The sequence below is a fragment of the Lepidochelys olivacea genome (genome assembly GCF_965140295.1).
Source record: "Lepidochelys olivacea isolate rLepOli2 genome assembly, chromosome: 16".
NCBI lineage: Eukaryota > Metazoa > Chordata > Testudines > Cheloniidae > Lepidochelys > Lepidochelys olivacea.
Window position 1 is genome coordinate 22,909,571 of NC_140426.1, and position 244,722 is coordinate 23,154,292.

The 244,722-nt window shown below is 40.5% G+C and overlaps 4 protein-coding genes and 1 long non-coding RNA gene across 10 annotated transcripts; 1 reads left to right on the forward strand and 4 right to left on the reverse strand.

Annotated features, from left to right (window-relative positions):
- Positions 1-3,562: 3,562 nt before the first annotated feature.
- TRAF1 (TNF receptor associated factor 1) lies at positions 3,563-61,688 on the reverse strand. Its single transcript, XM_084650430.1, has 13 exons — positions 61,530-61,688; positions 56,744-56,842; positions 48,431-48,534; positions 37,053-37,274; positions 34,694-34,778; positions 24,049-24,147; positions 20,863-21,024; positions 15,384-15,455; positions 14,142-14,207; positions 12,710-13,156; positions 12,005-12,182; positions 10,574-10,722; positions 3,563-9,235 (listed from the first exon to the last, which is right to left on the reverse strand). Exons 1-13 carry the CDS (start codon positions 61,539-61,541, stop codon positions 9,017-9,019), a joined length of 1,914 nt encoding a protein of 637 aa, XP_084506556.1. The 5' UTR covers positions 61,542-61,688; the 3' UTR covers positions 3,563-9,016.
- Positions 61,689-62,248: 560 nt separating this feature from the next.
- Positions 62,249-119,157, reverse strand: C5 (complement C5). 5 transcript variants are annotated; one of them, XR_014714342.1, is made up of 43 exons: positions 119,050-119,157; positions 117,506-117,698; positions 116,246-116,408; positions 115,513-115,583; positions 114,432-114,523; positions 111,694-111,776; positions 111,388-111,478; positions 110,634-110,739; positions 107,876-108,002; positions 107,400-107,515; positions 106,994-107,194; positions 105,581-105,784; positions 104,104-104,313; positions 102,629-102,778; positions 101,532-101,661; positions 100,593-100,658; positions 99,659-99,859; positions 99,330-99,420; positions 98,051-98,127; positions 93,664-93,803; positions 92,105-92,326; positions 91,255-91,315; positions 90,600-90,689; positions 90,041-90,253; positions 89,499-89,574; positions 87,390-87,549; positions 86,704-86,799; positions 86,119-86,290; positions 83,717-83,922; positions 82,717-82,869; positions 82,207-82,269; positions 77,349-77,430; positions 76,764-76,815; positions 75,966-76,068; positions 75,347-75,421; positions 75,127-75,232; positions 74,821-74,907; positions 74,356-74,445; positions 72,069-72,152; positions 71,199-71,337; positions 70,654-70,887; positions 65,557-65,780; positions 62,249-62,449 (listed from the first exon to the last, which is right to left on the reverse strand). XR_014714342.1 is itself a non-coding variant. In XM_084650428.1 (41 exons), exons 1-41 carry the CDS (start codon positions 119,127-119,129, stop codon positions 70,758-70,760), a joined length of 5,052 nt encoding a protein of 1,683 aa, XP_084506554.1. In that variant the 5' UTR covers positions 119,130-119,157; the 3' UTR covers positions 70,386-70,757. The 5 variants fall into 5 exon arrangements, 1 of the variants encoding a protein (XP_084506554.1); XR_014714343.1 differs by having other exon boundaries at positions 65,554-65,780; XR_014714341.1 differs by lacking the exon at positions 65,557-65,780.
- A 6,509-nt stretch (positions 119,158-125,666) lies between these two features.
- On the forward strand, positions 125,667-185,668 carry CNTRL (centriolin). 2 transcript variants are annotated; one of them, XM_084650426.1, is made up of 45 exons: positions 125,667-126,906; positions 130,425-130,691; positions 131,802-131,935; positions 132,551-132,681; positions 134,725-134,866; positions 135,816-136,002; positions 137,020-137,213; positions 139,631-139,687; positions 140,762-140,881; positions 141,907-142,132; positions 143,639-143,748; positions 144,231-144,425; positions 149,462-149,615; positions 152,981-153,201; positions 154,387-154,563; positions 155,677-155,811; positions 156,897-157,042; positions 157,667-157,874; positions 158,923-159,102; positions 159,496-159,675; positions 160,345-160,461; positions 160,984-161,128; positions 162,121-162,263; positions 163,502-163,682; positions 163,930-164,240; positions 164,923-165,131; positions 165,354-165,546; positions 166,116-166,246; positions 166,387-166,527; positions 166,643-166,769; positions 169,328-169,492; positions 170,492-170,651; positions 172,993-173,108; positions 173,469-173,686; positions 174,090-174,247; positions 174,513-174,586; positions 175,152-175,340; positions 178,097-178,322; positions 179,124-179,329; positions 179,667-179,807; positions 181,131-181,406; positions 181,873-181,935; positions 182,561-182,770; positions 184,133-184,225; positions 185,141-185,668. In XM_084650426.1, exons 2-44 carry the CDS (start codon positions 130,466-130,468, stop codon positions 184,205-184,207), a joined length of 7,098 nt encoding a protein of 2,365 aa, XP_084506552.1. In that variant the 5' UTR covers positions 125,667-126,906; positions 130,425-130,465; the 3' UTR covers positions 184,208-184,225; positions 185,141-185,668. The 2 variants fall into 2 exon arrangements, with proteins under 2 accessions (XP_084506552.1, XP_084506553.1); XM_084650427.1 differs by lacking the exon at positions 139,631-139,687.
- LOC311532178 lies at positions 130,497-172,715 on the reverse strand. Its single transcript, XR_014714345.1, has 3 exons — positions 172,248-172,715; positions 139,213-139,346; positions 130,497-130,601 (listed from the first exon to the last, which is right to left on the reverse strand). It is a non-coding gene; the product is annotated as an uncharacterized lncRNA (long non-coding RNA).
- Positions 185,669-189,331: 3,663 nt separating the features above from the next.
- On the reverse strand, positions 189,332-223,818 carry RAB14 (RAB14, member RAS oncogene family). The gene is made up of 8 exons (XM_084650431.1): positions 223,512-223,818; positions 209,227-209,285; positions 204,140-204,193; positions 202,262-202,439; positions 196,090-196,156; positions 194,139-194,226; positions 193,758-193,788; positions 189,332-191,525 (listed from the first exon to the last, which is right to left on the reverse strand). The coding sequence occupies exons 2-8, from the start codon at positions 209,276-209,278 to the stop codon at positions 191,348-191,350; spliced, it is 648 nt and encodes a 215-aa protein (XP_084506557.1). The 5' UTR covers positions 209,279-209,285; positions 223,512-223,818; the 3' UTR covers positions 189,332-191,347.
- Positions 223,819-244,722: the final 20,904 nt, after the last annotated feature.

Here is a 244,722-nt window from a genome sequence, read left to right on the forward strand (position 1 = left end):
TCCCATTACTCCTAATTCACTCCCCAGCTCCACATACCATTCTTAACAAATCCTCTCCCCAGGGGTATTTTACAGGATACAAGTATCTGTACATGGATAGCCCTCACTTAGCCAAGTGATTCATACTTTGCTCTCTTAATCTTTCCTTCTAAATCATTCCCATCTGCCCCCTAATTATTCATTTTTGCTTTTCTCCAATCTCCTTCTAATTCACCAATATTTTGCTAGGGCTGAGGTGCCCAGAACTGTGAGCCATATTTCAGGAGTGCTTTCTCCAGAATCCTAGAGAGAACAACCAACGCTTCCTCTAGGCCACATGATGGGAGGTCTCAACTCATGCAGCCCCAAATCAAATTGATGCTTTCCACTGCTTATATTGCATTGCAAGTTAGTATCCCAGGTGCTTCCTCTACTGGTCCTCATGGCTGCTTTCCAATGGCTCCCTTCCACTGAATATTTAGTTCAGAGTATATTTCCTTGACATATGAACCTTCCTTTGTTATTTCCTGCCTGTTTCTAGCCTGTCTAGCCCCCATTTTGTAATTTCTCTGTCCTCACTGGTGTTTGCACCACTACCCTCACCCACGTTGGCAACATCGGTGAATTTCCTTAAGGTGCTGTGTGCCTCCTCTTCCAGATAAAGGATGTTGATCTTATCCAGGTCCAGACCTACCACTGTCCTGTGACAATGCACTGGAGGCTTCCCGAAAACTCCAGACGTTGCTGCTTATCATCACCTTTTGTTTATGATCCACTGGCCCTGACACTGCTCACTTCCAAGCCAACTGGAAGAAATTATGCAAGACACTAGCAAACTCTTTGCTAAAAGCCAGACATGAGGCACCCACCGTGCCTACTTCCAGCCACACTCACTTTCCAATTTTGTCAAAAGTCAAATTTGTTTTTTAAGCCAGCAAGCTGATCTGGCAAGATTTGTTCTGAAAAAAAGTTATCACAGTCCATTAGAAAAGAAAAAATAAAAGAAATAATAAAATAATTGAGCTATTGCAACATAGTCACACACCCCCACACACCTCTTTGAAACATAAAAAGCCATTCCCATGCCATATTCATTTGTTTCGCTACAAAAAATAAAAAATGTTCCTTTGGCACTTTCTAGTGTAACTATGCAGAAGCTGTATGTTGTTGAGTTTGCTCTATACATCTTCCTGTCCCCAAATCATTCTATTTCTGTAATATGTCCACCTAGCCTTTAAATGTCTACACTGTTCCTTCATGCCTTACAAAGATCTCTATCCAAAAAGTGAAATACTGAAAGATAACCACTTATACAAAGGAGTAAATTAGAAGCTGGTGAACTACATGCATGTGAGAACAGTAACTCTTAGCATTTTTATAGTACTGACATAGTATTTTTAACCATCAAAGAGCTGTACAACTATGTTAATGCTGTGTGGTAGGTTTTATCACCAGACGGAGAAACAGAGACAGAAAGACTAACTGCTTTCTCAAGGCCAAAGGGCTGGAGAGCATCAGAACTAGGATTAGAACTCAGGAGTGCCCGTCCTGTGCTCATAGCAGTAGGTAAAGGTTAGGCTCCTGGAGTCTTCAAACAAACTATGAAACCAGCTCGTGAGAGGTCTAAACAAATGTTGCTGAGATAAATTGTGGTTCAGCTGCGATTTCACTGCTATTTTTTTTCTTAGTGGATTGGGTATTTTGTGCTTCTTTGATGGAACAGAGCGCTCACAGTCAGACTCCAAAGTTCCACATGACACATGATTGACAGGTCTTGACAACCATGATCTGCCTTGCCTTAAATCTATAGAAGCCAAAGAAAGAATGGACGGTTATTCCAATGATTCAGTCAAAAGTTCGACAATGTTTGCTCTATGTTGATTTCCTTATAATGTCAAGCTATCACTCAGCGATGTAACAGCGCTGCAGTTTCAGGGCTTGACAGTGGCAAATCCCCCATCAGTTTCCACCTTCCCTCCACCTGATTTCACAAATATTTACTCCACATGGAGATTTCTCACCTCACCACTGGGGTCAGTTCTTCAGCTGGTCTCCATCAGTGTTGCTTCACTGAAGTCCAACGGAGTTATTACAATTTATACCCGAGGAGGGCCTGACCCACAACATAATGAATGCCTGTTTACTATACTCTGGCAAAAGTTACTCGGAGGACCTGCATAGTCCCACAAGCATGGGACGATATTGGTCTCGTTGCTTGCGATTTTTAAATTCAGGATGCACCGGAAGCATGCTGTAGAGGTCACACTTCTACAGGCCAATATTTGCCAACCACTAGAAGCCACAGTGCTTCTAATCAGTGCTGAGAAGTTAAACAATAAATTCATGCTGACTATGCAGCCTGATAGCTTTTCCTATGTGTTAAGTCCAAGAGCACACCCCAATTTGAAAACTGTAACTAGAAGTCAAATTACTACTAAAATGCTTCAACAACTAACTTTTAAAATTGTTTTTAACAGATAAAAACTGAAAAATACTTTGGACATTAATTTAAACCCCCAAAATATACCTCTGGAAAATTAGTCAAAATAAACATTGAGTTTATTGAGAGAAAAACAAACATCAAAACTTAGAAGCCTTATATAGCCTATTTGTGAATTGCTTAGCTGTGACAGTTTATGACATATTAAAAGTTAATCAGCACTTTATGAATGAACCTGGCATGAACTTCATTTAGTTAGAAGAAACTGGAGTCTTTTAATGTTCTCAGGTTTTTCATGGGCTCTTCTAGGAACAGATATTACTGTGCATCTCACTCCCATCTCCCATGCTGCAGCGATGAATTATATTTTTTAAGCCACTACAATCAGAAGTGAAAGTATTTATTTGATTCCTTGGGCCAGGCTATCCTGCTCCTGTGGTGTGAAGCTGTGGAAATATTCATGTGGGGTTTTGGGGGAAAACAGGTCAAGATGTATCAGCTGACCAGCAGCTGTCCAGAATGCCAGACATGTTCTCCCCCAGCTGAAGTAAGGCAGGGTTAGGTCTGGGCATGAGTGGAAAGTTGCACGTCACATGAGACAGGCCCCCTTCCATCTTGATCTCCACCCTTCTAAGTGGGGAGTAGCGGCTGATGCTCCCTTGGGGACTCGCCCCCTGACCTCTCCCTACAAAAGCATGCAGAGAGCCAAGGCTGAGTGTCACACATATGGGCTCCCACGCCCTTGCCCACATCCACTCTGTGGGACCTCCACACCCACAGAGGGGAGGGGTCATGGTGGGAGGCAGCCAGATTTGCCTCTACAAGCAGGTTCCTTTGTCTATTCTCATTTATACACTGAAACCTCTGGGGTTGCTTTGGTGTGACAGGGCAGAATCTGGCCCATAGGAGTCCCAGCATACCACCTCCCACCCTCTGGAGTCTTTTTTCAGCTAGGTTTGGATGGCCCCGCTCTTGCAATTTGCTCTGTTTCTGTTGATTTAATCTCCAATCTAAAGTAATTCGAGACTCCTGCCATTAATGGGACACTCACTGTTTATGTGATTTGGAAAATCGCTATAATTTTTAATAATAAAATCATAGGAGGCAAAGGCACAGAAATTCCAAGAAGTCATTCATTCTTTACCCTTTACAGTCTATTCTGTCACATGCACACGCACATGTCACTTTGCTCTTTCTTTTTATGCTGACAGCTGTACAGGGGAAATTTTTAAAAAGCGAAGTTTAAAAAAAAAAAGCATAAGGCAGCAGCAAATCCTTCCTGAGAAATAGCTGCCAACTGTACGTAAAAGCAGCAAGAGCAGCTAATTAAAAAGTCCTGGTGCAGAAGTAGATCCCTAATCAGGGAGGGTGAAGGAAGGCTTACACAGGTATGGAGCAACTTCAACTCCCATGGCAACCAAGCAGAGCTCTGCCATTATCTTACTCTGCAGTAATTCTTGTAGGATCAACTGCTTTCCCCTCCCTCTCTGCTCCCACCACCTTTTCAGTCTGCAGCAGTAGCAAGGAGGTTCTTAACATATCCTGGCAAAGCCAAAGCCTGCAGTTCCTCCAGGCAGAACTCACACTGGACCAGCTTCTCCTCTCAGTTCCACCAGAGCAACCATATTGATGTAGGTGGGGTTACACTGATTCACAGGAGAATGCAGCACTTCTTGGGTGGGGAGAGGTGTTTGCCTGAGTAATGGTTTGTGGGCCGCCCGCTCCCCTATATGCCCGTGGCCTTCAATCTGAACAGGAGGCATACAGGAGGGGAGACACCCATCCCTGCAGCATGCTTTCCCCTCCTTCTCAATTGACGCCCCTCTCCGGGGTGCTGGCTCCTTGGAGTCGGAGGGGGCATTGCATCTAGCTAGGTTCCTCTGAGTTATTCCCTTCCCACCAAACCTGCCCGGGGAACATGTAGAAGTCCGTACACAGTCAGTCCTGACTGAAGCTGGTTCCCCTCCCACTGCTGAGTAAAAGAGAGACAGATGCACCATATGACCCTTTGTGGCTTTCCTAGAATTGTATTAGCTTAGAAAGACACAAAACATTTATATTTAAACTTATCCAATATTGCAGCAAATAAAAATGCTACATGTTGGACAACACCCTCCTGCACCACCAGAGAGGAAAAGATGGCCTGTCATTAAGGTACTGGAATGGGACTCTGGAGATCTTTTGGGTTTCAGTTCTCAACTCTGCCACTGATTTCCTGTGTGACTTTGGACAAGTCACTTCATCTTTTTGGGCCTCAATTCCCCCACTGTAAAAGGAGGATAACAACACTTCCTTTCTCCCACTGACTGTGTGTCTGGTTCATTTAGATTTTAAGCTCTTCAGGACACAGACGATCTGTTCATATGTATCTGTGCAGTGCCGAGCATAACAGGAGCCTTACTTTGGTTGAGGCGAGTGGGTCCTACTAACATATAAATATGGGCGCTCAGCTGTGTCTGTAAATAAACTGCTATAATAATGGCTGTCATTCAGTTACCCCCATTTTTTAAATCAACCCACATATTTTTTTAGATTAAATTAGCTTTATTCGGGAAATAAATAAACAGCATGAAAATATGGATGGCTGATGTAAAAACTCCACTTTCTAAAATTACACAGATAGTTAAAAGAGTATTTTTTTCCCCACATACTACTTCACAGTGGTCATATGAACTGACATTCCAGGAAAAATACTTTTCTGCCCCTAAAAAAACATTTTGAACATACTTGCAAAATATTAAGCCTAGAAAAGAGAGAGCGAGAGAACACCCAACTCCTTCATAAGCAAGCTTATTCAGTTATTTGTCTGTAGTTTTTGGAAATTTGATATTTCATTACAACTAATTATTGAAAAGGGCACTGTCAAGATAAAAACAAGGGATTTGAAAAATCCAACCCTGGGTCAGCAAAAACACTTTAGATTATTAAGAGCAAAAGGACTTTTCACCATTTCTGCTGCATGTCTAACTACGATTTGCATTTCACTCAGCTTGCACAATAAAAGCAGACAAACAGTTTCATCTGTTTCTCGTGAATCAGGGACAGCACTGGGATATTTGGGCATCCAGCACTGCTCAGGAAAATATTTTTGCATGAAAAAAGCTTTCATTGATTAAAACGAATAAAACAATTTAATGAAACCATTTCACTTTCTTGGGCCCTGATCCTGGAAGCTGATCTAATTCAGGATTGGGGGTTATATTATGAACTCTGTGCCCTTCTCCTGCCCAAATTCACGTTAGGGTGCTGACAGTATCTCTTTAAATATTTTGTTTTGCATCTGAATTATCTGATAACCATTTTCTGCAAGGAGTGAATTTTAAAATCCATTTCTATAAAAAGCAAATGGCTCAGATTTTCCTCACAATATTAACACAAGTTGTTTTTAATTACAACTCAGAACTATTTTTTCCTGCCACCCTTCTATCACATTCCTAAGCACTACTAAAAATTCAGCACTCATAGGCAGTATTTTAAAGTCCACATTTTAAAATAATCATGTCAGGCAGAGTCAGCCCTTATAAATCACATGTAAAACAGTGCTGCTGATTTACTGTGAATGAAGCAGGCTATTCCACAGTGGCTCCAGAATGTCTTTCATTGTATACTTCACGTCTTGAAGCCCTTTAGTCTGCTGAATACAGATTTCTCTGTGGAACTGATTCACTCGATTAACTGATAAATGCATGACAACTTCCAAGCATCCCAAGCGCAGAGGTGCTACTTACCATGTGTAACTTGTTACAGAGAAGTGGAGGTTGCAAAGAGATTCCATAGGAATACTCACTGGAGCTTTTAAAAGGCTATAGTCTGATGTGCTTTGGCAGTTTGCTTTCTATACTCTATTCAAAGATCTATTGTCCTCTTAATAAACATTTATAACTCCCGTCAGTGTTAAAGGCAATTATGACCCTACATCTAGGAGTGCATTTCATAGAATTATTTAATTGTCAGGCTGGAAGGGACCTCAAGTAGTCATCTAGTTGAACCCCCAGGACTGAGGCAGGACTAAGTATAGCTAGACCATCCCTGACAGAAGTTTGTCTCCCATAGTCTTAAATACCTCCAAGAATGGGAATTCTACATCCTCCCCAGTAACCTATTCCAGTGCTTAACTATCCTTCATCCTCCTTCACTTCACTAGTACTGTAAATAATGCAGTGTCTATTAAGGCTTATTACATTGCTCTTTAGGATTGCTTTAGTGGAAACTTGACTTGCAGAGTTCAAAGGCCCTGTAGAAATCAGCAATAGAAAAGATCCATTAGTTTAACTATTGTCCAGTGTCCTGCTTGTGCCAAATTGTTCACTTGAAGATATTGGTAAATGCTAGTTTCCAATGTCCCAAGCAATGGGGCTTTGATATGCTTCTCTTTCTGCATTGCGGCACAAGTCCTGTCATTCTTTGAAGATTTCAGATTCAATGGCAGATCTTTGGAATTACACTTCAGTATTCCAAAATTTTCCTTCACAATCCCTGTCCATCGGACTTTCCATGAAAGAGGGTTAAATGACATTGGAAAGATTTTCCCAGATTTTCTGACCTATACAGTGAAAGTTAATTCCCACAGCCCTGCAGGAGTGCACTGCAGTACCAAGCAGAGACTCCTCTGGTGTGGCACCAGGAGGATTGTTTGCAGTATTTGGGCTTTCAAACAATTTGACTGGGACAAGAGTTACCACTGCAATCTTGTGAGTTACAGCATCAATCCAAAAATAATTCATTGCTCTGCAACCTATTGGAGAATTGCAGTCTCTCTCCTTCTCTTCCTCATCTTATATGGAAGTGTATTTTCTGTTTTCCCTGGCCAATTGCTACCATGTAGTCATTCCTCTTTCTTCGTTGATGTTTTGTTCCATCATTCCATTCTTCTCAGTGTCTGTTTTTCAGTTTGCTCTCAGCAGGGAGTAACTGTAGCTGTGAGAGAGTCTGTGAACCCATGACAGGATTTAATCAGTGGTTAAAGTGTACTGGGTTCAAAATCCTCTCAGTGGTCCACTGGGGCTAAACTTAAACACATGAGTAACTTTACTCATATGAGAACTCCCATAGACGTCAAAGGGGCTATTCATGTGTAAAGTTACTCACGTGCATAAGAATTGGCATAAATCCCAAGTGCTTAGATACTATAGTGATCAGTGCTACAGAAAACCCTAAGATAAACAGGCTGCAATGGTTTTGGCTGAAAGTTCAGGAACTCATGCAACAAAAGCAAAAAGAACTTCACTGAATCCATCCAGAATGGCCTGTAAGAAGGGAGAGCAGGTGATGATGAGGCTATGAGGTCAGGGGACTAGGGATGGAGAAAGAATGGGGTAGAGACAAAGGGGGTGTTTGTAACTTTCTCTTTGGGATAAAGGGTTGTATTTGAACCCAATATACATATTATATAATAGCTGCCAGCCTTCCCAGCTTTACAATTTTTGTTATTCATTCCTTAGCTTTATTTAAAAAAATAAATGCCACAAACTTTTCTAGTGAGCATTTCCACTGCAACATTTTAAAAATTACTGTGACCCAGAGGAAGGTCCCATCATCAGAGCACATTAAAAAATAAAGAAAAAAGATAAAATAAATAAATATTGTACAATAAAGTCACTTGCCCTGGAGTTTCAGAAAGTGATTGAGCACTTAAAAAACCCCACAGACGGAATTTATCTGCTGCTTGAACTAGTGGATGTGGGGTTCTTGATGCACGTAGGAATGTGTTGAGGGCCACAATGGGAACTCCCTCTTCTCACCTACTTTAGTCAAGCTCCTCCCTTTAGTAAGAGCAAAGGCATACTCACATGATGCAACGTAAGGATTCATATGACACAGTAAAATCTGGCTGAATCCAACAATCACATGGCTAATGTGCAAGAATATTTATACAGTGTATAAAATAAACACCAAAATCATATCATAGAGTGTAAGGAATTCAAGTTATGAACATTCAGCCACAACCCACTGCTTTCAAAGTTACACACCGATGCGTATGTCTCTGTGTGTGACTGATTGGAGAATCTGAATCCCAATGCAATGATAGACAGAATACAAATCTTTGGAGAGGGTACAGCATACTCATTTCTCTACAAAGGGTGCGGAGTTAAGACTCAGCCTTTACCCCTTCCTTTCCAGAAGTCTGGCAACCACAGGAGCACAAGAAAGGAGCAGGGGCTATGCTCCACCAGGAATCTGGCTAGCCCCGGACATGTGTGTATACATGTGGAGGGAAACAGGTGGGCAGGGGGAAGAAGAGGCTTGCTCCTTCTACCATCCCCACATGTGCACCTGTGCTGGGACCGACTAGAATCTGTCCCTCAGTTTGGAACGTAAGAGTATCAACTGTTTTTTTTAAAACACTATTTTGATAATTTTCAACAACATACTCCAGGACATTTGTACTGGTGGCATGAGGCAATGTGCTTAAGATACTATGGAGAAAGTAAACACAATGGGTAGATCTGCAGCTGATGTAGATGACTTCAGTGGAGCTGCAGGATCTGACTCACTGGATTTTGTGTGGGCATGAAAATACACACAAGGATTCAAGCTGAGGGCTCTCCCTAGAGAGACTTTGCATGGGTATATTGGCAAGTACCCTCATTCCAGGGTTTATGAATTTGTTTCTATAATACACTTAAGGAAAAGTGTATCTTCTTTGACATAGGCATATTTGGGTGACTGTAATTTGCACAAAGGGAGGAACATGGGACAGCCACTTGCAACATTCATGTCGCTCACTGGCCTTTGAAATGAAGCAGAAGTCAGGTCTGGACGAAAAGCATCAATTACATGCTCTCTGTTGTTCTGGTCAAGCATCATAAATGTGACCTGAAAAATAATTGAGGGAAGAAAAGAACAATAATGATTTCTTGCATTTCAAAACAAACAAACAAAAATCAAAGACACAAAAACATTCGGACCCTGTGCATTTTGACTAGTGCAAATGTGCTACAAAAAACAGCTGAATACTCTATCGAAAACTAAACACAAACTAAAACCAATGTTTCCCAGCTGGCAAGGTCAGCTAATGAGAACAAGGGAGATTATAATGGTTCCCAGATCAAATGTCTAAAACTTTGCCACTTGTAAAATAAAACGAAGTCAAAAATTCTGTCTAGGTGGAGAATTACATGATGCAAAGACTTTCCCTCTCCCCCCTCTCCTGACAATGTAAAAAATAACCCATGAGTTTTGTTAAGACTGCTAAAGTAACTCTATCATTGTGGTTTGGATTTGAACTAGACAGATCGACTTGCTGTGTGCAAACATGCAGGAGGGATGAACAAAGTAAACAGTCTAGAATTTCCCCTGCTCATTATTACTTTTATTAACTTACTGTCATTTAGCTTGAAATATAAAATATAAAAACACCTTTTAAAAGTTATATGAATTCTGACCTTTGATTCGTTATTCTCTTTGGTTGGCTGGTTGGCATTATGGCTATTTATATAACGGGCTTACAGAACTATTGCTACACCAGAGTCAATGTTAAAACAATGTTTTAACAATGTCAATGTTAAAACAGGGATCAGAACCTCATTAAACCTTTTCTCTCTTTCCTTTATTATTGTTGCTGATCATCAAGCTACATGTGCAACTGGGTAAAATAAGACACAGAGTAGGTGCCCAAGATCACCCGAGGGAGTTTATGGCACAGATGGAAACAGAATGCAGATCTCCCGACTCCAGCTCCTGTGCTTTAGCCTCTTCCTGTACTATCTAGGTACATGGAGATATAGAAATGATGATGATAGGCTTTGGCTTAATCACAGACAAAGTTTTAGATACAACAAACCTAGAGTTTCGAGATATACGAGATTCTCGGTTCTTGCAAATGGTACAGAGCAGAAGCACAAAATCTCAATATCTTTGGGTACTATCCCAGCCTGTTTAAAGCTGAATTCTGCCCTTGGATTAGAGCATGGCTTGTAGTGATAGGAGAGGGGAATGAAGCCATGCTTCAGTTCCATTGAACTCAGTGGAAAGACTTTGCCTGACATCTGTGGGAGCTGGATTGAGCTTCTAATGTGCAATCAGGTGTGAAGACTGCTTTACCCTTACGTTCTATGCAGTAGAAAAAAAGCTGTGATACCCCACAGCAGAAAAACCAGTAAAGGGGAATTAAGTATCTCAGCATTATGAACAAGAGAAGTATGTTCTTTTTACCTTGTGTTTGAAAGGCCACGGAAGCAGAGCATCATACTCCCCTTTCATGACAACAAAGAAGAGAGAGACATGTGTTCCTTTCCCTGTTCCATCGCCATTCAGATAAGTCCTCAGACAGACTTTGTAGCCATACTTTGCAGTGTAGAAAGCTGAAAATTAGAACTTGTGGTTAGTCAGGCCACAGCCTACCAACAGTCTCTGAAAAATTCTGTATTCCTAGGCTCTCACATATGCAAAAGGTTTAAAATGAAACAGGTGCTCTGAGACCAAGGTGATGAGCATGGCAGATTAAACAGAATACCCTGTGGATTTCCAGCTGCAAGCACTGAAGGTCCAGTGGGGGAAGCCCTTTGAATGACTCAGACGTTGGTGAAGCTGATCTGTAATTACCCACAAGCACATGTTTTATCTAATCACTTCATTTCCTGGGGGGAAAATGATTGCAGTAGCCACTCAGGGCTTTCTCAGAGTGACATCAAATGACTTTACTTGGGATGAAGCAATGCAGATCCAGCAGATGTCACTGTAACCAGCAGCAGTCAGAGGGCAAATAAACTGAAACGAAAGGCCACGTACAACAAACAGTGCAGCGACACTGAACTTGTGGGCAATATCAGGCTGTACGGCATATGTTTCACAACCATTTCTTAGATACCTTATTTGAGGACATCAGATCCAGCACTGTCTATATTATTTTTACCCTTTTATTTTCTGAACTAAATACTTCTAGGCCAAGTTTTTCAGCTGGGCTAGAGTGTGCCTTCCCTTTTTACACGTCCAAATGGGGCCCACAAAATTCCATTGACATTTTTTTTGCCAGCACAAATATCGGCCTTTGTACCATTAGGTCACTGACTTGTGGCTGTAATTCAAGCTGTTTCCAGCTCCACTGCTATTATTTGTGCCCGCGATGGAAGAACAATTTTTTGCAGAAAAAAATAAATCCCGTTTCTACATATGCACTGCTACGGCTAACAGAAAAGAAAACATGAGTGCAGAAGCAGTTGTAGGTACACTAGTGAAGGTCAGCATACAGGCGTTTTAACATTCAGCTACGGTCAGATCAGTGACACTAGGCTGAAGTAGCCTCTGAAGACTGGCTGGACATCCACACAGCCAGCCATGCTGCAAGTATCCCAGCATCAAACATGGCTGCTTGGGTTAGGCACTTGGCCCTGTATTTTGCCCTTTGGGCACCCTTCCCTTACAATCCTGAGGTAGAGAGGGTCAAACTATAACTACAGAGCGGAAGTTGCCTTGTATTATAAACAGACAGAACTAGTGTGTCCTTTTATAAATATTGTCTTAGATCTGGGCACTATTTTAAAGAATCACTGGTCAAAAGAGCAGATAAGAGCATCATTCTTGAGACAACAGCTGGGTTTTCAAGAGCTGGATTTTACTGGAGTGTATATACTTGATGTTTTTTACCTGGGGAAAATAAGCTGACTACTCGTCCAGTCACAGAGTCGTGGTATTTTCTGCTGACATCTGTAATTTTCCATAAAAAGACTCCATCGTAGGACGCTTGTTCGAAAGACTGGAGACGCTTATGGAGTTTGCTCAGGCCTGCATCTTTCTGCGCCAGACATCGGTGCAGCTCTGCAATCTGGAAAAAATTATTCCTGTTCAAACCCACTCTGTTCTCTCTAGAGGACTTTCTGCTGCAAAGGCAGTCCAATAATGCAAGGACTCTCACCTGTGCCTCACACTATGGAGAGTTGTGTGTGCGCGCGCACTTTTTTTTTTTTAAACCTCATGTACTAATTATTATAGAAGGCAAAAACACCTCGAGAGGTAACTTTTAAAATGCACAATGTTGGTTTAAGAGGATCGTGCTGTATCTGATTCAAGGTGCCTTGCTCTCTTATGACCTGAATCCAAGAAATGCTGAGCACCCCTAATTCTCCATACCTTTTAGGTGCCTAAACATGGGTTTAGAGGTCTACTTTAGAAACCAAGGTTTGAAAATGTTACCAAAGCTACAGAGGGAGTTTTGGAGATGGGATTAGAACTCAAGAGTTCCTCGCTCCCATTCCTGTGTTTGGACCATGCCTACCCACCCTCCATGATTCTTCTGTATATTTACTAACTACACAAACTGAACATAGACACATGGTCATAATAAATGTTTACCTTCAATTCCAGGCTTTGTATTACACCTTGATCAAGTCCACTCTTCCTCCGAAAGGCTGCGATCTCTAGGTTAGAGGTCTCCACCTCCTTGTTGAGCACCGCCACAATATTCTCAAACACATGCAACTTGTTTTCCAGCTCAGAAATCACTTTCTCCCTTACTAGCTGTTGCAGACTTGACTCTTCCTCACAAACAGATGAGCCAGGAAAACAGTCCACTTCCAGATCTCCACTGACTTCCAGGGCCCCTTGGATCTGGAGATCGGAGACTTTTCTTTCCAAACCCTTCACTTTAGACTCTGCTGTAGCTAAGTGTGGGATGATGCCATTTGCAGCTCCACCAGCAGGGCACAAACTGGCCTTCAGTTGCTTTATATGCTGCAGCAGCATCATTAAGTGGGTCCCCACTGCAGTCTTTTCATGCTCTTTTGTCTTCTCTTTGCTGCCCTATTGAGAGGAGAAGAAGCGATCATTGAACTAAAGTAACTGACTTAGGGACAAATCCTCATTTAGCCTTTATTCAGGCAACACTCCCATCAACTTCATGGGAGATAAACCTAAGTAAGGCCTTCAGGATACAGGCCTGACTCCATAGCACCAGACTTCAAAGGAGAGCAACAGGCTGCCTAGCTCCTGGGCGGTTGTGTGTGTATGATATGTACATATGCTACATTAACAAGAAAACAGTTGTTCAAAATTCCTCCACTTAACAAGGTGCCATGCAAATAAACAGCTAGATTCGCAAGTCGATCAATACTTAACACACGCACTGCACACAAAATATAGGAGCCATGTATATTTACAAGGCAGTAAGAGCACACTAAAATCCAAAGCAGAATTTAGAAACCAGTTAATGCTGTGGGGGATACAGTTACCTTGCAGGTTTCAGAGTAACAGCCGTGTTAGTCTGTATTCGCAAAAAGAAAAGGAGTACTTGTGGCACCTTAGAGACTAACCAATTTATTTGAGCATGAGCTTTCGTGAGCTACAGCTCACTTCATCAGAGTGAGCTGTAGATCACGAAAGCTCATGCTCAAATAAATTGGTTAGTCTCTAAGGTGCCACAAGTTACCTTGCAGAGACTGTTTGACACATGACAGAGTACCAAACCTGATATAGCTGTAGAATTATAATAATTACAGAACCACCCCTTTTAATCTGAGTAGAAGATACTTTTTCTCCTGCAGTGTATCCCCCGCTGAATTTCACTCCTATGAACTGTGACAGTCAAAATCCAGTTCCATGCTCTTCCCTTCTTTTTTGCCAGAAGAGGTTAAGTTTTACCCCTTTACCAAAAAAACAAACAAAAAACCCAACCAAATGAAACCACCCTCGGTTTAGTGCCTGGGCTGGTTCACGCCAGCAGCTGGAGTGTAGCGACTGTACATTACTGGAGACCTTCCAGAATAGGTGCAGGCAGCATTTTACTCACCCTAAACGAGCAGCCAATCTCAGAAAACCGGCAACCCTCTTTGCTGTTCAATGGCGTTGAATGGTTCTGTTAAAAACAGCCACAAAATAATAAGTACCAATGTCAAGGGTTTCATTATGTACTACAATCCACTAGGCCAGATCCTCAGTTGGTGTAAATCAGGGTAGTTCCATTGAAGTCTATGGAGCAACCTCAGAGGGTCTGGCCTCACACTGTATAGCAAAACCAAAGGTAATTCATTTACATGCTGCCGGACAAATCACCAAGTCTTGAACTGATGACCAAGCGATTTTGTCATGCACTGCCATGTGTGAGGCCTAGGTTCCATCTCTAGTCACCAGTGTCCTGAAATCTGAGCAGGTGGGATTGAGACCACAGCCAAGGACATATCTAGCCCATGCTGACAGTAATTATATTCTGTTGCGGATGCCTGTAACAATGGCCTGCACTGCAAGCTTCTTAAGTACTGTTGATTTTATATATCAAGAAGGGCCACTTTCTGCAGCACTCAAACCTGGGAAATCCACTAACACATGGGGCAAGAGGGATGATGGTGGATTACCCCCAACACAGCCTTGCATGCAACCAAGTGCCTATTCAAGCCCTACGTGCTGTACACACACTAAAAACAAAACAAGGATTAATATCCTTAATACAAATACAAAGACTCCCTCCCAAGTCTCAGTATAACATAGACCCAAAAATAATACAATATAATAAAACCACAATCATCAGCAGGTGACAACTCCTCTATAACATCCCCCCCCCCCACCATATTAAAGAAGCGAACCACAAAGAATAAGACCCCACGCCCAGTAACTCAAAATCCTTAACTTTGCTCTTCCCAGAGCAACACACTCTAAAGGGTGACCCATTCTCTATCACACCAAGGGGGCTGAGATTAGAATCCAGCCCTCTCCCTCTGCACCCAAAGGCACATGTCTTTTTAAGAAGTTATTTAGTGTCATCTGTGTTGGAACAGCACTTGTATTGCTCACCAGATTTCCGCTGAGTGTTGAAAAGGAAGTAAACAAACAAACAAAACTTCCAAGGTTTTAGGAGAAATCCTAAATAAGGGGGTGGTGAGGGTGAATCAGCACAACTGATCTTCGGATGTGAAAAGCTCCCGGCTACTGTTGCCATACGGAGATGCCATGAAGTTGCTTGAGTCAGCCAGATGAAGAGCTGGCACTTCAAGGAACAGAACAAAAACAATACGTTGCCCTTTCACGTTTTACCTACCTTTTCCTTTGATGGTCCTTCTGTGTGCATCCGTTTTTGTTCCTTCGATGAATTGCCTTCACATGTGTGCTTCTGTCATTAAAGTAAGACGACAAAGTGTTGAGTACAATGCTAAAATCATGATGCTTCCTTACCTAGGTCTCTATGAAATACAATCTCTTTGTGTATTACGTCATATTATCCCCATTTTACAGAAAAGTGAGCTCTGGTGAAGTTACTTGCTGAGAGCCTCCGGTAAACTGAATCAGGTCTGAGCTAGCAAATAAGAGTTGCACATTCAAACCCTGTTTCTGGAACAGATTTACTAGGAGGCCTGGGGCAAGTCACTTAACCTTGCACAGCCAAATTCAGCAGCGGTATGCCAACAGTAACTTAGATTCCCTTGCACTCATGTAGTCTTCCTTAGACCTACCAATGTCCACACATTTGAAGCATAAGGGAGTCTCAGGAAGTGTAATTTACATGACAAAGAGCTGGGGGGAAAGCATAAATTAAAATAGTACTGACCTCTATTCACTTTCACATGGTTTGAGTGAGTTAAGTAGGTCTTAAGGAAACTAAACCTTTCTCCAAAGATCAGGGAAGTCCATTGACCTTAAGAATATGCTTTTACTGCAGAATTAACCTGGGCTCTTATTCGGGTGTTGTGCCTAACCCACCCTCCCATCCACACACAAAAAACTCTGGCTCGAGTTTAGTGGCACATTCAGCCTGAGCTAGCTGGCCCATCCTAGGGTAGGCTGAAGGCTGGGTGAGGCTCTCATTTAGACTGGTAACCTGCCCACCCACTTTGCAGGAGGATGCAGGCTGAACCATTCAAGTGCTGATAGTCCTCCAGTGCTTGCCCACAATTCTCCCAGGGTACCCAGATGGACAGAAAAGTTCTTCCACAATTCACATGAAAAGAATCAAAGAGCAGCTCGTCTTCCTGCAACACAAAGAACCATGGGATATGCCCCCTGCCCCAATATAGTTGTAATGTATTTCTCTCTTTTCTTGTTATATTTTAATGGCCTTCAACCCAGCAATAAAGCTCACTGGTTGTTTGCTATGGGGGGATCTTTTCTGAACAAAACTTCTTTCTAAAAGATAATCAGAAGGGAGGAGAACAGCACTAATGCCATATTATGGGAGAAAGATTTGCAAAACCTTTCTGTGTATCTTTGTAGAGTTCTCAAGCTTTTCTTTACAGGGAATAATGTTCAGAAACTTGGACTAAAGAACTAATATTAATTGCTGCTGTCCACTGTATGATAAACTGCAGACCTAGAGATTTCCCAAGCTAAACTGCTAAGCCAATTACTCTTCTTCCTCGCACAGTAGGTATTTTCAGTCAGGGAGTGCCAGATGTGGTACCTGTTAAGTGGAAGTACAGAGTGTGATGTTTCACATGTGGGGCCCAGCACTTTCAGAAATGACTTACAGATGCTTCACACAGTATTCCTGGAAAACTCAGTCTAGGCAATGTACTAGTCTCACTCAGTTCAACCCTAATAATCGCATTTATATGCGGTTACATGCAGGTGAACTGTGGACCAGAAAGCAAATATACATATAAACTCTCCATGCATTGGCTTCATATAGCTTGGGTTTACGTTCAGAGCTGTCTCAGATCTCATTCACTAACACACTGAAGGCCGGAGGTTCCTGACATGATGCGCTAATGCAGAATGCATTAGTGCTAACATGAAACTCCCTGACCCTCTTGGCTCAAAAGAGATGGGGAAAATAATCCCCAGACACTGGTTCATACCATGACTGTAGTTTGTGTATTTTAACATAGCGACTCTCAAGCTTTCAATTCAAACTATTCAGAGGTTTCATCTTTAATCTTTATAAACGCCTTTGCTCACCAGTACATTTTCTTTAGCAGTCTGGAAAGTTCGTATAGCATTGCAGTTCCAGGAACCCACAAAGTATCTTCTCTGCAAAGCGTCCCGAGGTCTCCATTTTAGCTCCACAAAAACACATCCAGAGGTCTTTCCTCTCCCCTTGGCGCTTTCTGAACACTCTATATCTCAGACATTATTTATAATGTGCCTTTGTTTTATTCTTTATCCTAGTCTGTTTGTTCATGCAACTTTGTCCTTTTCCGTTTCTTTTTTGATATGGTGGAACCCAAAATCAAATGAACGTAAGATTGACATATAAAAACTGCCATTAACACAAGTCTGAAACATGCTGAATCTGGATGCTAAGAATTATACAGAGGAGAAAGTCACGTATCTGATAGGGTTTTCTATTTGCTCCTAGAGTATTCTGGGTAAATGAAGTTTGGGCACATAAACAGAGCTAGCATACCAATAGCCTCAAATTTAGCTAATCAGATCATATAATCTGTGAAATTACAATTTTATAAGCATTAAACAGGCTTTCAAAAAGCAAATGAACCTGGTTCACGACATGGTACAGCAAACATGATTTCCCACAGGACTGGTCTGTAGCCAGATCACAAATACTGTCTCCATCATTCCAGTAACAGATAGAGGTGATGGAAATCGGAAGGGATTTGCTACCGTAGATCAGATCATGGGTCTATTCTGTCTAGTCTTCTCACCTCATATTCAGGACAGATGAAAAACACCCATAATGCATTAGGACAATTACACATTGTTGAGAGCAGGGTTGGCAGAACACAAATCTCTTTGCAACTCTTCCCTCCACACATGGCAAGTGGCTCACAACCTCAAGCAGAGGCTCTGAAGCAGCGGAGAAGCAGAGCATCCCTCTCTCTTCCCCACTCCCCTTTTAATCTTTTAAACCAGGATTCATGGAGTGTTGAGCTGGTGTCTGCTGTGGAGACTGGGACACGCTATTCACAGAACAAGCAAAGCACAGGTGGTGGCTGAACAAGTGTCCACACCCTGACCTGCCTATGTACCAACTCCCTGGCCCTGTTGGGACCATCTCTCCCAAGCTGAGAAGGCATTCCAGTCTCCAGAGCTCATTCATTCCTTGAGTTCTTTGCTGAAACTGACAAAGAGGTTGTCATTTGGGAAGGCATTTTTTGTGCTAGGGTTAAGGGTATTAAACTCACTTCATATAGGCCACCAAGGAATCAGCAAATGGTAGCAACGTTTGGTTGCTACTGACCTGCATTAGACTAGGCAGAGGAGCTCCTATTTTATATTCCCTGTTGTCAATTAGGGTAAAAAATTGATTCCAGCTGCACTGAAATTGTTTTCAGTGGAAAATACTCCCGGTTATGAAAATAAAAGAGATGCAAACAGCTTCTTCGCATAGATTACATACTTGCGAAATGGAATACGGGAACTACTGATACATGGAAGGCAACATTTCAAGGCCAGTCTCCCTACCAGGTTGCCAAGATTTCCTAACAAAAGAACCGTATTAGACAACAGATTAAACAGGACGAAGGAAATGAAAACAATTCTTCACCATGGGAAAAAAGAAACCAAATAACCTCTGAAGGCAAAGCTACTGTATCACACACATCTGAAGAGAGGAGCAAGGTGAATCAAAACACCGTGCTCAGACCTCTCTCTCCAGGTAACAGAGTGTCAGTATGCCTCCTGCACTTTCAGAAGGGTTAAAGTGGTTAGATGTTTCCACTTTCAGTTGTTTGCTCTTTTTGAAACACTCACTGACATACTAGTGGTAGAAAGTGCCTGTTTGACAGCCCAGCAGGCTGAAGTCAGCTATTCCCTCTCCCATCTCCCCTCCCTCCCCTCCGCCACGGAACTGGTGAAAAACGAGCAGCAGCTGTGCAAGCTTCCTACACAATCTTTCCCAGCGAGTGTGCCTCATTCCTGCTACGGAGAGACCACTTCCATAGAAATGAGAGGGGAGTTGAGTCTCCATAACCTGTTCAGTTCTTGGCAAAACTGCAAAGGCGGCGAGCAATTAGTGACAAATGTGACATGGAAACATGCCCATCGTTATTTTTCCCCTCACTATCCTGTTGGAGCCTTCCACATTACAACTCTCCCACCATCTCTGTCGAAATGGCCGTCCTTCCAGGATGTAATTCCTAGCCGGACAATGATTCTCCTTAAACCACCTGGAGGGTCAACACTTTTCAGTCCTCCATCCCAACCTGCAAGCTGAGTGCAGCCTCTGCAGCATCCCTAGTCCGCAGGCTAAGAGATCACAGAGTCTACAGCTAGAGAACTGAACTACATTTTGAGAACTTTCAACGCAAATCAAAACAGTTACTGCAGCTTTAGCAATGATAGAGGTATGACAGTTCTTATATATCCTGCTACTGCTTTTGGCTTAGGAGTTTTATCATGAACTTTTACAATTAAAAAGACGATGATAAGATGTGTACCAGCTAAGCTATCTGTATAGATCAGCAACTATCTTCCCATCCCTTTAACTCCACCCAGCTACGCTGTTTCTGCCTTCAGCCACACAGTGTACTATATATCAGCTAGTGTATTGTCCTTAGGCCACCCCCATCAGCACAACCTACTGTACTGTGGTGCACACACAAAAAGGATGGAATCAAAGGCACTGGGATAATTTTTTAGAATAAAGAATTAGTTACGGGTCTGATATAAGGTTGCCCTCTTGTAAGAAATTCTAAGCAGGAAGTGAGAAATGCATTTAAATTAGAGTGATAGCAACCTGCATGGACCTGGCACAGTAATCAAAGAAAACAAATGATCAGTTACCATTGGGGCAGGGAAGTTTTTGTTGGGTTTTGTTTTTTAACCTGGACTGACTTTAGAGAGACACATCTGGTGGGGGGTCTTCATTTTATATGTATTGAAAGGTCCTCAATTACAACAGTGATAAGCATAATGTAAACATATAAACAAAATTAAATATGCCTGAAGAGTCCTAAATGCTACAGATAAGAGAGAGATTTCAGAATGAATTTACAATGTAGTCACTGCATTGGGCTCTGCCTGGGATCCACAGATACCGTTGATTTGGAAAGTTAGTAGATTCCAAGGCCAGAGGGGACCATTGTGATGATCGAGTGTGACCTCCTGTATAAGGCAGGCCATAGAACTTCCCCAAAATAAAGTTAAAGCTCATGGCATCTAGTATAAATATTGTCTGAATAAAATCTGCTATACAAACTTGCTAATTTATTGGCCAATTTTGAATTAAGTTAAAAAAAAATCTAAATTCTGGATCTTTCTGTGGTTTTCTGGCTGCATTTCTTATCCTCTTCACACTAAGGTGTGCTGGTAGGAAGGGGAGCTAGAGCATGGCAAGAAGTGCTGCCCTCCCCCCAACTGAAATGTGCACACACAGTTTCTCTCTTTCTCGTAACACCGCGTAAGGATGGTCAAATACACCCTCCTGTTTTTCCAGCAAATGCATCATGGAACATTACACTGCAGTTGAAAAGTTAGCAAAGTCAGAAAAATGAAACATTCTCCGGCTACATAACTTTAACGAAACAAGGAGGAAATATTTAATCAGACAGCTGTGAAAGCTGTGGAATATTCTAGATACGATTATAAAACCCTTATTTTGTTTTAAGCCAAATAAATCTTCTTACTTGGTACTCGTTACTGGATAACCTCCGTTTACATTTCTGGCATGCGGTCATGTTATTAACACATCCATTCTCCAAATGATCTGCAAGTTTCTTTCTCATCACCATTTGTCCACAGCCAGTATGGCAAGGGATTAAAGCATATTCACATAGGCTCTGATGGTCCTGAAAGTTGAAAGTTATAAACCAAGATGTAACCCTGCACAGATACGTGTGTCTACAAATGTCCTCCATTCTGCCTGCATGAATCTTCTTTGCACCATGTGCCCTCTGTGAATAGGCAAATTCCCCACCCCATTGTCTGACACACAGAACTGGGAGTGTGATTCCCGGCTTAAGCTGATGTACTCGTACTAGTTCTTATTGAGCTAGTGCACTAAAAATAGAGGTGTAGCCACGGTATCAGGGGTGGCAGCAGCACAGGCTAGACACCCCCAGCACAAACCTCACCCGGACCCCTTGGATCCCTACTCAGGGCAGCTAGTCCATGGCCACCACTCCCCACTGCCCGTGCTACTATGGCGACACTAATACTGTAGCTTGCATGAGTGTGTCCAGCTCCATAGTCACAGCCAGGTTAATGTCCAAAACTCACCTCGTTCCTGGGGCTTTGTTTTATTCTTAATTTAAAACAACACACACAAAGTTGAGTGTGAGCTCTCTCCTGAGCTGGCTTTTAAGGGTCTTCCTTTGTCTCAGCACCAGCCTATCTCCTTGCCTTAGAGACTCCCTGACTTTTATCTTCTCTGGTCAGAGAGCAAATGAGCAATAATCAGATCAAACTGTTCTGGATGGCAAGATGAGCCAGCAGAATATCCCTATCCCTCTATGCAGGGTACATGAAAGGACATCCTGTCACAGCCTCCAGTACACAACTTGGTCATGGTTCGTAACGGCGTTCAAAAGAATTCTTAAATTGAGTTTATTTATCACTATTTGCACTTCTCTCAGCTCATACAATGAAAATCAATGAAGTCTATTTAATTGTTGTCTATAGGGGAATATTTAATTGTTTACAAAATATAATGGAAACATTTCTACTGTCCTGAAGTTCTGTAAAAACTTATTTTACAAAAATCTAAATTTTGAGGCCAAATGTGATCAACAGCGTCCCTTTAACATTACCCTGATTATAACACCTCACTGCAACAATCGCAATGCATGGAGGAAAAGGGTGCAGAGTAGAAGATTTACGTCTACAATATAAATAGTTTGAACTACTGGAACTTTCAGTAATTATAATGGAGAATAACAATAATTTATAAGGGGCCTTGTGCCAAGGTCTCTATAAAATCCTGTAATGCTGCTCAGCTTTAAAACAATCGAGTGTTTTTTAATTTACAATCAACCTGGTTTAATTGTCTAAATCAAAAACTTTTTAGAGCCAGATCCTCCTCTGATGTAAATCAGTGTAGCTTTATTGATGTCAAAGGAACTATGCTGATTTCTACCAACAGAGAATCTGGCCCTAAATGTTCCATACTTATACAAAACGTTTATTGTCTAGACATTATGGCCCAGTCCGATAAGGTACCAGTGACTCCAGAGGAAGTTGGCACACTCAACACATCCCTAGATGTGCTCAGCACCTCACGGAATTGGGCCTTACACCTTATTTTCCTGATACTTCATCAAGCGTTGAAGCAGGAGTAAAACTAGTTTATTACAGTCTCTTTCACTGAGGCTCTCACACTGACCATGTCACAAATGATTTTTTTTTTTTAAAGCAAGATAACTGTTCCAGCAGTGAACTCAGAAATGTCAATTTTAATCACATGCCTTGTTTTCAAATTCATTTTTCGGTGTATTCGTGCTGAGAGAGGTCCTGGCACCTTTTGAACTCTCAGAACTATGGCACTGAGCAAAACGGGGTAGAGTTTTCTTTAAAGGAGAACAGACAAATGGAAAATGTGTGCAAAATTAGCAAATAAAGGAAAGATATGACAGCAGCATCTCTGCAGCTCCTCATATACAGAGACTGACTGCACACCACATTCCACTTCTAAACTGGATGGAAAGAGGCCGTTAGCTACAGCTCCATTTAACTACGAAGCCCTCTTTTGTCCTCAAGATTATGCAGAGAGGGTCAGCCCCCTCTGTGCTATTTACATATTGGCTTGAATTTTCTTTTATGATTGTTGTACATGTAGCAGATTCTGAAACACTGTCTGTCTATTTCACCTTTATCATTTCACATGAGTATTTAAAGAAAGACTGTAACATTCAAAATAAACAGGAGTCAGACAGCTATGTTTTTCTTTCTAAGTCTATTTTCTGTTTCCCTTGTTGTGCCAATATCCCCATAAGCATTGCCTCCCAAATATTACTCTGGGAGATTTATTTTTCTTACAAAAACATAGGAAGCACATTGCTCCTAATAATAGTTTGGAGATCAGGGTATTATGGGCTTCATTGAGGGTTACTTACAAGGTCCTTGCCCATAATGTTATACTCAAACCTACTGGAAAACCTACAGCTGACACACGCATTTTTAGAGAGACAAGGTGGGTGGAGTCATGTCTTTTGTTGGACCAACTTCTGTTGGGGAGAGAGATAAGCTTTCAAGCCACACAGAACTCTTCTTCAGATCTGCAAAACTCATTCAGAGTGTGACTGCCAAACACAAGGTGGAACATATTGTTTAGCGTAAGTAGTTAACACATATTTCAAGGGACCATTCCAGGTGAATGTATTACCTCACCCACTTTGTCTCTCTAATGTCCTGGAACAGACACCGCTACACAAACACACACACATGCATTTTTATAATGTACGCTTCACCATCATTCAAAACATGTTGGGTCTGATCTAAACCCCATTGACATCAATGGGAAATTTTCACTGACTTTCATTCATCACTGGATCAAATCCTCAGTGGGTATAAATTACTATAACTCTTTTGAGCTTCAATGAAGCTTCACTGACTTACACCAGCTAAAGAGCTTGCTTCATTCTCTTTGTGACCCCAATACAGGTCTCAAGCATGTGCTTAAGACACACACATTTATTCATGTACGTAAGTGCTTTGCTGAATAAGGATGGACTGCAGAATCGGGTCCTAAATCCCCATGTTTTTCTAACATCACAGGAACATGCCTCCCTGACACAACGTTCATCCCCACTAGCAAAACCCCACTGCACACTTATGAGACACAATATGGAAGATGAAACTGTCATCTTTAAACTTACTTCAAAATTTTTCATGATACCAGACCAACTGCATCCACGGGTCCCACAGTGCACTTTGAATTCAGAAATCTCTTTATTAATGGCAGCATCACTGAAAGCCTGGAAATTAACAACAAGATGGGCAGTCAAACACTGGTCAATAAAATGATCCAAACAGCAGCTATAAGATGGGAACAGGCTGGAACTTTATACCTTCATAAACCTTGATTTTTTTTCTTTTACGTTTAATCTTCTGCAAAAATATTATTTAGTTTAACGAGTATATAGGAAAAGCCCAAAGGATTGTGAAATTCTATTATTTGTTTCTTATAGCTCAAAAATTAAATGATTTGAGGTGATTTTAATTTATTAAAAATAAAAATGTGCCCTTCCCAGTGAAAACTTTCAGTATAAAGTTTTTTCTTACTCAGAAACCTGAAAACAGGTGTATGCAAAGAATGTGCTGATCGAACCTTAACTATAGAGGGCCCTGCCTCATGCCACTCTAATGTATGCATTTAATTATTGGGGTCATTAACACCTCTTTTACCTGCTGCAGAGAGGATTTAAGACTCAACCTGAATGAGGAGCAGGAGGGGGTACACCCTCTCAAACTCAGGCTGTTTCCATTTAGTTTGCCTAGTGTCCTAGAGAAATCCAAACCATACACATGCATTTTTTCCAGCACTATACAGTATTTTCTTGCATTAACTGTGAAGAACCATGCAATAAATAAATAAAACATGAATCATTGCAGCCTTTTAATATCACATCTTGCACAAGCAAAATAGCCACAGTAGAACAGAGTAGCTCAGTGGTTTGAGCATTAGCCTGCTCAACCCAGGGTTGTGAGTTCAATGCTTGAGGGGGCCATTTAGGAATCTGGGGCAAAAATTGGGGATGAGTCCTGCTTTGAGCAGGGGGTTGGACTAGATGACCTCCTGAGGTCCCTTCCAACCCTGAGATTCTATGAAAGAGTTTCAACAAGTATTAGGAACACAATGCCTGGAAGACTGCAGATTCCCCACAGATCAAAATGTGGAAAATCCAGGGAAGGGAGTGCACAAATGAAACAGCTCATCACTGTACTGAGAATAATAAGAGGCTTTCCCTGCTTTCTAGAAAAAAATTACTCCTGTCAGCCTACAACCTCACTAAGAGACAGAGAAGGAAAAGTGGCACCAGTTCATCTACTTCTTCCCTCTTGATCACTATTTTCAAACAGGTTTCAGAGTAGCAGCCGTGTTAGTCTGTATTCGCAAAAAGAAAAGGAGGACTTGTGGCACCTTAGAGACTAACCAATTTATTAGAGCATAAGCTTTCGTGAGCTACAGCTCACTTCCTCTATGGTGTCCAGGTTTAATTAACCCAAGAACAGGGCCTTCACCTCTTCCCTTTGGAAAGATCCTTAGAAAACAATATAGCAATAACAAAGTGCTAACCTGTGCATTATCCATGAGCCCAGGGAACAAAATTATTTGCTCATTTGGTACACCAATTAGAAGCAAAAAGTCACCAGTTCAAAATGAACTGAAGAGATCTGGGCTGTAAGACTGAAATGTCAAGAAACTGTGGAAAAGGGAAAATACTGAGGGGCTCATCCCTTATACTGTAGCAATTGGTTTTCATGCTGTAATTGTACTGTCCAAGCTGTGTTATAACCCGTTTTTAAAAAACACGGTCCTTACACAACGTCTTTTTAGACTGGTTATAAGACAGGTATCATTACAAAAGAGGGAATATTGAAGTCAGCACCAGAATAGCAAGAGATAGCTAGCATAGCAAGAATAGTGCAAGAATAGTGAAAGAGATATTCTGGAAGAATAAATATCTGATGAGAAAGGACATAAATCTGAAGACTACATTCCAACTCTTAAGAACTTACAGGTACATTTGGTCTGTGTGATGGTCTGTGTTAAATTACGGCTGTGAAACATGGACATTCAAACAATCAATGATAAACTACAATCCTTTGAATTATGGTGAAAATTCTGAAAATATAATGGATAGCTCACGTAACCGAAAAAAAGTATTGGAGATTACTTGAACTCATCAAACACCAGTTAGAGATTTTATTAAAAGAAAGATTTGATTTGCAGGGCACATTTTAAGAGGTTCAGTGGGCAATGCATGTTTACAGGCACTGGAAGAGAAAGCTGACCGCAGAAGAACATGAGGCAGAAAAAGATGACCTGGGATGGATGAGGTGGTAACCTGGGTAGATCAAAAGGTCTAGTCACCTACAATACGATTAGCAGAGGATCCTACAGAATGGGCTACCATGGCTGCAAACCTCCAGTAATGGAGATGCCATGTAAGAAGAAGATAAGATGGTTTAGTTCTGTCTATACAGGTCAAACCAATGTTAAAGAACTATAGTCAATTTCATCGAATAGTAACAATTACTGTTGTAAGAAGAGCAAGAGTACTTGTGGCACCTTAGAGACTGTTCTTTTTGCGGATACAGACTAACACAGCTGCTACTCTGAAACCCGAATTACTGTTGTGAGACTGGTTTCAGAGTAGCAGCCGTGTTAGTCTGTATTCGCAAAAAGAAAAGGAGGACTTGTGGCACCTTAGAGACTAACCAATTTATTAGAGCATAAGCTTTCGTGAGCTACAGCTCATTTCCTCAGATGCATATCGTGGAAACTGCAGCAGGCTTTATATATACACAGAGAATATGAAACAATACCTATTCCCACCCCACTGTCCTGCTGGTAATAGCTTATCTAAAGTGATTTCCAGCACAAATCCAGGTTTTCTCACCCTCCACCCCCCCACACAAATTCACTCTCCTGCTGGTGATAGCCCATCCAAAGTGACAACTCTTTACACAATGTGCATGACAATCAAGCTGGGCTATTTCCTGCATAAATCCAGGTTCTCACATCCCCCCACCCCCATACACACACAAACTCACTCTCCTGCTGGTAATAGCTCATCCAAACTGACCACTCTTCAAGTTAAAATCCAAGTTAAACCAGAACATCTGGGGGGGGGGGGGGTAGGAAAAAACAAGAGGAAACAGGCTACCTTGCATAATGACTTAGCCACTCCAAGTCTCTATTTAAGCCTAAATTAATAGTATCCAATTTGCAAATGAATTCCAATTCAGCAGTTTCTCGCTGGAGTCTGGATTTGAAGTTTTTTTGTTTTAAGATAGCGACCTTCATGTCTGTGATCGCGTGACCAGAGAGATTGAAGTGTTCTCCGACTGGTTTATGAATGTTACAATTCTTGACATCTGATTTGTGTCCATTTATTCTTTTACGTAGAGACTGTCCAGTTTGACCAATGTACATGGCAGAGGGGCATTGCTGGCACATGATGGCATATATCACATTGGTGGATGTGCAGGTGAACGAGCCTCTGATAGTGTGGCTGATGTTATTAGGCCCTGTGATGGTGTCCCCTGAATAGATATGTGGGCACAGTTGGCAACGGGCTTTGTTGCAAGGATAAGTTCCTGGGTTAGTGGTTCTGTTGTGTGGTATGTGGTTGTTGGTGAGTATTTGCTTCAGGTTGCGGGGCTGTCTGTAGGCAAGGACTGGCCTGTCTCCCAAGATTTGTGAGAGTGTTGGGTCATCCTTTAGTTGTGAGACTCATTTACATATAGATCTTTGTAATGATTAATATACCAGCAATGCATTGTCAGAAGTTGAAAACATCCTTAAAATATCAGTAAACCGTAAAATTATTTGAGTCCTTTCATTTTAGAAAAAAAATCCATTTATATTATTTTACATATAAAGTATTTTTAGACTGCAATCATATTCAGTTCCTTTTTCTCTTTGCAGACTCTTCACCTTATCCAGCAAGCTTCCCTAAAAGGCAAACACTGACAGCGTTAATCTCTGAGCTGCAGGTAGAGACCCATTATCAGCTTTCATGGTCTTTTTGTTGTGGAGGGGAAGGGGAACTATTTATAAGCTTGAAACAAAAATCTGAAATGGTTCCTGTTCCGACATCCCTTTTCACTAATGCAGTTGATTTATGACACTTTGATGATGATGATGATGATGATGATATAACTGGCAAAGTAGGACCCAATCCTGCAACCACTGCTCATGCATGTACCTCATTCAAGTAAATGAGACTATTCACTTGAGTAAGGCTGCAGAATCGGGTTCCAAGCTTGTTAATATTGCTCAATGGCACATCGTCTAGAGAATTATTTTCTGCCTCTGCTTCCACTTATAACTTCTGCAAAGGAGTAGAGAGATATTTTCTTGCTTCCTCTGATGTTTCAGTTCCTTGGGCAAAATTACATCAAGACTAGCTAGCACCCCTGGGTCTAGCATTTTTACAGATGGGTATTGTGGAGCATCAGGAATTTTTGTGACTTAGCCAGGGTCAGTCAGTCAGTCAACAGTAGACCTAGAAACAGAACTCAGAAATTGTAACTCTTAGTTACTTGCTCTAGAACATTTACACTAAAAATCTTTATGCTTCAAGGCATAAAATGACCACTAGCTGGGGTTGGAAGGAATTCTCCCTTTTGGAAAAGAGCAGTGCAATTAGGCTTATGATGGGTGTTTTACACTTTGTCTCTGAAGCATATAGCATTAGCTGTGGTTGGAAACAGGATTCCAGACTTAATGGAAGACGGATGCTTTCTGGCATGGCTGTTCCATGTCTCTTGGATGAACAGTGTCCTCATAACTGTAATTATCTGATTAATTAGTTATATTTTCTTTGGTAGACTATTGGTTATATTATTACTGAACCTTGCAATGTCAGGCTTTTATAAAGACAAACCAAACTTTATAAATGGGGGGAAATGAGTGGATTTAATCAGTACAAGCAACCTTTCAACAACTTCCTCCTTGAAAATGACATTAATTAGTTAACAAATAGTCACAGTCTTTTAAATATTCAGGAGTTCCAGTAAGGCAAAAAAAATCATTTATCGGGATATAGGGATTTTTGCATTTTGTTGAACAAACAGATTTCATGCTGTTTGTTTTGACCTTACTTGTCTGGTATATGTTCTTACACGTACATGTATTTAAGCAAGAGAAGCAGTCTGTGCTTGGGTCTGTGTTGCATTGATGTCATAAATTGTCCTGTAGTGGTATGGAAATCAGCCATTGCTTGGAAACAGAACTAAAAATAAAAGCCTCAGTGGAATCTATTCCATGAAAAAAAAAAACTAGAAAAACGAGAACACTTGTACCTTTGTCTGTACATTTAAAAATAGATGCTTACTGGACAGTTTTCAGTCTGCTTGTAATACATAATCCAGTCTATATTTTATAAAAAGATGATAGTTTGCAAACTGTATGTCCAAGTTCTTAAGAACATAGTTTTTCAATAGTAACACTTACCATTTATAGTGTTTTTCATTTTCAAAGCATTTTACATTGACTAATAAACCATCAAACCACACCCAAAGATACATAAATACGAGTATCCCCATTTTACTTGCACAAGGGCACTGATCAAGTTATTGTCAAAAATGAAGTCAGAATTCAAGAGTTCCTGGCTCCCAGTCCCATACTCAGCCCTCTAGGCCATGCCACCCTCAACAGAAGTTCTATATACAAGCTGTAGTTGCATATATTTAAAGCAATCGTCTGAATTGCACAGGTGTGAATGAGTGCAGAATTTGGCCCCAGTTGCTTAATGTAGATTTTAATTCAATATTACAGTACAGTGCAATTCAATATAGTTACTTCTCTGAATCAACCAGCACTGGCTACTGAAGTCTTTCAGTCTAGTGCATAGCTGGAAAATGACCAAAACCAAAGAAAAGAAAAAGCAGGTTAACAACCCCACTGTGGATTTTTTACTACGTCAAAAAAAAAAAAAAACAACAACAAAAAACACAACTTCAGAATTTCCTGGCATTACAGAACAGATTATTATAAATGTATCTAACTTCAGAGGGACAGTCCTGGTGACACATGGGTTTCTCTAATGGCATGTGTGTCCTTTGTGCTTTCTGTTTCACTCTCACATTTGTTAATCATTATGGACACAGCTCAAGTAAAGAAGCTGTGAGTGAAAGAACTGCAAAGAGCAGGGGGTTCTCACCTCTTCTTTTTCCACCCAGGCCACTCCCTCAAATGATCATTCACTTGAACCACTAGCTCTCGCCCCCCAGAACATCAATGGAAAGTCTTTCAACAGCAACACCAACACAGAACTTCCCCACCCTCACAAAAGGGCCTGATCCAGAGCCCAATGAAGTAAATGAAAAGATTCCCATTGACATCACGGGGCTTTGAATCAAGTCCAAGGAGAGAGAAACAGTATCCTCTCTCTCTATTTCATTATATTATGGTTAACCATCTCTTCTCTATCATTCTGGCCAACTGACAGCAATAATGTTCAGACCCTTAAATTGCACTAAATCTTTGGTTTGACTCTAATTCCGCAGCAAAAGCTCTTAATTGCCTTGACAGCTCTTTCATCTCAAGCATTCACATTTATGAAAACCAAATATATTGAAAAGCGAATAAAACTATTCACTAAGGGTGGAGGGCGCTGTGGAGGGGGATACCACAAGGCCAAAATACCCACCATATTCTGCATAAGGGATAACTTCCTTCTTAAGAGAAGGAAAGTCAGGCCTGAAGCAACCTGCCCCAGACCCGAATATACCTCAGAACTTGGAGGAAGTTCTGATCCAGAGCCAAATGTCACAGTTGTTCTCTTTTCTGCAATGAGTCCAAACCAAAATCCTGGACTTATTCTATGGGTCACGCTCAGCAGGTTCAAGGGGCAGGGTCCTGGCTGCGCCCGGCCTCCCACAATGGGGTCCCAGCGGGTCGTTGGGGTAGGATCCTGGCTGCTCCCCAGCCCCCCTGTAGCAGGGTCTGGAGTCCAGGCAGCCGGCTGCCGCCCAGCCCACAGGTCTCAGAATCTGGGCAGCTGGCTGGCAGCAGGGCTCAGGGTCTGGGCAGCCATCTACTGCCCAGCCCCCTGCGGCAGGGTCTGGGCAGCTGGCTGCTTCCCGGCCCACACACCAGGGCTCAGGGTCCTGGTACGGTCTGGGGATAAGGTCCTGGATGCCCCACAGCCTCTGTGGCGAGGTCCGGGATCCAGGCAGCCGGCTACCGCCTGGCACCATACAGTGGGGTCCGGGGTCCTGGTGGGGTCCACGGTCAGGGTCCTGGCTGCCCCCTACCCCAGCACGGTGGGGGTCGGGGTCAGAGTCTCCATGCAGCAGGGTCCAGGGTCGGGGTCCCTGCCCCCCGCCGCATGCCCAGCTCTCCGCACTTGGCCCCACTCTGTGGAGGGGTCTCTGGGTGGAGGGCACTGAGCATAGGGTTTGTGCAGGGGTTTAGGTGGGGGGCAATGTGTTTCTCAACCTGTGGCCCAGCTAACACTAAATAGGTTGAGAACCACTAGACTAAACCAAAATCTTAAGAGGGAAAACTCTTATTGCTGTGGGAAATCCCCGCAAGATACTGTTCAGGCTTGTGTCCCCATTTTATATAAAGTCAAATTTTATTAAAAAGTAACCTATCCTATCATCTTACTTATTCCATAAATCTCTTAACCATCTGATATACCTGTCACATTGGAAAACGCCTTTTATGGTTTAACAGTTGGGAGACAAAGTGAAGGGGAAAAGAAAAAGCAGTAATATTAAAATCTCAGGGGTATATATAACTTTAAAAATACATAGGCTATTGGATGCTTCCTGGCATCATTCAGATAAAACACACAGGGACCATATTTTCTCTGCATTCTCTGCACAAGAAAAATGGAAGGCTTATAGACCTTTTAACAGTTGCTACTTGATGGAGAGGAACAGATGTCACTGGATCTCTGTTGTCACATTCTCAAAAAATCAAACATCCTGCTAACGTGTAATTTACAGAGCAGTCAGTTCCATGCCAGAGGATGCAAACACAAATGATATTCTGAAATTACTTAAAAAACCCCCCTAACAATGCTTAGACGAGTCTCATGTCTTAGCCTGGGTCCCTTCCAAATCAAGTTTTTAATTTAACAAACAATTTTGGAAAAAGAAATCCAACATTGCATCTTTTATAACTCCAGTCATGGAAAGAACAAGAGAAAAAAAATCACATTTGTATTTTAAATACTTTTGATCTTGTTTCAACATCATAAAAGTTCTTCCCGGGACTTAGGCAATTCAAACCTAAATCAGGGGGATCTTAATACACCCACTCAGAGAAGGAAAATTAACCAGTGCCAGTCCCCATGACTTTTTTCAGGGATGGGTCCAATTCTGCTCTCATTTACCCCCTTGTGACTGCACTGAGGATAACGGTGTTCAGAATAAGAATCTGGCTGGAGAACTGGGCCCCACATTCTTATTTCCAGCCAGCATATGACCATATATTGCATGGGTGTAAATGAGAGCTAAATCTGGCCCAAGCCTTTTACAGTCAACTCTAGCCGGTTCCTATGCAGCTGCCGATGGTCCCTATAGAGTGGAATCACTACAGTTATACTGCAAAGGAGGGCATGATGTGGGGGAGCCAGGTGGGGATGTGCACCCACGGCACAGGGTAGAAGCCTGTGCCAGGCGAGCCCCCTGCGTAGCAGTGTGTAGGAGGTGGCAGCGGGTATAGGGGGATGCCCTCAGATCCTCCCGCTGAATTCAATAAATCATGCAGCTGCTCAGTACCTCTCAGTTAGCTGTAGCACACCGAGGGTCATCAAACAAAGGGGGCAAAGAATCAGCCCAGGAGGCCAAAGGTTACCTCAGTAACAGATCATGGAATAAGCTATTGTTGTTGTGTGGAAAACTTATTTCTCATATTATATACATACATACACACACATAAGCAAACTAATAGTATGCGGGAGCAAAGTCTGACAAAGACACAGGAGAGGTGGAGGGGAGGGCCTTGATAAGGGACAAATGAGCAAACCTGCTAAGGAGTCTATTATTCACAGTAAGAAAAGGAGTACTTGTGGCACCTTAGAGACTAACAAATTCACACTGTTTACAAACCCCAGCCCTGCAAGCTGATTCACAAGCAGAGTCCTCAAGTCTGTGTGAAGCCCCACTGAACTTCCGCAGGCCTCTGTGCAGGCGTTAGGGTCTGCCCCTGTGGATCAGCTGACAAGACTGGTGCCTTGGTCACCACATCCCACCTACAGTTTTACAGAAAGTCCCACTAACGGTTTTATAGAAGTCCCACACTACAGAAATCCCGAGGTTTTCACAGAATTGATGAGTATCGTGAGCAGTACAAAACGGTTTTGTTTGTACTTAGGCTCTGGGCCCCCGGTACTCTGCAATACTGTAGCTCTGCGGATTTGCTGCAGAATTGGACATTTTCCCAAGATCCTACAGAATTCAATATTTTATCTCAAAATTATCATTTTATGGGTGCCTTGTGCCCAGTACTTTGTTTTCTTTTTCCTTTCCCCACTGAGACCTAGCTGCAGATGCCTTTTGATCCACATCATTCTCCACGAGGGAGACTTAGTTGGATTACCAAGCATGCTTTCTTGCACTGTTCCATGAAACCAGGGAGTAGGGGGTTTGGGAGAAAGAGCCAAGGTCCAGTTTGTAGCCACAGTGTAGGGGAGTGAACTGGTCCCCATGGAGAATAGTGCAGCAGCAGTTATCTGAGGAGTTGAACCACTGATGCCAGCTGAGAGCTCCCCAACTCCCTGGGACACATGAGGGAAAGGAGATTCTGAGCCAAGCTGTTCTGAGAACACTTCAGGAGCCAAAACCCAAAATATAGTGAAAATATTCATCATCAAAAATATTCTTAATTAAACCCCCCCTGAAAATTTGTCAGTGAATATTTTTGTCTGATTACTTTCAACAATGAGTTTTTTGTGATGTTCTCCAGGCCCCCTGGCTCCCACGGTGTTCTCCGGGCAACACAGCTAGCCAGTCTTGTCTATTCTACTCTTTTCTATATAGGTTCTTGTACCACACTCCTCACCGTATTATCTGAGCCGCCTTCCAGAAGTGTATTAGGTAACGTAACTAACATCTGTCCTGCGAGGTTTGTTCTCATCCTCTCCCCAGAGGGAGAAGCGTATGCATTGGTGTGTTTTGGTTTGGTACTGTTTTTTTTTCATATGTAAACATATCTGTTGCTATGTGTTTTTATTAGAGAAGGCAGGTGAAAGAAAGGCACCTTGCACTTGGAACAGAGAGTTGGGAGGTAAGTGATGGTCCTTAGTTCTTGTGGGAGTTCATTTCAGAGTTCTGGATCAGCTCCAGATAAAGTTTAGTCTCCCACCTACATTTTGGCCTCCTTCTGTTCCCCAGCTGGCTTTGGTTAAGGCATGGATACATTTTTGTACAGTGCGTAGCACAATGGGGCACTGAGCTGGCTGAGGTCTGTAGGTGTGACCAAAATATGATGTTAAGCAATAACAACAATAATTGAGGTGGTGTGTTTGGGAGTGGGAAGATGGGAATGAAGGGTATTTCATGCCCATAGAATAAGTTAACTGTGCAGCAGATTTTAGGGCTTCTTGGTGCAGAACTTGCTGGAGTTCACAAGGTGCTACTGACATCCAAACGCTTTTTGGATCAAGAATTGAGGAAACGTCCAGGATGTTAAGGTATCTAGGTTAATATGCACAACTGCGGAATGAGCTACCATCACTTTCTTTACTGTTCTCTCTTCTAAAAAATAATACTTCAATGACTCTAGCATTAGCCCAGAGAGACAAATGAAACATCAATACAAACACGATTACATACCCTTTCTTCTGCCAGTAAGCTTCCTTCATTTACTGTTCCAGGATCCTCTGCATTACATTTCTGACAAACTGGGTTTTTGTTGTTTCTGGTGGAAAAAAATTAATAAAAAAAATTATTTGTGAACTGTAGTTAAGAGAGCCTCTGTTTCAAGAATGACAAATTAAAAAAAAACCAACAAAAGTATGACTTTCAGCTCAAGGTCAACCCAGTTTATGGTAAAAGGGCCAAATCTTGGTCCCATTGAAAGTCCACAATTTTTAAGCATCTATCTGCAAAATCTGAACCATCATGATTATTGTGCTCTACAAAGCCAGCAATGCTGGGAATCTGCTTCTCTCAGTGAGGTAGGCACTAACTCCATGTAGTGTACAATAACCTGAAATCTGAAGTCTTTTAACACAGAAGTGATATCCTTTCTTCTCTGGTAGGTGGCTAGGTTTTTAATTGCCAGGATATATCTCAGGGCTCAATCGTCTCTTCATTCACACAGGCCACCATTGTTGTGTTGACTTGTAAAACTGGCTATTGTGTGTTCACATGAAGGGCAATGGTGTTGCCCTGCCCCAGTGCTCCCAACAATGGCATAGCTGGTGCTGGAGTGAACGCTAAAGTGGCATCATCATACTTTCCAGTTGGAAGGATCACACTGCCACAAAATGTTTTGGTTTTAATTTAACATATTTCTTAAATTAGCATTTATACTTGTGTAATTAAAGGGAAAAAACAACACTTTTCAGGAAGAGGTAAGCACTTTTGTGATGCTGCAATTACCATCCAGCTGAGTCATGTATTAGCTCAGCAGGTTAGCTTGGTTCAGTTTCCAGCTGCATTACAAGGTTGTCATGAGAAGATATAAGCGCACAGAGCAAATTCTGTTCTTACTTTCAGGAGTGCAAGTCCTGAGTGACTCCACTGACTGCAGCAGTTACTCTGGATTTACACCAGTGTGAGCAAACAGAATTTAGCCTAGTAGGCCAAATGCATTCTGTGTAAACTGCCATTACATCATAATGCTTTGACCTGCCAGTCACATGTGGCTGGCTGACCGACTCAGCTTTTTGTTACAGTTTAATCAGGATATATAATTAAGGCTTGTCCACACTGGCAATTTACTGCACTGCTACTTTCTGGCTCATGGGTGTAAAACGCTCCCCCCCCCCCCCCCCGAGTGCAGCAAGTTTCAGCGCTGTAAAGCGCCAGAGTGGACAATGCACCAGCACTGGGAGCTGCGCCCCTCATGGAGGTGGTTTACTTAGAGCGCTTAGAGAGCTCTCTCCCAGCACTGCACCACGACCACACAAGGCACGGCAGCACTTTAGCATTGTCAGCGTAGACTAGCCCTTAAGGAGGAGACGGGAGAAGCAGCTAACCAATTAAGAACAATATCCATCTATCTCCAAGCAAAAGGGCTGCGATTGTTCTGAGGGTTGGCTCCTCACTGGGCACTGACCCAGATTTTACATCGTGCACTTTATAATGTTCTAAAATAATAACATTTTAAACTTCCATAGCACCTCTCATCCAAGAATTGCAAAGCATTTTACACATATTAAAGTCACTTCACAATAGCCTTCCTATGAGCTCTCCCTTTTAGACTGGGAAGGGAAACTGAAATATAGAAACTGGCTTCAAAGAGAAACTGCAGAGCTACAATTCATTTGCAAATTTAACATCATCAATTTGGGCTTGAATAGGGACTGGGAGTGGCTGGCTCACTACAAAAGCAATTTTCGCTCTCTTGGTATTGACACCTCCTCATCAATTTATTGGGAGTGGACCACATCCACCCTGACTGAACTGGCCTTGTCATTACTGATTCTCCACTTGTAAGGTCACTCCCTTCTCTTTATGTGCCAGTATATTTATGCTTGTTATCTGTAATTTTCACTCCATGCATCTGAAGAAGTGGGGGTTTTTACCCACAAAAGCTTATGCCCAAATCAATCTGTTAGTTTTTAAGGTGCCACCGGACTCCTCATTGTTTTTGTGGATACAGACTTACACGGCTACCCCCTGATACTTGAAGTATAGAGAGGTAATTTGCCTAGGGTTATACAGCAAGACAACAGCAGAGCCAAGAGGAGAAGCTAGGAATCCTGACCACTACACCACACTCAAAGCCTAGAGACATACATCCTGAAAATAATCCCACTGTAAGGAAGTATACATGGATGATAAAATTACTACTATCAACATCCCAGATACTCTCAAACTCTACTCTAGCACTTTCTCTCTATTTAGTAGATTATCACAACAGATCATCCTACTAGGTTTGCAGCTACAGAATCAGCCACTTGAAATCTTTCGGTCTTCTTGGCAGAAATGCATTATCACGTGGTCCCCTGTTGAAAGAACTTACCGTACAACCCATGACAGGCAAGCCGAGCAGTATCTATGCCCGCATAGTGTTTGCTGGGCTTTCTTCAAGACGTTATTACAGCTGCTACACAGGTATTTGTGATCGGGCACATTCTCACAGATGCTGGTGGGATAACCAAAGGGAAATTCGTTTTCATCAGGAGATGAGTCAGGGCCATCCGGAGAGACTCTGTCTGCCCTCTCAGCCATCTGAAGTAAACTGCTGTGAAAGATGTGGAACACACTAACTGCTGAAACAAGCAGACACCCGCTCCGGTAGATGTGAAATAATACATTGAGCATCAAAGTCCACAAGGCAACTTCAAACCTTGTGTAGTAATCTAGCGATCGGTTTAATTAAATCTGTAGCTGACATGTGTGACTAAGTGTCACGGTGGGATTTGACTAGGTACCAGCAGGAAATTACTGTACAGATTTAAAATTCCCCTGAATCACAAAATGAAAACAGATACATTATAATCAAGAGGAAGCTGAGGGGCTTTGCATAGTTTTCAGGTTTGTTTTCAGGGCAAAGTAAATATGTCTGTTCTTTTTAGAACTATACCACCATTGGTCAATATTGCACAGCAGAATTATTTCCTGTAGAGTAAATCCCCAGTCTCAAGAACTCTAGTTCCCATTTCACCCAAAGCTTGTCCATGATTGCATTTTACAGATGTGGAAACTCCAGAACAGAGAGGTGTAGTGACTTTCCCACAGTCACAAAGGAAGATAGAGGCAAAGCCAGGAAAATACAAGTCCACTAACTAATGACATGCTCTAGCCACTAGACACATAGGGCCTGATTTGCTGAGCACCTCCAGCTCTCCCTCTGTAGTTAATGGACACTGTGAAAATCAGGCCAACACTGCCTCTGGAGGACTCAAGAACCATTTGGAAAATTCAGGGTTTTATTACATATAGAACCTGAACAAATATAATTCATAATTGTACCCTTACAAATCACATTTTTCTCATGACAGCACTAACACAGAAGTACCCGTCCTGGTACCAATGGTGACATTAGCAGAAAACTGTTATTAACTAATAATCTGAAAAAACAGAATCAATGTTCATGTTAGCTCAGAGAACAGAATGCAATTTTTTCCTGCCCTAAAAACCCACACAGGCTCTGATCAGCCAGGAACCTAGAGGAATATAATACTGTACAATTATAAGGCCATCTTCTAGACATGCTGCACATTTTTCTGTGGTGATCAGTGCCCTAGATTAGATATCCTGTAATTCTTGTGCAGGAAAGTCTCCACTGACTTCAGTGGGACTTTTGCTTGTGTAAACAGCTGTAAGATTATACTGTTTTCTTTTCTCTGTGGTACCTTGCATACATATTGTATCCCTAAATGTGTTACATCAGTAAAGATTAATACAAAACTCCTAAGAGAGGGAGGGAGATTCTAACAGGCCTAGGCATCAAAAAGTTATTTTCAGTTAAGATTTGAAATAAGATGAAAAGTCAACAAGCTCGAGAAATAAAAGAAGGGTGTTCCAGATAGTAGAAACTGCAGAGAAGAAGATTCTTGCACCAACAGTGGTCAGAAAATACACAGGGGCATTCAGGAGTGTTTAACTCAGCCAAGATGTTTTTGGAACCTACTACTAAGGAGGCCAGCTAGTTACATTCTCAAATACCTCCAAGTCAATGGCTTGCCTTTGCTGGATACCAGCTACATTATTATTGGGTGGTTGGCCAAAGCCTCCATCGATTTCCCTCCCCCCAGGGTCTCATATGATAAAGGCACTACCTAAAGAACGTATAACCGAAACCATTATTGGCTCCTATACATGCTATAAAGGTGGCTTTACAAGTTCTGCACAAGGCTTTTCCCTGATAGGGAATGGGCTGGATTATTTCAGTCGGTGGGCCTGAAAAACCCCCTACTGACTTTAGTGTAAGGAGGAAGCCAGCTCTCCCTCTCTCTCTGTGCAATGACCTATCGGAAGACACGTGTTTCCAGGGGGGACGACAGAGCGGAAGGCCAGAAGGGAATGGGATCTCCAGACCTAGCCTGGCCTCCCGGATATCGCAGGCCACCGACACCCCCCGGCCTGTGCCCGCTAAACCCAAACCAGCTCAGGCCCAGCAGGGCTGAGGCCGAGCGCTGGGGAAGCAGGATGGGCTGTGGTGGGGGCTCAGGGGGTCGAGGTGGCCCATGCCCGGGGGGGGCGGGGGGAGCACAGCGGGGGGTCCTGAAGTCTCTGACCCGCGATGGGGGAGATCGGGGGGGGCGAGATTTCTGGCCCGCGCTCGGCTGCGAGGCCCTGGGGTCCCTGGCCCGGGGGGTGGGGGGGTCGAGGCAGTCCCGCTCGCCCAAGCCCAGCCTGGAGGGGGCGGGGATCCCGGCCCGGCCGCCACCTTACCTGAGCCCCAGGCTGCTGCAGGGAGCCCGCCCGCCGCGCAGCTGTCCCTGGCCGGGGCCCGGTCTGAGCTGCCGCCTGCCGCTGCGGCACTTCCCTCCCCCGGCAGCCCGGGGTCGGAGCTGGCGGCAGCAAGAGGCCGAGGCCGAGGCCGAGGCCGGCTCTTTGTTCAACCACAAAGAGAAACCAGAGCCAGGGCCTGAAATCCCCGGGGGGCGGGGGGGAGTCATAGGGATCGCCGGGGGGGGGGAGGGGGCGCTGGGGAGCTCTCAGGGATCCTGGGGGGGGAGTCCTGGTGTGGGGGCTGGGGGAGCTCACAGGGATCCCCAGTGGGGGCTGGGGGGGGCTCACGGGGATTCCCGGTGTGGTGGTGGGGGGCCTCACAGGGATTCCCGGTGTGGGGGCTGGGGGAGCTCACAGGGATCCCCGGTGTGTGTAATGGTGGGGGGCTGGGGAGGCTCACAGGGATCCCCAATGTGGGTGGAGGGTTTGGGGGTGCTCACAAGGATCCCCAAGGTGGGGAGGGGTTGGGGGAGCTCACAGGGATCCCCAGTGTGTGGGGGGCTGGGGGAGTTCAGAGGGTTCCCCAGTGGGGAGGGGCCTGGGGAGCTCACAGGGGATCCGCAGTGTTTGTGTGGGGACTGGAGAAATGCATAGGGGATCTCCAGTGTGTGTGGATGGCAGTGTGTGGGGGTGGGTGAACTTCACAGGAATCCCCAATGTGTGTGGATGGCTGGGGGAGGTCACAGGGATCCCCAATGTTTGTGGATGGCTGGGGGTAGCTCACAGGGAATCTCCAATGTGTCTGCGTGGCAGCGTGGGTGGGTGGATGAACCTCAGCCGGATCTCCGTGGGGGGGACCTCACATAGATCTGCAGTATGTGGGGGTGCTGGGAGAGTTCACAGGGATCCCCAGTGTTTGTGGGGGGAGGCTGGGGGAGCACCTGGGGAGTTCACAGGGGATCCACAATGTCTGTGTGGGGGATGGAGGAGCGCACAGGGGATCTCCAATGTGTGGATGGCAGTGTGTGGGGGTGGGTGAAGGTCACAGGGATCCCCAGTGTTTGTGGATGGCAGTGTAGGTGGGTGGGTGAACCTCACAGGGATCTCCGGTGGGGGGGCGAGGGCTCACATAGATCTGCAGTGTGTGAGGGGCCTGGGGGAGCTCACAGGGACCATCTCTGACCTGTGTTTGTCTAACTTATTCTTAAAATCCTCCACAACCTCCCTTGGAGCCTATTCCAGAACTTAACTGCCCTTATAGTTATAAGATAAAATACATTACCTTACTCACCTTGTCTTTTTAATATCCTTGGACCAACAGGGCTCCAACACTACAAACAACTTCTAGATAGAACACTCTTGCTAATATCTAGCTTAAATCTTCCTTGCTGCATATTAAGCCCATTGCTTCTTGTCCTACCTCCAGCAGACATGGCAATTAATCACCAACCTCCTTATAACAACCCTGAGCATATTTGAAGACACTCGTGTCCTCCCTGGGTCATGTTTTCTCAAAACTAAATATGCCCAGTTTTTTTCCTTTACCATTTTTCCTCATAGATCAGGTTTTCTGAAGCTTTTATTGTTTTTGTTCCTCTCCCCTGGACTCTCTCCAACTTGTCCCCATCGTTCCTAAAGTGCAGCACCCAGAATTGGACACAGTACTCCAGCTGAGACCTCACCAGTGTTGAGCAGAGCAGGACAATTACCTACTGTCTTACATATGACATGCCTTTGAATACACCTGAATGACACTAGCCTTTTTTGCAACTGCCTCCTATTTTTGCCTCTCAGTTTGTACTGCACTAGAGTCCCCAGATTCTTTTCAGTGATTTCATTTAGACCACGTACCTCGGAAGGTTTCTTCATAAGAAGGGAGTTCTCTTCCCCCGCCCCCTGAGGACAAGTTGAGAGAACAATCGAAGTGGGAGTTGAGGGCACTCCATACTTAGCAGGACTGGACCCTTACAGAGAAAGGTGCAAGTAATGCATCAGACCAGTGGTCCATCTAGCCCAGTCCTGCCCAAAAGTACTTCTTTGATTCTGCTTGTATTTTCTGTACTGCTTTATAGAAAGGCTGAAAGAAACATTTAGGTAAGATCTTGAACTTCCTGCCTCTCACCTTCCCCCCACCCCACGTGATAAAACAGTTCTATTAATGTGTTTTATGAAGAGCTCAGAAATATTCATCAACTCCACTCACATGGCTGTTGTGTGACTCAGCTCTTTGGTTGCCTGCACAATATAGTAATGTTCTTTTTTCAAGTGTTCTATCACATCTGTGGTACAGGCAAGAGAAAAGGTTCCCAAAAATCTTTCCATTAAACTCCCACCTCCCTGTCTTAAATAGACAATGTCAAGTAATATAGGAAAAAATAGTATTTGTCATCATTTGGGAGATATGTTCTCTAGATTTCAAAAGAGTAGTTTAGTTTAAAAATCAAACACAGTTGGAGAGAACTATATCTAAAAAGATAGCCACTTTTTATTATGACTTACAGTATTTATTCTCTACCCAAAGCTGTGATGCTCTGTGCTCATGCACTCACAATAGGACCATTTTTGCAAGCACCCACTACTGAGTATTGTACTCTATAAGCACTGCTCCTGGTAGTGTTTGCACAACACAGCCTATAGAAACCATGATTGTTTTAAGAAAGATAGAGCAGGAAATGTTTGGATGAAATTGTTGGAAACAAATTTTATTTTCAGGCTTCTGAGAGGTCAGTTGAAAACGACAGGAAGTATTAAACACAAACTGAAAACCTGCTACAAAAGGGACAGGGTCTCTTTATGTAACATAATAGATGGACAGCTGCTCAGTTTTCTTTACCATTTCAAACTCTGTTATCTGTAACAGAAAACATTTTAGCTCGTTTTGTTTTGTGGCCCAAGACTGTTTTCAAATCACAGCTGTCAGCTAATCTACTCATGGAATTTAGAGATGAATAACTAGCATTTTGTGGTGGCTGGTATTTTCAGAGAGAAGGGTCAAATTCTTTTAGGAGTTCAAGCAGTTGTTCCAAGAGAGGTTTCCCATATTTATGTTCCCAGCCCTTTAATTTTGTTCATTAAAAATCTCCTTCTTGGACCAAATCCCTCTCTCAGTTATACCCATACAATCTTACTGGAGTCAATGGGGTTTCAGGAGCGTCACCAAGAGCAGAATTTGGTCCTTTGCTTTGTCAGAAAATATTACCAGCTGAATAAAAACAAGAATGAGGAAAAGGGGATTGGGGTTACAAAGCTACGTAAATGTAAACATCACACAGTGTAGTCTTATAATTAGAGCAGCAGACTGGGGGTCAGAACTTCTGGATTCTAATCCAGCTGCTGCCATAGCTTCCTTGTATGATGCCAGGCAAATCACTCAGATCTGTGCATGAAAGGTGCTACATACAAGCTAAGTATTAATATTAATTACTATCGTTGCACATGCAAATGGCTAATTATAACAACGTGGGTATGCAATTACCTGATTTGTGCATGCAGTCATGGTAATTGCATGTGTAACCTTTTAAAAATCAGGCTTCTAATTTTAATAAGATATTTGATGGTGCAAATGTGAAAGTGGCAACACTAGGTTAATGTTTAAACTGATGGCCTTAAAAATAAGGGCCACTTAAGTGAATGGGAGTTTAGGTTGAGAAACAATTGCAGAATTGGCCCCTAATACCATTCAATCTATGCTTCCTGCTTCAATGTGGTGCAAGCTTATTCATAGATGTTCTGTTTTCTGACTGCAAGATAGACAGCATTGCATACCATAGCACTGGCCTTTATGTTACCAAAATTAAATATGGAAACACTGACACAACCAGAACTTGAGTGGTGTGAATGGCTAGTGGCAAAGATCAGTCAATGTTTCCATTATAAACCTCTGTTTTCATAGTTTTAGAACTAGGACCATAAAATTCACATTGGGTTGAAATATGACGCAGAAATTCTCAGCCAGGGTATGAATTACTTTTTAAAGAAAATACGTCTGAGTGTGGCCATTTTTAAGTGGGAGTGCAAAGAAATAGAAGTTAATGGTTTCAGAGGGGAGACCATAATACAGTTGGGTCAATTTCAGTTTCTGAATGAGAGAGAGACAAAAAAACTCAATGTGCTAACACTACTGTATGTCTCTGCTGTATGTTAAGTGAGCCTATTCCCTCTCTTTCGCCTTCATGGTCTGTAAAATATTACACCTTTATCTTAAAAGGCACTGAATTACACAAAGAAACTAAAGATAAGTTTTTGGTACTTTCCAAACTTGAGATATTTCCTCTGGTAAATTTCCCCCACATGAGATCAGTTAACCGAAAACAGGATGTGGCTCACAAAGAGATTAAGATTTGAAGCTTGACTATATTATAGACCCATTACACTGATGTTGGCTTTGCAGGGGCAGTGTATTACTATATAGGGTGGCTTATCAATTTTATATCTAAGGGGAAAATGTAATGCAGTGACATATTTTGATTAAGGGTAAAATTTCTATTAGCACTTAAACTACTTAAGACTTTCAATTACCCATAGGTTCCTAAGTGCCTAAATTACTTTTGAAAATGGAATTTAGGCTTATAAGTCACTTTTAGGTGCTTTTGAAAATTTTACTTCAAGTATCTACAACATTTTCTGGGCTAAGAGACCCAGTTTGAATACAGACACAAAATGAATGGGATCTGGATGCCCATTCAGTGCATAGATAGTTTTAAATAAAATGACTGAAAATGTAGGTATGCGGTGGGAGGGACCCTGAAAAATTGTTAAAACTAGAAAAAAACCTCTAAATTAATAAAGTAAGGTCAGTCTCTCAATGAGACGCAATACTTCCAGTAGTTACAGCTGAGGACTCAAAGTCAAGATTCTTGACTGTATTTCCTGTTCTGCCACTGAGTTGTTCCTTAACTTTGAGTACATCACCTTTTTGACTAGCTTTACCCACTTATACAATAGGGGTACTAATAATTTTATACCTACTTTCCAGAAGTGTCATGGGGCTTAACTATAATGTTCGCACTGTGCTTTGTGATTTTCAAATTAAAAGTGCTCTAAAAGAGTAAAGTATTATTGGATACCAATCCAGAGCAAAGTGACAGCTTTGCCACCATCCCATGTCTGGTCTCAGATGCATTCTTTTAGGTTGCTTTTGTTGTCATACCTCTCACTGTACTTACTGGTGGTTTTACCTTTTGTATGTTACATTTACACACTGCGGACCTGGTCCCACTTTGATTGAAGTAGATGGAAAGATTTCTACTAACTTCAATGGAAGGTGGATTGTGCTCTGGCACAGACGTTGGGAATCAATATTTTTCCCTTGATCCACACTCTACCTCTGTATTTTTCCAGTTTATATTTCCTGTGACATACTATTATCCTCAGTTTACTAGTGAAGAAATTAATTTAAGGACCAGCTGTTTGGGAACATCACTTTGGCGCTTGTCAAAAAACGTAAGAAGTGTCCCATGCTGATCTTGTTTTTGTCATTCACTAAAGCAGTTTCCATGATACAAACCAAGGAGTCATCTTAGACAAGAGACAGTCCAAAGACTAAAATGTGCCTCCTTGTCATGATTTGCTCATTAATTTTTGCAAACTACGTTACAGCAGGACAAAAATTAACTGAGAAGAGTACCCAGCTCGCCTCTCTGGTTTTAAGCATCCTGATTATTCAAGCCCTGTCTACTCTAAGGAAATCCACAACAATGTAACTGTATTGCTGTCACTACTTCAGTGCAAACATCTAATGTAGACATACCAAACTGGCATAAAGCTGGGCTTACCCAGTGCAGTTTACTTTGGTCTCTCACTAGATTACGCCATGCTTTACACTGGTACAGCCCATCTACATTAGGGATTTTTGCTGCTGCAACTACAGACTCTAACAAGAAACTGCAGAACTGGAATTAATTTGCAAACTGAACACCATCAAATTAGGCCTGAATAAAGACTGGGAGTGGATGGATCACTACAAAAACTAATACCCTCCTGCTGATACTCACACCTTCTTGTTAACTGTTTGAAATGGGCTATCTTGATTACATTGGCCTCATTAGCACTACAAAAGTGATTTCCACCCCTTCTTCTCAACAGTTGAGAATAGCCAACTTCCACCTTAATTGAATTGGCTCATTAGCACTGACCCCCCACTTGGTAAGGCAACTCCCATCTTTTCATATGCTGTGTATTTATATCTCTCTGCTGTATTTTCCACTCCATGCAGCTGACGAAATGGGTTTTAGCCCACAAAAGCTTATGTCGAAAGAAATTTGTTTGTCTGTAAGGTACCACAAGGACTCTTCATTATATTACGTTGTTACGTTAACTACATTAATGTGTTTACACCAGTGTGGATTTCCTTAATGTAGACAGGGCCTGATCCAGACTGGAAAATTCTTACCTGCTCATTTCGTATCTAATTGCTTTGGAGGAAACACTGGGGATGTGGCTAGGCCTACCTGCCAGGCTGTCAAAGAGTTCTTCCAAAGCTCCAGAGGTAACACTTGGAAAAACAAACTAAAATTTAACATTGTCTCACTGTGAAACAGATGGCAAAATACGAACGTTCCATCTCTATAGACAACAATTCATTGTTTGCTGTGGAACCCTACATTAATATAGGTTTCAGAGTAGCAGCTGTGTTAGTCTGTATTCGCAAAAAGAAAAGGAGGACTTGTGGCACCTTAGAGACTAACAAATTTATTTGAGCATAAGCTTTCGTGAGCTACAGCTCACTTTGCTCACGAAAGCTTATGCTCAGTAAGCTGTAGCTCACGAAAGCTTATGCTCAAATAAATTTGTTAGTCTCTAAGGTGCCACAAGTCCTCCTTTTCTTTTTGCATTAATATAGGTAAATTTAGTGCCTTTGGTGGGACAGATTAGCGGAAACATTTACAGGAGAAAGGAAACGAGCAGATAAGACATTCCCACTCTCTTACATAATGTCTCCATTAATCCTTACTGAAGGGAAGCAACAAAAAACAAATGGGGTAGAGGGTGAAGGCGGTAATAAACCCAGTGGGACCCTTTATATTTAGCTGACTGGAGCACCCTTGTCCTCAAGGAGGCATCAGTGGATGCTTAAAAGATGAGTTTGTATTCCTTGATGGAAATAGGAAGAGAGAACTATGTTGCAGCCTTGTATCTCTCTTCCACTGGAGTAGCTTTGATGTCATTGGGATTGGTTTTTTGAGATTACAGCTACGCAACAGTGTATCCAGCTCTCAATAGAAGGTTTAAAATGATACTATGAGAGAAATCATGCGTAAACTCACTTAAAATGCATCTAATTGTTTTAAGCAGTATAAGACCCCTGCAGTCATCCAAAGCATGCTGAATTATTTCTTGAAGGAGTTTCTTTTATAAACATTTGTGTATTGTTTAATTTTTAACTAAAACTCAATAAAAACACCTGAAGTTAAAGTGAATCCACCTGATTCTACTGTCTGCTCGGCAGGGCTGTTTTTACCACACAAGGAGAACAGGATATTGCCCAGGGCAGCAAAGTGTCTAATGACTGTTTATGTGAGTGACAGAGTGCAGACCATCAGGAATGTACACATTGTCCAGTTAGCCTATGGTAGCAACTCCTGTAGGATCACAGCGCCGGGATCTCAGTTCATCAGTAAATAACTCAGCTCACTACAGATTCTCAGCCTGGCTATCTGCAGACCACCCACGGTGTGCAAAGTACTAACTGATGCACTAATCACACAAATTGATTTCCTTGCCCTTTACTTTTCTCAGCTGAAGCATATAAGCAAGACTAAGGGCTATCTACACTGGCAACGCTAAAGAGCTGCCGCAGCTGTGAAAAACCCACATCCATAAGGGGTGTAGCTACCAGGGCTGGGAGCACGGCCTACGCTGGCGCTTTATAGCACTGAAACTTGCTGTGCTCAGGGGGTGTTTTTTCACACCCCGAGTGAGAAAGTTGCAGCGCTGTAAATTGCCAGTGTGGACAAGCCCACACTCACCTCTCCTTGCTTTCTTCAATCAAACCCCAACTTCTGGAAGATGCCACACCCAGATGCTTTGATTCCAATGTTGTAGGATCACTCACACTCTGGTAACTATATATTGTTCTGTGAATAATGGGGACTTAGGAATAGAGCCAAGATTTTCAAACATGACTGCTAACTTGGGGTGCCCAATGTGAGATGCCTTACTGTTGCCTGATTTTCATGAGGCAGGTGCTCAGCACTTTCTGAAAATCCAGCTCCTTTAAAGAGTGTTAAGTTGGGCTCCCAAACCTGAGACACTGACAACAATTTTAAAAATGTTGGACTAGATCTTTATTATTACTATTATTTATAGATCACCTATACGTTCGTGTGGCACTTTCCAAAACACACAGAAAGACAAGGGTGCATCCCTCCGCAGTTTATAATCCAACTCAAATTTCAGTGGCACGTCTACAGTGCTTTCCATAGAAGGATCTCCAAGTGCTTTACAAACATGACTGAAATAAGCTCCACAACACCCTTCGCAATTACTGTTATTATCCCTATTTTACAGATGAGGAAACAGAGGCACAGAGAAGTTAAGTGCATTGCTCAAGGTTGCACAGGAGGACCCTTGCACAACTAGGAACAGAATCTATGTTTTTTTTGCCCTCCCAGTCTACATGATCATGCTTCTTCCCACACATAGGCACAGAGACGTGACTGATGTGAGGAAATCAAAGTCATGAATATTCACAGAGTAAGAGGACTTGAAGGAGGAATTTGAAGGAGAATGTAGGGTGCTTAGTGCTTGCAAAAGAGGAAACTTTTTCAAGCATGGAGTGGCATGGAGAGTAAAAGGGAAAGTGGGAGAAGGTGGGTGTGGAACAAGGCAAATCTGCATCTTGTCTATGTGCAAGCTAACTGTCTCCATGTCTAGATTCTTGAACAAAATCATCTTGTGAGGTCAAGTAACTCGGCATCTTTGTCAATGACAGGCTCAAAAAATACATCATTGTACACAAGTTCCCAGAAGCATCCTCAAAACGCAGCCAAGGAAACAGACCTTGAAACTCCATATGGAACATCTGCATCTCGAACTGGACGGGACACAGAGTATTTGGGAAACGAATGCTTCCGTCTGTTCCAGTTCGGTATCAATGGGTCTTCCTGGAAGAAAGAGAAACACAGACATGTTGCACAGTCTAATGCAGCAATATTTTATCTGTTTAATTAAAAGCGTACCTAACTCTTTCCACTATAATTAACTTTTGCTTCATAGGCTAGGATTGGAATGTCTCACTTGTGAACAAGCTTATGGGAAGGACTGCCCTCTACTGGGGCTGTCTCTTTAGGGAGCTGTTCAGTTCAGAACTAGTGACCAAAGAAGGAGAAATAACAAGCTGCATGTACCAGGTATGAACAGAGTTGTATGAAGCTTGCTGGTTTTGGGTCATGGGGATTTGGTTTCAATCCATGTTGGCTCAGACACCCTGCCCTAAATTCAACCTAGTGTAAATCTATTTTCTCCAGCTGAGTTTCATGAGGGATGCATTTGACCTCCTGAGTTTCACTTTGAATTTTGGATGCTAACCCCAGACTCAAAGTGAAAGTTGATTCTGCCAAGTTTCTCCTAGTGTCATGTGGAAACTGTGCCAAATGGTGAATTTCACTCAGCTTTGATGGGAAGCCACAAATGGCACCAAAGTCACTCAAGTGATTCACAGAGAGACTGGCTCAAGTTATTTTTGCATAACCACAAGGTGGGCAAGTTTCATACAGTTTGGGGTTTTCTTACGAAAATGTTGCAGAGCTCTAAATGAGAGAGGGTGCTCTCTATGGTAAAAGGGGCTATGTCTCATCCCTTCCCTGCAGCCACCATCCCCTGAGAGATCCATTCCAGGGGTCAATGTTTCTGTAACAAGAAAATCTCAAAAGCTTTGTTATGAAAAACATAATCTTTACAAGAGGCCACAGGTTCTGGCCCCTCAGAAGGAACCATTCCAAGATGGTAGCTGCCAGCACCTCCTCTCAGATGTCTTTATACGTTCCACAACTGCCAGGAATAACCCCTCCTGCCCCCAGTGGAATAAGGCACAGGAAGGTTAAAGGCCAGCATCAGTAGCCCACGAAAGCTTATGCTCAAATAAATTTGTTAGTCTCTAAGGTGCCACAAGTACTCCTGTTCTTTTTAAAGGATAATAGAATATTTTACATAGTGGTTTCATCACAAAGTGGTAACATTCCCCCCTGTGCAGAGAGTCAGCACAAGACCTAAGTGCTACTTTAGACCACAGCACTGAGCTGAATTTCAGCCAAAGGAGTTCAAATAACTCACAGATTGCACCAGTGAAACACAGCCAGCTCTGCAGCAGACAGCAGTAACCCGCATACAGCTCCCTACAAAACAGTGGAGAACCAGAATACTGGAGCAAACGTCTGTTCTACAGACCAGACTATGCTTCTGTAGTCTTACCTGAAGTACCTATTCTCACACACATACACAGGAGAGCCTGAAACATAATCACTAACATTAGTCATGCAGCTAGAACAAACAGCATCTAATATTCTGTTCCTGCTTCTTGTCTCTGCATGAACAGGCTGGAAGTGTTATAAAGGTAGCATGCACAGAACCACCAGTGGATCACCTTGGATTGTTCTCTAGCAACCTCTCTTATTTCACTGTAAAATACAACACTGATTTTACCAAAAGGGAGAAGAATAAAAAATTAAAAAGAGGGAGGTGAGTAGGTGATTCCTTATTTATTGCAGGGACTTGGGCAGCAGAAAAGTTATATAGTCACAGAACTACTGGAATTTGCCCAACTATCTAAACCCTATTTCTTTCACAAGTCATCAAATCCTCTTTACAGGGACATCCTCTGAATCACATGATACTTTATGCTACTGTATGACCATGCAGGAAATTGAGCTATCCGGGAGGAAACCCAGAGCAGCATGTTTGGTGAAGTCTTGCACATGCAGTTGTACAATGTCAGGCAAAGAATTAAGAGCTTTGGGAAGTGGACATATTTTCCTGAAGTAATGCCCATTATGGATTTTGGCTTTTGCAGCCACAGCCTCATGAGGAGACAGGGAAGGAAGAGGGGCTGCAGCACTCAAGTGATTGTGTCTTGGACACTGTGGCTATATAGAACAAAGACAGGCAAAATTCCACAGGGAACACTGGAGGCTCCTGTGTTTAAAGGAGTAGCATGTGCTTCCTCCAGTTAACTGCTGCCTAACTCCAGCTGGTATAAGAAAGGAGAGGGGCTTTATGCACACCCTTCTCCTGGTTGGTCATTTCCCTGAGGGCCAGTTGCACAACTAGGCTCCTTGCTCAGCCCCAAGCAGTGTGCTAGGGCTAGAGTCATCCCTGAGGTGGTGCAGAAACTAGTAGGAGTTACAGTGGGAAATGTTGAGAACAAGTGCAGCCTAGGCAGTAAGATGCCCAGAGGTTGGATTACCGATGCAGCTTTGTGGAGTTGAACCTCTGACCTTGCCCCCTATAACACCATTGTCCTAGTTACAGATGTTTTAGCATGAGCAGTATTCAGTGTGCTGTGGAGTTTCCAGTCACTGAAATTTATTGATTGGCTACAGGAGTCTTTTGGCCAGCAGACGACAAACATTACTAATCTCTCTCTTATATTTACACTGGCGCAAGGCCAAGGTCTTCAGAGATTGTGATGATAAAGGGGGTTCATGTAGTGGGGGAGAATAGTGTAGTCAGCTGATAAATACCAAGGTGATAAATGGTTATAAATACCACAGATGGATAGTTAGTAGGACACAGCTATGAATAGCTAGTACAGACACAAGGCAGAGGAGGCAACCGCTAGGAATGGGAGGGCAAAAGTGACATACAAAGGGGAGATCAGAAACAATTGGAAGCAGTAGGTCATGGCTGTACTTTAGCTGATTCCAAACTCAGAAAGCAAGCTGAACGCGCTTACCCTGAAGAGCTGCCTCTGTCACACATATATACAAAAGAATCATGGTGCATTGTTCTGGTTTTGCATTGACAAATAGCCTGGAGAAATAGACACCGATGAAAAGGTGACCAGACATCCCGTTTTTAAAGGGACAGTCCTGTATTTAAGCCCTCCTGTAGGTGTCCCAACCTTTTCTTAAAAATGGGCAAACTGTCTCGTATTTTCTGTCTCCCTCCTCCCCCATCACTACTGGTGGGTCTTGCTGCTGACTGGATCCCTGCTCGCCAGCCACCTGTGATGAGTGGCGGGGTCCAGTTGTCGACAATGAGGATTGGTGTGCAAGGCTGGTGGTGGGGCGAAGCTGCAGCACGCGGAGCTGGCCGCTTCTTGTGCTGGTCCCTCAGTGTAGCCTCTGCTGCGTGCTGGCTCTTGGCCAGCATGGCTCTGCCCCCGCATCCCATTTCCTGCCGGCACTGGCTGGGCGCTGCAAGCTGCGGTGGCTGTGAGTGTGGGCTGGTGCAGTGGCTGGTCACCTCTGCTGCCCACCCATCAGCCTTTTACGTGCTTCCCTCCTCTCCCTGCTTTGCCCCTTCACTCCCGCCCCATTCCCAATGCTCCTCCATATCCCCCCAGCGGGGTGCGTCCTGCTCCCAGTTCTGCGTGGAGAATCAGCCCCTGGTCAGAACGCTCAACTCACCAACAGCCTGGCCGGGCAAGCTCCTTCCTTCCACCACTGCCTCTAGCTGGGCCGGCACCCTGGGAAAGCCCAAGACCCTCCAGCTCAGGGCACTGGCCAGGAGGAGCCAAGCTCTGCATGTGCCAAAACCCCACACAGCGCTGGCTCTCTGCCCCTCACCTAAGCTCTGGAGTGGCGGGCGGGGGCGGGAAGTGATTTCCAGTCTGTTCACACCCTGACCTTGCAGGCTCCACAGCAGCCCCCTGGGCAGAGGCTTAGCACCTTCTTCATCCGCCCCTACAGTCAGATTCCCTTGGCCCTGGTGCAAAACGCATCCTTAGGACTTAACCCATTCCTGCCTGCGCTGTAGTTGGGGGACAGGTGGCAGCAGGGTTATGTCGGTGGCCAGCAGCAGCCTGGAGGTGTTAGCTGCCTATTGACACTGTGCAGTCAGGAAGGGACAAGATGCTTCCAGTCACAGGGAGCAGAGTGGGTGGGAAGACATGAGTTCTGCAAAGACTCGGGCCAGGTCATCCCTTCCTTGCTCCTGTGGCTGGAAGCAGCTCCTGTCCCTTTCCTCCTGCACAGTGCTGAAAGGCTGCTGCTGGCCACATTCTGGTATCAACCCTAGCAGAAATTTGGGGAGGGGGAACATGTGACCCTGCGTGGCCCCCCCAACATGTTGCCTTGGGAAGACGTGGCAGCATGTACCAGGAGAGGCGGGTCCATCCCCGGAGCTCAGCCAGGCATGGGGGGCAGAGAGCATCAGGCAGGGTGGGGCGGGTCGGTCAGTCACCCCCCATGTGAGAGAGATGTACGGAAGTGTGTATGTCACCTCTCGCTGTGTGAACCCTAAAGCCTTAAAGATAAGAAGGTAAATAAAAAGGATCCAGCTATACAGTATTTCTTTTTAACAGGGGCTCAGTCAACTTGATGTTAATTTGAACGTTCGTACTGCATAGTTCTGATCGATTGCCGCTGAAGTCATTTGAAGGAGTACTTTTACTGGGTGTCCCATATTCAGCATAGGGAAATATGGTCACCCTACTCTTAATTCCAGATGGTCTCAGATTCCTTTTGATTCATCAGAACAAAATAAAAATAATATGGTAGCTTAGACTTGAATGCTACTGTCTCAGACAAGCAATTTTATCCTTTAACTAGCACTTGGTCATGACATATATTTCAAGATCAGTCAAGAAGGAATGACAATAGTTATGTAAAGATAGGCTAGTTTAAGAAGGAGTGACTGTTAACTTGCAAATCAGATCACATACTTTTCTTTTGTTATTGCAGGAGATTCTGTAATTCAAAAAAAGTTCTGATATGGTACTGTGCTAATCCTAATTTGATCTGTGGAGGAGCCAGAAAGAGGTTAAATATACAAATACTTTCTGCAGTGCTGCATGAGCAAAGGCTAAAAGAGTGGGAGGAAGTTTGGCAAATTGTCCCTGATTTGTCATAGTAGCTAGACCCAGCAGAGTAACACTCATGAATATACCATGGAGTTTCATATGTGTCTGTGCACAAGTTGGTGGACTTTGGTGTGGTCAATTGTATATTAACTCGGGGTCAACTAGATGAACTTGTTGCATGTGCCAGTATGAAAACCTGTCAGAATGAATTATCTGTTTAATAAGTCATTAAAATACAAATGGTGAAGTTCTAAAAAAGAAAAAAAAAAGAGATATAAAAATGAGGACTTAGAGGCTTATGTTGTATTAACCCTTAGAGATATTATTACCTCAGTGATTCAGCAAATTCAAGCCTAACATATCTGCCAAGAGAGTTCAGTGTGAACCAGTTTAGAAAGGTCTAAATAGACAAATGGAAAAAGTTTTCACTCTTAAGCTATCTTGGAAATATATAAAATGAGGATTTTAAAACAAATGGCCCAAATTCTGCTCTTTCTTATAACCTCATTATCTTCAATGGGACCCTTTGTTTACAGAGATCAGTGCACATCACCATATGCACCTTTTTTTTAATTTTAGAAACCAGCTTGACTTTAATGTGCTGGTATAGTGGGGCATGATTTTTAGAAAAATCCTGCTTATACAGCATCCTAGTCATCCTGCCAAGTTTGGTGGAATCAAGTCTAGTCATTTGCTTTCTAGCAGAGGCGAGAAGAAATTTTGACTAATTTATACAGCTTTCCGGGCACAGTGCACTACATGTAATACGTAGGCAGACTGGCAATCATGCATGTGGAGGTTGGCACTTGGGCAGAGTACGAAACTGTCACGTTCAAATGCCTGTTTCTTTGGAACCACTACAGCTGGGATTCAGAGTCTGAAACATCTGGAGACTTCCGGTGGCACCTTAAAGACTAACAGATTTATTAGGGCATAAGCTTTTCTGGGTAAAAAACACACTTCAAGTTTTTTACCCACAAAAGCTTATGCCCAAATAAATCTGGTGGGACCTGGCTGCAGGGCAGACAGCCCGAGCCCCAGGGAGAGCGGGGCAGGGCAGTTGGGGCTGGCAGCCCGAGCCCTGCCCCCGTGAGTGGGGGAGCCGGTAGCCTGAACCCCAGCGCTCTGCACGGGACTGACAGCCCAAGCCCCAGGGAGAGCGGGGCCAGGCAGTTTGGGCTGGCAGCCTGAGCCCTGCCCCTGTCAGCAGGAGAGCCGGCAGCCCAAACCCCAGCGCTCTGCACAGGGCTGGCAGCCCGAGCCCCAGGGAGAGCGGGGTCGGGCAGTTGGGGCTGGTAGCCCGAGCCCTGGCAGTCAGTGGGACCTGCAGCCCAAGCTCAGTGGAGCTCAGTTGACCTGAGCGGTCAAAGGGGTCCAGAAGCAGGAGCCCCATGGAGCGCGGAGGAAATTTAAACTTAAATCCTGGGAAATATTCATTTTTAGGAGGATTTTTAGGTTCACGAGATTTCACAATTTAGTGAATGGGGTTCGCAGGCTGTTAAAGTTTGGGAACCACTGCACTATCGGATTATGTTGGCATAATACATCTCTGTAGCTATGCTGCTATATTCCACATAGTGTAGGCATAGCCTAAAAGTCACTGGGAATAGCTGGGGATCAGAATCTTTTGGGATAAGGTCATAATAAGTGTCTGAAGTCACTCAGCCTTCCTCTTCTAGTTTAATGAGCTGGAGACTATGGAAATTTTCTTATGTAATTTTCTCATTTTGAATGCGTGAAGAGATGCATGCTAGTTCCCCCGCACTACATGGAGCCTGAAGATGACGACACTTCTTGCTGGGAAGGTAACTTCCCCTAGATTTGCAACGTTTCAGATGTGTGCTTTTTTAAATGGCTCACTGGCTTTACTATGCATTTAGAGCGAAAATTCTGGGTAAAAACAGAAAGCTACCAAGATTAGCACTTTTAAAAAGTCAATGCTGGACAATTATATTAATCCTGAAGGGGTAGCAGATCTATAAACTCGGGGGTACAATTTTCAAAAGGGCCTAAGGGTATGTCTACACTGCAGTGAAATAACTACAACTAACCTGTGTCAGCTGACTGAGGCTCGCAGGGCTGTAAAATTGCAGTGTAGAGGTTCAGCCTTGTGGGGTCCCAGAGATCAGGCTCCAGCTCAAGCCCAAATGTCTACACCACAATTAAATAGGCCCATAGCCCAAGCCCCCGGAGCCTGGGTCAGCTGAGATGGGCCAGCTGCAGGAGTTTAACTGCACTGTAGACATGCTTTAGTGTCTTAGGAGATTAAGTTTTATTGAAAGGCAAGAGGATTTAGGCTCCTAAGTGCATATGTCACTTTTGGAAACAAGACTTCAGTTCTAATGTCAGGTGCTTTTGAAAACTTTGCCGCAAGTTTCATTTCAGAAATTAGACTTGCGAACAGGACCACAGAATCCAACTAATGCTCAGCCAGGAAGGCCATATTTGTTACCATAGTTTCAGCTATCTTAAAGCTGCTCAGAAGTTCCAAATTCCCTCAGCTGTAGATGCTTTTTATTAGCACATCAGCATTAAGACTGTATTGATTTGCTGATTCTTAAAATAAATTAGTTGCCATTTTCCTGAGTCTGTTTGAAATAAAGAGGAAATGGCTTTAGGCAGCCATCTATTGTTTTTTCCCATTCCTTCCTTCCTTTTGTTCAGGGAAGCAGTGTAGTTCAGTGGATAGGATGCCCGATTGGGAATCAGGAGACTGGTTAATTTCCCAGCTCTGCCAGTGACCTACTGTGTGACCTTGGAAAAAAAATCACTTAATTGCTCTATGCCTCAGTTTCTTCACCTGCAAAATGCAGATAATAATTCTTTCCAATCTTTTTAAGATCTATAGATTTTGCCAAAAGATTCATGAACACAGTCATGGGGTAGTGTTGTGAGGATGGGGGCTGCCAGGTTAAATGCTATGTACATGACAAATCCTGCCCTTGCGGGCGGGGGAGGGGATGTACAATGCTGAACCTTATGCAAGGATCATTGTGCACAATGGAGCTGTGTTCTGTGACAGTCATTATGCTCCAGCATATAGACTTTTGGTCATGGGGCCAGAGGTTCTAATGCTCCATATTCCCCTTGCAGAGATGATCTAGAGGAGCTGTAGGAAGCTACTGCAACCCTGAAGTTTCAATAGAGGCCATGAATGGGCTTTGAGGGAGGATTTCTTTCCCTTGGCCCTGACAGAACTCTCCAATGCCCAACTTACCGTATTTGGCCCTGCTGTATATACATTTGGTTAGAAGATTCTGTTGCAAACAAGTTCTTGCTCTTACAAAGTCACTTCTCATAATCTATATCCTTATTTCTGACACGGCCCTTTCTTGACTTTAACAATCACTTACCTCATCTGGGTCCAGTGGTCCAGACTGAAGAAAACCCTCTCTCAGACCCTTGATTGTAAGTCTTTCAATCTCCTTGCTCATGACTTCATCTGGTTTTATCTGTAGTACAGTATGATAATTGAAATTGATAAAGAGAATGATGTAGAATATAACATTATATATGATCTGACTGCAATTTACATTGTGCAACCAGAATACTCAGAGGCAGGCACACAGAGCTTCAGAAATAGGGACCATGCAGGTGAGGAGTGAGAAAACTTTTTAGCAATAAGAAAAACGAATAACTGGTCTTGTGTTTTCAGGACAGCCTCAGCATAATCATGCTATTTAGTTCTTTCAACATAATATCGTGTTAGCAATCTTAATCACTAGCATGTATTTTTGCTTAGAATGCAAATGCATCAAGAACATTTGTGTTATCAGTACCCATGAAATGTGCTGGGCTAAGTAAAGTGTAGTCTTCTAAAATTTTTAAGAGATATTTTGTATTGTATTTGAGATTTATGTAATTATCTCAAAAAACTGAAAATCTATCAAACGATACTACACCTTCCATCTGTGGATCTCAAAGCACTTTACAAAAAATCATCAATTCAGCCTCACAGCACCCTGTAAATTAGGTAAACATTGTTACCCCCATTGTAGAGAGGGGGAAACAGAGATGGAGATTTTTATAGTGACTTGCCCAGGGTCAAACAGCAAGTCTGTTGGCAGAGCTAGGAATAGAATCCTGATCACCCCAACCCAGTACTGCAACCACAATACTGTTGTAACTTTCCTATATAACATGATAAACCGTGCAAGATCATCAAAGCTTGTCATCGTCATATTGAGTCCACATAAGCTGTTCTTTCAGTGTACCAGACATTTACATGCATAATTCCTAATACTGATAATTTGGCTTATTCATGTATCTCTGCCACAAATTTGAGGAGAAAAGGTGAATTAGTGTGCTGATTGAAATGTTCAACATTATCTGTTTCCAGGAGACGACAGCTATATTTAATATATACTTTCTTAGCACATTACACAAACACAATGGAGGTTCCACTTACTACCACCAGGGCTGAATTTGGCCCAGTGATCTTAGTCCACTGCAGAGCTTACCTACAATGCAAGTTAAGGCCAGAACCTGTAGTTTACTGATATTTTAGCTGTGTGCACCCAGTCATAATGTTATTTGAATACAGCATGTGGTGCTTTTCATATATTAATTTCAATATGCTTTATACACATTATCTATGTTGCTGTGTTAGAAGGGATGGCTGAGTCGGTGTTTCTGAGGCTTTAAAATCAGACGTGAGAAGAAGAAAGAAGAGTAAGGTGTCTGAGCATAGTCATCATCACCCATATGAGAGAAATAAGTCTCTAAAACCCAGCTACAGTCACACAGCAACACATTAAACACTGCAGAAATAGAAAAGGAGTGTTCAAAGGCAGACTGTTTAGACAACCCCATCAAATATTTTATTGCAATTCTCTCTGCCATTTGAGTTTATATCCTAGTATTATTGGGATATAGAGTTTTCTTCTTATGTTTCTTAAAAAAGCTTTGGGGATTAATGAGCAAAATTACTCACAGAGCCGAAGTTAAAAATTGCATCATCAGTGACTATTTTCTCTCCACACAGTAAACACTCTGGATCAGGGACGTTTCTGAGAGGGAAAAAAAAGCAATTTTAAAAGTAAAACTCTTGGAAATGTCATTGCATTTGGGCAGCTAGTCAATTAAAACTAAAAACTCATATAAATTCATACTTTGGGCCACATTCTCCTCTCAGTTTTATTGGCGAATCAACTGGGTTGCACGAGCACTAGTGAGAAGGGAATCTGGCCCTTTGCCTACCACCGCTGAGGGGAAAATTCAAGCCTGATAATTACCGTAAATTATTCTAGAGATTGTTTGGGTCCACTCTGCCTTAGAGCACAACTAATGCAGTGTACAGACCAGGCATGATTTGGAACTGTTTGCAACAACCAAGCGAAGCATTACAAATATATATTAGCGACAGTTTAGCATCCGTGGAAAGGAAGTGGAACGGTAGCCCTGGAGAACAAAGTCCTCTGTTTATCCATAGCACAGGGATAGCATGGGCACTACAACGTTCTCCACACAGTCATGCAAATATGCGTCTATCCTAGCACAAAGGGATAACCTCTGGGGTACGGAGTCAGGCTGCCTTCGTGCCTCTTCAATCCCAGCCTCTCTGCTGAGACTGAGGAGGAGGCCATTTAATGTCAGTTCTGACAGTGGTTTTTAGAATGTGGACATCTGTCTGGAAACTGGACGGAGTCCCAGACTTGTTTTGCACACCATCAAGCAGCCATTACATGATAAATGCATTTGATAACTACCAGCCTGGATATGAAGGGTGACCCAGAGGTGAAATCTTCTATTACTAGTCCATTCAACCTTTCAGTTCCCCAAGGTAAGGGTTGGCATTGGTATGCATATGGGACATGTGGGAAGATGAGACTCTAGTCATCCTTTCCTTTTCTTGGGTCTCCCACAAAAGTACCATCAAACTTTCTTAAGAAGGAAAAATATCTTGTCTTTGCTCAGAAAGCAAGGCATTAAAAACAAATCACTAAACAGCTCCCCCTGGGCCAAAAAAGTGTCTGTGATTTTATGTGCAGCAGAGATGCTGAAGAATAAGTTTCTCATTCTTCATGACCAGAATATCTCCACTTATGCCTACAGAAGTCTGGACTGCTGTCTAAGCATTCACACCCTTGGTGGTGCCAAGAAGCCATAAATTCTACCAGATTTAGCAGGCAGCTAACAAACCAGGTTTTTCATGGCCATTCCAGATTTGGGTTCTAGCCATGCTGAGCAGAAATTAATAAGCTGTATCACGAATTTTCTGACGCCTGTGGTATCCACCATGAGACATAGAAACATGAGAAGGTTGGAAAACTGTATCCTGTACAACAGAATTGCCTCATACGCAAGTCAATGATCACCTTTCAGTTCATTGTTGATTGGTTATGTGTCCTGTTGTCACTATCATTTACAAGACCACGTGATAAATTAATACTTGGGTTCTAAGAGCCCCATATCCTCCTTTTCAGAGTTCTGGTGTTTGCTTGGAGGTTTCTGAGAAAAGTTTTTCCACCTATAACAAGGCTTTGAAAACTGCAGTTATCCATTTTTAGGCCATTTTTGCCATTTCAAACAACACAATCGAGCTCCTCTAAGAGACTGAACCTGACCCATCGTGGAATCTTCACAATGTTTCTGTCTCTCTGAAAAAGATGCCAATGCAATTAAAATGAAGAATATATAGTACAGCATGCTCTTTGGATCCAGTTTCCCTTTTGGTTACACAGGTACAATCCCACTGACTTCATGTGATCTATGTGAAATTCACAGGGGCGGGTGAGGGGAAGTCATATACAGCTCTTAAAGCTGCAGAATGAGTTAAATATATTCAGCAAATGACAATGCAAGGCATGGAAATAAGAGCTGTATATGACTTCCCCTCACCCGCCCCAGTGAATTTCACATAGATCACATGAAGTCAGTGGGATTGTACCTGTGTAACCAAAAGGGAAACTGGGGGCACAGAGCATGCTGTCCTATATATTCTTCATTTTAATTGCATTCTCTGGCCAGAAAACAGATACTGGGTGGTGAGGGGGTGGGGCGGAGAAAGATTTTCTCTGGCTCCCCTTAATCCCCACCTCTTCCCTTATATAAATCACTGGTTTACTATTGTTATTAGACAGAATTAGAATTGAAACCCTAGATCCAAACACACACGCCAACTTTGTCCAAATTTGAACTGTGTTTGAGGCCCCTTTCTATAGCACCATCCCAAGACTGAACCTGACTGCCAAAACAAAATGACATCTTTGCATTCTATAACCTGTAATCAGACAGTGAACAATTTAAAACGAGACTGACTTAAATGGGTCAGTGAAAAACAACAAGGAAATAAGGGGAATGCGATATTGTGAGAAGCCACATATTTAGGCTTTGAGTAACAAAAATTCTATATTTTGGACATTCTAGTGAGGTGGTCATATTTGAAAACTGGGGCTGCAATCTAATCAAACAGGAATATTTGCTTTGGAAAGAAGTATAGATAATGATGCAATTTTTCATGTAAATAGAAATTAAAAAAGAAAAATCCCCAGTCTTGATCAAGTCATGGTCTTTGCTTCATACTAATGAGATATTTTAATCATATTTATGTAAATACCAATTCCCGAGATGTAACAAATTTAAAATACAATATTCATTCTCTTTCCCTCTCTCCAAGTATGGACCTCAAAAATAAAAAGTAATATTAAAACCCCACAATCTTCTATAATAATTTGTACACATGAAGATTGTATTAAAATACTCTATTCAATATTTATGTAGGCTGAGATTTTGAAAAATACTCAAGTCTCATTGGCTGTCAGCCTGAATGAAAGCCAATGGAAGTTGTGCTCCTAAATCATCTGGACAATTGTCAAAATCCCATCCTGAATCAATATCCAGTTCAAAGCATGGCATCATCTAACCCCTTACGGGATGCTGAGAAATATAAAGTGGTATCTTAATAAAAAAAAACTACCAACATAACCATAACCAACCCATAACTCTCACTCACATGAGTAGTTCTCAAGTATAAGGATCACTTCAATGAGATGAGATTTGTATGACAGGGCTCTGATATCATATCTTTTTTTCAGACAGTTTTGCAGATATTGGATCTAGTTCCAGGTCAGTTTTGCTCATGAGGGCCGTAGTGACACTACCTAATCGCAGTTACTACGTTCAGTATAATAGGATTACCTTAATAACCATTCAACGCAGGACATGCAGTAGCTGTGACCACATGGCACCTGTGCTGGATTCTCCAGAAACATTTTGCATAGAGGACAAATATATTTAGAGGAAACATCAGCCATATACTTCTCCAGAGCCTCTCCAGAAGCAGGTGAGCTACTCATAGCTGATGTATCAATTCCTGATGCGAAATCCTCCAAATGCTGGGGCTCTACAGTGTGTTCTGCCATGAAGATGGTCTAAAGGCTTCAGTCTAAAGCTGTTCCCATTATTCGTATACAAACTTCCATCTAAAAACTTCAGACTCGTACGTGATAATTCTGAGAATGCAGAAAAGAATACATGAAAGTGTGTTTTGGGGGTGTTTTTCCCCCTCTGAATTCCTTATTGTAATGATGAACTGCAGTCAGTCAGTCAATCAATCTAAAGTATAAGCACTCAGAGAGGAGAAAATATTTCTGGATTACAGTGGGAGCCTGATTATCTAAACTAATTTGATAATGGGCCATTTAAGTATAAGATATATTTGGAAAAATCAATAATATACTGTGGAATTTTACCATGGATAAGGCTGCTGTACTATTTTGACCAAAACTGAGGTGTGAAACACTTTTCACTCCTCAGGGCTTGTCTACACTACCGTGCAGGGTCGATCTAAGATACGCAACTTCAGCTATGTGAATAGCGTAGCTGAAGTCAACGTACTTATATCTACTTACCGCGGTGTCTTCACTGCAGTAAGTCGACAGTTGACATTCTCCCAATGACTCCGCTTACGCTTCTCATTCTGATGGAGTACCAGAGTCGACGGTACAGCACTCAGTGGTCGATTTATCGCTTCTCTACTGGACACAATAAATTGACCCCTGTTGGATCGATCGCTGCCCGCCGATCAGGCGGGTAGTGTAGACAAGCCCTACGTCATGCTAAAAGAATAAAGAAGAGACATAGTTGGGTAAGAACAAGGCTTAAAAAAATGTTTTCCTTGTGAAAGGGGCAGCATCATGTTGATTTAGGACCCAAATTTCACTTTTATAAAGACAAGATTTCACAAAATCTAAAAGTCAATAGAAATATTTCCGTTTTTTTTTAAATTTCAACCAATGAAAAATGTGCATTATTTTAATGCATGACCATTCAGAAAGTGAAACGGATTTGTCTGGTCTATTTTATGGGCGGAACAGCATTCTACAAATAAACAAATCAACAGGAATGAAGAAAAAGTAAATGCTTTCATTTTTTCATTCTTAATCATCTAAATTATTTCATAATACAGGTCATGATTTTACAATTTTTATTTGCAATCCAACAGTGCCCTTTTATTAATATTTTTTAAAATGAAGGGATACAGCTCTGAGGTTTAATGGATAGAGTACAAGGGTGGAAATCAGAAGGGGATTGTGTTCCCAGTTCCACCACACACTTATTCCTTGACCTTTTGTAAATTACTTCATCTCCTCAAGTCAGATTTTTAAAAAAGTGTTTAAGTGCCTAAAGATGCAGACAGGAGTCTAGACACTTATCTCCCATTGATTTTAATGGGAATTAAGCATCTGGACACTTTTTAAAATCCCATTAGGCATCTGCATTTTTAGGCACCTGAATGCCTTTCAGAATCTGACCCCTAGTGCTCAGTTTCCTCAGGTGTTAAATGGGATTGATAATGCTCACCTACCTTTGCAAAGTGCTTTGACACCTATGGATGAGAAGTCTTCTATAAGGATTATTATTAGTGGTATTCATTTTATAAAGAAAAGACATTTTCACCAGTAGAGAAGCCAGAAACTCAAGAATGAACATTGTCTAAGTGGTGACAGCACTTCTAAACAACAAACACCACAGTTACAGAAAGAGCTACGCTCAGCATTTACACATTGGCATCTCACCCTATAAACTTGCTGATTGTAGAGACTAGAGCCTCAGACAAGCCTTTAAGGGTATGTCTACGCAGCACGTAAACACCCATGGCTGGCCCGTCAGCTGACTCTGGCTCGTGGGGGTCAGGCTGCGGGGCTGTAAAATTGCAGTGTAGATGTCGGGGCTTGGGCTGGAGCCCAGGCTCTGGGACCCTCCCGCCTCACAGGGTCTCAGAGCTTGGACTCCAGCTCGAGCCCGAATGTCAAGCACAATTTTACAGTCCTGCAGCCTGAGCCTGTCAGCTGACACGGGGCAGCTGCAGATGTTTAATTGAAGAGTAGACATACCCTACGTCTGGCTCAGGATTCTTCTTCAACATAACTCCTCCAGTGATAGCCTTGGAGGGCACGAGCCCCTCGGGCAGAATAGCAAAAAGCAAAACTAAAGACTCATAAGGTGGCTCCTTCAGTTTTAGCAGCGGGCTGCACTTCCACTGCTCTGGATTTTGTTTGACTGTTTCTCAGTTCCTGTATCTATCTCAGACAGTTGATATCATTTCAGGTGTCATTTTCCTTGCCAGCTACTTTTCTAGGTTCACACACTCCCTTTTGTAAGAATGTTACACCATCCATTCTTATTTTCTAAATATAAAGGCTTCATGTGTTTTTTGAGAATATGATCCTTATTACCCCATCCAGCTATAAATATTAAGGGCCAAATCCTCAACTGGTATAAATCAATATAGCTCAATTCAAGTCAATAAGGTATTATCCAAAGCTCTAGGCACTGTTGTACCACCGATCAAGACCTCTGTGGGTTTTCGGTCAATTTTTTTTACTACAAGACCAGCAATTTTGACAAATTCACATTGCTGTTATTGGCAGGATGTACACAGCAGTAAAAGGCTTTTGAAGTGAGCTGACTTTGTATAAAATTAAAACCACAGAACAACCTAATTTGCTGAAATATCATTAAGTGTCTGTGCTAAACCCACAAAAGCCAGGAAACTCTAAGATGAAAGAGGAAAACTACCGATAGACCATGCTTTAAATCACGCATCATGCCCAGCTCAAGCAATACTTACAACCAGGAATATTACCCAGTGCTCAAGACTTCTGCAACACCTGCTCATAAAAGGATTAAGTAAAGACATCTGGGACTTTTTCAGCCTTAATTTTAAATTTCCCGGGTTTTATGGTTTTAAGTTGCAATTGGGTAAACTGTTTCAGCACAAGGGAGCCGAATCAGGGAGTGATGGGGCAGGTGCACCAATGAGGAGTTCCAAGGCACCGAGCCTCAGTGAGGAGCATAGTAGTTATGCCATCGTTGGACAGGGTGCAGTTTCCCGATTGATTGGCAGCAGCACTTACACTCGAGACTACGACAGCCATTAGAAAGCTCTTTGCACCCTATATAGGGCTTGGCCACTCTCTTGCCCATTACTTTAACATACAATTATAGTTCCTTTGGATAGTGTTAAAAAAATTCACTGCCAAGTAATTTAGATCTAAAATCTGACCCATCCACCACGGGATATCCTGCCTTGAGGAATAACACCTACATTCTATACAGCTTTTCATCAGTAGATCACAGAGCTTTACAAAGGAGGTCAGTATCATTATCCCCATTTTACAAAGGGAGAAACTGAGGTTCAGAGAGGTGAAATAACATGTCCAAGGTGACCCAGCAAGTCAGTGGCAAAGCCAAGAATAGAATCCACCTAAGTCCCAGTCCAGTGCTGTATCCACTAGGCCAATGATACTCAGACCACAGAGGTTCAGGAGCCAAATTAGCAATCATCATTACCCAAAAGAGCCAGAGTAGTGAGAATTCATTGTTTCATTTACTATTTTATATATGTTTTCTTGGTTATTCTAAGTATTATTATTTTATCAACTACAATTAGTTAATAACATAGTAAAAGCATCCTGATTTAATTATTAACCAATCACACAGTGTTTTAATATCATGTGTTGCAAAGAGCCACAGGAGACACATTGAAGAGCCACTTGTGGCTCCTGGGGCCACAGTCTGAAGTATCACTGCACTTAGCCATTAAATAACATGGAGGTCTTGCAGTAAAAAAAAAAAAAAAAAAAAAAGATCCCCCATGCAGGAAAGGTGAAATTTGAAGGATCTAGCACTGTACCATTGAAACAAACAAAAAACCCACCACCTTTGCAGTCTGGCAGGCAATGATCCCAGGAGTCTCAATATTCATATGTTTTAAAAAATCCTTCTGTTTTGAGGAATATTTTTTCTCAAAGTATTAACTGCTATTTTTACAGGACCGGCACAAAATAATGTCCTTCTGCTCCCTCTGCTGTTTCTGCTACTGCAACATGCAAAGAAGCCGTAATTCAGAAGCTGTACACATTCTTTTGGACACTGCCACAGACACTGGTGAATAAACAAAAAAATTGCATCATGTTTCTTCAGTAGAACAGAGGAACTCAGGAGAAATCAATATTTTTCAAAAGTAAAAAGAGAAAAATGTTTTTTTAAAAAAAAGCCAACCACACATAGCTGAGAAAAAAGCAATTGGCTGCGTCTCTCCAAAGAGTGACCCAGGTATACAGGATCTGCAACATTTCTACAATCAAGGATCCACCCTCAGGAGTACACTGATTTATTCTTTTCTCTGTTCAAGTACATCAGTAAAATTTAATTCAGCAGGAGTTCTAAATTTTGTTATTGTTATTTAATCAATGCTGTTATCGTGCTAGGAAATATATAAACACAATTGTTGAAAAAATGTCCAGTAAGGATTAATAATACCTAACACAAAATCTGCTCTGTTTAAATACAAGCTGTAGGTAATGTTTTTCCTAATTTTAAAATACAGATTGTTCCCCTGACTCTCCCCACAAATTGAAAATATAATCAGCACCATCAGAAGAAATATGATATGCAAGAAGAAAAGAATAATGTAAGAAGTGGTTGAAAGATCTATATATAATAAATAATAATGTTTAAGGACAACTTACCAAACGGGTTAAGAACTTAAAATTCTAAGCCTATCACCAGCAAGAGGAAACACTAAGTTCAATTTCTCGCTAAGTGGGATTCCCCTACATCACATGTTTGTTTTTTCATTACAAGCAGCATGCCTACTTTTTTGCCTTTGTTTTGCACTGCTTTCTTTTAATCCTTGTACTAGGCACAATACCAAACCATGAAGAGACCTTTCTTGTCCCAAGCATTCTTCTTTGAGTGCATATCAACTATAAAATCTGATACGGGATTATGGTTAATAACCTAAACAGTATTTTAATGCTCAGAATAAAAAAAGCCACATTTTATTGAGAAGACTACTCAGAAATATAATGGGCAACTCCGATTTTTTGAAAGTACTATTTTTCTCTATATTAGTTTGCTGTTATTTTAAATGTAACACCTATAAACATGGTGACAGGTTTCAGAGTGATAGCCCTGTTAGTCTGTATCAGCAAAAACAATCATGCATCTGATGAAGTGGGTTCTAGCCCACGAAAGCTTATGCCCAAATAAATGTGTTAGTCTCTAATGTGCCACAAGGACTCCTTGTTGTTTTTACCTATAAACATGAGCACATTGATTTTCTTACTCAGTATTTCAGAGCCTGATTTGGGTTTGTGCATATATAGGGATAACTGAATATCTGAAGATATCCATGATCAATACTCATCTGTTTAAAGTAAGCAAGAAAACCAGGTTGCAGACTGCCTACTTTCTTTTTATACACAGAACAGGCTTGACAAAATATTCTAAAGTTAATTGATTTAGCCCCTTGAGAGCTTTTTATACTGTTAGTATTAGAGTGGAAAAGTAAAATGAGAGTTAATAATGTGTGAGGCTGTTTTAATCAAAAATAGCTCTCATCTTGTAGCACACCCACAGCATGAACAAAAACATATTAGAAAAAAGCCGCATGACACATCACACATGCTGCAGGTGTTTCTGTCATGTCCAAATCCTACTGGCTGCTGCTGTTTTAAAAAATGTGTTATGCTTCTTGGACAGGTCTGTGAATTCTTCAGTGACCTGTACAATGCTGAACACGCTGTCAACACTTTCCAGATAAGAAATAATAACTAGCTGTGCAGATTCAAAAAGCGTCTAACAAAACATGACACACAAATCTGCTTGCTAATAATGACATTTTACAGAGCCCCCGTCATTTGCAAAGATCCTAAAGTGCTTTACAAACTACAGTATAGTCACTACACATCTTCAGTGGCGTGAGGTGGCCACTGCTGAACCTAATCAGCAAGCATTCATCGACAACGTGTGTCACTGTCTGTGTCATGCCGCAGCTGCACAAAGGGCTGTCACGAAGGCCCCAGTGATACTGGTTGGCTGCACAGAGACCTTTCCCGATTCAGAATATGTTCAACAGGGACCATTGGCGACGGTACAGGTCAAAACCAGGTGGACAAATTGTGGGGTCGGCGACAAGGGACTGGTTGGGGATTATAACAGATATCCATTCCTCTCGCCAGAGTGTTTCCGCCCTAACATCCTGGCATGGCGGATGAGACCATAATTGGTGAAGTGACGGCAAACGTGCAGCTGGTGGTTTAAAAAGGTCATTGTGCAGTGGCAGGCTCGGGTTGGCGCGTACTTTCTCCAGTAACTCGTCTGATATGAGGAGGAGCAATATTGCTCAGAACTGGGAGCCATGGGAGTGGCGTCAGACGCAGGGTGCCAGAGATGATGTGCATGGTGGCATGTAACTACATATCCATCAGTTTGGTGTGTAACAATCAACTCCAAACTGGTGCACAGTACTCCGCCACCGAATACGAGGTGGCAAGAGCTGACATCCGCAAAGTTGGAGCACAAGTACCCCATGACGAACCTGCCAATTTGCTAGGAAGGTTGTTATGTGTCTTAACGTCAGCTGCTGTCTTCTTCAGGTGGGCATGATAACTCAGTGTGAGGTCTAAGTTCAGACTGGTTCTACTTCACGCCTCACCTTCTGACCATTCAGATAAACATTCAGTTCTTGGGTTGCACTGGTGTGGTGAAGATGGAACAAACTGGAGACTGTTTTTATGACGCTTGGCTGGAGGCGCCAAGTCTTACAGAAGTCAGCTAACTTTATCATGTCCCGGTTTAAGGTGGCACCAAACTCGTGAAACGTCCATGCCTGGGTACCGCAACAGATGTCGTCTGCGTAAGTGAACTTTCATGACTGTTGCTGGCAGGTCATTGACGTAAAGGTTGAACTGGTTTGGAGAAAGCAGAGAGCCCTGGGTTAATCCATTGCTCTGTTGTCTCCAAGCACTTGTCTTCTACCCCATATGGACTCTGAACTGCCTATCGCGGAGGAACAGTTCAACAACACCTGTGACCCAAGGTAATAGGACCTGTGATACCTTCACGAGCAGGCCAGTGTGCCATACCATATCGTACACTGCTGTTAGATCAATGAAAACAGTGCCCGTTTTCAAGTTTCTCTGGAAGCCATTTTCAATAAATGTGGTCAGCGCGAGTACTTGGTCGCATGTGCTACGGCCTCGGTGAAAGCTGGCTTGGTCAGGGCGCAGAATTCTCTCCATGTATGGGTAATATGTGCTGTAGGACCAAGCGCTCCAGTGCCTTGAAGCACACTGACAATAATGATATGGGACGATAGCATGATGCTTGACTTGGCTTGACTTCACAACTGAAATGCAGCCAGTCACCTTTCAGGTGCATAGTTGCAGTTGGATGAACTGTTGGTACACGCACACCACACAGCACAACAGTGGTGTGGGGAACATTTTGACCAAGGACAGCATGTTCACTATTACTCCTACAAAAGGTGTAAACAGAATACTGAATGTTCACGTCGACCATTTGTATGAAAGATTTTCAAACAGTAAATGGCATGGAATTCAGTTTATATTCCTCAAAAGGATAAAGAGTTAAGTTATTCCTTCCCAGATTTGTACCTAAAGTTCTAGAGAGCCTGCACTTCATATTTCAAATCTAATGCTTATTCCACTAACAGTAAATATTTCAGTTGAATATTGTCTTCTTCACTTCCTGTTATATGTTTTGCAGTGCACTGTTAAAAAAACAGCTGTATTCCATGCAAGAGATGTCTGCAATTCAGTGTTTGGTGAAATGATTCCTATATATACACACGCAGATATTGTGCAAAAGCATTTTATGAGCCTTCAGGCTAACAGACATGATATAATTTATTAAATTAACAAATCCTGATAAGGATTGTTTACTTGAAAAATAAAGCCCAATATCAAAGACTGTTACATACAATTAAAACATGACAGTCTCTCTCAAATTAAAAGGCCATTATGCCACTTAGCTTTCTGATATGTAAACACATTTTTTGTTATTTACAAATTTTGATGCTTCTATATAAACTCATGTCCCTCAAGCATTAATTTTCACAACTTTCTGGTACGTGATTTCAAAATTTTCCAGTTACTCCCTATCTGACCATCTGGAAAACCTTAACTGTTACTAACCATTCAGCAGAGAATGTGCCACTCATTTGCTGAGCTAGGTCCTAGATACTGCGAGTGAGATTCTCTGTTCCAACTAAGAGGTGCAGTACAGAATTTACAGGACGGGGGAGGGGTAATTAAGGGGTAATGCATCCTGATTCTGGGCTGCTCAGAGGGCTTGGGCAGTCTGCAGCATATTTTGAACAGCCTTATGACATGTCTTCCACTGTTTCTACACCAGGAGAATCTTCCCTGGCAGGATCCAGGGCTTTTAGAGCCCCTTTACACTTCACCTAGCATAGTGAGGCTGATGCAGGGGTGAGGAACTTACCCTAGGTACTTAGATAGTATGGTGTGGGACCTGCTATAAAACCTCAGCAGACAGAGAGGTTAGATAGAAATATGTTTAATTTAAAACATAAACCCATTTTAAATAATTTTATCCCATAAAAAGAGATTGTGTGAGATGTAGCACTGTATATTTTAGTATCAATTTGTATGACAGAATATAAATGAAGAAAAATACAGTTATAAGAACAGTATCTGATAAACAAAAATACAAGGAAAATAAAATTGAGGAAGGATATGTTTTAATAAGATATTGCATTTCAGTGGGTCCAACTGTTTTGGCACAAGGCAATATTTCTCTATTTCTTTTTTTAAAAACGGTGTTCCATTTAATTTCATCTGACTTTAAAATGTCCTTGCAGTATTTCTGGAAAACTTTCCCTGTCCCACCCTAGTGTCAATGCAAAAAGTTACAATTCTAAAATAATTATCTTATAAAAACAGATGCTGTTAAATATAAGTAAATGAAACATTCCAAGTCAACCTACCTATGAATGTTAAAGTTTGGAAAGAATTACTAAGCAGCTAAGAATACATTTTTTTAGTGAGACTGAATATGCAATTTTTACTCAGCAGAATTCTCCCAAGGAAGTTAACAGCCATTGAGAAAGAGCTCTTCAGAAAATTCTTCCATTGTATCTACAAACTTTTTACAAGATGCACAAGCTGTATTTGAAGGCCACCACTCAATCCAAGTCACAGAGTCTAATGGATACTGGTATCTACACAGACAAAAGAGAAAGCTCATTAGTACATAAGCAGTGAAAAAAAGATAAAAACAAGAGAAAATTCTAATATTAAATGGATTCCTTTGTGCTTATTTTCCTCTGTTTTAAATGTGGACAGCTGAAGAAGTGTATTAGCATAAAAACAATGGGTAACACAAAATGGATTAAACAAGTCCTCAAAATATTGAATCAATTACAATAAATGACATGACCAAAGGTGTACAAGCACTTTGCCACTTTTGATGAGAATGAAGCATGTCATGCTCTGGAGAGAGCTCAGCACATTCTGTTAATAATTTACTTACTTGAAACTGAAACCAACTGTTATCTGAAAGGCCTCTTTTCCCATGATCAAATACTGATTTCCTGGATTCAGTTTAACATCAGTACAAGTCTTCTTTTTAACAAAGGTGATTTCAGTGTTTTTTTGGGCAAAAGCCTCTCCTGGAGTTGAAGGGAATGCAGTTATTACATTGGAAAATTTCACAGAAAAAATTATTAGAAAAGCAGCTGGCTTCAATTTTTTCAGGGCCACACATGTTAATTAGGCATAACATACTGATTTGGTTTTACTATTTATCACAAGAGGGCAAAGCCAAGCCATCCATTAGCCACTAACTATGTAACAGGGAAATTCAGATAAATCAAAACATGAATTTTCAGCCCTTTGGAATCAGTCTAGAAACATTAAACAGGTGGCAATCTGACTTCCAAAAGCAGCCTTGTACAAATCAAATGTGTTTACCAAGATAACTGCAGATGCAAATGGTAAAGCATGAGAAGACATGCAACTCCCACTGAATTGCTCAGCTAAATCTATGCCAACTTTGCTGCATCCAAATTCTACTTTATAAAAGCAAATATTATTGTTTCCTTTCCTTGAACCATTGTCTGCTTGTTTTGCCTGCCGAGATTGTGAGACCCTCAGCACAGGTGCCCGCATAAACAGCAGTAATAATAACAGTTTTAATAAAAGCGTAAATACAGTGAAACTGGTGAAAGACACTAGCTTACAAATATCAACCCAAGAATCTTCAGATTCATAGAGTACAATTATTCTCTACCTTTATTAGGAGACCACTTAGCACTGATTTTTGTCTGCTGCTTGAGTGGTCACTGAAGGGAGTTTTCATTGTAAACAAAATAATTAAATACATTACAGTTAGAACTCTCACCTGTTTTATAGAGATCCAGAAGAGTTGCAGTATACTTAATAAAACTACCTTCTTCACTGGAGGACAAGATGTTTACCTTATAGACTATAAAGAAAAAAAAAAGTTGCTACTGTTTCAGGCAGAATTCTTCCTTTTGCTTTGCACGACATCCATACTACAGATGGATATTAGGGCCATCTGTAAAATGTATTGTTTGTCAAACTGAAACTCTTATAAAGCTAATCAAATCTCATGTTTCATCATATCAACTGATTGTCCATGGATGGATGCACAACTAACGTACAGCATTTCACAATGAAGTGCAAGGTTTTTCCCGGTTGTCCTCTGAAGCATCTGGCACTAGCTACTGCCAGAGATAGGCTAATGGACTTAATAAACCAGAAAGGTAGTTTCAATGTTCCTAGATATTTTCCAGAAATCAACACAAATACACATACAATGCACCCTAATTCATTAATTAGGAGGGTTTCATTTATTTTTTGTATTACAATGTACTGCTATTACTTTACAAGGACACTGCATGTTTCGCACTAAAGAATGCCAAGCACTTCAAACACACACACTTTTTTAGTCACAATTAAGATTTTTTTATGCTGCAATTCTTTAGACTATTCACGTCACAGTATTATTCATCCAATGTCATTGCTCTAAAACTGGACTTGATTGTAAGTCTCCATTGCATCTAAATTCATTCAGACCTCGGCTACTCAAAACTATGTCTGAATTTTTAACCAATCATTAACAAACAAGCATTACAACAGTGTTTTTATTAGGCTAATAGTTGAAGTAATTTAAAATTTCTGTAGACATATAGACCCAAAGGACCTGATGTAATAATTTACGCATATTCAAATCCAATGACAAAGGATTAGCGTTGGGGAAAAAACTGATTGTTTTTGCCAGTAACAGAGAATATGTGATTTAACATCTCACTAACACTTGCACAGAACTGTGCTAGCTTCAAGCATATTATTTTGAACATCAACCTAGCACGGATTTCCATAACTGAAGTGGCCAGGATTTTTAAATCTGAGAACTGCCTTATAGAACCATGCTATAGTCTAGCAAGAGGGTAAATGACAGGATGGTGTGGTTAGCATATTATCAGAAAAAATACCAATTTCACACGGGTCAGAAGCCATGCTAGAATGCCTCTAGCCTAAAACATGGTTAAAGTCAAAATCCTTAAAATGGTTCTGATCCCAACACTGACAAGTCTTTAAAAAACAAAATATGTTTAAATAATTCTGTGGGACATGTTCCCTCTTTTTGCATTTTGGGGATAACCTTTAAAAAGCAAACAACAAAAAAACAAAGTCTATGTGAGAAGAATGTTAGGGATTACATTATCTGCTTTTAACCAACAAATTACAGGAAACTCAATTATATCTGATGCTTTGTTCACAACTTGCCTTACATGTGCCTAAGTATTAGAACACATTATACAGCACATCAAATAATCACTGTTCAGAGACCCTTACAAAACCCAGAGAAACACAGTGTATGTGTGTGGGCGAGTACATTGTCCTCTGGGATTGGTGTAAAACTGTGCTTCTATTTTTGATTACCATTTTTAATCGGGGAAAGGTTTCTTGCACCCTTTCCTGCTTAGTTTGGCAGGCAAAATGAGAAATCTGGGTGTTGTATAGTTTCAGTTCTAGTGCGATGCTGCTTTTTCACAGGAATGAAACAAGACTATCACAGCCTGTAACAAACCCTCAGCGCTGCAGACATATCTGAAATGGGGTAATTTACTTTGCAAAAGTTAGCTGAAAATAACCAAGGGCTTTGATTTTTAATTCTGAAAAAAATGTGTTTGATTTTAAAGAATACTCAGTGAAAGATATATATTGAGGTCTGTCTTTACTCCAGTAGACCTACAGTCACAGTCTATGATAAAGTACTGGAACCAATCCTGAGAGGTATTCAGCAGCCTCAATTCCTATTGACTTGAGCAGGAGTTGAGAGCCCTCAGATCTTCTTAAGAGACAGGCAGCTCTTCAAAGATTGGGACCATTAACTCTATGTAATTTCCACAGACATTGCCTTTGTCTAGGTTGAATTATTTTAATTTACAGGCACTAATGTTCATCTCTATGAGTACATGTTGTTGTTAACAAGAGTCACATGCCTCCAATGTTCTTATAGGTATATTGAAAAATGCTGCATCTCTCAAAGCAACATATATAAAAACAAAAAAGGTGCACCCTGTAGCATCACACCATCACTCATCACACAGTGTTCATTTGTTTTTCAAAGTAATATGTACTGATCATTCATATCTTACCATATGCAATGCCTTGCTGGCATGCAGCTTCTCTCCTCCTATCAGCAGTTATTGTCAGATCTAATTTCTTTTGCATTTGACTGCATTCCGCTATGTTTAGTGAAAGAGATATGACGTTAATGCTAGGAAGCAACATCAGCACAAGCCCTCTTTTAAAGTATAATTAATTTCTATTTGCTCATGGCAATCTGTAACACAGAAGCAACAGAGCTAAGCTACTCAATTCCCATTTAGTCGACAAAATGAAAGTCAATAAGAGTTGTGCAGCTAAATTCCATACATCTCTTTTTAGAGTTTAGAATATAATGAATGTTTAATTTATTGCAAAGGCAACATTTGCTGTTCTGAAATAGAATATATAGCTCCTTTCACTGATATGTAGTGCTCTCATCCACAAGGATCCCAAAGCATTAAGCTGTATTCTCCAACTAACTGCAACAGAATGGCATTTTTCGCAAAGTTTACCTTCCATGCATTTGCACTCAGCTCCTTCACACAGCCTCAGAAGTTTGTCATTTCCAAAAGGGTTATAAAATATGGTGCATTGTTTATCTACAGAATTGAATAGGAAAAAATAAATGCATGTAGAAGTTGAATTCCAAGAGAGTACCATCCAGACCTCTTCAGCCAGAAAGATGGTGACTGTGACATAAGCCTTAATATAATGTAGATTAAAAGTTGTGAAAAAGGGAGAAACTGTTAGTTTCTTAACAGGATTCAAAGAATCTTCTGAGAGCAAAAGATGTGAATTTGAAGAACTGGAACACATACCTGGTGCATGATATTCATACACAGTGAATGTGGCAGGGCTCCGCATTCCAACACGGTAAATCTCCCCTATTCGGAACGCAACACACATGAATTTATTAGCTGGCACCTATTTGAAGAATGCATGAATTAGAAAGACACCAAAAGAAAGCTCTGTGTTACCAAAAAATAAAATAGTGCTTCCAATTGTGAATAATCATAGGAAATAAAAAAGACGATCTACCGATTCTATCTGTAGAACAATATGTCCATCTTTTATCTCATAATTGGTTATCAACTGATCAACTCCACTTGCAAGCTAGGGGGGAAAAAAGAGAAAGGTTTTTAATCAGCTAATTTAAAAGGATTTTACATGGTCTTCCATAAAAGTTTTATGCTTATTGGTTTTAGCATGGTTTTGAGGAGTAAAACATTTTCTACAAATGGATCTTCAGTTACTTTAGTATTGCCATGTGATCCTAGTCATGAACAATTCCATACTTTAAGGGAACTGTTCTATCATCCCCTTGGGATAAAAACAACAACAATAATAATTAGAGATGTACTAAAACTATGAAATCTCAACATTCTTGAACTTTGGTGAAGTCTGAGTCCAGATCCAAACTTCATATTTGTCTCCCATTTTTCTAGGACATTGACTCCCATTGACTTAACTGGATGAGGCCCATAATGGGCAAAAACCCAGACTCTAGACTCAGGTACACGATTCCAATTAGTATGAGAAAAATGCGTTGCAATAAGATAGAGACAATGCTGAAAATCTGTACTACTACCATAAAAAGATATAAAGCAGAAGGACAATAAATACTGTAGGTAAAGGTAAAATTTTCTTTAATATTTACAGTAGATAAATCTTCTGTATTTGCTTCCAGCCCGCTAACCAAAGTTATATCCATCACTACATGGGAAGACCCTGACTGTGGTTCTCTCTCACTAGGCTTGTACCTAAAATGGACAAAAAAATGAATATAGATAGAACCAAAACTTAGAACTTAGCGCACGGTCCTCAGAAAAACCTCTGGGCAAATTCTACTCATTCTTATGCCATTGTAAATCCATAACAACTTCACTGACTTCAGCTGACTTACTCCAGATTTACACCAATAAAATCAATAGAGATTACAGGTATTATTTACATTACAGTAGCGGCCACAGACTCAATCCAAACATAAAATTAAAAGAGTCCCTAACCCAGAGAGCTTACAATCTTTGACCCTGATCCTGCACATGCTTACACACATGCACATAAAAAGGGGTAGAAAGAGGGAAACAAGGGTCACAGCAGTAGTAACACAAGGTGGCAATTATTAGCAAGTGGATGACGAATATTTTAATCTCTTTTTTCCTTCTAACTTTGTTCTTCAAAAGTGCGGGAAATTAATGCATATAAATGCATATGCTAAAGTAAGTTAAGGCTACAGTTTTGAACATTCAGAAAACAGGAAATGCACAAGTAACCTCTTCATAGTAACCCTTGGCACTGATCCAATGACTTAAGTGCCAGCTGGGAATGGGGAATCCTGTGTAGGGCAGAGCTAGGAACCCAGGAAGTTTAGAGTTTGGATTAAATTTAAAATATACCTAGACATGTAAAATATTGAAAAGCTCAGTGATGTCACTGAAAAATCAATTGTACTTACTTTGCGCAAGCTTCTAAACGTTCAGGTTGGTTATCATCTTTTCTTCTTTCACCTTTTGTACGTTAAATAGAACAAATAATTTATAGCTCTTCAGAAGCAGCTGTCCAGACCACAGCATACTTATATGAATGGGTTCTCATGAACTATTTTCATATTCAGGAGACAAATACTTTTCAGAAATTTTTTCAGCCAATTTTTAATGGGAACCTATGTTCTATTCATGAACAAACAACATAATTTTTCATTTATACCTTAGCCAAAATTTTAATTTTTATAAACTGAACCAGCAAAGCACTTATCCATCTGCTTAAGTAAATGAAACTCAAACGGGTTAACTTAAGTGCACGGTACTTGCAGAATTGAACCCACTGACCTCCACTCCCAGATCCTTCTTCTGCAAGATAACAGCTGTGTACTGTTAAATTAACAGCTATGAATGACATCAAAAATTGATTGGGGTGAAGGTAAAGTTATGTGCACGGGATAATATTGACCACTTTGTTAATCAAGATGCATTTTCCTGTACAGTCCTGATTAATTTAAAAAAGAAAAACAAGATTTTAAAAGTCACCACTAACTCTTTACCTTTATCTGTCAATACATTAACCTTCAACTCAAAGTCACATGTCTCCTCAGAAGTACTGAATTTATGATATATAGTCCTCACCTATAAATGTACAAATAGACAATTAACAGAAAACATGCACAGCAAACAATTCTCAAAATTGATAAACAGGTGTTCATATTTGGAGATGATCAAAGGCAGACAGTCATATGCAGAATTAGATGCCAGTGTCTGGGGGCTTATTTGAACCTTGGAAATTAAGTTTGTCAGGGTCACAAACCTTACCACACGTAGGTAAGCTTTGGTTGTTATGGCATCCAGAGAAGCCCCTATGAAATCAAACCACTGTAATGTACTGCAATCAAAGTAGACTTTTTGATGTTGAGTTGAAGACCTAACCTGTGGAATAGGTGTTTTGTACTGTGGAAGGAACTTCATCATACAACGGGCCCTTGAACAGCCAATCATTGAGGTAAAGGAAGATGATCATACCTAGTTGCCACAAATGAACGGCTACTACCTGCCATGACCTTTGAGAGCATTCCGGGGCAGGGGAGGACAAAAGGAAGCACTCTCTACTGGTAGTGATTCTGGTCAACTGTAAAATGAAGAAACCTCTTGTGACAGGTGAATTGTGATGTGAAAATATACATCCTGAAGGTCAAGGACTGCGAACCAGTACCCAGAATCCAGTGACAGAATTCTAGCTGTGAGAGTCACCATCCTGAAATTCTTTAATTTCACAAAGGTGTTTATGAGTCTCAGATATAATATTGGTCTCCATCCCCCATTCTTTCTGGGGACCAGACAATACTTTGAATAGAATCCCTTCCCCTTGTACTGGGCTGGAACTGTTTCTATGGCCCCTATGCATAGGGGGCAGATGACTTCCTGTCTCAGCAAATGATCCTAAGACAGATCTATGAGAAGAGGAGGAGGACAAGGAGGGGTGGGACAGGAAGGAATGGAGGTAAAATAGATGGAGCAACCTGAGGTTACAACTTCCAGAATCCACTTGTCCAATGTAATTTGTTCCTATGCAGGTAATATGTGAAAGTCCAGCTCTGAAGAGTGGGAGGTGGGTAGGCTGGGGCAGCTGAAGATTCACAAAGCGAAGATGTTCTAGATCTCTGACCAAGCCATCAAAATTGACATTTGGTCTAAGACAATGATTGGGTAGTGATAGCAATCATGGTAGGAGGTCTTTTCTTTTGAAAGCTTGACCTCTTTTTAGGTGGTTCTGTAGATCTACGATAGATAGAAAATTGAACCAGTTACTGTCTTTGTGTGGTTTGAGAGCTACTAAATTTCCTCTTATTGGCAGGTGTGTAAATGCCAAGATCTGAGTGTGGCTCTAAAGTCCTTCAAGGTGTGAACAGATTCATCTGTGGATTCAGAAAAGAGTTTCAGTCCATCGATGGGGAGGTCTTCCACAGTGTTTTGGATGTCCCTAGGAAATCTGGACATTTACAGCCAAGACACTCAATGCATGATGATGTCAGTGGAGACATATTGAGCTGCAGTGTTGGCTGCATCTAGAGAAGCTTGAAATGACACCCTTGCTAAAAGCTGACCCTCTGTTATGACGACCTGGAACTGTTCTCAAAGTTCTTCAAGAAGTTTTTCAATAAAATTGTTGAATGTACTGAAGTTAGCATGGTTGTATTTCACCATCAGACCTTGATAATTTGTGATCCTGAACTGCACGGTCACTGAGGAGTACCTCTTGTGCCCAAAGAGACTGAGACGTTTCTGGTCTTTATTGTAAGGGATTGCTTGCCATATTCATTGACAGCTTCCACAACTAAAGAATTTGGTGGCGGGTGAGAGAACAAATATTCTGAATTTCTTGCTAGGACATAATATTTCTGCCCATTTATAGTAGGTGGTGCTGTGGCAGGAGTCTGCCATATGGTCTTAGCAGGTTCTGGTAGAGCTTCATTCAAAGGTAGTGACACTGTCCAGAGGTGGTGTAAAATATCCAAAAGCATACGTTGTGACTCTTGAGCCTCCTCCAAAGGAATCTGGAGTGAATCAGAAATGCATTTCATCAGCTCCTAGAACTGGTTGAAGTTATCCATCGAAGAAGGTGGTGGAGGCATTACAGCCTAATTAAGCGATGATGGTATGTTTGAGGTGTCACTTTCTTGTCTGCTCTGGCCTCTTGTTCCTCAAAGATCTCCTCTTGGGGTTGAGGAGGACTCAATGGAGCAGAAAAATATATATCCTTATGCTGATCATCGGAGTAGCTAGGAGCTCTTGAAAACTGCTGGCAATACAGCACTCAAAGTCCCAATATGAGTATTGCGGGGAACCGTAATGTAAAGGAGGCGGCATCCAGTGTTGGTCATACCAGCGAAAAGAAGCTCAAAACTGTTTCTCCCTTGCAACTTCCCTCTCAGAATGATTAATCAGGGGGATATCTCTTCTATGGTAGGCAGGAAATCCCTGGATGGAGATCTGGGAATCACAGAAATCATCCTCAAAATAGTCCAGTGGGGCAGACAATGAAGGTGAAGCTAGATGTCTGTCCGATGTGAGAGGTACCAGAGAGCTGGGAGTCACTGGTGAAAGATAATGTCTTGGTGACTCAACAGATCACAGTAACAACAAAGGTTCAGTCCCCATTAGCAATGGAGACACCAGTTCCTCTGAAACAAAAAGGTTCCTGAAGATTCTTGTGGTAACAGGTGTATCTGAGCCAAGGTTGAGTGAGGCCCTACAACAACTGGCTTCAATACCAAGGTTGCCGACTGCTTTGATGGTGCCTGTCTAGAAGATGGGTGTTGGCACCGGAGGCGCTGATTGCTTCAGAGATGCATATCTAGTGGACGGCATCAGTACTGGAGATGTTGATGGCTTTTGGCACACTGGCATAGCAGTCTGGGATACCGGTTTGCGTACCAAGGTGGACGTTTCCAGTTTCCTAGAATCAAAGTGCTTGGGGTTCATAGCCTTCCCAGCTTCCTAGAAGCAGTGTACTTACATTCTCTGCTGGAATTATCATGTCTTATTGGCACCAATATCAATATTGGAGCATGCTTAGTACTGCATCTCTTGAAGAGCTTGAAGTCTTTGATGAGCTCCCAGTAGCAGAGCATCATCTTGGAACCTCAAAGGTACTCTCTCTGGGACCAAAGGTCGCTGAAACAGTCATGCTCTGAGGTGACTGAGATTTCTCTGAAAAGGGCTCTGGTGGGAGATACAGAACTCCTCTTCTTTGGAGCCTGTTGGTACCTTTGGCGCCTTTATCCTGTGAAGATCCCAGCGCATGAGATATGGGGGTCAATGGGGCACTAAGTACACTTGAAGGCCAGTGTACAAGGGGTCCTCTGAACCAAGATCTGATGCTGGTCTTAGGGCTTGCTCCATCATAAGCAATCTAAATTTGATTTCTCTGTTTTCTCTAGATCTGCTCTTTAAAAAAAGTGCAGATCTTACACTTTGCCAGTATGTGGGTGTCTCCCAGGGAAGACACTAAGAATGTCCATTGCTAATGGAGACAGACTTCCTGCAGAAAAAAACGCAGTGCATAAGGCCTGGGGATCCTGGCATAACAAATGATGACCACCCCTAAGACAGAGCCATTCAAAAGTGGAGGAGAACAAGGGTGTTCAATTAAAAAAACCCAGATAAAAAAGGGGCTACCAGATTAATAAAGTAAAACAAACAAACTGGTAAACTAAACTATCTGAAGACTATGATAAAAAAAGCTAAGCTACTGCTAGGCTGAAAGCAGGCATGCTAGATGCTCTTTCTGAGGCCATAGGGCAGCTGAGAAGGAACTGAGGATGGTTCACTCATGCAGTTCTATGTGTACTCTGTATGGTGCATGAAGATGTCTGGTATGCATGCTGGGCCGAACAGGCATTGTTACAGAAAATTACTGATCAAAGGTGCATGGGGCACATGCGTCCTGAAGTGGCACACCCATAGGGACACTACTGAAGAAGTAGTATACATAAATATAGCAATATATCACACATGCAAGTTAATATATGGGTGTACAGTAATGACTCCTCTTTGAAAATTGCAGAGCAAAAGGGATAAAGAGATGACAGAATAATTGAAACATACATTAATTCAGCCTGTGCATATGAGACTAGGTTGTGGTCCTGTGTTTATATTATAAAAGAATAACAAATATCAACCATCTTACTGAAGTGCCTTTGTGAATTACGTATTGTTCTGTTCCGAAAGGTGGTAATCATTTATTTATTTGTAAAATTCCTGGAGGTATAGAAGCCAAAGGATAAATAGTATGTCATAATAGCATTGTAATATATTTATAAACAATAATACAAAGCACAGAAAAATAGAATAAGAGAAGGCACACTCTCTATTACAAAGTTATTGAGGCAAAGTTTTTCAAGAATGTTCACTAATTTGGGAGTTCTCCATTTTTGGGTGCCCAACTTGAAACACCTAGAAATTGGTGTCTCCAATTGCACACTCCAAATTAGTGAGCCCTGTTAAAAATTTTGTCCTAAATATTTAGAACTACAGAACAGATAAGTTGGGGGAGGAGGGAAGAATTTCCATCGCTTGTCTCACTACAAATAAATCACCTGAGGTAATTTAATTATTTTACTGCTGTCAAAATGTTCCAGAATTAGACAATATACTTTAGGAATCACATGACTTAAGACAAATGAGTTGAGTTGGTGTAAAAGTAGGTGTAACTAATGATTTCAAATGGAGCTGCACCTTCTTACACAAGATCTATATGTATACAAAATGGCTTCTGCCACTTTGGTCCAGGGAACAGGTAACAGAAGTCGGGACACAGAGGAAACTTCTCGGGATCCCTTTCATTGCCCATATTGACAAGATCAAAAAAAGGCTTTGTTCTTTAAAAATTTTTGCTTAACCACTTACATTTACTGTTGCTAAACCAGTGCTGCTCCCAGTGCTTACATATATGTCATCGTGCAAAGGTACCTAAAGATGTAAACATAAATATGATTTGACATTAAATATAAATATTTGCAAAGTACTAGTTAAGATACTACCATTAGTAGTCAAATAGATAGAAGTCACATGGATCTTATGATCTTTTTTACATTTCTGATTACAAGCAAAGGGCCAGTCCCACTGTTTACACATGCAACTTTACACATTTGTGTGGTCTTACTGAATTCAATGGGACTATTCATGTAAATAAGTGTTTCGAGGATGTGGTCCTGAATCAGTGAAACCTTTAATCACTTGCTGCATCAATTAAATCTTAGCAGATGAAGACAACAGTTAATCAAATGGTATTTTTCATAGACACATTTTCTTTTTTTAAAATTTGTCTAGACTTTATTTCTTTCCTTCTCAAAGGAATTTTTGTAAGTTATTAATAAGATTTGTTTTCACTTTTCTAAGGTAAAACTATTCACTCACTTCCAGAGTCCCTCCTATGTAATTTTCTTCTGTCAGTTTATAGTGCTGAAGGTCTCCATAATTCTTGTAAGCCACCTTGACATCCATGTTTAGCAAAAGACGTTTAACAAGAAGGGAATATTCAGTCAAGGCTTCAAGGGCATTAATTGTGTCCTGTCAAAAATCAAATTAGAAAGAATTACTACTGGAATGGAAACTAAACTGTAACAAAACTGATTATTAAACACTTTACTCAGACACTTATTTAGGAAGACAGATAGTGGTAACCCTAACCAGCTAAGCAGTTTAATAGTGTGTTATTATACTCTTAATAAAATGATAGGATATTTAACACTACTTTGTGGGCATGTTTGTGTAATTTATTGTTTTATTAAAAGTTTATAAATAAGTGCACAGCTGCTGGAAACAGATGTTTTAAAAATAAGAAAGCTAGTAAATAAGCACAACTATTGCTGTGAAAAATTGCTGTATCATAGCTTTTCACTTCATAGATTTTTTTATTTGCAAAACCAGAAAGTTTGCAAGAATTAGCAAATTTGGTCAAGGGTGACTTTTTGTCAGAAAGCATATGGGAAAACAATGAAATTCCACTAATCATTTTTTTAAAAACACAAGTGAATTTGCTGTTTTTAATACAAAAAGTTTTTCATCTGTAAATAGGGCTTTTCATTTTTTGTGAAAAACAGTGACAAATTCAGTGTCAAAATATATTGGTTTTGTAGAAATTTTGGTCAAAATGAGTTTTTTCCTGGTACACAGTTTTTTTCATCTGGCTGTATCTAAAGTCAATAGAGTGAGCCTGCAGATATAGGAGTAATGATTTGCATGTACTGCTAAGGAAGTAACATTCCTGCAGCTGGAGGTCATGTTGCTAATTTCCTTCGATTCCCACCCAACATAACAGGACACACAAGTCATCAGTTTGGCTCATGTATTACCCTACTAAGGCTTCTCTGATTTCATCATCTGAAAAACAGGAGAGAAACATTTAAAAACACACCTGAGTGGAATAAAATCCACCACCATATCTTTGCTCTTCAGACAACCATCTGACAACTGGATCAGCATAGACTTTGTCCCCACTCAAGAGAGTGGTTAGCAAGGCATAAGCAGTGGTTTCAACAATCTGTGCAGTGCCAGCATTAGGAACATATTTATCTAGTTTAGTGGAAGTATCCTTCCAAAAACGATAAACAGGAGGGTCACCTGGAAGAGTAATAAAATATTAGCAGGGGTTAAAGTAGATTGTAACAGGAAGGGGAGCTCTCACCACACAAGCCAAACTGGAGGGGGAGTACTGCTTATCCAAGTCAGGGAAAGAAGGAGGAGTTCTCCCTCTGTTTTTATCAGAGATGGAGTTGTGCTCTCTTTATGCCCGAAGGCTATTTAAACCTCTGAATATAACCTGACCTGTGCACAACACAATTTAATTCTCTAACAGGAAAAGCAGATGCTATTCCTTTGTTGCTACCTTCGTTGTGAAACAGATGGTGGTAGATTTGTGTTCTGTTGGTCTTGGGAATAGAGGAGTTTGATGTATTATAGGATACTGTATTTACAAACCAGTAACAAGTGATTTTTAACTTTATTACCATTAATTTTCATGTTTTATACTTATATATTGTACATATCAACAGAAACTAAATATTAAAAAAATTGTTAAGATCAGCAACCTGTAGTGGAACTGAATTGTGCATTTTGAAATCAAAATGCTGGTGAGGACCACAAGGCAAGAGAATTGCTCGTCTAGGTCCTCTCTGCATCCCATTGCTTTGTTAAGGCAGCCCTAATATCATGTACATATAAATCACTATAACAGTCATCAATCTGCTTTTACACTATTCAATAAAACCCCCACTGAATTTCTTGAAAGGAGATGGAAACTATGGTTATATTAATTTTTTTAAGAAACAAACAAAAAAAACGGTTCCTTACCTTTCATAACTGTTGTTCTTAAGACATGTTGCTCATGTCCATTCCATTGTCAGTATGTGCGTGCCCATGTGCACGATCATCGGAGATTCTCCCTTAGCAGTATCCCTAGGGCTGGCTCTGGAGCCCTCTGGAGTGCCACGCTCATGCTGCGGTATATCAGGCGCCGCCAGCCCTACGCCCTCTCAGTTCCTTCTTGCTGACTACTCCAACAGAGGGGCAGGAGGGCAGGTAATGGAATGGACATGAGCTACACATCTCGAAGAACAACAGTTACGAAAGGTAGGTAACCGTTTTTTCTTCTTCGAGTGCTTGCTCATGTCAATTCCATTCTAGGTGACTCGAAAGCAGTATCCCCAGAGGTGGGCTTGGAGTTCAGAGTCTTGCAGATTGGAGCACAGCTCTGCCGAAACCAGCGTCATCTTGAGCTTGCTGAATCAGAGTATAGTGCAAAGCAAATGTGTGGAAGGACGACTAGGTCACGGCCTGACAAATTTCTTGAATCGGTACCTGAGCGAGGAAGGCTGCCAAGGATGCCTGCACCTTAGTCGAGTGAGCAGTCACAATCACCAGTGGGGACATCTTCGCCAGCTCATAACAGTAGTGGATGCAGGCAGTGATCCACAATGATATTCTCTGGGCAGACATTGGGCAACCGTTCATCCTGTCTGCCACAGCAATGAACAGCTGCATTGACTTACAGAACAGCTTCGTTCTATATATGTAGAAGGTCAGTACCCTTCTGACTCCAATGAACTCTATGCGTTGGACTGGTGTTAACATGGACTTTTCTGTGTTTATTAACAGGCCCAGGTCACTGCAAGTGGAACATACCAGATCGAGACTCCTTTGCACCTGCTCCAGAGACCTGCCTTTGATGAGCCAGTCATCAAGATATGGGAAGATCTGGATTCCCTGACGTCTCAGGTAAGCCACCACCGGTGCCACACATTTCGTGAATACCCTGCGAGCCGAGGACAGGCCAAAGGGGAGCACTGTAAACTGGAAGTGGTGGCCAGCCACTATGAAATGATTAACTATTTACAGCTAGAAGCGCAAGGCGAAGTTAGAAGAGAAATCACTGGCCACTTGTGAAGCCAGGGACAGAGGCATGCCAACTGACCACCATGGGTGGTAAGAAGGAACTGAGAGGGCATAGGGCCAGCAATGCCTGATATACCGCAGCATGAGTGCGGCACTCCACAGGGTGCCACAGCCGGCCCTGTGGATACCACTAAGGCAAAAGCCTCAGACGACTGCGCACATGAGCACGAGCAAACCTACAATGGAATCGACATGAGCAAGCACTTGAAGAAGAACATATATTATAACTTATTAAATATTTCAATTCATCTGAAAGAATCTTTATGGTCAAGTTCATCTGTGTTGCAAACTTTGCTCACTTACCTACAGACCATCTACTTCAGTAACAGGTTCTTTAGGTTGAAGTGATAGTTTACTGAGTCATACCTTTTACAAGAGCTTCCTTCTTCAGTGCAGAAAAGGCTGAGCGTGCACCAGGATGGTTTGAATCCATGAGAGCTAAAGCATAAGAAGCTATTGCCAAGGTAAATGTGCTTTCTGCAGCTTGCACATTTTTCAGCAAATACCCTTCCCCTGCATTTTTAGCTTCTTGGATTTTCTGAAAAGGTGAACAGGAGGTTATATGTATTGGAAGGATAATCATCTATTGTATTACCAAGACATTATGTATTTATACAGTACCTTCTACAACCAAATCCCCAGGTAAATGATCTGGTTTGTTCTTTTGCTTATTTTGGAAGTTGTATCACCACTGTGGTTCACTAACGGCTAGATCAACATGTATATATTAACATTTGACACTGGAAGTAACTCTTATGATAAAAGAAAAGAGCTTTGGTTTGTGGGTGGTTTGGGTTGAGAGAGAATCATAGATCCTTATGATCAATCCTGACTTGCCTCTGGGTCAGGACTGGGGGGGAAGGAGATGGAGGAAATCTAAGGACAGCAGAACACAGAAGCTGAGAATATGATTGCCTGTGGCCTCATTGGAGAAATGAAAGCATTACATACCTGTGTTGGGCATAAATGAATGGCCTTTGCAAGTCCAATAACAGAAAAAGCTGTGAGATACAAAGTTTTTTCTTTGGCTTCTTTAGGCAAAGTACCCTAAAAAAATCCAAATATGTAAATAAAGGTAGTTAGAAACAATGCGGTCAATTGATAAAAAGAATATTTTACAACTTAAGCGAGGAATTGAAGAAAAATTTCTGTAAGAAGTATCAGTCCAATAGCAATTTTATTTTTACACTGAAAAGAAGTCTTCTTTTGTGAAGAGGTTAATTTACTTAAAAAAATACAGACAGACTAGAACAAAAATACGTGTAAAAGTAATGACAAGCCAATATTTTTTCAGGACTTTTATATCGTGATTAGAAAAAGACAATATACATGTTGCTTTCACAGCATCTAAGAAGTAACATACAAGTATCTGTACCTGAAAAATATAGTGAAGTTTGAAAGACTGCGCTACTGTAAAAGTGATTTTAGAAGGAGAGATGTGTGAACATGTATTAGAACTCAGTGAATTATAGCAAAATTATCTGTAAACCTCTGATTCAGCATAGCATTTAAATACTCGCTTATACGCTTTGCTGAATCAGGGCCTAAACCAGCTTGTGTATCAAATAATGGAGTACCTTACAGCAACTTGAGCCTTTAATATATGCACAAATAAAACATATGTTCACTTGTCATACCTGTAGTTTTACTGGCTGATAACTTGAAAGTTCCTTGAATGACCCATCTGCCATTTGACAATTTTCAATCAGCCATAACACTGAATTACAAACAGAAATTTGATCCAGAGTAATATACAGACTAACTTGTCCAAAAATCCTTAAGGCAAAAGCTGTCAACCTGTGAAGGAAATTGAGCAAAATATAGATGTTTTGTTCAGTGTGTGAGATGATTTTTTTTGGGGTAGTTTAAAATACCAAGATAGACAGAGAGCACCTATTTAGGCACAAACTTGCATTACTAAGATTTGGGTTTACCGTATGTTGCCTTGGGTCAATTAAACCTTGTTGCAGCCCTTTCAGAATGGCTGGACAAATGTATGACTTTGACAGGGCACTCTTAGTAGCACCCTGGTCACTGATGTGGCTACAGCATGAAAAAGGCTGCAGGCTAGGAGCAATTAAACACCTTCTGTTGGGGGATTATGAGCACCTGTAATCACTGGGCTAACGATAGAAGGCTATAAGTGGAAGAAACAGAAAGCAAGGGGGAGCTCAGAAGGAAAGCTCAGGGGGTGACTGCTCCGCACTTTAAGTCAGGGGGTGGGGATTGTCTGGTCTGCTGGGGAAAGACGTCACCTCTTTAAGGGGTGGAGAGGCTACGAGTGATTTTTGCAGCAGCCGCAGAGCAGGTCAGTGTGGGGACACTGACCCATCCCCCACCCTGTCGCTCCCAAAGGATGGATATAAGTACAAACCAGACAGGTTTGAAATAATTGAATTGATTGATTGAATCCCTTTTTACCGGGACCTGATGGAGAAGCACCTATTCTCCCATCCAGGGAAGTGGCGAAATACCAGGTTTGGTCAGGATCCGCTGTAGGCACTGCAATAGCTGTTCCTTTCTTGGGGGCCTGAGAAGGAATTTTCCCCTCACCAACAGATTGACCAAGGCATAGTATGGGTTTTTTTCCACCTTCTCCACAGCGGGTTCAGGGGGGACTTAGCTAGGGTGAACATGGAATGGGAGTTAAGCTACAATGCGGCAACTCATTATGTAAATATGGGGTGGAGGTCCAATGCAGTTACTCTGTAGAGAAGGGATACAGTGATCAGATAAAGGGATCTAAAGGAGGGGAAACGGGAGTGTTCAGGGCACCTATGACTGGCACGCCAGGGAGCCAACCCCTCCCCTTTATAGTCCACCTTAACCCTCATTTGAGGAAGGAGCATTGTAAGGTTCCAGCAGCAGGTTGGCTGGGGACCAGTATGGTAAGAGGAGGGGACTGATGGAAGCTCCCAGGTGTATGTTAAAATGATCACGGAATTACCCACATTGTACACTTTTATCTGCCAGGTGCACCCAGAAAATTAAACATTAAGTTGTGGCACCACTTCCCACAGCTCCCATTGGCTGGGAACGGCGAACTGCGGCCACAGGGAGCTTATGGGCTCCATGCCTGCAGACGCTTCAGGTAAACAAAATGACAATGTATTAGATATTCAATTCAATGATTTCACAGAGTTTAAAATCATCAAATTTTGGTGGAGACCCATTTATAAGCTGACCCCTGCTCTTTGATGCGTCACTTTTTTACCAAAAATATTTGGCTTATGAACGAGAATATACGGTACACATCTGGTGGCCAAAAGGTAACAACCTGGTGTGTGTCTGTCTGTGAGGCCGCATGAGCTGGCCAGGCAGTGAGGTACACTGGGTAGCCACAGAGGCACCCTGTAGCAATGATCAATAGTATTTTTAAATTAGCATTGTAAAATAAAGTTAATCAAATCTCATGCTGCAGTGTGCAAGCTGATCTCTACAGAGCACAGGAAGGTGATTTTTCCTTAAATACAATACTGTACAATAGTCTTGGCGTACTGTGGGAGATTTTCCACCCTTCTCTGAACCATCAGAAATTAGTCACTGAGAGTCACTTCTTCCTGTAAATACTTAGGCAAAAATGATGCCCATGATCCATAAGTGGAACTAACAGTGGCATTGATGGAGTACTGTGCACACATTAATGGCAATATGAAATGTGGCCCTTAAACATTAGTCACTGTGGAAACACAGGACTGAATCAAACCTTTCAAATCCACTGTAATAGAATGATCATTTTAACTCACCAAGTGCTGGATGTCCCGTCTTTCCACATGCTGTAAGAGAAGTCTCTGTTTCTGAATGACAGGACGCTTACAATACCTAAGATATACATAAAGCAGACTTAGTGTTTCTGAAGCACTGATTTCTATTCAAATTACATTTCTTCACTTAGAAGAAAAATTAACCTCTCTTTGATAACTGGCCTCTAATTGTTTTGTTTCTAAAAAAGCAGCAAATGGTTAACTTCCAACTCAAAAAGATAATATTAAATTACCCTAATTGTGCATGTCAACTAAAACTTTACTGCTTCCAAATAAGATAAGATCATATTTTATAGGGTTTGCAACATAGGTGTCAGTTCAAGCAATTTTGTAGTTCAGCCACTACAGAAACATTATGTGAAACATAGTTAACCCCACAGTTTTAGTTTAAAATATTTTTTTAAAATACATTAGCTTTATTACATTTTCATCAAATATTAAACATTAACTTTCCTATCCAACAGTATCTGCAAGTCCTTAGAACCTTCAAATAAAACCAGAAATTGAAGACCACGTTTTTCTACCTTCTTTCATCTTCCTCCTCATATTAACTCTTGATGTTATGGTTTCAGGGCCAAGTAAATTCCAGTTATCGGACTTTTCCAGGTAGTGAAAGACATAAAATACTGGAGCAATACTCATGAGCTCTGCCTCTGCACTGCCCTTAGGCAAATTAGTAAGAAACTGAACACCTTCACGTTTGAGAGCAGCAGAGATTACTTCACCCATAAGCTGTCCTGTGAAGAAAAACAACATGGTTAATTGCTGCCTCAGAAATACAGGCATAACTCTTATTGACTTAATTGGGAGTTGTGCAAGAATATCTGAGGGTAGAATTTGACCCATAACATTTAGAGATACTCTAATCATTTTCTATAAAAATCTATTAATAAAGATACGAGTTTAAGACAATATAACCTCTAAAGAAGAGGCTGGTCTAAATAGCCTTTTCTCAAAAGAAAGAGAGAGAACCTGAGAGTATAGTCAGGTGGGTAGAGCAGAAAAAAAAGGAAATTAAGAAAGAGAGCAAGCACGTATCTAGAAACTAAACATAAAATACTGCAAACATTTCATTCCATTTACCTTTTATACTCACAGTCCTGTCAATTTTTGTTTTGGGGACCAGATCAAATGGTGTCCTGTATCGAAATTCTTGTCGTCTTCTGATTATACCTGCAATTGGAAATAAGTACATATATATCTCAACATATTTATAGCATTACCTGCTGGGTCAGACTGAAGCCACAGCTGTTTGCCAATTTATCAAACACACACAAAAAATCATGAAAACTAGAGTTGGGTCTAAAATCCAGATCCAAACAACTCTAAACTTTGAAAAAGTTCAGATCCAGACCCTAATTCCATAATAAATTAAACTAATACTTGGATCTTTAGAAAAGTTCTAATCTTGATCAGAACTCTGGGGGATAGATTCATCTCTGATTAAACTGGATTATTTTCTATTCTAGGGAAAACAGCACTTGGTAGTCGGTTTTCCTGAACAACTAAATTTAGAAAAATCTCAAAGTCTGCATGCCATATAAGATATGAGTTCCTAATCATTCCAATTAATCAAAATCTAAAAAAAATGGCTAGCTACTTTGAAAGGGACTCCATTACTGTGTGCTAGGGCATGCAATTTCACAATAGAGATATGTGAGCATTGTGCCATGAAGAAGAATTGATTTTGATGTTTGTCTGAGATTGCAGAGTAAAAGAACAAAATCACTTTCCATACCATTAACACCTTGTGGATCCAGAGAAAAGCCTGCATGAAGTTCTCTCTTAATACCTTCTGGCTGCAATCAAGAAGAGGCCAAAACTAAGCAGTACATCAAAGTACTTTGTTTAATTTAACACACGGACTAAAGCAATAATTTTAAAATATCAAACAATCAGACCCACATAATCTTTGTCTAATTCTCAGTTTAAAGGTTTGCTGCTGCCTGCCATTTCTTTTCAAAACAAAATCTTCAACCAAAATTAGCAACAGATGTAAATAAAGTTTATGGAAATTATAAAACTATAATAAATATATCTTTACAATAAATGTATTTAAGTATTTGAAAAACTGATGCAAACCACATCATCAATATTCTATACTCTATTTGCTTATTTTAAGTTACAAGCTACATACATCATATTTACACCTATTTGCCTACTAGTTGTCAACCATTGTAATCCATACATTTAAAAAAGTAAATACATAAGGGCCCAATCCTGAAGTTGCATCATGGCATAACTCTCAATGAAGTCAATGAGCATTTTATATGAGAAAGGACTGCAGGATCAGGCAAATGTTTTATGCCTTTTATATACACATCAGAATGGAGATTAACAACTGCTGCAACTGGTAGATCTGTTAAACAGAATGACAAGACTATTTGCAGGTGTATTATTTGTTATTTTACAGCACCCAAAAGACTGATAACCACTTTTTAAACACAAGTAAATTACATATGATCCCTGGATTTCATAAATCAAATGCAGTCATGTTCATATTCTGATTTCATATATTTATAAAATACCATCCATTTATTATGACTGAATCTATTCAAAAAGAGTTCTAAGGAAGGTTTTGGTCTTACCACCACACGCAATGTTTTCACTAAAACTTCACTGTTCTGTTCAGCCAACAATGTAAAGTTGATTGTATGAAGACCTAGTTCCAGAGGGAGTATTCTGAATGTAACTGATGTGACAGAATAACCATCTAGGTTCTGAAATTGACAACTCTGTAACCTTTGCTGAGCACTTGCAGAGCCTTCGAACAAACAGATTCCATCTCCAACTGTTGCTTTAACACAGAACTGAAACATCAGAGAAGATTTTAAAAGATTAAAATAAATTTTACACTGAGTTAGATAACGCTAAACAATTTTACTATTGTTAGCAATGTGTAAAAGTGATTAACTTTATTATTATTGTTGTTATTTGCATTATAGTAGCGCACAGAGGCCCTAACCAAGGATCAGAGAGCCATAGCGCTAGGCATCATATATACAGTTGCATATAACTTTTCTTTGCAACATTTTTCTGTAAAATTTCACTGTTCTGTTTCAGGGTATTTTTCATCCCTAAAATTTTGCTTTTCTATCAAACCTCCAGGCAACATTATTTATTTGCTTTCAAAAATTTGTAACCAAGAAAACCACCCTCCACTTGAAATTTCAAACTCAAATTTTGAGCAGAAGCGTTATATTATTTATTTTCTAATATTTATATTAGGATAGAACACAAAAGTTGCTATGTAATTTCAAAACACAGAGAAAGATGCAGTCTCTATGCCCGAAAGAGCATACAGTTTAAAAAGACAGACAGACAAAGAGAAAGGAAAAGGGATACAACATCCAAGCAAGGAGGTGAGGGTGATAACTGGGACATCCTATTAGTATAGCAGCCATCTTTAAAAAAAATATTTTGTGCACTGTACTTTTACATGAGAGAAGGTGGATGCTACAGAAAGAAAACTTCATATGTTGCTGAATGCTGCTTCTGCTGAACTGACCCTTTCTTCCCTGTCCTGTCCAAGGTTCTTTCTACCAAAGCTAACACTGTGGGCGCTCAAACATGTAGTCTGTGCCTGACCAGCAGGAGGGAAGGACTAGAAAAGGGAGTGAAGCAGAAAGATGTAAAGATTAGTGCATTTCTTGATGTACAAAATTGTTTATTCTTGAGTCTGAAAGTTTTTTCCACATTTGATCAAGAGCACTGCCCTCTCAGTTCAGGAAGCTAATATGTAGAAACTCCATCCATGATTCTGTTCACTAGAGTACATTGGGAGCTGGCTTCAGAATTAAGTGAAAGTCATTTCATGTGTCAGTTCCACTTATGCCATTTTGGCTTCCTTTTTTCACCACCTACCATTGAGAACTGGGTAGGCCACACACCAGGATATTCTACAAACATAGCTATTGGTTCTGCCTGGGGGCAGTTGATTTTTTAATACAACTTTTGAACTGTGCCCAAATAGAATGTGATGGGTGCTACAGGAAGCAAATAAATTAAATTATGAAGTACAATGCTGCATTTTTTAACAATTGGAGAATCCTGACTCATGCATACTGACTGTATACTTGCAGAAACAAATCCTTTGTCAGTTCATCATAATACTACTTATATAAAATTCAGAAAATCCACAAATTACCATTGTTCTGGAATTTCTGTAGTTGTAAACAGATCCTTTTAACTCAATTTGTTCTCCACGCACAACAGAATAAGGTATATGCATGCTCACAAAAACATCTTTTAAAACCTGCACTTGGAGTGCATCAGCAACACATATGCCTAGGAAGAATTAAAAACATAATAGCCCAATATGATATAAACAGAATCACACATTTTATGCAGACTAGTCTCTCATTCCAAGAAGCAGGTCCATATCACTCCTCACACCCTTGTCACCTTTCTGGTTTCCTATCAAATTACAAAATCTACTTTGAAATCATCATCTTGGGTTTTCTGAAATCATCAAGGACTCGCTCCACCTTCTCTTTCTGAGTTGTTATCTGCCTAATTCCTTGTGCTCACTCCAGTCCTCCTACTCTGACTTCTTCTCAGTTCTCTCCTTCCTAGTGCTAAGATTTTCTCTTTCAGCTGTACTACCCCATCTATCACAAACTCTCTGCTCCCCCTTCTCTTCAAGCAATTAAGTCACTTCCTCTCGAGATCTTATTGCAAGATTTTCTTTTTCTCTGTAGCCTCCTATAAGACAACTGTAAAACAGAACTGCAGCCAAAGCATAAGTATTAATATTTTTTTAAAAAATTTAACTTCTGAGAAGTACATAACAAATATTCAAACAACAAGCATATTGAAAAAAAACAGTATACTAGATGACATGATTTCAAATCAGATTATTCTGATTACAGTCTTTCTTTCTGGCCACCCAAAAATAATTTCCACAACGCTTTTGCATAAAAGATTCTCACAGATTCATAGCATCAAAGGTTGATGATTTATTCTATTTGACAAATAGGATTAGAAGTTTTCAAATGGTGTATAAAATTGGTTCTGGTGCTTACAGTTTTATAGATAGTGGTCAAATCAAGCCAGAATTAAACAAAGAGTAAACACAAAAGAAGGTAACCAAAATATGATGATTTTCATGTATAATATTTCATGAACCAACAGGGCTAAAGAATAGCACTCTCTTGCAAATAATACATAGTATTAGTTTCTGTTCCTGGCGTTCCAAGAGATATCTGGCCAGCAAACATGAAGGCTATATATCAGATAGGCCAGGATACTTTCAGCATTCCAAGCCTCTAGGACCAGTTTTCCCATGATACTGATGATCAAGGGGGAATGTTCAGCTAAAATATATATTAGTAGGGAAGGAAAAGAGAATCTTGGATCTCTTGAGACATCTAGATCAGGGGTTCTCAAACTGGGGGTCGGGACCCCTCAGGGGGTCGTGAGGTTATTACATGGGGGGGGGGGTCACGAGCTGTCAGCCTCCACCCCAAGCCCCGCTTTGCATCCAGCATTTATAATGGTGTTAAATATATAAAAAGGTGTTTTTAATTTATAAAATGGGGGTCGCACTCAGAGGCTTGCTATTTGAAAGGGGTCACCAGGACAAAAGTTTGAGAACCACTGATCTATATAGACTAATGTGTAGTACTGGGGAGGAGCCAGTGGTCGTGGTACATGTAGGTACCAGTGACATAGGGAAGGATAGGAGAGAGGTCCTGGAGGCCAAATTTAGGCTGCTAGGTAAGAGACTGAAGTCCAGGACCTCCATGGTAGCATTCTCTGAAATACTTCCAGTTCCACACACAGGGCCAGTTAGACAGCCAGAACTGCAGGGTCTCAATGCATGGATGAGACGATGGTGTAGGAAGGAGAGATTTAGATTTATTAGGAACCGAGAAAACTTTTGGGAAAGGGGGAGCCTATACAGGAAGGATGAGCTTGACCTAAACCAAAATGGAACCAGATTGCTGACACTTAATATTAAAAAGGTCATAGAGCAGTTTTTAAACTAAGGACTGGGGGAAAGCCGATAGGTGTGGAGGAGCACATGGTTCGGACAGCGACATCCATTAGTGGAGGATCTATTGATGGAGATTCTCTATGACCTAGTAAGGACGAGAGGATGGAAGATGATAAAATATGGGTAGGATCTGATGAGAAAGAGCCAAATGAAAAAAGTCCCACTCAATTACATCATGTAATGGCAGACAGCTAAAAAGTGAAAAGTTTTTAAAGTGCTTATATACTAATGCTAGGACTCTAAATAATAAGATAGGTGAGGTACCTTGTAATAAATGAGGATATTGATATAATAGGTATCACAGAAACTTGGTGGAATGAGGATAATCAATGGGACACAGTAATATCAGGGTACAAAATATATTGGAAGGACAGAACAGGTTGTGCTGGTCGGAGAGTGGCATTATATGTGAAAGAAAGCACAGAATCAAATAAAGTAAAAATCTTAAATGAACCAAACTGTACCATAGAATCTCTATGAATAGTAATTCCATATTCTAATAATAAGAATAAAGCAGTAGAAATATATTACTGACTACCTGACCAGGATAGTGATAGTGACTGTGAAATACTCAGAGAGATTAGAGAGGCTATTAAAATAAAAAACTCAATAGTAATAGTTGAAATCCCCCATCCCCATATTGACTGGATACATGTCACCTCAGGACGGAATGCAGAGATAAAGTTTTTTGACACCTTAAATGACTGCTTCTTGGAGCAGCTAGTCCCAGAACCCCCCCAGAGGAGAGGCAATTCTTGATTTAGTCCTAAGTGGAGCACAGGATCTGGTCCAAGAGATGAATATAGCTGGACCGCTTGGTAATAGTGACCATAATATAATTAAATTTAACATTCCTGTGGTGGGGAAAACACCACAGCAGCCCAACACCGTAGCAGAAAGGGAAACTACACAAAAATGAGGAGGTTAGTTAAACATAAATTAAAAGGTACAGAGACAAAAGTGAAATCCCCGCAAGCTGCATGGAAACTTTTTAAAGACACCATAACAGAGGCTCAACCTAAATGTATACCCCAAATTAAAAAACATAGTAAGAGAACCAAAAAAGTGCCACCGTGGCTAAACAACAAAGTAAAAGAAGCAGTGAGAAGCAAAAAGGCATCCTTTTAAAAGTGGAAGTTAAATCCTAGTGAGGAAAATAGAAGGGAACATAAACTCTGCCAAATGAAATGTAAAAATATAATTAGGAAGGCCAAAATGGAATTTGAAGAACAGCTAGCCAAAGAATCCCAAAGTAATAGCAAAAAAAAAATTTTAAGCACATCAGAAGCAGGAAGCCGGCAAGACAACCTGTGGGGCCACTGGACAAGGGAGGTGCTAAAGGAGCACTCAAGCACAATAAGGCCATTGCAGAGAAACTAAATGAATTCTTTGCATCAGTCTTCACGCATGAGGATGTGAGGGAGATTCCCAAACCTGACCCATTCTTTTTAGGTGACAAGTCTGAGAAACTGTCCCAGATTGAAGTGTCATTAGAGGCGATTTTGGAACAAATTGATAAATTAAACAGTAATAAACCACCAGGACCAGATGGTATTCACCCAAGAGTTCTGAAGGAACTCAAATGTGAAATTGCAGAACTACTAACTGTAGTTTGTAACCTATCATTTAAATCAGCTTCGGTTCCAGATGACTGGAGGAAGCTAATGTGACGCCAATTTTTAAAAATGGTTCCAGAGGTGATCCCGACAATTACAGGCTGGTAAGACTGACTTCAGTACCGGTCAAACTGGTTGAAACTATAGTAAAGAACAAAATTGTCAAACACATAGATGAATATAATTTGTTTTGGAAGAGTCAACATGGTTTTTGTAAAGGGAAATCATGCCTCACCAATCTACTAGAATTCTTTGAGGGGGTCAACAAGCATGTGGACAGGGAGGAACCAGTGGATATAGTGTACTTAGATTTTCAGAAAGCCTTTGACAGGGTCCCTCACCAAAGGCTCTGAAGCAAAGTAAGCTGTCATGGGATGAGCCTCTCAAGGACTGGTAACTGGTTAAAAGATAGGAAACAAAGGGTAGGAATAGGTCAGTTTTCAGAATGGAGAGAGGTAAATAGTGGTGCCCCCCAGGGGTCTGTACTGGAACCAGTCCTGTTCAACATATTCATAAATGATCTGGAAAAAGGGGTAAAGAGTGAGGTGGCAAAATTTGCAGAGGATGTTGTGAAGGCCAAGACTATAACAGGGTTCAAAAAAGAACTAGATAAGTTCATGGAGGATAGGTCCATCAATGGCTTTTAGCCAGGATGGACAGGAATAGTGTCCCTAGCCTCTGTTTGCCAGAAGCTAGGAATGGGTGACAGGGGATGGACCACTTGATGATTACCTGTTCTGTTCATTCCCTCTGGGGCACTGGCATTGGCCACTGTTGGAACACAGGATACTGCGCTAGATGGACCTTTGGTCTGACCCAGTATGGCCGTTCTTATGAAAGGAAAATGTCTTGGAAAAGAAAACTAAATCCAAAAGCTCATTAATTATTTTGGTTACCCGTACTGAGGTCGCAATGCTTACCTTTATCTGAAATGCCAACACCTTGTATTTCCCATGTAGTCAGAGAATCAGGCAGAGTCACTGAAAGGGTCTTTGATCTACATTACAAATGGTTTTTGAGAATTAGTGAATTTTATAAATTATTATTATTACTTTGTTAATACCAACATTTGGCTCAGCACTATACAACATGCAGGTAAAGACAGCCTCTGCCCAGAGGAGTTTGCAGGGTCAAAGGTTCAGATAAGCTGTACAGGAGACCTAGAGCTGTTGACTTAGAACACAGAACACATTTTTGTCTGATTAGGCTTGGTATTGGTTGGCCTTGCAGAAATCAGAGAGTTTTTGAACTAATATGAACAAAAAGAGAGCTGGGGCCTGACACTCTGGGAATAGGTGGTCAGTTTCCTGTACAGAGACATAATGGAAAAAATGTCAAGGGGAGTCGGGCCCAGCCACACCAGTGATTGATCATCTACCTTCCAACTGAGACTGATCAAGTGAATATAAGAGCCAGCAAGTGGCTCAGCTGGGGAGAGGAACTGTGGAAAGGAGGGTGATGTCACTAGCTGGCACTGAATGGAGAGACGTACAGGGAAAGGACTCTGGGATCCAGCAGCCTACTTTGGTCCAGGGAGTAGCTTTGTGTTCATATTCCTGGAGTGAGGAGACAGGCCACCAGCCTACAGTTCTTATAGTTAAGGGCAGTATCATAATGCATATGCACAAGAGGATAGAATTTAAGTTGCACAGACTATCTTAATTCTGGCATTTCCTAACTTTGGAGTGCTTTAATGTTCTCTTAACAATATTTTAAAAAATGGAATAAATATACAATTCTAAGAAACGATATAAGAATTCATATCATGGGAGGAGGGCAGGAAAACTAAAAAAAACCTCTTTAAAAAATATGGTCAGTCTGGTCTGCAAATGGTCTGCAAATTCATAGTAACAGTATTTGCCCCCTTGTGAGTCAATATGAACCCTCTCCACTGAGGGTATGTCAACACTGCAAGTGAAAGTGTAATTGTAGCACGGAAAGGCATACCTGTACTAATTTTAATCTAGCTAGCATGGGTATGCCTTACCCATGCTTCAGTTACACCTTCCACAAGGTAGGCAGCATGATCACTTCCCTCAGTCAACAGTAAGGGAGTGAATTAGGGTTTCTTTCTCTGTATTGAGAGAGGCTTTCAATAAGAGATGGATATCCTAGTTCAGAAAATGGGGCACCTCAGATTCTATGCAACAACTGAGCTATTGCAAGTCAGATGACATTAAATGGTTCAGATTATAGTACCCTGGAGGAACTTGGTGGACTTCCCATAACCAGCTTTCAGGGAAGTAGCTACGAATCTCTGCCTTGTCCAATTCCAGTAGAGCCTTAAAATCTGAAAAGAACAAACAAATAAAGCAATTCAGAGATTCCTAAGGCTTTCCACTCACAACCTCAAAAATCACTGTTTTTGACTTCTGTGATCATACAGCCTAGAATCTTTCCTTCTGTTTTTCTTGTTAAAATAAAAAAATGGATTTTAATGTTCTTACAAGAAAGCTGTCATTATCCTAAAACAACTATATACACCCTCATAAATGTATGTATACATTCACAGACAGTTGGAAACTTACGCATTCTTGCCAATATTAAAACTTTGTAGGTCCCACTCTCCCGTAGTTTTGTTGCAAATTCACAGCAATCCTTGAATGCTTTTATGCACCTAGGATGACTCTTAATACGCTCAACTCTCTGACCGCAAGTCTCTTTGAGAGGAGATTCTTTTACTCCACCCATACAGCACTTCCGAATCTCTGGATGCGAATATCTGGATGCTGAAATAATAATAAAATATCTTACATAATCCCTTCCTTGAGATAAAATACTTTTAAACAAATGGCTGTAACTGGTCATAATGAAGTAAATTTTCAATCATTCAGGTAATCATGTACAACCATGATAAAGGTGTAGCTTTCAGGAAGAAATTAAATTTGTCTTTTTAAAAATCCCAGTGTTCAAAGTGACCTCTCCATATTATTGTGAATCAAAATTTTAAAACAAATAAGGAAAAAGGATGGAAATGACATTTCAAAAGAAAAAGTCAGCCACAAAAACCATAACTATGTTTTTCTCGCCTATGTTGCATGAATTGGTGGTCTCAGTCCAATCCTTAATGGATCGTATCCATATTAGAAATGCCACCAGCACAACTGGCAGACCTTGTGAGCAGAGGTCAAAAATTTAAAGGGCAAAAGGACAAAAGCACTCTTCCACCCCACGAGTAGGTCAAGATTGGGACAGACTGTCATGTTGTTAATTTGTATTGTGGTCATGATTCAGCAAGGAACTTAAGTAATTGCTTAAATTTTAAGAATGCGCTTAAGTCTCACTGACTTCAAGTGAAGCATGTGTTTAAGAGCTTTTCTGATATGGGTCCTCTGACAAATCTGAACAATGACATTGCAATCTAGCTCTTCCTGTGCACACTCAAAATTTAAACCTTCATATTTCTGATTTCTAATGTACAGCCTCTTTTTTTCATATATTCAAGCAAAACTTTTGGGGCACCTCTGTTTTGTATTTCCTCTTCAAAGCTGGATCTTCTTGGTCTTACAATTGCTTTACAACTTTCGTCTGTTAAAAAAACCCCAAGAACATGTTATAATATTTTTTTCCACTAACTCATTCCAGCATTAAAATAAACCAGTGAAAGTATACTATAGGACTGATCTGTGAATTTGGCAAGTTTTGTTTTGCAGAACTACTAACCGTGGTACTTAACCTATCATTTAAATCAGCTTCTATACCAGATGACTGGAGGATAGCTAATGTGATGCCAATTTTTTAAAAAAGGCTCCAGAAACAATCCTGGCAATTACAGGCCATTAAGCCTAACTTTGGTACTGGGCAAACTGGTTGAAACTACAGTAAAGAACAAAATTGTCAGACACACAGAAAGCCTTTGACAAGGTCCCTCACCAAAGGCTCTTAAACAAAGTAAGCAGTCATGGTGCAAGAGGGAAGGTCCTCTCATGGTCAGTAACTGGTTAAAAGATAGAAAACAAAGGGTAGGAATAAATGGTCAGTTTTCAGAATGGAGAGAGGTAAATAGCGGTGTCCCTCATGGGTCTGAACCGGGACCAGTCCTGTTCAACATACAGTAACTCACTTAAAGTCGCTCCGGTTAACGCTGTTTTGTTGTTAAGTTGCTGATCAATTAGGGAACATGCTTGTTTAAAGTTGCGCAATGCTCCCTTATAAAATCGTTTGGCAGCCGCCTGCTTTGTCCACTGCTTTTTCTAATTGCAATGAGGCACTCTAGGCCCTAGAATCTAAGGTATGTGGTTTTTTTTACCATAATTACAATCCTTACTGCATTTGTATTTATGAGACAATGATTCCAACATTATTCTTCCTCACTGTATAATTAAGCTCCAACATAATAATTGTGAGCTATGCTACTTGTAGAAAAACAGATTTGAACTTTCATGTGTAAAGGATAAGTACCTGCTACTTTAGAGTCATCTGCATTAGCATTGGTTAGAAATGTAAGCCCAGCTAATCGGAATACATCAACATTGTTCTGCCCTCCTCCAGCACCACATCCAAGATCACTCTTTTCCAAATCTAACAGTACCTGTTGAAAAAAGTAAGCGAGGAGCTAATTTCAATGTGAAATATATTATATGACTGAAGGGAGCATTATGGACCTGTGCGGATTAACAAGTCATTTAGCCAGTAAAATGATATAAGACTGACACAGAAATACATTGTATTCAGTGTTGTTATAGCCATGTCAGTCTCAGGATATTAGAGAGACAAGGTGGGTGAGGTAATATCTTTTATTGGACTGACTTCTGTTGGAGAGAGAGAAAAGCTTTCAAGCTTACACAGAGCTCTTCTTCAAGTCTGGGAATCTTACTCACCTTGTATTTAGCTGTGACACTCTGAAGAAAATTGCCAGATCTGAAGATGAGCTCTGTGTAAGCTTGTCTCTCTCACCAACAGAATTTGGTCCTGTAAAAGATATTACCTCACCCACCTTGTCTCACAAAAACACATTGTTATTTTTCTCTTCTTGTACTAAACTGTTGTGTAGTGCTGCTGTAAAATGTTAAACAGCTGCTACCTTTCACCCCTGAGGTGGCATTCTTTCAGCTGCAGGTGAAGTGAATTCTACATAAATCTGTGAAAACAGAAATCCTAGGTTATCTACTGAACAAGAACATTACATGCGACAGCAATATGAGCTCCCACCTTACTACTCTACCAGTGTGGCTTAAAAACCGGACCTGCAGAAATCACTACTAGGACTGAGGAGGGGAGTTCAGTCTCTATGCCTATTCAATCATGGAGCTCTCCAAAAACAGAGCCAATCACTGTGGATTTTTTGATGATGAGAACTGGGCTAAGCCCCACAACTCATTTCCATAGGGCAAACAATAATTGAAAGGCAACTATTTTTGATTACTACTGACCTCAGCTGGATTTGAACTAGTAACCTAGAGGTGAAAGGCTCTAAATCCCATCACCAAGCCTTCTGAATGCATGCAACATAACACAAACTTTTAAACTATCACTATATTTTGTGACTATTACTTAACTCTTTCCATAGACTTCTTTCTTGTTCCTGTGATTCCATATATTGCCTTATCGATAGATGACAAAGCAACAAAAGAACTGAACTGGGTTTTCATGTTAATTGATATAACCTTGCGCGGCTTATGAGAGTGTTCGTTTGATAATAACTGAACCTATAAAAGGAAAACAAATATGGGTTACTGTGACGCATGGCAAGAAAGGGTTAAACATCCTGCAGGATAAATGACCCAAATTCAACCTTTAGACAAGCGTTAAGTAAGTAAAAGGTAATTAGGGCCATTCCATGTCAGATAGGCTAGAACTTTGAAATGCAAACCTGTATTGTTAGAAATTAGAGGTGAGACTAATTGTATGTGTGTACTTATATCATGTTAGAGGTTAACAATGTAACCAAACAGTCCCTGTCTATGCTGTATTCTGTTAATTCAGAGATCAAAAGGAAAACTTAACATTTAAATGAACAATAAATATAGTAATATCACTGTATTCATCTTTCTTTGAAATGTCTAGCAAATCACCTGCAAATGGTGGAAAACGGGCAATTGCCTATATAAATCCCTGTAGCTAATTACTAGTGACGCTTAGGAAATAGGTCTACTTCAAAGTTTCCACGATTGCCTATTGTTCACTTAAGGACTCCGAGTTGTCAAGAGAAGGCCTGGAACTGTATAAAGGTCTCTTGGGTCCTGATCATTTTTATCTCAGATCTGCTTGATGCTTCATTCAGGGGAAGCTTGAGTCATAACACTGAGATCTCCAGTCCCATCTGGATCACCCTGAATATAAACACTAGACTATAATCTATGGACTAATTCTGAAAGAACTCTTTGCAACTACAAAGCTCACCATCTCTACTATGAATCTGATCTCAGAACTGTACTCATGTCTGTACGCATACTGCTCTTTTAACCAATACTCTCTCTCTTTTCTTTTTTAATAAATTTTAGTTTAGTTAATAAGGATTGGCTCTAAGCATGTATTTCGGTAAGATCTGGAATATTCATTAACCTGGGAGGTAATGTGTCTGATCCTTTGGGACTGGTAGAATGTATATGATGAATTAGATTTTCAGTAATCCTCATCATATTTGACTTGGGTGTCTGGGTGGAGGTCTAAGACTTTAAGGGTTACTTTAAGGGATCTGTGCAGTTGGCTTCTGGGTAACCAGTAAGGTATTATAGAAGCTGTTTTGTGCTGGTTTGGTAAATCTAAGAATAGGAATATCAACTAGCTTTGGAGATTGTCTGCCCCATTCTTTGCAGTTTGCCTGAATTGAGTAACTTCAGTGCAGCTCTCCTGGGACTCCAGTCACAGTTACTTAAAAATAATTAAGAGATTTGAAGGCTGACATTAACATGTGGGGAAAACATTAGAGAAACTGTGCAGCTCTGAGGGTAGAATTTTGATGATAAAACAAACGGACCACTTAATTTGAGAATGTTTATGGAACTTTTAATACACCGACTCATACACTCACCTGGAGGCTATTCCCACACTTCTGTTCTATATTCAGCCAAACTGAATCTGCTACTAATTCTGCAGTTTCCTCTCCAGTGACAATGTAGTAGACAAGGAGACGGGCTGAAGGAACCATTTCTTGCGTTAGCTGAAAGTTTAGATTTTCATAATCTGAGCTCATAATCCTCTCCTGAGTTCCAAAACTTACTATTTTCCCTTTGGATAATATCTATAAAATGGGGAGGGGGGGAGAAAACAAAAAAGAAAGAAACTAGTCCCAGCAAGTGTTTATGACTCCCTAGAAAAGTCACTTTGGCAAAGAGAAAGATTGTAGATAATATACTATTTGTGTATCTTAACTGCTGAAAAATAACAAAAAGGAAATTAAAAAAGTTAAATCTTACTTTTAGAAATACTTTTGCCCTTTTGTATTGATTTTTACATGAACTCAAATCACTTTGTAAACATAAATTAAGCCTTACAACAGCATGTAAAATTGGCAACTTTATCTTGAATTCAGAGCATACGAAGAATCAAGCATTTGAGATGCTTAATGTAGTCTACCTTAAATTAATGTAAAAGAGAGTTGTGTCAATTGAAATAGTATTGTTTGTTTTAATATAAACAGATTGTAATACAACTGAAGTAGCACTTTTTTATACTGTACATCGTCCTATAAGCCCTCAGATACAATGTAATAGTGTACCTGAAAAAAAATGAGGAGTCTAATATATCAAATATTTGCTGGCAGTGTGGGGAAGTTTATCTTCCCCTGTTCAATGGACCAAATTTAGACAGTGCAAGGAAAAGGACATAACTCCCCATTCCCAAACAGAAGTGGATATGCATTGCAAATGCTGTCTTGATGAGTGCCCATAATCTTGCCCATAATCAACCATATACATACACACACAGCGCTACTGAGAAGATTCTTGGTGCTGGGATCATGAACTATTTCCCTACATGAGTGTATGACTTCCAAGAGAAGTAAGCATGTGTCTTAGTGTTTGCTGAATGACGGTCTTCAAATCAGGAAACTGTCAAAAAATCAAGTCTACAAGCCCTTTGCTGCTGCCCACTGCTGCATTTTTGAAATGTTGAAGTTCTGTGGCACACTTACTTCACAAGTTTCAGAGTAGCAGCCATGTTAGTCTGTATTCACAAAAAGAAAAAGGAGTACTTGTGACACCTTAGAGACTAACAAATTTATTTGAGCATAAGCTTTCGTGAGCTACAGCGTACTTGAGGCTGCTGACAAGCAATTAACACAATGCTGATACAAATGCAGACTGATTTTTCCTCTCATTTTTACAAGTTCTCCCCATGTCAAAATTAAGGTGTAATACAGGAGCAATGGGGGAAATGTGTGTCGCTGTCTGAACAGACCCTGTTCCGTGGTTAAATATAGGACTTTGATTTCTCTAGTGTTGTCGATTTGGCACCTTGTACTAAATTACAAAACAATGTTTTAATGTGAAAATACATCTGTTACTTACCAAATAGCTGTAGCAATGTATTTTATGAATATAGTGGCTATGTGGATACACTTTAATGCTTATATAATCCCCCACACGTAGTAGTTTATAGTTTGAAGCCCAGTCAATGTACAGATAACTTTTGCTGAGCGATGAGTATGCTTTTGCTTCATAGTTTCCAGTAGCCTGATTTTCTTCTGATAGACTTGCATCTGCAGTTTTTAGCTAAAAATTATATAAAGTGCATACAAAGATTTAATACCAACAAACATTCTGATAATGTTTTGTACAATGCCTTTTATCCAGCATCTAAAAGCTCTTCGTCATTAATCAAGTAAACTTCACAATAGCCCTGTGAATCAGGAATTATTAAAGTCATTTTGTAAATAGGTAAACAGAGTCCAAAAGAGGCTCATGGCTTGATTTCAAGAGAACTAAGCACCCACAGCTCTCGAGTCAGTGATAAAGAAAGGATCACAAGTCAGGCATGCTGACTCCCAAATGCATTCTTTAATTATGAAATTATACTTCCTCCTATTAAATAAATAATAAAATTAAAATTTAATATAATACGTATACAGGATGGATTAAGTAGTTCTGATAAAATGACAGCCAACTCAAGCATTTGTCTGAAATTTACCTCTGCACATTCTGGTTTCAGATAGATGCCAAAATCCCAAAATACCATCTTGTCCCTCTGAGATGGTCAATGAACAATTAACAAAGGGAAATTCTATGAGAAAGCCTGCTTTGAATAATTTCTAGGCCGAGATAAATTGGTTCATGTACATTTGGATAACCAGTATCTGAAGATTTTGATGTTTGTATGAACTGAACCTTTTGAATTAGGTGATCATCTTTAATATATAGACAAATCAATTTCAACCATTTCACATTTTCTTTTATAAAAAACTGTCAAATCCAAATAAGTAAAAAAACCCAAACCAACAGTAAAGATTTATGTATGTATACATATAAGTGGAGAGGAAAAGGTCAACAACATACTGAAAGCTACTGTCATTTTGATTAGACGTCTCCAGAATGAGAAAAAGCACTTTGAGGATTTTTATTGTTAAGCAATTCATTTGGATTTTTTAATTTTCATTTTAAAAGTCTATTGCAACTAATTAGGATACACACCTATATCTGTATTTGGATTTGTTTTGTTTTCATTTTCTCTTTTCCTCACTGTTGTCAGCAAGGGATTAGTTTCAAAATAGTTTAATATACAAGTAACTTTCCTCTAACGCAGTCGTATGTGGTAGTATTGAATATTTGTCACAATCCCCCTGTTAGATTATAAAATTGTCAAATTTTCTAATCTACTGGTTTCGTGTGTAAAAACTTCCCTTCTGTATTTCAGACTGGCCAAAGTAAACAGTCAGAGAGTACATACTATGCAAGAAATAGAGCAGTCAGAAGAATTTAACTCACTTGAAATTCTAGTGCTTTGCTAGAAGATGGAATATTAACCACAAATAAAGCAGTTCCATCATTCACACTTGTTTGTCTTGTCCCAGCATCTGAGCCTTCTGGTACCAACTCAGTTGAATCCATTTGCTCATCAAATACATTTGCACTGAGAATTACAGGGAGGTTCCCCACAGGCTGGTCCAATGTATCCTTTACCTGAACCTGATCATTAGAACAGAGAAACTTTGCTATAAAAATGCTATTATTCTTTAAATGTGAGCATGAGCAGGAGTACCTTGGCAGAAACAGTCTGTCCACTTGTCACAGTACTTCAAGAGAGTAAATGGGCAGGCAGATCTCAAGTAACATCCATTAAAAAAAACATTATATATTATAGCATACAATCATATTGCTTATGTTAACTAACCTTGATGAAGAATGGAAGACCAGGCTTCAAAAATAGAGGCGTAGCTACCAAGTTCAATTTGTAGGGAGATAGCGCATATCTGACTTCAGCAAATTCACTTTCTTCACTAAGTCCACCTAACAAAAAAATATTTTTCTTTTGAGAAGTGTCTTCCAGGGATCCCATTTTCTCCCTCAGTAGTCCTGTGTCATGGCAACCCAAGCCATTTGTTATACTCAGGCCTGAGGAGTCTTTGTACTCAAGGATCAAACTTTTATCAATATGAAATTAAATTAATAAAAACCTTAAACGCTTTTTAAAAAACATGTAAAATTGTGCTGGTGATGTTAAGTCATCCTTCTCATATCCTTTTGGTAAAGGAGATTTCTGAACACAAAAGAAGATCTTGGGCCAGGAACCATGCCTAAACTTTGTATTTTATTCAGATTTTCACATAAGTATGTTCAAATGAGGGACTAAAAAACCAAAAACCCTACCTGTAGTTTCTAGCACTGTTACAGCAATATACAGGTATGACCCATCTAGCTCTTCTAGGCTTTGGTAGCCTATTTCCTTAACTGCATTTTTACTATTAAAATCGACCTCTGCAACTCCATCAACTATCTGGTAATAAAACAAAAATAAAGATAAACAAATTATGCTTCTGTACATAGTTTAAAAATAATCTCCAAAGGCATGGTGTACAGTGTCTGTCTCAGATGTGGACATGCACAAAATCTGTTTACAGCAGAGACCAAGGATAAAAAATTCTAACAAAGGAGAACAAAGTTACTCCCCTGAAAATTAACCAAGCGATAGTAGATGTTCCAAGTTGTGTCCCTGAAGCCAGCAAGAACTAAGAGCACTACATATCCAAGCAATCTTCTCTGAGAGCCTTCCTGTTCCATGAGCAAAGGAAGAAAGAATGCAAATGATTCTGGAAGTGCACCAAGAGCTAAGTAAGTGGAGGGCTTTGGTTTTGTGGAACACTGGTCCACCTTCTCTGAGGAGAGGAGGCTGTATACTTTGGATGGTCTCCACCTCAATAGAAGGAAGACCAATCTTCTCAGTGATAGGCTGGCTGGAGTAGTCAGGAGGAGGTTAAATTAATAACAAAAGGGAAAGATAAGATATGAGCACTCAGCACAAAAATCAAAATATTGAGAACAAAATTAATCAAGGAACCAAAGCACATCAAGAGAAGAAATTTTTGAATCGCCTATACACCACCGACAGGAGCCTGGGAACAAACAAGAGGAATTGGAATTGCTTATTTATAAGCATAAATTTAATCTAGTTGGTATTACTGAAACCTGGTGAGATGATTTGGATGACTGGAATGTTAAAATCAACAGCTATAACCTATTTAGGATCAAGTGGGCAAAAGGGGAGGGAAAGTGGCACTCTAGGCCCAGGCCGCTGTGGGAAACTGCAAACCCTCCACCCGCCCAGGGCCGAGGCTCGGGGTGCCCAAGAGCAGCCCCCAGCCCATGTACACAGCCCCGGGTCACGCCACCCAGGGCAGGTGGAGGGTCTGGGGTCCCCACAGCAGCCCAGGCTCCCTAGGCAGCTTTTACTATGGGCTGTCTCTGGCTTCTGGACTGGACAGGGGGTGGGGCCTCAGGGGAAAGAGGAGCAGCAGAGGGTGGGGTCCAGTGGTGGGCCCACCTCAGCCCCCCCTTCAGAAAGGCTGGTGCCACTACCAAGGGCTGCACTTCATGGCAGCGGAGCTGATCATCTTATCATCTGATCATCTTATCCCCTTTGCCCCTCCCTCCCCCATTCCGGAGCCCCTGTCTCGAGAAGGAATACAGAGGTTATTCTACCTCTGTATTTGGCAGTGGTGAGACAATTATGGAATACTGTGTCCAGTTCCATAGCCCACAATTTTTAGAAGGATGTTGATAAATTGGAGATGGTTCAGAAAAGAGTGACGAGAATGATTAAAGGATTAGAAAACATGCCGCAAAGAGCTCAGTGTATTTAGCTTAACAAAGAGAAGGTTAAGAGGTGACTTGATTACAGTAGGGCTCTTCAATCTAGCAGAGAAAGGTAGAACATAATCCAATGGCTGGAAGTCAAAGCTAGACAAATCTAGAGAGGATGTAAGATGTAATTTTTTAACAGTGAGAGTAATTAATCATTGGAAAAAACTTACCAAAGGTCATGGTGGATTCTCCATCACCAATAATTTATTAAATCATGACTGGATGTTTTTCTAAAATATCTGTTCTAGAAATTATTTTGGGAAGTTCTATGGCCTGTGTTTCACAGTAGGCCAGACCAGATGATCCTGGCCTTGGAATCAATGAATCTATGCAGAGGGGGAATCATCATTCACTCAAGGGAGACACCGATTTGTGTCACGACTGAATGACTGAGCCAAAAAGCTAGACTAACCTGAGAAGAGAAGGGCGATTCCAAAGGACACCCGGTAAATTTGGAGTTGTCTAGATCTTGTTAAAAGATTAATATTATTACAATTAATTCTGTATTGAATTTCCTTCATTTGCTTTTTAATCTTCAGTGTAAAAATTATTTCATGGAAAGTTATAGACATACATTATTTACTTAAATGGCCAGTTGAGCCAAACTGAAACTGCTTTCTGTCTGTCTGAGACATCATCCACTAAGTTTCAGTCCAAGGTGAAGTTTTATGCCTCTGATAACAGCAGTTTTAATGGATGTTAGAGATGTAAATAGAGTTTAAAAATAGTAACCGTTTAACCTATTAAAATTCTATTGGTTACATGGTTAACCATTAAGGAGTTCACATAGGTGGAGAACTAGGGGAAAGGGGGTGCTGCAGCATCCGTTTTACGCGGGGCTCCGCTACCGCTTGCACCCGGCATCCCGGCCCAGGTCTCTGCTGCCTCCCCGTGCCTGGGATCCTGGCCCCGCCAGCCACCTCCCAGAGTCACAACCGCAAGCCTAGCCCAGGTCTCTGCTGCCTCCCCGCGCCCAGGGTCCCGGCCACCAGACCGCACCCAGGGTCCTGGCTGCTGGGACCCCGGATGTGTGGGTGGGGGGGGGGCAGCGGAGTTTAATCGTTAAGACCGATAAGACTGTGCTTATTGGTTAACCAGTTAAACTTTTACATCCCTAATGGATGTGTTGACTTTGAACAACTGAGAATGCAAACCATTGCACTGGCCTGCAAAGGCCTGCTCCAACTCCCATTCAATTCTATGGAAAGACTTCAGTGGAAGCTGTATCAGGCCTGAACTCAATAAAAATGGCTTAGCTTTTTCTTACCTCAGTTACGTGCATTGCTTTTTTCATCATCCTTTTTTCAGTTCCTTCAATTATTCCAAAACGCATATAAACATCTGCCCTGGTGACCTTCTTGTTATAAAAATACCTTGCAAACAATAAAAATACTCCTTTAAAGTTGTTACTGCAATGGACGCAGAAAAGCTGAACATAAAATATCATATGCACTTATTTTTAATAAGCAGTCAAGCTCTGAACAACAGGTGGCATGGAAAAGAGATGGTCTTGTATGTACTCTGTCAAACCCTCTGACTAACATACAAACCACTGCTGATAAGTATTGAAGGAAAGTGCAGCTATTCCTCTTCCACTGCAGAAAGGACTTCAGTGATATGACTTTTTGAGGAGAAGGTAGGAAAAAGATGGGAGGACCTCTCAGGTACATCTAGCCTGCAGCTGGGGCCATACCTCTCAGCCTGGGTAGATAGACATGCTCTACCTCTGCTCAAGCTAGTGAACTAAAAATAGCAGTGTGGACACTGCAGCATGCGCTTGCCACATAAATATCGATCCAGCAGGTCAGGCAGGCTTGTACTCCGGTGGCTAGCCCCTGCTGCAACATTCATGCTGCTATTTTTCGTGCACTAGATTGAACAGAGGTAGCACGTTATCTACCCAGGCTGGGCGGCATGCTCCCTGCTGATGTGTAGACATACCCTTAGAGACTGGGGGATTCCTTCCATTGAAGCAAAGAAAAGACAAAAAAAAAATTAAAATCAAGACCAAATCTCCTTACCTAGCTTTAATAGTAATCCTGAATGTCTCAAATTTCTCAGAACTAATTATGTTCTTTTCTGGTTCTATGGAGATGAAAAAGCTTGGCATTGCTGAAAATTAAGCAGAAAGTTAAATATAACAACTTAAATGTAATTTTAAATATTAAGCAATAGCAACATGAAAAGATGTCATTGAAAATGGTCCAAAGATTCAAAAGTATGTTTAAAAAGATTTTAATTGCATACTTAAAGGGATTAAAAAATACAGCTATTACTTTCTTACTTAATATTCAGAATTGAAAAACTCAGGAACAATCATATATTACCATATTCTTTGACTTCAAATTTTGCAACAGCAGAAGTTGTGAAACTCTTTTTGTACTTGGCTTCAATCTTCCAGACACCATACCTATAAAAAAAAAGACGTTTTCAAGATGAGAATTAATTTTGTATCCAATAATATAGTTTTTAATAATATAGTTAATAACTCTAATTTAGAGACTGCTTCAATAAATAATCTACAGTTTTGTGTGGTTTTTGTGAGAGAAAAGCCTGCACAAAGCTGCACATATGTTCCTATCCTAGTCATGCAGGCAAACTTTGACTATGTTCCTTTTTAACCCATGTACTACAACTGCATTGTCTTCAGTAAAGTTGTAACAAGGGTTAGTTACCATACATTAGTTTAAGATGGGTTAAAAGTACTTCTTTCCACAGCCTTAAGATTTATCTACACTAGATTTTTTATTTAGAGTTGGCTGATTGCTAATTAACTTGAGGTAGTTTTAATATTTGTAATGGCTAGTGTGGACACTCCCCAAATGCTTGCACTTTATCCTGGAACAAACATTTGGGGTTAGGGCTGGACCAAAGGGTATGTGTTAAACTGTATCCATGTCTACACCAGGAAAATGTGTATTGTTAACACATGTTAAAATCCTAATGTAGATAAGGCAAGTTGTAGTTATAACATGGTAGCTGGCTGAGATGTTAAAAATACACCTTTTTTCCTCATGATGACAAGGTCTGTGTGTTGATCTACTAATAAACAGCTCTTGTAGTGCAGTGGGGTGGGAGTAGGTATTGTTTCATATTCTCTGTGTATATAAAGCCTGCTGCAGTTTCCACGATATGCATCTGAGGAAGTGAGCTGTAGCTCACGAAAGCTTATGCTCTAATAAATTGGTTAGTCTCTAAGGTGCCACAAGTACTCCTTTTCTTTTTGTGAATACAGACTAACACGGCTGTTACTCTGAAACTTGTAGAGACTGCATCTTAAACTGCAAGCTGTCAGTTTTGGGTTAAAAGTGTTAGGAAAAGATGTATTTTTAACACGTTTTCGGATCAAGGATATCCTCCAAAGGGGGCTTGTACAACTCCAGTGGGTCTGGTACATGTCTGGGGCTCGCAGACACTAACACAATATAAACAAATAATAATAATAAGTACCGTAGAACCTCAGTTATGAACACCTCTGAACTGGAGATTGTTCGTAGCTCAGAAACGTTTGTAACACTGAACAAAACGTTATGGTTGTTCTTTCAAAAGTTTACAATTGCACATTGACTTAATACAGCTTTAACCCTCAATTTAAACAAAACAAGCACAGAAACAGTTTCCTTATCTTGCCAAATCTTTTTTTTAAACTTTCCCTTTTTTTTTTTTGTAGTTTACATTTAACATAGCACTGTACAATATTTGCTCATTTTTTAAGTCTCTGCTGCTGCCTGATTGTGTACTTCCGGTTCCAAATGAGGTGAGTGGTTGACTGGTCAGTTTGTAACTCTGGTGTTTGTAACTCTGAGGTTCTATTGTACATAAAATCAGTGCCTGAAATCATTGGGGTTTAGGTTCCCCAGTCCAAACGATGTAAGGCTACTGTTATGAGAAACCCAAGACCTGACAGGGATGTGAAATCAGTTTTTTTTAAATAACTGAAAATACTGTTCACTTTTTCTAGGGGAAAAAAAATCAGTTAAAACACTCTGCTCTAAATCTCCACTAGTACCACTTTGCCCACCCAGTGTACTTGCAGCATCCCCTACAGGATTCAAGGAAAACGAGGAGGCATTTATTTTGGATTTTATTACTGCAAAAATATATCTATTCTTGCCATATAATATCTTTCTAACCTTACTACACACACACAGATTATATAGAGAAAAAACAACAACAAATTGCCTGTTTAAATGTTCATACAGTTACTTTCAAACTATAACTAGCACTAGTGTTTGAGTGTATCTAAAAGTTCTCACTCCTGGAAATAGTTGGGTCTTTGACCTCATGCCTGAGTCGGAGTGAAGAGAGAAGGGTTGGAGAGAAGAGTTGGAGAGAAGTCTATAGTTTTTAAAAATTTTCTCAGGCATTGGAACATGATCGGCCTATCATTCTGCTATAACTGCAGCTTTATACATCAATATCTTCACCTGCCACTTCTCCCTACTCCCTTTTCCACTGTGGCATTTTCCATATACATCAGAAAGACAAGGAAGTGCGCCTCCTATACGGCTACTGTTAATGCTGCTTTCTGATTTGACTGATAGGAAGAGAGAGCATGGCTATTATTACCCTTATAGCATGGCTGATATACACAATACCAAGAACTCCACACATGCCTCTCCCCCTCCTCCCCTTCCCATTTACACACATGCCCCCCCAAAAATGTAGAACTAACATGACATTTGCTGCCATCATATAGTTCACTCTGCTTATGATACAGCCATTCTCCCACACAGTCTGTCTTGTCTATTTAGACAATATTGGCTCATTATTTCCTTGTACTTCTGTCTGTAGCCATCTGTGGTCTCTTGTCTTATACATAGACTGTAAACACTTGGGGACAAAGACTGTCTGTCTTTTTGTTCTGTGTTTGTACAGAGCCTAGCACAGAGGGGATCCATGTTTTGGGCTCCTGGGAACTACAGTAATACAAATAATAAATAATAACAGTAATAATAAAAATGACTAGAAATTTCAAGTTCCATGTAACTCAAGTCCCCTACATATCAGCAAAATGCAGTTTCAACGTTTTTGAGAAATGGCATTAAAACAAACATAAGTCTACTTAGGATTCGAAGGAATCTTGAAGTCAGGAAAAGATATAATTCCAGTAAAGTCTTCCTCTTCTGTAATATCCACTTTTACTCCTTCTGGATCCTTTAGATCAAAACAGAAAAACAAAAAACAAAGAAGTTACAGACAGGTGAACATCACATGCTCATATGGCACATTCAGAGGAGAGTTAGTCTTTAGTGACTTCAGTGGGAGCATGATCAGGCTCATTTTTTCTTCAGATTTTGTCCATTTCACAGAACAGAAAACAAACCTTTTTCTGAAACAATTCCTATGCTGAAACTGCACCTTAATTTTATAGACTCTTCACCAACATGTAGAACTCCTCAGCCTGATGCATTGAGATTTTAACGACACAAAATTAAGACCTAATTCCAAAAAACAAATGCATATGAATAATTTTACACACAAGGGTAATCTCAATGATATTAATTGGACTGCTCCCAGGCATGAAGCTAATCATGTGCTTAAATGTTTTCAGGATCATGCCCTAACTTTGAAATTGAATCCTCTGGTGAAATGTGTGATACAGGAGTTAAAACAGCAGTAAACTGTGAACTTGGGAGTGACTAACTCACCAGAATTTGAAACTCTGGCAAAACATCTGACTGGTGCTCCAATAATTAAATGAATTTAAAAGATAGTTATCACATGATGCTCAATATTATCACTATTATATTACTGTGGTAATGACACTAAAGCTAATATTGAGACTATTGATTCCTTTGCATTTGAAATGAAAGAAATGGCAACACCAAAAACAACTTACATGCAATGAAAACTCTCCCACAAAACCTTTCTTTAGAGATAAGTGGTAAATCAATTTTTTCCACTGAGGCTACTCTTGAGATAAGACTTACAAAGCTCTGTCCAACTGTGCTAAGTCACTTTTAGGACTTCTAAAAGGTTATTAAATTGCAATAGCAGTTTCCTGACAAGCACTGTTAATTTTTTAAATATGTGGAGATCAATCATTTTTCATACTATAGCAGTGGTTTACTATTGAACTATAGTCTCTTTACGGTCTCCAAAATGCCAGTATTATTAATTAAATTAAATTGCAACAGACTCACCACAAAAGTTAAGACAGTTTCTCTTCGGGCTGGCTTCAGTTCTTCATTCAAAGAATAAACCCTGATTTTCACTGTAAGAATTATTTATAATAAATTTTAAAAGGTTCAAGTAACCTTAAGCTTCTATACATATTTATTCCTAAAAATCTTCAGTATTAAAGGATATTCTTGATTTGTTGCATATCTGTAACCCCCACTACAGAAATACATTGAGCCATTTATTCATGCTATCAACATAGACAGATTTTGTATTGACAACTGCTTCAGATTAAATCATTAAAATCCATAATAAATTCTTTAACTTCCATGATCCAGCATTCCATTTTTCTGTGGGAGGAAACTACTATAAACTCAGTCTTGACAAAGACAGTAATCCAATTAATTTTTTTCAATGAAGTATTTCTTCAATAATATTTTTGAACATATTTTCAGCAAAGATCTTTCTCTTGTCCTGTGTGCCTCAGTTTACACATGTGTTAAACACTTCATGGTGTAAGGTGGAGAGCGGGAATGAAGGAAGGAATTTTGCAAGAAATAATTAGTTCATAAAGTGCTAACACACTGCAAATTATTATTTTGATGTTCAAATAGACTGTCTGCTTAGATAGCAAGCAACTGGTGAAAATCCAGCAATGTGGTTGATCGTTTAAAGTAAATTTAAATCCTAATTCCTTGGCGACATAGACTCACTTTAAAGCTTTAAGCCAAACAGAAGAAACAGACATTACTGTACCTGACTGATCAGGAGTATAAATGGGTTTGTCCGTCTGAATAAAGAGAAATCCATTTTTATAGGTAACTGGCATTTTTTTCTCTCTTGTAAAATGTGAAGAACTAGCTTCCAGATACACATACAGGACTGAACTCGCTGATCCTAGCAAATCTTTCGGTTGAATCTGCCAGGGATTGTGGGGAGAGACAAATAAATATTGGTAAATATTAAAATAATCAAACTATGGCTTTCCCCTGCATTTTTTGTTGAATAGAATATCTGAACGATAATTAGCATTCTGTTGTTAACTATTTACTAAATACATTCATCAACACCAGCATCATGAAGGAATTTCTTCTCCATGTTCACAATGTATAAATGGTCATGAGCTCTACATTGTGGTTCACTTTTTTCTGAGGCACCATTTACTGGCCATTTCCAGAGGTAAAATACATGACTAGAGGGACCTACATACAGTTACTGTATAACTCATTCAAATTCCATTTCACTCTAAGGGTGAAATCATGGCCCCATCAAAGTTAATGGGAGCTTTGCCATTGACTTCAACGGGGCCTTAATTTCACCCCTAAACTAGTTAGCATGTTTCCTTAGATTGAGCACACAACTAATCAATCTTTTCCATACTCATTGTTTGTCCCTTATTTAACTTTTCCTTTTTTTCCTTGTTGAAGGTTTAATTAGTTGGATGCTTTAGTATCTCTAATACCATTAGTTCAATAAAAAATATAGAACACGTCTGTCTGGTCCATGGAAACAAAGAACATGTTTGGATAACTGATGTGATCATCAGCATGATAAACAGACAATTGAGAGATATGACCATAGGCATTAAAGATAATTAAAGCAATATTCTTTTGGAGCAATGATTCCTATACTAAAACTAATTGTTTTTTATATTAAAACTTGAACAAACCTTTTTTCTTGCTGATTTTATCTCCTTGGGCATAACTGCACCAGTGAAAGAAAGGGTGTGACTACACTACAGAAAAATGTCACTTTGAAAGAACAAAATTATATTTATACTTTTTTTTATTATTTTTGGCACCTTATTCTCCACTCTATTATACCAGTTTTACACTTTCATAGTGGAGGATTTCAAAAGAATTACACTTACACAAAATGGGTGTAGCAGACTGGAGAATCAGGCCCTTTCTCTTCACAATTAAAGAAACTGGATACTTGTCATAGTGGAGTCAATCCAACCTATTTTTACAGTCAAATGCAAGATAAGAGAGGACAAGAACTGTTTTGAATACATACTGTTAAGGTTACAGAGCCTTGGAATTTGTTGGCTGGAGATAATTGGGTGTGGCCAGAAGCATAAGTAGTACGCTTATCTGGAAAACTTTTAATAGAGATGCTGACAGGAAACGCAGTCTCATATCCAAAAGCTTGAATTACCACTTTCTCCGATGCTAAAATACGAAAGATCTTTGGTGCTGTAATAACGTATCTATAAAATTTAAAAAAATCATACAGACAATGGAACTGTCAGTTTCTTTTGTACTTATTTTCATTTTAAATTAACTTAAAGGTATACAGTCAAAGCTGACAGGTTACAGATCTGATCTACTTCTATTTATACTAACATTTTCTATTAAAAATGTTTCCTGGATAGTAAAAAAAAATTACAAAATGGGGATTCAACAAGAGAACTATATTTATGAAGAGTTATCATTTCCTTCAATAGGTGCCTGGTTATGGGAAGTTCAGTATGCTTATAACCCAGTACACAGTTAGTTCTTTCTAAAGAGAAACCCCTGACACAATTCTAAAGTTCACCCCTGCTATCAAACAAAGCCTAATCCTTGTAATCAGAAGATCTCAAAATTGCAGTAGATTCTATTAATTATAGACAGGAACAATGTTTGAAAGGCCGATCTCCTGATAAACATGTTTTTAAAATGCAAATTATTTTTTGTGATAGAGAATCCTTCAGTGCTTTTGAGAAAGTAGATTGTATGTGTGTCAGACAAAACTCTTCTGATTAGAACTCTCTTTGTTTCAAGTGAATATGTATTGAGGTATTTAAAATAATCTAGTAAAATAATAGGGGCAAAACAACCTCAAACAAACCCCAGTCCTATCCTGTGAAAACTTACACACGATTACCTTTACTATTTTGAGTACTCCTGTCGAAATCAACGAAACTATACTTGAACGTGTACATAAATGTTGGCAGAATTGGTACCTAAATTCATATAGTTCTTTTTAAATTGGAACGGCTATCATTGCAGAGCAGCACATACAGCATTCAATGTATATAATCACAGTAAGTCTGTTTGTTGAGAATACTTCTGAAGTTTGTTGAACAAATATTCTGTGCATGTGCAGTAGTCATCTCCTTGGTTTTAAATATCAAAAGCAGCTGGATTCTCTGCTTTCTAAATTTTTTTTTGTAGTTATAAGAAGTCAGATAAACACTACAGTGTATTATTTTTAAAACATATTTAAATAACAGCTTACAAATAAGAGTGCAGTGAAATATGTTTCCATGTACTTTAGACAGTCAGGCAAACATTATTTTTAAATTATTTAAAATTTGCAGCACCCTGGGATCATTCTCCTGTCAACACAGGCAGAACCACCAATGCGCATGAAGAGATGAATATATCCCTTTGGGTTTGTGACAGCAAATAGAGCCCAATTCCGCAGTCCTTTCTTAGGCAAAACTCCAACTCAAATCAGCGCTCTGACTGAGCAAGAACTGAAGAATCAGGCCCACATAATGCCTTTTGTGTTGTTTGATTGATGGCTATCATCATCAAGCAATATTTCCAGTAAACACACCGTGTTTTACTTACGTTTGCTCCTGACTCAAACTTCTTCCACAAAAAGCCAAAATACAAATGAAGCTTAAAATATTCATGCTTGGCACAAGCATGAAACCAAAAACCCTAGTGAAACTTTGATGAAAGGGTATTTGGCTTCTGCTTCACTCAAGTATGTTTGTGTTATCTGTATTTATCTAAAGATTAATCATTAATATCAGATCTCTGAAAATACTGCTTTACTAAACACTATTTCCTCCCTCCCTATCTTATGGCTTTGAAGATCGTCAGCACAACTAAACCCCCTAATTTAGGCTTCATTCTGCTTTTGATCTGTGCACAATTACAGGGATATCAACATTTTCAGAAAGGAATGTTTTGATTGTTTAATTTGAAAATGACATTTGGTTTAGAAATTTATATTATAAAAAAAGTCAAAATCAGAACAAAAATGTTTCAGTTAACCTGAAACACATTTTTTAAAATTTCATTTCTTTGGAAATTTTGAAATTTGACATTCTGTTCCAATTTGGAATGAACACAAATTTGGAAATCACAGAGTATCCCACAGAACAGAACATCTGGGTCCCACACAGCTCTCGTAATTTATTACCAATAGCTACTTTTGATTGCCACAGAATCTGAACACTGTCAATTGTCTTATTCTGCTGACCTTTCCAAAAATATAACCACCAAATGAATGGTGTACCGCACAATGAAGAAGATTTACAGAAAGAGTTCCTTACACTGAGCAATGAACTTGATTAGGATGAAGGAAACAGTACTATCAATCAAGCTACTCTGTATCAATTTCACCGTAGAACTTCTGCCAAAACCAGTGGTGGGCAACCTGTGGCCCGCGGGATACATGCGGTCCATCAGGGTAATCTGATTGCGAACTGCAAGACATTTGCTGACACTGACCGTCCACAGACATGGCCCCCTGCACCTCCCAGTGGCCGTGTTTTCAGTTTCTGGCCAATGGGAGCTGCGGGGGGATTGTGACTGCGGACAGTCAACGTCAGCAAAATGTCTCGGAGACTGCAATCAGATTATCCCGACGGACCACATGTGGCTTGCAGGCCGCAGGTTGCGCAACACTAGTCTAGACCCTTCCCAAGCCACCTCCTCCTCCAAATGTAAATGACAGTGCATGTATCCTCATATCCTATTAACAATCAATCTTAAAACAAAAAATAAATATATATCAACAAATTAATGATTCAGCTGAGTCAGCAGCTTAAAAACTTATCTGTATTTGGTCATCTCCTCGCCTTGAGGCAGTTTTGTTCGGTTTATTCAATGGTAGTATTAAATCCTAAAGGTGTAGATTGTGACAGATATGGCAGTTCCTGCAATATCTTTGAGAGATTTTCCTGTATTAAGCTTTGTATCATTGCAAGCCAGGGACTGTATGTAATTCCGTGGGGGAGGAGTACCACAACCCTCCAAGAAATAGGAGCAGTGATGGGTGATTAGGCAAATTCACTCAGGTTGTAACACCTCCCAAGAGGCACCACCACCAGGAGAGACTTGCATATACTGTCAAGTATCAGAGGGGTAGCCATGTTAGTATCTATCCACAAAAACAACAAGAAGTCTGGTGGCACCTTAAAGACTAACAGATTTATTTGGGCATAAGCTTTTGTGGGTAACAAACCCACTTCTTCAGTTGCACAGAGTGAAAATAACAGATGCAGGCATAAATATACTGACACATGAAGATAGGGGAGTTACCTTACAAGTGGAGAACCACTGTTGACAGGACCAATTTGATCAGGGTGGATGTGTCAACACCAAGAGAGGTGGTCAATACCAAGAGAGGGAAAATTGCTTTTGTAGTTAGCCAGCCACTCCCAGTCTCCATTCAAGCCCAACTTAATGGTGTTAAATTTGCAAATGAATTGTAGCTCTGCAGTTTCTCTTTGAAATCTGTTTTTGAAGTTTTTTTGTTGATGTATGGCTACTTTTAAATCTGTTAGAGAGTGTCCCGGGAGACTGAAGTGTAATTTTCCCCCCCTCACTGCACAGAAGTCTCAGGGTTAGGGTGACCAGATGTCCTGATTTTAAAGGGGCAGTCCCGATATTTGGGGCTTTTTCTTATATAGGCACCTATTAGCCCCCACCCCGTCCCGCTTTTTGACACTTCCTATCTGGTCACCCTAAACAGGGTAGATAAAAGACCCTCAAAAACTAAGTATTCCAACAATCTATATATATAAGAAAAACAGTAAGGCATGTATCTATGCCAACAATCCCAGACCATTGTGATATTAGAGATAACTCAACCAATCATCACCCTACCCTACAGCTAATTTGCATTCAACAATTTCAGTGGTTGTAATGAGTTCATGATCTAAGGAGACTGTATAGATGATGGTTTACTTGCCCAACTGCATGGTTCTTCAAAGGTTAACTTGCCACCCATACAACTCAACATAAAATCTCACAGCACAACCCCGCAGACACAAGTCAACACAACTACCCACACAATACCACTACTATCACACAGAATAAACCCAAAACACATAGCCACTCACCAGAGCACATACTCCTCCTTCATCAGCTTCACAAAACAATACAAATCTCCCATCACAATCCCCTGACAGAACAACACAAATCTCTCAGAACAACTCCACACATATAAATCAACACAACCACCCACAGCAGGATCAGCACACACAATAATCCCTCACCACAGTACACACATCTCATTCACCACTTACACAAATCAAAACATGTCTCCCAGCGCTACACATGTGCTCCCCCATCCTTGCTCATACTTACTATAAAATCATACATTTGACCTGTGCCTTTGCTGCTCATCATTAAAATCCTATAAACATGGATACAGCTTGCAGCTGTGTATACATGCTGGTGGCTATTTTAACCAGTTATGATTTCTGTAGCGAGGCTGGCAGGTCACTCAAAAATCATACACCTGCCCTTCACTCCCTTTCAAGATTGGGTCATCAATACGGAAATCTAGGAAAACAGAGACATATTGTTATGAAAAAGATGGTATCTGCAGAAGCGGATGCAGACTTCTAGATGACATAAAATGCTAGTACCAAGGATGACCATGGTCAACATACAGTTTAATTCAGTAATAACTCATTTTATGAATAAGCAATATCATTCAGTTTTAATTTCTAATAATCGCTCTGTCTTGATTTCATCCTAGACATTTAACCAAATTTTCATGTACAAGAGGCAAAATACAGCTGTTATTTGCAAAGTTAGAAATATCCCCACCAGCCAGTGACGGGACTCTGGATGGGAGAGTTGTGAGTTATTACCGAGAATTCTTTCCCAGGTATCTGGCTGTTGGGTCTTGCCAAAATGCTCAGGTCTAACTGACTGTCATATTTGGGGTTAGGAAGGAGTTTTTCCCCAGATCAGATTGGCAGAGATCCTGGGTGGGTTTGCTTTCCTCTGCAGCATGGGTCACTTGCAGGTTTAAACTAGTGTAAATGGTGGATTCTCTGTAACATGAAGTCTTTAAATCATGATTTGAGGACTTCAGTAATTCAGCAGAGGCATGGACAGTGGGTATAATAGGGCAGAGGAGGCTCTACTGCGACACCCCTGGTTGCAGGGTTTGGCGGTGAAGTTTTTGCTTTATTATGCCCCATGCAGGTTCCGGGGTGGCAGAGAAGGCACATACCGCCTCCTCAGTCACCCTGGAATCTACATGGGGCACATCAAAAAGCGTCTTCTACAGACTTTTCCCCTGGGTAGTGGGGGGGTTGGGTCTGGGGAGGAGAGGTATGGCAGCGCTGCAGCCAGCCCCAGGCTCCTCCAGGCGGGGGGAGACTTGGCCTGGGGCTTTGGCCAGCCTGGCTGGGCTCCTCCGGGGCGGGGAAGGGGGGCTTGTGGCTCTGGCCGCGGAGGCTAGTCTCGCGGCTCTGGCTGTGGGGAGGGCGTGGGTGGAAGTGGCAGAGCTGGTGGCTAGCCTCCCCAGAGTGGGGTTCCACCCGCCACCCATGGCCAGAGGTTATGGGTCTAAGAGTGGGTGGGCAGGGTTCTGTGGCCTGCAATGTGCAAGATGTCAGACTAGACAATCATGATGGTCCCTTCTGGCCTTCAAGTCTACAAGTCTAAGTTCTGAAGGTGACCTACATCTAAAGTTTCTAAACTAAGCATGAGGGAGAAAAATACTTATTCTAAATGGTTGTGGTGAAGACAGAACCTTTACTTGCCAGTCCATCTGTGTGCAATACTTGAGCAAACAAGTCTATAAAACAGTCAAACTAGATAAAAGTTGTGCAAGATTTTGCAAGCTTAAACAAATACTGTAGCCAGTATTTATGGGAAAAGATGTTTACAATAGGTATCTCTGATCAGAATAACATGAAATTATAAAAAGTATAACATGCTACAATTACATTTGCCACAACAAGAGAAACTCTAATAATGCTCTTGGGAGATAACCATTAACTGGATTTAATATTTAGAAGTTATAATGTTTTCAATTATTATACAAAAATAAAGCTCATATTACTTATTATTAAGAACATCAAGCCATGATGTTCCATACAATAAACAATAAAAAACACTGATGAACAAATTTTTACAGGTCTGTCTTGTAAAACTTAAATCTTTCAAGTAACTGTTTTTAAATCTAAGGTAAAATCCAATGATACTCCTTTCCCCTCATTTTTTTCTGATTTTGTACCAATGCTTGCTGTAAACTGAATCAAACACAAGCCTAGCTGATTTTGAAACCAATGTAAAAAAAGTCATGTAGATTATTTTAAATATTGCTATAAACAAGGTAGCAATTTAGGGCCAGATACTGCAATTTGCTCTGCACGGGCAGAACCTTGCATGCACAGCCTCAGTGACTTCAGGATAGAGGTGCAGAACTCCATAAATTGCACAACATACACCCTGGGTTACTTGCTTTTCTAAAGTAATTTTAAAAGTCAAGGGAATAAAACTTTTTTTTATCCAAGTAGCAGGAGACGACAGGGTACTGATGAAGTATAACTACTTATAAAATCTCACTCATCTGAGGTACACTTCCCTCATTTTAGTTAACTTGGAGACTAAAGAAAGTGCTCCATTTTTCTCATTATGAATTATGTTGCATATTTCAAAGTGCTATTTCAAATCACCCACACTACAAAAAGCATCCACCTATAACTTTATAATGCTATACTCAAATGTAACATATTAAGTATGTAAAATTACTTATTACAGAAAGCAACAATTTAAAATCACTTCACTTTGGAGTGATTATTATCAGCTAGACAACTGTTGTGAATTATTCTGGTAAAACAATTAAAAAATTTCCCTTTTTAAACACAAAACCTGCACTCACCCTACTCCCATAACTAATGCCACTGATTTACTTCAGTAAGAGTACTCATGCAAGTAAGGTGAGTAGGATTTGACCCTCAAGGCCAAATTTTCAAAGGTGCTGAGCACTTGCATTTCCCATCGACTTCAGTTGGAGCTGCGGATGCTTGTCACCTCTAAAAGTCAGGCCCAAGCATTAGGAAAAAAGTTTCTTGCCTCCATTGTTGCAGAGAAAATCTTGAAAACATGAACTGAGTGCACCCTAGAGTCTCAGAAACTAGAAGGCAAAGAATATAAGATTACTCCTGAGGGCATTCTGTGCCAAAAAAGTCAAAATTGTGTACACAATATTTTACAATTCTGCAATATTCTGCAAATTTCGTCAAATAAATATGGATGCTCCAGCATGGCATTGGGGAGCAAAGGCCACTGGCCGCCCAAAGGTGGGAGATCACTGTGCAGCTCCCCCCAGCCAGGACATGGACTCAGTGGTGAGGCTGCACCCAACCCCGACATAGCGTAAGGACCAGGCCTGCCCCAGAAACAACCTAGGGCCCTGCCCCTCCATGCCAGGTGCACCAGCTGTGGGCAGGAAGGCTCAGCAAGACAGGATCCAAGTGTGGAGAGGCTCATTGTGCAGGGATCCAGGTGTGGGTTGAGAAGGTTCTTTGTGGGGCAATCTGGCTGTGGGCAGTTCAGTGTGGGATATAGGTTTTGGGGGGATATGGATGCACAGGAGCTTGTTGGGGGCATTTCTGGGTGCAATGGTAATGGGACTCTGCAGGGTGTCCAGGTGAAGGTGGTTGGGGCTAAGTGGGGTCTGTGGGGGTATAGATCTCAGCAGGGAGGTCTGTGGGGGGCATCAGTGGGGCCATCCAGATGCTGGGAGAGTGGGGCTCATTGGGGTGGGAAACCACATGCAGCTGGTTGGGGCTCAGCGGGGCGGGGATCCATGAGCAAGTGTCTCACCAGGGTGGTCCAGGTACAGGGGGAATGGGGCTCATGGGGAGGGGGTTCTGACTGTCAGGGAGTGAGGTATGACAGGCTCTGGATGCATGGGGGTTGGGTGGATGGAGGAGCCACTCCCTGTATAGGTATCCCTCCCCCTGCAGCTGAGGAGCAATGGGTGCAGGAAGCGAGTGGCAGCAGGGGGAGTTTGCAGAGCTTCTTGCAGCTGGGGGAGAAATGTGGGGTGGGTCTGACCCAGTCCCAGATACCATGCAGGGGAAGAGGAAGTCCCATCCTCCCTTGTTGAGCCAGGACTAGATGCTTATCCTGGCACAGGGTAGGAACCACCAACCAAGTCTTCCCCAGTCCCACCCCTTGCCCCAGTGATTTACCTCTCTGCTGGCTGCCCTGGGCATTCAAGAAATACTGCTGTGGAGGACTGCATGACCGCCTTTGTGGCTTCCCTTTTCTCCCCCTTCAGAAAGTCATTTTTCTATGGGGAAGCAAAGAAATCTGCCAGGGGACATAAATTCTTCACATGCGCTGCACAATTCCCCCAGGAGTACAAGGTGTATTATGTTTGAAAGATCTCATGGTCATCGCCTGGTTTTTGAATGATGGGGGCTGGCAATTCCTGCAGTCATGGCCCACAGGCATCCACCCCTGGGGAGGGCCTCAACAACTCTGCTCAGGATACAGTTGAGAGGGGACAGGTTGGCCAAAGCTTGAGTGACACCTGCCCTTTCAAAAGGCAACGTGGGAATAACTCAGCCTAAACTGGGGCCCAACCCCGCAGAGAGGCACTCGAGCCACATCGCTGCGTCTGCCCTCAGCTGGCGGGAGACGGGTCCTCACGCCCAGGCCCTGATCGGTGACCCTCGCTCCGCACTCGCGGCTCCCAGCAGCCAAAGCCCCGCGTCTGACACGCCGCCCCCGCCTGAGATCAAACCTCCAGCAACTCCACCACGCTAACGCGGCCGGGCGGCTCCCCTGATCCCCCGCCCCGGGGCGGGAGCGCCGCACACTGGCCAGCCCGAGCCACGGGCCAAGCGGTGACCCACCCCCGGCCCGGCTCCTCCACAGGGCGCCGGAGCGGACAGGGCCTTGGGATCTGCGGCCTCCTCTGAGAGATCCAGGCAGGGACCGCTCAGTTCGCCCGCGTCAGCCCAGGCAGGGTGACAGGCCGGGCCGGACACCGGGGTCCGACACAGAGCCCTGCGGGGAGCCGCCTCAGTCAGAGCCCCTGGTGGGGGTGGTCCCTAAGCCCCGCCCCCTCCCTGAAGAGCCCGCCCCCCTGAGGCAGGGCCCGGCTCCGGCTCCGGCTCCGGCTCCCCCTGCGCCGGGAGGGGCCCGCGGTGGAAGGGGGAGCCGGTGGCCGTTAGGAAGGGGCGCGGCCACGACGGGCACCGCCCCTTTCCCGTCAGCACCAAACCGAAATGGCGGCGGCTCGGCTGCCGGCGCCGGGCTCTTAAAGGAGCCGCTGCGCCGTAAGTGTCGCGCCGGCGGGGCGGCAGCCGTCGTAGCGCCCGGCGGGAGGCCGGTTTGGCCACAAGAGGGCTCCAGGCTTGCCCAGGCCCAGAACGCCGGGGAAATAGGCGGCGGCGGCAGCGGCGGCGAGGCGTTACCATGTCAACCCAGGTAATCAACGCGGAGCCGTGGGGAACTCCCTGGGGCGGGGACCGGGATCCCCAATCTCCGAGACGAGACCGACCCCCTCGCGCCTGAGATGAGAGGGGCCCGACCCCCATCCCTCCCCCCCCCCCACCAGCGCCTCAGGTGAGAGGGGCCCGACCCCCATCCCTCCCCCCCCCCCACCAGCGCCTCAGGTGAGAGGGGCCCGACCCCCATCCCTCCCCCCCCCCCACCAGCGCCTCAGGTGAGAGGGGCCCGACCCCCATCCCTTCCCCCCCCCCCCACCAGCGCCTCAGGTGAGAGGGGCCCGACCCCCATCCCTTCCCCCCCCCCCCACCAGCGCCTCAGGTGAGAGGGGCCCGACCCCCATCCCTTCCCCCCCCCCCACCAGCGCCTCAGGTGAGAGGGGCCCGACCCCCATCCCTTCCCCCCCCCCCACCAGCGCCTCAGGTGAGAGGGGCCCGACCCCCATCCCTTCCCCCCCCCCACCAGCGCCTCAGGTGAGAGGGGCCCGACCCCCATCCCTTCCCCCCCCCCCACCAGCGCCTCAGGTGAGAGGGGCCCGACCCCCATCCCTTCCCCCCCCCCACCAGCGCCTCAGGTGAGAGGGGCCCGACCCCCATCCCTTCCCCCCCCCCCACCAGCGCCTCAGGTGAGAGGGGCCCGACCCCCATCCCTTCCCCCCCCCCACCAGCGCCTCAGGTGAGAGGGGCCCGACCCCCATCCCTTCCCCCCCCCCCACCAGCGCCTCAGGTGAGAGGGGCCCGACCCCCATCCCTTCCCCCCCCCCCACCAGCGCCTCAGGTGAGAGGGGCCCGACCCCCATCCCTTCCCCCCCCCCCACCAGCGCCTCAGGTGAGAGGGGCCCGACCCCCATCCCTTCCCCCCCCCCCACCAGCGCCTCAGGTGAGAGGGGCCCGACCCCCATCCCTTCCCCCCCCCCCACCAGCGCCTCAGGTGAGAGGGGCCCGACCCCCATCCCTTCCCCCCCCCCCACCAGCGCCTCAGGTGAGAGGGGCCCGACCCCCATCCCTTCCCCCCCCCCCACCAGCGCCTCAGGTGAGAGGGGCCCGACCCCCATCCCTTCCCCCCCCCCCACCAGCGCCTCAGGTGAGAGGGGCCCGACCCCCATCCCTTCCCCCCCCCCCACCAGCGCCTCAGGTGAGAGGGGCCCGACCCCCATCCCTTCCCCCCCCCCACCAGCGCCTCAGGTGAGAGGGGCCCGACCCCCATCCCTTCCCCCCCCCCACCAGCGCCTCAGGTGAGAGGGGCCCGACCCCCATCCCTTCCCCCCCCCCCCACCAGCGCCTCAGGTGAGAGGGGCCCGACCCCCATCCCTTCCCCCCCCCCCACCAGCGCCTCAGGTGAGAGGGGCCCGACCCCCATCCCTTCCCCCCCCCCCACCAGCGCCTCAGGTGAGAGGGGCCCGACCCCCATCCCTTCCCCCCCCCCCCCACCAGCGCCTCAGGTGAGAGGGGCCCGACCCCCATCCCTTCCCCCCCCCCCCACCAGCGCCTCAGGTGAGAGGGGCCCGACCCCCATCCCTTCCCCCCCCCCCCACCAGCGCCTCAGGTGAGAGGGGCCCGACCCCCATCCCTTCCCCCCCCCCCCCACCAGCGCCTCAGGTGAGAGGGGCCCGACCCCCATCCCTTCCCCCCCCCCCCCACCAGCGCCTCAGGTGAGAGGGGCCCGACCCCCATCCCTTCCCCCCCCCCCCACCAGCGCCTCAGGTGAGAGGGGCCCGACCCCCATCCCTTCCCCCCCCCCCCACCAGCGCCTCAGGTGAGAGGGGCCCGACCCCCATCCCTCCCCCCCCCCACCAGCGCCTCAGGTGAGAGGGGCCCGACCCCCATCCCTCCCCCCCCCCCACCAGCGCCTCAGGTGAGAGGGGCCCGACCCCCATCCCTCCCCCCCCCCCACCAGCGCCTCAGGTGAGAGGGGCCCGACCCCCATCCCTTCCCCCCCCCCACCAGCGCCTCAGGTGAGAGGGGCCCGACCCCCATCCCTTCCCCCCCCCCACCAGCGCCTCAGGTGAGAGGGGCCCGACCCCCATCCCTTCCCCCCCCCCACCAGCGCCTCAGGTGAGAGGGGCCCGACCCCCCATCCACATGTCCCCAGCGCCTCAGGTAACTGGGGACTGCCCCCCCCCCCATGTCCTGACTGGGTCTCAGAGCCACAGGAAGGGGTGCTGGTGTGCGTAGTGCGTCAGTCAGAGGGTAGCAGAATTGATGTGCAGTTGTCATGTCAAAGTGCCCTGTGAAGTGCCACTTCTGCGAACTGTTGTTTACTGTGAAGTTGTGTTGTATAGAAGTTGTATTGCTGCCAGGGTGCAGCAATGTGCTGATTATGAAGTCCTGGTGATGGGGTGTGGAGTTACACTGATGTTGTTTTAGTGTGGCGACATGTGGATGTGCAGTGTAAAATCACATGTGCATGTTGTGTTAGTTCATAAAATAAAACAAATAAACCTCTTAATTCCTATCGTCTATGAAGAATGAGCTTCTGGCTGTTTTGGAGCCTTGAGGTGGACCAGAAGAGTGACTTTTATACAATCATGGCAGTTATCATCCCCTTTTGAATGAAGAAGTCTCCAAAGCTTTGTGCCACATGAGTGATTACATTGTGTCTAGCAAGAAAACCCCACGATAAAGACCATTAATCTTCAAAAGGCAGATGCTCTCATCTTGGCTTTATAAAGTGTGGACCAAAATGTGCTTTTGCCTCCTGGCTTGATTTTGTAAAAATCATTCCACAGTGAGGATGTGGGTTTATGGGCTTCCACAAACAGAAAGAATACATTGAACCTTTAGTTGATGAGTAGAATTAACCTAGAGTAAGTATATTTTATTATGTAAGGCATTTTATTTAGGTACCAGATAATCAAATGCCCTCAGCCTATTATGAATATTAACTGCATTGGCTTGCAATCTACTTCCAGATGCATTAAAGTCAGTGGAAGTAGAAGTATCATAGAATATCAGGATTGGAAGGGACCTCAGGAGGTCATCTAGTCCAACCCCCTGCTCAAAGCAGGACCAATCCCCAATTTTTGCTCCAAATCCCTAAATGGCCCCCTCAAGGATTGAACTCAGAACCCTGGGTTTACCAGGCCAATGTTCAAACCACTAAGATATCCCTCCCCCCCAATGGAAGTAGTGTGTGTTTAGTGGAGGGTCTCCATTTGAGGAATTTCCTCTTCCTGCATTGTGGTTCATCAGGACCCAACTTTACTAACTATTAGAGAATGGGGTAAGATACATCTTTTTTTCAAGGATTGTTGCTGAAGAGCTTTTTCTTAGGGTAGGATGGCAGAGAGGAGATGAGGTTTTTTTTACTCTTTATTGTGTGCCATCTAAATATGGCATTTTGGGAATTTATATCAAACACAGATGCCAAGACAATGTGTGCATAAACATCATTAAATAAAACAAATATACAGTATTTCAGTTTACATCTAAACAGTTTCAGTAAGATTTATGTACATGTACAGTCCATGACAATCTTGAATATATATATATTTTTAGTTTTACAGATTTTTGCCAGATGACTTACTGCGTTCTGTGCAATGAAGAAAGGGTCATCACAAAGAACATCACCCAGAAAAAGACAGATATCACCCTCTCGTACGCCTAGTCCAATGTTGACTGTCACTTCAAGTAGCAGGTCACCATCTCCTCTTAGCAGGCAGGGCACACCTGCAACTTCCAAAAGAAGGGGACAGAGGTATCAACAGCTTGATGTTACAGTAGAAAGTGATGTAGGAGCTTCTTTTGAATATCAGATTGACAAAGGTATTGTGTAAATAATAAGAATCAACCCTGAATGCATTTAATATTGGCAGAATAAAATTAGCTACATGTCCATCTATTATAAGGTGTATTAAAGGGTCATTGTCACATATTTTAGACCCCATATTTAGCCTACCCTATAATAAATTGTCTTAAATTGCTTAGGCATCATCCAGAGTCCAAATATCGACATTATATATTTCTGATTTTAAACCCCTAAGAACTGTTTTATACAGAGCATACCCCCTCAGGCAGCAGAGGGGGCATAAATTAACCGATTGCCCCTAATCCTAGACCTGTACATTATCATCAGTGAAAGGTGATGTACAAATATAACCGTAAACAAGACATCTTTGTTTCAAGTTCAATTGGAAATCAAACAGCTGGAGAAAGTCAGTATTTACTACATACACAAGATTAAATTAAAGGGACACTGATATATTAAAAATACATATGTAATAAGTCAATGAAAACATTTTATCACATATTATATGTAATATTAATATTTCAGCTGAAAGACTAGATGAAAAAAGATTTGGATTAATATTTATTTTGCTCCATAAATTTGCATGGTGCTTTATTATGATTTGTATTAAAGTAGCAAGGGCTACCAATATATAACAAAGAGACAATTCTTTCCCTGAAGAGCTACAGGAATAAAAGTCACATGATCCATGCCCCCAGATTTTATAATCCAAACAGGAATTGATGATGATGGGAAAGGTGAGGGAAGCTAGAAATCTCACTTAATCAAGTTCTTGGCACACAAGGACCGGGGCACTCTGATAGCAACAGTGGCACTAGAAACTGTACAGGGGTAGCAAAATGAGGCCCTGACTCCTTTCATCTTCCTGCACTAGACAGTGGAGGTGGACTGGCACAGGGATAATGCACACTGCATCTTGTTAAAGGATTTACCAGGTGCCCCTCCTCAACGCTCCCAGAGGCATTGTATTTTCCTCAGGCACAACGCTTCTTGGAGCTGCTGTCAATGTGTATCTCCTTCTCAGCCTCTATGCAGGTTTCCCTTGTTTTGTTGTACTAACTAAGCAAAAGTATTACACTTTTTTTCTTTCAGTGCTAGTTGAATCACACTTTTTCTATAATTTGCAGATGAAGACTGTATTAGTCCAGGAGTTAAATACATTACAGAATCTCTTATTAAAAACCTGTCCAAACAGGAAAATTTGACATACGTAAAATCACTGAATCTTTCTCTTGCTAAGGATGGGGGCAAGAAATTTAAGGTGGGTTACTGCATGCAATTTCTTATTAACTATAATTCACAATAGTATTAAAGTTCAATAATATTTTAAAACATTGGAAATAATGGTTAGGAAAACACTTTAAGTAGATGAGAAGAGCCAGTCTACCTCTCTGGGCCCAATTCTGCAACCGCTACTTATGAAAGTAAGAATTACAGAATCAAGCCTCATCATGGTACAAATTACCATCGATACCAATGAGAGTTTCACATGTGGAACAAAGCTAAAACATGGGTACATGTTTGTGTAATTTCTCAACTTCTGGATAGTGGTGCCTCTTATGGATTTATTTTATTTTAATTTTTTGTGTGGAAAGTAGTCCTTTCTGTAGATGAGGCTGGTCTACTGCAGAGCTAGTAGCACCTGTAGTTTTCCACTCTTTTGCAGTATGGAAAGTTGCAGGTGTGTTCAGCTGCAGGTGTGTCCCGACGCAAAATTTCAGAGCTCAGATTTGCAATTCTATGGTAAAGGGGATAATAATGATTTGTAGTAGCTTTTATGGAGACATGATTCTTAAAAACATAAACCTGCTGTTCTGAATGCAAATATAGGTACCATCTTGTATTAACAAACTACTACATATAATTTGTTTTTTAGTACATAGAAAAATTAGAAGAGTGCTCTAAACTAGAGGTATTAAATCTCAGTAACAATCAAATAGAGAAGATTGAGAAGTTGGATAAACAGTTAAAGCTACACGAACTCAATTTGTCCTACAATAAAATCAGGTAAGCGGACACTCTGTTTTTGGTGTGGGTGGAGAATGTTACTTATTTTTAAAAATTTAAGTTGTTCAGATTCTATGGTCAGGAGTGTGGTATAAAAGTTAGATATATTTAAAATATTTCATGCATTAATATTACAAAATGTTCTTGCTGTTTGTTATATGAGAATGGAAAAGATTCACCTTCAGAAAAGAGAACTGAAAGATTAAACTGAAAGGGCCTGCTCATGCAGTCAGTGCACTCATTAAACTCCTATTTTATTTGCCACAAAAGGGCAGCTTTCAGTGTTTTGGGAGGAAGTTACTCGATTGAAAAAATGCTGAGGGGACAGTGGATGGGATGAAAGAGCAACTTCTCCGTGCTCCCATTAGTTTTACCACTGATAAAGTAGGCTTATTAATTCTTTCTATAGGAGGTTTTCTTTGCAAGTGCAGTAACCACAATAGCAGTAAAGAGGTTAATAAAGGAAGTGTGCAGAAGACTGACTAAATAGTATTTCTGCATGCTGCAGTGATGCAACTTCCTCTTTCAAGAGGGTTAGAAAACAAAATGAAATAATACCATACTAGTAAAGTGATATATACCTATAAGATTACTTTCCGTTTTTGCTTGATTATAATATACATAGCTTAAATGACACCTTGGTTATGACTTGTTTTGTACTGTTACTATGTATTTGAAACATATATTGCAGAATTAAGGTTAATTACAAAAATGATTGTTTGGGCTATTGAGGCACTTCTCTATTGGTGGCCATTCCTAACGTATGGTAGCCAAAAGAATAGGCACTGCAATAGTAACCAGTGTAGGCAGTCAACAGCAGTGATGTGGCGGCATACATTTTTCTTTTATGTCTATGGCACTATAAAAAACAAAACCTCTTGTATGGTCTACCTATTTGAAGTTGTTCAGTAGCTTCATAAAAATGTGTTCTTCACACCATAATGTCTTCAGGTAGTGCAGACAACCAACTTGCTGTGTTCCCAAAATACGTATGGAAGATATTTGTATTTACACCATTAAAAACCAGGTGACAGGTACATTAGTGTCATCTCATCTCACACATTTCTTTGCTTTCACTGGTTTGACAAACGACTGTGCTCACTGACAGACCTTTGAGTATGCCATATGATCACTTAAACACCAAATATTACACAAATTATACAAAGAGTCTAAATATAAAATTTACCAGAAATGAATGTGTATTACAAACCATTCCACCCCTTGTGCAGCATGATTGGTTAATGTAAAGGGATAACAGCATTGTCCGTAAAGCTCCACTATGTATGGGAGGTACTGTTGGGCCTCTTCTTCCTCTCTTACTTTTGTTGATAAGAAAAGTCTTTTTTAGTGTCTTTTTACACTACATACATCACATACATACTTGGATTTGCAAAATATAGAAATGCTTTCTGACCACGATTCTGACAAGAAAGTGAAACTCCACTGTGGAAAAAATGGCAGTTATGTGTATTAAGGTCAATTGAAAAGTACTTGCGAACAAAGGTAATTTAGTTATATATTTTCTGAAGCTGATTTCTTTCCAAAAGAGAAACATTCTATTGATTTTTTTCTTTATACTGTACATCTTCCACATTTGAGAGGCTACAGACTAGCCACACCTTTATAATCAAAATTATGGTGTCTGGTTTTTTGCCTTTGCTTGATTCATGTTTCCTAGGGCTGATTCTAAAATGTGAGAGAGGGGAAAGTGAATTTATTAAAATGAAACTCTGAAGGTGTTTTCATCATTTTAATTATAGTGTTAAAATAAGGAGATGTAAGATACTTAATGCATATTACAGAGAAATCTGCAATGAAGTCCAGCTACAATAGGCAACGTCTGTCTTATCTAACCACTTTAAAATATATCCAGGTTTTCAGTATAGTTTTGTTTGATCACCTTCACTGTGCATCCATTTTTACTGTTTTTTTCGGTGACCAGTTAAGACAGGTTTCACTGTACAGTATCCCTGAGGCCATAGCTACACTGTATATATGATTTGCTTCATGATGTCTAAATTCTATTTCTCTTCTTGTTTCCAGTAAAATTGAAGGTCTAGAGCATATGCAGAATCTACAAAAGTTGAACCTTGCAGGAAATGAGATTGAGCACATTCCTGTGTGGGTAGGCAAGAAATTAAGGTCCCTGCGCATCCTTATTTTGAGGCAAAATAAAATATCATCAGTAAGTGACTTTAACTAGGAGAAATAATTGTTAGAAATATTTTATTTTTAAAAAACTTTCATATTTAACTTCTCAATCAGCAACATGAAAATTACAGGCTCTCTGGGGAAAAGATATAATAATATAGATTTGCTGTCTACATAACAAGGCTACTCACTGTTTATCAGGAAAATTCTCCCTCTGTCACAAAGCACTCACATCATACAAACTATTATTAGTCAGGGCAATGTAAGGCTTTGCAAGCTCAGGAAAGACTTCATGGAAGTTGACAAGCTTCTCCCAAATTGTGGGTTCCATTTCAATTCTTCATGCTGTGTGCCCAACTCTAATTAGCATAAGTTAGTTACATATGTGCTTTGTGCAAAGAATAGAAATGATTGGCATTTCAAAAAAACTTCTTAACTGAGACATGATTAGATTAATGTTTGTGGTCCCTTTTGTGTACTCTGCAAGAATATGGCTGTGAGTAGGGCTCATTTTAGTGGTAGTAAAGCTCCTGAAGAAACCATGCTGTAGGAGCCAAGATGGTCCAGCCCTCTTTGAAGACAGCTTCACAGGGTTGGTGTTCCATTTCCCCATGAACCCCAAGGGTGTCTGGGATTGGAAAGCTGGTATTTCTCCCCCTCCCCCAAAGTGCCCCTCCACCTGAGGTGACATCTACTTGGAATTTCCAAGGTCAAGATTCCATAACTTTCTCTCCACTTCCCATGGGTTTCTCCCACAGAGAACACTTTAACTCCATAAATTTAGTTCACAATTTGAGCTCTGATATTGCTATATAATTTTGGTGGGGGCATCAGTTTTAGAAATTACATTGTTATATAAACAGTGAAATGTAGCCTTCACTTACATTAACAATGTATTTTATTTAAAAAGTAGAAAATGGATGGTAGGGGAGTGATTGTCTTTGGAAAGATGTCTAATCATTGTACCTTTCTCTTTGGTTTAGCTCCATGACATAGCTAAGCTGAAGCCCTTAAAAGACTTGACTTCTTTGTTCCTGGCAGACAATCCAGTTGTAAATCTGCCTCATTACCGCCTATATACCATATTCCACCTACGCTCACTGGAAAACCTTGACGGACAGCCAGTGACAAATCATGACAGGAAGGAGGCTCTTGAGAGGTTTAATTTAGGTAATCATGATGATATGTTAGAGCTACTGTGAACTATACCAAATTTAGAAGGTTATATTTAAAAGCTTTGTAATTCCTGATGTCATGATTTGATATGGATTATTAAAATTAAGATTTAAGTACACTGTTAAAGTTTACTGCCAACTTATGATGTGACCAGCTATGTCCTCTTAAAAACTGTTTAAAGGTCCTCCAAGAAAAAAAGGAGGATTTTAGCCTACTCAGTGTCCAATTCTATTGTAGACACAAGAAGAATTATCTTTTATTTAAATTCATATTTAAGAAGGCTGACTTTATGTATCATAAGGTCACAAGCTATGTTTTACTTCTCATCTCACTTTAAATTATGTCACGTATGGAAAATCACAGCATAGTGGGCTTGATTCTTAGTAACTCCGTTCCTGTGCTTGGGACAGGGATTGGGTGGGCAAGAATGGTATAACTTAAGCTTTGCTTCCCTTAAAAACTGAAGTGCAGTGCACTCTAGCTACACCCCTGCCGTGCTCCTAACTTTGGAGGTTGTGAGAAGGCCAGTATATAGCCCTTATACCAGCTCTTCCCTGGCTAAAGATACCCTGCATAAAGGATATTTTCAGGGCACCATTTCCACCCACATTGTGATCCTCTTACACTGCCAGAGTGGTATAAAGGAGCCTTAGTATAACTTCTCATTCTCTGTATATGCACATAGAGATAGCTAACCAAAACAAGAAGCTGGAAAGGTTTGAAATTTTGGTTTAATTGAAGATGCCTGTTTAAAAACAAAAGATTTCAAAGTTTGTATATCAGACATAATTCTGATATACATCTAAAGAACAAGACTTACATGTAAAGCACAATATAAGTAAAACAAGAATTATTTCAGGAAGTTCTCTTAAGTATTTATTTCAGTACAGATTTTAAAAAATTGTGTAAATATACTAATTGCCTTAAAGTGGAGAAGCACCATTGCTTCCAAGTTTGATTGAAGAAGCAACTGGAAAAATGTTTGAGTGTTTGGATTATTTTGTTTTGCAGAAGAAATAGAAAAATTAGAAAAAGATTTAGAGAAAACGATAAAAGAGATGGAGGACCTTAAAATTAAACAGTTTGAAGTGCTTGAACAACTTCAGCATCAAGATGAGGTGAATAGATCACTAAAACAAAAAACCCTTCAACAGAAACAAATCTACAAAGAACTTGAGAGGGACCTGGACACCAAAAATGAATTGGTAAATTAATCATTTGGGTTAAAAATAAATACTGAAGAAATATTTTTGAGAATCATTTTGTTTCACTAACAATAAATGCAATATAATATATGTTTAAATGCTTGGGGATTTATGTTTAAATTTGTATTTAGATGGCTCAGTGGATTGTAAGTGGGATATGAAGCTTTTCTGATACAGGGCGATGCTTCAACTCCAGGCAGACTGGTAGTGACCAATCCACATTCAGCAGGTCTCTGGTATTTTGTGTGTAGTGAGTTAATGTTCTTGGACCAGTTCCTTGAGGGAAAGATCCACATTACCAGTTGTGACAGTGGTGGCTTTGGTAATCTTGGGGTGGAGGCCAAAGATGGAATGGGGCAGAGAGAATTAACTCACTGTAATTAATTTCACTCTACCTGGATGAGGCACAATGGTGAAGTTGCCAGGAGAAGTTTACACTTCCACTGCCTGTGCTGTATCTATATTGTGGATAAAACCAGGACTTTAGTCTCCAGGGTTGTTAAATCTGGCACCTTTCACATACACTATACTCAGTGTAGCACTACATTCATAAAGTCAACCGTCTGCTCAGATTGCTTAAGACTTATGTAAATGGTATTTTGTTAGACCGAGAACCTAGAGCAATTTACATATTTAGAGGTGTCTGACTAGGAGTTACCATAGTGGTATCTCTGAGAAGAAATTGCCATCTAAATTTTAAAGCACCTCCAGCTGGGGAAGAAGCAGGAATAATAACTGAAACTGATCCAATCCAGCACAATATACTTGTGGCCTTCCGAGTCAAACAAGCCCTAGAAAAGCGTTATACTGCAGAAGGACAGTCAATGCAGCATAAACGCCCATAAACAAATCTTGTTTAAATGGCCAATAGTTACAGAAGCCTGCAGATGAAAACTTGATGAGTTATAACTTGAATGCGCCATGTGTATATCTTCCCTTGCTGACACAGCAGGGGGTTCTGCCTTTTCACCATTATCTATCTCTCCATTTCCCAGAAAATCCTCCCTGGGATTGAAGATTTTGTGGCTTGGGAGTAGGCAAGCAGAGTAATATATGCTGTATCCTTACCAACTTCACAAAGAATAAGAACAAAACTTAATACATCCTGTGGCTTTATTACACTTTTGTATGCATTCCTTCTGTGTTATAGAACCATTGGTAAGCACAGGATGGTTGTGGTTTGAGGATTTTGTCCATGGACAGCAGAAGTTTCTCTGGCGACATGACTATATTGGCATTGTAATGCTAGGAAGCCTGAGAAGAAACATGGCCTTTGCACAGACTGCTCTGGCCCCTGGCAGATCTCACCTCTGTAGGTTTTGGGCACTGAACTTTCACTGACTTCACTGGAACCTGTGTGTGCTCATCTCATCTGAAAATTGAGCCCAGGGTATCTAATATTGGACACACAAATTGAGGCATCCAAAATGAGTAGCCACTTTTGAAAATTTTAGCTCTAAATTCTCTAAAAATATTACCTTTGTAATTCTATCCAGCATCTGCATGGATTCCTCCCACATGCCCAAGTAAATTTGCTAAACACCTTTAATTTGTACACCCACATTTCAAAATGTACAGATTTTTCATTAAAGAACCACATTCTGTATCTCTTTCCCTCCTCACTTACATTCTTTGCCCCCTTTTCTGCTCCTGTAACTTTTTATCCTGTGTGCAAGTTGAGTGGCCCATTGAATACCAAGAAACACATGGACATTTGCTTAGTTGTCTTTTCATTTAGTTTGCCTGGAAATAGGCAGTGTGTAATATACACATTTCTCCTGAATTAAGGCTTTCAAGTTATAAAATTGTATGTTTCCTATCACCTTAGTATTTTAAAAAAGCTAATGGCTGTTTGCCTCTAGTCATTTTTTGTTTAAAACTTTGTGTATTAGTAAGAGGTTAAGTTACTCATGGCTGCTAAATTTCTAGTGTACTGATGATTCTTCATTGTTTAATTTTTAAATTGCTGCTGTAGTGAAGAAAAATAATCCACACTTACCTTGTGATAGTAAAAGGTGTTTGCCACTGGGTTCTTCTTCATTACTGTTATTGTAGGTCATGTCCATTGTTTGCTTCTATTTTGCTCATATCATTCTAAGAGCCTGTATTTGAAGATTATCTTATCTTTCATTGCTGGGTGTAAAATGTAAAATTATAAATAATTAAACTTATCATTTGATTTATATACTTTCATTAGGTATGTCTGTGAAATCTTATTATTTAATATTTCCTTTCAGCTAAGAGATGAGTAGAGCTATACATTTGTATAAGTATACCCAGTATATTTTCTACCAAACAGCAGCATATTTCTAAAATGTAGTTCTCAGTATAGTGAGAGTTTAGCAGCATATATTTTACAACTTAACCCACTGTTATCCTTTGGATGACAAACTTTGCTTGCTTCTTTCTTCCTTTAGCTGGTATCTTGGTTTGTCACAGTTCCCTTTCCACTGAGCCTTTATTCCTCACTAAAGGTAGTCCCCATGTACAGCTGGATTGCACAATTTTGTATTTTTGCATAGGATATGCTTGCATGATGTCATAGTGTCAAAACATCTTAAATAAAAAAGTTACAATGAGACTAGTCATTTGCTTAATCTGCTATAATTCTTCTTCCTCAAATATTTTCTATTCTGAATGTGATTGAAGTTTTGCATGATACCAACTATTTAGATCTCTAAACCTTTCATTAAGCCTTTCCCTTATTCCAGTCTATTCTATATTTCTCTTCTTTTCCTCCATTAGTCCTACATTCTGCTGTCTATTGGAGCCTTGCTGCATGCTCTTCCTCAGGTATTCAGCATGAAAAGCTGACCAAAAAATAAATAAAAATCACATGATGGACCTTTGCTAAAAGTTTAAGTAACAACATAGGGTTGATATACAATGTATTACATTGAAGTTGGCTTTAACAATACTGTAAATATCTTCATAACTAAGTCAGTTTAACGTTAGGAAACTATGGGTGGTGTATTTCTTGCTAAATATATCACCATTTGATAGCACAATTTAAGTTCCTCTCAGCACAAAAACATAAAAAGAAAAATGTAAGAAGAGTGGTGTATTGTATTAGTAGCCTTATCGTTGTTCACTAGTTAGCCCTCTCTAAAACCTAAAGTAGTTTAACAAGATGCACCTGAAACAAAGTTTCTTATTCTGGCTTGTTAAACCATTACTTACAGAAAATTTACATAGTTGATTGATTAGATGTTTGACTAAGTTAGTTATTGACATGCCTGTTTCTTGAAACCTTTACTACATTGAGTAGCTATATTTGGGTTGTCTTTTTTGTGAGGAAAATGAAATATAGATTCAAAGGACCTTCATGTGATCATTTGTGTTACAGCAGGTTTGATTTTTGTCTGAGTCTTGTTTATAGTAATTTAATGTTATGTCCTTTGTTACCAAACCTTCTCATAACTGTTTTCTTGTATAGAGGCTTTGCATCACTATACAGTTAATGCATACAGTGATAAGTGCTAATGTATGTAGTAATTCAATATGGTACTTTGCTGGTGAAAGTGACTCGTGTTTTATACTGGCATTAGCTAAAGCAGAAGACAATGGAGTTAACCCGAGCATGCCAGAAGCAATACGAATTGGAGCAGGAACTGGCTTTTTATAAGATTGATGCCAAATTTGAGCCATTAAGTTATTTTCCACCAGAGGTAATTATTTAAAAAATAATGATTTTTTTGTGTTTGTCCCCTCTATTGCTTTGCATTCTAATAAAACTAAAAATGAGGCAGGACATGTTATTTACTGTAATTTTAAATAGAATTTGCTTTCTAAATAGTTACTGCTTGTCATTTGTGCAAATTAAACTTTGTTTGAAATTGGAAGTTATATACTTTTCTCTGCATGTTTTCTCGAAAGGCTTAAAGTCAATATTTTCTAATGTTACTATTAAGTGGCATTTAATATTTAAATATTAATGTTAATAGCTGTAAATTTGTTTTGGCTGAGTAAAGCTAGTGAATAGATCATTCATTCTTACTGATAATTATGCAATGGATTTTCCCCACTTTGGGCCTGATTCTTTAGCCTGTACTCACTCTGGGTGAAAATCTGACCCTACTGAAGTCAATAGTAAAACTCCCATTGACTTCAATGGGAGCAGGATTTCTATTCACTATTTTACTTACAGGAATAACCCCTTTTTGGATTGTAGAGTTTGGACCTCCTCCTTTAGAGTGGAAAGAGACATCACAACAGAAGTATAAAAAGATCAATGAGAATGTTCAATACTCCTGGTGAACTACTAATATATAGTTTTTGAAATATTCGGAAGAGTACAGTATGAGTAAAGTTAAAGGGCACCATCAATTAAAATCACACTTCTGCCTGAATTTACATTTTTAGTGTTACAAATATAATCTAAATTACTATAACTATAAGAGATTAGCAGTAAACAATTCCTTCAGTTCATTTGACAGAAGTTTTTATATGGTCAGTTTCACCAATGTGTCTGCAGGACTGTAGCCATAATCATTTTTTTCCATGTTGTTTGTGTGGGTGTCAATGAAGAACTCTTCATATATTTTTAAACTGTCTGGATTTCAAGTTGGTGGCCCTTTACATGTAGGTTAAATTCAAGTTTAAATGTAAAAAATCATGAATTACTTTTGAAGCCTCATAAAACATTTACTGTGTATGAAAATAATATAAGATATTTGTTCTTGTCATGTCTCAGGATGTTGAACTTGATGATGTACCTGGTGAAAGCCCTTACATTGGTAAAGCCAGGTACAAGAGAAATATGTATGCCAAAAAAGGTTACATAGCTAATAAAGCTCAACAAATACAAGTTGGAAAAATTGAACTAGATGAAGATCTACAGAGGAACCAGCAGCTTAAATTGAAACTTCATCAAACTCTAGATGTTCAGCTAGAAGATAAAGAAAAAAAGATTCAAGCTGGTAAAGTTTTAAATTTTCTCAAGCAAAAATATGAAACCAGTTCCCTTTATCTGATGTCAGTGGAACATTTTGATTTATGCTGAATTTCCCAACAAACTGCTCAAACTTTAGAATTAATGTGATATCTACATTTAGCATTTGATTGTGTATTTTTAGTCAATGTAGCTACATTTCAAAATTACCGTCAAATGACAAACAAAAAATGAGGACTGCAATAAATTGCTTTGAGAATTTAGCATGAAGGGACTTGATAATAAAATATTATTCTTTGATGTTTAACTTACAAAAATGTAGTGTTAAGGGCAAGATTCATATGCAGATTTCAAATGCACTAGAGAGCAGATTTCTCCCTCTCTTATCCCCCCATCTCAACTAAGTAATGTAAGGTGAGTAAAATTGAAGTTGGAAATAGGTTAATGCCTGTGTATTGGCAGATAAAATGCTGGATTGTCTCCTTCCATGGGCAACCCATTGGCTGAGAGCAGGGGTGGGCAGAGAAGCTACAACACTTAGTGAGTTTCACATTTGTGAGTTACCTCACAACTGTTCAATCACAACAGGTTTTGGGGGATTAGTAGAAGTCCACCCAACCACATGAAACCTCCAGATTTGCAGGGGCTACAAGAGTTTACATCTTTGCACTGTTGCTTTTCCTTTTACCAGTATCAGCATGGTTTCAGCAAGGGTGTGGCTGCCACTGCCCAAGCCCCTCACAGCTGTGCAGTAACAGCTGTGGGGACGGCAGAGAAACGGACACTGCTTGAGGTAGCATTGGTTCCCAATGGTACAACTGGAATACCAGCCAGGAATGATGCCAAGTTAAATAGCCAGTCCCGAGTTCAACTCCCATCCTTATCCTGAAAACACATTGGAGTCAAATTTTCCCCACAGGGCACTCTGAGTAGTTTCTCTAGGGTGAAGAGATAATGCCAGGAGGTGACTTTTTTTTTTTTTTTTTTCTTTCCCACTTCCACGTCCTCAAGGAGTTCTGCCTGAGTTGGCTGAGCCAATCTGAGTCCGTTGTAGAGTTAATTAGGATAATCAAGTAAAGCAATATATTGTATATTTATCAAACATACTAGGGAGAAATCAAATTAAGAAAATTTTTACAATTAAGTATATGGCAAAAAGTAATTGTGAAAGATCTTATTTATGTGATGCTTTGTGATATAACAACTTTGTTCATCAGGGTTTCACTTAGAGTATGTCTACCTAGCAGCTCGGAGAGGGCTTCCCACTACAGTAGACTGACATGCACTAGCTCTGCTTGAGCTAGCACACTTAAAATAGCAGTGCGGCTGTGACAGCATGGGTGGTGGCTCAGGCTAGTCTCCCAAGCACCGTACATACCCATGGGCTCAGGCAGGATAGTACTCAGGGGGCATTCATATCCTCAGGGGGACATAGTCTAGAGAGGATATGGAGGAAACAGATAATATATTATCAGTGTTATACAGAAATTATTAAAGTGTGTTTTGATTTTTTAATTATTTATTAATTTTACAGCCGAAGGAAGATTAGCAGAACTACAAAATGAAATAGTAAGTGCAGAGCAACACGTTTTAAAAGCAAAGGAGGAACTTAAACAACTGCAAGACACTGTGGCTCAGAAAAAAGTATGTAAAAGCTAATAACAATGTGAAGATAAAGAATAAAAATGTTTTGAAGCAATGTAGACATAGAAAATGTAATAATATGCTCCTCCCAGTTTTGTCAAGAAGTCCAATTAAGACAAGATTTTTTTTTCCCCCTTTATTTACTTTCCCTTGGAATTTTTAAAATACACTTAAATGAGGGTTTTAAAATAATTATTCAGGCACCAGGTCTCGGAGGTTTCCTGGCTCATTGGGCCAACGTTACACAATTTGGAGATTCTAAACTGTTTGTTGTCAAAGAGTGAACAACATATTCCTATTTTCATAGCTAATTTGTGAGCACTTGTCACCTGAGCAAAATAACCAGAAACAAGATGTCAGCAAGCTGGAGTTCCTAGTTTGTATCTAATTTAGGTTAATGCAGACTATAATAACTCCATGTTTATCAACTATATCTTTCAAAAAGATTCTGAATCAGCTGTTTTTCCATACCTCAACTCCAGATTTCAGAAGCAGAAAAGGAAAGTCTTCAACAGCAACTGAGTGGCAAGATACTTCTCCTAAATCAACTACGAGAGGAAGCTTTGGAACTAGAAAAACACATGGAAAAACAGAAGCGAGAAATAGGGAATAAGCAAAAGGAGATTGAAGACTTGCAGAGTTTTATAGATTCCGTAGATCCAAAAGATCCAAGATATGTAAGTAAAGTACTAAAAAGTAAATATGGAAACCTAGTTTTTCTATGTCAGGTTTTGGATTAAGGTATACTTTTTGTTAGTTAAAATTCTGAATAAATATTTAACTAGAATCTCGTTACACCTAATTTTATAAAACAATCTGCTTTTCATATTATTTTAGCAATATTTTTAGCTCATGAGCTACTTATAAGATAATTGTTTCCTTTAGTTGCTTGGTATTAAAGATGTGTTATTACCACAGAATTTAAAATTGGCTTCCACCTTTATCAAATATATTTATGGAAGTAGAGTCCAGATTCTGAAAGGTATTTAGGCACCTAACTCCCAGTGAAATTAATGGAAACTAGGCATCTTTTGAGGATCTAGGCCTAACTATTCAACTAAAAATGTTTACTTTGTTGAGGTAAACCACATAAACATTAAGTTTATAAGATGTAACTGTTTGCATCTGTGAAAATTTAAGTATTCAAGACAAGTTACTAAAAAGTCATAGAAGTTATGGCATTGTGTTCATTTTTACTATGTGCTACATTGTATCTAGATCCTAAAGCCCCAGTTCGGCAAACAGATGTATTCAGGGAGACCCTTGAAGGCAAAGAGGTTCCCTGCAGGTGCAAGGGTCTACCTGCGTGCATCTCTTTGCAGGATCAGGGCCCAAGTGGTTAAGCCACTGAACTAATCTGTTAAATAGGAGATAACTGTTGCAGCTCCATAGTTAAGGCCCGGACCCTGCAATGAGCTTTGCACACTGGCATGGTGGGGTCTGCCTTTGCGGAACATCTTGCAGGACTGGGGACCAAAGCTGGAACCAGGCTTCTGTTAAAAGCTGTAATTTTGACAAGAGTGAGGTTTGTCCAGTTCGTCTTCGGGAGGACTATATTTCTCTCCCCGCTTCTACCCTCCCTTAAATGAAAATATTTTCAACATGTTACCACAACGGTCAGGTGTTGTCATAAATATAAAGGGAAGGGTAACCACCTTTCTGTATACAGTGCTATAAAATCCCTCCTGGCCAGAGGCAACATCCTGTTACCTGTGAAGGGTTAAGAAGCTCAGCTAACCTGGCTGGCACCTGACCCAAAGGACCAATAAGGGAACAAGATACTTTCAAATCTTGGGGGGGGGAGGCTTTTGTTTGTGCTCTTTGTTTATGGGTTTGTTCTCTCTTGGGACTGAGAGAGGCCAGACAGAAATCCATCTTCTCCACCCCATCCTAATCCAAGTCTCCAATACTGTAACCAGTATAGGTAAGCCAGGCAAGGCGGATTAGTTTTATCTTTTGTTTTATGTGAATTTTCCCTGTGTTAAGAGGGAGGTTTATTCCTGTTTTCTGTAACTTTAAGATTTTGCCCAGAGGGGGATCCTCTGTGTTTTGAATCTGATTACTCTGTAAAGTGTTTTCCATCCTGATTTTACAGAGGTGATTCTTTTACCTTTTCTTTAATTAAAATTCTTCTAAGAACCTGATTGATTTTTTTATTGTTCTTAAGATCCAAGGGTTTGGGTCTGTGTTCACCTGTACAAATTGGTGAGGATTATTATTAAGCCTTTTCCAGGAAAGGGGGCGTAGGGCTTGGGGGGGATATTTAGGGGAAAGACATCTCCTCCAAGTGGTCTCTTTCCCTGTTCTTTGTTTAAAACGTTTGGTGGTGGCAGCATACTGTTCAAGGCCAAGGCAAAGTTTGTACCTTGGGGAAGTTTTTAACCTAAGGTGGTAAGAATAAGCTTAGGGGGTCTTTTATGTGGGTCCCCACATCTGTACCCTAGAGTTCAGAGTGGGGAAGGAACCCTGACAGGTGTCATTAAGGGTTTTGTGATAATGGGAGGGAGACAGACTAAAAACAAAAAAACAGTGCAACTATCTATCAGACACTTGTATTCGATTATTGTTCTGAAATATTTGAAGAACTTTAGGCCTGAATATTTTTAAACTAAGAGCGTATTCCTTCACTAGCATGGTCAGAAAAAACCACCATTGACTTCAGTGGGCACTGGATCAGACCCTTACAGTTGGGACAGACTCCAGACCTGTCTATGGCTCCTTTAATGCTGTTCCAGAAGGGCAGAATCAGGACATTTTCCTCCCATTTGCAGGGATAATACAACTGACAAATGTCCTTTGCTACAGCTGGCTGGAGAGGGAAACAAGATGAGTAAAAACAAAGTGTCTTGACTTTTTTCCTCTCTGCCCTTTATTTATGCATGCTTCTGCTTTCCTACAGCAATGCTTGTGGTGGCTGTACAATAGGAACATTATGCAACAGAGAGGTTAATGCACAATTGCCTTTCCATTTCCTATACCCCTGCTTAGACCATGTCTGTGCAAGATTAGTGTTCTTTAGCTTCCGTCCTTCAGCAAGGAGAGCATAGGGATCTGCATTATTGTAGAAGAAATTTCAGTTCCTGAATGCCTAGGATGCAAACACTGACATTCCAAGGAAACTATGTGAATGGGCCTGTTTCTTTTATCTATACAAGCAGTATTTAAAAGTTGATCTTTAACATACTTGTGGTGTATAACTTACATGAATATTATGTACAGCAGGTTTAAATTAGACTACAGTGAGTTTTTTAAAATGTGTCCTAAAATCAAATCTATTATAAAATAAAAGCTTTTCAGATGTGCATTCAATATCTATTTTCCATTTATATGAATACACAGAAAAAGTATTCCCATGCCTGGCCTCTGCTTTCATCTGAGACCCAGACTCCTTTTTATTTTTTTGAAATAGATTTCAAATCTGCAGTTAAGAAAATAAAATAGGAGGATTGTAACAGTCTGTGTGTTTCAGGGAGGAAACTGCTTTCTCAAGAGGACAAGCCCAGCCTCTTGGGGAGTAGACTGACTGTTACTAACTCCGTAGTCGATTGGCTACATACACAGCTTCCTGTGTTGTGATTTAAAGCAAACAGGGCAGAGTACAGCTTGTGGAGACAAGCAGAGATCGGAGAGCATGACATGTCAAAAGCTCTCAGCCTCTGCAACTTCCCATAGTTTCAAACCACATGCTTACCAAAGTGTAATCGTCAAATAGAAAAGTTTGGAGGAAAGAGAAGACAGAAGAGAAACCATGTTTCATTTTAAGCTGCTGCTTTCCATCATTTAGACTTCAGTTCATCATTAAAATGGATTCTAAATTAGGGGTGGAGCTGTTTGCACATGACTTCAAAGGAAGAAAAGACAAAGCTGTAAGTGTTTATTTTTAACAATCCTCTTGTGACATTCAACAGTTGTAGCAAAATAATCATTCAAGAACAGCAGCTGTGCTTAATCTTATTAATTGGAACTGTACTTTGGAAGTTAGAAATTAACTTAGACTGGATTTTTTAAATGGGTGACAATGTTTAGTTTCAGTAATATGAATACTGAGAATTGTAACTTTTTATTTGCATACTTTTAAAAATATATTGAGTGACATATTCCTTACAGACTGCAATTTTGTTTAAAAGTAAAGCAGATATGTGTTAAATCTTATATTGCTTTAATTATCAATTAAAATGACTTGCAGTAAAACAGCTTTCAAAAAATTATTCTGAAATGTTAGCAAAATTTTAAGACTTTCATACAATAGCTAGATAAAAGTGAAATGTGTATGTTTGGGGCAACGGCATAAGAGAAATTTTTTTTAATAATAAAACAAACTATGTATTATTGGAGGCTTTTGACATTGTAAGAATTGTGTTTTGTAAATGTTTCAGTACCAATGTACAGTGTAACATTGGTATTGAAACATAAGAATTGTTATGGTCTTTTGTTTGGTTTTAGAGTAACAGCCGTGTTAGTCTGTATTCACAAAAAGAAAGGGAGTACTTGTGGCACCTTAGAGACTAACCAATTTATTTGAGCATGAGCTTTCGTGAGCTACAGCTGTAGCTCACGAAAGCTCATGCTCAAATAAATTGGTTAGTCTCTAAGGTGCCACAAGTACTCCTTTTTTGTTTGTCACTATGCTGCCAGAAAGTGTTTCATTAGTACATTATGACCAAATTCTAAGAGATACTGAACAGAGGAAACTTTGGTTGAAGTCAATGGAGACTGCAGGTGCTGAATACTCCTCAGGATTTGGCCCCATGTTTGTAAATCAGACTGTCAGATATAAACTTACTATTTGAACAGAGGCCAGCATTCGAACAACTACAGTAAAGTATCCTATTGTAACTGACTGCATTCAACTCTGCAAATAGTTTACACCGCTCAAGTTAGAGAGAGACTTCTGTCAGTGTTCTTAGTTGATATTGGGCCACCACAGCTTAAGTGAACGTATCGTGTAGATTTAGAAAACATATTAAGAGCTCTATTGAGCTTGAAAGGTTGTCTCTTTTAATTAACAGAAGTTTGTCTAATAAAAGATATTACCTCACCCACCTTATCTCTTAAAAAAAAAAATAAAGCTATTCAGCGGTGAAGCCAAAATTATTAGACTACGTAAAGCTTGGCTGGCTTGCTCGTTGTTTTCTGCACTGTTATGTAGAATATCTTGGTGCATTAGCTGATTTCTTCCCAGGCCATAGACAGATAGGGCTGTGGGGGTAGCTGCTCAGCCCTAGGGGAGATAGAGAATGTATGAATGAATGAATTCCTTGTGTCCTCAATTACTGAAGAGCAGTGTTCATGGGTTTTGAAGGGGGTCTTGTTTGTACTTTCTTGGCTGAAAGGGGTAATGAAGTGTTGAGAGTTAAAGTTGGGAAAAGGGCAGTTTTTGGAGCTGTAAGGGATACATAGGACCTTCCCACTCTGGGCAGGAATGTGGTGTTTGAGGGTAGTTTGGTGTTTGTTTTTTTTTTAAACTGTTTGCTATAGAGACTTCATCTGTCTGAGACGAGTGTCCAAAGACTGTGCCTTTTGGGGCAATAAACAGGAAGTAATAAAAGTAGGTAAATAATAAATGGAAGGTACAAATTGTTGGTGCAGCTCATTTCCAGTAATGGGATATTTCAGGAGCAATGAGCCAGATATATTGTTAAACTAAAGAAGTTATTTTTTAAATTCTTACTGATAAATATGCAAAATGTATCCATTTATCTGTAATCCACAGGCTCACATGATGGCTCAGAAAGCAAGTAAAGAACAGCAGCTTGACATGATGAACAAACATTACAAACAACTTGAAAGTCGCCTGGATGAGATGCTTTCTAGGATTGCTAGGGAAACAGAGGAAATTAAGGATCTGGAGCAACAGCTTACAGATGGTAAAGAGCACGGTGGTGGTGGTGGTGGTGTTGTTGTTAAACTTTGTTTCCTTGGAGCATTGAATCTGTATTCTAACATAACCGAGACACAAGAGATGTAGGAAAAAATAGGGCTGTCAAGCGATTAAAAAAAAAATTAATCGCAATTAATCGCACTGTTAAACAATAATAGAATACCATGTATTTAAATATTTGTGGATGTTTTCTACATTTTCAAATATATTGATTTCAATTACAACACAGAATACAAAGTGTACAGTTCTCACTTTATATTTATTTTTATTACAAATATTTGCACTGTGAAAAACAAAAGAAATAGTATATTTCAATTCACCTAATATAAGTACTGTAGTGCAATCTCTTTATCATGAAAGCTAAACTTACAAATGTAGAATTATGTACAAAAAAAACTGCATTCAAAAACAAAACGTAAAACTTTAGAGCCTACAAGTCCACTCAGTCCTACTTCAGCCAGTCGCTCAGACAAACAAGTTTGGTTACATTTGCAGGAGATAATGCTGCCTGCTTCTTGTTTACAACGTCACCTGAAAGTGAGAACAGGCGTTCGCATGGCACTGTTGTAACCGGCATCACAAGATATTTATGTCCCAGATGCGCTAAAGATTCATATGTCCCTTCATGCTTCAGCCACCATTCCAGAGGACATGCATCCATGCTGATGATGGGTTCTGCTCGATAACAATCCAAAGCAGAGCAGACCGATGCATGTTCATTTTCATCTGAGTCAGATGCCACCAGCAGAAGGATGATTTTCTTTTTTGGTGGTTCGGGTTCTGTAGTTTCTGCATCGAAATGTTGCTCTTTTAAGACTTCTGAAAGCATGCTACACACCTCGTCCCTCTCAGATTTTGGAAGGCACTTCAGATTCTTAAACCTTGGATTGAGTGCTGTAGCTACTTTTTAGAAATCTCACATTGGTACCTTCTTCGCGTTTTGTCAAATCTGCAGTGACAGTGTTCATAAATCAAACAACATGTGCTGGGTTATCATCCGAGACTGCTATAACATGAAATATATGGCAGAATGCAGGTAAAACAGAACAGGAGACATACAATTCTCCACCAAGGAGTTCAGTCACAAATTTAATTAACATGCTATTTTTTTAACGAACATCACCAGCATGGAAGCATGTCCTCTGGACTGGTGACTGAAGCATGAAGGGGCATATGATTGTTTAACATATCTGTACGTAAATACTTGCAATGCCAGCTACAGAAGTGCCATGTAAAATGCCTGTTCTCACTTTCAGGTGACCTTGTAAATAAGAAGGCAGCAGTATCTCCTGTAAATGTAAACAAATTTGTTTGTCTTTAGTGATTGGCTGAACAAGAAGTAGGACTGAGTAGACTTGTAAGCTGTAAAGTTTTACATTGTTTTGTTTTTGAGTTCAGTTATGTAACAACAAAAAAATCTACATTCGTAAGTTACACTTTCACAATAAAGAGATTGCACTAGAGTACTTGTATGAGGTTAATTGAAAAATACTATTATTTTTACAGGCAAATATTTATAATAAAAACTAACAAAGTGAGTACTGTACACTTAGTATTTGGTGTTGTAATAGAAATCAATATATTTGAAAATATAGAAAAACATCCAAAAATATTTAATAAATTTCAATTGGTAGTCTATTGTTTAACTCAAAAAACTTAACGGTGATTAACAGTGTGATTAATCGCGATTAATTTTTTAATCACATGAGTTAACTGCGATTAATCAACAGCTCTAGTAGGAAAGGATTGAAAATTATTCCTAACTGATCTGAAAGGAACAAATGGGATAATTCTCAAGTGTGTCCACTTTAGAGGAAAAGAGCTGGAAAACACATGTCACCAAAACATTATGTATTTCCCACCAAGGCTTTCATTAGTAAAGGAATATTGCATTGATAAGGAGGTGTTGCAGACACAATATGTAAGACCTCAATGATCAGATCTTGATGGGGAGAGCCAGAAGCAACACTCTTCCCTGTTGCATGGAAGATTCAGATCTCTTGCTTAACAAGGTGAGTGTATTTTATCACTTGACAGCATCTTTTGCAGCCAATAAAGGAGCATCATGGATATGCCATAAATTAGTGGCCTTCAGCTGTAAAAATGAGGTGATCCGTCTTCTCCTTATATGAATAGGTGACATCTTGATAGTCCAAGTGGTATTATGCAGTCTTCTACATGTTGATTGAAACTGTTGTCGGAGTCAGAACTTCTAGAAAACTATTACATGGTAGAAAAGCTACAGTCTCTGCTGACTTTTAAGGGATCCTCTAATATCACCATCTGCATGGAAAGGCTCTATCGTATGTATTGATTTGATCACTTCAGTTTTGAAAACTGATTTAAGAAATCCCATTCTTTGGTATTCCTATGTACGAGATACTATAAATCACTGTTGTGTGAAAGCAAATGCCTCGCTCTAAATATTTTCAAATGCTTAATAAATCTTATCATCATTACGGTTTAAGTGAATTGAAAGGTGAGGTTGTGCAGCCACATAATGCATAGTGAGCTAAAGTACTTCTCCTCTGGAGTTGTACACGCATAATATCTTGAAGGCAATGTCCTTTGTCCCTGGAGAATATTGCATCCTAAACATCTCTCAGAATTCCTTGTTGGCTATTACTGAACAGCAGTAGTAATTCGTTCTAGTGGGATGTTTTCTTCCCTAAAAGAAAAAGGGAAAATCTAACTCTAATAAAAGGAAATCCTTGTTGCAGTAAACTAGAAAGTGTACACTTCATATTTTAAGCTGTTCCAAATCAGGAAAATATTTAGTGCACAAAGTTGAAGGAGGTCAAAGAGGGAACAATATAGAATAGAAGTATGTGTCTTAAATGGCTGCATATTAACCTAGTATAATGTCACATCTAAAAGGACACATTTTAGAGAAGAAATTTTTTGAAACCTTAATTGTTGTTTCTCTAGAATTAGCTATTTCAAGTGCATGAGAAGTTACTCTAAACTAGGTAACAGACACAAGTTGGTTCAAGTAGTAAGTACAATTGAGCCACTAAGTAATAATGGCTTGAGTTGTACCAAAAATCTAACACTGTAAAATGTGGGTGACTTTTTTTTGAGAGAGAGAAAACTAGTTTAAAAAAATTAAAGTGGAAAAAACTTAGATTCAGCTAAATTAACTATGTTCCGATCTTCAAAACTTGACAGTTTGTGATTGAACATCTCCTTTGTGACATTTTTGATGTCTTGTATTCAGAAGAGTAACAGTATTGAGAAACTGCACTGGAAGATTAGGAATGTCTATTCTGTTCATCTTGTATTCCTGGCCCAATATATTTGAAATAAAGAGTTCTCTTGCATACTCTAATTCCATTTTGTATCTTTGTGCAGGTCAAATAGCAGCAAATGAAGCACTGAAGAGGGATTTAGAAGGTATTATCATTGGATTACAGGAATACCTTGAGAGTGTTAAGGATCAGGCCAAGCAGGCCAGTGACGAATGTAGGGAGTTGCGGAAGGATAAGGAGGCTTTGCTGCAAAGATTGGCTGAACTGGAGGAGGAAAGAAATCAGCTGGAAATAGTTGCCATGGATGCCGAAAACATGAGAAAAGTAAGATTTAGGAATACCTGTGTCTTCCCAAAGCCAGATCCCTAGGAATAAAAATAGAAACTGAATTCTGAACTGGAAAACAAAATTTCCCTAGGACAAATTCTGCTCTCTTTTAGGGTAACTTCAGTGGGAGTTGAAACTGTAAACTGAGAACAGAATTTGGCCTGTAATTATTAAAACATAAATAGCATACAGCAAATGGAGATTTTATGGGGAAGTCAATGTATATTTTTCTTATGGTGGAACTCTCCCAGAAATCCAGGCTTAGACTTTTGCTCCTTGGACCAAAGGCTGATTTACACTACACTAGCACAAGTTGCTCCAACACCAGTGTGGCACATCTACACTAGGGTTTGCATCTATGTGGCTACACTATTGCAAAGCAAACAAAGAAGTGTAGACAAAGTCTTAGATTGAGAATACTCTACTGATTTATTCTAGCAACCACCTTTCCTGCTTGTGCTCTCTCTCTTCGCACCTAAGGAACCCTCCCCTTTTTAAATTGCACTTTGCACTACTCTCTCTCTCTCTCACTCTCCCAGTGGAGTGTGCAATTAAGTACCTCTGAGGCAGGTATCAAAGCTCCTCAGTGAAACCACCCCACAGGAGATGCTCTTGGAACAATAAGTGCTAAACCATCATTCTCAAAACCAAAGATAAATAACCACCACAGCTGAGCTTCCTCAGCCCAGAACCTGAACTAACTGATAATTCCCATACTCAGGTTTTCCACACCAGATAGTTACCACCAAGCTAATGGGTATGTCATACAGTTGTTAAAGACCAATGTTATTGTCCTGCTAGGTGTAAAGTTAAACTTAAGAGAAACAAATGGCTGTGGCTCTAACCTGGAAGCTCCCTTATTTGTATTGTGTGGGCTTTGTACAGTGCTTAGCACAACAGCACCCTAGACTCTTATATATTTGTATCTATAGTTATATTTGAATGTCAGCTACAACTAGCTTTAACTGTCCCTGACTATAGTGGTCATGAATAGTACCCTTAATCTGCTCTTCTAGATGTGGTAATAATTGTTAATCCCTGGAAGCCAGGAGAGAGTTTACTGGAGCACGTTGCCTGTCTGACAGTTGAATATTCTGCATTTGCTAGCTCAAGAAATTAACTAGAAATATGAACAGAATCATAAATAATATGTATATTTCTAAGTTGAATGTGCAATTTCAGGAAATTGCAGAGCTTGAATGTGCACTCCAAGAGCAACGAGAAGTAAATGAATCTCTTAGAGAGGCACAAGGGGATCTCAGTGCATATGAGGCTGAATTGGAGGCCCAACTTAAAGTCAAAGACGTTGAAGCCAATCAACAGAAGGAAGAATTGGAGAGACTAAAACGACTTAGTCAGGTGAGAATAGAATTAGTGTGACATCAAATGAAAATAGTTCTCCTTTTTAAAAAAAAAAAGGGTAATCTAGCTTGAAAAACATAAATGGACTTCACTTAGTTTATGTTTTGTTTTTAGATCTAGAAATACTTTTTTCCCTTCTGAGTCTGGGGAGAATGAAAATTCCAGGAAAGCTGTTCTTATCAGGTGTTTTTTAAAGGCCTGTGAGTTCATGATGAAAATTCTAATATCCATATTTTTGATGAAGACATTTTTGGCTATTTATAACACACACTTCAAAATCCAGTTAATCCTGCTTTCAGATATCCATTTTAAGAGTTCTGTTAGTATATTACACAAATTAGAAAACTTTTCCATCTCCTTCTTTGTTACTATGATGGAAGTTTCCTTTGTAATAGTCAGAAATCCCTTTCTTTTAAGGAGATCCCCTTTTAATGGTTTAAAGTAATGTATGTAGCAAGGAACTTAAACAAATATGAATAATTCCTTTGTTAATGATGGGTCTTATTTTTGCATTCAGTAACTTCAAGTTTAGTAAGGAAATGTTCCTTATGCTAAAGTAGCAATTATGTTTCATAAGGCAATGTAACCAGTATGGTTGGTAGTTGCCTTTTTGATATGATTTATACTTTATCCGGAAAGCAAGATACAGAATATTTTTGGGCTCTCCATGGAGAATATACTCTGAATAAAAACAGACTAGCAATTGTGGCTTTCCAGAAATACAGTTGGAAGAATATTGGTTGCCCAAACATTAAAAAAAAAAAAAGTGTCATTACCACAGTCTTCTGAAATTTTAGCATAGGGCTTGTCTGAAAATTGGCTTTTCAAAAATTTCCCTAGCTGGGCATCCTGGCCCATAGAGAATGGGAAAACAAGAAGCCAAATACAGTTCCTATTTTTAGACAAAAATTTTGAGTTTTTGCTAAAAACTGTAAAACTCCCTTGGAACATGTTGATTTATTTTTAAAATTTCATTAGAAATTTCAACAAGGAGGCGGAATGGGATTTTGGACCAGATCTAGTTTAGCACCTTTTATAATTCAGTTAATTTTGTTGTTTCGAAAAGTACAATTTTTCTGGGTTTTAAATCTGAAAACGTTGTTATTATAGATGGAACACTCAGCCCTGCAAGCTGAACTTGAAAAAGAAAGGCTGGCATTAGAAAATGCTCTTACCAAAGCACAAATATCAGAAGAGAAGGAACAGGAAAACCATAAGCTACTCTCCCAGCTCAAACAATTGCAGGTTAAATACTTATTCATTTTTTGTCTCAAAATTCACCTGATATCTGGAATGGGTTTTTTTCCCCCCTAAAGGAAAATTAATATGGATTTTCCTCCTCTATGTATTCTGCATCTGTTTGGGAATCTTAAGTAGCATCTCTGACTCTTCTTTTCTCCCTAATGCTAATACTCCTAACCCAAAAGCCCCATGTTGCAGTCATCATCCTTCTGTTGTTGCGGTCTGAATTGGGCTATCAAGACTGCTCCATGATATTCCAGAGGGATTGGTTATTGTTTTATGTTAACATGTCCTTCCTTACAGTTCAGTGCATGTGAATGAGAAAGAGGCTTAGTTTATTCCAGGTTTCAGAACTGCTGAGCACACTTGGTTCCCATTAAAGTTGAAGAGAAATATCCTGCAAGAGAGAAACTGAATATCAAGAGTCTGTTGGAGTAGGTTCTAGTCAAAGCAGAAATTAAATTAAATTAAATTGGAGGTTGTCTTACTACCTTACACTTCTTGTTTTCTGCATTAGGGATAATGTGGATATGTGTATTTGTCCTTCTGTTGTCTGAACAGGTATTCCTTAGGGGCAGCACCACAGATACAAAAAGAAGTCTCTGCTCTCCAAAGTAAATAGTCAGCAACTCAGAGCTTCAGACAGACAACAGGGATACAAAAGGAAAGGTCCAGTTTTGTAAAGTGCAGACTGCTCCTGATTCTTGCTGAAAATTAGTTATGTTGGCTTAACTGAGTAATTTTGCTCTGTGTATTATCTTCGTACAGTTCTAATTGTTGAAATTTGTGGCTGTTTGTTTTTTCTGAGAAGTTTCTCAATGTTAAGTCCTTGAATGAAATGAGAATTCTATAGTTTGCTTGTGTTATCAGCTCCTTTATGGCGATAGGGTTAACTTACACAAAGATGTATTTATTACTTCATTAGACTGCTAAGAAGGAGATGCAATACAAACAAGCCCATTCTTGAACTGGCATCAGAATATTTTCAACATTTAGGAGTAATTGCAAGGAAAGATGCATTTTATATTGGGGAAATATTTGTCAGACTCTAAAGTACTGGAATTTGACCCTTACATTTGGTTTTACAGGGAGACCATAACCTTTTGAAACAACAGCTTAAAGATCTTCAGAATCAGCTAAACCATGCAGTTGACAACACAATTGATCCTGAAGAAGTCACAGCTCGTGTAAGTGAGCTCAAGAGAAAACTGCAGACAGGAATTGGAGAAATTAGGTGGGTAAAATAAACTCAATAGTAACGTCATTAAGTGAGTTAGTATGCACAGATCTAAGTATATAAGAGTAACAAGATAACCACTCTTTCTCCACCTTTGCTTCAGAGTGCAGCTCTGACACTGGCCCATACATAACCCTGTTGCCATGTCCTGCATTCCATCCTCAAGTTACATACCCTACATCAGTACTGTTAAATATTATTGGTGGGGTATCCTGCCACAGAGCAGGAAGTGAGAGAGCAATCCTTTGTTCCACATCTGCTTAAATATCCTGTGTTGGCTCAGGAACCATGGGACCAATCAAAAAGGCACCACCAGTTGAGTGCGCCAGTTGGACCACTTGCCCCTAGATCTAGTGAGACCCAGCTGGGTGGGGTGTAGGTGAGCAAGACCTGCTGCTTTGCCTCTAGCCACACAGAATGGGAAGGGGAGAGATGGAGATAAGGGGACACCTCTCCATACCATCTCAGCCATAGGGCAGGGCTGCTATTGAACTGTACCCACTTGTGTCAGTCACCTTAAAGTCTTGCACTAGCATATTAGGTTGGAAAAATCCCAGCATCTAACACCAAGAACTAAAATGATTGCTTGCTTTTTTATGCTTTGCATTGTCTTTCTTTCAGATGCCATAATTCAACTGATGTTGTAGGGAAAAGCCTTGCAGACCTGCAAAAACAATTTAATGAAATCCTTGCTCATTCACAGCAAGAAAAAGAGGAGGCATGGGCTAGACAGAGACAGTTACAAGAAGAGATGGCATCTCAACAAGAGAAACTGAGAGATGCACAGGAAAAATATAGACAGGCCTGTAACAAAGCTGCAGAAGCAAGAGTAAGAGAATTACAAGTTAGAAAATGGAGAAAATTGAACTGTCCGCACAAGGATCAAATTTCACTCCCTACATAGCACTATAGCACTTTTTAAAAGTTCTTGGTTATATAGGTGAAATATTAGTTTGTCTGGAGCAGGTTTGGGACAACTGAAATGTAGAGCGAGACATTATTATTCCATTTCAGATCTGATAAGATGGATTTGTTTTTTTCCTTTTTAATGTGTAGAATGGTTCTGGTTTTCACCTGATTGCAGCAGTGCATATTTCTCTTAAGTGGTAACTATCCATTAAAGGGAAATGACAAAAACAGTTGAGAATAAAAAATTTTCAGAAGTAATTTGACAGTTTTTCACACTTTAAATAGATTCTGGCTACTGTAGGGAAAAATGGATGCATATGAACACTCCTTTTGTTCTCATGTCTTACAGTAGACTTACCTTACTCACAGACTCCTTATTAATTTTGTTTGCATCAAAAATATGATGCAAATGTATGGAGATGCTGAATCTAGAGACAATGGCTTAATATAGGCATCTGCACTGATATGCTGTGTGCCCCATTGTACTCTTCTGAGATCCTTTATTGCATAGAGTGTGCAGAAGGTTTTCATTTTTGCATAAATGTCTCAGAAGAATTTTCTCATGCTTCCAAAAATTAATAGGGATAGCCATTTTCTGGTGTGTGCGTGCAACAGCTGTGGAGTCGATTGTGTGCTGTCTTTATGAAGTGTACTTGATTATATGCCTAGCCAATGTTCAGACTATAGAATATATGGGGAACAAAGAAAAATAAATATAGGTAGAAAAAGTAAAGATTATGGGTAAGAATTTCAAAAGCTCTGAAGTCCCATTTTCAAAAGTCACTTAAGTTCTTTTAAAATTTTACTCTATTGAAACCATGATATCTCTCTCTTTGAGAAATAGCATTCTACTAATTGCATGTTTTGCAAAACAGATATTTTTAAACTTCAGCAAGATTGTGAATCAAAACATGCACTGTGTGTGCTTCTCTTTCATGTTGTTCATTATAATTTTATTTAAACTGCAGATTAAATCTGAGAAGAGGCAGAATGAGACTAGAGTTCATCAGCTAGAGAATGAAATCCAGCACTTGCATGCAAAAATAAAGAGTATGGAAGAAATACAGGGCCTTGCAGATCAACAACTTCAAGAAGCTGATGAGGAGAAGGAGAAAATTCTTGCCCAACTGGAAGATTTAGAGAATAAGGTGGGAGGTAGATAAGCAAGAATAAGCACACACACACTGAACTCAGTTGCCTGAAGAAGAAAAAAAAAACTTTAATTGTTTTGGCAGTTTTGATTTCTAGGACTTACAGTATGTTACCTGGGACCTCAAATGTAGATGTTGATTGTTACCAGTGATGTTAGTTTGATTCTGGCTTTAATTAAAAAATTATATATATATCAATTGATGCAAAGCATCTCAAAAATACTTTTAAATGAAAAATAATATGAGAACACTATACAAAATGGGGCATAGTGTCTCCTAAAGGCTGTAAGATAAAGCGACACCAGAAGAAAGCTATAAAATATTAACAATGTAAAAACAGTATAAGATAAAAACTCTTATAACAATATACGTATATTTCCCCTATTTCAGAAAAACTTAGACGATGCCAGGGCACAAAAGCAAATTCTTGGCCTAGATAAAGAATTGAAGGAATTAAAAAGAGCAATAGCCACTTCGGATAAACTGGCAACCACAGAGCTCTCCATCGCCAAAGATCAGCTAAAGTCTCTCCATGGAACTGTTCTCAAAATTAACCAAGAGCGAGCCGAGGTGATTCAACATAGAAATAATACATTTATGTAATGTTTACTAATGCTGTTATAATTGGAGGGTTCTTGATGTTTCCTTTATCATGTGGAGTTTAAGGCTCAACCACAAATCCTCACACTGGACTGAAACTTGGCACATAAGGTCTCAGTCTGGGGGCCAGTCTTATTTATTGTAAAATATATAAATAGTTGATGTAGTCTGGGAAGGCAGAGTAGGTAATTTCCGGGTTGGATAACTTGTCTCATTACATTCTGAAAGCTTTTGAATACGTAATTTTTACAAAGATTTGAATAATAGCCACTTAACAAATGAAAAACAGATTGCAGTAATACTATTGTGACTTAAGGTCAAAATAAATTAACAGGAACAGATACAAAGTAAGTAAATTCTTAAGACTTCAAGTTATTCAGGTCAGGAACTTTGTCTCCATATTTATAAAGTACCTACAAGTGTGGGTATTTATATAATGTGTAAAAAAAAAAAAAAAAAACCCACACAAAAAACTGTTTTTTCATGCAGATATTAGGAATGAAAAAAAAGGTGAAAAAGGAAATACAGAAAGCAGACCAGCATGATTATTACTATACTTTTCTCAATGCTATATGAGGCATCAGCTGCTCTGTAAAATAAGGTTTTAAAATTAAAGGTTTACTCTGTTTATTGTTGTAGGAATTTCAGGAAGCAGAGAAGTTCTGTATGCAGGCAGCTCGTGCAGCTCAGGATCTTGCCCAAGCAGAAGCAGAAATAGAATTGTTGCAGAGACTTTTAAAAGAAAAAGAAGGACAGGTAAATTGTAGTAGGTTTTGCTGTACATCAAGATATGAATGCTAAAGGGGAAAGAGTGAAATATGCAGAGATCAATTTGAACATAGGCGCATGGTTAAATGAGTATCTGAAACAGCCTAACATAATTAATTAGTCCTGCCACGTCTGCAGGGGACTGAACTGGATGACCTTTCGAGATCCCTTCCAGTTCTATGATTAAATGATAACTTTTTAAATTACTGACTTCCTAATTACAGTTTTAGGTTTTTAGGGCTGGGTTTCTTTTTAAATTTAGTACTGGACTTTTCCACATACTCATTTCTGTTAGTCCAGCTGATTTTCTCCTATGACTATCATTTGGTAAAATGTCTTTATGTAGGTAATTGCATAGTCACAATCATTTGGGAGGAGAAGGGGAAATCTTTCTTACAGCAAATTCACAGGCTGAGTTTGTGAATTTTTTATTTAATGAGAGGTGTTTCTAGAATAGGCTTTATAAATTAGACAGTTTTTTGATTTTAAACTTTTTTTTTTTATAAATAGTTTCAGTATGAAATGGAAGAACCTGATGCCGGAGCTGTTGCATCAAGTTTTCAGAAGTTTGAGATTGATAAATTAAACCAGACTCTGAAACATCAGAGAGCAGAAATTGACCGACTAAAAAGCTTATTAGACAATGCCAGAGCAGGTAATACTTTCTTCTTTTGTCTCTGCACCTTGCATTCCAGCACAGGCTTAGAGAAATAAATTTCTACCCCATGTTTCTCACCACCTGCTTGCTTCATATACCTGGGGGTGTATTCAAAACTCTAATAGTCCATTCTGTGAGGCTTCTGAACGCGGGTTTCTAAGATGCACACTTTGTTCCTAGATAGGTTTTTGTTTGTTTGTTTTTTACTTCCGAGGGGTGGGGGCAAAGGGTATGGGTGTATGGAAATGAAGTGAGCAGGATCTAGTAAGTTTACGCTTCCATAATGTGCTTATCATGCATATAATGCAGTTATGTAGCTTCTTTCATCCAGGATGAAGGATCTTGGTTCTTATGGTATTTTGCAAATATTATTGAATTAAACCACACACGCTGCGTGTGATATAGGTGCATATTATCATCACACCCACAGATGAGGAAGCATTACTTAACCTCTGCAACCTTGACTAAGGTCTCACAGCACATAAGTGGCAGACCTAAAAAACAGTCTAGGAGTACTGATGCCCAACTTTAATGACCAAACCACATTATCGGTGTTACACATTCAGTAGATATTTCAGAAACCTACCTTGTAGCTGGGTGGGGGAGGGGGAAGCATGGAAATCTCATTTCACAACTGATTTCAGAGGTCTGTTCATGACCAAGTTTAATAAAAAAGAATGAATGAATTTAGAAGCATTTTAAGTAATTTCAGAAGTCTTAAAGTTTCCTCTGTACTTAAGTACTAAATTTCCTTCATCTAAAGATGAATTTATTGTGTCTGGTGTTTATCTGAAGTGCTGGGTAATAACTATTGTGCTACTGGTACGAAAAAATGCAGAAAGAAAATGTATTGGGGTGTGGCGGACTTTAAATTTGCATTTTAATTATCTCAAATATATAGACCTCTGGGTACCTCCATAACTATAATAGAGCATTCAGCTTTACTGAAGTACATTCTATGGTTATGTAACCATGTTATTCTTTTACAGGTAACAAGGATGAAATAGACAATTTACTGGATGAAATTGCAGCACTCAGACATGCCCTTTCTTACCAGAATGATTACATCACCGGTATAGCAGATCCATTCAAAAGAAGGGGATATTGGTATTATATGCCATCATTATCACAAGTATGAAAACTAACATGGGATTTTGTGGAAAGTAGTTTGATATGGAAAAATTCTATTATGAACCTCATTAATATTTGGAAGAGGAACTAGAGGGAAAGTTGATGGGTGTAAAATAGACAAATGTTGGAATACCAACATTAATTTTTCATACCTCATATTCTGTACAAAATATATGTTCCATAATACAGCTTCTTAGAACTTTGTTAATTTGGATTTTTAGCTTTTCAGCACATGATAGTCGATGTTTGCATATTTATATTGGCATGTTCTCTCTACACCACACATGTGGACTAGTCCTTACACTACACTGAAGTATGTACAGTCATGCACAGTCTTGTCTCTTAAAAGTCAGCTCTTTGCAAAATTCAGTACTTTGCAAAGGGCTTTCCACTTAGTCATACAAATTAGCAGCATTCCAGTGCATGTTATAGTGTTTCAGCGTTTAATTTAAGCCACACCTGAGACAACAAGGAACATGTAACTTTAAAGGTCAACTGTCAAGACTTTATTTAAAACAAAATTTTGAAGAATCTCAGATTAGCACAGAATCTAAACTATACACTTATTTAAAGCTAGGACAGTTCTCAAAATAGCTACTGACTGCGTCCTTTTCAATTTTGTATTCAAAATTCATTTTAATGATTTAATTAACTGTTTTGAAAGCTACTGAACATTCCAAGCAGAGCACACCTCCTTTATTGCTAATCTGATAGCCCATTTAAATCCCCATCTACTCAATGTCAACTTCACTAAGTGGAGTAGTGGAGAAACATCAACAAAAAGCTTAAAACAAAAAATAAGTTGTGTGGGGATTTATTTTTTTAAAAAAATTGCAGACCTCCAAATCTAGTTTTTAAATTACTGTTCCTGCCCTAACTATTGATGATAGGAATGCTATTGTAATAGTCCAAAAGGAGCCATATCTAATAAGTTCTCAGACTTTTTCATAGTGCAGATAATTTTTGTACAAAGATTGTCTTGTTTGTCATCTGCCTTCTAACTTGTGATCTCATAACAACCCTATGGCAGCCACACCAGTTGTTTACATGGACATAACTAAATATGCCTTAAATAAGTTCCTATCTTTTACTGCAGTGTAGCAGCTGCAACCAGTAAAAAGCACAATGTGATCAACCAGTTCTCTGAAGACCAGTTTGCAAACATTTGTAATCAGATGTTTATTTTTCCATATTTGTTACTTCTAGAATTTAAACTTGCATTGCTCTTTGGGTTTTTAGGTCTCAACTCCTGGTTCTCCCAGCACAAAAGACTCTGGAGTTGGCTTACAGTATCCTGTCTCATCCTGGCATTGCCAGGGCAGGCAAATCAGAAAGGAAGACTATGTCTCACCCACTGCAAGAGGATGCTGGGTTTATTCCCCAGTCAGGAGTGGGTTGTCCAAATCACATTCCAATAAACGTATGTTAGTTTGATCATACTAAGATGTTTAGGGAAATACAAACTGCTTATTTATTTAAAGTTCAGAGTGAATTTTCTGAGCATCAGTGACTGAATTTTTCAAAAATATTTTATTAGTGTTGAGCTTTTAAGTATTCAGACTGAACAAACATAACTGCTGATTTAGGGCCTTTCTTTTGGAGATGCATAATAAATAATATTGTTAACTAAAAAAGAAATTACAATTTTGATTTTTTTCTCTCTAAAGATGGTGAACATGGAGAAGATAATGGAGGCGATGGTGAAATGAATGCTCCCAGTGACTCTCCCTTTGTAGCACCTCCTGGTTCAGTTATTTATACTGTCCTTCCAGATGGTGCCCCTGTACCTCAGGGGACTGTAGTTTATGGACCTCCTCCTATACCAACCAATGGTAGACCAGTTGCTCCTGGAACAGTTATCTTTGGACCACCTCCTACTGGAGCTCAGATTGTTTATGGCCCTGTACCTGCTAACTTTTCTGTCCCTCTCATTCCTATTGGAGTGCTTCACTGCAATGTGCCTGAACATCATGACTTGGTACGTGTATGGCGCAGGCCCAGCTGTATACACTTGACTCAATATAGGTGGTGGTGTTTTTTTAGTATCATCACCTGTTGGGTTTGAAAATAAATTTGTAAAACTAAAAACTACACAAATATTACTGACTCTACTTCTAAACATCTCTAACTTTCCCCCTCAATGTTTTTTCTCTAGCTAACATAGTATTCATTATTCCATCTAATCATTTCATGGATTACAGATTTGACGAACATAAAAAGGTTTCACTAAATCCATATACTCCTGCAGAGTATCATCTGACTTTAAAAGTTTACTGGAAGACAGTTCCTAGGGATATGTTTTTCAAAGGGATATGTTGTCTGGTGTCTGTTGAACAGAAGATATACAGTTGGAGTTATCCAGGTGGAGATTATATGGCGCCGCAGATAAAGGCACAGGCCTGGAAGTAATAAGATGTGACTTTTATTCATAACCCTGCAGCTAGATCACCGTTATATCTTGGGTAAATCTCTTGATCCTCAGTGCCTCCATTTTTCCATGTGTTCTGAGATCTTCAGATTAAAAGTTTTATATAGTCCCACAGCATAGGAATACAGCAGCTCCTCTAGTTTCAAAGAACATTAGCTTTGCCTTGGAACATATTTGTTATGGAGGATTGTTGTGGAGAGTCAGTCTTGTCCTTTGTATTTGCATGCATTAGGAAAAGGAAATATCAAGACTAGAAGATACTGTGTATCGTTTAAGGTCTCAGAGATGTGAATATAAGTGGACAGGAGTATCAGAGCATAAACATAATAAAGAGATGGGAAAATTGCATCAAAACATTGAAGATCTCTTGCATGAAAGAGAAGAGCTGGAGCATGAAGTAGCAGAGCTACGTAAGACAGCCCAGAAACGCAGTAAACGCAAGTAAGAGTAGTATGTTATATGGATTTAAAAGTATGCCTGTTAAAAGATTAATAGACTTTTCAAAATCTATTAGTGAAGATGGGTCCACTGTATTACTATGCACAACTTCTGTTTCTGTAGTCTTTCTGTAAGAGAGTATACCTTTTGAAAGATTGGTCAGATCTTTTGCATTTGACTTTTGAATTAATTGGTTTGTTTGTTTCCTCCCTCCCTTTCTTTTAGGGACTTCATTGAAGGACATGTTGACAGTCTTATTATGGAGCTAGAATTAGAAAAATCTCTCAAACATCACGAAGACATTGTAGATGAAATTGAATGTATAGAAAAGACTCTTCGAAAACGACGGGCAGAGCTCCGGGAGGCAGATCGACTTCTTGCGGAAGCTGAAACTGAACTTGAAAGTACCCGGGGAAAAGTAAATTGTTCTGTATTTTATCTGTTTGGTTTAAGGAAGATATTTGTGTTAAAGTGGGTAGAATATTCATTTTCATGGTGCAAGGCAGATGCAGCTAAGGATGGTTAGATCTGAATCTAAATTTGTTCATTTGCTTTGATGAGAGGGAGATGTGAAGGCAAGTTCTTATTCATTATTTTATAAATGTATAAATGGCAGCTGTCTGGGTTTCTGTGACTAACTTTAAAAAGCCAGGGGAAATTTTTCATTTTATGACTTCATTTTTGTATATCAATCAATCACCCCTCCCTCCTCATTACTAATAAACTTCCTTCAAACCAAGTGTGCCAATTTGCCATACTCAGATAATAAGCCTTTTTATTTAAGTAGGGAGGCCATATGTCCTGATTTTATAGGGACAGTCCTGATATTCAAGGCTTTGTCTTATATAGGCATCTATTCCCCGCCGCCCCAATCCTGATTTTTTCACACTTGCTATCTGGTCAACCTATATTTAAGTGACACCACCAAATGGAATTGCTGTGAATCTCGTTTCAGTAACTTAAAAAAAAAATCCATTTCTTTTCTAGACCAAAGAAACTATTCAGAAGTACAGTCATGCCAAGCAACACTTGTCTCGTACTGAGACTGATGCAGAGGAGCTAGAGCGAAGAGCTCAGGAGATGGCTGTTAAGCTTGTGAAAGCAGATCAGCAGTTAAGGTACATTTGGTTTATGTTTAATATTTTTGGTGCTATGTAATGTAGATTCATGAAATGGAAGGAACAAAAGAAGGTGTGTTTCATGTTGTTTTCGGAGACCTAATGCTGTGATATTATGAGAAATAATGAATGTATTTCAGGTTGCTTCAGGCAGATACGAGGGATTTAGAACAGCACAAGACTAAACAAGAAGGTATCTTGAAAGAAATCAATAAAGTTGTATCAGCAAGAGATTCTGAGTTCCAGTCCTTAAGCCAGAAGATAGAAATATTGACTGAAAGGTAAGTATTTAATTTAATTTATTTTAAACATCTGTTTAGTTCACCTAATGGCAAAGTGAAGGGACTACCTAAGTGGTGTTCTTGAACATATTTTAATCCTAAATTTAATAATCAGTCTTCAGAAGCTGCAGGAAGATATTCAGGTTGCAGAAGGTAATGAAGATCATCATCTTCAAATTCTTAAAGAAGCAGAAAATATTCTTCAAGGCAAAAAAACTGAGCTGGAAAGATTGAAAGATCAGGTAAGTTTAAAGAAAAAAAAATATACCCACTCCATGCACTGGAAGTAGAATCCATTATGTTCTGATTTTTTTGCGGTCAGAATCGCCTAATTTTTAGGTTTATTTTAGTGTCAGTATCTTCTCAACATGAAGTTTTACTATTTTTAAATAGCTAGTCCATACATATTACAAATTAAATACTATATACACCTGTGCATTGATAAATGCATTTTCACACCAGCCAAAACCTTCTTGACGTGCAGATGACATGCCCATTTATTCTGCACTCTTTGTTGTCACTTGTTGTCAAGTACTTGTCAAGAAATCAGGGCTGAACAGTATATAAAACTTACCAGTAGAAATAATGTTATAGTCCAAGTTTCCTTTAATCTCAAATTTGAATACATTAAAATTGAAGAGCTGTTCCATTTTTGTACCAAAAAATCCACAAAGTTACTGTAATACTTAGTAGGTAGGCCTTCCACATTACTGTATGGAGTTTTTGCAGAAAATATGCTGTATAGACATCAAGTTTAATTTGATAGTTTGAATATATTACTACTTCCTTCTCTTCCACCTGTTGCTTCTAGTAATAACTAAGGCCCATCCCACAAACACTTGTGCACATAAGTAATCTTGGTGAGCTTCATGGGACAACACATATGCATAAAAGTTACTCATGGGCATAAACATTTGCTGGATTGGGGCTGTAGATTGTAAGCTTCTTGGGTCAGAGACTTTTTTTTTTTTTTTTAATCTGTGTGTCTATACTGTGCCTAGCACAATGAGGATCAGAGCTTCAACAGGTTCTGCTAGATCATAGAATATCAGGGTTGGAAGGGACCGCAGGAGGTCATCTAGTCCGACCCCCTGCTCAAAGCAGGACCAATCCCCAACTAAATCATCCCAGCCAGGGCTTTGTCAAGCCTGACCTTAAAAACTTCTAAGGAAGGAGATTCCACCACCTCTCTAGGTAACCCATTCCAGTGTTTCACCACCCTCCTAGTGAAAAAGTTTTTCCTAATATCCAACCTAAACCTCCCCCACTGCAACTTGAGACCATTACTCCTCGTTCTGTCATCTGCTACCACTGAGAACAGTCTAGATCCATTCTCTTTGGAACCCCCCTTTCAGGTAGTTGAAAGCAGCTATCAAATCCCCCCCCCTCATTCTTCTCTTCCGCAGACTAAACAATCCCAGTTCCCTCAGCCTCTCCTCATAAGTCATGTGTTCCAGTCCCCTAATCATTTTTGTTGCCCTCCGCTGGACGTTTTCCAATTTTTCCACATCCTTCTTGTAGTGTGGGGCCCAAAACGGGGCACAGTACTCCAGATGAGGCCTCACCAATGTCAAATAGAGGGGAACGATCACGTCCCTCGATCTGCTGACAATGCCCCTACTTATACAGCCCAAAATGCCATTGGCCTTCTTGGCAACAACGGCACACTGTTGACTCATACCCAGCTTCTCGTCCACTGTAACCCCTAGGTCCTTTTCTGCAGAACTGCTGCCGAGCCATTTGGTCCCTAGTCTGTAGTGGTGCATGGGATTCTTCCGTCCTAAGTGCAGGACTCTGCACTTGTTCTTGTTGAACCTCATCAGATTTCTTTTGGCCCAATCCTCTAATTTGTCTAGGTCCCTCTGTTTCCTATCCCTACCCTCCAGCGTATCTACCTCTCCTCCCAGTTTAGTGTCATCTGCAAACTTGCTGAGAGTGCAATCCATACCATCCTCCAGATCATTAATGAAGATATTGAACAAAACCGGCCCGAGGACCAACCCTTGGGGCACTCCACTTGATACCGGCTGCCAACTAGACATGGAGCCATTGATCACTACCCGTTGAGCCCGACAGTCTAGCAAGCTTTCTAGCCACCTTATAGTCCATTCATCCAGCCCATACTTCTTTAACTTGCTGGCAAGAATACTGTGGGAGACCGTGTCAAAAGCTTTGCTAAAGTCAAGGAACAACAAGTCCACTGCTTTCCCCTCATCCACAGAGCCAGTTATCTCATTCTAGAAGGCAATTAGATTAGTCAGGCATGACTTGCCCTTGGGGAATCCATGCTGACTGTTCCTGATCACTTTCCTCTCCTCTAAGTGCTTCAGAATTGATTCCTTGAGGACCTGATCCATGATTTTTTCAGGGACTGAGGGGAGACTGACTGGCCTGTAGTTCCCAGGATCCTCCTCCTTCCCTTTTTTAAAGATGGGGCACTACATTAGCCTTTTTCCAGTCGTTCGGGACCTCTCCCAATCGCCATGAGTATTCAAAGATAATGGCCAATGGCTCTGCAATCGCATCCGCCTACTCCTTTAGCACTCTCGGATGCAGTGCATCCGGCCCCATGGACTTGTGCTTGTCCAGCTTTTCTAAATTGTCCCAAACCACTTCTTTCTCCACAGAGGACTGGTCACCTCCTCCCCATGCTGTGCTGCTCAGTGCTGTCACAAAAATAATATTTTGAACTTTCCAAGAAAGACACCTTCTTTAGCAATAATTTGACAGCCTGACATATTTTAATGTAGATATGAAAGTGGTTTAGGCAGAAGATTGTTAATTTATTTTTGTACTGTAGATAGCCGCTAACCAGCAAGAGCTGCTGCTCTTGGACCGATTATTGGGTCAAAAAAAAGAAGAGCTGCACCTGCTTCAAGACGACATTGCTCATAAGAAAGCAAACCTCAAAGAAGCTCTTCAAGAAGGGGAGATTGAAGTTACTGATAAACGACGACAAATAAAAGTAAATTTTCAAACGTCTTAACAGTTCTTAACTGTTTATCTGTGTAGTTTAGTTCAGTGAAAGGAAAAAAGTTAAAATATTTCATGAAGTTTTCAAAAAATTTCTCCACCCCCTAAAAAAAAAAATTTGCAGTTTTGATAATACTAATGCATAAAGGCCTGATCTGGATCAGTTAAAGTACAGAATCAGTCCCTTGGTCACTTTTTGGTAGTGGGTGTGTTTGTTATCAAACGGAAATGTCAGGATCAGTGGTTCTCAATCTATTTACCATTGTGGGCCGCATCCACACAATATATACACTACCAATATGGCCCTGAGGAGATCACATGGGCTGCAGCTGTGTGCTGATTGGGCTGCACGTGCCCCACAGCCACTGGTTGAGAACCATTGGTTTGGATAAATGTAGCTACAATTTCTGTTAGGACAAATGGTTGGTGAAGAAAAACTAATCTGGCCAGTCTGTGTAATATATCCCGTACACAACAACAAACAAATCAGTCTTTTATCCTGTTTTCTGGAAGAAAATTGGTGATACTAGATGTATACATTTCTGGTAGAAAGAAAGAAATCTTAGTGGCCCAGGCTGTCAGTTCTGCCCTGGTATTGTGAAATTAAAATTCAGCACCAAGACTGATATTGTAAAGCTTTTTCTTTAAGTTTATTTAAGAGAGAGTTAGTCATGTAGGTCTGTGAAATCAAAAGTTTACAGACTTCAAGAGCAATAGAAATGTTTTCAGTTAAAATATTTCTTCAAAAAAGATCTGCAATGACAACGTTCTTTCATGTTTGCAACCCAAACACTGCAGCATTGTGCTAAAACACGTGCTAAAGTGAAACTGACTAGTCTATTTTTATTATCCAAACTAAATTAAATGCAAAAAGTAAACACAGCAAGAATGGTGATTTTAAAAAAATAACTCAAAGTGAATTAATCTCTTGTTAGCAATACAGCTAAGGATTTTTTTAAAACATGATTTTAACCCTGGCATATTGATATAGGAAGTAAGGTCATTTCTGGAACAGCTGAATGCTCAGAGAGGAGAGCTGAACGCCCAGATAAATGAAAAAAGAACACACCTTTCCCTCATAAAGCAGGACATTGGAAAAGAAGAAGAAAATCTGCAGGGAGTACTAGGGCAAATAACTAAACATAAGACAGGTATGTCTCTGATGCCATGATACATTATTTGTACAGGCTTGGCATGTACATAGATTTTTTTAAGAACATTTCAAGTTCTGCTTTTTTTCTTTGCCAGCTCCTAATGATTTTTAAACTGTTTCAAGTTATTAGCATTATCAGACACTTGTCAAAGAAGTTGCTTAAAACATACTGCTTTACATTCTTTTCTGGAATGAAGTCAAAATTTGAATGAAAGTTTTATTGAAAACCTGTCATGGGTTAAATATCTTTAGAAGTTTCAGAAGTGAAAGTCCTTCTTTTCCCCCCTTCAATTAAGAATGGGTTTTCACTAAACATGTGTGTGATGGGGCACTGCCCTCAAGCACATCTCCTCCCCTTGTGGCCCTACACTTACACAGCCCACAGCACCCTCTTGGCAGTTGAAATCATTTACTCAGACATGGGTTCTGAGACCAAGATTCTCCATGTTCAGGGTCTCATTAACTCCTTTTTATAGTGCACAAAACCCCCTCCTCAAGTCCAACACTTCTTTTGACCCTGGTGCTAATAATGACAAGCATTCTCTCCCAAGTTCAAGAGTCCCCAGCTCTCCTCCCAGAGCTGGCTTATCATTCAAAGAGTCTCACTGGCCCAGATCCACAAAGGGACTTAGGCGTTAGAGCACTGAGCGTTGCAGCACCTAGAAAAATCACAGGAACCACACCGATCCACAAAGCGTGAGTAAGGCACTTAGGCTCAGTGTACAGTGATTGGGGAGAAATAGGCACCTTAGAACACAATCCACAAAAACCAACATGCTAGGCGTGGAGCTGCCTTAAGCTAGCCAATGGAAGATGCCAACAAGAAGGATGTATCATAGGCCTCACCGTTCTCACAGAAAGGCCTAAGTCTGGGCTTCAGAGAGGTGCCTTTCTCTGCTTAGTGATCCCTGAACCGGAACCTCAGGCAGCTTAGGCTGAGTGGTTCCTTGCAGGAATGAGTTAGGTACCTGCCTCATGCCACACAAAATGGAGGAGGGGCAGTGAGATGAAGTGGTGGTGCCTAGTTCATAACTATTAGCCCTGTGGTCAGAGCACTTGATTAGAATATGGGAGACTCCTGTTCAATTCCCCCTTCTCTGTCAGAGGGGGAGAAAGTATTTGAACAGGGGTCTCCCACCTCTCAGGTCTGTGCTCTAACCACTCAGCTATGAAATATTTTGATGTGGGGCTCCTTCAGTGTCTCCTGTTGAAACTGTGCCACTGTGGATAAATAATGAAAGAATGACTGGAGCAGGGAGACTTGAACCCTGGGTCTCCCATCTCCCTAACCACCAGGCTACAGACTTATTCCCTCCCCCTCCCACTGTCTAGCCCTTTGACTATTCTATGAGTACACCTGCTGGATCAGACCCTGCACACAAGGTTCATCCACCTATCTTCTCCAGTTTGTAAGCCACTGTGCAGCCTAGGTGGGAGACAGACATCCAGACACCAGCCTGAGGCACAAATATAGGCTCTAAGGGCACTTCTACTCCAAAAACTTACATGCCAAGTCAGTTTAGGCACCTACAGAGTTTGCAGGAGTGTTTTGGTTCACAGCAGAACCTAAATGTGTATTTAGGAGCTTAAGTACCTTTTGCGGATTGGGGCTTCTCTCCTTAAATCAGGAGTCCTCAGCTCTCCTGAAGCTGGGTTATACTTCAGACCAGTTGTAGCCCTCAGCCAGCTTTTCCGCAGGTATTCTTTTTACTCACTCCTTTCACCTGGCAGCTTGGAGAGATTAAGAAGGAAGTCATCATCATACATCATCATCCCACTAGCATCTCTAAAACCTCCTTTCCTTTGGAGACCCTTATTCAACTGACTTTGATAGCCTTTTATCAGGCTTGGGTGCTCATTAGTCAGCTAGCTGGCAGTCAGCCAGGTAGACCAAGATGGGCTCGTTCTCCATAATGAATTCCAGCATAAGTAGACTAGGCCCTGACTCGCCTTAAAGGGCCAGCCACTGTTACAATGAGGATGTGGTACAATATATTTGAAATTACATATAAAAATCTCCATTTAAAGAACACTAATTGCAAAATTAAGCACTCAAAAATTAGAAAACTCTTGTGCATATACATTGTAATACAGTCTTTCATTACATTGTCAAATATTGTATTTTCTCTACTTCACTCAGTGCAGAGGAAGTGTGCCCATTGATGTTTTCAGAAGTCATTAACACTGTGAATTCTTAAAAATTCTAAAGTGGATCCTTTAGTGAATGGGACACTCTTGGCAACAAAGTTCATTTAGGTGAATCCTGTTTTTAATGCATTTTTGCAACCATCATATTTTGGTTTTCCTATAACTGACTTGATTTTATTTCTTTCAATTAGAACTGAAGCGCATTCTAGAAATGTTGCAACTTGAAAATAATGAACTACAAGGTCTAAAACTACAACATAGCCAAAAAGTTAATGAATTAGAAAAGACTCAAGTTGCAGTACTAAAGGTAGGTGTGTGGTGGAGTAGGTAACTGAACTCTAGTCTCCCAAGTCCCAGGTTTGTGCCCTAACCACTGCACTATTCTTCCTCTCAAAGAACCTCAATTAAATCTGACACAATGCAATAGAAAGTTCCAGTGTGCAGTTTATATTTCATGATAACTTGTAAAATCACAGGCTGTTTGCCTTTGTGTATAGTTTAGTAAAAGGAGTAGTAAGTGCTGTATATGCAGGCTGCAATGAACTCTGGGAACTTTGTGGATAAAAGGTCCTGTGCAGATGTACAGAAAGGTGGTGTTAGCTTGGTTTTATTTTCTTTAATATCTGCATCTGTTACACACATACTGTATTTGTGTCGTATTTCATAGGAGAAACTAGAGTTAGAGAATCTCCAGCAACTGTCCCAGCATCAGAGAGGGGAAATGGAGTGGCAGAGACAGCTCCTTGAGAAAGACCAGCAAGAAAAGGAGATGCTGGCTTCTCAAATGCGCACTCTGCAAAACAACACTGAATCTTTGAGAAAAGAAAAGCAACAACTTGAAGAAAACTATCAGAGTTTGGAGAGAAAATTGTCACAAACTAAAAAGTGGGTGAAATAAACTTTTTCAAAGATCAGTGATTGGAAAGCTTTTGTTCTCTAGAATTACTTTTTGCATTTATTGTCATGAACAATTTGTTCCTTTTAAAAAAAAAAAAAAAAAAGGATAAATGACTATACTGTCCATTACTGTGGAGGTGTCTTTTAATCATTCCTACTTTGGCTTGTGCCTGTGTTTAAAACTTCAGTTGAACACTTGCTACATCTGCGATACTGCGGCAGTGTAGTAAGAGACCATTTGAAAGCAACATGTTCAGTCTTGAAATGGGACAGAAGATGTTACTTCCCATAAAACTGCCTGTAGTAGTATAGCTTTTTTTTTTTTTTTTAAATCCTTGCCAAATATTTTAAACAGACCAAGAATGTGTTGTTTTTTCTTCACATTTTACAGAAATTTAACTGCTATTGAAGATAGTAGCAAAGCTGCACTGTCTAATGTAGAGAAAATGGACTTAAATGTCAGAAAACTGAAACAGGAAATTGACCAACTAAACAGACACAAAAAATCACTAAATGGAGACATTGCAGTAATACAGCAGCATCTTCAAGGTAAAGAAAAGTTGTGAATTTTAAGTGACAATGTATAGCTTCATATTTTTACTTAAAGCCACAATGTATGTTCATAAGTTATCCAATGTAGCATGCTGAGTGATGTATCATGGGTTAAATTACAGTTTTCTATTAGACTCATTCTTCAAATATTATAGAAAGTTCCTTCTGTGTGTGCATCACACACACACACACACTTAAATTCATGGATTGTCAATTCAGATTATTTTCTTTTCTTTTACCAAACATATTTTGTTTTCTGCAGAGAAAAAGGAAGAGCTAGACACACTGACGGGTGAACTGAGTGACTCCAGGCAACAACTTCAGCTGGTAGAACAGGTTAGCTTTGCTTAAAGATTAAATATATGCTTAATCAAAAATTAAAAACTATGTTACAACAATGCGAACACCGAAGCATAAACCAAAGGATGATTTTTCGTTGTCCCCCAAGGTTCATATTTTTTCACGTATGTATTGTAGTACAGCCATTTTCTGGATCTGTGCATATTAGCTCAAGGGTGTGGGCCTTACAGATTGTTTAGATATTTTAGACTTCCATCAAGAGGAAAAAATCCTAAATGAGCTCAAGTCACTTGGAGCACAATACCATTTTAACTAGGATCCAAGATGTTGTGGTGGTGGTGTTAAAACATGGAAGGAAGGTTGATCTGTGACAATGTTCATGTCCAAAGTATAAATTTCACAGTTTAAGATATGTCCTCTTGCAACTCTGTAGTAATTTTCCCAATCCTGCAATCCTCAATAGTTAAGTTTGGACATAAGCAATAAGGTAACATAAGGTTGGCAGAATATGGCCCAATGAGAGGATTGTTTTGTGTAGGATCCTTAGAGAATTTATTTTGAGCCACTATTCACTTGATTTTGTATTTGATCTATAATGCAGGATCTGAAAAATACCACAAAGCATCAGGATGAGTTGCTTAGAGAGCAGGCAACCCTAAAAGAAGACATCAGTGAATGTTTAAACAAGTATAAGGATTGCCAGGAGAGACAGAAAAGGAAGGAGAACCAACTGCAGCAGCTTCAGAGAGAAATCGAAGAGAGGAAACTAGAACTAGCCAAACAAGAAATGGTAATGAGACTCAGATTATCTCTTTCTTGTCTTTGCATGACTGGTGGAGACACAGCTTCTGTGCTTCTAAAATTATTTTGGCGAAAAGGGTATAGGTGTGAGTTTGCAATTTTAATATAATACTTCTATCTAATTTTTTTTAATTTCATTTGGAGAGAAATAGCAATAGAGCATGAGATTTCACATTCTGGAACAGAAACTTTAACACTACAAAACAATGGCAATCCATTATTAATAACAAAGAGCCAGATTCTCCCCTGTGGTGTGACCACTTTGTGCTGAAATGCAGCACAAAGCTTTCTTAAAACCATGGGAAGATCATCCCAGTGTAAGGAGATCTTTTTGCAGAAGAAAGTTGGCACATGATATCTATTCCACCCACCCCACACCTACCCTTCTGGCTGCAGGTGTAGATGGTATCTCAAGAGAAAATGGATCATTGATGAAGTTTCTCTGCACCCTTTTATCCTCAGCTGTTGAGAGCTAGCATAAAGCAGCTCTTAAGCTGTTCTGACCTTCACCAGAGAATTGAGCAAGCATATTGTCGATTTAGGATCGTGGGAGCATAAAGGTGGGATAAATTGAGACATGATCAGAATTTTGAGTTTCAACATCAATTTAAAAATTTTAAAAATAAACCAGGACAAATGTTAATGAAATTGAAGGAAAAAAAAAAAAAAGCTAATGTGGTCTTGGGATCCATCAGGCGAGGTATTTCCAGTAGAGATAAGGAGGTATTAGTACCGTTATACAAGGCACTGGTGAGACCTCATCTGGAATATTGGGTGCAGTTCTGGTCTTCCATGTTTAAGAAGGATGAATTCAAACTGGAACAGATACAGAAAAGGGCTACTATGATGACCCGAGGAATGGAAAACCTGTCTTATGAAAGGAGACTCAAAGAGCTTGGCTTGTTTAGCCTAACCAAAAGAAGGCTGAGAGGAGATATGATTGCTATTTATAAATATATCAGAGGGATAAATACCACGGTGAGAGAAGAATTATTTGAGCTCTGTACCAATGTGGATACAAGAACAAAAGGATATAAACTGGCCATCAGGAAGTTTAGACTTGAAATTAGACAAAGGTTTCTAACCATCAGAGGAGTGAAGTTCTGGAACAGCCTTCCAAGGGAAGCAGTAGGGGCAAAAGACCTATCTGGCTTCATAGAATCATAGACTATCAGGGTTGGAAGGGACCTCAGGAGATCATCTAGTCCAACCCCCTGCTCAAAGCAGGACCAATCCCCAATTTTTGCCCCAGATCCCTAAATGGCCCCTTCAAGGATTGAACTCACAACCCTGGGTTTAGCAGGCCAGTGCTCAAACCACTGAGCTATAGTTTATGGAGAAGATGATATGATGGGATAGCCTAATTTTGGCAATTAATTGCTCTTCGACTATTAGTGGTAGATATGCCCAATGACCTGTGATGGGATGTTAGGTGGGCTGGGATCTGAGTTACTACAGAGAATTATTTCCTGGGTGTCTGGCTGGTGAGTCTTGCCCACATGCTCAGGGTTTAGCTGATTGCCATATTTGGGGTCAGGAAGGAATTTTCCCCCAGGGCAGATTGGCAGAGGCCCTGGGGGGTTTTCGCCTTCCTCTGCAGCCTGGGGCATGGGTCACTTGCTGGAAGATTCTCTGCACCTTGAAGTCTTTAAACCACGATTTGAGGACTTCAGTAGCTCAGACATAGATGAGAGGTTTGTTACAGGAGTTGGTGGGTGAGATTCCGTTGCCTGTGTTGTGCAGGAGGTCAGACTAGACGATCATAATGGTCCCTTCTGACCTTAAAGTCTATGATTCCCTTTCATGTTTTGATGGGCTATAAAGCTACTTGGAATTTGATACATGTTGAAAAATCAGGTTTTTTTAATTGTGAATTTTTCTTTTGACATCAGTTCTATTCAATGCCATATTTTACACGCCTCTCCCACTCCACAGTGTTGTGTGTGCTCATCAGCTGCATTTGAAGATCTGGGCCTCTGTGTGTTACAATAATAGTAGATAACTAAAACCAATTTCTCATAGTGGTTATTTTTTTCCATGTGTAGGAGCCACAATCTTACTGAAATAAACCATCATACTTATAACAGTTGTGTTTCATGGACAGCAGTTTTGTATCTGGGAGAATGCTATTAGTGTTGGTCTGATGAGTCAACAGCTTATTGCAGTGCTATGTCACACATTGATAATGGGAGTGGCTGGATGCATCTGAGAGATTCAACATCTGTAGAAGAGAACTCTGAACATTAGTATCATGTACAAACATCCAGCTTTGTAATATCTAGCCTAATGAACAGTAGTACAGTTTGGGGAGAAACTGAACTCTTGTTAAAGATTTTATATAAAGAGAAATCTAAAACAAACCATTTCTTGGGAAATTTTAAAATAAAAAAAAATAGAAAAAAGGGGATTACCCATTTTCTTAATAATTAGAAGTTACTTTTGCACCATAATTAAAAGCAGGATTAAAGGATGGAGAAATGTGTTTGTCTAAATATCCTTTAAATGTTAGGAACAAGAAAAAGAAAAGCTAAGACACTAGCTCATATTCATAAAGAAAATAATTTTCTGTGTTTCTCAGGTTGATTGCTAGTGTGAAGACAATGGAATTGAATTGACATCAGTTCTGACTTTGCCCCCCTGTATTATTTTTCTAATATAATCTGTGGTGATGGTATTTACTATTATTGAGCTGATACTACCCAACTGTCTCAACAAAAGTTAACACTTGACATCCTCTCTTTGTAGATTCTTCAGCACCTCAAGGCAGACACTGAATGTGAAGAAAAAAAATTAGAAGAGTATACAGCTAAATTGAAAGATCAGAAACAACTCTTGGAACAGGAGCTGACAGACCAACAAAGAAAATTTGAGCAGGCAATTGCTAAAGTAAGATTGGCAGAAGAAAGGGTTGAGAAACTGGAAAAGGAGGAGACCTGGTATACAGCACTGGAAGAAACAGTGAGAAAAACCAGTAAGATACTACTTATGTTCATAAAACTATGATATATGAGGGCTGATCCAAACCCTGTTGAAGTCAATGGGAGTCTTTCTATTGACTTTGCTAGGCTTTGGAGCAGGCCACTGAAGCAGATTCTTAATAAATATTGATTGAGCTTCCCTACTTGGGGATGGAGAGTTCCCAGATTGATTTCGCTAGACCCAGTTGTTTTACTGTTTGTTTAGAAGACCAGTGTTCATGAAAATGAGAAAAATTGCATGGTAGTAATTTTCATAGGATTTGATCTTGACAGCATGACTATAACAGAAGGAAAAAGCAATTCCTGCTCTACTCTGTTAACCAGCAAGACAAGTGTGAAGAACTGTAAAACTAAATAGGATTGAAAAAGGAATTTCATGATCTCGTAAAGGGACTTAGATTATTCTCCAGTTATCACCATCTGAATACGATTTCAACCATAAAGACCAATGGAATTTCATTTTTTATTGGCAAGTGTGTAATATGAGGGTTTGTTGTTGTTTTATTTTTTTAAGATAAAACAGAAGTTAGTATCATCCGTTTCAGTCTTGCTCCGTTTCTCTACCATAAAAGAACCAGTTAGCACAGCAGTATGGAGAAGTTGTGGGTCCCTGAAAACTGAAGAAACTATGGGTTTTGTGTATAGAAACTTTAAATTAAGGGCTTCTAGAGCTTTTGTTGCATGTTCCCCCCCCACACACACACACAATGATTTTGCAATGAGTGCCATACACCCAATGTGAGTGGATACATTGACTTTCTGCTGATTAAAGTGTTTTTTAAATTTAATTCCAGGACATCAGCTCTCAGAAAAAGAAACACAGTTACAAGAAAAAAACCAAGAGTTTTTATCCCTCCAGAAAGAACTGGAACTCTCAAAGGCTGAGTTAAACCACCTCCAAGATCAGATCCTGTTAGAGAGGAAGAAAGCAGAAAAGCAAATCACAAGTCTGAAGGAAGCAATCAAAACGCAAAGGACCCAGCTTGAGAGAGCACTTAATGTATGTTTTCATTATGTTGCTGTAAAAAAATCAATTTTAATTACTTTGCATTTTTCTTTAGAGAGAAAAATCCTGTATGTCCTTTTGAGCCTACAGGATACAATTCAGGCAATCAGCTCACAAGTCACCCACCCACACTCTGCTGTTCCTATGATGCCTTGCAAACACTCTCTTACTTGATCCTAGTTAGTGTACTGACTGTTCACAACAATACTATTTTAAGTCAGAGAAATGGTTTTATATTTACATGTATGTATGTATGTTTGTTTTTTCTGAAATGAGTTTGTCCATAGGGGAAACAAGTAAAGTTTCAGCAATTTTCACATTTATATCTTAGGAAAAAGAGAATGAAAACAGTTTTTTGCAGAAAGAAATGGCATCAGTAGAACGAGTGGCACACGATAATCATGAACGAGCAAAACGCCTGATTAAGGAGCTGGGCGAGATCCAACAGGATTACTTGGATCTCAAGTCACAGGTATGGTCTAGTACCTAACCATAATTCCATTTTTTCAATGGGAAGTTTTTGCCTGGAAATTTATGTATTTTCTAAACAAATTCATTTTCATTTTTAATCTGCCTGTGTTCACTTCTGTTATTAGCATAAATAAATGCATTTAAAACTTCCAAACAACACATAATCTATTGAGGGCCTAATACTGCAGTCCTTACTTATGCAAATCATGGACTACAGGATTAGGCACTAATTGCCCTCAAGAATAATCAGTGTTTTTGGAAATTAAATTGATGTAATTTGTGAACCTGCTTTTATTTATTACGTACACATCAGTGTAAATCCTAGTATCTCTGTCTTTCAGTCATGCAAGCACTAGTAACATTATCAAGCACACTTTTTGACTGGTTTGGTTAAAAACTCTAACACATTAAAGATTAAATAGAGCCATCTGTTGAAAGTAAACTATTCAGTGAAATGCTTATAGCATACCTGAAATGGAGTGTGCTCTTGATGCCCAGCTTCAATTACTGATGCATGGCTAGGTTTTAGAGTATATTTTGAGTATAACCATGAAATTACTTTACAACTCTGGAAAAACTGAAGCCTCATTAACTGTCAGTCACCTCACATATTTTAGTAATTCCCATTAAATACATGCATGTGACTTTTTATTTTTAGATATAATTTTCACAATCTCTATAGAACTTTTTGTCAGTTTCTAAAGAATGATTGCAGTTTTCAGGTCATAGATATACTGTCTTTTTTGTACTTCACAGATTTGAAGTGTGCAGTAATCCCACAAAAATGCAGTCTCCCTCTTAGTTTAGATTAAACTGTAATGTTCAGCCAATAAAATTGCTGTAGTGGTTTAACTATCCTAGTCCACTAATTTTGACTTGAGAGTGCCTGAGAGAGGAATGCTATCAGTACCTATACAGCAATCCAGGAGGACTGAGAGAAGATAGGAAATGGAATGTTCGTGTTTTAATATTGCCAGTCTGACCTCAAGGGACCTTCAAAATTAGTTTACAGCTATGACGGAATTTCTGTTTGAATTACAGATGCCTCATACATACATCAGGATAAAACTTCTTAGCTTGGTCTTGCGGGCCAAATTCTGAAATGTTTAGAAAGCTACTACTGTTCATTTTTAACAGCAGTAATGAGAGCAGTCTACAACCATGCATAACTGTTCAATTAGAATGTTTGTTTGTTTTAGAAGTAAGTGTGGTTGTAAATGCAAAGACCATAGGTTGATGCTTTAACTTTTAACAATAATTTGATGGCAACATTGAGTTGTCATCCCTCTTTAGAGCATAAATCTGTCTTTGTACTGCTATTTAGATTAAAACTCAGGAAGATTTGGAAAAGAGACAAAAGGAGATAAAAGATGCAGTGAAGATGCTAAAATTGGAGGTGAAAGATGAAATTAGAACTGGCCTTAAAGACGTAAGCCAATCTCCTCCAGAGCTGTTGGATGATCTGGAAGCTGTTTTTGAAGCAAACGAATGTCTGGAGTGTGAACTAGAAAACTTAAAAGAGAACTTTCCATTTTCAACTAATGAGGAAAGACTGCTGTCATTTGAAGAGAAGAGGGATTTGTCCAAAGTCCACTTAATGGTAAAATTACTTAAAAAAAACACTTTATATATACAATCAAAACACTGCATCTGTCTACACCAGGATTAAATTTGGCCCTATTTGTTTAAATTGGCCACTTGATTGTGTATTCTGTGTACTTCATTTCACCATTCTCAATCTCCCATGCATAACTGGATACTCCTAGTAACCTCTCTCTTATTAAAACTGGATTGCTTAGCTGAGCTAAACTACATTTTTCTGGTAGATCTTTTTGGTTACTAATAATCAACTCAATCCTTCATTTCTTTTACACACACACACACCCTTCCCCAAACTCCACTGATTTTAATGGAAGATGTGCATGTGAAAGGAATGGAAGATTGGTCCCAGTACATATTTAAGTTTTTGTGGTTTATATGGCAGGGTAAAGATTTTTTTTTATTTTTTTTTAAACCGATTTAAAACCTTGGATTTTGGCCATTGAATATGATTCTCTTTCCTAAAGGATGAACAGTGGCGTGGAGAAGCACTCAGAGAAAAGCTGCGTCACCATGAAGATCGGCTCAAGGTTGTATCTCACACACTATATAACGCATTTATTTATTTATTTGCGTAGCAGGGCGCCGTTGAAGAATTCTTTTTTCCTGTGGTTCTTGAACCATAATTTTATACCTTTTAAATAAACATACAATATGTCTTGCAACATCGTAGCTCTTTCCATTGGGATGAAAAGGAAGGAGAGGAAGGCACTGTATATTTTCAATGTAAATTAATAATTTATTGCTCAAAGTTCATGTTGTTTAAACATGCTTCCCGTAACACTACTTTTCCAGAAAGGCTTTTGTGTGTGAATGTTGTCATAATTCTTTGGTAATGCAGTGCATTGTGTAAGTTAACAATGTGATAGCCTCTAATACAAGTCTAGCCACAATCACAAATGGAACCAGACTTTGGTTAGCGCACATCTGCTGCTCTTTAAGTAATGTTTTATGATGTTAGAAGATACCATACAAATATTGCTTTTCTGAATGGTCAGAACAGGCAGATTATTAGAACTGATAGGCAAAACAGCTTCCATCATTTTGTGTTAATTTGTTTTTTTTTAAAATAGTCTGACCTTCACTTTCAATTAAACACCTGGAACTGAAGCAGAAATTGGATATAAGGAAATAATTTAGTTCTGTTTTATTAAGGCTCAACTTCGACAATGCATGTCCCAGCAAGTGGAAGTATTGATTAGAGGGAAACGGCAAACGGAGGGCACCCTGCACAGCTTGAAGAGGCAAGTCGACGCACTAGATGAACTGGTTAGCAGCACCACTGTAGATTCACTCCTTCTGTCTCAGAGCTCATCCAGGCTAACGTCCTCCCTTCATGATGATCTTAATGTTACGCAGAACCAGGTAACACTTCAGAGCATTTTGCAGTACCACATTTTCAAATCATTGTGGTCTATTAACTCTGATGGCCACCCTGCTGTAGCCAAACATGCACTAATGTACTTTGTTTTCATAATCTTATGCTGCTGTAGAATTGTCCTGGACAGTTTAATACAAATATGACAGTGTTTTGAAACACATGCATACAAAAATGGTAGTCTCCAGGTACTCTTTCTTAACTCCTTTTGATTTATCCCAACTCTGAAATGGCTGGTCCTGAAACTGAATTAGTTTTAAATCACTTTACTGTTTCTTGGACTTAATATTAAAAGCAATTTGTGTAGAACAGGAACTGGGGAGCTCTTAAAGGAATACCATCTTAAAAGTTTCTGCCTGAACATTTCCTACCTAAATTGGTTACAAGTAAACTCTTAAGATAATTGTAGCCAAAACACTAGAGAGGAAGGGGTCTGGTTTTTTCCCATTTGTGCAGTTTGTGCATTATCAGTTTTTCCCTGTATAGTAGAAAACAGGAAAGTGACTCTAAATCCACAAGTTGGCAATAGTAACTGAAATAGCTTTAACTTTTTTTAAAAAGTTACTAGATAAAGAGACACTATTAGCTTAAACTGTGTATACCAGTTTTACAGAGTTCAGGAAGTTTGTACTATTGCAATACAAAGCTACATGGCAAACAGTGACTTAACCAACTGTACCCCCTGTAAAATTGGAAGCCTGGATATTTACCTTTTTACAGATGAGGAAGCAAAGAGACAGTTTACATTATCTACTCAAGGTCAAATTAAGTCCTGTCTGAATCAGTAGTAAAAACTACATCTCCCCCATTTCTCTCTTGTACCTAAAGTCTACAACATCAGAGTACCCCATCACGAAAGTTACATCTATTTCTTCTGTAAATAGGGGCTACCTACCTTTTATATACTCACTTCCTGGTTCTTAGCCTTAATGCAAAGATGGCCCTCTAAACTGACAAATGAGAATAGCAACATAAGATGAATAGTCTGTGGGAAAGAATTTGCCTGTCAAGAGATGTGGATCTATTTTCTGACTATTGACTGAATCAGTGTACTAGTATAAGGAGGATGTGGGGGGTGGCAGCTTAAACTTTATGTATTTATAAACTTCATGCTAAATTCTGCGATAGCAAACAGATTTGTATGTATGGGACTCTTTTGTGTAAGTGTTTTTCCACAAGTAAGTGACATTTCATTTAAAACAAACCAACCTTTTGGAGGTGGAAGGTTACCATAACCTTGAAGTTTAAATCCCAGAGTAAATGAGTATTTCGGAGATTAATTTGAATTGCTCATTACGTGCATTAGCTTTCACGCTTCGTTTCTCAAACCATTTTACTCTTCTTTCTAGGTTGCTCTGACAGGAGGCCAGCAGGCTTTTCATCTCGCTCTCAACGATTCCACCAATATCATACACAAGAAATAATCCCACTAAACCATGGAGGTAAGAGATTTGAGCCAGCTGTTACATTAAATCACATAGATCCCTACAGACAAGGTTAAGCAGAACTTCTCCTTGAAGACTTGTGTGTAGTAGGGCACAGCATATACTGCATCTTCTCAGAAACATAGTAGGTAGCTAATAGAGCTTTCTACTATACCGAGACATGCTACCTCTTCTTGGTTCCACATAATAGGTGCTTTATGGACCTAAAACAGGCTCCCCAAGGAAATCGCCACCATTGTTTTAAATTCATCTCCAATTTAAAATTGTTTTGGGTCATATGTTTGGTGAAAATACTCTTGCCTTCTGTGTGGGAGTACCCCTTAACCCTCCAGTTTAACAGGTTGTACATTTTTATAGGAAGCAGAGGGGGTTGTACTTGGCACAGGGGCATTTTATCTTTAAGCTTGCCAACAGTTCAATCTGGCAGGGGCTAAGGTCTAGCTGTAAACCTGTGTGCTATGTTTTTCAAGACAACTTCAGTGGTAGGTTCTACGCTGTCAAATTCTGGCTTATATTGAATGCAGATCCTTCAGAACATTAATGGTGCTATTTTAATGAGGTACTTTGATTTGAGCCAACCATTCTTACTCAGGTAGGAGCTATCACTTCATGCAGTAGTCTCTAATAGACTGCTGTAAAGGAGTTCTTTGTATATCTCCACTGGAGCAAATTCATGCTGGCCAGTTTTCATCTGCCAAGAGGTAGCCAGTTTTTCTATACAGTGAAACTGGAAATATGTACATCAAGAACACCACACAAGGGCATTTTAAAAAAAAAACTGGCAGGATGTGATCCTATGGCTGCCCTGGCTCTCTTCGCTCTTAGAGAACATCATCTTGCATCCAGAACAAAATAGCTTGCTGGTGTTCTAACAGAATCACTAACTTTCTCCAAACTTTTTTTTTTTTGTAGTAGAAGAATGCTGACATTTAACAACGCTAACAGCTGTATGGCTAGGAATGACTCTTTCTAGCCTGGTCCAAATATACAACCTGAAGAGTGCTACCTCATTAGCTTGGAAGTCTGGATAACCAGACACACCATTCAGGCACCTGTCAAGGCAGCGTAGTCTACCATTCCTGAATATTTTTTCCATGTAAATACTGGCTGTAAGCCTCTGACAGTACTGTAAAGTTTTGTATGGCACTGTAACTTAAGTTACTTAAGCAAGAGATAATGGCAATATTTATGTTAAAGCCTGGTGTTAATATAAGAGGAACTTTTATTCTGGGGCACAAAGGTTGCAACAATTATCTCAAATCTTTAACAAATTTAATTTAAAGAAACACCACCACAAATTTGAACTTCTGTGGTATTGACACACATCTGGTAATAGTTCCTTCATCTGCTGTCAAACAAATGCCATTATTCCTCTGCCTTGATGCACATTACTTTGAATGGAATATTTCTTACACAAAATAAAGTTTGTACTGATTCTAAGATGTTATGTGCACCATTACATGAAAATTACCATTTTCCATGAATTTGGTATTTAACTTTTCATAGAGATCATAATCAGAGCTGTACTAAGTTCTCAACGCCATGTTTGTCACACTTAAATACCAGCAGGGTGAGGTGTTGCTATTAAGGCAGTGTCTAGAGCTACAGGCCCCAAACTCCTTTCACCTCAGATTTGATACAGAAAGAAAAGCACAAAAATCTCTCTGGTTGTGCAGCTCTCTGATCTATTTAAAATTCCCAGGCTACCGTGCAGTACACACTGATCTAAACAGAATATGGGTACTGGCCATTAAATAGGCTGTGCTAGTGGGGTGGCCTGGGCCCCCCACTGGTGGGGGGGCAGGTAGCAGCACATGGCCCAGGACCCCCTGCTAGGCTGGGGGAGAGCCTGGGACCTCTGCTGGTGCTGGGAGAGGACAGGAGGGATGCGGTGTGCAGTAGGACCCCTAGCGGGGGGAGGGTGGGTTGATGGAGTTGGCAAGCTTCCTATGCAGCTTCCTGGAAGCAGCTGGCATGTCCCTGCAGCTCCTAGGGGGAGGGCCCGCAGCCAATGGGTAGTGCCTGCAGGCAGGGAAACTGCACAGAGCACCCTGGGCCCTCAGTCTAGGAGCTGAAGGCACCCCAAAACTGCTGCTGGCCCAGTGACTGCCTGGCTTGGGCAGCCCATGAGCCAGCCACGCCGGCTGCTGCAAAAAAGTCATGGAGTCCATGACTTCTAGTTACATTCAAAAATGTCTGCCACTGTTCCCATCTAGAAAGTGTGCCAGAATCTGTCTGACCAATTCACATCACCCAAATTGACTGAAATCCAAACCTTTATTTATGCAGTTCAGTAAGCATGCAACAAGTGTTCAACAGGTAGCTGCAGGTCAGAGAGGCCTCGAGTGAATTCAGAGGTGGTATGGAGACCACCTCTCTCTAACGGTTGGGTTTTCTACTTAAAACTGGCTTTCAGGGTTCTCTCGCCAACAAAAGCACTTGATAATGTGCATTCTCAATTCTGTACTCACTAATTAGATGAGCTAGGATTTAACATGGAGTTCTTTAAAAAACAAAAGAACACACACCACCACACATCACTTGTGGTCAGTCCTGAATGATTTGATGCCAAACAGTTTAACTTAATCTTGCATATAGGCTACATTTGAAGAAATTAAATTGCCATTGAATTGCATCTTGTTTAGTCTAAATAGGATTGGGTCAATAGTTTAAGTAACTCAGGCAGTTGCAACCCTTCCTTTACAGGGAATTTGCATGTTCAAGCTCTGTTGGTTGTAAATAGTAGGAAGAGAGACCAGACAGATGTTAAGTTTAATGGGAAGAGAGAAGTCTTGAGAAGTGCACTGAGATAGCACTGCTAGGAGAGTCTTTAAAACAGAAACATTGGGAGTGATCTCTAACAGCCCTTCTTTCAGGCCCCCCACCCAAATCTTTGACCTCTCTGGAAAGGTCTTCCCTGTTATCCCTTCATGATACCTGCACAACCCTGTTCTCATACCTCATAGCTTTGAGATATTTATGTCAGCTGGAAGATTGCACTTTCAGATGCTGGAAGCTTAATTTGTAACTTATATTTACTCATACACAATGGTCATATTCACCACTACACAGCAGCTGCTTTGCATTGCTCAGGCAATGATTAGAAGTGACATAGTATCCTTTAAGTTTTTTCTATGACAAGGAGATTCCTAGATTAATTATGTAAACCAGCATTACAGGGGCAGGAAATTCAGATGTAATAAAACCAAACATGTTATGGAAATAATTAGGCACCCAGGCAACCTCAAGTCTACTTTATAGAGATACGAAATACATATTTAATGAGAGGATCCAAACATTAAAGTATCTTGATCTTAACTCAGTTTCCTGAGTTTGTAATGCTCATTTCTGTATTCAGATGGAGGGGAAACCCTGACAAAGTCTAGTACAATAGCAAGGGGCCTACCCTACAGCTGTCTTAGATTATAAACTCAATATATACAAAGTTTTCTAGGAATCTCTTCCTCATATTAAATGAATATAGAGGTGTACACCTAACTTTCCCCAAGCAAGATTCTAGAGGCATTGTGTACTAGTTAATCTTCACCTACTTGCATGGTCCAGGCTGTTAAACTTGTGATAAGTGGAAGTGCCACTTAAGTAATTCAGCCAAGTCTCCTTTCAGGTCATTGTACAATTTTAAATCCACACTATGAATCTTAAGTCCTCAGACAGTAGGTGTCCCACTTAGCAAGGCAAGTGCTGGCAAATGTATTTATGTACAGGTTGTGTAAGCGAGGTAGATGAACATTTCTAGCACATATATATATACACACACACACACACACACACACACACACAAAGTGTTTTAGACTGAATGTGGCTTGAAGCATAAAAATTAAGACAAAATATTTATCTGTTGAAAGCATTTCATGAAAGCCATGTTGCATTTGAACTCTGCTTAGAAGACTAATACTGCTTTTGTGAAATTAAAGGCTTGGGGGTCAACCCTTCCATTTCCAGTTGACTAGCTAACGAATGGTCATTAACCCAAAGGCCCTTTCTGCAACCTTAACACTAAGTAGTTAAAGAATCTTCACCCAGGTTACATCACTTTCCAAAACAAAGTATTTGATTAGATGTACATACATAACAGCAAAATTCTGCTTGTTTGGCCATACAATGATGTTTTTGAAGGCAGAGGGACACTTTAGAACTCTTACCAGAGCTTTAAGAGTTGTGGGAGATTCCAGTAACAACTGGAGGAGTGCACACATGGATAAGACATACCTTGTTCTAACTAAGCACCAAGGGAAGTGGAAGCAGCAACAACTAATAAAAAAAAACGTGCATTATATAGAAAGCTTTCCACCAACACAATCGCTTTTATAGGAACTGTTTTAGGAGCATAACCTAGAACTAGTTTACAGAGCAAGTCACTAACAGGACTAAATCCACTAGGTGTTCGAGACCTACTTTCAAGCTTTATAGTGCAGCTGGACAGTATATGTAGTTGACATAAATCCCACTCAATGCACTAGTTAGGACTTTTTTTTTTTTTTTTTTTTTTTTACACAGACAGCTGTACAATCAGCAGCTGTTAAGTGTTACTGCCCAGATTCATTTCACCTTCAAGCACATTTTGTCACTCCAATAACTTATTACAGAGGTGAGTGTTCTCTACTCCCAGTATTTGGATCTAGTTAGAGGTTGGAAGATTGTTTGCCTTCATGTTTAACTTAAAGGGAACCATCAAGCAAGTGGTTTAAGGCTTCAAGAAGTTCTTGCACTTCCAAGCAGTTGAAAATTAGCTGGTGCCCAGCAATAACCTGTGGCATACCCCACCATTGCACAACAGCTAAAGGCAGAGGGCCCTTCTTTGCTAGCAAAGTTATAGGTACTGAGAAATTCAAGTTTTGGTAATTCTGAACAAATCAAGTTCTCTGAGAGGAGATCCATGTGTAATCAGTTTGTCTGGCTACCGAGGTAAGAGTGCGAAGCAAGAAATGGAGTGAAGCATTACTTACATAAACCAAGTCCTGTCAGAAGCAGCAAGACAGATAGGCAGAGTATTTTAGATTCTAAAAGTCCATGGGATGACTAAACCAAACTCAAATAAAGTCTCAACTAAATCAAAGTCTCAAATAAGGCAACCCACTATAATTTATCTAGATACAGGTACTTTATTTACAAATATTTAGATTAATAGCATTGTTACACCAAATGAAGAGTACAGCAGTCCAAACAAGTCCTTTCTGTCACAGAAACAATGAGACCTACTGTAAGTTACTTTGAGAATAAGGGCATTGCACCTCAACTAGCTGTAGTCATTAGAATGCTGTTTACTTCACCCAAATTGTGTTTCATCAGCAGGTCATGGTCCCTGGGCAACCCCTATGCGGTGCAACTTTGTTTTAGCAAAATGCATCAGCCATAAATTTTTAACATTATACCAATCTACTTTAATAATCTTAGGTTTAAAAAAGACCAACCAGACAAAAAACAAGGGACAGTGCACAAGTTACCCAAATCCTATTGTCTGCACATTTCAGTTTTGGCTTTTATTTAACATTGACTGTACAATACTCCGGTACCACTCTTTGCTTATAAGTCTGAACATTGGATAGTTTCTCTTAGTGTCTGTAGAGAGGGATTTTAAGACTACTTTGTATTTTAAATACTGCAGTTTGACTGGTGTCAATGAATGAATGGTAGGTATAACAAAAGCATGTTCTCTCTTTCTTAGCCACTTATTCTTTCCCCCGCCACCTCTAAATCAAATTTGAAGTTTCAGAAATGAAAATTCGATTTCATGTGAAGCATGGTACTGTGTATAGAGATTTAAATACACTGGTCTAACCAAATAGAAAATACCACATGTACTTTAACAAAGTCTGCATATGCCCGGATACGATTTGAACTCTCCCATTTTCAACATGTGTAATTTTATGAAGGCAGTGTTCTAAATGCTTTTAGTAAGAGGGGACCCTAATTGTTTAAAAAAAAAGTTTCACTGTAGTGTAAATAAAAATGCAAAAGTAGTTAAAAATCCCTAGAGAGTTCTGACTGTCCAGTTCAGAATCTGACCACTCCCAAAAAGGTATAAAAGCATAAAATGTGTAATAGAACCATTCTATACAATGCAAGGCAGGAAATTAAGCCCAATGCAAAATGCTTACAGAAAGAGAGAAGCAGGTTAGCACACTGTTGATTGCACACAAACAGGGTTAATAAAGAGGCCTAGATATACCACAGTGCAAAGATGGAACAAAGACAGATATTCCACTAGTGTTAATATTGTTGCATCAGGAGTAGAGTTCCCAAGCACAACGCCCACTGTTGACACCAAGGAGTTAAGCTTATGTTAGTGAACTGCAGTTACATCTATCTTTGACTAAATGGGGAAAAGTGTGGTCACATATAGATCATACTGTACAAACTGATATTTTCTTATATACTGTTCTAATGCCAGTAATCAATTTATTTTCTTCATTAAAATCATATACACAGAATGTATTTAACTGTTAGCTCAGTTCCTTCAAATTTTATACATATTTACGCTCTGTTAACAAATGTAAAGGATAAAATGGCAAAAAATGATGTAAAGCTACTGAGCACAAGAAGAAAGAGTGGACTGTTTTCCCTGTGCTAGGCTAAGACAGAAGTAAGTTGTATACTCCTGCAACAAGCTAGCCCACCAACACACACCCGCCACAGGGAATTCCTCCAACAAAAGCACATTGTTATAGAGCCCCTTTTCTACCATCAAGTCATTTCACAGCAAATAAACATCAGTTACTATGGACAGATTTAGAACAGTTACAGATGGGGAAGGAAGGCTGAAGAACCATAAAATTAAACCGTACAAGAAAAGGCCCTGCAAAAGTGTAAAATCATGAGTCCAGCATCAGTGCTCAATTTAAATCATGTATTGGTGACACTATCACACAGACAACTGGAAAAAAACTTCTAGATTTACCATGCAGGAGAGGTTATTACTCTACTTGCCTTTGATAACCTGATTACATCTAAAGGTGTTTAGCAGTTTAGTATTGTGTTAAACTGTTGTCTCGGAGTTTAATTAAACCCAGTAAGATGTACAGAAGACAGTGAAGCAGTCAAAAGTACTGCTTCCAACAGAGGTGAAAGGTCAAAAATGGAGCCATGGAATAGAGGTCACTAGCAACCACAGCCTTCTCTCTGAGGCTGGGGTTCACTGGTTAGTCGACCCCCCTGCGGAGCTGAAGGTTTGTGTTGTACACCTGACTCTGCAGCATTCAGATCCAGGCTTCCATCTTGGATATTCTGATAGATTTTCTTGGCAGCCTCCAGGAATGCATCTTCAACATTCTCTCCTCTTAAAAAGAAGCAAAATTAATTCGAGTTGTGCACTACATTACATTCTAGATTGAAGGAGAAGTCATGAATGTGCTTGGCCTACCATCCACCTCTTTCAGTCACTAGCTGAGATTTTCTAATAGTAACAATTATGCATTGATTTTATGTTCTGTAAGAACAGCTAAGATGACAGAAAAAGCTGGGTACAGTCCAATGTTCCCAACCTAAAGCAGCTATCCCCTCAGAAGATTCTGAAAAAGTAAACTGTCTAATGAAGTCTTTTACAGATTACCAGGCAATGGGGACAGTTTTCAGATGCTATCTCCAGCTTTAGGGGGAAAGAATCAAATCTGTCAGTTCACCCTTGAAGTAGATTAGCCATTAGTACTGTTGGACTTCAAAAATACATCAGTTTTAAAATAGGCTGCACAACAGAGATGGGCTTTTTCACCCCTGCCCCCCCGAGCATTTTCATATAATGATTTTGACAGTTATAATAAAAGGCACAATCAACTGATCTATTAGTTTCTGTAAATCTTTCTAAGTCAGGGTTTACTTGCTTTTTGAGTTTGCATCATCTACCATAGCACCTGTCGCATAGCATTGATCAGCTGTGATATCCTCTCCAAGGTCTCACTGCTAGCAGCTACACGTGAGCAAAGAACTGTAGTTCTGGTTTGGAGGGTTTTGAGATTTCAGAATTTGGTTTCATTCTAATTTGAAAGAAAAAAGTTTTAAAATTCTCAGCAAAAAAGAGAATTATTGTTCTCTGCCCAGTTCTACCAGCAGACCTGGCACTGGAGCAGCGTGCCTGATGGCCTACACTGGAGCAGGGCACCCTGGTAGCCCAGGTTGCCAAGCTGCAAGCCTGAAGCTGTTCTCCCCAGCAGGCAGATTCCCAGCTGAATTCTGTCAAAACAGACAAGACCCACAAAACGTTACGGTTCTGACAAATCAGCAAGTTGCAATGAATTTTTTTTTTAAGTTTTCCAACCAGCTCCATTAGCAACTGCTAGAGAAGTTTTGCCAGCGTGAGCACAGTAGAGCATGAAGCCCTTATAATCTGTACAGTGACATGCTATTAGTGAAGCCCCTGAATTTAAAAAAAACAAACCTATCCTTGTTAGTTCTGCAAGGTGCTATGGTAGGCCCGGTTTCTATTAAGAGTGTTGCTAGACTTGCCAAGCCATATAGGCTTACCGCACTGTGAGAACACAAATATATAGGTCAACTGGATCTCTCAATTCCTATAAAAATAAATTATAGAAATCCCAGATATGTAGAACTGGACCTGGCTAAGTTATCTAGTTCAGTCCCCTGCACTGAGGCAAGGTTAAGTGTTCTCTTCTAGACCATCTCTGACAGGTGTTTGACGACCTTTTCTTAAAAGCCTTCAATAAGGGAGATTCCACAACCTCTCTAGGTAATTTGTTCCAGAGCTTAACTACCCTGACAGGCAGTTTTTCCTAATATTTAACCTAAATCTCCCTGGCTGCAATTTAAGGCCATTGCTTCTTGTCCTGTCCTCGGTGGTTAAGGGGAAGAATTTGTCACCCTCTTCTTTTGGGGAGGTCAAAAGGAAACTCCCTACAGCAGCTTCTGGCATCGCATCACCCCAATCCAGCAATAGCACGTCATGCAGCTGCATAGCCTTGTACAGATGCAAGAGCACTGCACACTCCATACAGGAGAAGTTTCACACTTCAAGTCTGAACTCCGACCACTACAGAACTGCAGGGTCATTAAAATGAGGAAGCTGCACAATTAGACCAGTGTAATTTAATCAGTTAAAGTCAGCTTGCAGCCTAAAGCACACACAATAAAGTGCGCCATTTTATCAGTGCAACTCTGATGGAGGAAGGTTGCGTGAGGTCTTAAGTGAAATTAGTTTAGTAGTTTCAGTTTCCAGTTGGACATTGTTTTGTTTTTTTAAATGCCAGCCCATCACAATTCAGCAACTGTTTGCTTGGAAGATGGCCCAAAAGCAGAGTAACAAGATGGTTATTGCAAGTTAAGGTTAAGATGAAGCTAGGCATGCTCTATTCCCCCATCTCCTGATGATATTTTTACTGCAATCTAACCTGAGAAAATCAAGTTCACTTTCACCCACAAAACCACAGATTAAGTCCCTCTATGAAAATGTATACTAAACTTAAGAATGTCTCTCTGGGAAGTGTGGTTTTTTTGCTCAAAGAGATGAAGTCCAGGGAACCTAAACATTTTAGTATCAGATAGTAGGCCTATCACTTACGTTTTTGCACTTGCTTCAAGGAACAACAACCCTATTTAGAAACAAAATTGAAATTGTTAGGGTACATGAAATACCTCAAGAGAACCATATTGTCGTCACTGAAGTTTGAATCCTGAGATAAACACGTGAGGGCCCACTGAAGTTTCATACTAAATAATACTTTTGAAAGTATTTAAGGTTCTTTTTTTAAGTACAACATCAATACGCAAACTTCATTCCTAGTACTAAGCTAAACCAAGTTAGACTATTTAAGTTCTATATACAACTAAGTTACTTTGAAAAGTGTGCTTTAAACAGCTTCCAGTTACGAATGCAGAAGGTTCACTTTAAAACCTCTAACCTCATTGAAACGTAACACCACAAAAGAAAAACAAAACACACCATTTTCTTCTGCAAATTGTTTGGCTTCTTCATATGTAACGTCTCTCTGTGCTTCCAGATCCGCTTTATTCCCTATGAGGATTATCACCTGGTTCAGAACAGAAAAATATTAGCCTGGAAAACAGTTCAATTGCCTTTTAATCCCAACTCCAAAACAAGTTACTATTAAGCAAAGGGTTCCTCCACAAGGCGCGACATTAGAATAATGGCAGCTCTCTCACGCACCCCTGCCCGGGAGAAATAGGAGAGGTGCTTTGGCACTCACAGGGTCTCTCCCAGCGCTCTAAAACAACCCGCTGCCACGAGGGGAATAGCTCTGGTGCTAGTGCTCAGTCTACACTGGCACTTTGCAGCCCTGACACGTGCAGCACTCGGGGGGTGTTTCACACCCCTGAGCGAGAAAGCTGCAGCACTGTAAAGAGCCAGCGTAGACAAGCCCTAAGATAGCCAGCTAAGCAGTAGGAAGTGCACCTCCTCCCCTCCTCTGCCCAGGAAGAGGAAGTTGATACAAACTGTCCCAGATCAGAGGGTCTGCAGATGTCCAGGACCTCGGCAAGCTTTCATACAGCATTGCTACCGCTGTCTGTCCCTAAACTAGGAGCATTCCCTCCCCCAAAAAACAGGCAGACCCATTTATTTGATCAGGGTGACTAGACAGGAAATGTGAAAAATCGGGACGGGGGTTGGGGGAGGGGGTTAATAGAGCCTATATACAAGAAAAAGACCCAAAAAAACTGGGACTGTCCCTATAAAAATCAGGACATCTGGTCACCCTACGTTTGATAGGCACGACTCAGTAAAACTGAAGACACTGCCCAAAAAGTTTAAAGGACAGGTCACCCACGCACAGTCCCTTACTCTAGCAAGTAGGGCAGACTAGTGATAGTATCTTGTTTCTCTAGCGACATCTCCACCATAAAGACAGGAATGATAGGAACTCCAGATGCCACATTCAACCCTTCTCCACTATAGGATTCCCATGGCCTGAGGGCTTGTGAAAAATACAGTTTTATTCTAAAACATGACTATGTTGAAGCAGTCCTATCTCATAACTACCTCGTGTGTATTCAGAGTCATCTGCTGATTTGAATGCACATTAAAAAAAACCCACAAATATTGCAGAGGCAACACAAGAGTAGGAAAGGGATAGTTCTGCAATCAGAAATGCTCTAACTGAAAGAATACAGCTTGACTTTCAGAGTCAAACAAATATGAAGTCTTAGGTCTTGTCTACACTACCAGCTGGATCGACGGGCAGCGATCGATCCAGCGGGGGTTGATTTATCATGTCTAGTATGAACATGATAAATCAACCATTGATCGCTCTAGCATCGACTCCAGTAGTCCACCTCAATGAGAAGCGCAAGATGCTCTCCTGTCGACACACCGTAGTGAAGACACCACGTTAAGTAGATCTAAGTACGTCTACTTCAGCTACGTTATTCACGCAGCTGAAGTTGCGTAACTTAGATCGATTCCCCTCCCTGTAGTGTAGGCCAACCCTTACAAAGCATTTTAATTAGAGAGACATAAGATTAGAACCACACTACAGGAGCTGGAAAGTCTTTTGGCCTCCAAGAGGGGAAAAGAGAACCCTGGAAGAAAGATACTGGGTAGTTCCTTTGGATAAGATTTAAACCCACAATCAAATTGAGAAGAACAAAATAAGTTATTACTAAGTAAAGGACAAGTTAAACTTTCAGTTTAAAAGCAACAAGTTGTGGTGAGAAGAGGGGCAGAACAAAGTCAAATGTATGTTCAATATTAAGATCTAAAGCTAGGAGTAGAAAACCTGGAATAAACTCATAGCAGCCATATATCAAGGACAGCACACTGTAAGTTTATTTAAAAGATTACCACCATGTATCAAGGAAATCCAAGGTTGAAACAAATGTATTTCTTGCTTTGGGATAATAAGTTTTTAAAAAACATAAAAAGCAGTCCAACTTACAGTATTTGGATTGGTGAGGTTCCTTGCATCTGTCAACCAGCTGCTTAAATGGTTATATGTGCTTCTTCTGTGAAGAGCCAAGTGAGGAGGATTTAACTATAGTATGTAGTTACTCCCAATAGTACACTTTTCAGAATTTTAGTGTTTAAGATAGGTTTGTCCCAGAGATGAAGTGATAAGTTCTGTTCTGAATTCAGAACAGAACTTAAGCAACTCAGCTAACCCATGAAGCAGCACGAACTCTGGAGCATAGGCCAGCTACATCAGATGCAGTATTACTGCTTTCCATGAGGGCAACATGTTAAGACACAGTGCTGTATTAAACTCATTAAAGGATTTCCTATCTAATACTCAAAGAATACTGCACTGTAGAATACTGCTTAGGTAACACTGCATAAGATTGCGTTCTTTAAGTAAGACTTATTTTCAGTGAATTAGGATGCATGAGATGGAGAGAAAGTATAAGGCGGCAGAAAAACTGGACATGAAACCACACACTTAAGGACACGGATGTGCCTTCAACTGTGCCCCAAATGTATGAGGATTTATCTTGGGCAATGCCCATTAAGTTTGTTCTTTGCTTAGAAGACAGGCAATACCTTCAGGTTGCTTTTTTTCTCTAAACCATTAAGTCTCATTGATCGTTCTGTATTAACTATTCCTTTAAAAACATAATTAAAATATTTACTCTTATCTGACTGTATATTCTTCAGCAGATCAATAGCTGAGCTTGCTCAAATGAAGGGAATTTGGACTGACGAGATGGGTGAGGGAATCTCTTTAATTGGACCAACTTCTGTTGGTGAGAGAGAAGCTTAAACTTTAAGGCCACAGAGAGCTCTTCTTCAGGTCTGGGAAAGGTACTCCCAGGAGCACCACTAAACCCAAGGTGCAACAGATTGTTTAGCATAAGTAATTAGCACATATTCTATTTCCCCATGTTTATACCCCACCCCCCACTGTTCTTCAGACATTCTGGTCAACTGCTGGAAATGGCCCACCTTGATTATCACTACAATAAGTGTCTCCCTCCCCCTCCCTCCTGCTGATAATAGCTCACCTTAAGCGATCACTCCACGATATGCATCTGATGAAGTGAGCTGTAGCTCACGAAAGCTTATGCTCTAATAAATCGGTTAGTCTCTAAGGTGCCACAAGTACTCCTTTTCTTTTTGCGAATACAGACTAACACAGCTGTTACTCTGAAACCTCTCTTTAGAGCGTGTATGGTAACACCCATTGTTTCATGGTCTCTGTGTATATAAGTCTCCCCACTGTATTCTCCACCGAATGCATCCGATGCAGTGAGCTGTAGCTCACGAAAGCTTATGCTCAAATACATTTGTTAGTCTCTAAAGGTGCCACAAGTCTTCCTTTTCTTTTTGCGGATACAGACTAACATGGCTGCTACTCTGAAACATATTCTAAGCGGGTTTCAGAGTAACAGCCGTGTTAGTCTGTATTCACAAAAAGAAAAAGGAGTACTTGTGGCACCTTAGAGACTAACCAATTTATTTGAGCATAAGCTTCCGTGAGCTACAGCTCACTTCATCGGATGCATACTGTGGAAGCAACTACAACATTTGCTCAAGAAACTTCCTGAAAAAGCACAAGATCAAATCCACACAGACACACCCCTGGAACCCCGACCTGGGATATTCTATCTACTACCCAAGATCCATAAACCTGGAAATCCTGGGCGCCCCATCATCTCAGGCATTGGCACCCTGACAGCAGGATTGTCTGGCTATGTAGACTCCCTCCTCAGGCCCTACGCTACCAGCACTCCCAGCTACCTTCGAGACACCACTGACTTCCTGAGGAAACTACAATCCATCGGTGATCTTCCTGATAACACCATCCTGGCCACTATGGATGTAGAAGCCCTCTACACCAACATTCCACACAAAGATGGACTACAAGCCAACAAGAACACTATCCCCGATAATGTCACGGCTAACCTGGTGGCTGAACTTTGTGACTTTGTCCTCACCCATAACTATTTTACATTTGGGGACAATGTATACCTTCAGATCAAGCGGCACTGCTATGGGTACCCGCATGGCCCCACAGCATGCCAACATTTTTATGGCTGATTTAGAACAACGCTTCCTCAGCTCTCGTCCCCAACGCCCCTACTCTACTTGCGCTATATTGATGACATCATCTAGACCCATGAAAAAGAAGCCCTTGAGGAATTCCACCATGATTTCAACAATTTCCATCCCACCATCAACCTCAGCCTGGTCCAGTCCACACAAGAGATCCATTTCCTGGCACTACAGTGCTAATAAACAATGGTCACAAACACCACCCTATACCGGAAACCTACTGACCGCTATTCCTACTTACATGCCTCCAGCTTTCACCCTGACCACACCACACGATCCATCGTCTACAGCCAAGTTCTGCAATACAACCGCATTTGCTCCAACCCCTCAGACAGAGACAAACCTACAAGATCTCTATCAGGCATTGATACAATACCCACCTGCGGAAGTGAAGAAACAGATTGATAGAGCCAGAAGAGTTCCCAGAAGTCACCTACTACAGGACATGGCCCAACAAAGAAAATAACAGAACGCCACTAGCCGTCACCTTCAGCCCCCAACTAAAACCCCTCCAACGCATTATTAAGGATCTACAACCTATCCTGAAGGATGACCCAACACTCTCACAAATCTTGGGAGACAGGCCAGTCTTTGCCTACAGACAGCCCCCCAACCTGAAGCAAATACTCACCAACAACCACATACCACACAACAGAACCACTAACCCAGGAACCTATTCTTGCAACAAAGCCCGTTGCCAACTGTGCCCACATATCTATTCAGGGGACACCATCACAGGGCCTAATAACATCAGCCACACTATCAGAGGCTCGTTCACCTGCACATCCACCAATGTGATATATGCCATCATGTGCCAGCAATGCCCCTCTGCCATGTACATTGGTCAAACTGGACAGTCTCTACGTAAAAGAATAAATGGACACAAATCAGATGTCAAGAACTGTAACATTCATAAACCAGTCGGAGAACACTTCAATCTCTCTGGTCACGCAATTACAGACATGAAGGTTGCTATCCTACAACAAAAAACTTCAAATCCAGACTCCAGCAAGAAACTGCTGAATTGGAATTCATTTGCAAATTGGATACTATTAATTTAAGCTTAAATAGAGACTGGGAGTGGCTAAGTCATTATGCAAGGTAGCCTATTTCCCCTACCCCCCCCCCCCCCGTTCTGGTTAAACTTGGATTTATGCTGGAAATGGCCCACCTTGATTATCATGCACATTGTAGGGAGAGTGGTCACTTTAGATAAGCTATTACCAGCAGGAGAGTGGGGTGGGAGGAGGTATTGTTTCATGGTCTCTGTGTATATAATGTCTTCTGCAGTTTCCACAGTATGCATCCGATGAAGTGAGCTGTAGCTCACGAAAGCTTATGCTCAAATAAATTGGTTAGTCTCTAAGGTGCCACAAGTACTCCTTTTCTTATATTCTAAGCGGCTGTTCAAGGTGAAGCGGCTTGTTAACACCTCTGCATAGGACAAGGGGGGGAGAGCGCTAAATGGGTTACAGATTGTTGTAGTAAGCCATAAATTCAGTGTCTGAGACACTAAAAATCATGGACTGAACAGTTATGAATTTAAGCTCCCAGGCTCATCTTTTGAAAGTGTTGTGCAGGCCTCCTTTGAGGATGAAGACTGATAGGTCAGAGTGACTGCTTTGTGAACAAAGTGTTCATCCACAGGGGATATGGTGTTTTTGTATTCTTTTCCTGTGAGAGTTAATTCAAGAGCATAGTGATTGTCTATTTTCACCCACGTAATTATTGGGGCATTTAGCGCACTAAATGTAGTACACCACATGTTGTAATGGGCAGGCATAGGATCTATGGATCTTGAAAAGTGGGGGTGGGTGATCATTGTAACAGCAGAGATATGTCTGCAAGTTTTGCATCTTTTCTGGCAGGGTCTGGTGCTGCTTTGAGTTGGTATGCCCTGGTCTGTGAGGAATTTGGATTGCCCGTGGAATCAAAGCCATGAAATGACAATGACCTCCTCTGAGGGAGCCTAATTGGTGTATGCCTGCATCCCTGCAGGGAAGAAGAAGATTTTTGTATGCTTTGCTCCTTATTTTGGAAAGAACTCACAAAGTTCTTCTTACCCTGCGAACAGCCTATTAACCATTTTCTAAAAGAAACACCTTGCATTCCCAGCCTCTAAACGGAGCTATATCAGACACGTGCTGAGTACCCTCTAATCATTTCTACATGGCAATGCAACTTAAGTTTCAAAACACAGCTTCTCCATGCATTGCATCATTTTATTCATTGTTCTAAATTTTTAACCCACCATTCATTTCTTAATGGATAACAAAAAAAATTTCAGTTCTCTAAATACACACAGATAAGGGATGTGTAACAAGGTATTAAATAGGTGATTCTAAACCACCACCACTTAGAGAAGCATGTAGAGTACAAGACATTCATTCATCTGCAACCTGACCATGAATATTCAGTAGTTTTTCCTTATACTGAATATAAGGTGCTGATAAAATGTATATCGTTGGTATACCTACATGCAAGTCAATTACAGATTATACAGCAAAAAGAAAGGTAGCTGCAGTTGGGAATGTAATTTATGACTATTAGTTAAGACCCTGAAGATATTTAGTTTTACTCTGAAACTGTTTCAGTGACAGGGAAATTACTACATCTTCAAAATACCAAGTCTTTGCTATAAAAAAATGACTACACAGAGTTTGAGTGTGTACAAGCAGCTAGCTACTCACTATTTATTGTATTCCTTCCCATTTAGGGAAAGCTAGGCCACCTCTGTTTGAAAGACTACCGATAAATGGGAGAGTTCAAGAACAGGTCAGGACAGGGGTGGGCAAACTACGGCCCGTGGCCCGGATCCAGCCCTCGGGGCTTTGGATCCGGCCTGCGGAATTACCCCCTGTGGTGCCGCAGGGCCTGCGCCACTCTCAGAAGCAACCGGCACCATGTTGGGGGGGCTGGGGGTATGGCAGAGGGCTCCATGCATATCCCTTGCCTCCAGGGACCGCCCCCCTGCAGCTCCCATTGGCCCGGGAACCTGGAGGCATGGCAAAGGCAGTGCAGTCATGGTGCCGGCTGCTTCCCGGAGCGGCGCGGCGTGGGGCCAGAGCAGGCACGCAGGGAGTCTGCCCTGTCCCCAGGGTGCACCGCTGCCACCCCGAAGCCGCTTTAAGTAAGCGGCACCGGGCAGGAGCCCAAACCCGTCCTGTACCCTGCACCCCAACACCCCCTGCCCTGAGCCACATGCTGCACCCTGCATCCCAGTGCACCCCAACCCCCGGCCCTGAGCCCCCAGCTGCACCCTGCACCCCTCCTGGACCCCAACCCCCTTCCCTAAGCCCCCTCATATATTCCACATCCCTCCTCTGCCCCAATCCCTTGCCCTGAGCCTGTTCCTGCACACTGCAGCCCCTCCTGCACCCCAACCCCCTGCCCCGCATACAATTTCCCCACCCAGATGTGGCCCTCAGCCCAAAAAGTTTGCCCACCCCTGGGCCAGCAGCTTTTTAATAGATCTGTGTAACAGAATGCCGTATCCCAGAATTCTACTACATACTATCTCCAGGGTAGACAACTTGAGTCTGGGAATATTCCCATATCCCCATCATGAAAAATAAAAATTAAAAAAAAAAAAAACTAACTTCCATACCCTGAAATATTAAGAGACACAGAACCACCTTTCAGGTAAGATAGTTTAAATAAGTTGGCAGAATGCAGTAACACCACAATGCCTGAAGGGGGAGAGTCAATAACAGACGTTTCCAAGGAGAAGCTTGTTTATGCAGAACTCAGATTCTGAAGTCTCACATTTATTAACCAAAGTCAATTTGAAAGTAAACTACCAGTGCTTTACTTTTTAAACAGCCATTTGTAGAAGGGAGGGAAATAAAGGAGAGGCTGCATAAGAAGGGTGAAAATCCACTATCCAGATACCTGACTAGTTTAGAAAACCAAGAGGACTGAGACCCAGAGAAAGTAATCATATACTATGTAGTGACATTGTACAGCAGTGTCCCAAATAGGCTTGGAAATAAATTGGTAGTCATACCACATGTTCTATTTTAGCTATAACTACAGTTGACAAAACTCAGACAATATCTTACCTAGTAATATCATAGACCATGAGCGCTCCTGCTGCTCCTCTGTAGTAGCTTCGTGTTACAGCCCTAAATCGCTCTTGTCCTGCTGTGTCCCAGATCTGCAGTTTAATTTTTTGGCCACTAACTTCAATTATTCTTGTACCAAATTCGACCCCAATTGTGTGGGGACAGTCAGCCATAACTGTTATAGAAAGATAAATCAGAGGTTCACATCTTTCTACTAGAAGTCTTCTCCCTCTGACAGAGGAAGAGTTAGTAATGCCATCTTTCATGGGGGGGGGGGGGGGGAAGAGGGAGAAGAGAACACTAATCTAAATCAACCCGCTTTATAACAGTAAATTGTTTTTAATTTAAACAGCATTGAATGATTGTGTTCAGGAAATAACCAATGATAGTTTTAATGCACTGCCAAACATTTAAGAATGGTCAATTCATAAATCAGAAAATTCCTAATGGAAGTTGCAAAAGTATGCAACATTAAGGTGTTTGGCACTACAAGTTGAGTAACTGAGTCAGTTTAGGTGGCTGCAGAACCAACCCTTGTGGAAACAACTTTAACTTGAAGGCTTAGAGAGACTAACCATGACTTGAAATAATTCAATGAAGTTTATAAATTTCCAACAGACGGTTAAAAACTCTGCACATGACTATAGGAGTGATCATGCCGGATCACACCAGAGATCCATCCAGTTTAGTATCACATTTTGAAGACTTGCCTGTAACTGTTGTTTGAGGAAGGTTTAAGAAACATGTCAGAAGACAGTTCTAGGATAACCTGTCAAAAGGAAAATCATCTTCCTAATCCCCGCTAGAGATCAGTTTATGCCCTGTCTTTGTGCTCAAAATTTAAGTTCTATTGCTTCAAGTTTACAGAACTTTTGATGAATTAAAAATACTTAAAGCATTCTCTCAAAAAATCTGATGGTCTCTTCAAAAGTCAGGCCACATGCAAGAGATTTGGTATTACCTTTGATTACCCTATTCACACTGGAAAGTCACTTTCAGAGCCCTAGTTCTCACCACACAAGCACACTTTAAAGCTGTGTAACTACTTTGCAAGCTTAAGGACATGAAAACTAAGCTACTTTATCCACGATAAGAAAACTGCATGGAAAGGATAAGACAGTATTAAGAGCCACAACAAACTTTCACCACCACTGAAGAAACGAAACTAGCAAAACTTCAGAACTGAGAAGCAACACTTGAGTCAATGCTCATATACCACATCTCTAACACAGAAGAGAAAAAGGACATTGCAGTTATAAAACAGATACATATACACTCCTTAAGGAGCATGTATCGTGCAGATGCAGCAGCTGTGACTCATGACAATCAAGCTATAAAATTAACTCCAGTGTTACTTAAACCTGTAAGAGGCTGCCTTTGATTTTTAGCAGTTGTATCCCACTTTGAATGTCAAAAGTATAACTCCTCTCAAAGTGAGCTTTTGCATTCCAACAGAGGCTCTACTCTCACCAAATACCAATGCAAAGAAGTGTAGGAATATTTTTCAAGTGGAGTTTGTGATTGAAGTTTAGTAGCACACTTTCAGAAGCCATCATGTAGCACGACCTTTCCCAGCACCATGCCTGTTACAGATACCCGTCTATGTTTTGGGAATGCTATAGCCTTTACTTCACAGAACTCACTCTCCAGACATGTGGACAGACAAATGACCTGACAGGCAGCAGACTATGCTAAATAACTATTTGCTTCTATCTTCATCATTCTGACTATGATTAGTCTACCTATTTGTAATGGGTGAAGCACCCGAAGGAACTCATGCATGCTGGAAAATAGCTTTCAGAACTAGGGAAGCAGGAAAAAGAAGGAGAAAGCATACCATCAGTTCAAACAGAGGCTCCAAATGAAGATACTCACATTTCTTTTCTGTGAATTGGTGAAGTAAGCAGGACTTTCCTACACCCATGTCCCCTGTTACAGAAAACACAGTTACTGTACTGGTAACAATGGCTTCAATTTAAAAACATCTGACAAACTTTACATTGAATACGCAAGTGCCTTGCTGGACCATGCTTTGCTATGCCTGTATGCACAAGATGCTTCACAGTGCACCTGGTAACAGTACTTTTCCCTATAGCTTTGTTCACAGGCATAGGGTAGTAAAGGCGTCCAAGGAATAAACAAAAGGAAAGGAATTCAGGTTACAGCCTCATGCGATATCACTATTTGAGGTTTGCAAGGTCATACAGAAAGCTGACCCGTTAGACACTGAGTGGGAGAGATACCAAGGTTATTTGCAACTTTCAGAAGGGCAACAGAAATTTTAAATTCCATACTGACAGACAGAGCAGAGACCTTTAATTATAAACATTTTACACCAGAAGTTAGGCATCTTCCAGTAGCTGAGCAAGTGTGAGGCAGCTGCTACACTGTCATGTTAGTCCTGTATTAGGCTTCAGCCCAATCATTGCAGTGTGCTTCACATACAGAACTAAATGATCAATTGTTTTAAAGAGAACAAAGAAACAATCAAGGATCTCATAGCAACCTTGATTTGCACACCTTTAAGGCAAAACTGCCCCCAGAGTCATCTACACAAAACCCTTTAGAGTTGTATAAGCAACACAGCGAGCCCAATCCTACTGTGATAATCATAAAAAGAAACAGGTCAGGAAGAAGCATCAGGAGATCATCTAGTCCAGTGGTTCTCAAACTTTTGTATTGGTGACCCATTTCACACAGCAACCCTCTGCGTGTGGTCGCCCCCCTTATGAATTTTTTTAAAAAAAAACCTTTAATATTTAAAAGTATTATACATGCTGGAGTGAAGTATGTTTTGGGTGGAGGCTGACAGCTCATGACCATCCTCTGTAAACCTCCTGACCCTCTGAGGGGTCACGACCCCCAGTTTGTGAACCCCTGATCTCGTCCATTCTCCTGCACTGAGGCAGGATTAAGTAAACCTCGGCCATCCCCAATAAGCTTTTGTCTCTAACCTGTTTTTAAAACACCTCTAATAACGGATTCCACAGCCTCCCTTGATAACCTGTTCCAGCATTTACCTATCCTCACAGTTAGGAAGTTTTTTCTAATATCCAACCTAAATCTCCCTTGCTGCAAATTGAGAGGATTACCTCTTGTTCCCCACGTCTAGCGAGGGTAGAACAATGAATAACTTAAAAGTTGCTAGAGGACAGTTATTTGAAGACTTCAGTCCCTGCTCAGCCTTTTCTCTTCTAGACTAAACATACACAACTCTTTCAACTTTTCTTTGAAGGTCATCTTTTCCAAGCCTCATATTTTCATTGCTCTCTTCTAGACTAGCTTTCTTAAAAGTATGATGCCCAAAAACTGGACACATTATGCAAGCTGAGGCCTCACAGTCCAGAGTAAAGCAGAACAATTACATTCTGTGTCTCACAACACTCTTATTAACAAACTCCAGCATGAGATTTGCCTTTTTCACAACTACATCATGTTGCTGATTCATATTTATGTTCCACTGTAATTCCCAGATCCTCTTCTACAGTACTGCTGCCTACAAAGGGGAAAACTGGTTGTGTGTGTGTGTGTTTGACTTTCTTCTTCCTAAGTGTAGTGCTTTGCAATTGTCATTACTGAATTTCATCTCTAGTTCAGACCAAATTCTCCAATTTATCAAGATCATTCTGAATTCTAATTCTGTCCTCCAAGGTGCTTGCAACCCCTCCCAGTGTGGTGTTGTCTACAACTTTTATAGGCCTACTCTCCATCATCCAAGTTGTTAATGAAACTGAATAGTACTGGATCAGAGACACCCTTGCAGGACCCCATGGATATGTCCTTCCAGTCTGGCAGCAAACCATTGGTAACTATTCTGAATATGGTCTTTCATCCAGCTGTGCACCTGCCTCATTGTCATTTCATTTAGATATTTCCCTAGTTTGCTTATAATTTTAAATGCGACAGTATAGATAACCCACAATACTCCACACATCTCTTGTGGTCAAGATAAGGTGCTCGTAGTAAACTTAATTTTGACACTCTACAGTCAAAAGACACCCTAGGAGTGTACGGGCCTAGTACCTGCAATCATATGTCCTCAAGCAGCTGGCCCCAGCGACTATGCAGCTTAATCTCTCAGTTACGTTTTTTATAAATGAAAAGAAACAAAATTTGTTTTTTGATGCTGTGGGTTCCAAGTTCAACTGACAAACATTAAGGATTTTCCTCCCCGCCATACCCCACACATAACTGTGCCCCTTTTATGCAGCTGCAGCAGCATAAAGTATTGGAAGAGCCATTTAGCCAAGGGAGGATTTCCCCAGCATAGGCAGAATGTTGTAGGTTTTGGCATTAGGGTGAGCAGAACCTCCAGAGCTGCCCAAATTGCACCAAGGACTGAACCAGGTCACTAGCATTTGAGAGAATGAAGGAGGAGACTTAAAGCCACTGTAGCCTCTCTTCCCCATAAATTGCACTGCAGGCATTGGTACCCGCAGTAATCTGTTTATTTTTTTTTTTTAAAAAATACGAAGTTGCAGTTTTAAGACAGGGACATTTAAAAGCAGCGGCATATTTTAGAGAGGGTTATAGAAATCATTATTCTGATTTAACCATGCACTTGCATAAGTTTGCCTGTGCAATCCTGGAACTATGCCACTCAGTGAAACTCAGCAGTACAACGTACCTAACATGTATTTGTTACAAAAAAGTTTCATAGGTCGTATTGTAAATGTGAACAGGAAGTCTCCCATTGCAGGTACATACGTTCACTTCAGTTATTTCTTAGTCAGACTGTGACTGTGGATTAGTTTTTAGTTTTGTTTTTTAATTGGAACTCAAAAGTACAGAGTACACAAAAGCTTTCTCCCAGGCTGAGATGAACACCAATTTCCTAATAAAGATAAGCTACATCAGAATAAAAGACAATGGCCCAAATTCTGAAATTTTCATCTAAAAGTGGAGATACACCTTTGTGCCTCCCAAATTCTGGGCTGTCTGTAGATTTGTTGTCTGCAATACAAGTTAGAGCAGTTGCGGGAGCTGATTTACAGCATCTTTCCACATCCACCCAGGATGGCTTTAAAAAAAAAAAAAAAGAAGAAGAAGTATTTTTCAGAAGACCCAACATTTTAATTTTATTTAAATTAAACACTTTTAAAAATGGGGGGAGGGGGGGTTTTAAATGACAACCTAGATTAAGTCCTAAGCTTACTATGCTCTATTAAAATCATTTAAATAAAAACAATGTTAAAGCAGTACCCAATTGCTCCAAAGCTTTAAAGAGAGTCAAACCACTGAACTGGTAGAAGTCACTGGCCAAGAATCTGGAGCCAGAGTTTGCTGAAGTGCTAAACCAACTTTTGGCAGCATTAGCCTCTTCTGCAGGTGCAGAGAGAATGTTTTCTTCATTTCTGTCTATTCAACTAGTTCAGTTTTAAGTTGAGAAACCAATTGTAGTTGAGAAAGCAGGAAAGCTTGTTTTCTCTCTTCCCATCTATGAATAAAAATGAGGTGTGAGGATAAGATTTACTAGTTATAAAATCTTGAAGGCCATAGTTACCAGAAACATTCAATTCACTTTTTTTTTTTAATAAAAGCAGCTTTAAAATGTAAAATGTGTTGACAAGAAAAAAAAGTAGGTAACCAGCATATGTAAGGTAATTTAATAAAAACAGTTTTAAAATGTCTGTATTTAATTGAATTCCAATTTTCACCAAATGCAGCAACACTAGATTAAAATTAAAAAATTTATCTACTGAAAAAAAATGTATCATTCAAGTTTCTAAAATACTAAAAACTAAGCATCTGAGAAGCATGTTATACTACATCTGTATACTTATCAAGCAATTATAGTTTATCCTTCTGGTCAACAAGAGAACCACCAAATTATGCCAACCAATGAGAATCAACCCTCTCTAGGAAAACTGACAGTAGAGATGCAAAACAAGATTAAAATCAATTTAAATCATCTAGGAAGAAACACTGATTTAATTCAGGATTAAAATTGGTGATTTAAGTCATTCTACCCTTCAGCCACCTACACATGGTAAGGGGGGGGGGGAAAAAAGCAAAGAATCTGGCTACCTTCAAGCCCTTTACACTGTGAAAGCGTATACTGGAGACCAAGAATAGCCAAAAATGGGGGCTACAGTCACTAACCCTTTGGGATTGACAAACATTTCTGTATTGTAAGATTGCACCAGAATACAGCCCACCCTGCTAAGGGAACGAATACTGAACTTGCACTCACTACCAGCTCACAAACAGGTCTTCGCTGGGAAGAGTGTGTCTTCAGTGTAGTGCTTTCTGCTGAGACAATTACACTCTACCGAGTATGCTTTTGTTTCAATGGCCTTGTTTGGACTGTTCTCTTTTCTAGCCTTAGAAAGCAACCACTGTGCATATCAACAAACAGTAGCAGGATAATCCAGCTACAAAAAATAAAGCAGATAACTACAATTATACCAGTACTGTAGTAATATTATCTTCATTAATTTTAAAGCAGAGCAAGCAGCAGACTGGCTCAATGTTCTCTATAGAAATGAGTTTGCATGTTTCCCAGATTCCCCCCTCCATCCCATAAGCAGTTAAACTTCATGTGATTTGCAGCACAACTTTTAACAAGCACCAGAAAACTAGAGCTAAGTGTTGTGGCCTTAGAAATAAGAATTTGAGGGGGAGGTACAATGAAATCCAATTAGAACTACGCCTGGTAAGCGGTGCTCAGAAAGCAAAGGAAGGTGGATTTCAGTAAATAGCGCATATTTACCACTTTAACTTTAAAACACAATATTCCATTAGATGAAGTTTTGTGGGGCTGGAGAAAGAGTAGAAACAATAGGAGATGCAAGGTGAAGTGTACATAATGAAAAACATTGCTCTAGATGCACACTTAACAGGAAGATTTCCTTTCAGTAGGAACTCACCCAAAGTTCAGATACACTTTAGAATGTCTGTAAGCAAGTATTTATCCCAACATGTGTTTTTAAAGTAAAAACATTTTTCAATTTCATACTTACCAATAATGATGTACTTAAATATGTAAGAGTAGTTGTAAGGTGCAGTTGCCATTGTGGCACTATAAAAAAAAGAAAAGAAATAGATCAGTGGTTTTAAATGGTTAAGCTGTATTGCTGATTTAGATACATCCCTTCTCCCTGAAGGGTATAAAATGAGTGCATGTTTTTTCTTGAGCTATCCTTTTATTCCAATCTCAGACTTCTACTGCATTTCCATGCAGCCAATGGATTAAGAGATGCAAATACTCAGAACACAAGACATCCAGTAACAGGCCCTTCCATGTCATGTATTACGAAGCACTATCTGCACCAGGGACTTCCATGAACAAATTTTAACTAGTGCAAATACTAGTCTAGCCGCTCCATACAGAAGGCTCAAGCAGCTTCTGGCACTAATGGGAGTGTATAATATACACCTCTACCCTGATATAACGCTGTCCTTGGGAGCCAAAAAAAATCTTACTCGTTATAGTGGACTTGCTTTGATCCACCAGCATGCGCAGCCGCCCTCCCTCACAGCACTGCTTTACCACGTTATATCCAAATTCATGTTATATCAGGTTGCATTATATTGGGGTAGAGGTGTAATCAGATTCTTTAGTGCAGATGGTTTGACAGAAAATAGGACATTCCAACTTCCACATTTGTGGAGAAGTCTCAGTTTGACAATACAGTGCTAGTTACAATTTAGAACACCTCCTTTGAAGTCCCAAAAGCTTTTCTAAAAAAAAAGTGCACTTTAAGATTTGAACCAAAGCCATAACCACCATTTTGCCATTACAAATAACTTAAATTACAGTATACCACAGAATGTTTTCCAAAGATAAACACTACAGATTTGCATATTTTAAGTCAGCTAAACCTGCTCACTCTAGTTTATAGAGAAGGCTACTTCAGGCCCCATGCTCTGTTGAGTAAGAAGTCTAGATTTCCTACACCCAGTCATTGAGAGAGCTTAAGCCACAGGTCAGATGTTCAGGAAATTGGGCAATAATTGTTGCTTTGTCAGCCAGACAGCAGTGAACAAGCCTCAGTAATTTGACTACTTTTACATGAACTGATCATTTTATATCATATCAACCTGTTAATTAACTTTTACTTAAACTTTACTATAAATGGTATACTAAGTAAGATAAGGTGAATTATTCTGGGAAGTTTAAATACATAGGAATAAGGAATGCTTAGTTCTGTCTAGATTGCCATTATTTACCTTTAATATATGCAATTTTTGGATCTAAACAATTTCAAATATCTGCTTAAAAACTGGAACTATAGTTCTTGTGAGTTTAACATTTATGAATGACTCCTCTGCCTCACTGAAGACTCCTTTTACTACTTCAAAGTACAGCTATGTCGGAGTTCTAGTCCTGCTCAGATGTTTCCTTGGCAGCCTTGTCCCTTCATTAATTCCCTTAGTGGCACTTCTCATACATCTTATTTCCTACCCACCCCAGCCACCCGTTTAAAATGAGGATAGTGCTGCTCACCCATATGACTAAATGTTAAGTATTCATTGGTTCAACATCTTCTGCACTTACTCACTCATTTTCCTACCCCCCGCATGTCAGATATCCCTCTATGTAACTAGTGGTTTTGGATCTCTAGCCCACTTAAGTCATATTACAAGTTAGTGCAACTTCAACTCATGGAGATAGGACAAGTGTGTTTATATATTAAAAGAATCAGTCAAGTAAAATCAGTGGGGAACACTACAGAAATGCTGACAGTTCAACGGCATTTTGATATATACCATAGTAAACACTTCTTCTTACTCACCTAAAAAAGGAAACTAATCCAAACTAATGACCACTCAAGGTAAGGAAAAAGCCTGAGTTGACTGTCTAACAGGAACTGCATACAGTGTGAATCCAAAAAGATGGTGTGGACAATAGTTTAGAGCACAGCAGGAAGGACAGAAGGAAGAGACTCCAGCAGGGACTTTTGGGGGGAAGGGGTGGGGTAAGAATAGCTTAAAGGTCTTAATGTGTGCAAGGCAAGATATGGTAGTACCAGGGACTTTCCCCTTCCCCAGCTGTTTTATTCAGAGGAAGTTCCCCTTTCCCCTCTGTCCAACCAGACAGCACTTCTCTACCTTTCTCAGGTCTCTTGAATTAGGCAACTTCCACTCCATGTACCCCAAGCAGCTAAGCAAACTATCTAAAACATCATAAGTTAAATTCTATTAGGCCTAAACTAAGCCTAGATAGCCCAAAGGAGTTTTTGCACAAAGTTATTCTGGTAATGTAATAGCAAGGCAAGTTTCCACGATGAGATGCTCTGCAGTAGCTCAGAGCACCTTTGGCACTATTTTGGTTGGAGGGGGAAAGAGGGGAGAGGAGAGAGAGAGAGAACTGGAGAGGAAATGATGGTCATGACAATAGTTTTCTTCCCCTTCCACCCCAGACTATAGTTCTCAGAACAAGACTTTAGATCCCCCTCCAGAGACTGTCTGAAAGCAGTGCACGGCAGTAGTTTTGCAAGGACAGTACTTCTTGTTGTTGTACTGGGTAGAAGAGCAATTGTGGGAGTCAAACAACCCACTGATGTAGGGCTATAACTTCAGCATCAAGCTTTGTCCTTTCACATAAAAGGCTCAAGTTCTTTCAGGCTTACACCACCAGTTGCTGGATGTGCAGTGATACTTCTTGCTAGATTCCTGAAGATCTTCATCATATTTAGAAAAAGATTACTTCACTGTCAGATGAATGTTAATGCTCCAAGTACATAAAGAGTTCAATGTCAGTGCAGCTTTTCCAGTGTGGACACACCCTGATGCTGCAGATTTTCTGACTGCATCTTCCAGGTTTTATATGCTGGAAAGGAAGCAGAATGAGTCCCAAGAGCAATACCATTCAGTGTCAGAAAAATCTTAACAGGTTTGTTGAACTAACAAGATCAGAATAAATTTAAGTTTGGCTACTGCTTTTTCTCCCACTATAGTATATAGGGACAACATAAAGAATTCTCTATCAACCTAGACGCGTCTATATTGGGTGTTAGGGCATGAAATTTTACAGCTCTGAGCAACTTCACTAGGTTGATCTAATTTAAGTGTAGATCAGGCATCAGGCTTTTGCCAGCATAGTGATATCAATTTGTGGTGCAATTACCCCCCCCACGCACACTTCTAACCATGCCACCAAAACCATTAAGTGTAGACTAGACCAGAGATAAAGTTATAACTCCTTCTAATTTTTAAATCTTTAAATATTTGGAGCATTCATCAAGAATAGATATTTCAGAAACAAAGCCTAAGTCAAATATTTCTTGATCAAAATATACCTTAAGATTTAACACACACATAAAAGCATTTATCAATTTACATTTGTGCTATAAAATCACTTCAAAAAAGTCTATCACAGAATATCAGGGTTGGAAGGGACCTCAGGAGATTATCTAGTCCAACCCCCTACTCAAAGCAGGGCCAATTCCCAAATATATCAATGGATAAATTATGAAGCCACAAAACTTTCAGATGCATACTGTGAATCACCATTTACACATCAGTAACACTACAAGTGTCTAATCAATACTGAAATAGTACACTACATAAAGTAGCTAAAGAATTGCCATTCCAATTAATACTTCTGAATGTACAATTGAGATACTAAGTTAAAGATCTTAATGACCACTCAAGAGCCTATCAGATCAAATTTAAGATCAAGCCAGGTTCAGTTAACCATTTCCAGATGTCTGAAAGCGTTTTGGTCCAATACAGGTAACTCCAATTTGAAATTAGCATCTAATTTGTTGATGAGTTATATAGTCACTTTTATACAACTAAAAGTTTGATCGCTACTTAGAACACAAAAGAGTGCCCTACTAGGCCACTATCTTATCTCCAACAGTGGACTATCAGATACTTCAGAAGCTGTAAAAGTCCCTATAATGAATGTGGATAAAACATGGGCGAGGGGAAATCTTAACCCCAAGCAATTAAGCTATTTTAAGTATACCAAAAGATTTGTCAGGCCATAAGTTTTTTATCCTAAGATTAACTACTACTATCGATCATAATGTCTAATCCTTTATGTTGGTTGGCAAAGAGTGTAGTAGGAATGAAGACAGCATTCCATAGATTAGTTTTCTTTTATCAGCTTTATCATGCGTTATGCCTTATGTCCACTGTTTAGTTAGTATTAGTCTTTTTAATGCCATTCAAAAAGATTTTCATTGCCATTCCCAGGACCTTTTCTATTACTACTATGTTCTTTGGGAAGGTGTACACTAGACTTCAGACTACCAAAGGACTAAGCGTACCAGCAATTTTATAGAATAGCAGCATGATTTCAATATTCTCTTCCAGCTTAGAAAACAATCCACTGGAGGCTAAGGGGAGGAGGGCAGATAATCATGATTCTATAAACCTCTGTCATGGTATGGAGAAAGTGAATAAGGAACTGTTATTTACCCCTAAACATAACAAGAACAGGGTTGGGGGGGGGTGTCATTCAATTAAATTAATAGGCAACAGATCTAGAACTAACAAGTACTTCTTAACAACATACAGTTAACTTGTGGAACTCATTTCCATGGGATGATGCCAAGGCAAAAGTGCAACTGTGTTCAAAAACAATTAGATAAGTTCAGAGAGGATTATGTCCATCAATGGCTATTAGCCAAGATGCTCAGGAATGTGGCCCTAAAGCTCTGACTGCCAAAAGCTGGGAGGGAAAGTGGGGGGGGGAGAGAATTTTTCCAACTGCCCTGTTTTGTATGATCCCCCTGAAGCGCTAGTAATGACCACTGCGCAAGACAGGATATTGGGATAGAGAGACCAATGGTCTGACCCAGTATGGCAGTTCTTGAAGCAATTTTGTTTGGAAATGTCAGTGTTAACAATGAAAAGTTGTTCAACACAAAATTGATGCAACAGACAGGATATAAGTAAGGCCCTAAACTTTCTTCAGCATAGATGAGAATTCTATGTGAAACTTGTTTTTGTAAAGAATCTATTAAATCTGAAACTTTACTAACAATTAAGGAATTAAACAAACAAGTACAAAACATCCATTTTACTTCCTTCTCATTTTATTGTCTTAAATCTCTAAAGAATGAGCAACATGCAAGTCAGACTCTACATTTAATTGGGTCTCTTTAAAGTTTGCATTGTGTAAGGCAGTGGTATTTAATCTGGGGGTTCAAAGACTATGTCTAAAGAATCTGTGAAAGTTGACTATGAAAATGAAGTTTCAGATCCCAAAAGAAGCACTCTGTTTTTCTGATCAAGAGTACGTGAATATCCCCACTTAGAGGTCAAAACACGGAATTGTCGTCATCACCATAGAAGTCCACAGTTCAGCACCCTTTTCCACGCTACATCAAATGCCATGCCAAGCACATGCAACATTTATAGCTGAATTCTGTTCAGTCAGTTTTCTAAGATTCCTGTGTTAGGGGTCCGCACACCACAAGTTGAATTTCCAAAGAGGTCTGCACCTCCATTTGAAATTTTAGGGGTCTGCAAATGAAAAAAGGTTGAAAACCACTAGTTTAAGGCAGAATTTTTTTTATTTTTTTTTTAAAGGAACAAATTTATATAATTAGATTGCCTCATCAAGACTAGCTGATTGTCATACTTGACTGCTCTGTAAGTAGTCTGAAGATATCAGTGTACACTGGAAAGAACAGTGTGAACTAATCATACACAGAGAGACCTAGATGTCATTGTGCATAATAATGGCAAAAGAGAAAGATATTAAGGGGAACATAAAAACAGATGTATTGGGTTAGACCAATTGACTATCCAGCCCAGCATCCTCTCTTTTGACTTTGGCCAGTGCCAGATGCTTCAGAGGTAATGAACAGAACAGGGCAATTTTGAGTGATCCATGTACTGTCATCCAGTCCCACCCTCTTGCAGCTGGAGGTTTAGGGATACTCTGAGCATAGTGTAGCGTCCTTGACAATAGCCACTAATGGACCTATTCTCCATGAACTTATCTAATTCTTTTTTGAACCCAGTTATACTTCTGGCCATCACAACTTCCAATGGCAATATAGTCCACAAGTTAACTGTGGATTGTGTGACAAAGTAGCTCCTCTTGTATTAAACCTGATGTATATTAGGGTCACCAGGTGACCCCTGGATTTTGTATTGTGGGAATATCTGTTAACCAATTCAGGCATCTCTCTCTCTCTCTCCATTTCAGGCAGGATCCTTGTTCCTAGGATGCTGCATCTCTTCTCCCCCATTGCCCCAGATAGATGGGGAAGAGCAGCTGAGCTCGGGGGGGGGGGGGGGTGAGCAGGTGACACAACAGGCCTAGCCAGGAGAGCCCGGGGGAGTTGAGAGGGTCCAGTACCCCCTCTGCATCCTCAGTACCCAAGGAAAGGGAGAGGGGCCCCAGGTACCTAGTTTGTTCCAGTGCAGCCTCCACAGACACTCCATGCCACCCCAGCAGCAGCTTCCCTTCCCTGACCAGCAAGCTGTCCGCCTCCACAGCCGAACCCCTTTCAGTGGCATGGGGGAGACTGGAGATGACTTTACCCCCTGACGGGGCCCCCACAGATCTAAACACGCTCCCCCGGCCTGGTTAGCTGCCCCCCGCAGCTGGGCTAGAGCATTATCATTGATCTGGCCCCTGGAAGAAGAGGCAGGGCTCCCAGTGACCTCTCGTGATGCCCACTCCTTCCTGGTTGCCAGTCACGTCTTACCAGCATCCCAAAATGGCCTCTCTGCTGCAGGAGAACCTGTTCGAGACCCACGACCAGGGAGTTAACTGTTACAGTGGGTTAATGGTAAGAGTAATACTTACCAGTTAACTGCTTAATATTTTACATTCCTAGATATAACTTCTCTATTCACTTTTTCCACATCATGATTTTATAGACCTCTATCATATTCCCCGAGTTGTCTTTTCTAAGCTGAGCAACCCTAATCTTTTTAGTCTCTCCTTTGATCAAAGCCATTCCGTACCCTTGATCATCTTTGTTGCCCTCCTCAGAACCTTTTCCAGTTCTACTATATCCTTTTTGAGATGGGGTGATCAGAACTTGACAGTATTCAAGGTGTGACTGCACCATGGATTTATAGAGGCATTATAATACTTTGTCCCTTTCCCAATTGTTCCTGAAAGCCCAATTCAGTTGACATGGGCCAGCTGCAGGTGTTTAATTAAAGTGTAGACATACTCCATTTGTACTTATTAAAAAAAACCACATTAAGAATTTTTCTTAAGCAAGTTGTTTCTCAAGTTCTTGTGCACCTTCCAATTAACCTCGCTAGGATCTGACTTTCAATTTTTAAAGGATGCTTTTTTGCCTATAATGGTCTCCATTACTCTGCTGTTTAGCCATAGTGGTACTCTTGATCCTTTTACTGTACTTTCTGATTTAGGGTATCCATTTAGTCTGAGCCTCTATTATGTTTTTTTTAAGTTGTCCCCATGCTGCCTGCAGGCATTTAACCCTTCTGATAGTTCCTTTTACTTTCCACGTAACAAACATCCTCATTTTTATGTAGTTCCCCTTTTTAAAAGCTAAATACTACCGTGGTGGATTTTTTTTTGTATTATTTTGGATGCCAAGATTAATTATATTATAGTCACTGTTACCAAGGGGTTCAGCTATAGTTATGCCCTAAGACCAAAAAAAAAAAAAACAATTTTAGCCTTGATCCTGCAGTCACTTATGCATGTGCTGATCTATAAACACAAGATTAGTTCCACTGAAGTCAAGTTATGTACCTGCTTAAATGTTTACTGGATCAGTGCCTTAATTTCAGTATTTTGTTTTTTGCATATAGCAGTACTGTATGATTCAAATAAGATAGCCCACTAAGTAATGGCATTTAAAAATGTTTATAATTCATAATTATCTATAACTGAAAAAGCATAATCAATATTTTTAAAAGGTGACATGATTTAGATCTTTGGCCCTTATCTAAAAAAGATTTAGTTTATTTAACCTACATTTTGTTAGTAGCAGTGTTGCACCACCATATACATGGCATTAGTAACTAAAGGCCATAAGCAGGTCAGGACTTTACTGTACAGACATAGGGCTTAGCTACATTTACATTTTATAGCGCTCTAGCTTGCTGGCTCAGGGGGGTGAAAAATCACCCCCCTGAGCACAGCAATACACTAGCACTTTAAAGTGCTCTGACAACAGGCTCTCAGCGCACCAGGAGATCGGAGCCCCCCCAATTACCAGGAGCACTGGGAGAGCTCTCTCCCAGCGCTTGCACGTGACCACACTCGTACTTCAAAGCGCTGCTGCAGGAGCAGTAACATGGTTAAAAAAAAAAAAAAAATTAAAAATCCAAGACTAAGTACCCATAAAGGCTTTTTCTTACAATCCTGTGAGAAGTTTAATTTGAGAGTTGTAAAGTGTTTACTAAGTCCTAGGATAGAAGTGAACAGTAATGTATTTAATGACTTATCTGAGTACTATCTTCTATATTAAATCCTCAAGGAAAAAGTGGTCTACAGATGATTTACACTCTCCACCACCTCAATTTATCAACAGTAGTTTTACATGGACACAGTTCAATGTAAAGTCTGTTTCTCCTGCTCCCACAAAACTACTCTAAAGCAACCTCAAATATGCCTTCCTGTCTTCATACAACTTAGTGCTACTCCAACCCCTTTTACCTACATAAGTGTAGCAACATGTAGTTACTACTTACATCTCCTACACTCTGAAAGTGGCCTAGTCGTTACTCATGTTAGGACTTGTCTACACTGGCACCTTACAGTGCTACAACTTTCTCGCTTAGGGGTATGAAAAAACACACCCCTGAGTGCAGCAAATTTCAGCGCTGTAAAGCACCAGTGCAGACAGTGCACCAGCGCTTGGAACCGGGCTCCCAGCGCTGGTAGCTATGCCCCTTGTTAAGATGGGTTTAAGAGCGCTGGGGAGAGCTCTCCCGCAGCACCGTGCCATGCCTACACAAGCCATGTTAAAGCACTGCCAGTGTAGAGCAGCCCCTAGATAAAATCAGGTTACGGCGAGCTATAATTGAAGCAGTATATCTGAACAGTAGTTATAACTGATGTGCATTAGACATAATGTCGTCTCAGTAATTATGTGCCTACTAGGGGTACAGGTTCCCATCAGAGTCACATAAACACACCTGCTTCACACACCCATATAAGCTCCAGAAAGAAACTATACCCTCCAACTATGACTATAGCACGATAATGCACTTCTACTCTGAAAAGTGACATAAAATGGCATCATGGGTTTGCATGTGTGTTTCTTGATCTCCAAGCAGAGTTTGATCTGTTTAAAACAAAACAAGAAGCTAAACAGGCAGTCATGGAAACTCATCCTGAGCGCAAAGTGTCAAGATTATTTTCCCATCATGTGTACTACCATTAGTAATACTTTCTGCAGGCCAAACTAGGCCCTTATTTATAACTGCACAACTCCACTGCCCTGAATGGGTTTGCATGGGAGTAACTGGTACATTGTGAACAATTCTGCTTATGTGCATGATTGAACAAAAGAACACTTGCTCTCAGTATTGAAAGCCAAAGCAGTAACTTTGTCACTGGAGTCAGCAAATGTGAGACTACAAGAGGAACAGATATGATGACCAAGGTGCCAGTTTTTAACCTTGACTCTACCCAGGGACTATGTGAGTAGTCCGAGGTTTCTAAAGCACTTTTTATTCCCGTCCCCCTCATCCTTACAGGAGGTGGTACTGGAACAGCCAGGTGCAAAAAGATAACAGCTTTAAATACATTGCCTCTGCAATCTTACTAGTCCTACTCAGAGCAGAGAGGAAGTATCAAGGTCATGCCACATTATTACACAGTGGCATATGAATAGTGCCTAGAGCCATCAGAATCAACTCCCAAGTTCTTAGTTTTATCAGAAAACATTTCATTGCCCGTAATTTTCCAGCAACATCACTATTAGTTTTTCTATTGACGGGAATGTCTCACTACTACTAAGGATTTTATATTTCTGCTGTCAAACATTCCTCCATAAAGAGAAAGTGAGTCTTATACTTAAACAGCAGAAAGTATGTCAGGTCACCTGATCTGCATTCATCAAATCCCCATTAAATAGTCAGCAGGATGCACCAAAGCAGGAGTGACTGTTTAAAGAAAAAAATTTAAAAAAAATACAGAATGACAGCTTAGTCTATGTTACTAATGATCAGGTGCCATTTATGGTCACTAAGTTTTGTTTCATGCTAGGTTTCAGAGTAACAGCCGTGTTAGTCTGTATTCGCAAAAAGAAAAGGAGTACTTGTGGCACCTTAGAGACTAACCAATTTATTTGAGCATGAGCTTTCATGAGCTACAGCTCACTTCATCGGATGCATACCGTGGAAACTGCAGCAGACTTTATATACACACAGAGAATATGAAACAATACCTCCTCCCACCCCACTGTCCTGCTGGTAATAGCTTATCTAAAGTGAACATCAAGTTGGGCCATTTCCAGCACAAATCCAGGTTCTCTCACCCTCCACCCCCCCACACAAATTCACTCTCCAGCAGGATAGTGAGTTTGTGTGTGTGATTTTTGGGAGGGGGGTGAGAGAACCTGGATTTGTGCAGGAAATGGCCCAACTTGATCATCATGCACATTGTGTAGAGAGTTGTCACTTTGGATGGGCTATCACCAGCAGGAGAGTGAATTTGTGGGGGGGGGGGGGTAGAGGGTGAGAAAACCTGGATTTGTGCTGGAAATGGCCCAACTTGATGATCACTTTAGATAAGCTATTACCAGCAGGACAGTGGGGTGGGAGGAGGTATTGTTTCATATTCTCTGTGTGTATATAAAGTCTGCTGCAGTTTCCACAGTATGCATCCGATGAAGTGAGCTGTAGCTCATGAAAGCTCATGCTCAAATAAATTGGTTAGTCTCCAAGGTGCCACAAGTCCTCCTTTTCTTGTTTCATGCTATTTTTGTTTAAATTCTTAACTAGAAGAGGAAATGTATTTATGAGACTGTTCTTTAAGGTTGTTCCCCCACCACCACCAGCCTACTAGTTATATACGTGCCTCTACCCACCATCCCCCTCCTACTCCATCAAACGATAGTGGGACTCAAACTGCAAGCACTTATGAACTATTTGATATAGCAGTAGTTTAAGGTTTGTTCTCTCTTCCCAGTGAGAAATTGGTTTCATCTGGTAGAGTTGTACATGAGTACTGAACTGATGGCACTTATGTGTTCCTTAATAAAGAAAGTTTGAGGCTTTTTGGGAAAGCAGCATATAAAGAAATAAGTCTGGTAGGCACATAACTTGACCTACCACAAGAAGCTGCTTTTTGGTAAGATTTAAGCAGTGTCTAAGTTTCACAGTTAAACCCTGTTTATTAAGAGTGCAGTTCTTCTGTGACCATATGACAGCACTCTTGAAACAGCAGTTTTTCTTTTCTGATTTCAATCTATTTTATTGACAAATAATTCAATTATGTTTACCCCTTTAACACTGCAGAGCCACAGCAACTAATGTTCTTCCTTCCTGGTATCAGTTATACCTTTGCAACCAACCCAAAGACTATGACTTGCATGCACAGGTGTCACTGAAGACAATGTTGGCTTACAGGACCTTAGTATGTATGGATATGCATTATATAGCAAGAACCCAGGCCGAGACTGTAGAGTTAGGAAAAATGTTTCTAACATTTACATTGTATCAAAATTGTTCAGATTCACCAACAATTAATAAACCCTGCAATCCCTTTAACTAAAAGCTGTGTTGGACACAACAACCAAGCCTTTATTGCCCATTGCGCTGAAATAATGGAACAGAATATTACTCTACAGATGCGGAGGGAGTGGGGGGTGGGGGGGAAGAGGAAAGAGAGAAGGTGCACTGGATGTCCTCTCTGTGTACAGAAGTCTCAATAGCTAGGAGAATTAATCTTGTGCTTATGAGTATGACCACTCAACCAAAACCAGAGATAATGCCCAAGGTAAAACACAAGTCACTTAAAAACACTCCATACCACCTTCAGAAAGCTACATTTTTAGCAACTACCTTGAAGCAAAAGAAAATTTTATATTCATTCAACTGTGTATGAGGCATTTCCTTTCACTGCTTGTTTAGCAGCAAAGCCACATTCTCCCACAGATATCTACTGCAAGGTAAGCCTGAACAGGCAAATTACATACAACACCAAAAGTTTTGGTAACAACTAGACAGATAATGGAAAGTTACCTAGGATTCTCTAGCAATTAGTTACTGGGCTGTTTAAGTCACCAGCTTGATACACTCTTGATCAGTAGGGAAAGTGCCGATTTCATTGGTTCAGAAAGATGGGAGGGGAGTCTTGAGAGCCCACTGGATACACTGAAGTATGGAAATAAAAAACTTATAACTAGGTTTCTAAACATAATTTCAAAACTTCTAATTTTAATGTTAAACAATTCCATCTTTTTTCCTTTAATGATGGCTTCATTCAGGACAAACGTATCCAATTCACTTGTAAATACCATGTTCCCCCAATTTCAAGATCACCAACAAGTCATAAAAACCTGGAGACTGGAGTTTCTTACCACAGCTCTGGTTTAAGTGGTTTCCCCAATCCTTCACAGGAGTTAGTAATTTTCCTTTTAATTCATATGCAGTTAGTTACACTTTTAGATGTTAACTCCCCCAGGGCAGAAACTCTCTCACTTATGTTTGTAAATTGCTCAGCATAACATAGACCAAATCCCAACCCAAGACTTTAAGTAATACTATAATTTAAATAAAAAGAAAAGGAGTACTTGTGGCACCTTAGAGACTAACCAATTTATTTGAGCATAAGCTTTCGTGAGCTACAGCTCACTTCATCGGATGCATACTGTGGGAAGTGTAGAAGATCTTTTGAAGTAAGCTGTAGCTCACGAAAGCTTATGCTCAAATAAATTGGTTAGTCTCTAAGGTGCCACAAGTACTCCTTTTCTTTTTGCGAATACAAACTAACACGCTGTTACTCTGAAACCTGTCACTATAATTTAAATGTTTACTTTTTTTGTGGTTAGAAAGTCTCTAGTAGTTTTATGCAAGATGTTTCAGTTAACATTTATAATACACAAGACACATCCACTACAGAATCAGTTTCTAGTTCAAAACCCAATACTAAGATAATTTTTTAGATTATCTGTCAATTTTTAGTGTAGACAAATGCCATTTTCATGTTGTCAGCATAGTCAATTAAAAATCCTTCTAAGATCTTGTATCTATATTTGTGTCCCCTCCACCCCTCATGTAGCCACTCAATTTAAGACTATTAGAAAGAAACTGTGTAGCAAGAAAGGCCACAACAGTATAGTCTTGAAAGCAAAATAACTGTAGACAGAGCCTAACACACACCTTTCCTTGCTTCACAGAATTGATGAAGCCAGTGTTTTTGTTGTCACAAACTTGTTTCCAAAATAAGCCATCCACCCACTCCAGAATATCATCGTTAAAAGACAATTCAGAAATGTGATGGAGACAGAAAACAACAATGAGTCTTTTAATCCATTTTCCTGTGCAGCATCTAGAATAATTTTGCCTAAAAGAGTGAACTACAGAATGTTTTGGGGGACTCTCAGACAAAGATTTGGAGAATTTGTTATTATTCCTACATGAAAGATTCTTTATCATAGTTTCATACAAGGTAAATTTTAAATATTGAAGTTAGGGACAGCAGAAACAAACATCCTACATCGCAAACACATACCCTACTGTATACAAACCCTGAGTGCACATACGATACACACACACGTGCAGTCACACGTACTACGCAGGGGCACATACTGCACACATACATGAGGGGAATGCGAGTGTGCAGCAGCGCAGAGGAGGCGGAGGCCAGAGAACCAGCGCAGCAGAGGCCTAGCTCCTGCCCAGCCAGCCTCACCCTACCTGGCAGGCCCAGCCCCCAGGGCTCTGGCTCTGTCCCCTTCCATTGTGCCTCATCGTTACAGACGGGGAGGCGGCTGGTGGCAGGGCAGCAGGCGGGGGACAGGGGGCTTCGGGCCCCCTGATGCGGGGTGCAGGCTGCATCCGCCTCGGACCTCCCAGCAAGGGGAGCGGCGCAAGGGAGGAGGAGGAGGAGCAGGAGCAGACGTCCCAGCGAGGCCTGGGCACGGAGTGATCACCAGGCTAGGCCGCGGGTGGCTGTGGGGAGGGGAAGGAGGGCACCGCTGCGGGGGCTGAAAGGCTCCCGGGGCAAGGGGACCAGGAGATGGGTTCCGAGTGCAGTCCTGGGATGACTCGCCAGGCAAGGAGGGGTTCCGGCCGGGTTCAGGAGGAGGCCGGCCGGGCCGGGCCGAGACCGGGCGGGGGCTGGCTCTCTGGGCCCGGCGTTGTGGAGGAGGTGCCGCCGCTTCCTTATTACCTGGGCTCGGGGAGCTGGTGGCTGTGCAGCTTGGCTCTCTCGCTGGCGGCGGCGGCAGCCCGGTCCCCTCTGGGCGCTGTACGGCTCTGCTTCGGGCTGGGCAGCGGCGGCCGGGCTGGGTCTCCGCCTCTCTCCGGGGCTCCCACAGGCTCAGCTCTGACGGCTTTACTGCGCCCCCATCCCTCCCTTATCCAAGATGGCGGTGTCCTGTACACGGGGTTTCCCCGCCCACTCTCAACGGGCCCCGGCCGCACAAAGCGGCACGCAGGATTCAGAGCTCGGGCCAATCACGGGGCACTCCTAACCGCACGCGGCGGGCCGTGCCCAAAGCAGGCGACGGCGAGCGCGCGCGCGCTCGTGCTGGGCAGGGGTGCGCGCGCTGGGTCACGCGCTCCCTCTTGCCTCCGGGCGCGTCCTGAGTCGCGCGCGCCGCCTGGGGCGCGCGCCGAGTGGGCGGGCGGGAAAAGTCTCCGCCTGGGTCAGTGAGCCGCCAATCATCCCCGCCCGGCCCACAGGCGCGGCTGCTCCTCCTTCGTGCCACACCCCCCATCCCGGTGCCCCTCCTCAGCCAGTGGCTCCGGCCCCTAGCGGGGACTCATCTAAACACCAAGGGAGAGTGTCCCCGACACAGCTGCTCGTCACCCACACAGAGTTGGCGGTGCAGCCTCAAGCAGCGCAGTGCCGGTTCCATGTCTACTGTGGTGCAGAGAGGAGGCTGGAGACCCTGAGGTGCCCGGGCAAGAAATGGCTGAAGGCACATACGTGGCACACAGAGACACAATGCCCTCACACTAGGGTGATCAGATGTCCCGATTTTATAGGGACAGTCCAGATTTTGGGGTCTTTTTCTTATATAGGCTCCTATTACCTCCCACCCCCTGTCCCGATTTTTCATATTTGCTGTCTGGTCACCCTACCTGGCTCCGTAGCGAGGGGATCTGGTATAAACCACCTCAGCCTGCCCTGACCCCGCCTCACAATGTCATGGCAATCTGTGGACTGCCTCAGGGGTGTGACACAAAGTGACCCTGACAAATTAACAAGGGGTCAGGAGGCAAACACTAGCATAGACACAAGGGGCCACATGGCAATGAGGACAGGTGCTGTGTTTTATGACCATTTGTTGGCCCCTGGGGTAGCGGGGAGCAAATGTCCCATCTGCACAATAATGAAAGGACACAAGGAAACCCACACAAACAGCTCATGGAAAGACACCAGCCTCTCACAATAGGAGGTAGCAACAATACAGCCTGCCAGATGGCAGTGGGCCATAATGCTACAATGATAGTTTGCTGATGGCTTCCAGGGTCTTAAAGTGTGACCTTCTCACCCTTCTCCCCCTGCCCCTCCCCTACACACACAAATTAATCAGAGGACACAAGAAAAACACACAAATACATTGTTTCATAGAGACACTAGTACATCAAGAAGTTTCACAAAGGGACTATGATTTGCTGTTGTGCCCTAAAAGTGACCCATGAGTAACACTCATAAACATGGTGTCCCATAAAGATGCCAGCAATATGATGAGATTAAATTATGATACTATGTCTAAAAAAATCAGCATGTCATAATGCAGCATCACAACATAGCATTTTGCTGGTCCCAATGGGTGACACTCAGACCTCAGCTTTTGCGGCAGATTTCTCAGGCCATCAGTGCTGCCTGGAAAATCTCTGGAATTTTGGCAGCACCAAGGATGTGGGTGCTACACGGAGTAAAAAGAAACTGAATAAAATAGAGACTGAGTGGAGAGATAGACTATCCATGCAGACTACAATAAAAATAATGCTCAAGTTCAAATAGTACAGAGGGGATGAATGAGGAGGTGTTAGCCAAGAGGAAAATCTTAGACTTTTCATTTTTCCATTGTAGGCAGGTATGGTGATGCTGCTGGAATCCCCCAGTGAAAAGGGAACTATATTTGCATTCACAGTGCCCTCCTGGTTACAGAAATTATGGGATTTTCCCCTTCAGAAAACAATTACTGCAACCAGACTTTAAATTAAAATTATTCTTCTGAGTGAGCCTACAAAGATAAACCAAGTGGACTTTCTCCCTAAGAAAACAGGCTGTGCACATAGCTTGAAGATCTCCAACTCCACTATATCTGTAACCTCCAGTCCTTCAATCACACAGGACCAAGAACAGCATTTTTATGTGCCTAGAAATAAAGCAAAGAGAAAGTGTTTGTAATATGCACACACCCAAAATCCAGCTGATAGTTGAAATTTTGAGTCTAATAAACCTTAATGGTGTCATTTTATTGTAACAATAATGTAAAGCATAAACAAACAAAACTGTAAAGAAAATTACCTATGGCATTCAAAATAGCCATGACCTAGAAGGCCATTAATGACTTAGAAACACATCATGTTTCCCACCTTCCTTCAGAATTCCAATAGTGCTGTTATATGAATGCAATACATTATCGGTATTATTACTTCAGTAAAAAGTATAATTTGAATCAGAGTAATGTTTACCATCATCAGGCATTCATCCGTCCTAAGTAGAGTTAGTATATGAGTTCTGAAAGATGCAGGAGATGTTTCCACATGCACTGGGTTGTCTTCTGATTGCTTTGTTACCCACCACACTCTTTGTCTGTTGTAGGGTGGGAGAAATGGAAGTTTTCTAATTTATTAATATTTTTGCTGCTATTCCCAAGCTTTTTTGTCTTTTAAGAGGAAATTGTACATATATTTAGTCCTTAGTAAGGGTTTTGGTTATTTAAAGCTTTTTTAAATGGCTGAATAATACATTTTTAAAACTTATTACAAATATGTGCACACTGAAAAAGTACTTAAGAATTTGAGAACTTAAGAATGGACATACTGGGTCAGACCAATGGTCCATCTAGCCCAGTATCCTGTCTTTCAACAGTAGCCAGTGCCAGATGCTTCAGAATGAATACACAGAACAGGGAAATGTATTGTGTGGTTCATCCCCTGTTGTCCAGTCCCAGCTTCTGGCATTCAGAGGTTTAGGGACATTAGGAGTGTGGTGTTGTGTCCCTGATCATCTTGGCTATTAGCCATTGATGGACCTATCCTCCATGAATTTAATATTTTTTTGAACACTGTTATACTTTTGGCCTTCACAATAACCCCTGGCAATGAGTTCCACAGGTTGACTGTGCATTGTGTGAAGAAGTACTTTCTCTTGTTTGTTTTAAACCTGTTGCCTATTAATTTAATTGGGTGACCCCTGGTCCTTGTATTATGGGAAGGAGTAAAATAAGTGTATTCGCACCTCAAGAGTTAATAATATGATTTCAGATTGCTCTAAATGCTATGGATACACAAGTTAGACCAGTGTGTTGGGTCTATATGTTGGGTCAATAATACCCCCTATAGTTTAATGGTCTGAGTGCAGATTATACAATATAAAAGATTCTACATGCAGATTTACACAATGTAACATTTTCATCTACATTAATATAATGAGCTTTCATTTTCCTAACCAATTGTGCCAACTGTAACAGGTATGGCAACACCCAGTTTTTCATGTTCTCTGTGTATATATATCTTCCTACTGTATTTTCCACTGCATGCATCCGATTAAGTGGGTTTTAGCCCACGAAAGCTTATGCTCAAATAATTTTGTTAGTCTCTAAGGTACCACAAATACTCCTTGGTTTTTTGTTGTTTTTTTTTTGCTGATACAGACTAACACGGCTGCCACTCTGAAACCTGTTAAGAATAGTGACATCTCTACTGAGAGAGAGAGATTTTTACAATAGCTGCTAGAGGGCAGCCATGTGGCAAGGTTTCAGTGCATGATTTATGATTCTAAGAATGAACAGACTGCTTAGCAAAAGCCTCAATTAAGGCAAGCGAAGAGATTCCATTTACTAGTTTTAGGATTAAAAGTTCACTAGGTTTTAAGTGAGTTTGGAAAGAGCTAATGGTTCTGCATGTTAGAACATACATTTGATACTAAATCTAGATTCTGTAATTTTTATTCCTACCAAATTATTGAAGCATAAGGGCTTAATTCTGATCTCAGACATACAGAACCACACCAACGTGTATTCTTATAAATCAACACACTGTGATGATGGTTCCTGTACAGTAGCATATTTTTAAGATATGATGGTGCACACCATAAATAAGATACAAATCCAGCTTTCCCATAAAACATTAATTTGAGATCCTGGCTGCCCATCCAGATTAATAGTAAAGATCCCATGGCAATATCCTATCCTTCCAAGAGATCTATTGAGTATTTTCCATTTTTAACTACTTTGACCCTATGAATTCCTTTTCCTCAGTGTACAGCTGTGTAGGAAATCCTCCCCAAAATGAACTGACCTCTATCAGCTGTGAAACAGTGAGTCCCTGCTCTGAATTCAGCCTCTCATTGTGCAGGCACTGGAATTCCATTGCCAAGAATATGTGGGCAGAGGTTATGGCATGAGTCTGAAAATAACTACATGAAAAATAATAAGTTTATTTGTTTTTTACATCTATAGCAAAAATAAATACAAAATATGTATGAACAATATAAACCAGATACCACTGTGATAGGTACATTAGAAAAGGATAGATAGGTAGTCTATTAAACTTGTATTACTGACGTCCATCAATTTGTTTTCTTCACAGCTGTTACAGTCAAAGCCCTAACTATGGTACTTCAAATACTATGGTGATGAGTACAGTATAAAAACATACATAAAGAATAACTTTAAACAGATAACACAGGTGCAACAGAAAAAAATTCCAATGTTGCAGTACTGTATATGGAACCAGTTTTACTAGAAATATAATTGAAAACAAAACACAAGGAAGAATTTCCACAAGAGGGTATTTCTCAGAGAAAATGACTCAAAGCTCTTAAAGAGATACAGTGGATGAGGTCATATATTTTATTAGAACAACTTCTGTTGGTGAGAGAGACAAGCTTTCAAATTTAGGGCTTGTCTTCACCTATAGTGCTGCAGCTGAACCAGTGCAACTGTGCCATTGTAGCGCTTTAGTGAAGATGCTGCTACGCCAATGGGAGAGCATCTCCCGTCGGCGTAGTTAATCCACCTGTGCGAGACGCCGGAGCTATGTCAATGGGAGAAGCTCTCCTGCCAACATAGCACTGTCTACACCACAGGTTAGGTCACTATAGCTACATCGCTCGGGAGTGCGGATTTTCCACAGGTTGGCTTAAAAGGGGTAGCATTGGAAAGCCCATGCTTATTTGGGGCACCCTGGGAACATGAAAACAAGGGATCACACGTTCTTGTCAACATCATTAATAATGATTTAAAAAATCAGTATTAATCATCAAACAAATCATTAATGAAAAATTACAACTAGGCCACAGAACCAGCTGCGGCCCATTGGTATTCTGGGGTTGAAAAAGCAGTTGTTATTGCAAACACTGAAAGTAATGTCTTGGTAAAAAATGCATTTTCAAGTAACTGGGTACACAGTAAAGCTACCGGACTTCAAACATGATTTTATTTGCTCCTGTACATATTAACATATCAGCCTGTGAGTAAGGGTTGCCAAAAATATATTTTCTTTTTAAACTGAAAAAAATAGTTTTCACTTTTATGAATTAATTGAGATGAAAGGCAAGTTTCAGTTGTATGTCATCCTGATAAGAGAATAAGACCTGCTTTGTCTAAGAGATTGAAGTGTGGGTAGCGAATATTGTTCCTGTTTGCATCAGGAATTTGCTCCTATATAGTCTTTGTCCTTCTGTTTCATTTTTACAATGCACAAAGATGTATATGCTTTTTCTTTTTAAAATGAGTCACCGGTGGTATAAGTAAAGACAGTGCTTGAGCAGACAAGGCTAATTTAAAAGCAACATTAGGTCACTAAGAATTATAACTTCAAAAAATGACAAAGTCTTATGCTCCAACTGTTCACTCAGGCACAGAACAATAATACTTTGCACTTATATAGGACATTTAGATGTGTGTGTCTATGAGAGAGAGACCATACTGCTTGCTAGTGATTGGACCCACAGATATGTTAAAGGGCCTTTTACAAGTTTAATTAACCTCCTTTAGTTCAAGCAGCAGCAGACTGTGCTTTTAGATTTGAAGTTTCAAGGGTCTAATCCTAACTTCTGAGGCATATGTGTGTGATTTATTTAACAACTTTGTGTGTTGAATTCAGCACAAGTCTTGATTACACCTTCAACCATTACATCACAACTGAGGGGGGGGAACAAACAAACAAAAAACAGGACTGCCAGAATATTTCTATTTTATACAGTTTGGTTATCCTTCCCAGAACAGCTGATTCCTCCTGATCTTTGCTGGTCTTGGTCAGGAACATCAGCTAATGAAGAATAAAGGAAAAAACTTTCTAACTGACCCCACTCTGCCACATTGCTTGGTAGGGAAAGCAGGTATGTAGCATTATTAATTATTCATTCTTTGTTAAATGTTCATTATTAAGTTTACACATAACATAAAAATGAAGGTTCAGGTGCATGACACTGGCTGAAAAGAATAAAGGAAAAAAACCCTCCCAGGAGAGCCTGAGACCTCTTAGGGGAGAGGGAACTGCCCTTGACTGATTCCTCCTAAACAGAGGCCAAATTCTTGAAGATGAAGGGGATATTGCTTGAATAAAGAGTAGAAGATTTGGTCTTAGGAAATTCAGAGAAGAAAGAAGTTCTGATGAAGACTAAAATCTCTAAATTGTGGGGTCTGGCTACTCAGTTGGCCTGACAGGCAAACTCTCAGTGACTCAAGCAAATACGATAAGGTCAGGCTCAGACTGTAAATATTTGAGCATAAAATTCTAGTTCTGAAGCAACATCCTTGTCTGTCTTCTGTGGAAAAAAGAGTTAATTATCATTTAAAACTAAATAGAAAAGGAGTACTTGTGGCACCTTAGAGACTAACCAATTTATTTGAGCATAAGCTTTCGTGAGCTACAGCTCACTTCATCGGATGCATACGATGAAGTGAGCAGTATGCATCCAATGAAGTGAGCTGTAGCTCACGAAAGCTTATGCTCAAATAAATTGGTTAGTCTCTAAGGTGCCACAAATCCTCCTTTTCTTTTTGTGAATACAGACTAACACGGCTGTTACTCTGAAACCTGTTAAAACTAAATATGAGTTTTGCAAAGTGCATCAGCACTTTGTATTGTCATGCTCAGCAAGTTAGAAATAATAACCAAGGAATATGAATACAATGTTGCCTATATTTACAGATAACGTGAATGAAAAGTTCAGCCTCTGACACAGAACTAAAAGACAGAAATCACAGTTAATAGTTCACAGCTGCTTGCTTTGTAAATTGTATTATGTTTTGTTGACTCTGTACTTTAAATGATTAATCATTCATTTAAGTAATACTACAGCACTTGAGATGCAAGATATAGGGCATCCAGATTTTGCCCTTCTGAAGGCTGCAATGACAATACATATACCTAAGGCAACATGTGTTGTGTATAAAAGGGGCCTCAGGGGTAGCTGTCCTCATTTTAGGCATAGCCTGTGACGAGTTCAGATTCCATGGATATACTATGGGAGAGAGAATCTGAATAGTCTAGATGATTTGCCTTATCTTGTGCCCCAGTGCAGAGGCCAAACGCAACCCCAGTTCTTAATTCTGGCAGAACAAGGCCTGCTTGAGAATAGTGCACAGGGTGATACTGGCTGTCCAAAAGGAAGAAAACAAGGCCTTTGCACAGAGCAGAAGAGTTGGTGCACCACTGAGACAGCATATCTTTTCATCCATGCAATGGCTGTAGCAGTGACCCTGTTTCCCCTGCTCAGGCACATTAACTTCAGGAGCACTCACTAGGCCAATGTGTCTCCAACACCTGCTAACCCATGGGCTTGTGTCTGAAAGGCATATTCTAATCCTGAGTATGGAAACTATTTCTAGGATAAAATTATTAGTTACTCTTTTTCAGCAAAGGGGAAAATCAGAACCATTTCTTTCAGTGGGAGCAAGATCAGGTATTTTATTTGTAACTCAAACCTTTGTGACAGGTTTCAGAGTGGTAGCTGTGTTAGAGTACTCCTCATTCTTCAAACCTTTGTGATTACTTCCCATCCAATCCCCACACGCACCTTGGTCTGCACTGCAAAGTTATGTTAACTGTTGATGTACATCACCTTGCATCAACCTATTTAGGCATGTGTCTACAGTCAAATTTGTCTCTGGCTGATGTAAGCACCCCATTACAGAGACACAGTAAAACAACTTCCCTGAACAGCATAGAACTACAGTCAACTACTTTGGTACACGGTGTGAGTGTAAACACTGCATGACTTGTGTTGACACTAACAGTCCTCCAGCCACTGTCTCAGTCCCTGCAGCAGTAACTGCTTTGCTCACAATTTTAAACTCCACTGCCAAGGGGCTGCAGAGACAGGAAGCTCCCCCTGCCTTTAAAAAACCCTGTGTGTTTTTTAAATGCCCTTTCCTGGTTCCCCACCTTGATGAGCACACCTAGCAGCTCACCTTTGTTGCTTGCTTCCAGCCAACCGTGGCTCCATGTGGCTCCATGCACACAGAGGTACTAGACATGCTCCTGCTCAGAGCAGGCAAGAAGTATTGGATCTCCTGGGCCTGTGGGGAGAAGAGGCTTTACAAGCATAGCTATGGAACAGCCAAGAAATGTGGACATCTATGAGCAGACGGAGGCATGGAGGACACAGGCAAGGGGCATGACAGAGATCAGCAGCAGTGCAGCATGAAAGTGAAGGAACTTCTCCAGGGTTACTACCCGGTGAGGGAGGGCAATGAAACATCTGGTGTTGCCCTGCAGACCAGCCTCTTTTACAATTAACTGCACATTATACTTGCTGAGACTGAAAAGTGCTGCACAGGGTTGTGGGATATTAAAAAACTGAAAATTATGGGTTGTGGAAGGTAGTATGGGATGGAAAAAATTGCATTCTGGGAACTTGACTCCTAGCTCCCAGAAATCCTTGGGTGAATCATTACTGTCCCATAAAACAAAGGACATTGTACTGGACCACGGCATGCAGCTCACTGGGATAGCTACCCATGGTGCACCACGCTTTACATCGACTCAAGCACTCCTGGTGAGTACTGTCACAGTTTCAAAGCAACTGCACCTGTATTCCCTCTCTGTATTCCCAGTTAAGCTTCCAGCTCCAAGCCATTCTGTCTTTTGGACAGAGATCTGCATCTCACTCCCTTCTGATCGAGGATTTTAAGGCTATATACGTTTCTGCCTTACACTGTGATATCCTCAGCAAACCAGACTGCCTAATAAGCCAGTGCCTGCACTTTGCTTTCTCTCTGAGGGCTATGACCCCTGTGTTGCTCACAGTTATAAGTTATTCTTTTACGTAGAGAATGTCCAGTTTGACCAATGTACATGGTAGAGGGGCATTGCTGGCACATGATGGCATATATCACATTGGTAGATGTGCAGGTGAACGAGCCTCTGATAGTGTGGCTGATGTGATTAGGCCCTATGATGGTGTCCCCTGAATAGATATGTGGACACAGTTGGCAACGGGCTTTGTTGCAAGGATAGGTTCCTGGGTTAGTGGTTCTGTTGTGTGGTGCGTGGTTGCTGGTGAGTATTTGCTTCAGGTTGGGGGGCTGTCTGTAAACAAGGACTGGCCTGTCTCCCAAGATCTGTGAGAGTGATGGGTCGTCCTTCAGGATAGGTTGTAGATCCTTGATGATGCGTTGGAGAGGTTTTAGTTGGGGGCTGAAGGTGATGGCTAGTGGTGTTCTGTTATTTTCTTTGTTGGGCCTGTCCTGTAGTAGGAGACTTCTGGCTCTGTCAGTCTGTTTCTTCACTTCAGCAGGTGGGTACTGTAGTTGTAAGAATGCTTGATAGAGATCTTGTAGGTGTTTCTCTGTCTGAGGGGTTGGAGCAAATGCGGTTGTATCGTAGAGCTTGGCTGTAGCCAATGGATCGTGTGGTGTAGTCTGGATGAAAGCTGGAGGCATGCAGGTAGGAATAGCGGTCAGTAGGTTTCCGGTATAGGGTGGTGTTTATGTGACCATCGCTTATTAGCACCATAGTGTCCAGGAAGTGGATCTCTTGTGTGGACTGGTCCAGGCTGAGGTTGATGGTGGGGTGGAAATTGTTGAAATCATGGTGGAATTCCTCAAGGGCTTCTTTTCCGTGGGTCCAGATGATGAAGATGTCATCAATGTAGCGCAAGTAGAGTAGGGGCATTAGGGGACGAGAGCTGAGGAAGCGTTCTAAGTCAGCCATAAAAATGTTGGCATACTGTGGGGCCGTGCGGGTACCCATAGCAGTGCCGCTGATCTGAAGGTATACATTGTCCCCAAATGTGAAATGGCCCACCTTGATTATCACTGCAAAAGGTTTTTCCGCACCACCCCCCTGCTCTCCTGCTGGTAATATCTTACTTTAAGTGATTACTCTCATTACAGTGTGTATGGTAACATCCATTGTTTCATGTTCTCTATGTATATAAATCTCCCCACTGTATTTTCCACTGAATGCATCCGATGAAGTGAGCTGTAACTCACGAAAGCTTATGCTCAAATAAATGTGTTAGTCTCTAAGGTGCCACAAGTACTCCTTTTCTTTTTGCGAATACAGACTAACACAGCTGCTCCTCTGAAACCTGAAGTTTATAGTGTAGACATGACCTTATTTACAACATATTGTCAAATGAGATGAGGAACAGTATAGATTAGCTTTACATTTCACTTTCCTTGTGTTTGTGGATTTGAATTAGACATTATTTTTGTGAACTTTTATCCAGTATTTAAAGCACACAAAACACATTTAAAACACCCCAAAGATTGAAAAATGGTATGTATTATTTTTCTTTTGACCTGTTTATTCTAGTATATTCTTGAAAACCTGTACAAGTCTTGTTAACTGAAGTTTTCAGAAAAGGCTGACTTCAGCCTACTCATTCTGGACATCTGGGACAAACCTAACAACAATAATTAAAACCCACCCACAGAGTATGTTGCTCTACCCTTCTCTGTGGATTGCATATTGCAACAGGAAACTTGTAATTTGACTATCCAGAAGGAAATGCTATATACTACAACAGAACAGCTAAAAGTTGAAATATAACAAAGTCTTGTCTTAAGTGTTTCATCACTTTCAAGTTACAAAGAGGGCAAAAGGCAGAATTTAGTGGCTTGTATGGTGCAAACTATTTTAACAGGCAGTGCAAGGAATTCAACGTATCAGAAACAGAGTTCACGGTAGCAAGCAGAGACTGTTAAATTATGTGTCCTGCTTTATGTAACTACTGCATTGTTTAAAAAATATATTGTCCTGTAAAGATAACAGAAATCTGAAAGTACAGACTACGCCAAATATTAGTTCTTTACCCATCATACATATGTAGGCCAAGGGAAATGACGTCATTCTTTTGGACACTTTGTTTAGTTTATGTAAGTTTCTAGTTCATACCTTCAGAATACTTTGATAATAACTATGGAAAAGTTACTTTTAAATAATAGGTTTAAGTTTGCTTACAGAACTGATTACATTTTTTTCTTGTGGTGGGAGGGAGAGGGAGACATATTTTGTAGTTCTACCACTGTATTTGCATGTTAATACAACAAAAATGCAGATACTCTTATATGACTCATATTTAATGTTTCAAATTTTTCTTTTTAATTTTAATTTTAATTTTTAATTTTAATTTCCACAGCAATAATGATATAATAAACATAATTAACTCTAACAGTAAAGTGAATTTAACCAACTATCCAAGTATGGTTATTAATATAATTACTTGTAATATATTAAGCAAAACATTTTCAGGAATTAGTAACACTTTTCTGAGAAAAATACTTTAAATGCAAATGTCTAGTAACTTATAACCTATTGTTAAAAAATACTACAGTCAGCACCATATTTATGATATATTGTTGCAGAAGATGATGCCAGGATATGTCTAAACTAGGATACAAGATGGGGCTTTGTTTGTTTGTTTGTTGTTTTTAGAATATTTTAGCTACCACATTCTAACTAAAGGTTCTAAATGTCTAGTGTAAACAAGACAAGTTGTACTTTGGCATGTGCTAACTGGCTGAGGGTTAACTATTTGGGGCTATAGAGCCAATAGAGTCAAATCTGTGGCTCAAGCAAAGGGCTTCCTTTGCCGGAACCATTCTTGGGTGGGGGAGAAGGGGAGATGGGGGGCACCTGACTCACAGGGAATTCTGCTGTATGGGTGAGATTTTCAGTTAGGTCAACACTGAGTGCTTTTGAAAATCTTGTCCTGTGTGTCTATGTTTCTGACAGGTTTCAGAGTAACAGCCGTGTTAGTCTGTATTCGCAAAAAGAAAAGGAGTACTTGTGGCACCTTAGAGACTAACCAATTTATTTGAGCATGAGCTTTCGTGAGCTACAGCTCACTTCATCGGATGCATACCGTGGAAACTGCAGCAGACTTTATATACACACAGAGAATATAAAACAATACCTCCTCCCACCCCACTGTCCTGCTGGTAATAGCTTATCTAAAGTGATCTACGCCAAATAGTGATCTTTAGATAAGCTATTACCAGCAGGACAGTGGGGTGGGAGGAGGTATTGTTTCATATTCTCTGTGTGTATAAAGTCTGCTGCAGTTTCCACGGTATGCATCCAATGAAGTGAGCTGTAGCTCACGAAAGCTCATGCTCAAATAAATTGGTTAGTCTCTAAGGTGCCACAAGTACTCCTTTTCTTTTTATGTTTCTGACGTTGCTATAAAGAGAGAACCACATCTAAACTGTACATATAACAAAGCTCTATTTTAAACTCAGGGCTCTAGTTACATACGCATTGCTCTCTTTATTTTCTCACCACTAACCCCAAGAAAAATGCAGCCTTATATTTGTACAGTTGGTAGAGGGCTTTATTTCAAATATATGTATATTACTTGTTTCTCTGTTGTAAAATTCATGTTGACTGTATATTTTTTGAATGAATGACTATTTAAAGTACTGTATGTGCCAGGATTTGTGAAAGATGTGACACAGAAACTTGTGGAGACTGAAGATCTCTACTTATCCAAAGAACATTTACAACAAGGGAAGAGGCACGGGAAACCTTCCTCACACTGCCATGTTACTGTCCCTGAACCCCAAACAGAAGGACTACCCCACTGAAGAGAGAGTAGTTTACTTTCTGTAGTTTATTCAATCCTTGCCAAATTCTGCTGTCAATGATACCAATTCAACCCAGTGAAAGGCAAAAGGATTGCCTGGATGCTACTGAGAGCAAAGTTCAGTCCTTTGAGTCCATGCAGTTGACCCTAGTAGGTGCAGAAGTCCACCTTCTGTAGCTAGAGGAGATGCAATGCCGTGCATATTTCACACACTTACTCCTGATGAGATGTGAGAAAGGCCATGCCTTTTTTCAGTGCTATTCTTGAAGGCTAGCTCAGAGCGTTCTTTCTGCTAAAGAATAAGGGAGCATGCAAATGGAAATTGTGAGAGATGGCCAGCATTCCACATTGGATTTAAATATAAATAGAATTTAAAACAATTGCACTGCCAAATAAACTGCTTGATCAACCATATCCCTTAGTTCTTCAGGAAATAGATGCTGCAGGCTTCCAAGACAGAAGAGAACCACAATGTCTGTTTTATACCAACCCCCAAGAGCAATATTTAATGACCCCTTGGAACAAAAGGCTTTCAAATAAGCCAAACAACTAAATCCTTTCTGCTGAGCTCTGCTGACTGTCACATTGCTAATGATACAACCAACCAACAATATTTAATTTTAATCCTGCAAGGCGTTCAGTTCCCTGAGTTCCTCTTTCACTTGCTGAGGTATCGTGCTTTGATCTCTCTGAAAATGTAACAGCAATTATTTTATTTACACCTTAGTTCAGAAAAAGGTGATTATATTTTTCTGCTTTACACCACAGTTAACGTAGCCCTCTGTAATTATAATATATGTTATAGCTAGACACATTCAAGGATCTCAAAGTGCTTTTAAAACATGATGTAATCCTTACAACATCCCTGTGAAACGAGGAAGCATTAATTAATCCCCTTCTGTAGAGAGCACAGAGAAATTAAGTGACACAAAGACACAAAGAAAACCAGTGACAGATCGGGGAGTTGGACCCAGGATTCCTGACTCGTAGCTCCCTGTTCTAGCCACCAGCAATACTCTCCCGCCTCCCGCATTGGTAAACAGGTCCTTCAAATAGATGTAGTCAAATCTCAGTCAGTGGTTGGTTGCCTTATTTAATTACCTTTGCATAGAGAAAACAGCAAAAACAATCAGAATAATACTGTGAACTTCTATAACACTTTTCACCTAAGAAGTTCAAGGAGCTTTACACACAGTAACTAGTTAAGCCTCACAAAACCCCTGTGAAATAGGGAGGTAATTTTATATCTGTTATGAAGATGAACAGAGTAAAACGCAGAGGAGTCAAATGATTTGCCCAAGGTCATACAGCAAATCAATGGAAGAGTCACAAATAAAACCTGGGAGTCCAAACTACACAGCCCCTTTGCTACCCAGTATGCTATTAGTAGAATAAAAGCAACAGTTGTTGGTTTTTGCTTTATAATATTAGGAAAATGTTCATAGGAGAGACACTCACACAAAAGGAAATGTAACCCAAGCTCAGAATAGACCCAAAAATTACAATGATTTCACAAGAGATTGAGAAATATATTCAGGCTGGCTAAAATACATGAAAGGATGATCTCAGCTTCTTGTAGTTTTTGCATATCCTCTTGAAGATTCAGTTTATTCATGTGAAAATGGGAATAACACTTAGTTATCTACCTCACAAGAGTTTTGTAAGGATTAATTAGTTAATTTGAGGATATTTTTATTGTTTTATTAATTGTTGCTCTTGTACCCTGTCCTAGGAAATATGTAGGCAATAGGAACATTGATGTTCAGATGGTATTTCTTTTCCTTTGGCACCACTGTCCTTTACTATTTTAACAAAGTTATAGTGTGCATTGAGCTGAATTCAAGATGGCCACTCATCTATTTGATACATTACACTTCCTGAAAGAGACAAGCACTAAGCAACATAAAAAAGATTGTTCAGTTCATTGAAAATATTTCTTGGACTGAACCCAACAGGGATTAGCATTAATTTCTGAATGGATAGCAAAGACTGGAGCAACTGCCAAGCTTTCAGATGCTAACATGACAGGTTGCTCCACGCATTTTTTCCAGTCATTCTGGTGCCACATTATAGAGTATGCTGGATTACAACAAAAATAATAACAATAATATTATGCATTTTGACAATATTTTCTATCCAAAATGATCCCCAAGTGCTTTACAAAATTTACTAACCATACGTACAGAAATGATGTCACCCACTACTGAAGTGCAGCCACCTCTGTCATGAAAAGCAGCTACTGATTAAGGGTACACAACAGAATTACACATCAGCTTAGGGTCGGGAGGGAGGAAAGACTATCCTACAAAACAAATAACGTACACTTGGTTTTGAAATATGTTTGTCCTTTTGCCCTCCTGCCAATAGTTCTGTAGCGTACAAGGAAATGACACTTTGAATAGAGGCATAAATCTGAAAATCTGCCTCATTTGTGCTGTTGGTTATGTGTAGTCAAGGCTGCATGTGTTTCAGAGGTAGCAGCAGAGCTCCAGGAGGGCTGGTGTGCATCCTGGTTTCCATTGCAACTCAGGTTTCCATTTCTACCTTAGCTTAAAGGTTTCCATTCCTACCTTAGCCTAAAACCTCAACACTACAGTTTTCATAAACTTGCTACTATTCGAAAGCAACAAAAACAGATAACCAGGGGGGAAAATTAGGGGGACACTCCTTTTGACTACATGGAAACATGGAGTAGGAAGGCCATGAGAAACCGGTAAATAGGAACAATTTGTCTGCAGATTTTAACTCACCATTCTACTAAGACTTGTCCACATGCATATGAGTCCTCCCACCAGGGGTGACCTTATAGTTTGCAGGCCCCAAGTAAGAGACAGGTCGCAAGATGGCCAAAGGATTGGTCAGCAGAGATGCCTTCTCTTCCAGTTTCACTGGCCCAGGGACTGTTAGTGTATGCTGTGGCACCCCAAAGCACAGGACCTTAAGCTATTGTTTGTGCTTAAGGTTGATCCTGTCTCCCTCACCTCACCCTGTTCTTTTCACCCAGTGCAGGTTACACTCAATCTGCTAGGAAAACCTGCACACACAGACCTAGCGTCATGGATGACTTGTCTCTCCCACCAGGAGTAGCTGAAGTTACCATTTAAACAACAGCACCATCTACTGATTATAAAACATTACAGAATATTATTTAGCTCATACATGTTATTTAGATTAGCTATCTTCTTGGCATGTCCTGACACTTCATGAAGGACCTGTGATATTTGCCGGCAGTAGTTCTTTGACTTAGGAAGGAAATCTCTTGGCTGTAGAGGAGACGCTGTTTTCCTTTGGAAAACTGTATCAAAGCTTGTGAAAACAAGACAAAATTAGACAATGACATTTTAGGCACTTTAACCTTCAGGAGATGCCTGTTCTGCTTCTGTACAGATCTTGATGCTGTTAACTACTGAGCAGTGCATCTGCAATTTTTCAGTTTCACAGCTTTTTTCAATCATGGGAATAAGCTTTAAACTGTCTTTTGAGCTAACATTGTGATTATTAATTTCTCATAATTTCCTTACCATAATATTTATGTGCCCTCAAATTTAAGAGAAACCTCTTTCTATCCTAAATGAGACCACTATTCACCTCCCTCTGTTATAGCAGTCCCTTATAATGACCATATCCTATTAGTTGACTTCCAGCAAAGCATTGTCAGGGACACTTACAACTTGATCAATGCCGAAAAATCTGTGTGAATAGGTGAGTCTTCCATCACACTCTTGAAGTTGTAAAATTAGGGCTTAGCCTGATCTCTAGCAGCAGTGAATTCCTTAGCCAGAGCTCCTCTACTGACAACACTCTGAACCTGAGGTGCCAAAAGCAGTCTTTCTCAGCTGAAGCATCCTATTTGCCGATGGGGGCCAGAAAGAGAAGTAGACCCTAAGATATCTGGGTCTCAAGATTTCTGAAGGCCTCTGTGATCTTCTGCACAATAGAGACTAATAAGCATGATGGATCTTCTTGCAAAAAGCAGCTTTTCCCCACCTCCCTTTTCTTTGGTTTTGTAGGATTTTTTAATGGTCTTTGATGATATGTCTGCATTTTCTTACTCAAAGGGATCTGATTTGTTTGGACACAAATTTTATGTTGCTCAAAGTCCACACACCAGAACAGCAGTAGGAAGATAGCCCCACTGAGGTATAAGAAAAAATCACATTCACATCCAAATGCCCCTCCTGTTGGGAAATTGTTACTGGTGTGCTGCAAAAGTAGCGCTTGAGCTTCCATTCCTCATGCACACGTAATTCCTACCAAAGTTAGTGGATGTTCCATATGAAAAATGATTGTAGGCTGTGGCCCTGGAAACAACAGAGGATCTGTTATAATTTTACCTAAGACTAAGTAATGCTGATACTAAATTATACTTTGCTCATGGTAGGGAAGAAAGATGGATTTGTGGTTAAAGTACAAAACTAGGATCAGATGAGCTGTTCTACCCCAGCTTAGCGACATACTTGCTGTATGTCAGTCATCTTAATTAATTAGCCTCTTACTCCACTTTTTCATGTTCTCTGTATGTATATATATATATCTTCTTCCTATATGTTCCATTCTATGCATCCGATGAAGTGGGCTGTAGCCTACGAAAGCTTATGCTCAAATAAATTTGTTAGTCTCTAAGATGCCACAAGTACTGTTCTTTTTGCGGATACAGACTAACATGGCTGCTACTCTGAAACAAAAGTTACTTAAACTCTCTGCAGAACAGTTTACCCAATTATAAAACAAGGATAAAATATTTCTTTGATGAGGTGTTGGGAAACTTATTTAATATTTATGAAGTGCTTTGAGATCCTAGAATGAAAGATGATATAGAAGTGCGAAGTATTAGTATAGTTTGGAGAACTATGTTTCATTATTTAGTTAATTCCATTTGGAGTGAGGTTTTCTGAATATGTACTAACATCACTCAATGCCCCTGATGGCACCAGGTCTAATGCCAATAATAACAGCTGTATGGCCATAACACAGATATCCAATATTAATAACACAGTATTGCTTACTCCACATTAAACATACAGTTTCTAGGTGAAAGTGTTCGGGTGTAACCTGTTGTTAACATGGGATACTTATTCCTCCCTTTCCTTGTTATAATACAAGTGATCCAAAAGGCTAGCTACAGAAAACTTGACCATTGTTGACATCTGTGGAGCAATATAGGATTCTCATTGCCATTAACACACTCATTATTAGTTAACATAAAAGGAAAATTAGCCTAAATTAATAAAAGCTTGGAGATAGTTGTAGTTATTAACTTGCTGCTGTTAAAAATCATTAATGAAAAAAGTAAAAATATATTGAAATTTGATGTTTGTTGAAACTCTGTCTCTCGTCTTCTGTCCTTGTCTTTTTCTTTTTCTCCTGGTGATTTTGTGCATATATGTACTGTATATATATACTGCTAAGCAACGAGGAAGAACCACATGATATTTCAGGAACTATTTAGAAATAGTAAACTTGGAAGTTACTTCTGCAAGAGTTAATCATTTATTTTTTTCACTCTTTTATACCTTTGAATTACTCTGAAATGACTAATTGTTTGGCATTTCCTTCTTTTCTATTTTAAGTCGCTGAGCTTTTCCGCCACTGTTTTGCCATTTCAGTTTTGTGGTTTCTGTAGGAATTTTCTTCTGTAGCTAGTTTTTATTTTGTTCCTCCTTATTGGTGTAATAGCTTATTCTCAATTCTATTTCTTTCATTGCTGTACAGTATGTGGGCCAAATTGTGTCCATATTTATGCCTATGCAATCAATAGACATTGATAGTAAATAATGGTATGAACAAATATGGACCAATTTTACTTCTGGGTAAGCAGATGCAAATCCACTGAATTCTCTCAGTTAATGGTGCAGCTCCACTGAAGTCTGTGAAATAACTAAGAACAGATTTTGGCATTCTCTCTCTCTCAGCATTGGCTAGCTTTTTAACTCTACCCTCGGATACATACAGCAAATTGCTTTCAAATGGTCTCCCTTGAAGGGCAGGAGAAGTAGTATGAGCTCCCCGTATCTAGCTGTCTCCTCTATTCGTTTCCCCCCATGTCTATGAATACCTCAATATATTCCTGTGTCTATTATTATTGTGTCCATTGCTTTTCTAGATCATTAGTTCAAATCAAATGTGCTTGGCCTAAGGAGATTCAGGGTTATTCTGGGGAAAAGTGAGGAAGTTAGTATATACTTTCTCCACCCCTGCATGGCCAGCCATCCCCCCTGGCCAGTGCATAAGGGGATGAAACCATGGCTTTGCTTACTCTTTGCCCCTCTCCACCATCATGGTTTTGTTTCTGTAATGAAATTAGTTTCTCACATGGCAGAGCTTCTGGGTCAAATGAACCCTCATGAACCTCACAAAGCCTGACAGCGCTCATGTAATGACAGCTTTTAAGGCAACTCCAATTTTAATTTGGGTCTCCATATCATACTGGATTTGGATAAAACTGAATCTCAAAGGCAAACTCCAGGCATACAAAACCATACAACCCAAACTGACTCCAAATTCCCCATGAACCAAATCATTAAAAGTTTGTCTTTGAGACCAATGTATTCCTACCTTAGCTTAAAACCTCAACACTACAGTTATGCTCTCATGCATCATTAAGGAAGTAGCACAGGTCTGTATGACTGTCACGTTATTGACTTGAACTGGACCATATAGAACATGGTTGCAACCAAGGTTTTGTAGTGGCACCAAATCTTGTATAAAGGGGGTCAAATAAGGTGTCCAAGACAAGGTTATGGTTTGCTGGTTATGACTATGTTGTCTATATGCGTGTATCATTTTTGTAGTTGAAGTTATGAATATTGGCTCTATACTGTCTGTATTTCAAACTTATGCGCTGCTTCTGGGTGACATTGCAGACAAGTTGGTGTCAGCTCTGCCTAGCCTGCTTGATGGCCCATTAAGGACCATCAGATATTCAATTGACCCATTGAGAGAAGGCAGGCATGCCTTGTGACTCAGCAAGATATGCAGGGACATGCCTATGGACAGAACTCTGAGGTTTTTCCAGGCCATGTGATGGAATGCCTGTCTTTGGAACAAAGAAAGAAAGACCACATGGCAAGAGACTATAAAAAGCTGCTGCAGCTCCTCCATCTTGTCTTCAATCCTGCTTCATACCTCTGGAGGGACTTTGCTACACTGAAGCTTTGAACCAAGGACTGAAATACCCATCCCAGCTATGGATGTACTCCAGAGACTTGATTTGAACCTGCAGTTTATTTTATCACTGCTGCAAGCCTGAACCAAGAACTTTGCCATTATCTTTTATCAGACCAACTTCTGTTGGTGAGAGAAAGAAGCTTTCAAGCTTACACAGAGCTCTTACTGAGCTTCATATTTTCAAAGCACTTTACAGCTGTTAAATAATTAACATCACCATCTAACATCATCATCTATTCAGGGGACACCATCACAGGGCCTAATAACATCAGCCACACTATCAGAGGCTCGTTCACCTGCATATCTACCAATATAATATATGCCATCATGTGCCAGCAATGCCCCTCTGCCATGTACATTGGTCAAACTGGACAGTCTCTACGTAAAAGAATAAATGGACACAAATCAGATGTCAAGAATTGTAACATTCATAAATCCGTCGGAGAACACTTCAATCTCTCTGGTCACGCGATTAAGGACATGAAAGTTGCGATATTACAACAGAAAAACTTCAAATCCAGACTCCAGCGAGAGACTGCTGAATTGGAATTCATTTACAAATTGGATACAATTAACTTAGGCTTGAATAGAGACTGGGAGTGGCTAAGTCATTATGCAAGGTAACCTATTTCCCCTTGTTTTTTCCTCCCCACCCCCTTCCTCAGACGTTCTCGTTAAACTCTGGATTTGTGCTGGAAATGGCCCACCTTGATTATCATACACATTGTAAGGAGAGTCATCACTTTAGATAAGCTATTACCAACAGGAGAGTGGGTTTGTGTGTGTGTTGGGGGGGTGGGGTGGGGAGAAAATCTGGATTTGTGCTGGAAATGGCCCACCTTGATTATCATACACATTGTAAGGAGAGTGATCACTTTACATAAGCTATTACCAGCAGGAGAGTGGGGTGGGGGGAGAGAAAACCTTTTGTAGTGATAATCACCCATTTTTTCATGGTTTGTGTGTATAAAAACGTCTTCTGTACTTT

Coding starts and splice junctions, on each gene's coding strand:
- TRAF1 (XM_084650430.1), bottom strand. Junction 24,148..34,693: donor GCTTACTGGCAGAAGAAAGG/GTATGTAATCGT, acceptor GTTAATTTCCAG/GCTTTCAGTGATGCTGCCAT. Junction 13,157..14,141: donor AGATTGGCTGCTCGTTTAGG/GTGAGTAAAATG, acceptor TCCTCTCAATAG/GGCAGCAAAGAGAAGACAAA.
- C5 (XM_084650428.1), bottom strand. CDS start 119,129: ATGCTTGTGCCAAGCATGAATATTTTAAGCTTCATTTGTATTTTGGCT. Junction 105,785..106,993: donor GCAAAGCACTAGAATTTCAA/GTGAGTTAAATT, acceptor TATAATTTTTAG/CTAAAAACTGCAGATGCAAG. Junction 71,338..72,068: donor TCTGGATCTCTATAAAACAG/GTGAGAGTTCTA, acceptor CTTCAACTCCAG/GAGAGGCTTTTGCCCAAAAA.
- CNTRL (XM_084650426.1), top strand. CDS start 130,466: ATGAAGAAAGGGTCATCACAAAGAACATCACCCAGAAAAAGACAGATA. Junction 134,867..135,815: donor GGCAAAATAAAATATCATCA/GTAAGTGACTTT, acceptor TCTTTGGTTTAG/CTCCATGACATAGCTAAGCT. Junction 154,564..155,676: donor GACTAAAACGACTTAGTCAG/GTGAGAATAGAA, acceptor TTGTTATTATAG/ATGGAACACTCAGCCCTGCA.
- RAB14 (XM_084650431.1), bottom strand. CDS start 209,278: ATGGCAACTGCACCTTACAACTACTCTTACATATTTAAGTACATCATT. Junction 196,157..202,261: donor ATGGTCTATGATATTACTAG/GTAAGATATTGT, acceptor GGCTCTTCACAG/AAGAAGCACATATAACCATT. Junction 191,526..193,757: donor CTTGAAGCAAGTGCAAAAAC/GTAAGTGATAGG, acceptor CTTCTTTTTAAG/AGGAGAGAATGTTGAAGATG.